General features: G+C 49.0%; 2 protein-coding genes across 5 annotated transcripts; both read left to right on the forward strand.

Annotated features, from left to right (window-relative positions):
• Positions 1–72777: 72777 nt before the first annotated feature.
• Positions 72778–189068, forward strand: gpnmb (glycoprotein (transmembrane) nmb). The gene is made up of 11 exons (XM_072509239.1): positions 72778–72954; positions 93818–93970; positions 105340–105483; positions 114584–114757; positions 114836–115000; positions 117658–118302; positions 162095–162223; positions 171137–171239; positions 176259–176461; positions 180431–180521; positions 188003–189068. The coding sequence occupies exons 1-11, from the start codon at positions 72879–72881 to the stop codon at positions 188166–188168; spliced, it is 2049 nt and encodes a 682-aa protein (XP_072365340.1). The 5' UTR covers positions 72778–72878; the 3' UTR covers positions 188169–189068.
• A 25344-nt stretch (positions 189069–214412) lies between these two features.
• LOC140425210 (mitochondrial assembly of ribosomal large subunit protein 1-like) lies at positions 214413–228766 on the forward strand. Of its 4 annotated transcripts, XM_072509242.1 has the most exons (5): positions 214449–214531; positions 214637–214751; positions 217046–217227; positions 220765–220846; positions 228136–228766. In XM_072509242.1, the coding sequence occupies exons 2-5, from the start codon at positions 214676–214678 to the stop codon at positions 228318–228320; spliced, it is 525 nt and encodes a 174-aa protein (XP_072365343.1). In that variant the 5' UTR covers positions 214449–214531; positions 214637–214675; the 3' UTR covers positions 228321–228766. The 4 variants fall into 4 exon arrangements, with proteins under 4 accessions (XP_072365344.1, XP_072365342.1, XP_072365343.1 ...); XM_072509243.1 differs by having other exon boundaries at positions 214413–214751; positions 217102–217227; XM_072509241.1 differs by having other exon boundaries at positions 214414–214751.
• Positions 228767–232840: the final 4074 nt, after the last annotated feature.

Raw genomic sequence — 232840 nt, forward strand, 5'->3', positions numbered from 1 at the left:
ATTCCACTTAAGCTGGTAGAAAAGATCTGTAAGTATGCAGTTCACTAAGGCTGCAAATTTCCTGATTTTAATTATTCATTATGGAATTTGTTTCTCCTTTCTCTGCAAACCAAAGTATCTACCTGTGATAGCACTTCCAAGGAATTAAATATGTGCATCCTAAGTATCTCCATTCATCGACATCCTTCAGCATCTTTCCATTGAGTACTGTACTGAACTTAAAATGTGACATCCAAAAAAGAAAATGTCAGTATTTTGGCTATTTGATCAGAGCTGAAAAGCTTCAAAGTTCACTTGTCGGGGGCAAAGTGGAGGGCGGCGGATAGTGGGGTCGACCTAGGTCTATTTGGATGTCGGACATCACAGGATGGCGTAATACATTTGAATATGACAGCAGAACTCTGGTAGGACCTAATGCGCTTCTTTTATTTTGTATTGTGCTCCCTATATCACAGAATCTCGGTGTATAAGGAGGCCACTCGGCCCATTAAGTCTGCACTGGGCCTCTGAAAGGACTTGGGAGCAGCCATGATTGAAAGGTTGAAGGGCTGAATTGCCTACTGCTCCTAAGTCCTTCTTACCTAGTCCCATTCCCCTGTCTTATCCCCGTAGCCTTGCATATTGTTTCTTTTCAGACAGCAATCAAGTTCCCTTTTGAATACCTCAATCAAATGTACCTCCACTACCCTCTCAGGATGTTCATCCTACATTTCCACTCTGGGTGATTTTATATTTCCTTGCTCTTACTCCTTTTGCCAATTATTTTGAATCTGTGCCTCTAGTTCTTGATGTGTCTTGAGTGGGAACAGTTTCTCATTGTTTACCATGTCCACATCCCTAAGGATCTTGAATACCTTGATCAAGTCTCCTCTCAAGTTTTTCTTTTCTCCAAGCAAAACAGCCCAATCTCTCCAGTGTATCTTCATAGCTACAGTTCTTTATCCCTGGAATCATTCTTGTGAATCTCCTCTGCCCTCTGTCCAATGCCTTCACATCCTTTCTCTAGTATGGTGCCCTGAACTGGATGCAGTACTCTAATTGAGGCCTAACTATTTGTCTTACACAAGTTCAAATTGAACCTCTGTGCTCTCATCCACAAACCTGTATTAATAAGGCCTAAGATACTATGTACTTTATTAACTGCTCTCTCAACATGCATGGCTATCTTCAGTGACTTATGTACATGTATACCGAGGTCCCTCTTCTTGCACCTCCTCCACATTATTTATGCCAAACTGAATCACCTCGCACTTCTCTGCATTGAACTTCATCTGCCACTTGTCTGCCCAATCCACCAAGATGCCTTTGAGCTTTTGAAGTTCAAGACTATCCTCATAGCTGACAATGTTTCTAATCTTCGTATCATCTTCAAATTTTGAAATCAAAGTCTACGTCATATATCAGGAAAAGCAAGGGCCCCAACACTGATCCTGGGTGAGCATTACTACAAATCTCCCTCCAATCTGGAATACTACTATTTATCACCACTCTGTTTTCTGTCACTTAACCAATTTCTTATCCAAGTGCCTACTTGCCCTTTATTCCGTCAGCTAGAACTTTGCTCACATGTCTGTTATGTGGCAATGTGTCAAAAGCCTTTTGAAATCCGTGTACACCACATCAACAGTGTTGCCCTTATCAACCTTCTCTGCTGCCTCAAAAAACTCCAAGTTTGTTAAACATGATTTTCCCTTAATTAATTCACGTTGGCTTTCCTTAATTATTCTACACTTGTCTAAGTGACTATTGATTTTGTCCTGAAATATAGTTTCCAAAGGTTTCCCTACCACTGAAGTCAAACTGACTGGTCTGTAGTTGCCAGCTTTATTCTTGAACCCCTTTTTGAATAAGGGTGTGACATTCACAATTCTTCAGTCCTCTGGCACCACTTCGATCCCTCAGTACTGGATGCATCTCATTCAGTGCTGGTACCTTATCATTTTTAAGTACAGATACCCTTTCTAACACTTCCTCCTTCTCAATTAAGAATTATTTCAGTAAACCAGTAATTTCGCCTCTCACCTCGGCCTGGGTAGCATCTTCCTTTGAAAAGACCGATGCAAATTACTCGTTTAATATCTCTGCCATTTCTCCTGCCTCCTTGTGCAAGGCCCCTTTTAATCCCTAATTGGCCCTACTCTTTTACCACCCTTTTAAATGCTAATAGAAAACCTTGGGATTCCCTTTATATTAGCTGTCAGCATCATTTCATGCCCTCTTCTTGCTTTTTCGCTTTCCTCTGGTCCTTTTATACTCCGCCTGATACTCCATTGTATTTTTACCTGACATCTGTTGTATGTGCATGTCTTCCTTTTCACCTTCAGCTCTTATCTCCTGTCATCCAGGGTGCTCTGGATTTATTTGTCCTACCTTTTCCTTTCAAGAGAATATATCTTGACATTGCATGCATTACTTTTTCTTGAAAGTGGCCCATTATTCAACCACCATCTTTTCTGCCAACATTTGATAACCACTCACTCGACTCAGATGCATTCTCATCCCATCGAAGTTGGCTTTCCCCCAATTATTTATCCTGATCTGGATTGTTCCTTGACCGCTTCCATGGACAACCTAAATCTTATGATACAATGGTCACCATCTCCTAAATGTTAACTCACTGATATTTGATCCACTTAGGCCAACTCGTTCCCAAAACCAGATCCAACATTCTGCTGCAGAACATTACTTTGAACACATTCCAGGAACTCTTACCTCTTGTCCTTTTGCACGATTCCTTTCCAAATCGATATTTGGATACTCGAAATTCCCCCATTATAATTACTCTAGAATTCTTGCCTTTCTCTGTAATGTCTTTGCAAATTTGTTTCTCTTCCACAAGTTGGTGGTCTATTTACACTAGTCAATGTTGTTGCACCATTCTGAATCATTACGTCTACCTAGAGAGATTGTCCTTGGCCCCTCTGGAACAGAACACATTTTAGTCAAGTTATAATCTGACCAGAGCACTTTATCCTGCGATTGGTGATCCATTTGGTCAGCTTATACAGCTCAGTATGTGTTCTGTTTATTACTGTTGCACACTGAATTTATTCAGCAGAGTCTACTCACTAGGTGGAATTAGAACCAAAGTGAGCATTTAGTGCTATACTTTGTATCATGTGCTTTAAAAAAGATTGTGTATGTATGTGGTGTAACTTTAAGCAAGAAAAGTTTGAGGTTCGAAGCGAGTGGCTTGTTTAAAGGGCTGAAATTTATAGCATGCAAGGAAATCAGCTGCCATCTACCTATAACATCAATGTGTTTGGCTGCATGTGAGAAACCTCAAGTGAAGCAGGTTGCCAATTTAAATAAGTTAAAAGGCAATTCGCTGTTTTTACTTGACCTTTAAAATTTAACTTTTGAGTGCATGGGTTTCCTGGAACTCAGTGAAAGTAAGGGAAGAGGACTGGGAATTGAGGGAACTGAACAAATGGCACACAGAAAAATCTTGTAAGAACTCCGATCTCACAGCTGCTTCATTGAATAAGTGAAAGACCTTTGCTCACAGGAATTGCTCTGTGATTGTGCTTTCACTGTCTTGGAGGTGATTTCAGTATCTCAAAGATTATTCCTACTGCTTTGGAGTTCTGTATGCCCAATGTGCACTGCCCATCATGTCAAACATCAGTTCAGGAAGGGTTCAACTTATGCAACTTTATCTTGGCCCACAACAGCCTTATCGACCTGTTTTACAGGAGAGCATGGATGAGCATAAGAGGTGCAATTTTCAGAAGGTGGGTACCCCTCCCCAATACAGGGTTTAGAGGCAGAGGATTGGGTTCCTGGACATGGTTGAGCATCAGTGTCTCGGGTGGTTCAGTGTATCACTGACATTTGGGGCATCCTGGAAGATTTCCTGTCAAGTTGACATGCTGGGCAGGCATTGTCAAAGTTACTACCATCCCTAATCTCTTGCTCCTTCTAGCGATCTGCAGATAATAATTAAAAGGATCTTATAACTGACTGCCCACATATACATCTCAGCAAGGCTTTCTTCTCACAGGCCATGTTTGCTAGGACCAAGAAATATGTGCACTTTGCAACTGGTGAGGCCAGTCTGAACGAGAAACTCTGGCTGGCAACCCACAATCCATTTGTCTAAAGGAAGGTTTGTGGGGATGGGGGGGTGACATCCTAATCAATGTGCAAAGTCACTATAGAATCCCAATCGCTTAACACTTATTGGCACCAGCCTCACAGTGGCCCATTCATGATCATAAAGATAAATTAGATCTTACAAGCATTAGAGATTTAGAAGAACCGGATGTCTTCCCGTAACAACCCGTCTTCCTAAACCCAATGGTAGTTGGTTGTTGAATATACTTACCCAAAGAAAGTTTCTGCACCTTATTCAGCTCCTTATGCAGCTCAGCTGCAGAATTCTGCTGCAGTTCCTTCTGGTATCAGAAGGAGAAGTATAAATCATGGGCTGAATTCTCCATTCTGGAGACTAAGTGTTGACGCCTTCGTGAAAACGGTGGAGTTTACGATGGCGTGATCCGGTCCACAGGTGAAGCTATTCACCTGCAAAGGGGCTAGCACGGGGATATCGGGAAACTCAACACGCTGTTAACGGACCGGAGGCCGATTCGCCGGTTCCGTGATTGACGCGACGCCGCGGCTGCACAAAGACCATTCTCCTCTTCACATGCTCAAGCATCGCAGCCAACAGGGCCGCAAGGAGGGCAGCGCTGCAATTCTGGAAAGCCAAACTAGACCCCTGCCCCTTGACTCTGTGGATGAGAGGAGGCTGATACTCTACCCCGGGCTGGGATGGAGGTCAGCAGGCGCCATCCTTCGCCGAGCTTGGACAGAGGTGGGAGCCGCCGTCGGGTGGTGGCCCGGACTGGAGACCAGTGCAAAAAAAAAACTGCACAACCTCCTCCGGGCAGCCAGGGTGAGTACCTAGCGCTGTGCCCCTGGCACTAACCCCTCCTATCCCACACACACATGTGGCCCCGACCCACCCCCAGGGGGACGGTCGGAGCCACATGGCTGCACCCATGCCAGCCGCAATGGCCAGGTGCCCTGGCCTTTAATGCCAACAGATACCCAATCCCTGGGCTGTATGCGTCGGGCTGTCTAACACTGTTGCTGTTTGTGGTTTCCCCCGCTGGACAAGGCTGTGCACAACCGCCGGGAACGGGAGAAGACCGGAGGGGGACCACCAGACCTGCGTCCCCTCACTGCCCGAGCAGAGGGCACTGGACATTGTCGGTGGGCTCCGAGGAGAGAGGTTGCCGACGCAGAGGCCGCACCAGGGGCGCACCACAAAATGAGAACCCTCCTGCCTGGTTGCAGATCCCCATGACGAATGTGCGCCCACACCAACCCCCGTCACCCCACACCAGAACCTCCCTCACCCCACACCCCAACCCCCCCTCACCCCTGCACCCCAGCCCTCACCATCTCACGCCTCACCCCCGTCTGGCTGTCTAACCATACATGCCGTCTTGAAAAATGATTGTGCCTTACAGGACCAGCCGGGGATGGGCCCAGCCCATCCGGGCTCCCCGCCCCCAGTGAGTGCCAGGGCTGGTGCCCCCCAGACAGCTGAGCACCGATGGAGCAGCCGGAACACCAGCCCTCTGCCTGAGACAACCCAGGAGACTCCAGAGTTTGGGTTAGAGGAGGACACTGACTTTCCGTCACAGCTGTCTCCAACACCCTCCACCATCTCAGAGACTATCACCTCGGTTGGGCAAATTAGTGAAGAGGCTTCTGGGACACTCACTGGTGCGCACACACAGTCGTTCCGGTACAGTAGGTGGAGGTAGGAACAGCCGAGGGGTTGCGACGGTTGGAGGGCAGGCCGGCTCCAGCAACCAGCTGCCGCCCAGACGGGTCTCGGGCTCCTGGAAGATCCAGCCCCACCCACAGTGGAGATGCAGTCACAGACACAGGGACTAGAGGAGGAGATGACGTCTTGGCTTCCAGCACCTGCAGAAGCAAGTGGAGGAGTCCATCCGCACACAGGAGCAGGGGATGGTGCCGGTCATGCATGTGACCCAGGCCAAAACCGCATGTGTGACGTCCGCGGTGGAGGCAATGGGGGCGACGGTGTCGGCATGGGTCAAAGAGTGCAAGGCCTGGGGCATTCTGTGCAGGCCGGGGCCGAGGCTCAGGACAGGCTGCCCACACAGGCAACCATGTGCCTAAGCCACCTGGTTGACCCAGTCACCGCAGGCCATTGCTGAGAGCATTGGCGGCATTGCCCAGGTGCTGGCTGGCGTCGTACAGACACAGACGGAGGTGTTCCAGTCCCAGAGTGAGGTGGCCCATTCCCTGTGTTCTATTGCCACTAACGTTCAGGCCCTTGTCGATACCAGAGCGGGCATCCAGGACTGGCAGCGCCAGGTGTCGGGGGGCCTCTGGGGATCGCTCAACTCGTCCCCCTGACCTATGGAGAAGCCCAGGGGCCATCGGGCACCCTGATGGAGGAGGGGGTGCTGGGGCCCCTGCCGGTGACTCCTGCAGGGGAGGTCCCGGCACACCGCAGCACCTCGGAACCCCCCCCCCCCCCCCTCCTGTCGCTGGTGCATTAGGTGGGCAGCAGGCAGAACAGGGCGGCGCCTGAGGGCCAGCCGGGCCCATCCAGGCCGGGCCGCCCCAGGAGACGTGCGCCAATGGGGACCCTAGTCACAGGGCAGGGGTCTCAGCAGTCCACCTCCACTCCTGCTGTACCGTCTGGGGAACCACCTAGGTGTTGTGTTAGGGCCCGTAAGGCCAGAAAGTTAGAGACCAGTTAAGTTGGCACGGGTGCAGTGCACCGTTTAGTTATGGGGCTAGGGCACAGACGATATTTTGTTCAAAATAAACAAATGTTCACACCGTTGATACCTGCCTCTGTGCTCTGTCTGATGGGTGTGCGGGTGGGGCGGTCAGTGATTGCCACTGCGAGTGAGGGGTGGTGGACGAGTGAGGCCCAGTGGGTGAACCGTGCAGCCCCCCCTCGCCCGACTATCCCCATCACTCCGTCCCCAGCGATTCGACTGGGCCATGTGATGGACAGGCCAGCTTGCATGCAGGGATCACCCAGGTAGAAGGTGCTACTGTTGGTATGAGTCAGACATTGTCTAGCGATGTGGAGCACAGAGCAAGCTGTCATCATCCTCCATCCCAAGGACCAGACCCACGGTCACCGCCAACCCAGTGCCCCCAGCTCATTGTGCCGCAAGTATATATAATGGAGGGGAGTGTGCATGCAGGTGGTTTGGTGGTGTGGGAGGTCAGGGTGTTCGGTGGTGAGGGGGTGTGGTATTGTGGTGTCTGTGCCTCTGCGCAGCAACCCCCCTTCCCCCTAGTTGGTGAAAGGTGTGTCGATTAATGTGTCCCGTGCTCGCTGGCTTTGCCGGTCACGCAGTGCAGCCTCCCGTGCCTTGCCAGCCTCCATTTCCCGCCCATTGTCCCTCTCCCCCTCTTCCTCCTCCTCATCTGACGAGGCATGCCCTTGTTCCTCATCCTCCTCCAGCACGTTGCCCTTCTGCTGGGCTATATTGTGGAAGACGCAGCAGACCACAACGCTGCGGCCGACCCTCTTTGCGTCGTACTGGAGGGCCCCTCCAGAGTGGTCCAGGCACCTGAAGCGCATCTTCAGCACCCGAAGCACCTCTCGACCACACCCTTGGGCATCGTTGTATCTGGTCTCCACGTCCGTCTACGGCCTGTTATCCGCCGGTGGCTGCAGTGTGACATGCACCCCATCGATTACCCCCTGGACCCGGGGCATCCCGGCGATGGCGCTGAAGCCCGCTGCCCAGGCATCCTGGTGGGCACGGTCCACTGGGTACTGGATGTACTGGTCCGCAAGGGCATACAGGGTGTCCGTAACGGCGCTGATGCACCTGTGTGCCGATACCTGTGAAATGCCTCTCGGCGACTGGAAAGACCCCGTCGTATAGAAGTTCAGGGCGACCATCACCTTAATGAACACCGAGAGCGGGTGTTCTCCCCCATTCCCACGTGGTGCCAGGTGTGCCATCATGTGGGAGATGAGTCTGACTGCCTCCCTCCTCATCCGCAGTCTACTCCTGCACGCCTGGTCCGGGAGTTCCTCATCCGGTGCCTCCTTGGCACCACCTCCTCCTCCTCAGCCTGTCGGGCAGCCGGCTCTCCAGCCTAAGCGACTGGCACCTGCCCCTCTGCGGTCTGCTCCTCTACTGCAGCCTCCGCCACCTCTCTGAGCCTCCCCCGCTGACGCTGCCACAGGGCTGCATGCAGGACAGTGGCCGCCGCCATGGCTGCCAACATCGCTGGATGCTGACCAAACATTATTTTCTGCAGTGGGTGAGGGGAAAATATGTTATCATGGCGCAAACACCCATGCACAACCAGGTACCACGGGCTACATGGTGGCCCCGGTTGCCACCGTGCGCCCCAGCCACGCATACCCCCCCCCCCCCATCCCGGCCCCGTAGGTGCCCCTAGTCCTGGCGCCCATTTGATGGCACTGCCCTCAAAGCTTTGACAGAGTCATCAGACTCGAAACGTTAGCTCTTTTCTCTCCCTACAGATGCTGCCAGACCTGCTGAGATTTTCCAGCATTTTCTCTTTCATTTCAGATTCCAGCATCCGCAGTAATTTGCTTTTAAGAAGTCATGTTAATTTGTGCTGACACTCTCACCAGCTGAGAAAGCAGGCAATCATGAAGGAAATAGCACAGATTAGGGACAATAAAGGCAGACTGGTAGCAAAGCTGGAAAAGGTCAACAATATGTTTGAGGCCTTCTACCGGGGATTGTAACCTCACCTCCTTGACCATCCACCCTCCCGAGGGGGACTTGAAGATGAGGTAATTCCTCGATGGACTGGACATACCAGTCATGGGGAAGGATAAGAAATGGGGGCTGGAAGCACCATTATAATTGGGAGAAGTCTGTGTCATGACCATCACAGCACATACATACATACACACAATGATGGACAGGTCAACGGACCAATCAACACACACAACACGACAGCCAATCACGGACAAGAGCATACACAGTACAAAGCAGGGAACACGACACTTCCTGGGCACTCGAGCAGGAGAGAGCTCAGGGCACAGACCTCATTGCCAGCCACTCAGAGGTTCACCATGTGCTGAATATCAGAGTTTACTATGTTTATAGTTCAATGAAATAAAACTGCATTGTACCATACGCAATCGTGTTGGTTCGTCTGTGTGTCAGAGTAATCAACACTTCATGATACCAGGAGTGAATTGACACCTACCCACAAATCTGCCATCCTGCGCCATGGACACCGTCAACACACCGCAGCCGCTGAAAGTCGCTGGGAACCTTGGCGATAATTGGAAGCTATTCAAGCAGCGCTTCCAGCTCTTTCTGGAAGCCAACGAAAGAGGGAGCGCCTCGGACACCAGAAAGATCGCCATCCTCCTCACCACCGCAGGGCAGCACGCCATCCATATCTATAACTCCCTGGTGTTCGCGGAAGGTGAGGACAAATCCAAATACGAGACGGTCCTTCTTAAGCTCGACCAACACTTCAACATCGAGGTCAACAAAAGCTTCGATAGATATGTCTTCCAGCAGCGCCTGCAAGGTAAGGATGAGCTTGTTCAGTCATTCCTTACCCATCTCCGCATCCTCGCGCAGTCCTGCGGTTACGACACCACCTTAGACTCCATGATTCGGGACCAGATCGTTTTTGGGGTCGCCTCGGGCACCCTACGCCAGGAGCTTTCAAAAATAAAAGGCCTCACCTTAACCTCCGCAATCAAAGCCTGTGTCCTGCACGAAAACGCGACTAGCCGCTATGCACAATTTCAGGCGACCGAATTGGCGCGGCGGGGGTCTTACGCGGCCGGATCGGCGAGCCAGGTGCCCCACGACGCCGAACGAGTCCAGGCGATCAAGTTCCTCCCGGCCCGCGGCCCGGACGACGTCGGCCATTTCGCTCGCTTTTCGAGGCCTCCCGCGCTTGTGTGCGCCAAAACCTACGGCAACACTGAGGGACGTGATGCGCAGGCGCACCCGATACAAGACCGAACTGCGCATGCGCAGTGGCGCAACGAACATCATGATGTCACGACGTGCGGCAACTGTGGAGCTGCACATTTAAAGCGGCAATGTCCCGCAAGAACCCGACAATGCCTACGCTGTGGCAAGGTGGGCCACTACGCTGCTTACTGTCGAGCAGCTCAACCTGTCAATCTTCCACAACTCCGACAACCTCGCAGGGACGTGCGGACCATTCAGCCTCCCCATTACGAATCTTGCCCAGACGACATCCAGACACTGACACAGATGACCGAGACGCCTTCCGTGTTGCAGTCATTGATGGGAACCGAGTTAACACGGTCAATCTGGGTGATGAATGATGTGCCACCCTGACGGTCAACCGATCACCGATAACGTTCCGCCTGGACACTGGTGCCTCCGCCAACCTCATAGCATGGTCAGCCTTCTATGCCATGAAGGTCAGATCACCAATTCGGCAGTCCATGTGCAGGATGGTCGACTACAACGGGAACGTTATCCCGGCTATGGGATCTTGCCAGCTCCAGGTGACACACACGGCCACACTCTCATTCGAGATAGTCGGGTCATCGAAGGACTCCCTGCTGGGCGCACAGGCATGCAAGGCTCTCCACCTCGTGCAACGAGTCCACTCTCTCTCCAGACGGAACGTCTGACTTCCCGGATGCAGAGTTTAACGCACAGCTCCAATCGCTCCTCGCCCACAACCAGGAGGCATTCGAGGGCATGGGAACACTGCCATACACCTATAGAATTTGGCTCAAACCAGACGCCACCCCGGTCATTCACGCACCTCGCAGGGTCCCTGCGCCACTCAAAGACCGCCTCAAGCAGCAGCTGCATGATCTCCAGGACCAAGGGGTCCTATCCTGGGTCTCCGCCCACGCCATGGGTCAGCTCCATGGTGTGTGTCAAGAAGCCCTCCGGCTAGCTCCGGATCTGTATTGACTCAGAAGACCTCCATAACAATATTATGAGGGATTATTACCCCATACCCAAGTGGGAAGAGATCACGAGTGAAATGGCCTAGGCGAAAATATTTACAAAACTGGATGCCTCTAAGGGCTTTTGGCAGATCCAACTGGATCCGTCCAGCCGAAAGCTGTGCACTTTCAACACCCCTTTCGGCAGGTTCTGCTACAACCGAATGCCATTTGGCACCATCTCGGCATCCGAGGTCTTTCATAGGATCATGGAGCAGATGATGGAAGGCATCGAAGAGGTGCACGTCTACGTGGATGACATCATCATCTGGTCCACCACACCACAGGAGCACATCTATCGTCTCCAACGCGTCTTTGCACGCATACGTGAAAACGTCCTGCGCCTCAACCGAGCCAAGTGTTCTTTCGGCCAAACCGAGCTGAAGTTCCTGGGAGACCACATTTCCCGGTCAGGGGTCCATCCGGATGCAGACAAGGTGAGCGCCCTCACAGCCATGCCGCAGCCGGCAGACAAGAAAGCAGTACTACGCTTCCTAGGCATGGTCAACTCCCTGGGGAAGTTCATTCCCAACCTTGCCTCCCACACGACAGCTCTGCGCAACCTCGTCAAAAAGTCCACCGAGTTCCAGTGGCAGCACACACACCAGCAGGAATGGGAGGAGCTCAAACTCAAGCTCACCACTGCACCAGTACTGGCGTTTTTCGACACGTCTCGTGCCACTAAAATCTCGACTGATGCCAGTCAGTCCGGCATTGGGGCAGTGCTCCTGCAGCGGGATGACACTGCGTCATGGGCCCCGGTCGCCTATGCCTCACGGGCTATGTCCCCCACAGAGCAGCGCTACGCGCAGATCGAAAAGGAGTGCCTGGGTTGCTAACCAGTTTAGACAAGTTCCATGATTATGTGTATGGTCTTCCCCGGTTCACTGTTGAAACTGACCACCGCCCCCTGGTCAGCATCATAAACAAGGACCTGAACGAGATGACCCCTCGCCTCCAGCGCATCCTACTTAAACTCAGGAGGTATGACTGGGTCTACACCCCAGGGAAGGACCTTATCATTGCGGATGCCCTATCGAGCAGTGAGCACGCCGCCAGATTCGGAAGGGTTCGTATGTCAGGTCGAGGCGCAGGTGGCCTTCACATCGGCAAATCTGCCAGCTGACAACTCCAGTCTGGCCCGTATTCGCCGAGAGACTGCGGCCGACCCCCTTCTACAACGTGTGATGCGCCACATGACAAGGGTGGCTCAAAGGGCAGTGCCCGCAGTTCTACAATGTCCGAGACGACTTGGCCATCATTGATGGTGTCCTTCTGAAGCTGGACCGGATTGTGATTCCACACAGCATACACAAGCTAGTTCTCGACCAACTGCACAAAGGCCATCTGGGGGTCGAGAAGTGCAGAAGGAGGACCCGAGAGGCGGTATACTGGCCGGGCATCAGTGACGATATTGCCAATATGGTGCCCAACCTGCCAAAGGTTTCAGCCGGCGCAACCTCCTGAAACGCTTCTGCCGCATGAGCTGGTGACGTCCCCATGGGCAAAGGTGGGTGTGGCCCTCTTTCACGCGCTCGGCAGGGACTATGTCATCGTTGTTAACTACTTCTCCAACTACCCAGAGGTCATACGCCTGCACGATTTGACGTCGTCCGCTGTCATAAGGGCCTGCAAAGATACCTTCGCTCGCCACGGCATTCCGATGACTGTCATGTCGGACAATAGGCTCTGTTTCGCCAGCCAGGAATGGTCATCGTTTGCTGTCTCGTATGGCTTCACACACGTGACGTCTAGCCCTCTGCACCCCCAGTCCAACAGAAAGGCGGAGAAGGGCGTTCACATTGTCAAGCGGCTCCTCTGTAAGGCTGCTGCTGCCAGAGCAGATTTCTGCCTCGCCCTGCTGGCCAATGCGCGGCCCCACTAGCCACTGGTCTCTCACCAGCCCAGCTGCTGATGGGTCGCGCCCTCAGGACTACTGTACCTTCCATTCTGGCGCCCACGATCGACCATGCTCCGGTACTGCACAGGATGCAACTGCAGCGCGGTCGCCAGAAGAGGTCATATGACACACGGGCAACTGATCTTCCCGCCCTGGCCCCTGGAGACGACGTCCGCATCCACCTACCAGAAGGTGGCTGGTCAGCACCTGCCGAAGTTCTCCGATGCGTGGCTCCTCGCTCGTTCCTGGTTCGCATGCCTGATGGATCTGTTCGTCGGCGCAATCGCCGGGCTCTTCGCCTACTTCCACGCTCGCTACGAGACCTTTCACCGACACCGTGCCCTCCTGTTGTTCCAAATTTTGACTTCGTGGAGCTGCCTGCTACCATGCCCCTTCCGTCGTCACCCGTGGCCAGGCCCGTTCCTCAGCCGGTGGTTCCAGACCTACCCTTGAGGCGGTCAACCCGAATTCGTCGCCCACCTACTAGACTGGACTTATGAGACTGTTTATACATTGAACTCATGCAACCACTTTGTTAATATGTTTATGTTCTTATCGTTACAGGAATTCGCTTTATCGTTCAACGTTTCCCCGTTCTTTGTTCATGGTACAACCTCATTGTTATGTCACACCCGACATCGGCCCTTGTATATAGTTAAACCCCATGTACATGCTGTAAATATTGCACACACACACATTTAGCTACACTCAGTACACATCTCTATTTATAACCACGTAGGCACATAATCCTGTAAAAAAGGGGGGATGTCATGATATTCAGGTGAACATCACAGCACATACATACACACATAATAATGGACAGATCAACGGACCAATCAACACACACAACACGACAGCCAATCACGGACAAGAGCATACACAGTACAAAGCAGGGAACACGACACTTCCTGGGAACTTGAGCAGGAGAGAGCTCAGGGCACAGACCTCATTGCCAGCCACTCAGAGGTTCACCATGTGCTGAATACCAGAGTTTACTATGTTTATAGTTCAATTAAATAAAACTGCGTTGTACCATACGCAATCGTGTTGGTTCGTCTGTGTGTCAGAGTACCCAACACTTCAGTCTGGGTGGCATGTGGCGCAGTGGTTAGCACTGGGACTGCGGCGCTGAGGACCCGGATTCAGATCCTGGCCCTGGGTCACTGTCCGTGTGGAGTTTGCACATTCTCCCCGTGTCTGTGTGGGTTTCACCCCCACAACCCAAAGATGTGCAGGTTAGGTGGATTGGCCTCGCTAAATTGCCCCTTAATTGGAAAAAAAAATAATTGGGTACTCTAAAATTTAAAAAAGAAATAATTGGGAGAAGTCATGGAGAGCATCAATTCCATGCAGCTGGGGAAGGTACCGGGACCAGATGGTTTCCCCAGCAGATTCTATAATAAATTTGCGATGGCACTGGCCCCGCAGCTGCGTGAGATGTTCACAGAAACTAGCAAGGGGCGGCCTGCCTCCAACGCTAGCCTCAATCTCGCTGATACCCAACAAAGACAAAGACCCTACCCAATGTGGGTGCTACAGACCCATCTCACTGCTCGATGTAGACGCGAAAATCCTGGCTAAAATCCTGGCTATGCTGCTGGTGAACTGTGCACCAGACTGAGGCCCAGACTGGCTAGTTAAGGGTGGGCAGCTAATATCAAACATCAGGGGCGGGATTCTCCGACCCCCCGCCGGGTCGGAGAATCACCGGGGGGGGCGGCGTGAATCCCACCCCCGCTGGCTGCCGAATTCTCCGACGCCGGGTATTTGGCGGGGGCGGGAATCGCACCGCGCCGGTTGGGGGCCGTTAGCAACGGCCTCCCCGGCGATTCTCCGGCCCGCGATGGGCCGAGTGGCCACCCGCACAGATCCCGACGGCGTAATATACACCAGGTACTTAACGGCGGGACCTGGCTCCGCGGGCGGCCTCAGGGGTGCGCGGGGGATCTGGCCCCGGGGGGTGCCCCCATGGTGGCCTGGCCCCGATCGGGGCCCACCGATCCGCGGGCGGGCCTGTGCTGTGGGGGCACTCTATTCCACCGCGCCGACCGGTGTAACGTTCCGCGATGGCCGGCGCGGAGATGAACGCCCCCTGCGCATGCGCTGGGTTGACGCCCGAGGGCCCGCCCCGCCGGTTCGCGGAGAATCCCGCCCCAGGTGCCTGCTAAACGTGATAATGACCCCATCTGGGAAGAGAACACCAGAGCTGATCATCTCCCTCAACGCAGAAAAGGCCTTCGACAGAGTCAAGTGGAAGTACTTCGTAGAGATACTGGAGCGGTTCGGTTTGGAACAGGGTTCACTGCATGCGTGAAACTTCTGTACTGCACTCCCATGGTGAGCGTGTGGGCTAACACCACCAGCTCTAAGTACTTCCAGCTGCACAGAGGCACAAGGCAGGGATGCCCACTGTCCCCTCTACTGTTCGCCCTGGCGATCAAGCCACTAGTGATTGCACTCAGAGTGGTGAAAAACTGAAAGGGGATCCGGAGGGGAGACAGAGAGCACAGAGTCTCACTCTATGTGATGACATGCCCCTCTATGCCGCAGACCCCTAAAGCAGCATGGAAGGGATCATGGTGCTCCTGAAAGAGTTTGGAGCCTTCTCAGGCTACAAACTCAACCTGAGCAAAAGTGAAATCTTCCCGGTGAACCCGGAAGGGAAAGGGGCAGAAGTGGAGGGACAGCTGTTCAAGCAAGCCTGAAGTAAACTCCGCTACCTGGGGATCCAAATTGCCCAGGACTGGACATGGATCCTCAAATGGAATCTGGCAAGTCTGCTGGGGGAAGTTAAAAAGGGCTTGCAGAGGTGGAACACACTCCCACTCTCCCTGGCGGGAGGGTGCAGATGATTAAGATGAACCTACTGCTCAGGTTCCTCTTCCTGTTCAGATCCATACCGATCTACATCCCCAAGGCCTTCTTTAACACAGTAGACAAAATGATTATGGCGTTTGTGGGGGGTGGGGGTGTCCAAATATCCCCCAAAAGGTCTTGCACAGAATGTGAAGCACGGGGGGCCTGGCCCTCCCAAATCTGCAATATTACCACTAGGCGGCCAGAGCGGAAAGAGTGAGGGGATGGGTAAAGGAACCAGAAGCAGAATGGGTTAAATGGAGGAGAATTCCTGCACAGGGACGTCCCTCCGACCCTGGCCACAGCAGCGCTCTCTACCGGCCAAGCTCTCAACAAACGCAGTGGTAATAGGCACGCTGCGGACGTGGAACCAAGTAAGACAACACTTTGGTCTGACCGAAATGTCTACTATGGCCCCCATCTGCAACAGTCACAGGTTCGCCCCAGCCAAAATGGATGCTACCTTTAAACAGTGGAGACAGGACAGGGGGAAAACTGGCAGTTAGTGACTTCTGCTTGGACAATAGACTGACAATGCGTGAAGAACTGACGGAGTGGCTTCAACTGACCAGGGAGAACGGGTTCCGACACATGCAAGTCAAAAATCTCCTCTGTAGGGAAATGGGACAATCATTATTGGGAGAATTATTGGACGCGGGCAACTTGGAGAGGGAGGGGACTGCAGGGACATTCATGGGCGACTGTTGGGAAAGGCATGCTCTGCACTGGATGAGACAAGAGAAAATGGGAGGAAGAGCTAGGGATTGAAATAAGGTGGGGACTCTGGAGTGAAGCACAGGGTCAACTCCACGTCCACATGCGGAAGGCTAAGCCTAATGCAGCTGGAAGTGTTGCACAAGTGGTGGACGTCCGGTGGCGCCATTTAGATGGAAGTCGCACATTGGGTGGCTCCTGCTCGAGGTTCTGGTTTTCGGAGGTTAATGCCCGGTTTCAGGGGCAGTTTTTGAACAAGCTGGTGCAGGTAAGCATAAGGAAGGTGAGGAATGTCTGAGACCCAGAAAAAAGCCACTGGGAAGAAGGAGGTGAGTGAAAGTTCACCCTCGAATTAACGGGTCAACCCGGGAGCAGGAAAGATGGCGGAGGTTGGATCGTAGGTTGGATCCGCAACCTCACAGTGGAAACTCTGACCCAGTTGTGGCCGGAGAATTCGAGAGGCAGTTCACTAAGCACATAGAGGTGCTATAAAATGAGATGATGGCTGCGATGAAGGAGTGGGGTGGAGGAGGCGATTGCTCCAGTGAAGGGGGCAGCATTGAGGACACGGCCGAGGTATGGGGCAAGCAGAGAAGTTGAAGGGGGTGGAGGAAGCTCTGTCACAGCACAGTGACCAGTTATCCTCGATGGGTGAGGAGCCGCGGAGGGTGGCGGAGGCCAACAAAGGTCTAAGAGCTAAGGTGGATGACCTGGAGAACAGGTCAAGGTGGCAGAATTTACGAATTATGGGCCTGCCTGACGGGTGGAGGACTCGAGGCCAACTGACTACTTTGTGAAGATGCTGGCAGAGTTGTTGGGGAAGGGAGAAGAACCCTCCCCACTTGAGCTGGACAGGGCTCGTTGGTCGCTCAGGCCCAAGCCGAAAGCAAAAACCTTCAAGTCCGCCTATAAACATTTTAAAATGTGTGAACACACGGGCCCTCTTGACCGGCCCATTCAACCCTCACACCGCCGACCTATTATCACCCCTCCTGGGCCAGCTTTCAACCTGTGTCCCACACCTCCTTAGGCCCTCCCTCGGACGCCCACCATCATAGACCCTCCTCATACCACATTTTAGAAACCCCTCCCTGTCAGCAGTTTCCCCCTCCCCTCCCCCACCATAAAATAACAACCCCAACCCCATCAACACACAAGCCACCTGCTCACCCCCCACTGCGCTTCTGAGAACTAGCCCACCCAGCTAACCTGGTAGCCCCCGCCCATGGCACCTGGCATCCTACCCCACACTGATTCCCCCCCGCCACGCTCAAACTACTCCCAGTGCAAACTTAACAACACCCACCAAACACAAAGAAATGAGCAACCCACCATTCTCCACCAAGAACAAACCCAGAGCAATGACCCCAAACACAATACAAAAATAACCCTATATACCCCAAAAGGACAGAAAGGAAACATCTCCTCCAAAGTTCAATGTCCTCCTTCTCCTGCCAGTTCATTGTCCCTGACCAAATCCATCGCCTCCTCAGGCGTCCCGAAGTACAGCTGCCGACCCTTGTAGGTCACCCATAGGTGTGCCGGGTACACCATGCCAAACTTCACCCCCTTCGTAAGAGGGCCGCCTTCACCTTATTGAAGCTCACTCTTTTAGCCAGTGATGCAACCATCAATTCGATCAAGGACTCGTGTCGGAGTAAAACAGTGGTTTTAATTAACTATCAACTTTGCCTGCCTGCGACTGGTACATACTGAGGACAGTCCCACAGGCCAGCTACTCTTATACTCCTTCAAAGGGACGGAGCCATAGACTGAGCCCATACCTGCTCCAACATCCTCCAACATCTCCCCCTGTGGGTGAAGCCATACAATGGCCCACAAATAAAACCCACAGGGTTAATAACATAGAACATAACTGGTGAATTAACTGTATTTACATTGTGATGGGTCACAAGTTCAGCCATCCGGCGTCCGGATCGTACGCTGCGACCGCCGAAGCACTGGTGTTGCAGCCGCTTCGGGTGGAAGGGGAAGTGGGTCCGGTGCAGCCCTAGGGGTGGACTCCGGGAGCGGCTCTTCCGGAGCTTCATTCCTGCGGACTGGTGTGCCGGGTGGAAGGGAGCGCGGGAGCCAAATGGGCGCGGGGGCGCTGGGCATGGGAGAAAGAGCGGGGTACAGCGTGGGGGGTACTGTGGACATAGTGGTGGCGGAGCCTGCGGGCGCAAGGTCTCGGAGGGAGACGGTATCCTGTCGACCATCGGGATGCTCAACATATGCGTAGTGCGGGTTTGAGTGCAGGAGCTGGACCCTCTCTACCAGGGGATCGGTCTTATGCGTCCAAACGTGTTTCCGGAGGAGAACCGGACCCGGTGTCATCAGCCAGGGTGGGAGCGAGGCCCCTGAGGTAGCTCCCCTAGGGAAAACAAACAAACGGTCATGAGGAGTCTGGTTTGTGGCCGTGCAAAGGAGGGACCTAATAGCATGGAGCGCATCGGGGAGGGCTTCCTGCCAGTGGGAAACCGGGAGATTCCTGGACCGTAGGGTCAGTAGGACGGTCTTCCAGACCGTCGCGTTCTCCCTCTCCACCTGTCCGTTTCCCCGGGGGTTGTAACTGGTAGCCCTGCTCGAGGCAATGTCTTTACTGACGCAGTTCGTCGCTCATGAACGACGAGCCCCTGTCGCTGTGGACGTAGTTGGGGAAACCAAACCAGGTGAAGACACTGTGCAGGGCTCTGATAACAGTGGGGGTGGTCATGTCGGGGCACGGGATGGCAAACGGGAAACGGGAGAACTCATCAATAATATTGAGAAAGTAGGTATTGCGATTATTCGAGGGGAGGGGCCCTTTGAAATCGATGCTGAGGCGTTCAAAGGGCCGGGACGCCTTCACCAGGTGGGCCTTATCTGGTCGATAGAAGTGCGGTTTACACTCCGCACAGATTTGGCAGTCCCTGGTTACAGCTTTGACCTCCTCGGTGGAGTAGGGCAGATTGCGGGCCTTGATATAATGGGCGAGCCGGGTGACCCCCGGGTGGCAGAGGTCATCGTGGATAGCCCGTAGTCGGTCCCCTTGCGCACTGGCGCATATGCCGCAGGACAGGGCATCTGGGGACTCGTTGAGCTTCCCAGGGCGATGTACTATATCGTAATTATAGGTGGAGAGTTTGATTCTCCACCTCAAGAGCTTATCGTTCTTGATTTTGTCCCGCTGCGTATTGTTGAACATGAAGGCTACCGATCGTTGGTCGGTGACGAGGGTAAACCTCCTACCAGCGAGGTAGTGCCTCCAGTGCCGCACGGCTTCCACGATGGCTTGAGCCTTTTTTTTGACTAAGGAGTGTCGAAGTTCAGAGGCGGTGAGGGTGCATGAAAAAAACGCAACCGGTCTGCCTGCTTGATTGAGAGTGGCGGCGAGAGCGACCTCTAATGCACCGCTCTCCGCCTGAAAGGGGACGGATTCGTCCACCGCGCACATCGCGGCTTTGGCGATGTCCGCCCTGATGCAGTTGAAGGCCTGGCGGGCCTCAGCTGCCAGAGGGAAAAGGGTGGCCTTAAATAGTGGGCGGGCTTTGTCCGCGTACTGGGGGACCCACTGGGCGTAGTAGGGAAAAAAATCCAAGGCACCTCTTGAGGGCCTTCGGACAGTGAGGGAGTGGGAGTTGCAGGAGTGGGTGCAGACGGTCAGGTTCGGGCCCTAGGACTCCGTTTTTCACGACGTAGCCGAGGATGGCTAGCCTGGTGGTGCGGAAAACGCATTTCTCCTTGTTGTAGGTGAGATAAGTTTTTGGGCGGTTTGGAGAAATCGGTGGAGGTTGGCGTTGTGGTCCTGCTGATCATGGCCGCAGATGGTGACGTTGTCCAAGTGCGGAAACGTGGCCCGCAGCCCGTACTGGTTCACTATTTGGTCCATTTCTCGTTGGAACACCAAAACCCCGTTCGTGACGCCAAAAGGGACCCGGAGGAAATGAAAAGGGCGGCCGTCTGCCTCAAACGCCGTGTAGTGGCGATCCTCTGGACGGATTGGGAGCTGGCGGTATGCAGACTTCAGATCCACCGTGGAGAACATGCGGTAGTGAGCGATCTGATTGACCATGTCTGCAATCCGAGGAAGGGGGTACGCATCAAGTTGCGTAAACAGGTTAATGGTCTGGCTGTAATCAACTACTATCTTGACGACCACCACCTGAGCTCTCCAGGGGCTATTGCTGGCCTCTATGACTCCTTCCCGCAAGAGACGCAGGACCTCAGACCTGATAAATATTCTGTCTTGCATGCTATATCGCCTGTTGCGAGTGGCTACGGGCTTGCAATCAGCGGTGGGATTAGAGGGAAGAGGGAAGGAGGGTCGACTTTCAGAGTGGCTAGGCTGCACACAGTGAGTGGGGGCAGGGGTCCACCAAAGCTAAGAGTCATGCTCTTGAGATTACATTGAAAATTGAGCCCTAAAAGGAGGGGGCCGCAGAGGTCTGGGAGCACGTACAGCTGGAAATTAGTATACTCCGCGCCCTGTACCGCTAAGGTTACCGTAGTGCACCCTCGGATTTGTACCGAGCGCGACCCGAAGGCGAGGAAAATTGTTTGTTGCGCCGGGAATATCGGGAGCGAGCAGCGGCTTACCAGATCCGGGTGGATGAAACTCTCGGTGCTCCCGGAGTCGAACAGGCAAGGTGTCTCGTACCCGTTAACCCGGATGGCCATCATTGAGCTCTTGAGGTGCTTGGGTCGCGACTGGTCCAAGGTGACTGCGCTGAGTTGAGGGTAACCGGCGGCGTGGTCAGCTGTGCTGGGGCTGCCCCCCAGTGACTGTCCGAGCAGGTCATGCGCGCGAGCGGCGTAGCAGATGGCGTCCAAGTTGGCGGCCCCCGTTGATCAAGCATGGCGGACGTCGAGGAAGATGGCGTCCAAGATGGCGGCCCCCATGGATCGCACGTGGCCGGCCGCGTGGGGGAGGATGCCAAAATGGCGGCCCCCGTGAGTCGCACGTGCTGTGCGGAGTCAGAGTCGGCAGACACGCTGCCACATTGCGAGGTCCGCGGGCCTGAGAGTCGGTAGTCCGGGTCTGAGAGTTCGCGTGCTCAGGCTTGGCGAGGCAGACCTTGGCGAAGTGCCCTTCTCAGCCGCAACTGTTGCAGTGCGCGTTGCGGGCCGGGCAGTGCTGTCGAGGGTGTTGAGGCTGGCTGCAAAAATAACAAGGCAACCCCCCATGATGTGCGGGTAGACGCGCTGCACAGGCCTGGGGTAGTCTCTGGTTGGGAGCCCACGAGGGGGTCGAGTGTTCGGCCGGAAATGCAGTGAGGCTCTGGAAAGCGACCTCCAGTGAAGTCGCCAGTTTCACGGTCTCGTCCAGATCCTGGGCCCCTTTCTCAAGCAGTCGCTGACGCACGTAATTTGATCTGACCCCCGCAACGTAGACGTCTCGGATGGCGAGCTCCATGTGCTGAATGACCGTAACGGCCTGATAGTTGCAGTTGCGCGCGAGTGCTTTGAGGTCGCGCAGATAGTCGTCGAGTGACTCCCCGGGACGCTGGCGTCGAATAGTGAGAATATGTCGCGCATAGACCTCTTTCACAGGCCGCACGTAGATGTGCTCGAGGATTGCGAGACCGGCGGTATTTGAGGTGGCCTCTTCGAGTTGCACAGAAATGCGGTGACTCACCCGTGTGTGGAGGAGACTCAATTTTTGTTCGTCCGTGACGGATGGCGTCGACGACGCGGCAAGGTAGGCCTTGAAACACCGCAGCCAGTGTGAAAAAATTTCCTTTGCCTCCGCGGCCTGTGGATCGAGCTCCAGTCTGTCAGGTTTGAGGGCTGACTCCATAATCGTTTTTGTTCAGATAGTTAATTAAATTGATGCGACCATCAATTCACTCAAGGACTCGTGTCGGAGTAAAACAGTGGTTTTAATTAACTATCAACTTTGCCTGCCTGCGACTGGTACATACTGAGGACAGTCCCACAGGCCAGCTACTCTTATACTCCTTCAAAGGGGCGGGGCCATGGGCTGAGCCCGTACATGCTCCAACATCCTCCAACATCTCCCCCTGTGGGTGAAGCCATACAATGGCCCACAGATAAAATCCACAGGGTTAATAACATTGAACATAACTGGTGAATTAACTGTATTTACATTCACCACAGCCAGCTCCGCACGCAGGTCCTGATAAATGGGCAGCTCACTACCTTCCCAGGTACAGCGCCTCATCTGCCGGGCCCACCTCAAGATCCGTTCCTTGTCCAAGAACCGGTGCAGGTACACCACCATCGCCCTTGGTGGCTCATTGCCATGTGGCTTCCTCGTCAGCGCCCTGTGTGCCCGGTCCACTTCCAAGGGCGGCACGGTAGCACGGTGGTTAGCACTGTTGCTTCACAGTGCCAGGGTCCCAGGTTCGATTCCCCGCTGGGTCACTGTCTGTGCGGAGTCTGCACATTCTCCCCTTGACTGCGTGGGTTTCCTCCGGGTGCTCCGGTTTCCTCCCACATATCCCAAAAGACGTGCTTGATAGGTGAATTGGGCATTCTGAAGTCTCCCTCTGAGTACCCGAACAGGCACCAGAATGTGGCGACGAGGCTGATTTTCACGGTAACTTCATTGCAGTGTTAATGTAAGCCTATTTGTGACAATAATAAAGATTATTATTATTATTATGTCCCCTCTCCCAGCAGCTTCTCAAACATTCGAGCAACAGACGCACCAGCATCCGCTCCCTTGCTGTCCTCCGGCAGTCCCACGATCCTCAAATTTTGCCTGGGAGACCGATTCTCCAGGTCCTCCACTTCCTCCTGCAACCGCCTCTGTTGATCCCCCATCAATCCATCTCCGCTGCCATCGAGGCAAGATGCTCTTCGTGCTCCACCACCACCACCTCCATCTTCCGAATTGCCTGGCTCTGGGCCTCCAGCCTTGTCCCCATGCAGTCAATCCCCGCCTTTATCGGGTGCACCACCCTAGCTAGGTCCTCCAAATTCTCCTTCCACTTTTGGGTGAACTTCTCATTAAGGAAGCCCACCAGCTGCTCCGTCGACGATTGAGAGGTTAGAGCCGATCCCTGACGATCCGTCATCTTCACCTGTGTCACAGGCACCAATCCAGGTATCACCAACTGTTCCCTTCTTTTTCGGCCACTTCTGGTCCACGCCTCCATCTACTGGTGGGACACTCTTCTCCTACCACCCCTTCTGCACCTTTTTAAATCAAAAGATCCACCCGTTAGCCAGGGGAAAGGTCCGTAAATTCCACCACGAGCGGGAGTCACCAAATTTCCGACCACTCACATCATGGCAGCCACCGGAAGTCAGTTTCGGCATCATTTTAAATTGGGAGTCAGGTCAGGGGAGATGCCGATTAGGGGGAATCATGGGTTCGAGCCCAGGAGGATGGATGCGAGATTACGGAGATGGAATGAGAGGGGGATTAAGGAAATGAAGGATTTGTTTCTTGGGGGACAATTTGTGAGTCTGGAAGAGTTGGGAGAGAAGTATGGATTGGCGCAAAGGGAAGGGTTTAGGAACTGCAGGTTCGGAATTTCACAAGAAAGGTTTTCCTGACCTTCCCGATAGCGCCAGCCTCTTTGTTGTTGGAGGCGGTGCTGTCAGTGGGAGGGCTGGAGATGAGGGTTCTTTCGGCGATCTACAGGAGGAGGACAGGGCGTCTATGGAGGGGATTAAGGCAAAGTAGGAGGAGGAACAGGGGGAGCGATGGAAGAAGGATTGTGGTGTGAGGTGCTGCGGAGGGTGAATGCCTTGACCTTGTGTGCGAGGCTGGGCTGATATAGTTGAAACTCGTACATAGAGCGTACCTCACAAAATCAAGGATGAGCCGGTTGTTTGGGTGGGTGGAGGATGTCTGTGAGCGATGTGGGAGGGGCCCGCAAACCATGTTCATATGTTTTGGTCCTGCCCGAAGCTGGAAAGGTTTTGGCGGGAGGTATTTAGCACAATCAGGGGGGTCTTGCATATGGATGTGGAGCCCACTCTCATAAAAGCCATTTCCAGGGTGTCGGACTGGCCCGAGTTGCAGACAGGAGTGGGGACAGATGCTTTAGCCTTTTCCTCACTGATCGCTCGTAGGCAGGTCCTGTTGGGGTGGAGGTCTGTGTCTCCACCCTGTGCCTCAGCATGGCGGGGAGACCTGCGGGAGTTTTTGACTCTGGAGAAGATGAAGTTTGAGCTGAGGGGGGGTGAAGGAGGGGTTCTACAATTGTTGGGGTTTGTTTATTCTGCACTTTTGGGAGTTGGGTGCCATTGACTGTTGAGTGGGGGAGGGATTGGGGAAGGGGGCTTTTGACGTAGGGTGGTTTGTTTCTTTTTTAGTATTGTTGGGGTTTTTTTGGTTTCTCTTTTGTATGCTGAAAATGATGAAAATATGGTGAATAAAAATATTTTTTTTAAAAGAAAGTGTTGCATAGGGCACAACTAACTAGAACCTGAATGAGCAGTTTCTTCTTGGAGATGGTGGACAAATGTGAACGGATGGCACTGGTGCACTTGTCGGCAGCACACGCACAGGCATGCCGCCCTGTCCCATGTGCTGGCTGCGAGACGTGGCCTCATCAGAGGGGTGGAATTCAGAGGGGCTGGTGGCCACCATTCTCACTCCATGGGATGTCCTCCTGCTCAGTGCCATAGGGCCCCGGGGTTCACCTCGGAACAGAGAGGCTGCTGGTTCAAGCCCCGGCTGCTCCTGTATCATCTGGCCCGGCCAGCCCTGGCAGCTCCCCATGGTCACCATCACGTGGGTGCCCTCGGTGATGCTCCTCAGTGATTGGGCTATGCTCTGCAGTGCCTCGGCAATGCTCAGCTGCAACTGGGACAAGCTCCGCAGCGCATCGGCCATTCCCATCTGAGAGTGGGAAATGACCCGCAGAATTTTATCAAGGTCAGCTTGGTACTGGGTCACATTGGTCAGTGAGTCAGACGTTCTGCTGAGGCCCTCAGTCACGGCCGTCACTGACTGCGCCACGCCTTGGACGCCTTCACTAATGGTGCCAGCGTCGTGCACCAGGCTCTTCACTGCTGTCATCACCCTAGCAGTGTTGGCCTTGTTGCCGGCAACATCTCCTGTGCCTGTAGCCTCTGGGACTCCTCCAATCGGTTATGGACCTGCTGGAGTGTTGCTGTCATCTTCCTCTGAATGTCCCGGCCAATCCCTGACGTCTCCATCAGCTCCAGGTAGACCTGTTACACAAGCTCAGAATCTGTCTGACACCCAGCTGGGTGCTGGGATCCAGCAGACCTCCGACTGCTGTCTAGCCTGGGGGTTCTTGCCTCCACCTGATGTGCATCATCAGCTGTGTGGTGCTCATCAGATTGTGCCCCAGAGGCCTGCCCAATAACGTTTCCCATCCTGGTTAGTGTATCTGCGCTGGTGGAGGGTGGGGATTACAGCTATAATGCGTCGATCGTGGCATTCTCGGAGCTCTCCTCCGAGGTATTCTCTTGGAAAGCAGAGGAGGGGCCCATCCAGGAAGGGCCGGCGCTATCGGCTGGAGGACCTGCAGGAGAATGGACACGTGGTCAGAGGGAGGGATGGGTCAGTCAGAATGGCAATAAGAACTCACGTGTGACAGGTCCTCCAGGTGGGGTCTGATGAATCCTCACCTCTGCAGCGTGCACCAAACTCTGCATTGGTGGCCGCTCTATCCTCGGCCACCCCATTCACCTCCAGGGCCCGTTCCTCGAAGATGGTGAGAATTTGTATGTTCATCACTCCTCTGCCAGTCTGGGCCCTCATCCGATGATTGTGGGAGAGCTTCTCCTGAGGAGACACAGAGAGGGCATTATTAGTCGCACGCATGGTTTACAGTGGTGGCGGGGTTGTGAAGGAAGGATTGGGTGGGGGTTGAAGGGAGAGGGGGAGTGAAGGGAGAATTGGGAGCCGCATGGAGGGTTGGGGGGGATGGATGCTTGCATGGGGGAGGGATGGCGTTGGTGTCAACTCACCAGTACTGCCCGGTCTTGTGACACTGGTCACATTCCCCGAGCTCACGGTCGCCGCTACTTCATCCCAGGCAGTACTGGCTGCCCGGTGGCTCACCCTCCGGGACCCTCGGGGGAATAGGACATCCCTCCTGGCCTCCACCGTGTCGAGAAGCCTCCCCATGTCTGCATTCCCGAATCATGGGACCAGTGGTCTCAGCGCCATGGCTGTGAGCTGAGTGGCGTTGGCTGCGCAAGTGCTGTTTAAGTGCTGCTCCACCTTGTTAGCGGGTGGCTGACGAACGCAGTCCCGGCGAAATGGCTGGCCAGCCTTCATCTGCGGTGAGAAGCCAGTGGGGCCTCGTTAAGTGGACAAATTAATGTTGAATAGCGTTCCCGGCCATGCTGAGCCGAGCGCCGGGAAGTTTGCAGCAGTTCCCACTCGCTACCACACTTGGAAATCTCTCAAAAGAATCGCGCCCATAATAGCATTAGGAGTAGTTCAGAGAAGATTCACTCGATTGATTCCTGGGGATTCCTGGGTTATCTTATGAAGAAAGGTGGACAAGTTGGACTCGTTGCCATTGGAGTTTAGAAGATGATCTTATTGAAACATATAAAACTCTGAGGAACTTGACAGGGTGGATGCTCAGGATATTTCACTTTAAGGATCAGACTTGAACTAGGGAATTGTTTTAAATTAAGGGGTCTCCCAAGGTGGAGGCGAAGGGCTGGATTTCACATGCACCTGCCAGCTGTGTTTTCAGCAGGGGGAGAGGGTTGTGAAATATGTTGGGTGGCTAGCCCGCCACCTTCTTCACCACCCCCGAGCTCATCCCCAAATTATGCTAGGTGGGCGGATGCCCGCCTGCCATGTGTAAGTAAATAATTAAGGATCAATCAGGCATGTTAGTAGGCTTATTGAACTGGATATTACATTGCCAATTCAGTTGGAGTGGGAAGGCATTTAATTATGCTCTTGATCAAAAAAATGAGGAAGAAGGGGGTATCTCATTCAGGGGGTGCCCTACATGCACCGGAGGCACTGTCCTAAAATTCCCCCCCACCCCCCCACCCCCCACACTTTCTTCCTGGCCACCAGACTCCTATTCCCCTCTAACTCCTTTCTAGGCCCTAGTATCCCTCTCCACCCTAAAAGCATGTTCTTCTTCATTGTCCTTCCTACATTGGGGCAGTGGAGGGGGGAGGGGGGGGGGGACATGAAGTTTGCTACCCCTCCATGAAATTCACCCTAAGGAGAATATTTTTCTCTCTAAGGAATCATTAGTTTGACAAACGTTCTTTCCCCACAGAAAGCAGTGGAGGTAGTGTCATTGGATATTTTTAAGGCTGAGTTAGATAGATTCTTGGTTGACAAGGGTGTTAAAGGTTATTGGGGCAGACAGGAAAGTGGAGTTGAGGCCACAATCAGATTAACCGTGTTCTTATCAATGGTGGAACATGCTCAATGGACCTATTAGCCTATTCCTGTTCCTATTCTGTATGTTTGTGTACATTGTGAAGACAACATAATGATAACGGTGTATTTGGTTATGATAGTATTGTCAATATTTTTTTTTTTTTTTAATATTTTTTTATTCTCCTTTTTCACATTTTCTCCCAAATTTACACCCAACAATAATCAGTAACGAATGTAATGTCAATCCCCATATCAATAACAACAGTCTCATTCTCCCACCAAACCATAGACATTGGCCCGCATGTTAACATAAACAAATGACAAAAAGGAATCAGGAATCACCCATACTCACCATTAACAGATACAGTCCCCCTCCCCCCAACCCTCCCAGCCCCCAACCCCCCACTGGTTCGATGTGATCCAATTCCCGAAAGTGCATAATGAATAACGCCCATGAATTGTAGAACCCATCAATCCATCCCCTCAGTTCAAATTTGACCTTTTCAAGCGTTAAGAATTCCAGCAGGTCACCCCGCCACGCCAGGGCACAGGGTGGAGAGGTTGATCTCCATCCCAACAGGATCCGCCTTCGGGCGATCAACAAGATCATCATCCGGGTGCGGCGATGACCAGCTAAGTCGCACGTTTCTGCAGCTCCCGGTGGAAAGGACTTTTGGGCTCTTGATAGGAGCTCCAACGGCAATTTTAACGGCTAAAAACACTGTGCGGTAAACCAGAAGGGAATCCCCCCTGGACACGGATGGAAAAAGGAGAGGAAAGTGGCCGGATTGCAGTGGATCCTCTAGAGCAGCGGCCAGGAAGGCAGGCACAAAGCAAGATGGCGTCGGAAGGAGGCAGTTTAATATGGGGCCCTGACCAACAAGAGTTCCTGCGGCGTTGCGTGGAAGAACTTAAAAAGGAGATGAAGAAGGAGCTGTTGGCCCCGATATTACAGGCGATTGAAGGGCTAAAGGAGGAGCAAAAGACCCAGGAGCAGGAGCTTCGGGTCGTGAAGGCAAAGGCTGCTGAGAATGAGGACGACATACAGGGCCTGGTGGTGAAGACAGAGATGCACGAGGCACAACACAAAAGGTGTGTGGAAAGGCTGGAGGTGCTGGAGAATAATGCGAGGAGGAAGAATTTAAGGATTCTTGGTCTTCCAGAAGGGGCGGACGTCGGGGCATATGTGAGCACGATGCTGCACTCGTTAATGGGATCGGAGGCCCCGACGGGCCCGTTGGAGGTGGAGGGAGCCTATCGAGTTATGGCGCGAAGACCGAGGGCTGGAGAAATTCCTCGAGCCATAGTGGTGAGATTTCTCCGATATAAGGACAGAGAGATGGTCCTCAGATGGGCAAAGAAAACTCGGAGCAGCAGGTGGGAGAACGCGGTGATCCGCGTATATCAAGATTGGAGTGCGGAGGTGGCGAGAAGGAGGGCAAGCTTTAATCGGGCCAAGGCGGTGCTGCACAAAAGGAAGGTTAAATTTGGAATGCTGCAGCCGGCAAGACTGTGGGTCACACATCAAGGGAAACACCACTACTTTGAAACGGCAGAAGAGGCGTGGACATTTATTGTCGAGGAGAAACTGGAATAAGCGGGCTAGAAAAAGAACGTTTGGGACAAAGTGGTGGGGCGAATATGTGGGGTGAAGAGGGGGAAAAGGGGGAAGAGATGATTTCCCAAGTTGTTAATCCTGCGACCCTGTAACTTTTCTCTCTTCCCCATGTCGTGGGGGAGGGGGGGAGGGAGGATGAGGAGCTGGGGGCGCCGGCCATTGGGGGCGGGGCCAAATGGGAAGCGCGGGCTTTGTTCCCGCGTTATGGTAATCATGGCGGGAACAGGGAAGCAGGAAGGAGGGGGCCTCGCACAGTGGGAGCCGAGGTCACGGGGGGAAGCCGAGGTCGGCCAGAGTTTGCTGACTTCTGGGAGCAACATGGGGGGTGCAATAACGCTAGTGAAGGACCTAGCGGGGGGGGGGGGGGGGGGGGTTAACTGGGTTGCTGCTGCTGGGGAGAAGGGGGAGCTGGTATGGGGTGGGGTGGTCGGGGCGGGAGGGCGCCGTTGGGGGGAGATACGGCTACGTGGGAACCGGGTGAGGAGCTGGATTGAAAAAGGAGATGGCTAGTCGACAAGGGGGGGGTGGGGGGTAAAGAGCCCCCCAACCCGGCTGATCACGTGGAATGTGAGAGGGCTGAACGGGCCGATAAAGAGGGCACGGGTACTCGCACACCTAAAGAAACTTAAGGCAGATGTGGTTATGCTGCAGGATACGCATCTGAAACTGATAGACCAGGTCAGACTACGCAAAGGATGGGTGGGGCAGGTGTTTCATTCGTGGCTAGACGCAAAAAACAGGGGGGTGGCTATACTAGTGGGGAAGCGGGTAATGTTTGAGGCAAAGACCATAGTGGCGGATAGTGGGGGCAGATACGTGATGGTGAGTGGCAAATTGCAAGGGGAGGCGGTGGTCTTAGTGAACGTATATGCCCCAAACTGGGATGATGCCAACTTTATGAGGCGTATGTTAGGACGTATCCCGGACCTAGAGGTGGGGAAGTTGATAATGGGTGGAGATTTTAATACGGTGCTGGACCCAGGGCTGGACAGATCGAGGTCCAGGACCGGAAGGAGGCCGGCTGCAGCTAGGGTGCTTAAGGACTTTATGGAGCAGATGGGAGGAGTAGACCCCTGGAGATTTAGTAGACCTAGGAGTAAGGAGTTTTCGTTTTTCTCCTATGTCCACAAAGTTTATTCACGGATAGACTTTTTTGTTTTGGGAAGGGCACTGATCCCGAAGGTGACGGGGATGGAGTACACGGCTATAGCTATTTCGGATCACGCTCCACATTGGGTGGACCTGGAGATAGGGGAGGAAAAAGAACAGCGTCCACCCTGGAGAATGGACATGGGATTATTGGCAGATGAGGGGGTGTGTTTAAGGGTGAGGGGGTGTATTGAAAGGTACTTGGAACTCAATGATAATGGGGAGGTTCGGGTGGGAGTGGTCTGGGAGGCGCTGAAGGCAGTGGTTAGAGGGGAGCTGATATCTATTAGGGCACATAAAGGAAAGCAGGAGGGTAGGGAAAGGGAGCGGTTGTTGAAAGAACTTCTGAGGGTGGACAGGCAATATGCGGAAGCACCGGAGGAGGGACTGTACAGGGAAAGGCAAAGGCTACATGTAGAATTTGACTTGTTGACTACGGGTAATGCAGAGGCACAATGGAGGAAGGCACAGGGTGTACAGTACGAATATGGGGAGAAGCGAGCAGGTTGCTGGCCCACCAACTGAGGAAAAGGGGAGCAGCGAGGGAGATAGGAGGGGTGCGAGATGAGGAGGGAGAGATGGAGCGGGGAGCGGAGAGAGAGACTGGAGTGTTCAAGGCATTTTATGAAAGATTATATGAAGCTCAGCCCCCGGATGGGAAGGAGAGAATGATGTGCTTTCTGAATCAGCTGGAATTTCCTAAGGTGGAGGAGCAGGAGAGGGCGGGACTGGGAGCACAGATTGAGACGGAGGAAGTAGTGAAAGGGATTGGGAGCATGCAGGCGGGGAAGGCCCCGGGACCAGACGGATTCCCAGTTGAATTCTATAGGAAATATATGGACTTGTTGGCCCCGCTACTGATGAGAACCTTTAATGAGGTGAGGGAAAGGGGACAGCTGCCCCCGACTATGTCAGAGGCAACAATATCGCTCCTCCTAAAGAAGGGAAAAGACCCGCTGCAATGCGGGTCCTATAGGCCTATTTCCCTCCTGAATGTGGACGCTAAGATTCTGGCCAAGGTAATGGCAACGAGGGTAGAGGATTGTGTCCCGGGGGTGGTTCATGAGGACCAAACTGGGTTTGTGAAGGGGAGACAGCTGAATACAAATATACGGAGGCTGCTAGGGGTAATGATGATGCCCCACCAGAGGGGGAAGCGGAGATAGTGGTGGCGATGGATGCCGAGAAAGCATTTGATAGAGTGGAGTGGGATTATTTGTGGGAGGTGCTGAGGAGATTTGGCTTTGGAGATGGGTATATCAGATGGGTACAGTTGCTGTATAGGGTCCCGATGGCGAGCGTGGTCACGAATGGACGGGGGTCTGATTATTTTCGGCTCCATAGAGGGACGAGGCAGGGATGTCCTCTGTCCCCGTTATTGTTTGCACTGGCGATTAAGCCCCTGGCCATAGCATTGAGGGGTTCCAGGAAGTGGAGGGGAGTACTCAGGGGAGGAGAAGAACACCGGGTATCTCTGTATGTGGATGATTTGTTGCTATATGTGGCGGACCCGGCGGAGGGGATGCCAGAGATAATACGGATACTTGGGGAGTTTGGGGATTTTTCAGGGTATAAATTGAACATGGGGAAAAGTGAGTTGTTTGTGGTGCATCCAGGGGAGCAGAGCAGAGAAATAGAGGATTTACCGTTGAGGAAGGTAACAAGGGACTTTCGGTACTTGGGGATCCAGATAGCCAAGAATTGGGGTACATTACATAGGCTTAATTTAACGCGGTTGGTGGAACAGGTGGAGGAGGACTTTAAGAGATGGGACATGGTGTCCCTGTCACTGGCAGGGAGGGTGCAGGCGGTTAAAATGGTGGTCCTCCCGAGATTCCTTTTTGTGTTTCAGTGCCTCCCGGTGGTGGTCACGAAGGCTTTTTTCAAAAGAATCGAGAAGAGTATTATGAGTTTTGTGTGGGCCGGGAAGACCCCGAGAGTGAGGAGGGGATTTTTGCAGCGTAGTAGGGACAGGGGGGGGCTGGCACTACCGAGCCTAAGTGAGTACTACTGGGCCGCCAATATTTCAATGGTGTGTAAGTGGATGGGGGAAGAGGAGGGAGCGGCGTGGAAGAGATTGGAGAGGGCGTCCTGCAGTGGGACTAGCCTACAAGCTATGGTGACGGCGCCGTTGCCGTTCTCACCGAAGAAATACACCACAAGCCCGGTGGTGGTGGCTACATTGAAAATTTGGGGGCAGTGGAGACGGCATGGGGGAAAGACGGGAGCCTCGGTGCGGTCCCCGATAAGAAATAACCATAGGTTTGTTCCGGGGAGAATGGATGGGGGATTTGGAGCATGGCAAAGAGCAGGGGTAGCACAATTGAGAGATCTGTTCATAGATGGGACGTTTACGAGTCTGGGAGCGCTGACGGAAAAATATGGGTTGCCCCAAGGGAATGCATTTCGGTATATGCAACTGAGGGCTTTTGCGAGGCAACAGGTGAGGGAATTCCCGCAGCTCCCGACGCAGGAGGTGCAGGATAGAGTGATCTCAGAGACATGGGTGGGGGATGGTAAGGTGTCGGACATATATAGGGAAATGAGGGACGAGGGGGAGATCATGGTAGATGAGCTGAAAGGGAAATGGGAAGAAGAGCTGGGGGAGGAGATTGAGGAGGGGCTGTGGGCTGATGCCCTACGTAGGGTAAACTCATCGACCTCGTGTGCCAGGCTAAGCCTGATACAATTTAAGGTGTTACACAGGGCGCATATGACTGGAGCACGGCTCAGTAAATTTTTGGGGGTAGAGGATAGGTGTGCGAGGTGCTCGAGAAGCCCAGCGAATCACACCCACATGTTCTGGTCATGCCCGGCACTACAGTGGTTTTGGATGGGGGTGGCAAAGGTGCTTTCGAAGGTGGTGGGGGTCCAGGTCGAACCAAGCTGGGGGTTGGCTATATTTGGGGTTGCAGAAGAGCCGGGAGTGCAGGAGGTGAGAGAGACTGATGTTTTGGCCTTTGCGTCCCTAGTAGCCCGGCGCAGGATATTGTTAATGTGGAAGGAAGCCAAACCCCCGGGTGTGGAGACCTGGATAAACGACATGGCAGGGTTTATAAAGTTAGAACGGATTAAGTTCGTACTAAGGGGTTCGGCTCAAGGGTTCACCAGGCGGTGGCAACCGTTCGTCGACTACCTCACAGAAAGATAGAGGGAATGGAAAAGAAGAAGACAACAGCAGCAACCCAGGGGGGGGGGGGGGGGGGGGGGAGGGGGAGGGGGGGGAGGAATCGGACGGACTCTCAGGGATGTTATTGTATATGTATAGGCACTTGTTTTAGGTAATGTATATTGGACTGTTGGATTGTATCTTTGGAGAGTATTTATTTTTGACCAGGCAGTTGCCATTTAGTTTGGTTATTGTTTCTGTTCATATATTATTTATTTATTTGTTTAAAACTGGCCACTGTTATTTATATTGCTTTATTGTTGTTTAAAAGAAACACTACGTACTGTTATGTTTGGCCAAAAAATCTTGAATAAAATATATTTTTAAAAAAACAAGACGAAGGCTACAACATCTGCCTCCGCACCCGTTTCCAACCCTGGCTGGTCCGACACCCCGATTGTGGCCTCCCGAGGGCCCGGGTCCAGTTTCACGTGCACCACTTTAGAGATTACACTAAACACCTCCTTACAGTAATCCTCCAGCTTTGGACAGGACCAAAACATATGAAAATGGTCTGCGGGGCCTCTCCCGCAACGTTCACACACATCTTCTCTCCCCTCAAAGAGCCGGCTCATCCTCGCCCTTGTAAAGTGCACTCTATACCCCACTTTCAGCTCTATCAGCCCCAACCTCACACATGAGATGGAGGCGTTCGCCCTCCGGAGCACCTCACACCAGAACCCCTCCTCCATATCCTCTCCCAACTCTTCCTCCCACTTTGCCTTGATCCCTTCTAGCAGCGCCTTCTCCTACTCCAAAATAGCCCCGTAAACCGCCGATACTACCCCCTTCTCCATTCCCCCTGTCTTCAGCACCTCCTCCAGCAATGTGGAGGCCGGCTCTACTGGGAAGCTCTATCTCCTTTCTGGCAAAGTCTCGAACCTGCATGTATCTAAACATTTCCCCCTGCTCCAGCCCATACTTCGCTTACAGCTCCTTCAGTCCCGCAAAACGACTCCGAAGAAACAAATCTTTTAGTGTCCTAATTCCTCTCTCCTCCCATCTCCGAAAATTTCCATCCCACTTCCCTGGCTCAAATCTGTGGTTGCCCCGAATCGGCATTTCCCTTGACCCTGCCCCCAACCCGAAGTGTTGGCGAAACTGCCTCCAAATTCTCAACAAAGCTGTATTGTCAATATTTATATCAAGCAAAACAGTAACAGTTATTGATACAATTGCTGGGCTTCCACCGATGTTCAAAACTATTTCTGCAAAACTTTGGTTTCTATTGGGGCATTGTTAAATATTTTTAAGGAAAAAGTCCTAATTTATATCAGGAATTAATATAAAATAACATTTGACAGTAATAGAAAATTAAAATCATAGAATTCCTACAGTGCAGAAGGAGACCACTTGGCCCATCAAGTCTGCATCGACCCTCTGAAAGAGCACCTTGCCTAGGCCCACTCCGCCGTCCTATCCCTGTAGCCCCATAACTCCACCTAACCTACACATCTTTGGACACTAAAGGCAATTTGTCATGGCCAATTCATCTAACCTGCAGATCTCTGGACTGTGGAGCGCCCGAAGGAAACCAACGCAGACACAGGGAGAAAGTGCAAACCTCACAGTCACCCAAGTCCGGAATTGAACCCAGGTTCCCGGTGCTGTGAGGCAGCAGTACTAACCACTGTGCCACCGTGCCATGGTAATACGATAAATATCTGACTAATGTAACAAAAATATTGTAATTTATGCAGATAATGAAACATGTCAGTGAATTCAAATGGGAAAAGCCACTGGATACATTAAATTATCTGCCCATTTGTCTGACCATGTGATTTTTATATGCTTAATGTTTTAACATTCACATGATGGTTGAGGAAAACAAGCAACAGTTAGATATATCATGAGGATGTAGTATGACTTACTTCCTCATGTCAGTCGAGCCACAACCCTCTCTCCCTCCCTCAATCATAAGTTCTTTATCTATAATTTCCAGTACTGTGGTTGATATTTTGTGCATAAAAAAGGTTCCTTGGTATAATACTTTGTTATGCAGTTTGTTATCTGCAACTTTACAGTTAACAAATAACCTTTTTAAAATCGTCTCTGTGTAACACAGTTGTCATAATATGTTTCTGTATGACTTGCAAAGACAATCTTTTACAGAAAACCTATTGTGCTTATGAGCTTGCATTAACTAATTCTGCTTTATTTGACCTATTTCTATATAATCATAGAATGGTTATAGCGCAGAAGATGCAATTTAGACTGTTGAAACCATGCCAGCTCTCTGCAAACCTCCCACTCCCACTGTGGTGATATACATCACTGTAAGTACACAAAGGGTTCATGTGCATACACTACACCTAGCTAGACACTAGAGGGAACACCAGAGACATGACACACAGACAGTCAACCAATAGGTCAGTAAGATAGGACACAACCAATGGGCATTCACGATACACACAGAGGTGACACTACCACAGGAGGACATTACACCAATCCATATAAAAGGACACATCACACATGCTCAGTCTCTTTCCAGTGGAGACTCTCAGTGAGTACAGACACAGGGTTGATTGAAAATCACTCCCACCACGTGGATTGTAGCAGAGTGGTTCGTCAGTCTGAGTAGCTATAGAAGAATTAACAGTAGCGTTGAATCCAAGTAGGAGAATTGTTAATAGTTTAATAAACGTGTTAAAGCTATCTCCAATTCTGAACCTTCCTTTGTCAGAGTGCACATCAAGGAAGCAGCTTATGCTACGTCAAGAGCATAACAAAACACCCACTTTTTCCCCGAGCACTGCTAATCTTTGCTGTTCAGGTGCTTAGCTAGTTTGCTATTACAAGCCATGATTCAATCTGCCTCCGCCACCCTTTCAGGCAGTGCATTCCAGATCCTAAGCACTTGTTGCATAAAAAAATGTTCCTCCACATGCTGCCTATGTCTTTTTTGCCAATCACTTCAAATCTGTTCCCTCTTGTTCCTCTTACATCCATCAATGGAAACAATATCTCCCCATCTACTCTACCTAGACCCCTCATGATTTTGAGCATCTCCATTAAACCTCCTCGCAGCCTTCCTTTTTCTAGAAAGAGCAACCCGAGCATCTATCCATGTAACTGAAGTTCCTCATCTCTGGAACCCTCATCCTCAGTAAAATGGGGAAATGGTGGTGCAGTAGTAATGTCACTGGCCTAATAACCCAGAAGCCCAGACTAATGCTTTGAGGGCATGACAGTTGGTGGGATTTGAATTTGATTAATTTTAAAAATCTGGAATTAAAAGCCAGCCTCAGTAATAATGACTATGAAAAGATTGTTGTAAAAACCCATCTGGCTCACTAATCCTCTTTAGGGAAGGAGATCTCTGCCATCATTACTTTGTCTGGCCTATATGTGACTCCAGACCCGCAGCAACGTGCCCTCTAAAATAGTGCAGCAAGCCACTCATTTCAAGGGCAATTAACTCATACTAGTCCAGTTGACAGCTCATTTTATCCGGAAATACTGGGCTGGATTCCCCAATAATGGGGCTATGCCCTGAGTGATTCTCCCACCTGCCGGGGGCTAGCAGGGCCCCGGAGTGCTTCTCGCAGCTCTGGCTGCGGATACGTGGCCTCGCATTTCCGATCGGGAGTCCGCGCATGCCCCATGGGACATGGTGGACTCGCACAGCGGAGCGGCACCAAAAATGTAGGCCCCCCCCGAGATCGCGCGCACCTGTGGGTCCGTGACACCCGATTGCTCCCCTGGCCGTCCATGAGGCCCCCCCTTCAGGTGAACGATCCCCCTGCCCCCCACTGAGTCCGCAGCTGCCACCAGACGTTCCCGATGGCCGATAGGTGGTTAGAACCACACCGTCGGGTACTTGGCCGGTTTTGCGCAGAGAATCGCGGGGTGGAGCTCTGTTAATGGCCCCCTATCCGAGCGCGTAGTTCGCACGCGAGAGACTCCGGTCAAAATTTTGGGTTTAACGACCATTCTCCGCCCCGCGCCGAACATGATTTCGGCACAGAGGCTCGGACAATCCAGCCCACTATCTTTAAAAGTTTAATTTCTCACCACCAGGGTTAAATTGACCAACCTTTAGTTGTTGGGTTTCTCCAACTCTCTGGCACCAGCCCTGTAGCTAAGGAGGTTTGGAAGATTATGGCCAGACAGTCTACAATTTCCACCCTTACTTCCCTTAGCATCCTCGGACACATCCCATCCCATCCTGGTGACTTACCAACTTTCAGTACAATCAGCTTTTCTAGTATCTCCTTTTTGTAATAAATTTTTACCGCATGCAGTATCTCAAGTACCTCCTCTTCTACTGCAACTTTGGTAACATCTTTTGCCTTGATAATGATTGATGCAAATTACTCATTTAGAAACTCTTACCAACATTTCACTATTTGTATGCCTTTTATATTCCACTGTCTCTCTGGGCTATTAGTTATCTTGCTATGTGTGTTGCTATCATGTTTATTTTTTGAAAAGTACAATTGCACTGCGCGGACTGGTATTTTTTCATTGTGTAAATTATATATGGGCCACTGTGTTAGAGTGGCGGGAAATTAACATTAAATTATTACTTATAGGCTTTCACAGGATCAGTTCTGGTGAATAGTTTTTGAGTTTAAATACATCAACGCAGCTAATGTTCTGTCAAAGTCCACTGGATTTTTAGGTTGCATTGTCATATTGGTGAATTGATAAAATGCCAGCTAGTGTAAAGACTGGACAATACAGGGACCGTTCTTAGAGTGCCAGTCATAGACCAAGAATGTGAACCAGATTTTAGAGAATGATTTTCTAAATTCCAATGCATGCATGATTCCAGATGTTCACAAACTGCTGCCCAAAAGCCCCAAGAAGAGGAAAGAGGGCAAAGCACAGCAACTGATAGAGGTCCCAGGACTTGATCTGATACATGAAATCATCAGCTCAGACATTGGCATTGCATTTACCATGGAAATTAGCATAAAGTGAGGATCTGCCTATGGTGAGTCACTGGGCATGAATGAGCTGCAGCTAGCCAGAGGGAAAGAATAGTTTGTTTGCCAGCTCACTCTAGGGCATGGTCATAGATGAGAGCTCAGATGAGGGACTCAGCTGCGAACCTTGATGGGCCAGTTGCAGGACAGTGCTAAATTGGCATGCACAGTAGATGCTGGATGCATTGTCTGGCTGACAGACATCCTCCTTCCGTTGTCAAACAAGATTTATAAGCTCAGATCCAACGAAGCAGAGGGCATGGCATGGAGGTTGCCCTCTCCACAATTGATGCTCCATCGCCCTGTACCAGACCCAGAAGCAATATAATTGCAACCCCCATGCCTGTTGTGGCCTTTGTATTTCTGTCAAATGCACCAAATGCCTCCAAAAACATTCCAGAGTACTTTGAAATCATTTCCAGTAGGACAAATTCCAAAAATGTAACCTACCTGTGGTATTATCAGGTATTGCAGTACCCGAGAGGCTGAAGACCATTGGGTAAACCTAGGAGTTTACCATTGGCTGTTTGGTATGTAGCTCCGCCCTGACAGGCGGGGTATAAGAACCGGTGCCGTCCCAGCAGCCCTCATTCTGTACCGAAGCTGCTGAGGAACAGTTCTAGTCCATTAAAGTCTTCAGTTATGTTACTACCTCGTCTTTAATTGTAATTGATCGTGCATCACTACCTTGTAAATGTAACAAGCTTAGCACCCTCATATTGATTCTGTATACACCTCCGACTGCCTCAGGAAGGCAGAGAGCATTATCAGAGACCCCTCCCACCCAGGCATTGCCTTTGTCCAGACCCTTCCATCAGGCAGAAGGTACAGAAGTCTGAAGACCTGCACAGCCAGACATAGGAACAGCTTCTTCCCTACAGCTACAAGACTCCTCAAAGACTCCCCCTCGGACTGATCTGTTCCCTGTAAGAACACTATTCACAGTGCCCTATGCTGCTCTTACTCATGTATTTGCTTTGTTTGGCCCCTTGTTCCGCATTGTAACCAATCACTGTTTGTAGATGTACCATTTGTCAACGCACTCCGTTGATTATTCTTTTTGTCTACTTTGTACATACTGTGTACCTTCCCACAGCCGCAGAAAAATACTTTTCACTGTACTTCGGTACATGTGACAATAAATCAAATCAGATAAAATACCTGTAACCAGAGCGCCCAGCCCTTTAAGTAAATTCACTACTGGATTCATCTTGCTGTTGCACACTTTTTTAATCAAGAGCCGACAACACAGGCATGGCTGGTACCTGTATTGTCCAAATTTGGAACCCTGGTTGTGTGACGTTAGGAGAGCGTCAACTCAGCATATTCTGGCACATAGCATGCACCTGAGATTGCCATGTTATGGAAGAAGGCCATTGCGTGGATAGCAGCGAGTGGCTCTGCCTTCCTTTGGGGAAGCAAGGCAAGACTGTTGCACTGCTAGAGGCAGCAGCTTACAATTCAATTTTGAGTCCCGTGAGATTCTATAGATAGCCCATTGCATATAAAATGGCATATATGAATAGCAACAAAAAACTTAACTGACAGCTTCTTTGTACTGATTATTGGATTCAAAAGGGTTAATGCACCCTCCAGTATAGAAGAATTAATTTAATAAAACAGTAACCTAAAAAGTATCAATGGTCAGCTGAGAGTGATTAATTCTTCACGAGGATTCCATCAGGCAACTACTTACGCAAGTTTTAAAATGTCAGCAAATCAAATAAGCTGTCATCGAGAAAAACAAAAAATAGAATGCAGCGAACATTCCAAAGCTATTTGATAATTTCCAGGGGGTTTTTTTCCAGGTAAAAGAAAACACAATTTTCACATGTTGAAACCTGAGCTGGTATTCGATGATATGCTTGTTCATAGAACTTCACAATGACTGTTAAAGCACGACTATTTAATTTGTCTCCTAGGATATTACAGGATTCAGAAATTGGATTTTCAAATGAGATGTATAGAACACAAGATAGGCGTCATGCTGCAAGTTATAAAAGGGCGTGCATCAGAGAATGGACTTCCAAAGATCGGGGGCGGAGAATTGATTGTGAAGCCAAAATCATGGCGGGCGCCAGGCACACACCAGAATGCCTTGCTCCGGTGCCTTGACAACAGCGACAATGCATTCTTTTTTTTTAATATAAATATTTTATTGAAAATTTTTGGTCAACCAACACAGTACATTGTGCATCCTTTACACAATATTATAACAACACAAATAACAATAACCTATTTTATAAACAAAAAATGAATAAATAATAAATAACAAAAATGAGAACTAACCCTAATTGGCAACTGCCTTATCACAAGTAACACTCTCCAAAAATATAATTTAACAGTCCATATATAATTATCTGTCGCAACGACCTATACATATTATACAGTATATATTAACAACCCTGAGAGTCCTTCTGGTACTTCCTCCCCCCCCCTCCCCCCCTCCCACCCCCCCCCCCCCCCCTCTCCCCCCCCCCCCTCCCCCCCGATCCTGGGCTGCTGCTGCTGCCTTCTTTTTTCCATTCCATCTATCTTTCTGCGAGGTATTCGACGAACGGTTGCCACCGCCTGGTGAACCCTTGAGCCGACCCCCTTAGAACGAACTTAATCCGCTCTAGCTTTATAAACCCTGCCATGTCATTTATCCAGGTCTCCACCCCCGGGGGCTTGGCTTCTTTCCACATTAACAATATCCTGCGCCGGGCTACTAGGGACGCAAAGGCCAAAACATCGGCCTCTCGCGCCTCCTGCACTCCCGGCTTTTGTGCAACCCCAAATATAGCCAACCCCCAGCTTGGTTCGACCCGGACCCCCACTACTTTTGAAAGCACCTTTGTCACCCCCATCCAAAACCCCTGTAGTGCCGGGCATGACCAAAACATATGGGTATGATTCGCTGGGCTTCTCGAGCACCTCGCACACCTATCCTCCACCCCAAAAAATTTACTGAGCCGTGCTCCAGTCATATGCGCCCTGTGTAATACCTTAAACTGAATCAGGCTTAGCCTGGCACACGAGGACGACGAGTTTACCCTGCTTAGGGCATCTGCCCACAGCCCCTCCTCGATCTCCTCCCCCAGCTCTTCTTCCCATTTCCCTTTTAGTTCATCTACCATAGTCTCCCCTTCGTCCCTCATTTCCCTATATATATCTGACACCTTACCATCCCCCACCCATGTCTTTGAGACCACTCTGTCCTGCACCTCTTGTGTCGGGAGCTGCGGGAATTCCCTCACCGGTTGCCTCGCAAAAGCCCTCAGTTGCATATACCTGAATGCATTCCCTTGGGGCAACCCATATTTCTCGGTCAGCGCTCCCAGACTCGCGAACTTCCCATCCACAAACAGATCTTTCAGTTGCGTTATTCCTGCTCTTTGCCACATTCCATATCCCCCATCCATTCCCCCCGGGGCAAACCTATGGTTGTTTCTTATCGGGGACCCCCCCCCAAGGCTCCAGTCTTTCCCCTATGCCGTCTCCACTGTCCCCAAATCTTCAGTGTAGCCACCACCACCGGGCTTGTGGTGTAGTTCCTCGGTGAGAACGGCAATGGGGCTGTCACCATAGCCTGTAGGCTAGTCCCCCTACAGGACGCCCTCTCTAATCTCTTCCACGCCGCTCCCTCGTCCTCTCCCATCCACTTACTCACCATTGAAATATTAGCGGCCCAATAATACTCACTTAGGCTCGGTAGTGCCAGCCCCCCCCCTATCCCTGCTACGCTGTCAGAATCCCTTCCTCACTCTCGGGGTCTTCCCGGCCCACACAAAACCCATGATGCTCTTTTCAATCGTGATCACCACCGGGAGGCACTGAAACACAAAGAGGAATCTCGGGAGGACCACCATCTTAACCACCTGCACCCTCCCTGCCAGTGACAGGGATACCAGATCCCATCTCTTGAAATCCTCTTCCATTTGTTCCACCAACCGCGTTAAATTTAACCTATGCAATGTGCCCCAATTCTTGGCTATCTGGATCCCCAGGTAACGAAAGTCCCTTGTTACCTTCCTCAACGGTAGGTCCTCTATTTCTCTACTCTGCTCCCCTGGATGCACCACAAACAACTCACTTTTCCCCATGTTCAATTTATACCCTGAAAAATCCCCAAACTCCCCAAGTATCCGCATTATTTCTGGCATCCCCTCCGCCGGGTCTGCCACGTATAGTAGCAAATCGTCCGCATACAAAGATACCCGGTGCTCTTCTCCTCCCCTAAGTACCCCCCTCCACTTTTTGGAACCCCTCAACGCTATCGCCAGGGGCTCAATCGCCAGTGCAAACAATAATGGGGACAGAGGGCATCCCTGCCTTGTCCCTCCATGGAGCCGAAAATATGCAGATCCCCGTCCATTCGTGACCACGCTCGCCATCGGGGCCCTATACAACAGCTGCACCCATCTAACATACCCCTCTCCAAAACCAAATCTCCTCAACACCTCCCACAAATAATCCCACTCCACTCTATCAAATGCTTTCTCGGCATCCATCGCCACTACTATCTCCGTTTCCCCCTCTGGTGGGGCCATCATCATTACCCCTAACAGCCTCCGTATATTCGTGTTCAGCTGTCTCCCCTTCACAAACCCAGTTTGGTCCTCGTGGACCACCCCCGGGACACATTCCTCTTTTCTCATTGCCATTACCTTGGCCAGGATCTTGGCATCTACATTTAGGAGGGAATAGGTCTATAGGACCCGCATTGTAGCGGGTCCTTTTCCTTCTTTAAGAGAAGCGATATCGTTGCTTCAGACATAGTCGGGGGCAGTTGTCCCCTTTCCTTTGCCTCATTAAAGGTCCTCGTCAATACCGGGGCGAGCAAGTCCACATATTTTCTATAGAATTCGACTGGGAATCCATCCGGTCCCGGGGCCTTTCCCGCCTGCATTCTCCGAATTCCTTTCACCACTTCTTCTACCTCGATCTGTGCTCCCAGTCCCACCCTTTCCTGCTCTTCCACCTTGGGAAATTCCAGCCGATCCAAGAAGCCCATCATTCTCTCCCTCCCATCCGGGGGTTGAGCTTCATATAATTTTTTATAAAATGTCTTGAACACTCCATTCACTCTCTCCGCTCCCCGCTCCATCTCTCCTTCCTCATCCCTCACTCCCCCTATTTCCCTGGCTGCTCCCCTTTTCCTCAATTGGTGTGCCAGCAACCTGCTCGCCTTCTCCCCATATTCGTACTGTACACCCTGGGCCTTCCTCCATTGTGCCTCTGCAGTGCCCGTAGTCAGCAAGTCAAATTCTAAATGTAGCCTTTGCCTTTCCCTGTACAGTCCCTGCTCCGGTGCTTCCACATATTGTCTGTCCACCCTCAAAAGCTCTTGCAGCAACCGCTCCCGTTCCTTACTCTCCTGCTTCCCTTTATGTGCCCTTATTGATATCAGCTCCCCTCTAACCACCGCCTTCAGCGCCTCCCAGACCACTCCCACCTGGACCTCCCCATTATCATTGAGTTCCAAGTACTTTTCAATGTACCCCCTCACCCTCAGACACACCCCCTCATCTGCCATTAGTCCCATGTCCATTCTCCAGGGTGGGCACCTTCCTGTTTCCTCCCCTATCTCCAAGTCTACCCAGTGTGGAGCGTGATCGGAAATGGCTATAGCCGTATACTCCGTTCCCCTCACCTTCGGGATCAACGCCCTTCCCAGCACAAAAAAGTCTATTCGCGAGTAGACTTTATGGACATAGGAGAAAAACGAGAACTCCTTACTCCTAGGTCTGCTAAATCTCCACGGGTCTACACCTCCCATCTGCTCCATAAAATCTTTAAGTACCTTGGCTGCTGCCGGCCTCCTTCCAGTCCTGGACTTCGACCTATCCAGCCCTGGTTCCAACACCGTATTAAAATCTCCCCCCATTATCAGCTTTCCCATCTCTAGGTCCGGAATGCGTCCTAGCATCCGCCTCATAAAATTGGCATCATCCCAGTTCGGGGCATATATGTTTACCAAAACCACCGTCTCCCCCTGTAGTTTGCCACTCACCATCACGTATCTGCCCCCGTTATCCGCCACTATAGTCTTTGCCTCGAACATTACCCGCTTCCCCACTAATATAGCCACCCCCCTGTTTTTCGCATCTTGCCCCGAATGGAACACCTGTCCCACCTATCCTTTGCGTAGCCTAACCTGGTCTATCAGTTTCAGGTGCGTTTCCTGTCACATAACCACATCTGCCTTAAGTTTCTTAAGGTGTGCGAGTACCCGTGCCCTCTTTATCGGCCCGTTCAGCCCTCTCACGTTCCACGTGATCAGCCGGGTTGGGGGGCTTCCTACCCCCCCCCTTGTCGATTAACCATCCCCTTTTTCCAGCTCCTCACCCGGTTCCCACGCAGCTGTATCTCCCCCAGGCGGTGCCCCCCCCGCCCATCCCCTCCCATACCAGCTCCCCCCTCTCCCCAGCAGCAGCAACCCAGTAATTCCCCCCTCACACCCCCCCCCCCCCCCGCTAGATCCCCCGCTAGCGTAATTACTCCCCCCATGTTGCTCCCAGAAGTCAGCAAACTCTGGCCGACCTCGGCTTCCCCCCGTGACCTCGGCTCGCACCGTGCGACGCCCCCTCCTTCCTGCTTCTCTATTCCCGCCATGATTATCATAGCGCGGGAACTAAGCCCGCGCTTCTCCCTTGGCCCCGCCCCCAATGGCCAACGCCCCATCTCCTCCACCTCCCCTCCTCCCCCCATCACCACCTGTGGAAGAGAGAAAAGTTACCACATCGCAGGATTAGTACATAAAACTCCTCTTTCCCCCCTTTTTAACCCCCCTCTTCGCCCCCCACATTCGCCCCACCACTTTGTTCAAACGTTCTTTTTAATAACCCGCTCATTCCAGTTTTTCTTCCACAATAAAAGTCCACGCTTCATCCGCCGTCTCAAAGTAGTGATGCCTCCCTCGATATGTGACCCACAGTCTTGCCGGTTGCAGCATTCCAAATTTTATCTTCTTTTTATGAAGCACCGCCTTGGCCCGATTAAAGCTCGCCCTCCTTCTCGCCACCTCTGCACTCCAGTCTTGATAAACGCGGATCACCGCGTTCTCCCATTTACTGCTCCGAGTTTTCTTTGCCCATCTAAGGACCATTTCTCTATCCTTAAAACGGAGGAATCTCACCACTATGGCTCTGGGAATTTCTCCTGCTCTCGGTCCTCGCGCCATCACTCGGTATGCTCCCTCCACCTCCAACGGACCCGCTCCCATTAACGAGTGCAGCATCGTGCTCACATATGTTCCGACGTCCGCTCCCTCCGCACCTTCAGGAAGACCAAGAATCCTCAGGTTGTTCCTCCTTGCGTTGTTCTCCAGTGCCTCCAACCTTTCCACACATCGTTTCTGATGTGCCTCATGCGTCTCCGTCTCCACCACCAGGCCCTGTATGTCGTCCTCATTCTCGGCTGCCTTTGCCTTCACGACCCGAAGCTCCCGCTCCTGGGTCATTTGTTCCTCCTTTAGCCCTTTGATCACCTGTAGTATCGGGGCCAACAGCTCTTTCTTCATTTCCTTTTTGAGCTCTTCCACACAACATTTCAAGAACTCTTGTTGTTCAGGGCCCCATGTTAAACTGCCACCTTCCGACGCCATCTTGGATTTTGCTTGCCTTCCTTGCCGCTGTTCTAAAGGATCCACTGCAATCCGGCCACTTTCTCCTCCTTTTTTCATCCGTATCCAGGGGGGATTCCCTTCTGGTTTACCGCACAGTGTTTTTAGCCGTCAAAATTGCCGTTGGGGCTCCTATCAAGAGCCCAAAATTCCGTTTCACCGGGAGCTGCCGAAACGTGCGACTCAGCTGGTCATCGCCGCACCCGGAGGTCCGCGACAATGCATTCTACTCCGCACATAACGTAAACGCCGTTTCCTTATCGTTAGCCGGCCTGCCCCGGTATCCTCCGGGGCTTCAGCGATGATCCGCCTCCGCCACGGAAAGTACCAACGGTGAGTTTCACTTGTAGTTTTAAAGTGGGTGCAGTGGAGGGTGATGGGGATGACCAGGGAATGGGCTATGGGGTTGGCGTGACCCCCGACCAGGGACCAGGGTGTCCCTCACAGACTGCCATTTCCGTGGCCTGACCACTCCACTGACCGACCACCATGGCCCCAGGTTGTGTAGAGTGCCACCGGCGGTATTGGTGCCCGCATCAGAGCAAACCCTCCCACAAATCCACCCCCCCTCTCAAAAGGGCCGCCACCCATTGGCGGGGCAGCACCCAGCCCACACAAGGGAGTGGCCACAGGAGGGTGCTGGACGGAGGCTGTGGAGCGTACCACTGGCATGGTTACATTGGTAGTGCCAGCTACTGGTACACCTGGCAGCAGGGAGGGGCACCAGGACCTGTGGTCCACTCGGTGCCTGGGCAGGGTGCCTAGGGTAATGGCTGGGGGTGGGTGTGGAGACAGGGGAGAAAGGGAGGGTAAATACAGGGACAGGGTTGCAGTGCAGACTGCGGCCACCATATAGTCCAGTGGACCTGGCCAGGCACAGGGATATGCACCATGCTAACATGTCTGACTGTCACCCCCATACAGACAATGGACTTTGGAATTCAGTCAGGAATGGTGACCTTCATTCTAGTTGCCGCAGCCCTGGGGGATGCACTGAGGCTGTACGAGCTGGAGCTGCTCGAGGAGGAAGCTGCTGTAGCGGACCGTGCAGCAGTTGATGGAGTCCCAGAGGAACAGGAGGCAGCCTGTGAGGATGGAGAGCCGACCACCCAGCTGGCCAAAGAGGGGGGAGATGCAAGGGAGGTGCCGCATGAGGCCTTGTGTGTACTGGCAGCGCCTGTCATCGAGGATGTGCCAGACCAGGCATGACGTCCGAACCTCTGCCAGATCATGGCGCACCTGGCACCGCGGGGGAATGTGGAGGGACACACGCTTCTGACGGCCATCATGGTGATGGTCGCACTGAACCTCTGCGCCGTGGGGTCCTTCCAGGCACCGCGTGAGGACCTGTCTGGAATCTCACAGAGCTCGAGACACAGGTGCATCTGTGCCGTAACGGAGACTCTGCCCGGTCACCACAATCTATCAAATTCAATGTGGACCGATCCCACCAAGCTGTCCGGGCAGCGGGGTTCACCAGCATCGCCGGGATGCCCCAGAACGAGTGTCCTGGTATCTGGGAGTACATTGTTGTTTCTTTGCAGAGAAAGCTTTTGATCTGAATGTATCTCAGGTAGCTGGAACGTCCCCATGAGTATTCTCCCTGCGAGGGACAGTGAAGGTGGGCCTCACCTCTGCAGGTCCTTTTTGACTTTCTCCACCAGACTCATCAGGTTACATTTGTGGATCCGTGTCCAATCCTGAGCTATTTGGATCCCCAGGTAGAGGAATTTTGTCTGGGCTTGCTTGAACAGCATTCCCCCCAGCTCTGTCCCTCCGTCCTGTGGGTTTACAGGGAAGATCTCACTCTTGCTCAGGTTTAGCTTGTAACCTAAGAAGGCTGCAAACTCCTTTAGTTTCATTATTCCTTCCATGCTGAGATGGTGCAAGAGGGAGGGATTCAAATTCATGGGGCATTGGAACCGGTTCTGGGCGAGGTGGGACCAGTACAAACCGGACGGTCCGCACCTGGGCAGGACTGGAACCGATGTCTTAGGGGGTGTGTTTGCTAGAGCTGTTGGGGTGGGTTTAAACTTATGTGGCAGGGGGATGGGAACCAATGCAGGAAGTTGGAAGGTAGTAAAACAGGGACAGAAACAAAAGGCAGTAAGGGGGAAAGTGTAAGGCAGAGAATCCATAGTCAAAAATCAAAAAGGGCAACAGTACAAGGTACAGTGACTGAGGGGAGCTCAGTGAATAGGACCAGTAATACTAAAAGAAATAAAACGGGAAGTAAAAACATTAATGGTAAGCGACGTGGCAGGTTGTTACATGAAGATATGGGTTCAACGACAAGGAAAATTAGGAGAAAAGTTAAGAGGAATTATAACTTAGGAGAGGTTACTGATCGAGGTGTTAAGATTCAAAACACAGGTAAAAAAGCCAACATAAGTGTACTTTACCTGAATGCTCGTAGTATTCGGAATAAGTTAAATGAGTTGATGGCGCAAATCATCGTGAATGACTATGATTTAGTGGCCATTACTGAAACATGGTTAAAGGATGGTCAAGACTGGGAGTTAAATATCAAAGGGTATCAAACTATTCGGTAGGACAGAGTGGATGGTAAGGGAGGTGGTGTAGCTCTGTTATTTAAGGATGACATCTGGGCAATAGTAAGGGATGACATCGGTGCTATGGAGGATAAGGTTGAATCCATTTGGGTGGAAATCAGGAATAGTAAGGCAAAAAAGTCACTGATAGGAGTAGTCTATAGGCCACCAAATAGTAACATTATGATGGGGCAGGCAATAAACAAAGAAATAACAGATGCATGTAGAAATGGTACAGCAGTTATCATGGGGAATTTTAATCTACATGTCGATTGGTTTAACCAGGTCGGTCAAGGCAGCCTTGAGGAGGAGTTTATAGAATGTATCCATGATAGTTTCCTAGAACAGTATGTAATGGAACCTACGAGGGAACAAGCGGGCCTAGATCTGGTCCTGTGTAATGAGACAGGATTGATTCATGACCTCATAGTTAGGGATCCTCTCGGAAGGAGCGATCACAATATGGTGGAATTTAAAAAACAGATGGAGGGTGAGAAGGTAAAATCAAACACTAGTGTTTTGTGCTTAAACAAAGGAGATTACAATGGGATGAGAGAAGAACTAGCTAAGGTAGACTGGGAGCAAAGACTTTATGGTGAAACAGGGGAGAACCTTCCAAGCGATTTTTCACAGTGCTCAGCAAAGGTTTATACCAACAAAAAGGAAGGACGGTAGAAAGAGGGAACATCGACCGTGGATATCTAAGGAAATAAGGGAGAGTATCAAATTGAAGGAAAAAGCATACAAAATGGCAAAGATTAGTGGGAGACTAGAGGGCTGGGAAATCTTTAGGGGGCAACAGAAAGCTACTAAAAAAGCTGTAAAGAAGAGTAAGATAGATTATGAGAGTAAACTTTCTCAGAATATAAAAACAGATAGTAAAAGTTTCCACAAATATATAAAACAAAAGAGTGGCGAAGGTAAATATTGGTCCTTTAGAGGATGAGAAGAGAGATTTAATAATGGGAGATGAGGAAATGGCTGAGGAACTGAACAGGTTTTTTGGGTCGGTCTTCACAGTGGAAGACACAAATAACATGCCAGTGACTGATAGAAATGAGGCTATGACAGGTGAGGACCTTGAGAGGATTGTTATCACTAAGGAGGTAGTGATGGGCAAGCTAATGGGGCTAAAGGTAGACAAGTCTCCTGGCCCTGATGGAATGCATCCCAGAGTGCTAAAAGAGATGGCTAGGGAAATTGCAAATGCACTAGTGATAATTTACCAAAGTTCACTAGACTCTGGGGTGGTCCCGGCGGATTGGAAATTAGCAAACATGACACCACCGTTTAAAAAAGGAGGTAGGCAGAAAGCGGGTAATTATAGGTCAGTGAGCTTAACTTCGGTAGGGAAGATGCTGGAATCTATCATCAAGGAAGAAATAGCGAGGCATCTGGATGGAAATTGTCCCATTGGGCAGACACAGCATGGGTTCATAAAGGGCAGGTCGTGCCTAACTAATTTAGTGGAATTTTTTGAGGACATTAACAGTGCGGTAGATAACGGGGAGCCAATGGATGTGGTATACTGGATTTTCAGAAAGCCTTTGACAAGGTGCCACACAAAAGGTTGCTGCATAAGATAAAGATGCATGGCATTAAGGGTAAAGTAGTAGCATGGATAGAAGATTGGTTAATTAATAGAAAGCAAAGAGTGGGGATTAATGGGTGTTTCTCTGGTTGGCAATCAGTAGCTAGTGGTGTCCCTCAGGGATCAGTGCTGGGCCCACAATTGTTCACAATTTACATAGATGATTTGGAGTTGGGGACCAAGGGCAATGTGTCCGAGTTTGCAGACGACACTAAGATGAGTGGTAAAGCAAAAAGTGCAGAGGATACTGGAAGTCTGCAGAGGGATTTGGATAGGCTACGTGAATGGGCTAGGGTCTGGCAGATGGAATACAATGTTGACAAATGTGAGGTTATCCATTTTGGTAGGAATAACAGCAAAAGGGATTATTATTTAAATGATAAAATATTAAAACTTGCTGCTGTGCAGAGAGACCTGGGTGTGCTAGTACATGAGTCACAAAAAGTTGGTTTACAGGTGCAACAGGTGATTAAGAAGGCAAATGGAATTTTGTTCTTCATTGCTAGATGGATAGAGTTTAAGACTAGGGAGGTTATGCTGCAATTGTATAAGGTGTTAGTGAGGCCACACCTGGAGTATTGTGTTCAGTTTTGGCCTCCTTACTTGAGAAAGGACGTACTGGCACTGGAGGGTGTGCAGAGGAGATTCACTAGGTTAATCCCAGAGCTGAAGGTGTTGGATTATGAGGAGATGTTGAGTAGACTGGGACTGTACTCGTTGGAATTTAGAAGGATGAGGGGGTATCTTATAGAAACATATAAAATTATGAAGGGAATAGATAGGATAGATGGGTTCATTTCCGGAAGTGGGAGAGAGCGAGGGAACCGGTGTGCAGCTTGGGAATCAGGTAAGTGTTTAAACTTACCCCCAGGATCTAGCGGCCTTCATTTCCGGGAGCGGGAGAGAGAGAGGGAGCCGGTGTGCAGCTTGCGAATCAGGTAAGTGTTTAAACTTACCCCCAGGATCTAGCGGCCTTCATTTCCGGGAGCGGGAGAGAGAGAGGGAGCCGGTGTGCAGCTTGCGAATCAGGTAAGTGTTTAAACTTACCCCCAGGATCCAGCGGCCTTCATTTCCGGCAGCGGGAGAGAGAGAGGGAGCCGGTGTGCAGCTTGGGAATCAGGTAAGTGTTTAAACTTACCCCCAGGTTCCAGCGGCCTTCATTTCCGAGAGCGGGAGAGGGAGAGGGAGAGGGAGCCAGTGTGCAGCTTGGGAATCAGCTAAGTGTTTAAACTTACCCCCAGGATCCAGCGGCCTTCATTTCCGGGAGCGGGAGAGAGAGAAGGAGCCGGTGTGCAGCTTGGGAATCAGGTAAGTGTTTAAACTTACCCCCAGGATCCAGCGGCCTTCATTTCCGGCAGCGGGAGAGAGAGAGAGGGCGCCGGTGTGCAGCTTGGGAATCAGGTAAGTGTTTAAACTTACCCCCAGGATCCAGCGGCCTTCATTTCCGGGAGCGGGAGAGAGAGAAGGAGCCGGTGTGCAGCTTGGGAATCAGGTAAGTGTTTAAACTTACCCCCAGGATCCAGCGGCCTTCATTTCCGGCAGCGGGAGAGAGGGAGGGAGCCGGTGTGCAGCTTGGGAATCAGGTAGGTTCTGTATATAAGTTGGGAGGTTACTAAACCCGAGACACTACACTTGTAGTGTCCCCCACCCTTCCACCTCCTCTAACATAAGGGGTTTCGTGAATATAAGGTAAGCTCTTCTTTTCTTTTTTTTTCTTTTTTCTTCTTGTTTTATCTAGAGGGGATGGCAGGGAAGGCAGTGCAACGTTACTCCTGCAGAATGTTTGAGGTGAGGTTTGAGCCAGTGTCCCTGCTGATTACATATGTGGTAAATGCACCCATCTCCAGCTCCTCAGAAACCGTGTTAGGGAACTGGAGCTGTAGTTGGATGAACTTCGGATCATTCGGGAGGCAGAGGTAGTCATAGATAGAAGCTTTAGGGATGTAGTTACTCCAAAGAATAAAGACAGATAGGTGACGGTGAGAGGGGCTGGGAGGAAGCAGTCAGTACAGGGATCCCCTGTGGTCGTTCCCCTGAGTAACAAGTATACCGCTTTGGATACTATTGGGGGGGATGACTTACCAGGGGTAAGTCATAGGGTACAAGTCTCTGGCATAGAGTCTGTCCCTGTTGCTCAGAAGGGAAGGGAAGGAGTAGAGCATTAGTCATTGGTGACTCTATAGTTAGGGGGATAGATAGGAGATTCTGTGGGAACGAGAGAGACTCGTGGTTGGTGTGTTGCCTCCCAGGTGCCAGTGTCTGCGATGTCTCGGATCGTGTTTTCGGGATCCTTAACGGCGAGGGGTGCAGCCCCAAGTCGTGGTCCACATAGGCACCAACGACATAGGTAGGAAAAGGGGTAGGGATGGAAGGCAGGAATTCAGGGAGCTAGGGTGGAAACTTAGACCTAGGACAAAAAGAGTTATTATCTCTGGGTTGTTACCCGTGCCACGTGCTAGCAAGACGAGGAATAGGGAGAGAGAGCAGTTGAACATGTGGCTACAGGGATGGTGCAGGAGGGAGGGTTTCAGATTCCTGGATAACTGGGGCTCATTCTGGGGTAGGTGGGACCTCTACAAACGGGATGGTCAACACCTGGACCAGAGGGGTACTAATATCCTGGGGGGAAATATGCTTATGCTCTTCGGGAGGGTTTAAGCAGGGGTCTGGGAACATGAATTGTAGCTCCAATATACAGGAGGTTGAGAGTAGTGAGGTCATGAGTAGGGTTTCAAAGTTGCAGGAGTGTACCAGCAGGCAGGAAAGTAGTTTAAAGTGTGTCTACTTTAATGCCACGAGCATCCGAAATAAGGTGGGTGAACCTGCGGCATGCGTTGGTACCTGGGACTTCGATGTTGTGGCCATTTCGGAGACATGGATAGAGCAGGGACAGGAATGGTTGTTACATGTGCCGGGGTTTAGATATTTCAGTAAGCTCAGAAAAGGTGGTATAAGAGGAAGAGGGGTGGCATTATTAGTCAAGGACAGTATTACGGTGGCAGAAAGGACATTCGGTGAGGACTCGTCTACTGAGGTGGTATGGGCTGAGGTCAGAAACAGGAAAGGAGAGGTCACCCTGCTGGGAGTTTTCTATAGGCCTCCGAAAAGTTCCAGAGATGTAGAGGAAAGGATTGCAAAGATGATTCTGGATCGGAGCGAAAGTAACAGGGTAGTTGTTATGGGGGATTTTAACTTTCCATATATTGACTGGAAACGCTATAGTTCGAGTACGTTAGATGGGTCCTTTTTTGTCCAATGTGTGCAGGAGGGTTTCCTGACACAGTATGTAGATAGGCCAACGAGAGGCGAGGCCATATTGCATTTGGTACTGGGAAATGAACCTGGACAGGTGTTAGATTTGGAGGTAGATGAGCACTTTGATGATAGTGACCACAATTTGATTACGTTTACTTTAGCGATGGAAAAGGATAGGTACATACCACAGGGCAAGAGTTATAGCTGGGGAAAGGCAATTATGATGAGATAAGGCAAGACTTAGGATGCATAGGATGGGGAGGGAAACTACAGGGGATGGGCACAATTGAAATGTGGAGCTGGTTCAAGGAACAGCTACTGCGTGTCCTTGATAAGTATGTCCCTGTCAGGCAGGGCGGAAGTGGTCGAGCGAGGGAACCATGGTTTACTAAAGGAGTTGAATCACTTGTTAAGAGGAAGAAGGAGGCTTATGTAAAGACAAGACGTGAAGGTTCAGTTAAGGCGCTCGAGAGTTACAAGTTAGCTAGGAAGGACCTAAAGAGAGAGCTAAGAAGAGCCAGGAGGGGACATGAGAAGTCTTTGGCAGGTAGGATCAAGGATAACCCTAAAGCTTTCTATAGATATGTCAGGAATAAAAAAATGGCTAGGGTAAGAGTGGGGCCAGTCAAGGACAGTAGTGGGAAGTTGTGCGTGGAGTCCGAGGAGATAGGAGAGTTGCTAAATGAATATTTTTCGTCAGTATTCACACAGGAAAAAGACAATGTTGTCGAGGACAATACTGAGATACAGGCTACTCGACTAGAAGGGCTTGATGTTCTTAAGGAGGAGGTGTTAGCAATTCTGGAAAGTGTGAAAAGTAAGTCCCCTGGGCAGGATGGGATTTATCCTCGGATTCTGTGGGAAGCTAGGGAGGAGATTGCTGAGCCTTTGGCTTTGATCTTTATGTCATCATTGTCTACAGGAACAGTGCCAGAAGACTGGAGGATAGCAAATGTTGTCCCCTTGTTCAAGAAGGGGAGTAGAGACAACCCCAGTAACTATAGACCAGTGAGCTTTACTTCTGTTGTGGGCAAAGTCTTGGAAAGGTTGAGAAGAGATAGGATGTACAATCATCTGGAAAGGGATAATTTAATTAGAGATAGTCAACACGGTTTTGTGAAGGGTAGGTCGTGCCTCACAAACCTTATTGAGTTCTTTGAGAAGGTGACCAAACAGGTGGACGAGGGTAAAGCAGTTGATGTGGTGTATATGGATTTCAGTAAAGCGTTTGCAAAGGTTCCCCACGGTAGGCTATTGCAGAAAATACAGAGGCATGGGATTCAGGGTGATTTAGCAGTTTGGATCAGAAATTGGCTAGCTGGAAGAAGGAAGGTGGTTGATGGGAAATGTTCAGCCTGGAGTCCAGTTACTAGTGGTGTACCACAAGGATCTGTTTTGGGGCCACTGCTGTTTGTCATTTTTATAAATGACCTGGAGGATGGCGTAGAAGGATGGGTGAGTAAATTTGCCGATGACACTAAAGTCGGTGGAGTTGTGGACAGTGCTGAAGGATGTAACACGTTACAGAGGGACATAGATAAGCTGCAGAGCTGGGTTGAGAGGTGGCAAATGGAGTTTAATGCAGAAAAATGTGAGGTAATTCATTTTGGAAGGAATAACAGGAAGACAGAGTACTGGGCAAATGGTAAGATTCTTGGTAGTGTGGATGAGCAGAGAGATCTTGGTGTCCATGTACGTAGATCCCTGAAATTTGCCATCCAGGTTGAGAGGGTTGTTAAGAAGGCATACGGTGTGTTAGCTTTTACTGGTGGAGGGATTGTGTTTCGGAGCCATGAGGTCATGTTGCAGCTGTACAAAACTCTGGTGCGGCCGCATTTGGAGTATTGCGTGCAGTTCTGGCCGCCGCATTATAGGAAGGATGTGGAAGCATTGGAAAGGGTGCAGAGGAGATTTACCAGGATGTTGCCTGGTCTGGAGGGAAGACCTTATGAGGGAAGGCTGAGGGACTTGAGGTTATTTTCTTTAGAAAGAAGAAGGTTAAGAGGTGACTTAATTGAGGCATACAAGATGATCAGAGGATTGGAAAGGGTGGACAGTGAGAGCCTTTTTCCTCGGATGGTGATGTCGAGCACGAGGGGACATAGCTTTAAATTGAGGGGTGATAGATATAGGACAATGTCAGAGGTAGGTTCTTTACTCAGAGAGTAGTAAGGGCGTGGAATGCCCTGCCTGCAACAGTAGTGGACTCGCCAACATTAAGGGCATTTGAATGATCATTGGATAAACATATTGATGATAAGGGAATAGTGTAGATGGACTTTAGAGTGGTTTCAAAGGTTGGCGCAACATCGAGGGCGGAAGGGCCTGTACTGCGCTGTAATGTTCTATGTTCTATGTTCTAGATGCGGGCAGGTTGTTTCCACTGGCGGGTGAAAGCAAAACTAGGGGGCATTGCCTCAAAATAAGGGGAAGTAGATTTAGGAATGAGTTTAGGAGGAACTCCTTCACCCAAAGGGTTGTGAATCGATGGAATTCCTTACCCAGTAGAGGCCCTTTTATTAAATGTTTTTAAGATAAAGATAGATAGTTTTTTTGAAGAATAAAGGGATTAAGGGTTTTGGTGTTCGGGCCGGAAAGTGGAGCTGAGTCCACAAAAGATCAGCCATGATCTCATTGAATGGCGGAGCAGGCTCGAGGGGCCAAATGGCCTACTCCTGCTCTTAGTTCTTATGTTCTTATTAACCTTAAAAGAATTGTGAACAAGGACTCCTAAGTCCCTTTGTGCTTCTGCTTTCCGAAGCATTTCCCCATTTAGAAAATAATCAATGCCTAAATTCCTCCTTCCAAAGTGCATAACCTCACACTTTTCCACATTGTACTTCATTTGCCACTTCATTACCCACTCTCCTAGCTTGTCCAAGTCCTTCTGCAGCCCCCTTGCTTCCTCAATACTACCTGTCCCTCTATAGATCTTTGTATCATCTGCAAACTTTGCAACAATGCCTTCAGTACCTTTTTCCAGATCATTAATGTATATTGTAAAAAGTTGTGGTCCCAGCACAGACCCCTGAGGCACACCACTAGTCACCGGCTGCCATCCTGATAAAGACCACTTTATCCCCACTCTCTGCCTTCTGCCAGTCAGCCAATCCTCTATCCATGCCAGGATCTTACCCTGAACATCATGAGCTCTTAACTTATTTAATCGTCTCCTATGTGGCACCTTGTCAAAGGCCTTCTGGAAATCTAAATAAATCACGTCCACTGGTTCTCCTTTGTCTAACTTGCTTGTTACCTCCTCAAAGAACTCTAACAGATTTGTCAGACACGACCTCCTTTTGACAAAGCCGTGCTGACTCAGTCCTATTTTACCATGCACTTCCAAGTGCTTCGCGATCTCATCTTTAATAGCAGACTCTAAAATCTTACCAATGACCGAAGTCAGGCTAACCGACCTATAATTTCCCGTCTTCTGCCTCCCTCCCTAAACAATGGTGTTGCATTAGCCACCTTCCAGTCTTCTGGGACCCTTCATGCCTCCAATGATTCCTGAAAGATTATCACGAATGCCTCCACAATTTCCTCAGCTATCTCTTTTAGGACTCTGGGGTGTAGTCCATCCGGTCCAGGTGACCCATCCACCTTCAGACCTTGCAGTTTCCCCAGAACCTTCTCCTTAGTAATGGTCACTACACTCACCTCTGCCCCCTAGTTCTCCTGGAGCTCTGGCATCCGACTGGTGTCTTCCACCATGAAGACTGATGCAAAGTAACTATTCAGTTTGTCTGCCATTTCTTTGTTTCCTACTATTACTTCTCCAGCCACATTTTCTAGTGGTCCAATGTCTATTTTTGCCTCTCTCTTACCTTTTATATATTGAAAAAATTGCTTCTTATCTTCCTTTATATTACTAGCTAGCTTGCATTCATACTTCATCCTCTCCCCCCTTATTACTTTTTAAGTTGTCCTCTGCTCGCTTTTAAAGGCTTCCCAATCCTCTGGTTTCCCACTAATTCTTGCCACTTTGTATGCTTTTTCTTTAGTCTTTATGCTGTCCTTGACATCCCTCGTCAGCCATGGACGCCTTGTCCTCCCCTTAGCATATTTCCTCTTCCTTGGGATGAATTTCTGTTGTGCCTCCCTAATAACCCCCAAAACTCCTGCCATTGCTGTTCCACTGTCTTCCCTGCTAGGCTCCTTTTCCAATCAACTCTAGCCAGCTCCTCCCTCATGTCTTTTTAGTTACCCTTATTTAATTGTAATACCGTTACATCTGATTGCAGCTTCTCCCTCTCAAACTGCAGGATAAATTCTATCATATTGTGGTCACTGATCCCTATCGGTTCCTTCACCTTAAGTTCCCTAATCAAGTCTGCCTGATTACACATCACCAAATCCAGACTTGCCTGTTCCCTAGTAGGCCCTGTCACAAGTTGCTCCAAAAAACCATCTCTTAGTCATTCCACAAATTCCATTTCTTGGGTTCCACTACCAACCTGATTTTCCCAGTCCACCTGCATTTTGATGTCCCCCATGATTATTGTAAAATTGTCTTTTTTACATGCTTTTTCTATCTCCTGATTTATTTTCTGCCCCACATCCTGACTACTGCTAGGGGGCCTGTACATAACTCCCATCAGGGTCTTTTTACCTTTGTGATTCTTCAACTCTACCCACAGAGATTCTATTCCTTCTGATCCTATATCGCTCCTTGCTATCGATTTAACTTCATTCCTTATTAACAATGCAAGCCCGCCCCCTTTGCCCACCTGCCTGTCCATTCGATAGGACATATATCCTTGGATATTTAGATCCCAGCCCTGATCCCCTTGCAGCCACGTCTCTGTGATGCCCACAACATCGTACCGGCCAATATCCAGTCCATCTAGGAACTGCTTCATCTTCAAGTCCCCTCCGTGGCCTCAGAGGTGTACAGCCCCTGGTAGAAAGTTGTGAAGGCTTTGTTGACGCTTTCTGGTGCAGTGAGTAGCCTGCCCGTTCTGTCTTTAACCGGAGCTATTTCCTTTGTGGCTGACTGTTTTCTCAGCTGGTGAGCCAGCAGGTGGCTGGCTTTGTCTCCATGTTCATAAAAGGTACCCTGCGTCTGGCAAAGCTAAGAATAATAATCTTTATTGTCACAAGTAGGCTTACATTAACACTGCAATGAGGTTACTGTGAAAATCCCCTAGTTGCCACATTCCGGTGTCTGTTCGGGTACACAGAGGGAGAATTCAGAATGTCCAATTCACCTAACGAGCACGTCTTTTGGGACTTGTGTGAGGAAATCGGAGCACCCGGAGGAAACCCACGCAGTCAATGGGGAGAACATGCAGTCTCCGCACAGACAGTGACCCAAGCCGGGAATCAAACCTGGGACCCTGGAGCTGTGAAGCAACAGTGCTAACCACTGTGCCACCCATATCACACTGCGTTCCCGATAGACAGCAGGTCACAGTCCATTTGCAAATTATTCCTCTCCACCAGCAGTTCCACATTTGGTGCCATGGAGTATCGCTGATCCATCTCCAGTATGGAGTTGCCCAGTTGTTGCCTGCCTGCCCTCTCCTTTCATGCCTTGAATGCAATAACGTTCCCTCTGATCACCGCATTCAGCGCTTCTCAAAATGTGGAGGGTGAGACATCCCGTTCTGGTTTTTTGCTACATACCAGTCTATGGCCTGTGATACCCAATCACAAAATGCCTTGTAGGGTTGTGCCCACCCTCCATGGAAGATAATATCGGCCCTCTGACTTTTCAGATGGGCGAAGACTCTGTGTCTTTTCATTGGCCCATTAAATTCCCTGATGTTCCACCTAATAATAATAATAATCGCTTATTGTCACAAGTAGGCTTCAATGAAGTTACTGTGAAAAGCCCCTAGTTTCCCTTTGCTTCAGGGTCCACCAGAATGGGCGCTCCTGGTGCCGCTGTTTTTGCTGCCATCATGTGCAGCCTGTTATAGCCAGAATTCTACCCATCCCCCCTCCCACCCCCCCTGCCACTCCCTGTTCCCCTTCTTAGGTCTGTCCTTCCCTCTTGTCCTCCCCTCTCCATGCCCCGGTGGGTCACCCCATCTATCCCCCGCCTGTTTTTCCCCCTCTTCCCCCAATTTTCTAGCACTTTCCCACCCCTTCTGCCTCCTCCCTGTCAGGAGCTGCGCCGCGACCCACTTCGCCCGTACTTCCCTGCACTGGCTTGCCCACTGGTGTGGTGCCCCCTGTCCCCCTGGGAGCGATCCCCATCTTTTTCCCATCTGTTGCATTCTCCCCCAACACTGCCCTCACCTGTTTCTGCTCTTCTTCGCTCTCACTCCCTCCTTCCTGGGACTCAAAGCTAGGCCGAAAGTGAGGCAGTTTTGACCCGCACAAATGTCTTTTTCTTTATAATGAGTTTGCCTTCACTGTTAGCACTGCTGCTGCTTTCCCGTCCTGTGTCCTCGCACAAACTTGTCAGTCTCGGCCAGTGCCGTGAAGTAGAATTCCTTCCCCTAGAAGGTTCCCCATAGTTTGGCCGGGTACAGCATATTGAACCACACCCCACTCTTCTATAGGGCCTCTATGGCTGTGTTAAATTCACCATGGCACTTGGTCAGGTCTGCCCCAATGTCCTGGTAGACTCGGATTAAATGGCCCTCCCACTGGCAGGACCGAGTGTGCTTTGCCCAGTTCAGGATCTTCTCCCAATTCTGGTATTGGTGTAGCTTCACTATTAGGACTCTTGGCTGTCCCCACGCTTTAGGTTGAAGCCGGAGTAACCTGTGGGCTCTGTCTATCTCCGGGGGTTTGGGAAAGCTCTCCCTTCCGACAAAGTTACCCAGCATCTGGGCTACATATTTTGTGGAGTTCCTGCCCTCGATCCCCACCGGCAGGCTCACAATACGGATGTTCTGGCGGCACGTCCGATTTTCCTAGGCCTCAACCTCCCCCTTCAGTGCCCCTTTCGTCACCACAAACCTCGCCACTTCTGTTTCCAGAGAGGTGATTCGGTCACTCTGTTCGGTTGCTGTTTTTTGTAGGTCCCTGATTGTTGCCTCCTGTGCTTCCAGTTGTCGCTCTGTTTTCTCCAACGCCTCCTTGACCACGACCACCGCCTTCACTGTCGGCATAATTTCCAGCTTGTTGGCATCTGTCTTTCTGGAGCTCCTGAGTCATGAGGTCCATTCACTCGTTTATTGGTGGATACTCCATTGTGCGTCCCAGTGACCCAGCCCACTCCAGTGTGGCCGACTTGCTCCTCGTGTTCACCATCATCCCCTTCCTCCTCTTCAGGCTTTTGCTGGCTCTGCCATCCTTTCAGGTCCTGGAGTTATTGCCGGGCATTTCTTGGTAGTTGCAGCTATCTTGTGGGATGGTTGGTGTGGGGGGGGTGGGGGCAATACCATTTTTAAAAATACAATTTCCGTTTCAATTGATGTAGAGTCATAGAGGTTTACAGCATGGAAACAGGCCCTTTGGCCCAACTTGTCCATCCCGCCCAGTTTTTACCAGTAAGCTAGTCCCAATTGCCCGCATTTGGTCCATATCCCTCAATACTCATCTTACCCATATAACTGTCTAAATGCTTTTTAAAAGACAAAATTGTACCCACCTCTACTACTGCCTCTGGCAGCTCGTTCCAGACATTCACCACCCTCTGTGTGTACAAACTGCCCCCCGGGACCTTTTTGTATCTCTCCCTTCTTACCTTAAACCTATGCCCTCTAGTTTTAGACTCCCTTACCTTTGGGAAAAGATATTGACTATCTACCTTATCTATGCCCCTCATTATTTTATAGACCTCTATAAGATCACCCCTTAGCCTCCTACGCTCAGGAGAAAAAAGTCCCAGTCTATTGAGCCTCTCCTTATAACTCGAACCATCAAGTCCGGTAGCATCTTAGTAAATCTTTTCTGCACTCTTCCTAGTTTAATAATATCCTTTCTATAATAGGGTGACCAGAACTGTACACCGTATTCCAAACGTGGCCTTACTAATGTCTTGTACAACTTCAACAAGACATCCCAACTCCTGTGTACAATGTTCTGACCAATGAAACCAAGCATGCCAATATGGTGTAGAAGTTAAGAAATTTGTCTATCGGAAGCCATTGTAGTGTCCGGTTGTAGGTTTCTCTAAAAACAAAACATTGAATCTCACACAAATGGTCTGCAGGAATCTGAGAGAGGAGAAGACAGAGAGGAGCAGCTAGGCCTGCACCTTAAGCAGAGAAAATGCTGCCTCTGTCGTTATCATGAAAGCTGGACTCAGACTGAAGAGACCAAGTTTGTGAGGGATTAAACAAAGCTAGAAGATTCGCCTAACTTGACTAGAGGGAAGAATCTCCAATTTATCCCTCACCATGAAGGTCAGTTTGGGATTAGGAGATGCCCAATGGGGAAAAGGTAAGAAAGGGACCAATCCGGCAAGAGCTAAGAATCATTTTGCATTGGCTCCTGGAGAATTAAATGTCCACTGAAGAAACAGAAGGGACAGAGTGAGTTTGAAAGTTAAATGGGGTATCTGTTCTGTCATTTAGAATATAAGTTGCCCATTGAATAGCATTTACACAATTTGCTTTTAGTTTGTTTGTTCCTGTAAAAGTCTTAAAAGTTGAAAGCTTTTCAATCGGTCACTGGAATTCAAATATCTCCTTAAAGAAATGTATGAGGTTATGCACTTTGGTCAGAAGAATGGAGGCATAGACTATTTCCTAAATGGGAAAGGGCTTAGGAAATCAGGAGCAAAAGGGGCTTAGGAGTCCTAATTCAAGATTCTCTTAAGGTTAATGTGCAGGTTCAGTTGGCAGTTAGAAATGTTTTGTGAGGCGAGAGGGGAGGGGAAAGCGAGAGGGGAGGGGAAAGCGAGAGGGGAGGGGAAAGTGAGAGGGGAGGGGAAAGTGAGAGGGGGAAGGAAAGCGAATGGGGCGAGAGAGGAGAGGAGGGGAAAACGAGAGGGGAGAGAGAGGGGAGGGTGAGAGGAGGGTAAGGGGAGGGGTGAGAGGGGGGGTGAGAGGAGGGGGAGGAGAAAGAGGGAAGGGGAGGGGTGAGAGGAGGGGAAGGTGAGAGGAGGGGGAGGGTAAGAGGGGAGGGTAAGAGGAGGGGGAGGGGAAGGGGAGGGTGAGAGGAGGGGAAGGGGAAGGCATGAGAGGAGGGGTAGGGTAGAGAGTGGAAGGGGAGGGGAAAGAGGGGGAGGGGAAGGGGAGGGAGGGGTGAGAGGAGGGGGAGAGGGATGGAAAAGAGGGGGAGGGGAAAGAGGGGAAGGGAGGGGTGAGAGGAGAGGGGAGGGGAAAGATGGGTAAGGGAGGGGTGAGAGCAGGGGGAGAGGGAGGGGAAAGAGGGGGGGAAGGGAAAGAGGAGAGGGGAAAGAGGGGATGGGAATGGGTGAGAGGAGGGGGAGGGGTGAGAGGAGGGGGGTGAGAGGAGGGGAGGGGAAAGAGGGGAAGGGGAAAAGGGGAAGAGGTTAAAGAGGGGAAAGAGGGGAAAGAGGGGAAGGGGATGGGTGAGAGGGGGGGAAGAGGAGGGAGGAAGGGGAAAGAGAGAGGGATAGGGAAAGAGGGGGAAGGGGAAAGAGAGGGGGAAGGGGAAAGAGAAGGGGAGGGGGAAGGGAAGGGGAGGAGGGGGGGAAGGGAAGGGGAGGAGGGGGGAGGGGAGGGGGTGCGGGAAGGGAGGGGGAAGGACGAGGGGAGAGGGGGGAATGGGGGAAGGGGATGGGGAAGGGGGATGGGGAGGGGGAGGGGAGGGGGAGTGGGGAGAGGGAGGGGTAGGGGGAGGAGGAGGTAGAGGGGGAGAGGGGGAGGTGAAGGAGGGCGAGGGAGGGGGAGGGGAAAGAGGGGGAGGGGAAAGAGGGTGAGGGGAAAGAGGGGGGAAGGGGAAAGAGAGAGGGAAAGGGAAAGAGAGGGGCAAGGGGAAAGAGAGGGGGAAGGGGAAAGACAGGGGGAGGGGGAGGGGAGGAGGAGGGGGAGGGGGTGCAGGAAGGGAGGGGGAGGGGGAGGGGGAAGGAGGAGGGGAGAGGGGATGGGGGAAGGGGATGGGGAAGGGGGATGGGGAGGGGGAGTGGGGAGGGGGAGGGGGTAGGGGGAGGAGGAGGTAGAGGGGGAGAGGGGGAGGGGAGGGGGACGGTGAGGGAGGGGGAGGGGAGGGAGGGGGAGGGGAAGAGGGGGAGGGGAAAGAGGGGAAGGGGAAAGAGGGGGAGGGGAAAGAGGGGGAGGGGAAAGAGGGGAGGGGAAAGAGGGGGAGGGGAAAAAGGTGGAGGGGAAAAAGAGGTGGAGGGGAAAAAGAGGGGAGGGGAAAAAGAGGGGGAAGGGAAAAAGAGGGGGAGTGGTCTTATAACAAAACAAAAAATAAGACACTCTAGTGTCCATGGATCCGGAAAACATTCCTGAGACCCCCGTTTTAATGTTTGCACTACGCGTACCACCAATCAGAAGCAGGGTGGTATGGGGTGGTGCGAATATGCTGCATACCTTTCATCTTCACAAAACCTGTGAACTGCTCACTCGTGAAAGGAGTGCCGTTATCAGTGACATGCACCTCAGGGAGCTATGTGCTAAAAGATAAACGCATCTTCTCAATGATTGCACGGAATATTGTTCCTGCCATCCTAATGTACCTTGAGCCATTTCGAATGGGCGCCAATCAATAAGAGGAACATGGATCCCTGAAAAGGGCCAGAGAAATCGGCATGTATTCCCCACCAAGGCCGGCTTGCCCATTCCCAGTGATGCCGGGGTGTGGCTGGCGGTAACATCTGATGCTCCTGGCAAACGGTGCAGTGCTGGGTTATCTTCACAATGTCAGCGCTGAGGCCTTGCCACCAGACATAACTCCACACCAACATCTTCATTTTGGTCATGCCCGGATGACCATTGTGCAGGTCCTTTAGGATAAGCTCCTGCCCTTTATCTAGGACGACCATAGGTGATCCCCACAGCAGGATACCATCTATGACACTGAATTCAGACAGCTTAAGGAAAATGCCCGCACTCGCCTGGGTCCCTTGCAATTCTCCAATACAGGAGCATTGGTTACCACAGCTTTCCGGCAGTCAAATACCTGTTGAAAGTCCGTTGTCCATTGAAATTTTTGACGTTTCATCAGCAAGTCCATCAGTGGAGCAACCACGCTGCAAAGCTTTTGCACAAAGGTTCGATCAAATCCACTCATGCCAAGAAATCACATTATTTCCCTTTGTCTTGAGGGTATCGGAAACTCCTCAAGGAAAGTGATTTGGGCTTTTCCAAATTCATGTCTGGCTAGGTTTATCACCAAACTCACCACCTGAAGCCGATCGAATAACTCCATTAGATGATGTAAATGTTCTTTCCATGTCTGGCTGAAAATTACCAGATCGTCGATATATACCGCACAATAGGGTAATCTTGAAACGACTTTATTAGTTAACCGTTGAAATGTCGCTGGGGTGTTTTTCATGCCAAATGGCATAACTTTGAATTGGTATATACCATCTGGAGTCACAAAAGCTGAAATCTCCTTTGCTCTTTCGGATAAAGGTACCTGCCAGTAACCTTTAAGTAAACCCAATTTGGAAATAAAAGCGAATTATCCCACTTTCTCAATGCAATCCTCCAAACGTGGGATAGCATAAGAGTCCGTTCTTGTAACTGCATTCATCTTTCTATAGTCCACACACACCCATTGGGTACCATCTGGTTTAGGTACCATCACTATGGGTGAGCTCCATTGGCTGCAACCCACTTCAATTATGCCATTTTTAAGCATACTCTTAATTTCTTTGTTAACCTGTGCCAATTTTAAAGGATTAAGTCTATATGGATGTTGTTTGATAGGAACAGCATTTCCCACATCTACATCATGTATAGCCATTTTAGTACTTCCCAATTTATCTCTACAAACTTGCCCATGTGCTATCAATAACTCTTTCAGGTCAGTTTGTTTATCCTCTGGAAGGTAACTTAACAATTCATCCCAATTTTTAAGAACATCCTCATTTTCCAATTTAATTTGAGGTATGTCAAATTCACAGTCATCTGGATTTGGTTTTTTCTCTCCTTCCCTTTCAAAGTACCTTTTAAGCATAGTCACATGACACACTCGGTGAGTCTTCCTTCTATCTGGTGTTTTTACCACATAATTCACCTCACTTAATTTCCTTTCAACCTGATACGGTCCACAAAACCTAGCTTTTAAAGGCTCCCCTACCACTGGTAACAACACTAAAACTTTATCTCCATTGGCAAAACTACGAACTTTGGATTTCTTTTCCGCTACCCGTTTCATCACATTTTGTGCAACTTTCAAATGTTGTCTAGCCAATTCACCCACTCTATTTAATCGTTCCTTAAAATTTGACTCGTAATCCAATAGTGTAATTTCCGATTTCTCACCCACCAATTTTTCTTTAATCAATTTAAGTGGTCCTCTTACCTCATGACCAAAAATTAGTTCAAAAGGAGTAAATTTGGTTGACTCATTAGGTGCATCCCTAATTGCAAACAGTATAAATGGAATTCCTTTATCCCAATCCTCTGGATAATCTTGACAATAAGCCCTCAACATTGTCTTTAATGTCTGATGCCACCTTTCTAACGCTCCCTGCGATTCTGGATGGTACGCAGTTGATTTAAATTGTTTTATTCCTAAGCTATCCATAACTTCTTTGAATAACTTTTAGGTAAAATTTGACCCTTGATCCGACTGAATTTCTGTGGGTAATCCATATCTAGTAAAGAATTTAAGTAACTCCTCAACAATCTTTTTAGCTCTAATATTATGTACTGGAATGGCCTCTGGAAACCTAGTCGACACATCCATTATAGTCAAAAGATATTGATTCCCACTTTTTGCTTTAGGAAGCGGTCCTACACAATCAATTAGGACCCTTGTAAAAGGTTCCTCAAATGCTGGAATGGGTATTAAGGGCGCTGGTTTTATCACTGCTTGAGGTTTCCCTATCACTTGACATGTGTGACATGATTGACAAAATTTAACTACATCTTTATGTAGTCCAGGCCAATAAAAATGTTTCTGGATTTTAGCTTGAGTTTTCCTTATCCCCAAATGACCTCCCACTGGTACCTCATGTGCCACTCGCAATACTACTTGATAAACTTCTGCCCACTTTCCATCCGCCTGCATATGTACAGGTCTCCATTTTCTCATCAAGACATCACTTTTACGGTAATAATACTCTGGTATACTCTCAGATTCCTCTTCCGTATATGCTTTCTGATAAATCCGTTTTATTTCTACATCTTTCTGTTGTAACTCCGCCAATTTTCCTGAACTAAAAATATCCGCCTCATCCTTCACCTGTTCTTGTTCTTTTTCAACCATCTGATCAAAAATCGTTTCTGATATTTGCACTTCAACTTCATCTTCACTGTTTGATTGCTCCTCTTGTCTTAACCTGTGACTTTGCGACTTTGTTACGACACAATCCGGAAAAATCTCAGGATATTCGTCCTTCAACGCTTCAGTTGTCTGATTTTCCACTGGCTTATCAACCACAGTAGGCATCACTCCCACCTGCGATCCAGCTATATCATTATCCAAGATAAACTGTATTCCTGGACAAGATAGTTTCTCTATTACTCCGACTACCACTTCACCACTCTTCACTGGACTTTCCAACCTTACCTTATATAATGGAACGCTACGTCTCTCACCCTGAATTCCACATATTACCACCTTTTCTGGCAACATTCTTCCCAAACTACATAATTCCTCATCTCTTACCATTAAAGATTGACTAGCTCCTGTATCTCTTAAAATTGTGACTTTTTTACCTGTTCCTCCTGATACACATGAGTAAACTTTACCCACACAAGTAAATTCTTTCAAGACATCTGGCACCTTCTTATCAATTATTTCTTGAACAGGATGTACAATCATTTGCACCTCCTTCGCTTCCCTTGGGCTTTCCTTTATCACTCTAACAAACTTCACTGTCTTATCCTGTTTTACCACATCAGCCTTCCCAGTGTTTTTCTTCAACCACCAACACTGTGACTTTACATGGCCTAGTTTATTACAGTGAAAACATTTGAAACTTTTCATTTCTCTTCCACCCTCCTGGATTTCTTTTTTAATCTGAGGTACACTCTCCTTATTATCTCACATCAGATCACCTTTACCTTTCCCACTTGAGTATTTCTCATGTCCCCAGTTTCTATCCCTCACCGGCTGAAACTGATGTCGGAAACCAAGCCTTGATTTATGAACTAATTCATAGTTATCTGCCATTTCTGCTGCTAATCTCGCAGTTTTAACCCTCTGCTCTTCCACATGAGTTCTCACTACATCAGGAATTGAATTTTTAAACTCCTCCAAAAGTATAATTTCTCTGACAGCTTCATACGTTTGGTCTATTTTCAAAGCCCTTATCCACCTATCAAAATTACTCTGTTTGAGCCTTTCAAACTCCATGTATGTTTGACCAAATTCGTTCCTTAAATTTCTAAAACTTTGTTAATAAGCTTCAGGGACTAGCTCATAGGCATCTAAGATGGATTTTTTTCACCTCCTCATACGTTCCAGATACTTCCTCCGGTTGTGATGCAAACACTTCACTAGCTCTACCTACCAGCTTTGTTTGAATCAGTAATACCCACATGCCCTGTGGCCATTTCATTTGTTTAGCTACCTTCTCAAATGAAATGAAAAAGGCTCTACCTCCTTCTCGTCAAACCTTGGCAATGCCTGGACATATTTAAATCGATCCCCACCACGTCTTCGACTATGACACTCTGTCTCACTATCCTCATCGATCTCATCCAACTGTATGTTTCCCTTTGCGTCTGTCAATTTTAATTGATTTTCATGTTTCATAGCCATTTTATGAAGTTCAAACTCTCTCTCTTTTTCCCTTTCCTCTCTATCTCTTTCTTTGATTCGTTCTTCTCTCTCCTTTTCTTTTTCCTCTCTATCTCTATCTCTTTCTTTGTTTCTTTCTTCTCTCTCCTTTTCTTTTTCTCTCATTGCATATTCAAGCTGCTTTAATTCTTTTTCATGTTCAAATTGCTTAATGTGCAACTGGAGCTTTGCCATTTCCAGTAAGTCAGAATGTATCTCAGGTAAATTTAAATGCTCGCATTTTGCCAGGCAATGTTAACTGCAATGCTTTTGCCAAATCTAACAGTCTGCTTTTAGTCTCTGTCCGTAAGGTATTGCGTGTTACCGTGTCCACCCCCAAAACCTCCTGAGCCTCTGAAAGAGCCATCGTCCACAACACACTCCCCACTTAAACTAAAATACCACACCCAAAAAGCAACCACAATATGCTCGCCCCTCACTGTCTTTAAGTTCGTTAAGCCAATCCAATCGATAGACTTTTATCCCGGACGAGCCCCCAATTGTTATGGGTCTGGGTTTACAGAACCCCAAAGTGTTTCATGGAGTTCAACTGACCCACAACTTTTAATAGATTGTGGCGTGGGAAGCACACAGCGTACTCTCCAAGTGTGATACAGCGGAAATGGACAAGTGGTTTTTAAAACAAAACAATGTTTATTCTATGAACTCAAGTTAACCTTTTAAAACAACCATTGAATGTCTTAACATCCATTACTTCAAAGATAACCCCAAAAGATTACAACACTAAATAATCCTTCAAACTGTTCCTTTAAACATCCAAAAGATTTCAAACTTTCAAAAATAGGAGCACATTAGGTTACATTCAATACATTTATAGTCTTTGGATTGCAGAAATCAACAGACCAGCTCTGTGTTTCTTCCTGCAGCTCACAGCAAAACAAACAGACATGCCCAGCTGCGTTCTCAAACTGAAACTCAAAAAGCAGAAGGGACTTCCCCCCCACCCTCTGACATCACTTCAGTAATATGATCAGCTCCATTTCTTAAAGGTGCATTGCTTAAACATCCATGTCTTAAAGGTACTCTCACATGACAGGCGTCATTACTGATACAACTGCTGCTGCCCAGGCGGCAAGACGCACAGGCCTGATAATACCCAGGGACTCCAAATGAGTGAGCTCTGCTTCCACTTTCTCCAGCAAGGCGTAAGGAACTGGGCACGCCCAGAATTACCGCGGCGTGGCTTCCGGGTCAATGTGAATACTGGCTATGGCCCCCTTTATCTTCCCAAAACCGGGCTGAAACACTTATGGGAATCTTCCTAGTAACTCAGTCAAACCACCAGAACCCATTTGGAGAATGTGCTGCCATTGCAGCCGCAAATGGCACAACCAACCCCAACCCAACAGGCTGGACCATGATGAGGGGGAGGTACCCCAACTAGCTTTGTAAGCGACAGGGGTCATCATGGTCTCAGAAATGTCTAATGGTTCCCCCTATATGTGATCAACCTGGCCTGTGTGTCAGTAAATGCAAGGGTCTGTATACCCCGCCTGATGCGGTCAAACGTCTTCTGTCTGACCATGGAGACCGCTGTGCCGCTGTCCAGCTCCAAGCAGGTGACCATTTAACTGTATTGATAACTTAATAAGGCCACTCAGAGCCGGGGGGAGGGGAACCTGCCATGAAATGCAGTTGCAGGCAGTCGTCCTCCGTTCCCTCATCCTCAGGTGCATCATCCTTGGGTTCATCCAAATGGAAAGTATGGGCTCTGGGCTGGCCCCAGCTTCTACTGGAGCGACTGGCTCTCTGACGCGGCCACAACTGGTGTCAACACCGGGGTCGCGTCCACAATTCCTACACTAACACAGCTCCACATTCATGGACCTTTAAGACGGTTCTCTTTGGGAAGGAACTTCCGACGGCCACTAGTGTGGGCCCATTCGGCGCCCATCCAAGGCATGGCGGGGGTACGGGGAGCGGCTTTCGGATGGAAGGGGGCGCGCCCAAGGGTGTGCACCTCCATTCCCTGTAACCCCTGCACTCCCCGGTCTGCGCTTTCTCAGGACAATGCTGTCTGGATGGCCTGTTGAAAAGCCAATATCGGCTCGGCTAACAGTTTCCTTTGGGTGGCCGTGTTGTTGATGCCACAAACCAGCCAGTCTCGTAACATCTCTGACAAAGTGTCATCATATTCGCAGTACTCCGCAATCCTGTGCAGCCTGGATAAGAACTCAGCAAGGGATTCCCCCGGGGTCCTCGCTGTGGTGTTAAACCGGTGACGTTGGATTATCATGGACGGGGTTGCATTAAAATGTTGTCCCAACAACGTCACAAGCTCATCAAATGTTTTACTGTCGGGTGCACCTGGGTACGTAAGGCTTATCACCCCAAATGTATGTGCGCCACAGGCAGTTAGCAAAATGACCACCTGCTGTTTGTTTTTGGTGATGTTATTCACCCGGAAGTCGTAATGCATTCTTTGTGCGTACTGGTTCCGGCTCTACAGCGCAGCACCAAATACATCTAAACATCTGAAAAGAGGTATGGTGCAACAGAAAAAAAACGTCCAACTTCCAACAAAAAGACCAAAGGTGACTTCAGCATGAACCTGTGGGACCAAATCACTGAGTGTCTTTCAGACAGATATAGATAGGTTCTTGATTAATAGGGGTATTAGGCGTTATGGGGAGAAGGCAAGAGAATGGAGATGAGAAACTTATCAACCATGATTGAATGGCGGAGCAGACCTGATGGGCTGAATGGCCTAATTCTGCTCCTTTGTCTTATGGTCTCTATTGGAATGGCGACAAATTTGTTTGACTGACAAACAAAGTATAATAGAGACTATCAATCATCAATTGTGAAGTCACTTTTTCTGTACATGACCAAAAATATCAGTCACGGGTAACAATACCTAGGAAATAGACTAATGTTGGATTGTTAGGCCACAGTGGGATACCTGTGTATTCATGGATTAAAATTGAGACGGTAGAGGAATGGGACCAGTAAAAATATATCTCTTCCTCCAGGTACCATGCACTATGAGGGCAATGGCAACCATGGGCTTCCATTGCATTGGTCCATGATTATGCTTGGCAAAATACTGCAGTAATCTACCGTTGCCTTCTTTAGCAGAGCTGACAAGAAGATTCTCCTACCCATATTGTCTGCCATCAACCTGTTTGGCCACATTATGAACATACTTTCCATGGTCATCAAGTCCTGAAGTGTGACTTGAACCCAGAGTTTCTGGCACAGAGGTAGGGACGCCATCACTGTGCCTCAAGGCCCCCACTAAAAAACAGCTAGGCCATGGAAATACATGGTCCAAAGCCATTCTTTCAATGTCCTAATGTTATTATTGCAAACATGCCTTTTCATGTAAGTAAATTTGACACTACTTAAGTAGCCAGTATTTAGTATAATTTTGTAAGATGCAGGGGTCCAAAATTGACTTTTACAGGAACCTCACAATATAGTATTTTAAAGTGAACCAACCCTTCAAGCCATTTCTTTGACGTTGATTTTAGTAGAATCATTTTCAGTGGCACCACTCAAATTATTTCTCTGAATTTCTGTGATAAATAATTTCTTTGAATTTGTCAAAATCTATTTATGATGTGCATATCTGTTGTACATTCTATTTGTGATATATATGACTGTTGAAAGTTCTATTTATGATCTATATGTCTGATGTAAGACAGTGGTTAGCACTGCTGCCTCACAGCGCCAGGGAGCAGGGTTCGATTCCGACCTTGGGTAACTGTGGAATTTGCACTTTTTCTGTGTTGGTGTGGGTTTCCTCCTAGAGTCCAAAGATGTGCAGGTTAGGTGGATAGGCCATACTAAATTGCCCCTTAGTGTCCAAAGTTTAGGTGGGGCTATGAGGTTAGGGCAGGGGAGTGGACCTGGGTTGTGATGCTCTTTTAGAGGTTCGGTGCAGGCTTGAAGGGCCAAATTGCCTCCTTCTGTACTGTAGGAATTCTGTGATATTTATGATCTATATGTCTGGTGTAAATTCTATTTATGATCTATATGTCTGCTGTAAATTCGAATTTTCACAATTCCTTTTTTTTGTGATGTCAAATACTCCACTCCAAAATCACCTCAAGTGTTTTGCATTTCTTGGTAAGATTGTTTTACCAACCACAATTTGAAACAAAATTTCCATTTCAATAATGCTTTTGTGTACTCCCAGTTATGAATAATGCTTTTTAGGCTTTGGGAACACCCTGTGCGGGTCCTTGGTCCTGGTGCAGGAGGCTTTCTGCCTTATTTATTCCCTGCCCTTGCTGCCCCGACATCATTTTCAAAGTCATAAGCCAGTTGATGCAGATAACTCGGGATGACTCAGAACCATGAGATTGGGCGGGAGTTGATTTTCAGTTTTTAATAGGCGCCTTTCATTAACTGAGCACATGAGGGGGGCGCGATGGGTTTGTACTAAGAATGCAATTGGTGTCTTGACAGTCAGTTGCGGCAGGGAGCAGTTCAGTATCTCGGCTTGGAGTGTGGTAGAAGTGTGGACCCGTGGTCATCATGAGAGGCTTGTGCTACTTGGCGCTGTTTGGAACTGTTTTTCTGCTGACAGCCCTCGAAGCAGCTGCTCGCAGGCGTAAGATGTTTCATTTTTATTTAACTTGGCCAGGACATCATTCAAACGTTGTTGTTGTGTTTCGCTGTTGAAAGAGTTTCTATGAAAATGTACATATTGTATTTCAAATTGAATTAACCCAACAAGGTAATGTGTGAGTTTGCCTCTGGAGTTGCAGCAGTTGTGATGTTGATTTGAAGTGATGTGGGTTGCTGAGGTGAGAACCTGAGGTTCTGACCTGTTTAAACGCCCCCAACCCAAAGCGACTGCGATCCCCATCGAGACTTTGATAAACAGAAGAACAAAAATAAAGGCTTTCGTGACCTCTACAACCAATGCATTATTAACAATGTAGTAACGGTTGTAATGTAGGAACTGCGCAGCCAATTCATGCACAGTAAGACTGCAAAACAGCAATGTGAAAATGACCTATTTTAGTGATGTTGGTTGAGGGATAAATATTATCCAATACACCAGGGTGAACTCCCCTGCTCTCTTTTGAAATAGCACAATGGGATCTTTTAACTCTACCTGAAGACAGGGCTTTGAATCACAGAATCATAGAATTTACAGTGCAGAAGGAGGCCATTCAGCCCATCGAGTCTGCACCAACCCTTGGAAGGAGCATCCTACTTATGCCCACATCTCCACCCTATCCCCGTAACCCAATAATAACCTCACCTAACCTTTTTGGATGCTAAGGGCAATTTAGCATGGCCAATCCACCTCACCTGCACATCTTTAGACTGTAGGAGGAAACCGGAGCACCCGGAGGGAACCAACGCAAACACGGGGAGAACGTGCAGACTCCGCACAGACAGTGACCCAAGCCGGAATCGAACCTGGGACCCTGGAGCTGTGAAGCAACAGTGTTAACCACTGGGCTACCATGCTGCTCTTTGGTTTGATGTCATACCTGAAAGGCGGAACGTCTGACAGTGTGTCATTCCCTCTGTATTTGCCTAGATGATAATGTTAAATGGCTGGAATGGGGCCACTCCAGTCCAGTGCCAGAGTGCATCCTTCTCCATTGGACTAACTTCCTGGAAAATTAGATATGGAATCTGTTTTAATGCCAAAGCAAACAGAACCTCAAGATTTTCTCTCTTAACCTTATCTCCTGAGGCCAAGAGAATTACACATGCATTAGAAGGCATACACAGAATCACATTGTGTGGTACCTTGATACCAGTCAATACAAGAGTGTGTCAACAGTGCATCACAGACATCTCAGTAGCAGTAGTATAATTGCAGGCTTAATAGTCCAATGTGGTTCAGTAGCAACATTGCCATCTATGCCTGCTCGCTGCAGGTTTGCACTAGTATTGGAGAGGGTGCAGTAGATCCTTTTTGTTTATCTCCTGCCCATATGAAACCCTCTGATAGTCCTTCACGATCAGAGTTTCCACTGCCATCTGAATATTTGGTGTTGGTGCCAAAGGCTGAGAGAGAGGTGAAGGAAAACACTTTCATTAAATCAGTTTGTTTTGGTTTGCAAGGTGATTTTTTTTTTTAAACCTTTCATAAAAATGTTAGTCGTTACAATGCCATTTTCAAAATTGAAGACAACTGATGGGCCAGCGAAAATAAAATGTTGGCCTATCAGAGGCTGATCAGTCAAACCAGTGTTTTTTGTAAATGTACAGTGCTCTTCCCCCTTCCACTCCACAGTGATACAAGTGAACAGAGTAGCCATAATGGTCAATTAGCTCTGCTGCAGAAACCCTTTCAGCACTGTATGTGTTGGTGTGGTATAAAGACCTGATCAAACACTGGAACTTTAGACCTAAGTCAGACCACAGCTTTTGGTAACTTCTATTTAGTTTGTAACTTATAAAAATAACTGGCACTACAAAACTACATCTACAGTTCTAAACTTCATGTTACAAGATTTTGTATTTGGTCATGTTACAGCACCAGCTTTTCACTCTTAATATCGTGTGGCTGGTCAGTCATCTGACAGTCACATGAATATGATTACAGCATTTTTCATGCCTGACTAGACAGTATCTGATGATTTTTAATTCAATCTTGTTTTTAAGTTCATAGTTGTTTATAGGCTTGATATACTTTTATCGTTAGTGAAAGGGCATATCTCTTTATCGCAGTACTGGCAGTATTATGTGTCTTCATCCACCTTTCCTGTACAGATTAATACTTTTTTTTCCCAATGTGGATATATTAATGCTGCAGGTTTCCGAGTGGGATGTATAAAGTAATGAGTTAGAGAGTAGAGGCAAGTTAGACCTCAGTAATAGCTACTTAGTTGTGAAAGCTGGATGAAGAAAATAGAGATGATTTGATTTGATTTATTGTCACATGTACAGTGAAAAGTATTTTTCTGACTTCCGGTGACGGCGGGCGCACAATGGAGAGCTCCCATTCGGGAATGGCATTTTCGGGGCTTTAAGTCCGGTCCCAGGGTCCACGGAGGCGGCAAAAGCAGGGAGAAGGCACAGAGGAGGCACAGTGAAGGCACAGTAAAGGAAAATGTCGAGGGTGAGGTGAGCAAAAAAACGGCCGTAAAAAAAAAAGCTGAAGATCCGTCGGGGAGTGGAAAGGTCACCGCGGGTGAGGTAGTCAGTATTAGAGGTATTAACGTACTCTGTAATGCCAGAAAATAATTGGTGTAGAAGGTACTCTGTTCTCATTGGTTAAGCCTGTCTGCTGGCTCCGCCCAGCAAGGCGGGGTATAAGAGCCCGTGTCGCCCCAGCAGTTGCCATCTGTACCTGCGCTGCTGGGGGAAACATCTAGTGTAATAAAGCCTTCAATTGCCTCCAATCTCACTTCTGGAGTTATTGATCGAGCATCAATTTATTACACTAGATTTTAATGAAATGAACTCCGAATCAAGCCGGAGTGTCTGCAACTCAGCTCCCACGCGGCAAACTCAGCGGCAACCTTCAAGCACTGGCTGGCGTGCTTCAATGGATATCTCAGGACGGCCGAAAATACACCAACGGAAGACCAGAAACTACAAATTCTGCACTTGAGGGTGAGCCCAGAGATCTACACCCTCATCGAAGATGCGGACAACTTCGAGGCTGCAATGGATCTGCTGAAAGGACATTATATTTGCCCTTTAAACCAGGTCTACGCCTGACATCTACTAGCGATGAGGCAACAAATCCCTGGGGAATCGCTGGAAGAGTTCTACTGTGCGCTGCTAGTGTTGGGGAGAAACTGCAGCTGCCCGAACGTTTCGGCGAGCGACCAGACAGAACTTTTGATCCGGGACGCTTTCGTTGCAGGTCTGTCCTCCCAAATCCGCCAGCGATTGCTGGAGAAAGAGATACTAGGCCTCAAGGAGGCACGGGCCCATGCCAGCTCTCTGGATGTGGCCTCCCAAAACGCCCGCGCTTACGTCCATGACAGCGTGGCAACCCCCTGGGCAGCGTGGACCCCCCCGCGGCCGACCCCGATGCATCTCCCATCCCCCCACAAGCTTGTGCTGCGAGACGGCCTGGCAACCCCGGGGGTCCCCGCTGCTATTTTTGCGGGCAAGCCAAGCACCCCTGACAGCGCTGCCCGGCCCGCTCATCCTTCTGCAAAAGATGCGGCAAAAAGGGCCACTTTGTGGCGGTATTCCAGGCCCGGGCGGTCGCTGCGGTCTCAGGAGGCGAACACGGACTGCCACCACAACCCTCTCCACGGGCCCCATGCGGCCAGTGGGCGCCACCATCTTCCTCCTCCAGGGCCACGTTTGGCTTCCGGGCGCTGCCATCTTGTATCTCGGACACCACGTGCGATGGATGGATGCCATCTTGTACACACCCAGCCATGTGCGACCAGTGGGCGCCGCCATCTTGGCTGGACTCTCAGGACCCCAATTCGGATGACCACACACCGCCAGAAGAGAACATCCAACTGCTGCCACGACTAGCCTCGGTGACCCTGGACCAGTCTCGGCCCCGAACCCTCTTGACTGCAACGACGACGGTGCTCATCAATGGGCATGAAACGTCCTGTCTGATCGACTCTGGGAGCACAGAGAGCTTCATACACCCTGACACGGTAAGGCGCTGTTCTCTCCCCGTTCACCCAGTTAACCAAAAAATCTCCCTGGCCTCCGGGACTCATTCAGTAGAAATCAAGGGGTTTTGCGTAGCGAACTTCACGGTCCAGGGAATGGAGTTTAAAAACTACGGCCTTCCCCACCTCTGCACTGCCACACTCCTAGGGTTAGATTTTCAATGCAACCTCCAAAGCCTAACTTTCAAACTCGGCGGCCCTATTTCCCTTCTTACTGTCTGCGGCCTCGCGACCCTCAAGGTCGATCCGCCTTCCCTGTTTGCGAACCTCACCCCGGATTGCTAACCCGTCGCCACCAGGAGCAGACGGTACAGTGCCCGGGATCGGACCTTTATTAGGTCGGAGGTCCAGCGATTACTGAGGGAAGGTGTCATTGAGGCTAGCAACAGTCCCTGAAGAGCTCAAGTAGTGCTTGTAAAGACCGGGAGAAGCATAGGATGGTCATAGACTATAGCCAGACCATCAACAGATATACGCAGCTTGACACGTACCCTCTCCCCCGCATATACGACCTGGTCAACAGGATCGCGCAATACAAGGTCTTTTCCACGGTGGATCTAAAGTCCGCCTACCACCAGCTCCCCATCCGCCCTAATGACCGCAAATACACTACTTTCGAAGCAGATGGGCGGCTCTACCACTTCCTAAGGGTTCCCTTCAGTGTCACTAATGCAGTGTCGGTCTTCCAACGAGAGATGGACCGAATGGTTGACCTGTACGGTTTGCGGGCCACATTCCCGTATCTCGATAATGTCACCATCTGCGGCCACGACCAGCAGGACCACGACACCAACCTCCGAAAATTCCTCCATACCGCAAAAATCCTTAATCTCACATATAACAAGGATAAATGCGTGTTCAGCACCGACCGTCTAGCCATCCTCGGCTATGTAGTGCATAATGGAGTTATAGGCCAAGACCCTGAATGCATGCGGCCCCTTATGGAGTTCCCCCTCCCTCACTGCTCCAAGGCCCTGAAATGCTGCCCAGGGTTTTTCTCTTATTATGCCCAGTGGGTCCCCAACTATGCGGACAAGGCTCGCCCGCTGATCCAATCCACCGTTTTTCCCCTGTCGACAGAGGCCCGCCAGGCCTTCAGCCGCATCAAAGCAGACATTGCAAAGGCCACGATGCACGCCATCGACGAGTTCCTCCCTTTCCAGGTCGAGAGCGACGCGTCCGACGTAGCTCTGGCGGCCACCCTCAACCAAGCGGGCATACCCGTGGCCTTCTTCTCACGCACCCTCCACGCTTCAGAAATCCGCCATTCCTCAGTTGAAAAGGAGGCCCAGGCCATAGTAGAAGCTGTGCAGCACTGGAGGCATTATGTGGCCGGCAGGAGATTCACTCTCCTCACTAACCAATGGTCGGTTGCTTTCATGTTCGATAATGCACAGCGGGGCAAGATAAAAAACGACAAGATCTTACAGTGGAGGATAGAACCACCTACAACTATGAGATCTTGTATCGTCCCGGGAAGCCAAACGAGCCTCCTGATGCCCTATCCCGCGGCACATGTGCCAACGCACAAGTGGACCGCCTCCGAGCCCTCCACGAGGACCTCTGCCACTCGGGGGTCACTCGATTCTTCCATTTCATCAAGACACGCAACCTGCCCTACTCCATCGAGAAGGTCAGGACAGCCACCAGGAACTGCCAAATCTGCACGGACTGCAAGCCGCTCTTCTACAGGCCAGAGAAAGCGCACTTGATAAAAGCTTCCCGTCCCTTTGAATGCCTCAGTATGGTCTTCAAAGGCCCCCTCCCCTCCACCGATCGCAACGCGTACTTCCTGAACGTGATTGACGAGTACTCCCGGTTCCCATTCGCCATCCCCTGCCCCGACATGACCGCAGCCACCATCATAAAAGCCCTCCACAGTATCTTTACACTGTTCAGTTTCCCCGCCTACATACACAGCGATAGGGGGTCCTCCTTCATGAGCGACGAACTGCATCAATTCCTGCTCAGCAAGGGCATTGCCTCGAGCAGGACGACCAGTTACAACCCCCGGGGAAACGGACAGGCAGAGAGGGAGAATGGAACGGTCTGGAAGACCGTCCTACTGGCCCTAAGGCCTAGGAATCTCCCAGTCTCCTGCTGGCAGGAGGTCCTCCCGGATGCCCTCCACTCCATTTGGTCACTGCTGTGTACCACGACCAACCAAACACCCCACGAATGTATCCTTGTCTTCCCTAGGAAGTCCTCCTCTGGGACCTCGCTCCCGACCTGGCTGGGAGCTCCTGGACCCATCCTGCTCCACAAACACGTGCGGGTGCACAAATCGGACCCATTGGTCGAGAGGGTCCATCTCCTCCACGCTAACCCCCAGTACGCCTACGTGGCGTACCCCGACGGCCGACAGGATACAGTCTCCCTACGGGACCTGACGCCCGCTGGATCCCCACACACACCCCCACCACCAGTCCCACCCTCTCTCCCACCGGCGCACCCCACACCCGCCCCCTTCCCAGGTGGATCAGTCCTCCCACCGGTCCCGTCTAGGGGTGATGAAGCTACCGAAGAAGCCAAAGCCACGCTCCCGGAGCCACAGACGCCCGAGCCGCCGCCTGCATCACCACCAAAACTACGACGATCGCAGAGGACGACCAGGGCCCCCGATCGACTAATTGCTTCATTTTGAAATGTAAATACATTTTGTAAATAGTTGCAATGTAACGAGGCGAAACACTGTATGGAGGTATACCAGGTACCTTCATAACCTTAACTTCTACCACTCTGTAATGCGAGGCCACCACCCTTGCCGGAGCCACCCCGCCGGACTCTTTTTTAACAGGGGGTGAATGTGGTAGTCAGTATTAGAGGTATTACGGTACTCTGTAATACCAGAAGACCAGTGGTGTAGAAGGTACTCTGTTCTCATTGGTTAAGCCTGTCTGCTGGCTCCACCCAGCAAGGCGGGGTATAAGAGCCCATGTCGCCTCAGAAGCTGCCTTCTGTACCTGCACTGCTGGGGGAAACATCTAGTGTAATAAAGCCTTCAATTGCCTCCAATCTTGCTTCAATCACCAAGGAAAATGGAGGCTGGAGCACCAGGGGAGGCCGCATTGCTTATGGCTGAAGGAATAACTAAGGTGATGGCTGCGGAATTCGACAGGCAGTTTACAAAATACATGGAGATAATGAGGAAGGAGATGAGGGAGGTTTTGAGTGTGCTGGTGGAGGAGGCGATTTCACTGGTGACGACGGCGGTGGTGAGCGCAGTGGTGGAGGTACGGGAGCAAGGGGAGGCGCTGAAGGAAGTGGAGGAGACATTATTGCAGCAGGGTGATCAACTTACCTCGATGGGGAAAGAGATGCGGAAGGTGATGGAGATTAACAAGGATCTGCGAGGAAAAATGGAAGACCTGGAAAACAGATCCAGGCGATAGAATTTGAGGATTGTGGGGCTGCCCGAAGGAGTTGAAGGACCGAGGCCGACTGAGTATTTTGCTGGCAAAACTATTGGGGGAGGGGGAGGACCCCTCCCGATATGAGCAGGATCGGGCTCATCGGTCGTGGAGGCCTGTACCAAAGGCAAGTTAGCCGCCAAGGGTAGTGACTCTGTGCTTCCGTAGGTACAGTGTTAAGGAGAAGGTCCTGTGCTGGGCCAAGCAGAAGCAGGTGGTGCAGTGGGCTGGAGCTGGTATCCGTGTACACCAGGACTTTACGGTGGAGCTGGCAAGGAGGCGGGCTGCCTTCAACCGGGTGAAGAGGGCACTGTACACTGCAAGGTGCAGTGCGGCATTGTGTATCCAGCGAAGCTGAGGGTGACTTACAAGCTCAAGGACTTTTATTTTGGAACGGCGGAAGCAGCGGAGGAGTTTGCGAAGGCAGAAGGACTGTGGAAGAATTGAGAAATGGCCATGTGCCAATGTAACCTCATGACTGTATTTTCTTCTTTTTTGTTTCACTGCGTGCGGGTGTATGGGCTAAAGGAGCCAATGTTGTATATATTTGGACAAGGGAAGTGATGGGACTTTCACTCGAAATGAGGGCTCTTTGGGGTGTAGGTGGACATACGGGGTTTGTGTGCTAAAAGGGGATCTCTGGGCTTTCCTAGGGCCGGGCAAGGGGGAAAGGGACCCGGGCGGGGGCCTCCATGCTGGCCGGTTTAAGCCGGCCAGTGAACGGGAGTGAGGTGGGGGGAGGGGCTGCGGCCATCGGAGCCTGGCAGACCAGGGTCCGAGTGGTCTAGCCGGGGTTGAAAGTTGGGGGGAAGGAACCGAGGTTGGGGAGAGGAGTTTTACAAGAGGCAGTGGATGGGAGGAGTTGGAGGGGGGCGGGGGGGTGTTTACAACTCTTGGGTATCATGTACGGTACTCTTTCAGAGGTTGGATGGCGTTGAGTGTGGGGGGGAGGGGAGGGGGAGTGGACTCGTTAGGTCAATGGTGACCATGGGCGGTCCCGGACTCTTTTCTCTTTCTCTCCTTTGTTTTTTGTTTCCACCGTGGGAGGGTTTGTTTTATTGGATGCATATATTGACAGGTGGGCCGTTGTTTGGAGTGGTGGGAGGATGGGATCGTTGTAATTGTTAAGGGGATTGATTTTGTATTTGTTACTGTAGCGCACAAAGACTCCGAGAGACGAATAGAGTGAAGTCGTTGAGGCTTTATTAAGCGTGACTGTTCCCCCGCAGTTCAGTAGTAGACTGCCTGCGGGGGAGGACTCCAGGTACTTATACTCCGCCTTCAGGGCGGAGCTAGAGGTCAACGTCCAACCAGGACCCGTGATCTGTCAGCCAATGACATCATGGCTTCACAGTCCCACATGACCCCTAATGCATACTACCACATTCACCCCTTGTTAAAAATGAACCCGGCGGGGTGATGCTTCGCATGGTGGTAAGGGTTTACAAGGCTGGTCCTGGGAGGAAAACTTTCGCATGTTATTGCAGTATGTACAAGGTTTTTTTTTGTTTCAAACTATTTACAGTAATCGTCAGGAAAAGACAAAATGTTCTCGTTAAAAGTCCACATATTGTACTGTTAGATCGACGCCACGTGTCGGTCGGGCGGTCTGGTCGTCCGTGTCGATCGCCTCGGCCCCGGTGGTGGTGGTGGTGCTTGTTCCGGTGTTGTCGTCTCCGGGAGCCGTACGGTTTCAGCTTGGGCTTCATTCCTGGTCGGGCCTGGGAGGAGGACTGATCCTCCTGGGAAGGGGGCGGTCGCGGGGTGCGACGGTGGCAGGAAGGGGGGGGGGGTTGGGTGATTGGTGTCGGGGGGGTGTGTGTGTTGCCGGCGGGCGCCAGATCTCGCAGGGAGACCGTGTCCTGTCGGCTGTCGGGGTACTCCACGTAAGCGTACTGCGGGTTCGCGTGGAGGAGGTGAACCCTTTCGACCAACGGGTCCGACTTGTGCGCCCGCACATGCTTTCGGAGCAAGATGGGTCCTGGGGCCGCCAGCCAGGTCGGCAGCGACGTTCCAGAGGAGGACTTCCTGGGGAAGACAAGGAGGCGCTCATGAGGCGTTTGGTTAGTGCTAGTACACAGTAGTGACCGGATGGAGTGGAGGGTGTCCGGGAGGACCTCCTGCCACCGTGAAACTGGGAGGTCCCTGGACCGTAGGGCCAGTAGGACTGTCTTCCAGACTGTGCCGTTCTCCCTCTCTACTTGCCCGTTCCCCCGGGGGTTGTAGCTGGTCGTCCTGCTCGAGGCTATACCGTTGCTGAGCAGGAACTGGCGCAGCTCGTCACTCATGAAGGAGGACCCCCTGTCGCTGTGGACGTATGCGGGGCAACCGAACAGTGTGAATATGGTGTTCAGGGCTTTAATGACTGTGGCCGCGGTCATGTCAGAACAGGGAATGGCGAATGGGAAGCGGGAGTACTCGTCCACCACATTAAGGAAGTATATGTTGCGGTCGGTGGAGGGGAGGGGTCCTTTGAAATCCAGACTAAGGCGTTCAAAGGGGCGGGAAGCCTTAATCAGGTGCGCACCATCCGGCCTGAAAAAATGCGGTTTGCACTCTGCGCAGATGTGGCAGTTCCTTGTGACTGTACGGACCTCTTCTAAAGAGTATGGGAGGTTGCGGGACTTGATAAAGTGGTAAAACCGAGTGACCCCCGGGTGGCAGAGGTCCTCGTGGAGGGTTTGGAGGCGGTTAATTTGTGCGTTGGCACATGTACCGCGGGATAGGGCATCGGACGGCTCGTTCAGCTTTCCGGGACGATACAAGATCTCGTAGTTGAAGGTGGAGAGCTCGATCCTCCACCTTAAGATCTTGTCGTTTTTGATTTTGCCCCGCTGTGCATTATCGAACATGAAGGCTACCGACCGTTGGTCCGTGAGGAGAGTGAATCTCCTGCCGGCCAGGTAATGCCTCCAATGTCGCACAGCTTCCACTATGGCTTGGGCTTCCTTTTCCACTGAGGAGTGGCGGATTTCTGAAGCGTGGAGGGTTCGGGAGAAAAAGGCCACGGGTCTGCCCGCTTGGTTAAGGGTGGCCGCTAGGGCTACGTCGGAGGCGTCGCTCTCGACCTGGAAGGGGAGGGACTCGTTGATGGCGCGCATCGTGGCCTTTGCGATATCCGCTTTGATGCGGCTGAAGGCCTGGCAAGCCTCTGTCGACAGAGGGAAGGTCGTGGTCTGTATTAGGGGGCGGGCCTTGTCTGCGTACTGGGGGACCCGCTGGGCGTAGTATGAAAAGAACCCCAGGCAGCGTTTTAGGGCTTTTGAGCAGTGTGGGAGGGGAAATTCCATGAGGGCGCGCATACGTTCGGGGTCGGGGCCTATTATCCCATTGCGCACTACGTAGCCCAGGATGGCTAGCCAGTTGGTGCTAAAAACGCACTTGTCCTCGTTGTACGTGAGGTTCAAGGCTTTAGCGTTCTGGAGGAATTTTTGGAGGTTGGCGTCGTGGTCCTGCTGATCGTGGCCGCAGATGGTTACATTGTCGAGATACGGGAACGTGGCCCGCAACCCGTGTTGATCAACCATTTGGTCCATCTCTCGTTGGAAGACCGAGACCCCGTTTGTGACGCCAAATGGGACCCTTAGGAAATGGTATAATCGCCCGGCTGCCTCGAAGGCTGTGTACTTGCGGTCACTTGGGCGGATGGGGAGCTGATGGTAGGCGGACTTGAGGTCCACGGTGGAGAAGACCTTATATTGGGCAATCCGATTGACCATGTCGGATATGCGGGGGAGAGGGTACGCGTCTAGTTGTGTGTACCTGTTGATGGTCTGGCTATAGTCTATGACCATCCTTTGCTTCTCCCCTGTCTTTACTACTACCACCTGTGCTCTCCAGGGACTATTGCTGGCCTGGATTATGCCTTCCTTTAGTAGCCGCTGGACTTCGGACCGAATGAAGGTCCGGTCCTGGGCGCTGTACCGTCTGCTCCTAGTGGCGACGGGTTTGCAATCCGGGGTGAGGTTTGCAAACAAGGACGGGGGTTGCATCTTGAGGGTTGCGAGGCCGCAGATAGTGAGTGGGGGTATTGGGCCGCCGAATTTGAAGGTTAGGCTCTGTAGATTGCACTGGAAGTCTAATCCCAGTAATGTGGGGGCGCAGAGTTGGGGAAGGACGTAGAGCCTGTAGTTTTTGAACTCCCTCCCTTGCACCGTTAGGGTAACTATGCAGAAGCCTTTGATCTGTACGGAGTGGGATCCTGCAGCTAGGGAAATCTTTTGTGCGCTGGGATGGATGGTCAAAGAACAGCGTCTTACCGTGTCGGGGTGGATGAAGCTCTCCGTGCTCCCGGAGTCGACTAAGCATGGTGTCTCGTGCCCGTTCATCAGCACCGTTGTCGTCGTCGTCTGGAGTGTCCGGGGCCGAGCTTGGTCCAGCGTCATTGAAGCGAGATGTGGTTGTAGTGGCTGAGCGTCTTCTTCGAACCCCGTGGAGCTGTCGACACTGGGGTCCGTTGTTGCCGTCCAAGACGGCGTCGGGGATGAACAAGATGGCTGCCCCCATGCATCGCACATGGCTGGGGGGGTCACAAGATGGCGGTGGGGGTGGACAAAATGGCCACCCCCATGCGTCGTACAGGTCTGGGGTGGTCCAAGATGGCGGCGCCCTTCCTCCCCTCGTGGTGGCCGGGACCCAAAATGGCGGCATCTGCGGGTCGCACATGGGGACGCTGGGAGGGTTGGGGAGCGTTAGGAACGCGCGGGGCTCCCTCTTCTCTGGGGACAGCGGTGGTCGGGACCCAAATTGGTCGCGCCGGCGGGTCATACATGGGGCGCGGGGGGGGGGTTTGGGGGGCGTTAGAGACGCACAGAACTCCCTCTTCTCCGGGGAGAGCGGTGGTCGGGATCCAAAGTGGTAGCGCCGGCGGGTCATACATGGGGCGCGGGGGGGGGGGGGGGGTTGGGGAGCGTAAACGGCGTGCAGGGCTCCCCGTTCTCCCGGGACAACGGTGGTCGGGACCCAGAGTGGCTGCGCCTGCGGGTCGTACATGGGGCGCTGGGGGGGTTGGGGAGCGTAAACGGCTTGCAGGGCTCCCTGTTCTCCTGGGACAGCAGCGACTTCGCGGGACCGGCACACAGCCGCGAAATGGCCCTTTTTCCCGCAGCTCTTACAGATCGCTGCGCGGGCCGGGCAGCGCTGCCGGGGGTGTTTCGCCCTGCCGCAGAAATAGCAGCGGGCGCCCCCGGTGCGACTTGGCGTTTGGACCGCGCAAGCCTGTGGGGTGTCCGGGGGGGGGTGGGTTTGTCGCGACGGGTACATACGGAGCCCAATGGGCTGCCGCGCTGTCGGGGCCGTAGGCGCGGGTATTTCGCGCGGCCACGTCTAGGGAGGCTGCTAGGGCCCGTGCCTCTGAGAGTCCTAGCGACTCTTTTTCTAAAAGTCTTTGGCGGATTTGGGAGGAGTTCATACCTGCCACAAAAGCATTGCGCATTAACATGTCCGTGTGTTCATTTGCGTTCACCGACGGGCAGCTGCAGGCTCGTCCCAAAATTAGTAGCGCGGCGTAGAATTCATCTATCGATTCTCCGGGACTTTGCCGTCTCGTTGCGAGTTGATAGCGAGCGTAGATCTGGTTTACTGGGCGGACATAGAGACTTTTTAGTGCTGCGAACGCCGTCTGGAAATCCTCTGCGTCTTCGATGAGAGAGAAAATCTCCGTGCTTAACCTCGAGTGCAGGACCTGTAGTTTTTGGTCTTCTGTGACCCGGCCGGTGGCCGTTCTGATGTAGGCCTCGAAACAAGTCTGCCAATGCTTGAAAGCTGCTGCCGCGTTCACTGCGTGGGGGCTGATCCTCAGGCATTCTGGGATGATCCTGAGCTCCATAGTCCTTTAGTCACGCTTAATAAATTGTAGCGCACAAAGACTCCGAGAGACGAATAGAGTGAAGTCGATGAGGCTTTATTAAGCGTGACTGTTCCCCCGCAGTTCAGTAGTAGACTGCCTGCGGGGGAGGACTCCAGGTACTTATACTCCGCCTTCAGGGCGGAGCTAGAGGTCAACGTCCAACCAGGACCCGGGATCTGTCAGCCAATGACATCATGGCTTCACAGTCCCACATGACCCCTAATGCATACTACCACAGTTACCTTTTACTGTCTGTGAGTGGGGTGCAAATTTTGAAGGAAAATGTGAAAATGGAGAATAAAAACATTTAAAATAAAAGAAAAGTATTTTTCTATGGCCAAGGGAACGTACACAGTATGTACATAGTGGACAAAAAAGAATAATCGACAGAGTACATTGACAAATGGTACATCGACAAACAGTGATTGGTTGCAGTGCGGAACAAGGGGCCAAACAAAGCAAATACATGAGCAAGAGCAGCAGAGGGCATCGTGAATAGTGTTCTTACAGGGAACAGATCAGTCCGAGGGGGAGTCGTTGAGGAGTCTAGTAGCTGTGGGGAAGAAGCTGTTCCTATGTGTGGATGTGCGGGTATTCAGACATCTGTACCTTCTGCCTGATGGAAGGGTCGAGAAGAAGGAAAAGTCTGGGTGTGAGGGGTCTCTGACAATGCTGTCTGCCTTCCTGAGGCAGCGGGAGGTGTCATACAGAATCAATGTGAGGGTGGCAAACTTGTGTGATGGGTTGGGCTGATTTCACCACACTTGCAGTTTTTTGCGATCTTGGGCCGAGCAGTTGCCATACCAAGCTGTGATGCAGCCGGATAGGATGCTCCCTATGGCACATCTGTAGAAGTTGGTGAGAGTTGATGCAGACTTGCCGAATTTCTTTAGCTTCCGTAGGAAGTAGGGCTTTCTTGACTGTTGCATCAACGGGAGTGGACCAAGACAGACTATTGGTGATGGTGATCAGATACCCTCAATTACAACTCAAATGAAATGATTGGTAATGCAAAGGCTTTAATTAGCTGAGAACCAGTCAGCTACCGAGAAGTGTGCTCACTGCACACTGCCCACTGGACATTACCTCATATATGGCTCCTTGGGGGGGTGGAGCTGGAGGCAGAGTCCCCCAGGGTTCCAACCCCGGTCTTAAAGGGATTATTACATTAAAGGTGCAGTAACCATTCATCACATTCACCCCTTGTTTTAAAAGAAAACACAGAGTCCGTCGGGGGTGAAGTGGAATTACATGTCCAGCCTTTTGGGTGGTCTGATTGCCCTTGTTGACCTTCTCAGCTCCGGCGGTGGTGCGACGGACACGGGCATCTTCAGTGGCGGTATATCCAGGAGCACGGTGGTCTGAGCCTTTGCCCGTGGTGGAGCAGGGGGGTTATCCGGGGTAACTACGGTGATTGGTGCTGGTGCCGGGGGGGGCGCTAGAGGTGGGGGGGGGTGCTGGCGGTGTCGGCAGCCGGTTCGGGTAGCGTCGGTAGAGGTGGGGGTCGTCGGTGGGAGAGCCAGCGGGTGCCAGGTCTCGCAGGGAAACTTGTCTTGCCTTCCATCGAGGTGCTCGACATAGGCATATTGGGGGTTCGCATGCAGCAGCTGGACCCTCTCGACTAGAGGGTCCGTCTTATAGCTCCTCATGTGCCTCCGGAGTAGAACTGGTCCCGGAGTTGTCAGCCAACGTGGAAGCGAGATCCCAGAGGTGGACTTCCTGGAGAAGACAAACAAGCGATTGTGAGGGATCTCGTTCGTGGCCGTGCAGATAAGCGACCTAATGGAGTGTAGGGCATCGGGTAGGACCTCCTGCCAGCGGGTGGTTGGGAGACTTCTTGACCGTAGGGCTAGAAGGACAGCTTTCCAAACTGTTGCGTTCTCCCTCTCCACCTGCCCGTTTCCCCGCGGGTTATAGCTGGTCGTTCTGTTTGAGGCGATGCCCTTGTTGAGCAGATACTGACGCAGCTCATCGCTCATGAACGATGTACCCCAGTCGCTGTGGATATAAGCGGGAAAACCAAAGGGTGAAGATGCTGTGCAGTGCCTTGATTACTGTGGCCGAGGTCATATCAGGGCAGGGGACAGCAAATGGGAAGTGGGAGAATTCGTCGATGACAGTGAGGAAGTAGATGTTACGGTTGGTGGACGTGAGGCGCCCTTTGAAGTCCACGCTTAGTTGCTCAAAGGGCCCAGAGGCTTTCACCAGGCGAGCCTTGTCTGGTCGGTAGTAGTGTGATTTGCGCTCCGCACAGATCTGGCAAGCCTTGGTCATGGCCTTGACCGCCTCGGTGGAGTAAGGTAGGTTGCGGGACTTGATGAAATAAGCAAGCCGGGTGACCCCCCGGGTGACAGAGGTCATCGTGGATGGCCCGCAGACGTTTTTTCTGCGTGTCGGTGCATGTGCCGCGGGACAGGGCATCTGGGGACTCGTTGAGCTTCCCCAGACGATATGTAATATATGTGTAGGTGGAGAGTTCGATCCTCCACCTCAAAATGTTATCATTTTTTATTTTGCCCCGTTGTGCATTGTCAAACATGAAGGCTACCGACCGTTGGTTGGTGACGAGGGCGAACCTCCTACCGGTTAGGTAGTGCCTCCAGTGCTGCATGGCCTCCACAATGGCTTGTGCCTCCTTCTCGACTGCAGAGTGCCGAATTTCCGAGGCGGTGAGGGTTCGGGAGAAAAATGCTACTGGCCTGCCTGCCTGGTTGAGGGTAGCAGCCAGGGCGACGTCTGATGCATCTCTTTCTACCTGAAAGGGAATGGTTTCATCCACCGCGTGCATGGCGGCCTTGATGATATCGGCCTTGATATGACTGAAGGCCGACTGGGCCTCAGCTGTCAGGGGAAAAACCGTGTTCTTAATGAGTGGTCGAGCTTTGTCCGCATATCTAGGGACCCACTGGGCGTAATAGGAAAAGAGCCCCAAGCACCGTTTGAGTCCCTTGAGGCTACGGGGAAGGGGAAGTTCCTTAAGGGGGCGCATGCAGTCGGGGTCTGGGCCTAGGACCCCGTTTTCCACGACGTGTCCGAGGTTGGCTAGTCGGGTTGTGTGGAAAACGCATTTCTCTTTGTTGTAAGTCAGATTGAAGGCCCGGGCGGTCTGGAGGAACTTTTTTAGGTTTGCGTTGTGGTCCTGCTGGTCATGGCCGCAGGTGGTGACATTGTCCAAGTACGGGTAAGTAGCTCATAAGCCGTACTGATCCACCATTTGGTCCATCGCCCTTTGAAAAACGGAGACCCCATTTGTGACGCCAAAAGGGACCTGAGGAAATGAAAAAGCCGGTCGGCTGCTTCGAAGGCCGTGTAGAAGCGGTCCTCCGGGCGAATAGGGAGCTGATGGTAGGCGGATTTTAGATCAACTGTGGAGAATACCCGGTACTGGGCGATCTGGTTAACCATTTCTGTTATGCGGGGAAGGGGGTACACATCGAGCTGCGTAAAATGGTTTATGGTCTGATTATAGTCCACCACCATTCGTTGCTTTTCCCCAGACCGGACTACCAATACTTGTGCTCTCCAGGGCTGTTGCTCGCCTCTATGACCCCTTCTTTCAGTAACCGCTGAACCTCTGACTTGATAAAAGTCATATCTTGGGCACTGTACCGCCGACTCCTGGTGGCGACGGGCTGACAGTCGGGGGTGAGGTTCGCGAAGAGGGGGGGTGATGCAACTTTAAGTGTTGCCATGCTATATACCGTGAGTGGGGGCAGGGGTCCGCCGAACTTCAGTGTCAAGCTTCGGTGGCTACACTGAAGTCCAGACCGAGCAGCAGGGGCGCAGAGGTGAGGGAGGATATAAAGTTTGAAATGGGCCTATTCGACGCCCTGGATCGCAAGGTTCGCGACACAATACCCCGTGATTTGGGAGGCCGGATAGGTGCGCAAGGAGCAGTGCCTTACTTTTTCTGGGTGGATAAAGCTCTCCTTGCTCTCGGAGTCGAAGAAGCAGAGGGTGTCGCGCCCGTTGATTTGGACCTGCATCATGGAGTTCCGCAGGTGCTTCATCCGTGATTGGTCGAGGGTGATCGCTCCCAGTTGCGGGTAGTCAGAGTCCTCAGCTGAGTCGGACTCATAAAATGGCCACCCGGAGGCACAAAATGGCCACTGCCGTCGGTCGCACGGGTCAGATTTTGAAGATGGCCACCACCAAGATGGCCACCCCCGTGACTCGCATGAGGCCGATGACACATCAGAAGGGGGCGTGTCTGGCCAGCGCGCAGCCGCGTTGCGAGGCCTGTGGGCCTGGGAGCTCGATTTTTGGGCCTGATGAGACTTTCATTTCTGGGCCTTGGGCCCAGCCAGGCAGACCTTTGCCAAATGCCCCTTCTTTCTGCAGTCGTTGCAGATAGCGGAACGGGCTGGGCAACGCTGACGTGGGTGCTGGCCTTGCCCACAGAAATAGCACGGTGTGCCCCTGGTGTGAGCAGGTCGCCGCATGGCGCAGGCCTGTAGTGTGGCCGAGTCTGGAGGGGACCGAGAGGGGCTTGCAGGGTCCGTGGAGTACGTGCGGAGATTATGGTGGGCCACTTCCAGAGAGGAGGCGAGCGTTACCGTGCCTTGAAGGTCTTTTGCTCCGTCTTCGAGGAGTCGCTGCCTGATATATATGGATCGTATACCGGAAACGAAAGCATCTCAGATGTGCAAGTTCATATGGACTTCTGCCATACCTCCTTGTGGTCGCAGTTCCTAGCGAGTGCGGTGAGTCTTTCCACGTACTCGTCTAGCGTTTCCCCGGAGCGCTGCCGGCAGGTCGAGAGCAAATGCCAGGCGTGTACCTCGTTTATTGGCTTAACGAAGCGCTTCCGCAGGATTTCAACCGCAGCCTCATTCGTGGTGGCCTTCTCGATCGCGGAGGAGAGTCTGTGGCCCACCCGGGAATGTAGTAGGCTCAGCTTGCGAGGTCCTTCGACTGTAGTGTCCGAGGAGTCCAGTTAGGCCTCAAAACACCGAAGCCAGTATTTCAAAATTTCTGTGGCCTCCGGCGACCGAGCGTCCAAATTGAGCTTCCCCGGCTTTAGACCGCTGTCCATCTTGAAGTAGTCTGCTAATTAAATTGAAATACCCTCAAATACAACTCAAGAGAGATAATTGGTAATACAAAGGCTTTAATTAGCAGAGAACCAGTCAGCTACCGAGAAGTGTGCTCACTGCACACTGGACATTACCTTATATATGGCTCCCTGGGGGGTGGAGCCGGAGGCGGAGTCCCCCAGGGTTCCAAACCCGGTCTTAAAGGGATCATCACATTAAAGGTGCAGTAACCATTCATCACAGGTGACTCCCAGGTGCCGTGCTACGCTTCCTTTTTTTAATAAACAATTTTAATGAGGTATGTTTGGGTATACAAACAGCAACAGTCTTGCTTCTGAACATTTTTGCATTTCCACAACAGAGTGGAAGTGTGCGAGTCATTGTGCAATGTACCTTTACTTAAGTGACAGCAGTTTGCCTTGGTAATAATACTGGATTTTTAGAGTTAAAAATGTAACCGGGATTATTGCCAAGAAGGTGTTTACTTGTGTGTTTTGACTGCGGGTTCTTTTGCAAAGGTCGTAAGACTTTTATTTTTTAATTTATTTTTTATCCATTACTTTATCAGAGTTACAAAGCCAAAGCTCAGAGTGGGGACAGGGGCGAACCCCTAATCCAGCTCCTTACCCGCTCCAAAAACCAATTCAGATTGAATCCAATTCATGGTCTCCATAAGAGAGACATGCCAGATCCAGGCATTACTAATAGAAACTTACAAGATAATGAATGGCTTAGATAGGATGGACGTAGGGAAGTTGTTTCCATTAGCAGGGGAGACTAGGACCCGGGGGCACAGCCTTAGAATAAAAGGGAGTCACTTTAGAACAGAGATGAGGAGAAATTTCTTCAGCCAGAGAGTGGTGGGTCTGTGGAATTCATTGCCACAGAGGGCGGTGGAGGCCGGGACGTTGAGTGTCTTTAAGACAGAAGTTGATAAATTCTTGATTTCTCGAGGAATTAAGGGCTATGGAGAGAGAGCGGGTAAATGGAGTTGAAATCAGCCATGATTGAATTGTGGAGTGGACTCGATGGGCCGAATGGCCTTACTTCCGCTCCTATGTCTTATGGTCTTATGGTCTTATTACACCTGATCCCACGCTCATCTTAGCCAAAAGGCCAAGAAGCGATTGTAAGACTGCTTTAACTGCATAACTTTAACCTTGTGTGCTTAAGTTTGTTTCTCATCTTGTCAATGAATCCTGTAATTTTTTTAAATCCCAGAAGTGTTACCGGAATTCTATGCTTTTGGGACCAGTAAGTTTCTCCTTGTTTTCAGAATTTAAAAAAGGTATGATCAGTAAGAGAAGTTTCCCTCTGGGATTTGGTTGCTCAGCAAAAAATACCTGCCTTATTTACCTAACTGGTCTAAATAGATCAGTTAAGCTAAATTGACAGTAACTAGGGTGATGATGAGGACAATAGAATCAGCCTTAGCAATAGAAACAGAATCTATAAAATCAGGCAGAGTTTTTTCTGATCATATTCACAACTCCACTGAGAAGGTCTGCATGTATGGATGTTGGTTAAAGATGAAATTGAGCTTGGTTGTAATATCTCTTCACTGTCAAATACCCACTAACCCTCAATGCTCAGGCTCCCACAGGAAGAAAGGTAGCTTATTGGGAGGGGGTGAAGGGGGGAGGATGCTACTAGTAAGGGTTCCCATGGAAACAGTTACAATATAAGTTTCCACTTTTAAGAGAGTAAAGGAAGAATAGTTCAGGGACCAGGGTTGTGTGTTACAGTGCTTATGGGAGCTGGTGTAAAGAGTCAATGGGGAAAGGCCACCATGGTATACCAAGGGACTGGCAATCCCAGTGCTCCCCGGGCTCTTTGCCTGTGACCAAAGATAGCTACTCCCCTCCTCGGCTCCCCATAGAAGTCCTTCCACCAGGTTCACATTTTTCAAAAGGAGTACTAACCGGCACCAGCGTGAACACTTGCTGGGGAGGCGGCTGAATGACAGGAGGCCTTTGGATATGGGATGGCTCTCGTTAATTGTATGGAAATTGGGCTTAAGTGGTGATAATTGATTTCTCGCCTCGCTACAGCGAGATCCCGATTTCTCTTACAGGAGTGGGGTGGTTGCATAGGAAACTGTTTGGCGCCTGGCGCGTTTTTCGTTTTTGGCCTCTCCCACTATTCACTGGCCTTGTATCACTTGAGCGAGAGCGCAACAAAGCCGGAAAATCGTGCTCATAAGCTGTAAAGACCAGTGTAGTGAGGCACCTCCGAGTGCAATATACTGTATGGAAAGAAAGTGATAATATTTCACTTTATGTAATGCCAAATTTTAACTCTTATGTAATGTACCGTGACAAATTTTATGCATAAAGTATATTTTTTAGGAAAAAGGGAGGCATATTGGAAGAGAAGGGAAATATACTTCAAATATGCAAAATATTAAGAAAATTGTTTTGAGGATTTAAGAATGCATTCACATATATTTCAGGCAGCTGAAGTAGCAAGCACCTGACAGCTGTTTAGCTTTGTTGTCAACGGAAGACAAACTTATTTCTGATCCTTGAAGTTGACTAACTGCCCTTCTTGTTTTCAGGTTTCCAAGATGTGTTAACTGGTGGTGGCAAATTATCATTCTCTCGGCATTCTGGTCATCTTGCTGGGTGGCATCCTGACAGTAATGTCTGGAATGAGCAAATTTATCCCTATTGGAAGAGAAATGATGTACGGTGGAAAAACTGCTGGAAAGGTAAGAACTTATTGTGGAAATTTCTATTCAATTTTTTGTACTGCAAACCTTGCTTCTGCTGAAAATCTCTTTCCTAGATGGTCTTTGAATTCTATTCAATAAAAAGGAGTTTTTAAAATTCATTCATGGGATGTGAGTGTCATTGGCAAGGCCAGCATTTGTTGACCATTCCTAATTGCCCTGCAGAAGGTTGAGATGAGCCACCTTTTGAACCACTGCAGTCCATATTGTGTCGGTTCACCCACAATGCTGTTTGGAAGGGAGCTCCAGGATTTTGACCCAATGACAGTGAAGTAACAGCGATATAGTTCCACATCAGGATGGAATATGGCTTGGCGGAAGATTACAGCTGATGGTGCACATATGCCTCTAATTGTCCTTTTCAAACTCAGGTTCGCGACCTGTGGGTGGGTCGCGGGTGGGTGTCAGGAGGGTAGCGGGACCACGCATTGCGGCGTTGCTGATTGTGGGAAGTAGTGCCCAACGTCTGCAGCCTGCTTTTAAAAATACCGACTGCGACCAGCTTTCAGAATGCTGGCCGTACCCCGCATGCGTTCCCCTCAGCACTGTGCAGGCCCGGAACCCAGCGGAAAAGACTGTCTCCTCCTGATGTCAGTGTACTGACAGGAGCAGATTTTTTTTAAATTGATGCAGTCTTGCGGCCTGAAGCATCAGCAGAGAGCAGGTCACGCGCCCTGAACACTGATGTCACATGCTCTGGGCGAGAGAGAGAGATTCCTCTATTTTGTTAGCAGCAAGCAAGCAACAGGACTTAAGAATTTAAAATGGATCATTTCATAATAAAGAAGAGAGGGCCAGAGGCACAAACAGGCCAGGATCACACAACTAAAGTTGGATAGAGTGGCTCAGGATAATCCACAGCAGGACAAAGCAGTGCTGGTGTGAGCTTCAGGGCCTCTGATGAACAGCCCATTAAGAAGAAGCTGAAATCCGGAACCAAACAGCATAAAGATTATTTTTTAAGGTCTGGTTTTATTAATTATGCCAATGCAAATCAGGATGTGAAGCCCATGTGTGGTAAATGCAGGGAAGTACTGGCATTTGAAGACTAAGCCTAGCGAGTTCGAGGACAAACCTGATTTTTTTCAAAGAATGCACCGAGAAATTAAATCGTCAGCTGAAGTCCTCAGCAGAAATGTTGTATGGAACAATAAAGTACAATTAGCCTCTTACCTGGTAGCTTACGTGTAGCTAAAGAAAAAATTCCCCACACTGTAGCAGAGAGATAAATTTTCCTTGCAGCAATAGACACTGGGCGGGATTCTGTGATCCTGAGGCTAAGTGTTGACGCCATCGGAAACGCCGTCGCGTTTCTCGACGGCGTCAACACGGCCTAATGATCAGCAATTCTGGCCCCTACAGGGGGCCAGTACGGCATTGGAGCGGTTCATGCCACTCCAGCTGCTGATCCTGTCGTGAACTGGGCGCCGCGGGATCCGCGCATGCGCAGTGGCACCGGCGCCAACGCACGCATGCGCAGTGGCTCCCTTCAACGCGCCGGCCCCAACGCTACATGCATGGCGCAGGGTTACAGGGACCGGCGCGGAAGAAAGTAGACCCCCAGCCGGAGAGGCCGGCCCACCAATCGGTGGGCCCCGATCGCGGGCCAGGCCACATCGGAGGCCCCTCCATGGGGTTGGATCCCCTCTCACCCCCCTCCACAGGCCGCACCCAGACCCTTCAACGCCGAGGTCCCACCGGCTGAGAGCAGGCGTGAACGGCGCCGGTGGGACTCGGGTTTTTTACGACGGCTGCTCGGCCCATCCCAGGCCGAAGATTGGCGGGAGGGCCGCTCTACTGGCGCCGTGCCAACCAGCCCGGCGCCAATGGCAATGTGGAGAATCGCGTCCCAACGTTGGGAGGCGTGGCGCGATTTGCGCCGGTCACGGGGATTCTCCGGCCCGGCCCCGGGCTGAGAGAATCCCGCCCGTAGTTCGTACAGTTCTAGATGAGAGGTTAGCTAAAAAAGCTGAAATGCACCCCACTTAGTGAAAACACAGTGGCTCACCAAATTTGTGATATTGCTGAGAATTTAAAAGCCCAGCGTTTTCTGATTTAAAATCAGCGCAGGAACTCTCAATATAACTGGATGAATGTACAGATGTTCCAGATTGTGCAACCTTGCTCGTTTACGTTAGGTAGGTTTGACACAATGAATTTGTTGAAGTTTGCTGTACTGCTTGACATTACCAACCCGCATGACTGGTGCAGAGATTTATGAAGCATTGAATAGTTACACAGTTGGAAAGTGTGGGCTTGACTGGGTTCATTGCAGAGGAATCACAAGCGATGGGGCCGCCAACATGACTGTGAAAAACAGCAGGGTAATTGTAAAGATTATGGAGGCAGCTGGGAAGGACATTGTTTGGAAACATTGTTTTATTCACCGTGAGGCATTGGCATCGAAAGGAATTCCATCCGATCTTGAAGTAGTGTTGAAAGGAATTGTGAAAGTACACTTACCTGCCAGGTCCCGCCATGTGTGAGGTGAGTAATCCATACCAGCAGGACTGGGCAAAACCTGACGGTTACTCGGCCCATTGGGGCCTGGAGAATCACCGGAGGGGCCGCTGTCAATGGCCTCCGACCAGCGTGGCGGGAATCCCGACAGCTCCCGAAAAATGGCGCCGGGGAATAGGGAAGCTGGCGTCGGGGCGGGATTCACGCCTCCCCCCAGGGATTCTCCAATCCGGTGCAGGGTCGGAGAATCCCGGCCCCTGTGTTCCGATAAGGGGGCCGAGCACACACATTTTTTGTTCCACACAGAAGTTACATTGGCTGTCAAGGGGTCGGGTGCTAGTCAGAGTTTACGAACTGAGGTATCAAATTCACGCTTTCCTCCTCGAGAAACTGCCCCCTCTGGCTGATTCATTTGGTGATGAAAATTGGATGCTAATTATGTCTTATCTTGCAGACATCTTTTCAAATCTAAATGAACTGAACCTCAAATTGCATGGGAAGGGTGATGATTGCTTTTGGCACTGTGAAGAAATCGAAGCTTTCCAGAAATCATTTAAAGTTTGGCAATTGCAAGTGCAAAGCCAAAACTACGACATGTTCCTCACACTGCTATGACACGAAGAAAACAGTGTTCGTAAGGAAACTGTCAATAGACTGGCAAGCCCTACTCAGTCGCATCAGACTGCACTGATCAACACTTTTTGTCACTACTTTCCAGGGGAGAAGTTTAAGATAGAAGAGGTGGGTGAAAAATCCCTTTGAGTTTGAGATCCCAGAATCAATTATTAACTTGCAGCGGACTCCAAATGAAGCTGACTGAACTTCTGCGCCTCACCTGTGACAGCACAATTAAAAACACGGCACAACTCAATGAGGCTGACAGCATTCTGGAGTAGCATTTCTGAGGAGTATCCGGAGCGGAGTAAAACAACCATTTTATTGCTTTTGCCTTTAACAATGAGCTACATGTGTGAGGTTGAATTTTCCGTCCTCACAAAGATGAAGACGGCACAAAGGAACTGGCTGAACTCTGCACCCTATCTGCACATAGCCCTCGCCTCTTGTGAACCTGAATGGAGTGAGATTGTGAAGACCAAGCAGGCTCACCTGCTGCATTAAAGATTAGAGAAAATGGGGGGTCGTGAAGGTCGGTCGTCGTGGGTTGCGAAGGTCAGCTGGCGTGGGTCACGAAGGATGGCTGGTTGGTAAAAATGGGCGCCGGGCAAATAGTTTGAAAACACTGGGCTGGATTCTCCGTCGGTGGGATCCTCTGTTTCGCCGGCATGGGGGTGCCCACAATGGAAAACCCCATTGGCCAGCTGCCGGGGCGGAGAACCCCACTGCCGGCGGGGGCATGCAGCACCAAAAAACAGGTGTGGCGGGTCGGAGAATCCAGCCCACTGTTGTAGATGATAACATTTTCTGCTTGAAAGGTGCAGTCAAAGAAGCATTGGCCAGTTGCTGCAGTTCATCTTGTACATGGAACACACTGCTGAGAATGTGCACTGGAAGTGAAAGTAGTGAATACTTAAGGTGATAGATGAATTGCCAATCACCCAGATTGTCTTGTGCTGGATGGCATTTGTCATGTTAATCACCCTGGGGTAACACGGACTGCAACTGGATGCAGTTGTACTTGAAAGTAGACTCCAAACTTTGGTGTTGGTTCAATACGCTTTATTGAACTTGTCAAGCAGTACACACAGTTCGCTGTGGGTTTGACACTCTACTAATCTAAGCGTGCTTACTATAACTAACTAGACCAGACTAGCTCTGAGCCACGTGTAGAAGGTGCTAACTGATATATACACCCTGACTGTCACTACAGTTGTCACCAGTGGAAAGAGGCAGAGTGCTGATGCCTCGTGTGTTTTATAGTTGAAGACCACCTTCTAGTGTTCTGCCTGGTGATTGGTTGTACTGCCTGTCTGTATCTCATGTGCATGAGTGCATATCATGACATCTCCCTTTTAAAAAAAAAAATGTTGGTTGCTTGGAGCATATGCGACTGTATTTACATGTAGAACTATTTACATTAAATGGCGAGTGGATGAAAGCGAGTGGATAAATATATACATAAGAGGTGTCTAGCGTGCAGATACAGAACAAAATTTACAAGATAAATGTCTATAAGTCCAATCTTTGGGGCTTGCGTCTGATCCTTGTTGACCGCCTGAGAGGTGGAGGTGGGGACGATAGTGCCTTGACAGGCGGGATTGCTGCCAGATTGGTGGCCTCATGGTGCGAGGTATCCGGAGGAGGCATAACAACATATGGAAAAGTAGGATCTGGTGGTGGGCAGGCAACTTTCCGCAGTGCCCTTCCGTTGGGCCTGACAATGGAGCCATCAGCCACGCAAACTACAAACGATCTGGGAGCAGCCTGTCGAACAACAACTGCTGGAGCTGACCAGCCTCCATCAGGTAGCTTGATCCGAACAGCATCTTCTGGAGTTAGCACAGGCAAATCGGTAACACGAGCATCGTACATCAGCTTTTGCCGGTTCCCGAGTTGCTGCACCTTTTGCAGCACTGGGAGGTGATCCAGGTCTGGTAAGTGTATGGCTGGAACAGTCGTCCGCAGGTATCTATTCATGAGGAGTTGAGCCGGAGACATATCGGTGGACAGAGGGGTTGCCCTGTATGCCAACAGCGCAAGGTTGAAATCAGAAGCAGAGTCCGCAGCCTTGCAGAGCAGTTGCTTCACTATATGGACCCCTTTCTCAACCTTCCCGTTGGACTGCGGATAGTGTGGGCTTGAGGTAATGTGGTTGAATTGGTACGACTTGGCGAAGTTGGCTGTGGAAGCAGGGACCATTGTCACTCATGACAGTGAGTGGAATACCATGTCTGGCAAATGTCTCCTTGCTAGTCTTGATGACTGTCCTTGATGTGAGATCTGGCAGCTTCACAACTTCCGGGTAATTTGAGAAGTAATCTATGATGAGCACATAGTCACGCCCATTGGCGTGAAAAAGGTCGATCCCCACCTTGGACCACGGAGAGGTCACGATCTCGTGTTGCTGGAATGTTTCTTTTATTTGAGCAGGCTGGAAATGCTGGCAGGTCGCACACTTGAGGACCATGTTGGATATGTCCTGGCTGGTTCCAGGCCAATAGACAACCTGTTGGGCCCTGCGCCTACATTGTTCGACACCTAGGTGTCCCTCGTGGATTAGTTTGAGCACTGAGCTCTGCAGACTGTGAGGAATAACAATACGATCTAGCTTGAGGAGGATCCCCAAGACGACTGTCAGGTCGTCCTTCACATTAAAGAACTCAGGGCATTGCCCTTTTTGCCAGCCATTTGCGAGGTGGTGCATTACACACTGCAGGAGAGGGTCTTTGGCAGTCCCTTCACGAATGCTGATCACTCTTTCATCTGAGGCCAGGAGGTTGCTGGCACACAGCTGCACCTGTGCCTCAATCTGGTGGATGAAGTCAACGTGTTCACCGGGCGAGGTGATGGAGCGGGACTGGGCATCCGCAATTATCAGCTCTTTGCCTGGTGTGTATATTAACTCAAAATCGTACCTTCGGAGTCGAAGGAGAATGCGCTGAAGCCTGGGCGTCATGTCATTCAAGTCCTTATGAATGATATGGACCAAGGGTCTGTGGTCAGTCTCCACTGTGAATGTAGGTAGACCATAGATGTAGTCATGGAACTTTACAATGCCGGTTAGGAGGCCCAGTCACTCTTCTTCTCTTTGGGCGTAACTCTGTTCAGTAGGAGTCATGGCCCTTGATGCATAAGCAACTGGAGCCCAGGACGAGGGTCATCCCTCTGGAGGAGCACCACACCAATGCCGTCCTGGCTTGCGTCTGTGGAGACTTTTGTTTCCCTGTCCGGGTCAAAAAACACTAGTACCGGAGCAGTGGTGAGCTATGCTTTGAGCTCGAGCCACTCTGCCTGATGTGTGGGGTAGCCACTGGAATGCAGTGGACTTCTTCACCAGATGCCTGAGAGCCGTGGTGTGTGAGGTCATGTTGGGAATTAATTTTCCCAAGAAGTTCACCATTCCGAGGAAGCATAGTACCGCCTTCTTGTTTTCCGGGGTCTTCTTGGCGTTAATTGCCTTGACCTTGTCCGAATCTGGTCACACCCCTGCTGGGATATCTGGTCGCCGAAGAACTTGATGGTTGACATGCAAAAGGAGCACTTGGCCTTGTTCAGCTTGAGGCCGTTTGCATGGATACGTCGAAAGACTTGTTTGAGACGAGATATGTGTTCCTCGGGGGTCATGGACCATATGATTACATCATCTACGTAGACGCGCACACCCTCAATGACATCCATGTGCTCTATAATCCTGTGGAAGATTTCAGAGGCTGAGACAATGCCGAACGGCATACGGTTATAACAGTCCCTGCCAAATGGTGTGTTGAACGTGCAGAGCTTCCTGCTGGACTCGTCCAGTTGTATCTGCCAGAAACCACGCGATGCATCTAGCTTCGTGAAGAACTTGCCATCTCACTGGTCAGTTCCTCCCGCTTCGGGATCGGGTAGTGTTCCCGCATTATGTTCTGGTTAAGACCTTTGGGATCTATGCATATCCACAACTCTCCTGAGGGCTTCTTCACACAGACCATCGAGCTGACCTAGTCAGTCGGTTCCGTCACTTTGGAGATGATGCCCTGGTCTTGAAGCTCCTGTAGCTGTGCCTTTAAACATTCCTTCAGAGGAGCCAGCACCCAGCGTGGTGCATGGATTACAGGCGTGGCATCAGGCCTGAGTAGGATCTTGTAGCAGTATCACAGAGTGCCCATTCCATCAAACACATCCAGGTATTGAGCAAGGATGTCATCAATGTCAGCCTGAAGATCCACATTGGAAGAAGACATGGCATGGACTCGCTGTACGAGGATGAGTAGCTTGCATGCATGGGCACCGAGCAGGGATGCCTTATCAGGCTTGACGATTTTGAATCGCAGTGTGGCATTGATGGTCTTGTTGGAGACAAATGGATGACAAGACCCTAGTGCAGTTATGGCATTGCCATCATAATCGAGGAGCTGGCAGGCTGGCGGAAGAATTTTGGGTTGCTTTTTAATGCGGTCAAAATCAGCTTGAGAAATGAGATTGGCAGAAGTACCAGTGTCCAGCTTGAACTGGATGCTGCATTGATTTACTTGTATGACAGCACGCCATTCATCTGCGGAATCCACATTGAGGATAGATAGGCGTCTTGCTGAATTTGAGGAGGCATACTCACATGTAATGATGATGCCCACACGACAGGGGGACTCTAGGCAGTCGTCCTCTGGATCCGTAGTGCTACCAGGATCAGAATCCCGTAAGCCTTGCTGTACACATAAAACGTGCTTATGTTGGAATTGGGATCGCTGGCCCTTGACTGGTGGCAGACCTGCACAAGGCTGCATAATGTCCAGGCTTCTCGCAATTTAAACATCGCCTGCCTTTTGCAGGGCATTGCCGCTTTAAGTGGGCGGTGCTGCAGTTCGGGCACGTCATGACGTTGATGTCGTTACGCTCCGTGCTTCGTCGTACATGCGCAGTGCGGTCAGCCAACGTTCGCACCTGCGCAGTTTGGTTTTCAGCCGCTTCGTTCCCCCGTTCGAGTTGCGCATGCATGGGGCCCTGGAAAAAGCGCGCGAAATGGCCGCTTTCATCGATGCTGAGGCGCTGCATCCGGGCGATGGCCTGTACACTCTCTGCCTCATGGGAGGCAAGTTTTTCGGATTCTGCTGATTTGAAACGGGAGTACTGATTTCTCGTATGCCCATGCACAAAACACGTCTCGATTGCGACTGGCAGGGTCATGTGCTTAATTTTGAGGAGTTGCTCCCGCAAGGAATCGGAGTGCACCCCAAACACGATCTGATCCCTGATCATGGAATCAGCGGTTGCACCATAATTGCAGGACTGCGCTAATATACGGAGATGAGTTAGAAAGGATTGGAAAAGTTCACCCTTACCCTACAGGCGTTGCTGGAAGACATAGCGCTCAAAGGTCTCGTTTGTTTCGACTTCGCAGTGACTGTCGAACTTCTCCAAAACGGTCTTGAATTTGGTCTTGTCCTGGCCGTCGGTAAAATTAAGCGAGTTGAAAATCTGGATGGCTTGGTTCCCCACAGCGTGATTTTTCTGGCATCGGACGCATCCTCGAGGTCTGAGGCCTCAATGTAGAGAAGGAACCTTTGCTTGAAGACCCGCCAGTTGGAGCCGAGATTGCCGGAGATCCGTAGCTGTGGAAGGGCCTGCATCTTCTCCATGCCGCTGGAAGGCACTTGCTGGTCGTCACGGAATCACTCAAGGTAAACCACTTAGAGAAAGTAGACTACTGGTACCATGTTGTGTTAATCACCCTGGGGTAACACGGACTGCAACTGGATGCAGTTGTACTTGAAAGTAGACTCCAAACTTTGGTGTTGGTTCAATACGATTTATTGAACTCCTGTAATAAGGCACACAGCTTGCTGTGGGTTGACATTCTACTACCTAAGTATGCTAATTCTAACTAACTAGACCAGACTAGCTCTGAGCCACGTGTAGAAGGTGCTAACTGATATATACACCCTGACTGTCACTACAGTTGTCACCAGTGGAAAGAGGCAGAGTGTTGATGCCTTGTGTGTTTTATAGTGGAAGACCACCTTCTAGTGTTCTGCCTGGTGATTGGTTATGTTCTGTCCTGTGTGTTGATTGGCTGTACTGGGCGTCTGTCACTGCCTGTCTCTATCTCATTATATGCATGAGTGCATATCATGACAGTGTTACATTTTGAGAGTATTTGCAGCTTCACTCATTCAGGCAAGTGGAATGTATTCCATTCGACCCTTGACTTGTGCCTTGCAGATGATGGACAGGGTTGGGAATCAGGACGTGAGTTACTCACTACAGAATTTCAGCCTCTGACCTGCTGTTGTCGTCACAGTATTTATATGGGCTGTCCATTTAAGTTTCTAGTCAGTGACAATTCCAGGATGTTGATGATGAGGGATTCAGTGCTGGTATTGCCGTTGAACATCTGGAACAGATGGTTAGATTCTCCCTTGTTGGAGAGGATCATTGCATGAAACCTATGTGATCTTAGATTTTAGATCATAGATTTTACAATGCAGAAGGAGGCCATTCGGCCCATCGAGTCTGCACTGGCTCTTGGAAAGAGCACCCTACCCAGCCCACACCTCCACCCTATCCCCATTACCCAGTAACCCCACCCAACACTAAGGGCAATTTTGGACACTAAGGACAATTTGGCATGGCCAATCCACCTAACCTGCACATCTTTGGACTGTGGGAGGAAACCGGAGCACCCGGAGGAAACCCACGCACACACGGGGAGAAGTGCAGACTCCGCACAGACAGTGACCCATGCCGGGAATCGAACCTGGGACCCTGGAGCTGTGAAGCAATTGTGCTATCCACAATGCTACCGTGCTGCCCATGTGGCATGTGGCATGACTATTACTTGCTACTTACCATACCAGGCCTGATTATTTTCCATATCTTGCTACATGCATGCAAGGACTGCTTCAGCATCTGCAGAGTTGCAAAAGGTACTGAATACTGGACAATCATCAGAGAATATCCCCACCTCTAATCTTATTGGTGGAACAACTGAAGATGGTTAGACCTAGGGCACTTCCCTGATTAACTCCTATAGCAATATCTTGGGACTGAGATTATTGGCTCCAACAGCCACAACCATCTTCCTTTGTGGAAGGCATGACTGGTGATTGAGATAGGCTGATAGGGCAGTAGTTGGCCACATTGGATTTGTCCGATTTTTATGGAGAGGACAAACATTGGCAGTTTTCACATTGTTGGGTAGATACCACCATCCTAGCTGTTTTGCCTGTTGGGTAGGGACACAGCCAGTTCTGAAGCACAAGATTTCAGTACTACAGCAGGGATGCTGTCAGGGCCCATAGTTTTTGCTGTATTCAGTTTTGCGGTATCATGTGTTGTGAATCGAATTGGCTGAAGACCGGTCTGTGATACTGGGCACTTCAGGAAGAGGCTGAAATGAATCATCCACTCAACACTTCTGGCCGAACATGGTTGCAAATATTTCAGTCTTGTCTTTTGCACTAACATGTTGGACCACTCCATCATGGAGCCTCCTTCTCCTCTGGAGTTGTTTATTTGCCCACCAACATTTATAACTGGTGTGCCAAGATTATAGAGCTTGATATTATCAGTCAGTTTGTCGGATTGCTTTGCACTGTCTGTTGAAAGCAGCTTCCACTATTTAGCATGCATGTTGTCCTAGGTTGTAGCATCATAAGATTGACACCTCATTTTTAGGTATGCCTGGTATTGTTCCTGGCATGCCTTTGCACACCTCGTTGAACCAGGGATGATCTCTTCGCTTCATGGTAATAGACGAGTGGAGGATATGCCAAGCATCAAGATTACAGAATGTGGTGGAATACAATTTTGTTGCTGCTGATGGCCCACAGTGCCTCATGGAAACCCAGTAAGCTGCTAATTCTATTTGGAATCTATAATACCTGTCTGAGATGGCTTGGTGAGTGCAATGTATGTTCAAGGTTTGTTTTAAACCCTTAGCCACATAGTAACATGAAAATTCTCATTCAGTTCCCGCACAAGTCAGCCCCTTTAAGTTACCACGTACATGGTAACCTAAAATAATTTTAAAGGGTGGCTATGCTGAAAACACATTGGGCACGATCTAACTGAATTGCAACCCTTGTTTGTAATTAATCATGAAAGGTTTTAGTTTTCCTTTGGAGGCTATATGAGAAGGTGTTCTCTCTCCACTATCCATAATGAATTCTCAAGCACATTCTTCATAATTTAGTTCCCATTTACTCTCACTGTTTTGTAAATCGAACCACTTCTGCATGAGAAACGGAAAAATATATTTTTTTCCTGTTCAAGTCATCTGTTTTCTCTTTCAGGAGGAAAGGTCGTGGCCCACTTGAGCAATGATGGGCCTACTCTGGTTAGAGCGAATGTAACCTTTAGCGTGGTACTTAAATTACCTAAATGTCAAAAGGAGGATGATAATGGTGACATCATTTATGATATCGACTGCAAAAATGGTAAGTTATGCATGTATATATGCAATGTATATAGCATGTAGAATAAACATCAGGGGCGAAATTCTCCAATCCCCCGCCGGGTTGGAGAATCGCCGGGGGCTGGCGTGAATCCCGCCCTTGCCGGTTGCCGAAGTCTCCGGCACCGGAGATTCGCCGGTTGGCGGGCCCCCCCGCGCGATTCTCCGGCCCGGATGGGCCGAAGTCCCGCCGCTAAAATGCCTGTCCCGCCGGTGTAAATTAAACCACCTACCTTACCGGCGGGACAAGACGGCGCGGGCGGGCTCCGGGGTCCTGGGGGGGGCGCGGGGCGATCTGGCCCCGGGGGGTGCCCCCACGGTGGCCTGGCCCGCGATCGGGGCCCACCGATCCGCGGGCGGGCCTGTGCCGTGGGGGCACTCTTTCCCTTCCGCCTCCGCCACGGTCTCCACCATGGCAGAGGCAGAAGAGACTCCCTCCACTGCGCATGCGTGGGAAGCTGTCAGCGGCCGCTGACGCTCCCCGCGCATGCACTGCCCGGAGATGTCATTTCCGCGCCAGCTGGCGGGGCACCAAAGGCCTTTTCCGCCAACTGGCAGGGCGGAAATTCGTCCGGCGCCGACCTAGCCCCTTAAGGTTGGGGCTCGGCCCCCAAAGATGCGGAGCATTCTGCACCTTTGGGGCGGCGCAATGCCCGTCTGATTTGCGCCGTTCTGGGCGCCAGTCGGCGGACATCGCGCCGTTTCCGGAGAATTTCACCCCAGGTCATCAAGTTCAGTGACTTCAATCACTTGCACAATCTAATTGGGCTATTTGAGAAGGGTGTCATGAAAGCTATTGGCCTAGAAGTTTTAGTGTGGCCATTTTTGGCCAGACAGGAAATGACGAGTGCTGTCACGGTTTCCAAAAGGTGAGGCCCCAGACATGAAATGAAAATGAAATGAAAATCGCTTATTGTCACAAGTAGGCTTCAAATGAAGTTACTGTGAAAAGCCCCTAGTCATCACATTCCGACGCCTGTTCGGGGAGGCTGTTACAGGAATTGAACCGTGCTGCTGGCCTGCCTTGGTCTGCTTTCAAAGCCAGCAATTTAGCCCTGTGCTAAACAGCCCCTTGACATCCCCAATATTGGGTCTTTGGTCTCACTTCCATGAAGGTGGCAACCTGCAGAGGCAGCTCACCTGGAAAAGTACCCTTGAAGTTTGGGCTGCTGCTGGTATCAAAATGGCCCTCAGGTTAAAAGGCTGGATCAGAGAGGGTGGAGGGATGGTGTATCAATGGCTTGGGGTACTCATTAACTGGGTGGGAGATCATTGGCAATAGGGGGTGGAAATCATTGCCAGAGTAGGCAACAGTGGCCTGGACTTGGGGAAGATTGGTGTTGGATGGAATGGCTAGCTGGTTTGAGGAGATTGCTAAGCGATGCCGGAGATTGTGGCTGGGGGGAGCAAGGTAGCCTGCATTCTTTTAATCTAGCAGTATACCTGATTCTTCTGCCTCCACCTTCAGGTAAGTGTATTTTAAAAACTGACCTTGTTCATTGCAGAATGTAGGCCTCATTGTCCCTTTCCTGTCTGTCAGATAACTTTATTGATAAGATTCACCATATTATAGTTACTCTAACTATATTCCTGTCAGACATGGGAATCACAATCTTAAAAATCCATTAAAATGACATGTTTTGCACATTTTGGACTATATTTAGGCACCAATTTAAAAAAACGCTTATATCATCCATATAACTAACAAATGATTTTAACAAATCAATGCTGGTCATCTATGATTATCTCATGGCTTTGTAAATGTTTACTAATTATAGTTGAATTATGGGTTTTAAGAATATGACCATAATTTAGGTTTAATTAGCCACTTTCCAGAGTCATTGCTCAATTAATCTTCTCATACCCTTTAAAAATGTGACAATTGTTGATGACTGCCAATCAACGTTTCTAGCCCAGAAAGTCAACAATTAAATGGATGGAGTGTGATTTCCTCAGGCTGTGAATTTTATCTGGAGATATTAAACATAACAAATATTAATGAACATATTTCCCTACTTTTCATATCAAAGTCACATATTCAAATTTGCCAATGACATAAAGGTAGGTAGTATTGTAATCAGTGCAGATAGAAGCATAAAATCAGAGATACCGCTAGATTAAGTGAATGGCCAAAACAAGCAAATTGCTTTCAATTGATGGTCCACTGTGAATCTAGAAATTATAAAACAGGATGCCTTCTAAATGATGAAAGCTAGAAACAGTGGAAGTCCAAAATGATTTGTAGATCTAAGTACTTAGATTGTTAAAATATAATTTATTGGTATAAGAAATAATAAAAAGAGCTAATAGGATGCCAGCTTTTATAACTAGAAGAATACAATACAAGGAGGTAGAAATTTTGCTTCAGCTATATAAAGCTCTGGTTAGACCACACCTGTCTGTCAGAGGAAATCAAAAAGGACCTGCAGAGATGGAACACACTCCCACTCTCCCTGGCGGGGAGAGTACAGACGATCAAAATGAACGTACTGCTCAACTGCCTCTTGCTACTAAGATCCATCCTGATCTATATCCCTAAGGCCTTTTTTTAACTCACTGGATAAATTAATCATGGCGTTTGTATGGAGGGGGAGAGAATGCTAGGATCACAAAGAAGGTCTGACAGAAAATATAATCCAGAGGAGGGCTAGCTTTCCCAAACCTACAATTCTACCACTGGGCAGCGACAGCGGAAAGAATGGTGGGATGGACTAAGGAGCCAGAAGCTGAGTGGGTGCGCACAGAGGAGGCCTCCTGTAAGGGGACCTCTCTTCGGGCCCTCTCCACGACGGCACTCCCATCCACACCCAATAAACACTCCAGCAGCCCAGTGGTGTCGCCACCCTCCAGACGTGGAAGCAACTACGGCAGCAATTCAGACTGACTAAACGTCCAACAATGCCCCCATCTGCAATAATCACAGGTTCACAACAGCATTCACCGACGCCACCTTCAAAAGGTGGAGACAGGACAGGGGGACATTGACAGTCAGGGACCTATACACTGATGGAAGGGTCACAACACTGGAAGAACCGACGCAGAGATTCCAACTAGCTAAAGGCAATGAACTCAAGATACCTGTAGCTTAAAAACGTCCGTCGGAAGGAGACAAGGACATAACCGTGACCACCACGACAGACACTATCAGAAGAGCTACTGGATGCAGACATCCTAGGCAGAGGGAACTGTAGTAACATGTATGAACGACTGCTAGAGAGGGCCGATACCGAACTGGATACGACAAGGAGGAAATGGGAGGAAGACTTGTTGTTCGAAATAGGGTGGGGATTCTGGAGCGAAGCACTGCACAGGGAAAACTCTACCGATACAACCTCATAGATACATAGAATTTACAGTGTAGAAGGAGGCCATTCGGTCCATTGAGGTTGCACCAGCCCTTGGAAAGAGCACCCTACTCAAGCCCACGCCTCCACCCTATCCCCTTAACCCAGTAATCCCACTTAACCTTTTTGGACAGTAAGGGTAATTTAGCATGGCCAATCCACCTAACCCGCACATCTTTGGACTGTGGGAGGAAACCGGAACATCCGGAGGAAACCAACGTAGACACGGGGAGAATGTGCAGACTCCGCACAGACAGTGACCCATGCTGAAAATCGAACCTGGGACCCTGGACCTGTGAAGCAACAGTGCTAACCACTGTGCTACCGTGCTGCCCTAACACAGCTGAAAGTGGTAAATAGAGCCCACTTGACCAGAACCCGAATGAGCAGGTTCTTCCCGGAGGTGGAGGATAGATGTGATCAGTGCCAAGGAGGCCCGGCCAACCATGCCCACATTTTCTGGTCTTGCCCCAGACTTACTGGGTACTGTGTCCAAGGTGGTGGGGATGAGGTTAAAGCCATGCCCGAAATTGGTGGTCTACGGGGTATCAGACCAGCCAGATTTCTTCATGGGGAGGAAGGCGGACGCCCTTGCCTTGGCCTCCCTGATCGGCCGCCGTCGAGTCCTGCTTGGTTGGCGGTTAGCAGCACCACCTAAAGCTGCAGACTGGCTGTCCATCCTATCAGAATTTCTCCAAATGGAGAAAATCAAATTCACCATCCGTGGGTCGGAAGAGGGCTTCCACAAAACATGGGAGCCATTCAACCGACTGTTCCGAGACCTGTTTGTGGCCAAACACACAAATAAATAAATAGCCACTAGCCAGGGAGAAATAACCAGGACAAGACAGAAAGAGGAAAGCGAGGGAGAACTGCGGGGGGGAGCAAAGTGAGATAGCAAAACCCAGCAAGAAAGAATGGGGGGGCAACAGTGAAGAAGGGGGGAAGGAACGGAGGGAGAGGGGGTCAGGGAGTGGGAGCTGGAGGGGGGTGGGGGAGGATTGTACGCTGAGCCAGACGGCAATACACTGTAAATAGAGAAACCTAAGAAGCCTTTGTGTACTGTACAATAAATGAAAATGAACGACAATGTTTTTAATTTGGAAAATGCCAATAAAAAGATTTATTAAAAAAAGAATTGAAAAACAGGTCAATCATAATCTTTTGGATAGTGGAACAGACTCGAGGGGCAAAACAATCTGCTTCTATTTTGAAGTTTTCCTTTCCGTCTCTTTATTTCCTTCTATTAATCTAATCTTTCTTTCCTTATACATTACTCTTCTGAATCTGATTTGGCATGAATTCACCCACTCAGATTTATCATTATTATCAGCCCTTGCACTGTTTATTTCTCAATCCTTAAATCTCATGGCAACAACAGGGCACATTGTGAGGTGCCCTACTCTAGCAAAATCTGGGCCATTGTTTGCTGTGAACGATCGTATCAATCAAGACCCTGAAGGAATCACTGTAAAAATTACAGGAATAAGTTGTCCCACGAAGACATCATGAGTAGCTCCTGTCAGGTGGATGTACCTTTAAGAAATGGATGTTTATCAAATAGCTGCAGTGATGTCAGTGTGTGGGTGGAGCTGGGCTGTCTGTCTTTCAGCTTTGTTTTGAGCTGGGAGCTGCAGTGTGTTTTTGGTTTCGTTTTCTGAGTTGGAGAGCTGTATTCACAGCAAGCAGATATGTAAAATGATCTTTCGCTCTGCAAGCTAAAGAATGTCTTTAGCTCATTGATGATTTCAAAGTAATACCTGTTTCTGTAGAGAATTTAAACCTGATGTCTTTGTTTAAAAAGTTTATAACTTATGGATGTTGCTAGGAAAGGTATTAAGGGTTACCTATAGAGTATTGCATCTGTGGGATTACGTGTGTTGGTATTTGATAAGATGTTTACTGTGCGTTTATGAACTGTTAACTGGGTTCATAGAATAAACATTGTTTTGTTTTTAAAAATACTTTTTAGATCTCTGTTGCATCACACCTGTAAAGTGGGCCCTTGTGCTCCCCATAACCAAAATCTATTAAAAGTTGTGGGTCAGGTGAACTCCACGATATACTTTGAGGTTCTCTAAACCCTGGCCCGTAATACTCCTTATCTTATGACAACAGCTATCTTGACCCTTATTCAGGCAAATTGAAGGGTTATTTTTTGGTAGGTCATCCAATTCTAATGGCAGTGGCATCATTGATGCATGAATCAGTGTAACTACTATGCCATTCCTATGTTGGCAATGGTCTCAGTCACACCTGAAATTGGAAGAGCCAATTGGCCCTTCAGAAATAGGAACCCTCCATCCAGAGGAATTTCTATTTTCTCTGGAAAAAGTAATATGAGAATGCAGGCCGTAAGGTGACCAATGGCATATGCGTCTGGAGCATTAGAAGTCGGACAATTTTGGCAAGTCATCATGATATACTTTAAGATGGCTCCTTCTACATTGCTGATCAGAAATCTATCAATCTCTACCTCAAACATACTCAATGACGAGTTTCCACAGCCCTCTGAGGTAGAGAATTCCAAAGATTCACAACCCTCTGTGTAAATAAATTTCTCCTAATCTTGGTCCTAAGTGGCATCTACCTTATTTTGAAATTGCGTCCCCTGGTTCTAAACTCCCCAAACTGCATTTGCCCTGTCCATTCCTTCAAGTATTTTGAGGTTTCAATGAGATCATCCTTTGAAACTCTGGAGAATGCAGGCCCAGATTGCCCTATCTTTCTTCATAAGATAGTCTTGGCTTCCCTACGACAAGTCTGGTGAACATTTCTTGTACTCCCTCGATGGCAATAAGGGGCGGGATTCACCCTACCCGGCAGGGCGGGGGTCCCGGCGGGACGGAATGGCATGAACCACTCCAGCGTCGGGCCGCCCCAAAGGTGCGGAATCCTCCGCCCCAAAGGTGCGGAATCCTCCGCACCTTCTGGGGCTAGGCCCGCCCCGGAGTGGTTGGCGCCCACCTGGATGGCGGGAAAGGGGCTTGGCGCCACGCCAACCAGCGACAAAGGGCCTCTGCCAGCCGGCGCCAGCATGGCATCATCCCCGTGCATGCACAGAGAGATTCGCTTCCGCACCGGGAATGGCAGTGGACCACAGTCTCCGGTGTGGAACAATAGAGTGCCCCCACGGCACAGGCCCGCCCGCGGATCGGTGGGCCCCGATCGCGGGCCAGGCCACCGTGGGGGCACCTCCCAGGGCCAGAACCCCCCCCCCCGCGCCCCCCAAGAAACCCGGAGCCCGCCCGCGCCGCCTGGTCCCGCCGGTAAGGGACCTATCCAATTTACACCGGCGGGACCGGCAACAGACGTGCGGGACTTCGGCCCATCGCGTGCCGGAGATTTCGGGCAGCCCCGGCGCCCATTGAGTCGCGCCGGTCCCCACCATTCTCCGAGGCTGGCAGCGTGACTCACGCCAGGCCAGTTTTTGGGGGGGCGGGAGAATTAGGAGGACGGCGGGGGCGGGATTCACGCCGACCCCCGGTGATTCTCCCACCCGGAGGAGGGTCGGAGAATCCCGCCCAATATATTTTCTGACGTATGAGGACCAAAATTGCACACAGTACTCCGGGTGCGGTTTAACTAAGTCCCTATACTATAACTCCGGGTGCGGTTTAACTAAGTTCAAAAAAGGGACTAGGGATAACCCTGGGAATTACAGGCCAGTTAGTCTTACTTCGGTGGTAGGCAAAGTAATGGAAAGGGTACTGAAGGATAGGATTTCTGAGCATCTGGAAAGACACTGCTTGATTAGGGATAGTCAGCACGGATTTGTGAGGGGTAGGTCTTGCCTTACAAATCTTATTGAATTCTTTGAGGAGGTGACCAAGCATGTGGATGAAGGTAAAGCAGTGGATGTAGTGTACATAGATTTTAGTAAGGCATTTGATAAGGTTCCCCATGGTAGGCTTCTGCAGAAAGTAAGGAGGCATGGGATAGTGGGAAATTTGGCCAGTTGGATAACGAACTGGCTAACCGATAGAAGTCAGAGAGTGGTGGTGGATGGCAAATATTCAGCCTGGATCCCAGTTACCAGTGGCGTACCGCAGGGATCAGTTCTGGGTCTTCTGCTGTTTGTGATTTTCATTAATGACTTGGATGAGGGAGTTGAAGGGTGGGTCAGTAAATTTGCAGATGATACAAAGATTGGTGGAGTTGTGGATAGTAAGGAGGGCTGTTGTCGGCTGCAAAGAGACATAGATAGGATGCAGAGCTGGGCTGAGAAGTGGCAGATGGAGTTTAACCCTGAAAAGTGTGAGATTGTCCATTTTGAAAGGACAAATATGAATGCGGAATACAGGGTTAACGATAGAGTTCTTGGCAATGTGGAGGAGCAGAGAGATCTTGGGGTCTATGTTCATACATCTTTCAAAGTTGCCACTCAAGTGGATCGAGCTGTGAAGAAGGCCTATGGTGTGCTCGCGTTCATTAATAGAGGGATTGAATTTAAGAGCCGTGAGGTGATGATGCAGCTGTACAAAACTTTGGTAAGGCCACATTTGGAGTACTGTGTACAGTTTTGGTCACCTCATTTTAGGAAGGATGTGGAAGCTTTGGAAAAGGTGCAAAGAAGATTTACCAGGATGTTACCTGGAATGAAGAGTAGGTCTTACGAGGAAAGGTTGAGGGTGCTAGGCCTTTTCTCATTAGAACGGAGAAGGATGAGGGGCGACTTGATAGAGGTTTATAAGATGATCAGGGGAATAGATAGAGTAGACAGAGACTTTTTCCCCGGGTGGAACACACCATTACAAGGGGACATAAATTTAAGGTGAAAGGTGGAAGATATAGGAGGGATATCAGAGGTAGGTTCTTTACCCAGAGAGTAGTGGGGGCATGGATTGCACTGCCTGTGGAAGTAGTTGAGTCGGAAACATTAGGGACCTTCAAGCAGCTATTGGATAGGTACATGGATTACGGTAAAATGATATAGTGTAGATTTATTTGTTCTTAAGGGCAGCACGGTAGCATTGTGGATAGCACAATTGCTTCACAGCTCCAGGGTCCCAGGTTCGATTCCGGCTTGGGTCACTGTCCGTGCGGAGTCTGCACGTCCTCCCCGTGTCTGCGTGGGTTTCCTCCAGGTGCTCCGGTTTCCTCCCACAGTCCAAAGATGTGCAGGGTAGGTGGATTGGCCATGATAAATTGCCCTTAGTGTCCAAAATTGCCCTTGGTGTTGGGTGGAGGTGTTGAGTTTGGGTAGGGTGCTCTTTCCAAGAGCCGGTGCAGACTCAGGGGGCCGAATGGCCTCCTTCTGCACTGTACATTCAATGATAATCTATGATTAATCTAGGACAAAGGTTCGGCGCAACGTTGTGGGCCGAGGGGCCTGTTCTGTGCTGTATTTTCTATGTTCTATGTTCTATACAATTGAAGCAAGACCTCACTACTCTTGTTCATGATCAATCACATGATCAGAGAATTGTCTAGAACTGAACTCGGTAAGCAGTGTGCCTGCATGGAACAGACCACCCTTGGAACTGTACCTAGTTAAAGCCTACCGATAAAAGTGTTTATGGTTAAGTATGCAAGCCTAGGATCTCATCAATGAGCCATCACCACGGCAACGTAAAAAAACATATTAAGTATATAACATGAAATTAGGGATTCAGGCATACATATTGTTGCAGATATTGAATATTTAATAAGGACAAGTTATTGGAAGGTATAGGCAAATATCTAAATCTGACTCTCACTGAGCTTTATAAGTCACTAACTCCAGTGCTTATTTTCTAGCATCTTCATTCTTTCCTGGTCAATACGTGTATAACTGGACATCCTGGATTGCTGAGTATGGTTGGTTTAACTGCACCAAGTTTTCCAAATGCAATATCTTCCCAGATGGTCGTCCTTTTCCTAGACAAATGGATTGGAGACATAAGAACTTTGTTTACATTTGGCACACACAAGGTTGGTACAATAAAGATATCCTTCAAATGTCGAGAGATATCCTTAACAACTTGCTAACCAAATCTGTTTAAACTTTAGGTCAATACTATCAAAATACTGGGCGATCCAGTATGACCCTCTCTATCAATACAACTAACATCGCACTTGGTGACCATATAATGGTGGTGTTTATCTATCGAAGAGACCATCAGCGAAATAAATATATCCCAATTGCAACAGCAAGTGGTCCATACACTGTCACAGGTGAGATTGTAATGTTAGTATGTTTGGGATAATCCATCCATTGATCAATAGTTTCAGATGTTTTGGTGACCTAGCAAAAATAACAGCAGGCCAGAGTTTGCTCTTATGAGGAATCTGTAAATCAAGTTACAGTTTTATACAAAATTGTGGAACTCTGAAGACTTGCATTTCCTTCTTTGAAGTTCGTAAAGCTTTCGATCTAAGGCCTCATATGATGGTCATAAAGAAGCTGGAAACTGTGGTCCAGGGCCAAATCATATACTTTATCTCGGGTGTGTATCCACCTGGAGTATAAATATTGGTCGCCTTACGTAAGGAAGGATAAACTTGCCAAAGAGGGAATGTAAAAAAGCGATTGAGTAAACTATGACAAAAGTTCCTAGAATTTAGAAGAATGAGAAATGATCTCATTGAAACATTTAAAATTCTTAAGGGTGGATGATGGTGAGGATGTTTCTCTGGCTGAGCAGCATAAAACTAGTGGTGACAGTGTTAGAATATGGGATTGGCCATTTAGTACTGAAATGGGGAGAAATTTCTTCACTCAACGTCTGAATTTTGAGTGGATGATCTTGTTTAGAATATTTATGACAGAAATCGATAAGATTTTTGGATACTGAGAGAATTAACAGATTTGGGGATAATTGGGAAAATGGCGTTGAGCTAGAAGATTAGCAATGATCTTACTGAATAGTGAAGCAGACTTCAAGGGCCAAATATCCCGACATCTACTTCTTATGTTTGACAATAGTGTAAAATTGGTAATAGTGAATTGCCAGCCCTTTTTATATTTGTTCATGGCTTGTGAGTGTCATTGATAAGACCAGCATTTATTGCCCATCCATAATTGAGAAAGTGATGGTATGCCATGTTCTTGACCTGCTGCGGTCCATGTAGTTTAGGTGCACGCACAATGCTGTTGGGGAGGAAGTTTTAGGATTTTGACCCAGCAGTGGTTAAGGACTAGCGATATAGTTTCCAATCACACTGCTGTCACAATGCGTCAATGGTGGCATATGGGATTCCGATCAAGTAGGTTGCTTTGTCTTGGAAGGTGTCAGATTTTTTGAATGTCATTGGAGCTGCATGCATTCAGGCAACTGGTAGATGGTGGACAGGCTTTGGGGAGTCAAGACATAGCCTTAGTGGTAATATAAATAGTACAGTTAAGTTTCTGATCAACAGTGATTCTTCCCCCAAGGTGTGGATGATGGGGGGCTCAACAAGGGTAATGCGCATTAAGTGTCACGGAGAAGTGGTTAGATTCTCTTTTGTTGGAGATGGTCATTGCCTGGCCTGAATGTTACTTGCCACTTATCATCCCACGGTTGGATGTTATCCAAGTCTTGTTGCATGAGGGCATGGACTGTCTCATTATCTAAGACATCATGAATGGAACTTAACACTATGCAATCATTTGCAAACATGCCCACTTATGACCTTATGATGGAGGGAAGGTCATTAATGCAGCAGCAGAGGGTGGATGAGCATTGCACATTGACCTGAGGAACTCGAACAACGTGACCTAGGTTTAGGATCGACCTCCAACAGCAACAGCCATCTTCCCTAATGTTAGTTAGGACTCCAACCAGTGGAAGGTTTTCTCCCTGATTCCCATTTACTTCAATTTTGCTAGGGTTCCTTGATGCCGCACTCGGCCAAATACTGCCTTGACGCCGATAGTTATTGCTCCCACCCCGTATCTCTCCCATTTATTTATTTCCATTGAAGTCAATGTAAGGTGGGTTGTTGAATTGCTATCAACTGCTTTACATGATCACACAGTCAAAATTATCTCTTTTTAAAAAAAAAAATTTTATTAAAGTTTTCACAAAATATCAACAACAAAATGTAAAAGGAACCCAATAGAATTAAATACAAAACAAAACAACCCCATGCCCCCCTCCCCCTATACATAAATAATAAATTAATACCCCGAATTAACACATAGCAAACATAGCAAATATATACACCCCCTCAGATCCCCCAGTATAGACAAACAAAAATAAAATAGAACCCCCCTCCTCCGGGTTGCTGCTGCTGCTGACCATTGTCTACCGTTCTGCCAGGAAGTCCAAGAACGGTTGCCACCGCCTGAAACACCCTTGCGCCGATCCCCTTAAGGCAAATTTCACCCTCTCCAATTTAATAAACACTGCCATATCGTTGATCCAGGATTCCACGCTTGGGGGCCTCGCATCCTTCCACTGAAGAAGAATCCTTCGCCGGGCTACCAGGGACGCAATTGCCAGAATACCGGCCTCTTTCGCCTCCTGCACTCCCGGCTCCCCTGCAACCCCAAATATTGCGAGCCCCCAGCCCGGTCTGACCCTGGTCAAAATTATCTCTTAAAGATGAGCGAAATCTTTTTTGAAAATAACATTAAAGGAACAGAAATAAGTAATGGAAACTCATGCAATAACAAGACAAAGTTCTGATACTTTTGGGGAGCCTTGAAATGCATTACAGTCAATTAAAATCTTTGACAAGGCTAAAAGGGTAGGGAATTAAGAAGTGTTGCCAGCTTAAATAATTGTGCCGGGCTGAATGGAATCTTCTTTCCAAATAATGTGAATTGCCAGAAAACAAATGTCGTGAGGATCTTAAATTTGCAATGGATAAATGATGCTGTAAAATATTTTATGATTTCTTTTCAGATCGTATTCCAATATATGTGCATATTTCACAAAAAAACAATCGCAATACCACTGATAATGTCTACATCAAGGACTTAAATGTTGTCTTTGGAGTCAAGATTCATGATCCCAGCAATTATCTGAAAAATGCTGCCAAATCATATAGTTGGAATTTTGGCGATGGTCATCAGTCTTTATCAAACAGTCCAACTGCTCTTCACAACTATACGAGGACAGGACATTTCAGTCCTAAACTAACAGTTGAAGCGATTATACCAGTTTCCTGTGGCTCTATTATACCAACTACAGTGATCCCTGCAACAGAGCGGAGCACCACGACCGAACGGAGCACCACGACCGAACAGAGCACTACGACCGAACAGAGCACTACGACTGAACAGAGCACTACGACTGAACAGAGCACTACGACTGAACAGAGTTCTACGACTGAACAGAGCTCTACGACTGAACAGAGCTCTACGACTGAACAGAGCACTACGACTGAACAGAGCACCACCACCGAACGGAGAACCACGCCTGAACAAAGAACCACGACTGAACGGAGTACTACAACTAAATTAAGCCCTACTACTGAGCAGAACCCTACAACTGAAAGGAGCTCTACAATTAAACTGAACCTTACCACCAATGCAGACCCTACAACTGGTATTTGTGATTTATTTTCTTACAATAATCAACGTAGTGTCATAATGGAATAGTGCAAACCAAACTTTTAATACAACTCTTTGGAATTCAGAACTGGAATTTGATCTTCCTTCCTAGGTGTCCGTGAATGTCGGAATGGGTCCTGCAGCTGGGCCACTGTAACTTTGGAGGGCGAACCACGGAAATCCTGAAAAAATTGTAAATAACATTTACACAATTTCTTCAGCATTTCAGCGGCTTTACTGCCAAAATTATGCTGGACAATTGGGAAATTCTCCCCAAGGTTGGAAAATTCCAAATATTCCCAACTATTTATGATATTTGCACATACTTTTCTATCTTGTGTTGCATGTCGAAAATCAAGACAAAGTGTCAAGACTTCAGGTCAAACAGGGTTAAGATAGGTGTTGCACCTCGGTTACGGGTCAATGAGTGGTACAGACAAAACACTTAAACTCTCAAATTGTCGTATAACAATCTCCTTTATTGTACCTTACCAGGTTACCACAAAAGTATCAAAACTCCATTATAAAGAGTTAAAAATCTCGATTACACAAAGTATCAAAACTTATGATGTGTGTTGTGTTATGTAATTTGGAATAACACAAGCTGCCACTTGATGCAGTTTTGAGTAAAAGATGCTCCAGAACTTGAAGTGAGTTCAATGTGTTTTATTGAACTATTAGCACAGTTCTCAATGAGTGCGATTCTCTGCTAATCTAAATGTAGTAACTCAGTCTAACTGAACCAGCCTTGGTCTAAGCCACGTGCTGGGGTGTGATGCTGAGGATACACCCTGTCTCACTCTGCAGATGTTGGTCCGTGGAAAGAGGTGGGGTGTGAGTGCCTCATCCCTTTTATAGTGAGATACCGCCCCTAAGTCTCCTGACTGCTCATTGGTCGTGTCCTATTCTATGTGTTCATTAGCTGCATGTTTGCATATCATGACATCTACCCTTTTTTAAAATGTTTTGTTGGCGTATGTGTATGTATTTACATGTGAATGAGTCTGTCTAACGTGACTAATGGAGGACAACAAAAGAGAGCAAACAAAACAAACATTCACAAGTCCAGTCTCTGAGGCTTGTGTCTGATCCTGGTCGACTGCCGGAGAGGTGGCGGAGGGGACGACGGCGCCTTGACAGGCGGGATGGAAGCCTGACTGGTGGCTTCATGGTGCGAGGTACCAGGAGGTGGCAATTCAACATATGGAAATGGAGGAGAAAGTGGTTGCGGGCAGGCAACTTTGTGCAGTGCCCGTCGATTCCTTTGCACGATGGTGCCATCAGCCGTACGTACAACATAAGAGCGGGGCGCGGCCTGTCGAACAACGACAGCCGGGGCAGACCACCCACCATCCCGTATCTTGATCCTGACAGTGTCTGCCGGGGATAGCATTGCCAGGTCGATGGCATGGGCATCATAGCCCTGCTTTTAACGGTCTCTGAGCTGCTGCATCTTCTGCAGCACCGGGAAGTGATCCAGGTTGGGCAGGTGTATGGCTGAAAGTGTCGTCCACAGGTCCCTGTTCATCAGGAGTTGAGCCGGCGACATGCTAGTGGACAATGGAGTCGCCCTGTACACTAGCAGTGCAAGGTGAATGTCGGAAACAGAGTCCGCGGCCTTGCAGATGAGCTGTTTCACAATGTGCACCCCTTTCTCGACTTTTCCATTGGACTGCGGATAGTGCAGACTGGAGGTGACATGCTCGAAATTGTATGACCTGGCAAACGTGGACCATTCTCGACTGGTAAAGCACGGGCCATTGTCGCTCATGTCGGTGATTGGGATGCCATGCCTTGAGAATGTCTCCTTAGTGGCTTTGATGATGGTCCAAGAGGTGAGGTCCGGGAGCTTCAGCACCTCAGGATAATTCGAGAAATAGTCGATGATCAATACGTAGTCACGACCATTCACATGAAAGAGGTCGATGCCAACCTTGGACCACGGAGAGGTCACTATGTCATCCTGTGGAAGCGTCTTCTTGCTCTGCGCTGGCTGGAACCGCTGACAGGTAGCACAGTTCAGGACCATGTTCGTGATGTCCTGGCTGATGCAGGGCCAGTAGACAGCTTGCCGGGCTCTGCGTCTGCACTTCTCGATGCCCAGGTGTCCCTCATGAATCTGGCGCAGCACCAAGCTCTGGAGACTGAGCGGAATGACAATCCTGTCCAGCTTGAGGAGGATACCATCAATCACCGTCAGGTCATCCTTCATATTGTAAAATTGTGGGCACTGCCCTTTCTGCCCGCCATTGGTGAGGTTGTGGATGAGGCGTTGCAAGAGGGGGTCTTTGGCTGTCTCATCACGGATGAGAACTACCTTCTCATCAGTAGCCGGGAGAGGGCTGCACCTGCGATTCGATGTGCTGGATGATCTCCAGCGGCTCACTGGGAGAGGTGACAGAGTGGGACAATGCATCAGCGATGATGAGCCCCTTGCCAGGTGTGTACACCTGGATCCAGCAGAGGACAGCAGAGCAGAGCTGCTGATTGGCTGTTGCAGGGAAAATTTGCATCAGTGCATTGCGATCACTGTATCCAGAACGTGGGGAGTAAATTTTTTTAAAAACTTACTGTTGGGAGTTTCCAGCTGAATACGGTCGGAGTGAGGACAGAGTGACTGCTGGATAAGTAGTAAAGATTTAAATTGTTTGCGCAGGCCCATAACAGCTGATCACATTGCTGTTCTCGCGCGGGGCACAGTGGTTGCTGGTTAAGTGTTTTATTTTTACCTGTATTTAAGTTAGGTGGTTCCTAAACCCTAGACAATACATTTGTAGTGTCCCCCACCCTTCCACCTCCTCTAACCTAAGGGGTAGAGTGAGAAACAGGTAAGCTCTTTCTTTCTTTTTCTTGTTTTATCTAGAGGTGATGTTAGGGAAGGCAGTGCAATGTTCCTCTTGCAGAATGATTGAGGTGAGGTACGCCATCAGTGTACCTGCTGATTTCACCTGTGGGAAGTGCACCCATCCCCAGCTTCTCAGAAACCGCGTGAGGGAACTGGAGTTGGAGCTAGATGAACTTTGGATCATTCGGGAGGCAGACATGGTCATAGATAGTAGCTTCAGGGATGTAGTTACTCCGAAGAATCAAGGTAGATGGGTGACGGTGAGAGGGGCTGGGAGGAAGCAGTCAGTGCAGGGATCCTCTGTGGTCGTTTCCAACAGTTACAAGTATACCGCTTTGAACACTGTTGAGGGGATGACATACCAGGGGTAAGCCATGGTGAACGGATCTCCAGCACTGAGTCCATCCCTATGGCTCAGAAGGGAAGGAAGGAGAGAAATAGTTATTGGGGACTCGATAGTTAGAGGGACAGATAGACGGTTCTGTGTCAACAAATGTGACTCGCGGATGGCATGTTGCCTACCGGGTGCCAGGGTCCGTGACGTCGCGGACCGTGTTTTCAGAATCCTTAAGGGGGAGGGGGAACAGTCACAAGTCATGGTACACATCGGTATCAACGCCATAGGTAAGAGAAGGGCCAGGGATTTAAAATAGGAATTTAGGGAGCTAGGGTGGAAGCTGAGAGCCAGGACAAATCATGTTGTCATCTCTGGTTTGTTGCCGGTGCCACGTGCTAGCGAGGTGAGGAACAGGGAGTGAGTGCAGATAAACACGTGGCTGCAGGGATGGTGTAGGAGGGAGGGTTTCGGTTACGTGGATAATTGGAGCACATTCTGGGGAAGGTGGGACCTGTACAGACAGGATGGTTTGCACCTGAACCAGAGGGGCACCAATATCCTGGGAGGGAAATTTGCTACGGCTCTTCGGGGGGTTTAAACTAATTTGTCAGGGGGATGGGAAAACGAGCTGTAGTCCAGAAGCCAGTGTTGAAAGTAGTAAGGTACTGAGGAGGGTATCAAGGTCGCAGGAGTGTACCGGCAGACAGAAAGGTGGGTTAAAGTATGTCAACTTCAATGCAAGGAACATCTGGAATAAGGTAGGTGAACTTGGAGCGTGGATTGGTACTTGGGACTACGGTGTTGTGGCTATTACGGGGACATAGTTAGAACAGGGACAGGAATGGTTGTTGGAAGTTCCGGGGTATAGATGTTTCAGTAAGAGTAGGGGAAGTGGTAAAAGAGGTGGAGGAGTAGCATTGTTAATCAAGGATAGTTTAACGGCTGCAGAAAGGCAGTTCGAAGGGGATGTGCTTACTGAGGTAAAATGGGCCAAAGTTAGAAATAGGAAAGGAGCGGTCACATTGTTAGGAATTTTCTATAGGCCCCCAAATAGTAATAGAGATGTGGAGGAAGAAATTGCAAAACAGATTATAGATAGGTGTGGAGGTCTCAGGGTAGTTGTCATGGTGACTTTAACTTTCCAAATATTGATTGGAACCTCTATAGGTCGAACAGTTCGGATGGGGCAGTTTTTGTACAGTGTGTGCAGGAGGGTTTCCTGACACAATATGTGGATAGGCTGACAAGAGGAGGGGCCACATTGGATTTGGTACTGGGTAATGAACCAGGCCAAGTGTTAGATTTGTTTGTGGGAGAACACTTTGGAGATAGTGATCACAATTCGGCGTCTTTCACGATTGCAATGGAGAGGGATAGGGCCATACGGCAGGGCAAGGTTTATAATTGGGGGAGGAGTAATTATGATGCGATTAGGCAAGAATTAGGGAGCATAAGATGGGAACAGAAACTGTCAGGGAAAGGCACAAATGAAAAGTGGAGCTTGTTCAAGGAACAAATACTGCGTGTCCTTGATAGGTATGTCCCTGTCAGGCAGGGAGAAACTGGCCGTGTGAGGGAACCATGGTTCACAAAAGAGGTTGAATGTCTTGTCAAGGAGAAAAAGGAAGCATATGTAAGGATGAGAAAACAAGGTTCAGTTGGGTCGCTTGAGGGTTACAAGGTAGCAGGGAATGAGCGAAAAAAAAGGGCTTAGGAGAGCTAGGAGGGGGCATGAGAAGTCCTTGGCGGGCCGGTTAAAAGAAAACCCCAAGGCTTTTTACTCTTATGTGAGAAATTAAAAAATGACCATGGTGAGGTTAGGGCCGGTCAAGGACAGTAATGGGAACTTGTGCATGGAGTCAGAAGAGATAGGAGAGGCGTTGAATGAATACTTTTCTTCAGTGTTCACCAAGGAGAGGGGTCATGTTTTTGAGGATGAGAGTGTGATACAGGCGGGTAGGCTGGAGGAGGTAGATGTTCTGAGGAAGGATGTATTAGCAATTTTGAAAAACCTTAGGGTCGACAAGTCCCCTGGGCCAATTGGGATATATCCAAGGATTCGTTGGGAGGCAAGGGATGAGATTGCAGAGCCTTTGGCTTTGATCTTTGGGTCCTCACTGTCCACGGGGATAGTGCCAGAGGACTGGAGAGTGGTGAATGTTGTTCCTCTGTTCAAGAGAGGGAATAGGAATGACCCTGGTAATTATAGGCCGGTTAGTCTTTCTTTGGTGGTCGGTAAGTTAATGGAAAAGATCCTGAAGGATAGGATTTATGACCATTTGGAAAGATGCAGCTTAATCTGGGATAGTCAACACGGATTCGTGAAGGGTAAGTCTTGCCTCACAAATTTGATTGAATTCTTTGAGGAGGTAACTAAGTGTGTAGATGAAGGTAGAGCAGTTGATGTGGTATACATGGATTTTAGTAAGGCGTTTGATAAGGTTCCCCATGGTCGGCTTATGAAGAAAGTAAGGAGGTGTGGGATAGAGGGAAATTTGGCCAATTGGATAAGTAACTGGTTATCACATAGAAGACAGAGGGTGGTGGTGGATGGAAAATTTTCAGACTGGAGACCAGTTACCAGTGGTGTACCACAGGGATCAGTGCTGGGTCCTCTGCTATTTGTGATTTTTATCAATGACTTGGAGGAGGGGGCTGAAGGGCGGGTCAGTAAATTTGCTAATGACACCAAGATTGGTGGAGTAGTGGATGAGGTGGAGGGCTGTTGTAGGCTGCAAAGAGACATTGATAGGATTCAGAGCTGGGCCGAAAAATGGCAGATGGAGTTTAACCCTGATAAGTGCGAGGTGATTCATTTTGGTAGAAAAAAATTTAATGCGGATTACAGGGTCAACGGCAGGGTTCTGAGGAATGTGGTGGAACAGAGAGATCTTGGGGTTCATGTCCACAGATCTCTGAAGGTTGCCACTCAAGTGGATAGAGCCATGAAGAAGGCCTATAGTGTGTTAGCATTTATTAACAGTGGGCTTGAGTTTAAGAGCCGCAGGGTTATGCTGCAACTGTACATGACCCTGGTGAGACCACATTTGGAGTATTGTGCGCAGTTCTGGTCACCTCACTATCTGAAGGATGTGGAAGCATTGGAAAGGGTGCAAAGGAGATTTACCAAGATTCTGCCTGGTTTGCAGGATAGGTCTTATGAGGAAAGGTTGAGGGAGCTCTTTGGAGCGGAGGAGGATGAGAGGTGACTTAATAGAGGTTTATAAGATGATGAGGGGGATAGATAGAGTGGATGTTCAGAGACTATTTCCTCGGATGGATGTAGCTGTTACAGGGGGGCATAACTATAAAGTTCAGGGGTGGAGATATAGGAAGGATGTCCGAGGTAGGTTCTTTACTCAGAGAGTGGTTAGGGTGTGGAATGGACTGCCTGCTGTGATAGTGGAGTTGGACACTTTAGGAACTTTCAAGCGGTTATTCGATAGGCACATGGGAGCACACCAGAATGACAGGGAGTGGGATAGCTTGATCTTGGTTTCGGGCAATGCTCGGCACAACATCGAGGGCCGAAGGGCCTGTTCTGTGCTGTACTGTTCTATGTTCTATGTTCTACACCAAGTTGAAGTCATACCTCCTAAGTTTAAGCAGGATTCTCTGCAACCGAGGCGTCATGTCGTTCAGGTCCTTGTGGATAATGTGGACCAGAGGCCTATAATCCGCCTCGACAGTGAATGTCGGCAGGCCGTAGACATAATCATGAAATTTGAGGAAGCCAGTGAGAAGACCCAAGCACTCCTTCTCAATCTGAGCATATCTGGTTTCAGTGGGTGTCATCGCCCTTGATGCCTAGGCTACTGGTGCCCAGGATGATGTGTCACCTCGTTGAAGCAACACTGCACCGATGCCATCCTGACTCGCATCTGTGGATATCTTTGTCTCCCGGTCCGGGTTGAAGAATGCCAGGACTGGTGCAGTGGTGAGCTTGGCTTTCAGCTCCAGCCACTCTGTCTGTGACGCCTTCCACTCAAAGGCAGTTGACTTTTTTCACCAGGTTGCGTAGGGCCATGGTGTGTGTGGCCATGTTTGGAATGAACTTGCCCAGAAAACTGACCATACCCAAGAAGCGCAGCACCACCTTTTTGTCCTCAGGGACCGTCATCGCCACGATGGCCTTGATTTTGTCTGTGTCCGGGCGCACACCATGCTGTGAGATCTGGTTGCCTAGGAACTTGAACGTCGATGTGCCAAAACAACATTTAGACCTGTTTAACTTTAGGCCGTTGGCATGTACACGACGGAATACCTTCTGGAGACGGGATACATGTTCTTCGTACACACAAACCCCTTCAATGCCTTCCATCATCTGCTCCATGATGCGATGGAATATCTCCGATGCTGAGATGATGCCAAATGTCATGTGATTGTAGCAGTATCTGCCAAAAGGGGTGTTGAAGGTGCAGAGCCTTCTGCTGGACTCTTCCAGCTGGATTTGCCAAAATCCTTGTGATGTATCTAATTTGGTGAAGAAGCGCGCGTGTGCCATCTCACTCGTGAGTTCCTCCCGCTTCGGGATGGGGTAGTGTTCCTGCATTATATTCTTATTGAGATCCTTTGGCTCAATGCAGAGGTGCAGATCCCCCGAAGGCTTCTTTACGCATACCGATGGTTCGGTGACCCTGGATATGATGCCTTTTTACTGAAGGTCCTTGAGCTGTGCCTTCAAGCGCTCTCTCAGTGGAGCAGGGACACGTCGTGGTGCGTGGACCACTGGCTTGGCATCTGGTTGTAGCAGAATCTTGTATCGATATGGCAGCGTGCCCATCACGTTGAAAACACATCTGGATACTGGGCGAGGGTGTTGTCGATGCCGGCCTGAAGATCCACATGGGAGGACGTCGTGGTGTAAACCCTTTGAATGAGGTTCAGCTGCTTGCAGGCGTTCGCACCTAGTAGGGATGCCCTCTCCGGCTTAACAATTTCAAAGTGTAACCGTGCTTGTGTGTGTCGGTTGGATACGTGCAGATGGCAGGATCCCAGTGCCGTGATGGCATTCCCGTTGTAATACAGGAGCTTGCAGGCAGCTGGAAGGACCGTGGGGGGCTTCCTAATGCGTCTGAAGGCTGCCTGTGAGAGGAGGTTGGCAGTGGCACCTGTGTACAGCTTGAACTGGATGGGCAGTGATTGACCTTCATCACTGCTCGCCATTCGTTCCCGGAATCCATAGCTAGGATTGACTGGACTTGCGATGTGTCTGGTGCGGCATATTCACACGTTGTAATAATGCCCACACGGTAGGCGTTGTCCAGGCATTCATCATTTGGATCCGTTGCATTGCTGGGATCAGAATACTGTAGGCGTTGTTGCATTTTGGATGCGCCATCGTCGGAATTGGGAGCATAGTGGCCTGGCTTCCCGCATACAGTGTCTGCCTCTTGCAGGGCAGTGTTTCTTCAAATGGGCGGTGCCACAGTTCGAACACGTCATGACGTCGGCCTCCTGATGCTCCATGCGTCGTTGCACATGCGCAGTGTGGTTCTCAGGCATCTGCATCTGCGCAGTGCGTCGGGCCGCTTCGTTATCCCATTCGCATCGCGCATGCGTCGGGCCCTGGGAAGAGTGCGCGAAATGGCCACTTTCATCAATGTTGAGACGCTGCATCCGGGAGATGGCCTGCACACTCTCCGCCTCGTGAGAGGCTAGTTTATCATTTTCTGCCGTTTTGTACTGGGAATAGCGATTTTCAGCGTGCTCATGCACTATACATGTTTCAGTCACGACTGGCAGGGTCATATGCTTGATCTTCAGTAACTGCTCTCTCAGAGGATCAGCGTGAACTCCAAAAACGATTTGGTCTCTGATCATGGAGTCAGTGATATCACCGAAGTTGCAGGATTGCGCTCGCAGTCTAAGATTAGTTAAATATGAGTTGAAGGATTCGTCTTTACCTTGCAATCGCTGCTTGAATATGTAGCGCTCGAAGATTTTGTTGGTGCCCACCTCACAGTGCCTGTCAAACTTGTCCAGGATGGTCTGAAACTTTGTCTTGTCCTGGTCTTCGGTGAAGTGAAAGGAGTTGAATATTTCCAAGGCGTGATCACCCGCTGTGGTGTGGAAACGAGCTATCTTCCGTGCATCAGATGCACCATTGAGGTCTGATGCTTCGACGTAAAGCTGAAATTTCTGCTTGAATGGCCGGCAGTTGGCACTGAGATTGCCGGAGGTCCTGAGCTGGTAAGGAGCCGGAATCTTTTCCATTGTGCCGGTATACATTCGCTGGTCGTCACGGATCTTGCTGAATTAACCCAACTAGAACAGACTCCTGGAGTTACATGTTGTGTTATGTAATTTGGAATAACACAAGCTGCCACTTGATGCAGTTTTGAGTAAAAGATGCTCCAGACTTGGAAGTGAGTTCAATGTGTTTTATTGAACTATTAGCACAGTTCTCAATGAGTTCGACTCTCTGCTAATCTAAATGTAGTAACTCAGTCTAACTGAACCAGCCTTGGTCTAAGCCACGTGCTGGGGTGTGATGCTGAGGATACACCCTGTCTCACTCTGTAGATGTTGGTCTGTGGAAAGAGGCGGGGTGTGAATGCCTCATCCCTTTTATAGTGAGATACTACCCCTGAGTGTCCGGACTGCTCATTGGTCGTGTCCTATTCTATGTGTTCATTAGCTGCATGTATACATATCATGACAACGTGGACCTAACTACCACCTGTTCAGAGTCGAGGTGATCAGCCTCCCTCTTGATGGATTCTAATGTCCTTCTGAGTCTGAGATCCAGGGCATTGGTTCTTCAAGCTGATTGTTCCTGTAGGTTCTTGTTCCTGATAATCCTTTGTCTTTCCTTTTTATCCAGATCTTGCTGGCATTGATCATTCTCTCAGTCACATATACACAGGACAGACACTGATCAATCGCTGTCTTAAGGCACAATCACTGGGCGGGGTTCTCTGACGTGTTGACGGCATCGTAAACGCCATTGCGTTCTACGACGGCATCAACATGCCCTCAGGAGCTGCGATTCTGACCCCTACAGGGGGCTAGCACGGCACTGGAGCGACCCCTGGGTCTGCGCATGCGCAGTGCGACTGGCGCGATTGCGCACATGCGCGGTGGCTCCCTTCTCTGCACCGGCCCCGACGCAACATGGCATAGGGCTACAGGGGACGGCGCGGAGCAAAAGAGGCCCCCAGCCTGAGAGGCCGGCCCGCCGATCGCTGGGACGCTATCGCGGGCCAGGCCACAGCCGAGGGCCCCCCCCCCGGGGTCAGAGCCCCCCCCCCCCCCACCAGGCCGCCCCCGGATGCATGCACGCCAAGGCCCCGCCAGGTAAGACCACACGTGGACGGTGCCGGCGGGTCTCGGATTTTATGTGCGACGCTCGGCCCATCCCGGGCGGAGAGTCACCGGGGGGGCCGTGTAGAGCGGGCCCCGGCCGGTGCCGCGCCGGTGCCATTGGCGCCGATTCTCCGTTCTCCGGAGAATTGGTGGACCGGTGTCGGGGCGGTGTCGCGCGATTCGCGCCCGGCACGGCTTGGGCTGAGAGAATCCCGCCAACTGTCTTTTGCTCACAAATGCTTTGGGTGTCATATTTCGCTTTGGAAGTCATGTTCCTGAGCACTTACACTCATAGGGGTCTGGGTTTAGACACTGTCCATCGGAGGCACGGCTGGCATGAGGTGACTGCCCAATCAGTTCTCAAGCCCACTCCATGGCTGCAAATCTTGTACTCTGCTGCAGACCACAGCATTTTATGCTGCTCCACGATTCTTAAGCTAATGCAGGGTTAGTCTTTTTAACCATCAGGCTTTGCTGGTGTCTCCTCCGATTCCTATCACATCAGGCTACACAGGATAAGTGGAACTGGGCATGTAGATTTAATTCTGTCCCCCTTTTGAAGTCATGCATTGCATGTTTCTGTTATCAACTTATGTGCCCACATTTAGGATGGAAACTGGCTCAGTAAACTTGTCATTTGTGAAAACACTGCCGGACTACCACTGACCAGGAGAATGAAGTCATATCTTGACAGTTTACATGTGCAGTTTCTATCAATAGCAAGTGCAAACATAAGGAACGCGATTGTTTGGCCTCATTACGCTCTAGCTCAAGCAAAACCAGGCCGGTGAATAGCGGGAGAGGCAGAAAGCGAGGACTGTGGCAGGTGCCAAACAGTTTCTGATGCAGCTGTCCCGCTCCGATAGGCGATATTGGGATCACACCGTAGCATGGCCAGAAACCAATTGTCACCACTTAAGCCTTATTTCAATACAATTAACGAGAACCACCCCTTATCCAACGGCCTCCCGTCATTCAGCAGTCTCCCCAGCAAGTGGTCACGCTGGCGCTGATTAATACTCCTTTTGAAAAACAGGAACCTTGCGGGCGGGCTTCTGCGGGATGCCGAGGAGATGAGTCACCATCTCTGCTCAAAGGTAAAGAGCTCAGGGGCACTGGGCTTGCCACCACAGTGCTTGGCAGGGGTGGGCTGCCATGGGAGGGGGGGGGGAGGGGGAACTGGTGGGGCAACCACAACCATTGTCCCTGCCCATCTGCCCCACCAACCACCCATTTTTCATTTTTTTAATTTAGAGTATCAAATTCATTTTTTCCAATTAAGGGGCAATTTTAGTGTGACCAATCCACCTACCCTGCACATCTTTGGGTTGTGGGGGTGAAACCCACGCAAACACGGGGAGAATGTGCAAACTCCACACGGACAGTGACCCAGAGCCGGGATCGAACCTGGGACCTCGGCGCCGTGAGGCAACAGGGCTAACCCACTGTGCCACCGTGCTGCCCCCCCCACCGACCACCCATAACCCCCATAGACTGCCGAGGCCTCTCTGGAGAAATGGGCCAAGCGTTCGGAGGCGGCGCGCATTGCAGAAGAAAGTGACAGAGGCCTCATATTAGTTGTGCACAAAGGTGTTTATTGTATTTTACAATTCCCCACCCTCCCGATGGTGCTGCCCCCTCCCCACTCCCAGCCCTCTCACCACCTTCCTACACCTCCCACCCCCTCCCTCGGTGCCCTCAGTAATACACGATGTCCTCCTAGCCCTCCTAGCTCTACCAATACATCTAGGTGTGTCCCCAGGCTGCACATCTGAGGTGGAGGCAGCCAGCTGCTTACCACGACCCGGATCTTTGATGCCCCTGGTGGGCGTCCTCTGGGGGCTTTGAGGCCAGAGGGCCCTGGCTCACTTGTCGGCGGCACATGTACAGCTGTGCTGCCCTGTTCCTTGTGCTGGCTGCGAGATTGGCCTCATCAGAGACGTGGAACTAGGGGGGCTGGTTCGGTGTCCATAGGGCCCTAGGGTTCGCCTTGGGACAGAGCAGCAGCTGGTTCAAGCCCAGCTGTCCCTGCATCATCTGGCTATGCCAGCCTTGGCAGTTCCCCATAGTATGCACCATTGTGTCGACACCATCGGCGATGTTCATCAGTGACTGGGACATGCTCTTCAGTGTCTCAGCAATGCACACCTGCGACTGGGACAAGCTCCGCTCGGCTATGCCCATCTGAGAGTGGGACATGTCCCACAGAACTTCATCAAGGTCAGCCTGGTACTGGGTCACATCCTCCACTGAGTTGGACATTCTGCCGAGACCCTCAGCCATGGCCATCACCGACTATGCGACACCTTGGACACCTTCACTCATGGTGCCGATGTTGTGCAGCAGGCTCTTCACTGCAGTCACCACCCTAGCAGTGTTGGCCTCGGGGCTACGCATTGCCGTGACAGCTCCAGCGCCTGTAGCCTCTGGGACTCCTCCAAGTGGCTATGGATCTGTTGGAGAGATGCTGACATCCCCCTCTGAATGTCACGCCGCACCCTATTGCTCTATCAGCTCCGGAATCACCCCTTCCATCGGCTCAGCATCAGGCTGGGACCCAGGTGGGACCTGGGATCCAACAGACCTCTGATGGCTCACTCGCCTGGTGATTCCTGCCTCAACCTGATGTACATCATCAGCAGTGTGGTGCTCACCAGATTGTGTCCAAGAAGTCTGACCACTAACATTTCCCACCGAGCTGCATGTATCTGCGCTAGTGGAGGGTGGGGATGACAGCTGTGACATGACTATTATGGTGGCATCCTCGGAGCACTCTGCTGAGGTGGTCTCATGGGACACTGGAGAGGGAGCCACCATGTGGTCAATGGGATGGATGGGTCAGTTAGCAAGGCAATAACAACTCACGTTTGACAGATCCTCCGGGTGGACCTGGTGGTTCCTCACCTCTGCGCGTCTGTCCTCGGCCACACCAGTCACGTCCAGGGCACACTCCTCAAAGGTGGTGAGGATTCTGATGTCCGGCACACCACTGTCAGTCTGGGCCCTCTCCCGGCTCCTGGCGATTGTGGGAGAGCTTTTACTGAGGAGACATAGAGAGGGCATTGTTAGACACACACACGGTTGACAGTGGTGGAAGTGGCGTGTGTGAAGGAAGGGTTGGGGGAGGTTGAATGAGGAGGGGGTGTGGAGGGAGGGTTGGGTGTCGTATGGAGAGTTGGGGTGTGTGGAGGGAGGCATTGGTGTCGATTCACTCATGCTGCCCGGTGAATGTTTCCACACTGGAGGCCAGTCCTTCCGATCACACTCCTGGCACTCACAGCTGCCGCCACCTCGTCCCAGGCAGCATTTTCTGCCCTATGGCTGACACTCCTGGACCCTTGGAAAAGGATATACCTCCTGGCCTCCACAGCATCTAGCAACCTCCCCAGGTCAGCGTCTCTGAATCTTGGAACCAGTCTCCTGGGAGCCATTGTTGTGAGCTGGCTGGGGTTGGCTGAGCAAGTGCTGCATAAGAGCTGCTCGACCCTGTTAGGGAGGCACTGACGAGCACTGTCCTTCATTTGCGGTGGGAATCCAGCCTCGTTAAGTGGACTAATTAACGTGGAGTAACATTGTCGGCCTCGCTAGGCCGAGCACCGAGAAGCTCGGGGCAGTTCTCGCTTGCTACAAAAGTTGGAAATCTTTCCAGAGAATTGCGCCCAAGGTTTTTATTATACTGATAGTCAATCTCCCCCACTGTGGCAAATAGGGTTATAATTATGTGTTGAAATTAAAAGATAATTGAAAGGGGAGATTGGAGAGGGAATGAAGCAAAGTTGGAAAATCAGGCCTAAATTTTCATGGCGATGGAAGGACTATGCAGCTTAGGAAAAGTGGGCCAGAGTCCTGAATGCAAAAGATCCACGCCTCCCTTCCTCTGCACCCAACCCCAGCAAGGTTCCAGAAGTCAGCCTATGGTGAATACTGTGTGAGTTGGCATGGAGGGTGTAAGAGCAAAGAGTAGTGGGTGGGGGGGCATGAGCTGGCACCAAGTTGACACAGAGGCCATACAGGGCCATGGTGGTTGGCATGAAGGCCTATGGGGGTGGGTGAGGGGCATGAGATGACATGCGTTGTCATGGATGGGCAATGGGGGGGGTGTGGGGAGGTAAGTGGGTGTGAGGAGTAAGGTTTAGAGGGCCTTACTGTTTTATTATAAGTGAGACAAAGTCCCAGAGCACCAAGATGGGCCTTTTAACCAGCCTGCCTCAGCACTTAACAGTCCCTGCAGCTCCCTCAGCACTGTTTCTGAGTGTGATGGGAATCTTCACTCTGCCCACCATCCCCAACCAGAATAAAAATCTGACCATTCTGCTAAGTGTCAACTGTGTTGTGTTTGGGGAGTCGGGAAATTCCCCAACTCTGTGCAACTGACTCGGGAGTGAAAATTCAGGCATAACACAGACATCTATTCCTTACCGAGCAGCAGCATCAGTCTTGCTGTTGGTGAGAGTTTGTAATCCCTTTTACAGTGACATTGCATAATGGAATCAAAATCTTGTAGGGGCCTCATTCTGGACAAAATCTGGATGCAATGAGGGTGTCATGGACCTGTCAAGTGCGTCTCTCCATCACCCATCACCCTGCCTTCAGTGACCTTTGGCCCAAACCCCCATCAGCCATCATCCTTCACCAACTATCATTCACTCCAGAGCTTCCCACTGTCACCATCAGTCAGCCCCCTGGCACAATGGAACTGCTCCCTCCCCCACTCCACCCTACCCTCGCCATCTGCAACCCTCCCTCTATCATTCTTGACCTGCCTTCCGTTATCTTCGACACAAAGGACCTCATCATTAACCTTCCCTGTATAACCCTTGATCTCTCCACATCATGCTTGGCTTATTCTAGATAAACATTTGTGGTGATGTGCATCAATGTAAATGCATGTAGGCTAGCTAGACACTAGAGGGAGCACCAGAAACATCACACACACACACACTCAACCAATAGATCAGTTAGATAGGACACGACCAATGGACATTCATGATACACACAGAGGTGACACGACCACAGGGGATCATTACACCAACCCATATATAAAGGACACTACACACATGATCTGCCTCTTTCCAGTGGAGACAGTCAGTGAGAACAGACACAGGGTTGATTCAATATCACTCCCACCACGTGGATTGCAGCAACTGGTTAGTCAGTCTGGGTAGCTATCGTAGGATTAGCAGTAGTGTCGAACCCGAGTAATAGAAGTGTAAATAGTTTAATAAACGTGTTAAAGTTATCTCCACGTCTGAACCTTCCTTTGTCAAGTGCACCACAAGGAAGCCGCTTATGTTACACCGAGAACATAACAAATCATGGTACCAGGACTGAACTGTTTCAATCCATATAGCCATACCTCAGTGTACAGTGACAACCAGCAATGATACCCAGGCAAAATGTTTGAGATCCAGGTTCCGCAGCAGCTCCAGTGCCACGGCGATCTCCGCGAAAACTGGCGGGCATTCCGGCAAATGTTTGAAATCTTCCTGGTAGCAGCCGAACTAGAAGACCTGGCCGATGCTGAAAGGACAGAGCTTCTGCTCACCATCGCCGGTGCCAGAGCAGAAGAAATCTTTTAAAAATTCAGGTTCTCCAAAGGGCAAAACAGGAGCGGCTTCCAGACAGTCCTGGACAAATTCGGCAAATACTGTGAGGAAAACACACTCTAACCAGCAAGAAAAGGTAAGAGAAGTGCCAGTACTCACCACGAGGTCCTGATCCCGGAGCAGAGAACAATTGTGATCAGCGGCCATCTTTCTAAAGGGACTGCACTTGCACAGTTGCGCGAGAAGCGCACAGAACGGGAAGGTCCGTTTGCGCATGCGCGAGACGCCTCGCATGCGCAATCACGAAAACAGCCATCAGTAAAGGAACCACGATCTGCGCATGCGCAATCACTTCCTACGCAGTACGTCACATGCGTCATGATGTCAGAGACCCTGGACCACGCCCATTTAAAGGGGAAACGTCCCAAATCAAAGAAAAAATCTTTTAAACCCGTAAAACAACCTTCCTTCACCTGGAATGACAGCACAATGCCTCAAATTGAACCAGGGAATGGAATTAACCTCCGAGGAACCCTGTAACAAGCAGTTACCTACTCCCAAACCGATGATTCCGACCTTGAATACTTCGATACTGACCTTTACGTTTTCTCTGGACCTCGCAAGCCCAATGCCAGCTCCGACGCAAATAGTGATGATATGGTCCTAGAAGACAATGACACCGATGAACCTTTCACCTTGGGAGGCTACCCCAGTACCAAATTCGAACCTCAACTAGACGTGTCGCACATTGGCGACCCCCGTATTGAATCCGACGCAGGCGCGGATTCGTTCTTCGGATTTGAGGATCTTCAGCCCAGCAGATATGACATCCCGACTCTTGAGTGCAGGATTATGCTGCGGCCTGAAACCAAGAGACAGAGAGTGGTACAAGCCCACAGAGAGTAGCCAGATGCCACACAGAGCGTGGTCCATGCACCGCTCAGGGTTCCCGACTCTACGAAAGAAGACACGCAAGACTCCAGAGCGCAGTCCTTGCACGAACAAGAAGTGACTCCAGTGACACAAGCCTCCACAGCGAGCTCGTGGACAGACTCCACAATAGAAGAAACGCAAGACTCCAGAGCGCAGTCCTGGCATGAACAAGACCATGAGGGTCTAGCAACCTCCTCTGACCAACTAGCGGCAGACGATGCAAGTCTGCCATGCTCAAGTAAACAGCAAAAAGACTATGACAGTCCACCACGCTCCAGTGCACAGCAGGACGACCATGACGGTCTATCATGCTACAGTGAAGAACAAAGCGATGATGACAGTCCAAGCCCAATTGAAGGACAACAGCAAGACAATGACAATTCACCCACATTGTTTGCACCACCAGATGAAGACTCTGACAATTTACCCAACCCAATGAACAACAAGCAGCTACTGAGGATCTACCCACGGTATGTGAGACGAGTGACGACAGCATCCCACTTCCCATGCAAGATGTGCAAAGTGACAGACCTCAGCTAGTGTGTACAGAGGCACTCAACGATCACTGTGAGACCACTGGTGACTCCGGTGACACCATGATACTTCCACCCTCATTCGCTCGAATCTCTCCACAAGTCAATGCATTCCTGCATGTTCCAACTCCAGACGAGCAGCTTCAAGAAATCTCAGCTGACTCCAGTGAATCTGCTAAGACTCTGGACGGGGAGCATCCACAAACCAACACTGACTCAGTTGAAACAGACCAGACTCCAGATGGGGAACAACCAAACGCCGACTCTGATTCACATAAGCCGGTCTTTACTCTAGACAGGGAGTGCCGCAACCTCAGTGATGGCAAGCTCAGGGTGACAGCAGATGCCACAATGACAGGAGATGGATCACTTAACGATTATACTGGGTCAGTAATAACAAGCAGCGGCTACAGTCCAAGAGGAATACACCAATATTCACCACAGCAATATCCACACATTTCTTCCACACCAGCAGTGCAGCCAATGACAGCTCTTGCTGGACAAACCCAGTATTCAGGCATGCAGCATATTCTCAAACTGGCCAGCACTACGGATTGCCCACTAATGGAATCAAGGCCGAAGGAGGACTACCGCAAGTGCAATCTGCACTACAGACTGGATGCCTTAGTTACAGCCCAGGATTTTCTGCACCCCAGCCTGGCCAGACGGCATATTCCTATCAGATGCAAGGTTCTAGTTTCATACCATCACCAGGTATTTATGCGAGCAGCAATTCTGGTTCCAATTTGACAAGCTTCAACGGTTCTCAGCAGGATCACCCTTCCTGCACAGCACGTGGCCAGAACCAGTATGTACAGTCTTATCCAACTTCAACATATGGCACATCCATGACCTCGAATGATACTGTTGATGGTACCTCTTCAACATCAACACCTTATCAGCTACAAGATGCCATCCGACAGCATCATCACAAACATCGAAAAAAGAAAGGGACTCCAAATCAGACAGCGAAGTGATTTGACCACTTTTTGGTTCCTGTGGCACAGGGACGTTGATGGCCAAGAGAGACATTTGACCATGATGATTGATGGTTTTTGGACTCACATGAATGGACTTATTGTTTAATCACCTTACCTTATCTACCTGTTTTTTGTTCAATTTTCTCAAAGTGTGCAGAAAATATGTAACATATAAAAAAGGGGGGGATGTGGTGATGTGCATCAATGTAAATGCATGTAGGCTAGCTAGACACTAGAGGGAGCACCAGAAACATCACACACACACACACTCAACCAATAGATCAGTTAGATAGGACATGACCAATGGACATTCACGATACACACAGAGGTGACCACCACAGGAGGGCATTACACCAACCCATATATAAAGGACACCACACACATGACCTGCCTCTTTCCAGTGGAGACAGTCAGTGAGTATAGACACAGGGTTGATTCAATATCACTCTCACCATGTGGATTGCAGAAACTGGTTAGTCAGTCTGGGTAGCTATAGTAGGATTAGCAGTAGTGTCGAACCCGAGTAATAGAAGTGTAAATAGTTTAATAAACGTGTTAAAGTTATCTCCACGTCTGAACCTTCCTTTGTCAAGTGCACCACAAGGAAGCCGCTTATGTTACACCTACAACATAACAAATCAACATTGACCTTCCATGTGTAGTCCAGTTTATTTCCTCTGTACCCCACAAGCTATCATAGGGCTGCCATCTCTTCCTCTCCCAGTCAGTCATGCCCTTTCCCATGATTTCAACGCATCAGTGCCTCCTGTCCCCTAGTTCCCACACGAGCAGTTCCTAGTCACTCCAAATCCACCAGGAAAACCTCACCTGCTATAAACCACCTGTAACCAGTCACAAACCTGAAGGCACATGTTTCTTGTGTATTATGTGCTTAATTCCAAAGGTACAATTTAATCAAGGAAAGCTGTGTCTTAATGAGCATGTATGGCATGCTATTGTATTGAAATGGGTTCCCATCGCTTGCCGTCAGGAAGTACGATGCACCCTCGATCTGTCACAACTTAATAACCAACTTTAATCCCACTATTAGGAAAGTGACATTTTGCCTCCCATTTAATTAAGTGACCTCACTTTCCTCATTTTCGCTCCCGGGAATGTCACAAGATGCCACCCAGGAACTCACCAAAATTAAGGTAAAATAAATAATGAGACTAAAAGTTGATACATCTTCAGGACCAGATGGTTACCATCCCAGGGATTTAAAGGAGTTGGGTGAGAACCATGCAGATCTCCGAATTATAATCTTCTAAAGTCTTCTTGAATCTGAAACTGCTCCTTTAAATTGGCCATGATGTGGAGATACCGGCGTTGGACTGGGGTGAGCACAGTAAGAAGTTTTACAACACCAGGTTAAAGTCCAAAAGGTTTGTTTCAAATCACTAGCTTTCGGAGCACTAGCTTTCGGATTCACCTGAGGAAGGAGGAGTGTTCTGAAAACTAATGATTTGAAACAAACCTTTAAATTGGGAAATTGCATGTCATTCTTCTGTTTACGAAAGATGATGGAGAGTATTATAGACCAGTTACCTAACACATTGTGTCAGGAAATTGGTGAAGCCTATAATTAAGAATAGAGTGATTGAACACTTGAAATTTTTCAGCTGATTATAGAGAGCAAGCATGGAATTTTAAAGGCTAGGTCATGCCTGACAAACCAGACTGAATGACGAAATTAGTGGATAGGGGAATTTCAATGGCATATTTTATATGGAAGTGTTTGTACAGAATGTAATACATGGAGGGGCACACCAGGACATCTTTGCATTGGTAGAGTAAACTCTAATAGCCAGCTTCTTCACTCTAACTGCAGCAGGTTTGGCCTTACCATCACAGACACAATTTTCTAATAAGCCGATAAACTGAAAACAACAACGATGCACTCGAGATCTAAACATTGGCACATGTTGGACTACATTATTGTGTGACAGAACAATGTCAAGAAGATCCAATCTACATGCTGCCTTAAGAAGTGCTGAATGATGATCAGATCTTCAGCTTGTCAGGAGCACCATGTCCTTGAAGATAACATCTATACTGCTATGATTCAGAGTAAAGCCACAAAAGAAGTTAGATGTAACTTTGCTAAAAGACGAGGCCATCAGACAGGAACTGGAACAAAAATTGAACATAGAGTTGCTCGCATCCTAGAAGATAACATTGACACTGAAAATTCTTGGAAGAAGATAAGGGATGTCATTCATAGCATGGCATCTGAGGTCCTTACATTTCTCAAATCGAAGCTCCAAGATTAGTTTGACAAGAATGACCAGGAGATAGCTAAGCTACTAGAAGACGTGCACAACACTCACAAGTTCTACAGAAAATCACCAGAAAGAAAAGCCAGGACCCTGGCTAAGGGATGAAGAATCAATGGTGAGTGAAGAAGATTGCACAGCTTCAGGAAGCTTCCGATAAACACGACTCAAAACCAATGGTATGGCACACTCCTTCTGAGCAGACAGCACTCAAGCTCCCAATGTACAGGCTCTCATTGGCCAGAGCACTTTAGCAATCTTCTGTTCCAGGAATCAAATGAGTGATGATGCCATTGAATCACCTTCACAACATTGCGTTCTAGATGAGTTTGCCCTCCATCCATCTCAAACCGATGTCACCAAGGTCATAAAGCAACTGTCTGTGGGTAAGTCTCCTGGAGTGCTGACAATTCACCTTAAAGTACAGAGGGACTGACATGGTTAGCAAATTCACCAGCGTCTTTTGCTTAATCTGGAACCAGGGCATCATGCCCCAAGATAACAAGTGTGCTTCCATAACTCACCTGTACAAACAAAAGGGAAACAAGTTCACCTGTGACAATTACAGTTTGTCAGGCATGACCTAGCCTTTAAAATTCCATGCTGGTTTCTTTTAATTCTTTCTGCAGCGGGAAAAATTCTTGCAAGGGTTATTTTCAATAGGAATGTTACTCACCTTACAGTCTTAGTGCAGAATCATACTGGCTTTCATGCTGAATGAGGAACAGTTGACATGATCTTTTGTGCAGTGTTAAATGCAAGAAAAGTTCTATGAACAGAACAAGGATCTCTAAATTGTATTCATTGACTTGACCAAGGCCTTTGACATTGAAAATCGTGAAGGTGCTGTACAAATATGGCTGCCCTGAAAGGATGATCATGCTTATTTCATGACAGCATGATGACCAGTGTGATGCAGAATAGTGTCTCATTCATGCCATCCAAGGCTGCATTATGGCTCTAGTTCTGTTTACTGTCTACTTTTCAACTATGCTGTTGTATACACTCAAAGATCTTGAAATAGATGTACACATTCAGCTCAGGACAGATGGCAACCTCTTCAATCTGCAAAGGCTCAAGGCCCACACAAAAATCCAGAACAGCTACTAAGTGGACGCTTGTTTGCCAATGACTGTGGCCTCACGGCATGCACGCTGGAGGACATCCAACAGCTTGTTGACTGCTTTCCCCGGGTCTCAGAACCTTCAGCAATAAAATAAGTCTGAAAAAACCTGCTCCTGGTCACAAACTCCTAGTCATAATTAACAATACACCCCTCAACCCAGTTTGAAAGTTTAGCTAACTTGGAATTATCCTCTCCGACACCACATCAGATGCTGCAGTCACCCACTGCCTGATGAAAGCAAGCTTGGCATTAACAGGCTCACCCCCAGGCTTTGGTGAGAGCATAGAGTTTGTCTGAAGACAAATATCAAAGTCTACCAGGAAGTAGTTCTCACATCACTTCTCTATGGCTGTGAGGCGCCAACCTATTGATGTTACGTAATGCATCTGGACGAATTCCATGTTCATTGCTTAAGATATTTCTGCAACGTCAAGTGGTCGGACAAAATCCCTAACATCAAAGATCTTGCAGAGTGCCACATACCTGGTATTAGGAGCACTTCCATCAGAGTTCAGCTTCGCTGGGTCATCAATGGGGTTCATATGGTGGATTCCTGCATACCAAAGGCAGTAATCTACACCCAGCTGAGCATGGGAACCCACCATAGGGGACGGAATTCTGTGATCCTGAGGCTAAGTGTTGGTGCCGTCGGAAACGCCATCGCATTTCTACAGGGGGCCAGCATGGCACTGGAGTGGTTCTCGCCGCTCCAGCAGCTGATCAGGGCGTGAACTGGGCACCGCGGGATCCACGCATGCGCAGTGGCACCAGAGGCAACGCGCACATGCACAGTGGCACCGGCGCCAACGCGCGCATGCGCAGTGGCTTCCTGCAACGCATAGGTCCCGATGCAACATGGTTTAGTACTACAGGGGCTGGCGCGGAAGAAAGGAGGCCGCCAACCAAAGAGACCGGCCCGCTGATCGGTGGGCCCCGATCGCGGACCAGGCCACATCGGAGGCCCCCCCGGGGGCGAGTTCCCGCCGGCTGAGAGCAGGTGTGGACGGCGCCGGTGGGACTCTGCATTTTCACGACGGCCGCTCGGCCCATCCCGGGCCGAGAATTGGCGCCCCGCCAACCACGGCAGTGCCAATGGCGCCGTTTCTCGGCTCTGCGGCATGGTGCGATTTGCGCCGGTTGCGGGCATTCTCTGGCCCGGTCCCGGGTTGAGAGAATCCCACCCAGGATGTTCCAAAGTCAGATACATGGACATTCTGAAAGCCAATCTCAGAGCCTGTAAATTAAACCCCACTCCATGGGGGGAAAAAAGTCAGAACCACATGGATAAGTCTCAATATATAGTTTCAATATTTGAGGAGAACAGAGTCAGGTCATAATACATATAGAAAATAACCAAAAGGGCTAATGCAATGCTGGCCTTCTAGAGAACTAGAATAGAAACGTAAAGAAGTCATACTTCTGCAATATAAATACCTGATTTGACCACTTCTGGAGTATTGTTCAGATCATTGCTGAAAAGAGTCATGTTGCCAAAGCTTTTCTTCTTGCGCTCATCAGGACAAATGCAAGAATGCCAAATTTCAAACAATCACTACAATTTATGCTACAAAGGAAAAGGTTGCTGATTGATTGGCAAGTCAATTCTGGTTGGCTGAGGCATTGCCATGAGGAAAACAATGGGGAACTATAGGCTCCCCAAGCGAATGGCTATTCAAAAAAGGCACAAGGTTTGAACCTATTCCTTTTGTTTGCAGCCATGATGTGGAGATGCTGGCGTTGGACTGGGGTGAGCACAGTAAGAAGTCTTTCAACGCCAGGTTAAAGTCCAACAGGTTTGTTTGAAATCACTAGCTTTCGGAGCACTGCTCCTTCCTCAGGTGAATGAACCTGAGGAAGGAGCAGTGCTCCGAAAGCTAGTGATTTTAAACAAACCTGTTGGACTTTAATCTGGTGTTGTAAGACTTCTTACTATTTAGTTTGCAGTGAATAGGTCCCTACAAATTAAAGTAAGTTGTTTCATAAGTCATATTACGAGCTGGAATTATTATCTTAAATAGGTTGTTACTGTAGCTATAAGCGCACTCAACGTTGTTCAGGAAGTACTGCACAATTGCAGTATCATGCCTTTTTCTTTATAAATTTGGAGTGCCCAACTAATATTTTCCAATTAAGTGGCAATTTAGCGTGGCCAATCCACCTATGCTGCACATCTTTGGGTTGTGGGGGCGAAACCCACGCAAACACATGGAGAATTTGCAAACGCCACATGCACAGTGACCCAGAGCTGGGATCGAACCTGGGACATGCAGAATCATGTCTAACAGCAGGTGTTTTGTTTAGGTTTTGCGCGTCCAAGCTGGTTGAGTATGGTCAGCTCTCTGTCAATATAAATAACTGAAGAAACATGTTATTGTTTTTTTCAGCCAATCGTTGAGACATCTTGGGTTGGATTCTCCGAACCCCGACGCCAAAATCGCGTTTGGTGACGGGGCGGAGAATACCCGATGACGACAGAATTGGGGATGGCGCCGCTTTCGCGATGCTCCGCCCCCTGAAAAGCGACATATTCTAGGAGTACGGCGCACACGGTATCCACGGCCTCAGGCCCGTCCCGCCATGCTACCTCCCCAACCGGCTGAATTCCCGGCAGCGTGGGACACGTGTGGTCTCACCCGTCGGGAACTCAGCATGGCGGCTGTGGACTAAGTCCAGCCCAACCACAGTCGGGGGAGGGCCGATCCGCGGGCAGGCGGGGCATTATTCAGGGCTGGGGGCACTGTGGGGGGGTGGTCTGGGGCGCGCGAGCCGCCGAAGTGGGTACTATTTTTGCGGGCCAGGTCTGCGGGCTGAGTCCGCCATGAAGTATGGCATGGCCACTGTAGGCCTCCGCCATGCACATGCGCGCCCACGGACCTGGCAATGCTCCGGGCCGTACCGGCAGCTAGAGCTGGGAGCTCTAGGCTGCCTGGCTTCTAGGTAACCCCCCCCCCCCGAGCAGTGAATTGGTGGTTGTTTTGCGTCAGTTTTCCTGGCATAAAACACCACAGTTTTCTCGGCGGCGTGGGGAAGTCTCCCAAGCGTAGAATCCAGCCATGGACTATGTACCTGACATCATGCTGCCACTGAAATTTGTAAATGATGTTGCTTTATTGTGTGGCAGGCAGAATGGGCTGGATTCTCCACCGGCGGGATGCTCCGTTTTGCCGGCAGTCTGGGGGTTTCCCGACAGCATGGGGCTGCCCCACAATGGGAAACACCATTGACTAGGCGGCGTAATGGAGCGTCCCACCGGCGGGGTGAAGCAGAAATGTGGCGTGCCAGGACAGAGAATCCAGCCCAATGTCTTTTTGGACTGACAGCAGCATCCTATTGGTGGAAAATATAACTCGCATAGCTATGCACAATAGCAGCGGGAAGCAGCCTGCTTAAACTGTGGTTCAAATCTTTCAGATTATATTGGTTAAGATTAAATCGGACTTGAATGGAGAGCAGGTAGTTTAATAGAATCAATCTGGATTCTAAGCATTAAACTACGAGGATGGATTAAACAAATGAGGATTGCATTTCTTGGAATTTAGAAGACAAAAGGGTATTTTGATCAATGTTTTTTTAAAAATTTAGAGTACCCAATTATTTTTTCCAATTAAGGGGCAATTTAGTGTGGCCAATCCACCTACTCTGCACATTTTTGGGTTGTGGGGGTGAAACCCACGCAGACACGGGGAGAATGTGTAAACTCCACACGGACAGTGACCCAGAGCCGGGATCGAACCTGGGACCTCAGTGCCGTGAGGCAGCTGTGCTAACCACTAGGCCACCGTGCTGCCCGATGATCAATGTTTTCAAGATATTCAGGAAACAGGCAGGGGAGGTAGTTGGGGATGCTAGGACTAACAGCATAGTCTAAAAATTGAAACCAGCCTGTTTGAAATTAGGAAACACATTTATGCACAAAGAACGATAGAAATTTGGAACTCTTTCTGAAAATAGCAATATATAGACCATAAAACTGCAGTGGTAATGTTGAGAATAGCCATAGACAAGATATCAGAGATGCATGTGATAAAGGAACATCGGTGATTATGGGTGACTTTAATCTGCATATAGATTGGATGAGTCAAATTAGTCACAGTACAATAGAGGAGGAATTTCTGGAGTGTATGTGGGATGGGTTCCTGGACCAATACATTGATGAACCAACAAGAGAACAGGCCAACTTGGCTGGGTGTTGTGCAATGAGAAAGGATTAGTTGGCAATCTAGTTGTGAGAGAACCCTTGGGGATGAGTGACCATAATATGATAGAATTCTTTAACAAGGTGGATAATGAGGTAGTTGATTCTGAGAACAAGATCCTGAATCTCAATAAAGGTAACTATGGTGGTATGAGACATGACTTGGCTATGATGGACTGGGAAACATTACTAAAAGGAAGGACAGTGGACAGGCAATGGCAGGCATTCAAGGAACGAATAGGTGAACTCCAAAAGTTGCTTAATTCCTATCTGGCGCATGAGTAGAAAGGGAACTGTGGCCAAATCATGGCTTACAAGGAAAATTAGAGATAGTATTCTAATATTTCTTGCTAATTTGTATGACGTACAAATTAGCAAGGAAAAGCAAGAGACCTGAGGATTGGGAACAGTTTAAAATTCTACAAAGGCAGACCAAGGGATTAATTAAGGGTAAAATACAATGTGAAAATAAGCTAGCAGGGAACATAAAAACTGACTGTAAAAGTTTCTATAGGTATGTAAAGAGAAAAAGATTGATAAAAACTAATGTAGGCCCTTTACAGACAAAAATGGGGAAATTCATCACAGGGAACTACATTCGTACTTTGCCTCTGTCTTCACAAAGGAAGACATAAATAATGTACCAGAAGTTCTGAAGTTTTAGTGAGGAGCTGAAGGAAATTAGTATTAGTAGAGAAATGGTTTGGGGGAAATTAATGGGATTGAAGGTGGATAAATCTCCCACGGCCTGCTCATCTTCAACCCAGACTACTTAAGCAAGTGGCCCTAGAAATAGTAGATCCAATGGTAGTCATTTTCCAATACTCTTTGGACTCTGGAATGGTTCCTACAGATTGGAGGGTAGCTAATATAACCCCGCTATTCAAAAAGGAAGGTAGAGAGAAAACATGGAACAATAGACCAGCGAGCCTAACGTCATTAGTAGAGAAGTTGCTCAAGCCCATAGCAAGGATTTCATAAGAAGGCACTTGGAAAGCAGAGGCATAATCAGAGAAAGTCAGCATGGACTTACGAAAGGGAAATTATGTTTGACAAATCTACGAGAATTCTTTGAAGATGTAGTAGAGGTGGGCAGGGAGAACTGGCGGATGAGGTTTACTTAGGCTTTCAGAAGGCTTTCGACAAAGTCTCACATAACAGATTACTATGTAAAGTTAAAGCACATGGGATTACGGGTAGAGTCTTGAGATGGATAGAAAGTTAATTAGCAGACAGGAAGCAAAAGGTTGTGATAAATGGGTCTTTTCCTGATTGGCAGGCAGTGACTAATGGGATACCGCAGGGATCTGTGGCAAGACCCCAACTGTTCACATTATACATTAATGATTTGGGCAAGGGAACTAAATGTATTGGGAGCAATTCACTGGCCTCGTTGCGCTCACGCGAGAGCGTGACGAGGTCAGTGAATAGCGGGAGAGGCCAAAAACAAGAACAGCGGCAAACAGTTTGGGATGCAACCGGCCTGCCTCTTAGGTGAAATCAGGATCTTGCCATAGTGTGGCAAGTAGCCAATAATCACTACTTAATCCCAATTACCATACAATTAACGGGAGCCACCCCGAATCCAATGGCCTCCTGTGATTCAGCGGCCTCCCCAGCAAGTGGTCATGTTGGCACCGATTAGTGCTCCTTTTGAGAAACGGGTGGGGAGCCTAGGAGGTGAGTAGCCATCTTCGCTCAAAGCCAAAGAGCCTGGAGACACTGGGGTGCTGCGCCATGGGAGGGGTGGGTCGGCGTTGGGGGGGGGGGGGGGGGGGGGGGGGAATGGGTGGGGATGGCCTGCTGGGGGGGGAAAACGCACGCGGCTCCACCATGTCAACCCTTGGATTGTGTGTACCCGCTCCGGTGGCAACCCTCGTCCCTGTCCGTCTGCCCCACTGACTGCCGAGGCCTCTGGCCATGCGGTTGAAGGCTATTGCTGAATTGGCAATCGTAGTTAAGTGAGCATTTCACACATCCCAAGAGGATTCCCATGGGTGGCGGGCCATTTAGCATGTGGGAGTCATTGCCGAGCATCCCAATCAAACCGTGATGCCTGGACACTGTGCCTGAACACGCAGCACCCAACATCTGAACACCCAGGGGATGGCCCCTGCACTGGTGAAATGTCCACGGCCAGAGGGTGGGTGAGTGCAACGGGGAGAAAGCGGGTGCTGCCTGGAGAAATTGGCCAAGGGTTAATGGAGGTCGGCCTCCATTAAGCAAGAAAATGACAAGCGCGTCATACTAGTTGTGGTGGAGGCTTTTTAATGTTTCACAAGTGTCCAACAATGCCCCAATCTCCCAATGGTGCTGCTCCACACAAACACATCCCAGCCAACAAGGTGGCACTGATTGCGCTGGAGCGCACCCATCCCGGTGATGGGTTGGCTGGGACAAGAGGGCATCTAGGGGGGTGGGCTAGGAGGACACCCTTACGACCTGTGGCACTGTTCACAGTGGGCAATCAGCGGCAGGTGTAGCTGCATGGCTGCCTTGCAGGCTGCAGCAATGGTGTTCCATTCCCGTCCACCCTGACCCCACAGTCCACCTCCTTGCCAACCCCCACCCGCTACAACCCCCCAGCCCTGGCAGAAGCCCCTGGCCAGCGGCACAATTATCATCACACTATGGCGATGTTGGACACTTTCCATACCTCCTCTCTCCCCCGCAGCAGCCACGACGCATTTCCCGATTTTTAAAAACACAAGTGAACCTCGCCATTGGAAATTCCCCCCAGTGGAGGCAGAGAATTGCAGAGGCTCCAGAGAATACAGGGTCAGGCCTGCTCATGATATTACTGTATGTGCAGAGTGGAACACATTGACACCGCTGTCGAGGCACCGGAGAATTGCGATTTGGCGTGAACCCCGGCGTCAGCCACGATTTCGGCTTCAATCATAGAATCATAGTATTTACAGTGCTGAAGGAGGCCATTTGGCCCATCAATGCTGCACCAGCCCTTGGAAAGAGAACCCCTACACCTCCACCCTATCCCAGTAACCCAGTTAACATTTTCTGGGCACTAATGGCAATTTAGCATGGCCAATCCACCTAACCCGCACATCTTTGGACTGTGGGAGGAAACCGGAGCACCCGGAGGAAACCCACGCAGACACGTGGAGAACTTGCAGAGTCCGCACAGACAGTGACCCAAGCCGGGAATCGAACCCGGGACCCTGGAGCTGTGAAGTAACTGTGCTAACTGCTGTGCTCCCATGCTGCCCTTTCAAAACTAATTCACCACCCAATCTCCTTTCCCAATTTCAGAGTCAGCCGACGGAGAAACCCACCCAGATGTTATTCATTCTCCCATCTATTCCACTGTCCCTCCGTAAAAACCCATCTACTCTTATCCATCTGTCCCTACCTCTAAAAAGCTCATGGTTGTACTTGGTCTACAGACCAACTCTGGATTAAAGGACTAACAAACAGATGTTTGAAAGGCTAAAAATGATGGCTAAGGTAATAAAAATGCAACCAGACAGTGGAAAAGAGCTGAACAAAACGTGAGAGTAGGTAAATAAGGTGGTGAACAGGTTCGGAAAAGATACAGAAAAGCTTCCAAAAGAAACAGGCCAGAAAACAGAGGAAATAGAAGAATTTGAAATTCTGGAAATCTGAAATAAAAAGAGATATTTTTGGAAGTTCACAAAGACTTGGCTGCAGGTAAAAGGTCAATTCACCTCCTCTCCTCTCAGATGTTAAAGGCCCATTATGAATTCCTAACACACGGCGCTTTTTGAAAATGGGGACATAGCTAATATCTGAAATTGTTAATGTTAGCCTTCAGACCAGAGAACTGCTCAGGAGAAACATCAGCTGAGTTAATGAAACCATGCTCCTAACACAGAACGTCATTCGACAGGAGCACATGGACATGCATTCACCACGGTAGCACACTGGTTAGCATAGTTGCTTCACAGCTCCAGAGTCCCAGGTTCGATTCCGGGCTTGGGTCACTGTCTGTGCAGACTCTGCAAGTTCTCCATGTGTCTGCGTGGGTTTCCTCCGGGTGCTCCGGTTTCCTCCCACAGTCCAAAGACAAGCAGGTTAGGTGGATTGGCCATGATAAATTTCCCTTAGTGTCCAAAAAGGCGAGGTGGGGTTACTGGGTTAAGGGGATAGGATTGAGGTGTGGGCTTAAGTAGGGTGCTCTTTCCAAGAGCCGGTGCAGACTCGATGGGCCGAATGGCCTCCTTCGGCACTGTAAATTCTATGATTCACCTTGTGTGATTGTCTATTAATATTTATGAATAGAAAATGGCAAAGCCCTAATTCAGAATATGCATTCTACCAATAGTGCAGTTTTAGTAAATTAGCTACGTGGGCAGGATTTTATGGCACTTCGCTGACGTGTTTGAAACAATGGTCTTGTAAAATACAGTCATGTGGCTTGCCCGCTACCTTCCCACCCAACCCTGATCTGTCTCCTATTTTAATGGTGGAGACATTGGGTGGCCTGCTTGCCCATGGGCCTGTTGTGGCCCTTAAATGACCGATTAATGGCAACTCAAGCACCTCATCCTGCCCCACTGCTATTCTACATTTTACCTACTTCAGTGAGAGGCCAGTGGTGAGCAGGTTTAACTAGGCGATCTTATGTCGAGCAAGAGATGGGGCGCGGCGGGGTGGTTGGTTGGGTATGGAGATCTACTTTGTGCTCCTATGCCTATTGGATGTAAACCTCCCACAAGGTCAGACCCTCCTTTAACACTTCCCCATATGATCTTTCAAGCCCGGAGCACCACTTCTCTCATCCCTCTTGCTGGGAACTGCCAGCCAGGCCCCATTGATAGCTGGACTTACCTTTACTCCAGCTTCCATAACCAGCTCTTCTTCAGGTTCTGGCTAAAGTCCCAACAGTGACCAGTACTTGAACCTGCTGGAACTGCAGAGTTGCTGGCCAATCCAATTGGGTGGCAACTCTCGAGAATCACAGAATGCTACAGTGCAGAGGAGGCCCTTCAGCCCATCAAGTCTGCACCGAAGCATGAAAGGCTCTGACCTGCCTATATAATCCCACTTGCCAGCACTTGGCCCATAGTCTTGAATGTTATGACGTGCCAAGTACTCATACAGGTACCTTTTAAAGGATGTGAAGCATCCTGCCTCTACCACCCTCCCAGGCAATGCATTCCAGACCATCACCACTCTCTGGATAAAAAAGGGGTTTTCCTCAAATCCCCCCTAAACTTCCCACCGCTTGAACTTGTGTCCTCTCGTAACTGACCTTTTAACAAAGGGGATCAGCTGATCCCTATCCATTTTGTCCATGCCCCTCATAATCTTGTTATATCAATCAGGTCACCCCTCAGTCTTCTCTGCTCCAGAGGAAAAAACCAAAGCCTATCCAACCTTTCATTATTATTTTTTTTTAACAAACAATTTTATTGAGGTATTTTAGGCATATAGAAAAAGTGACATACTACAGTACCAAAAAAAGAAGTCAAGACACAAATTAAACATAGTGCAAACCACAGCTCTGTTCACGCAAGGACCTGCCTCAATAACCCCCTACTCTACTCTACTTTACCTAGCGCCCCCCCCCCCCCCCCTGCTGACACTTACTCCTCTGCGAAGAAGTCAATAAATGGCTGCCACCTTCGGGCGAACGCTAGTACCGAACCTCTCAAGGCGAACTTGACTTTCGCTAGGCCAAGAAAGCTCGTCATGTCCAATAGCCAGTTAAACCTCAGCCCTCGGGGGCTTTGAGTCCCTCCATGCTAACAGTATTCATCGCCGGGCTACCAAGGAAGCAAAGGCCAGAATGTCGGCCTCCCTCTCTTCCTGGACTCCCGAGTCCTCCGAAATCCCAAAGATTGCCACCTCAGGGCTCATTACCACCCCAGTTTTCAATACCCAGGACATGACATCTGCGAATCCCTGACAATACCCCCTGAGTTTAGGGCAAGACCAGAACATGTGTACATGGTTAGCCGGCCCTCCGTTGCACCTAGCACACTTGTCCTCCAGCCCGAAGAATTTGCTCATCAGGGCCACCGTCATGTGGGCCCAGTGCACGGCCTTAAACTGGATCAGGCTGAGCCTGGCGTATGTTGCGGTCGTGTATTTACTCTGCTCAGGGCTTCTGCCCAGATACCGTCCTCCATCTCCCCCGAGCTCCTCTTCCCACTTAAGCTTCAGGTCCTCGGTCTGCATATCCTCAGCTCCCACTAGTTCCTTGTTGACGTCTGAGACTCTACCCTCTCCCACCTCTCCCCTGAAACTACCCTGTCCTGCCTTGTCTTCGGCGGGAGACGTGGGAAGGACGGTACCAGGCTGCGTACAAAATAACGCACCTGTAAGTATCTAAATTTGTTCCTCCTCACCAGCCCAAACTTCTCCTCCATACTCGGAAAGCTCCCTTCCAGGAACATATCCCCCATCCTCACAATCCCCGCCCTCCTCCACAGTCGATACCCCCCATCCATGTTCCCCGGGGCAAATCGGTGGTTGCCGCAGATTGGGGTCCACACCAATGCTCTTACCTCCCCTACATGCCTCCTCCACTGGCCCCAGATCCGAAGAGCCGCCACCACTATCGGGCTGGTGGAGTACCGTGCCGGCGGAAGCAGCAGAGGCGCCGTGACCAGGGCTGCTAAGCTAGTGCCCCTGCACGAAGCAACCTCCATCCGCTCCCAAACCGACCCCGCACCCACCATTTTCTTTATTTTTAAATGTTCCATCCCAGGCAACATTCTGGTAAATCTTCCCTGCATTCCCTCCAGTGCAATTACATCCTTCCTATAATGTGGCAACCAGAATTGCACACAGTACCCCAACTGTGACCTCACCAAAGTTCTATACATCTCCATCATGACCTCCATGCTTTTGTAATCTATGCCCTGATTAACCTGCCCTTCTGCCTTCAGAGATTTATGGACAAACATGCCAAGGTCCCTTTGTTCTTCGGAACTTCATAGTGTCAGACCTTTCAATATATTTCCTTGTTAAATTATTCCTTCCAAAGTATATCACCCCATATTTTTCAGGATTAAATTCCATCTGCCACTTATCCACCCATTTGACCATCCCGTCGATGTCTTCTTATTACCCAAGACACCTAACCTCACTGTTAACCATCCGGCTTGTCTATGTGTCATCTGCAAACTTACTGATCCTACCCCAAACATAGTCATCTATGTCATTTCTATAAATGATAAACAATGGGGGGCCCAGCACAGATGCCTGTGATACGCCACTGGTCATTGGCTTCCAGACACTAAACCAGCCGTCTATCATCACCATCTGTCTCCTACCGCTAAGCCAATTATGAATCCACCTTTTCAAATCACCCTGAATCCCATGTGCATTTGCCTTCTTAAAAAGTCTCCCATGTGGGACCTTGTCAAAGGCTTTGAAGAAATCCATGTAAACTACATCAACTACACTACCCTCATCTATGCACTTGGTTACATGCTCAAAAAATTCAATCAAATTTGTTAGACATGACCTCCCTCTGACAAAGCCATGCTGACTATCCCTGATCAAACCTTGTCTCTCTAATTGGAGATAGATTCTCTCTATCAGAACCTTATCCAGTAGTTTCCCAACCACTGACATGAGGCTCACTTGTCTGTAGTTCCCTGGCTTGTCTCTACAACCTTTCTTTAATAGTGGGACTACATTAGCTGTTCTCCAGCTCTCTGGCACCTCCCCCGTGGCCAGAGAGGAATAAAAAAATTTGGTCAGAGCCCCAGCAATCTCCTCCCTCGCCTCCCACAGCAGCCGAAGACACAATTCATTTGGACCACTTCATTTGTCCACTTTTAAGCCCGCCAATACCTCCAATATCTTGTCACTCCCAGGACAATTTGCTCAAGAACCTCACAATCTCTCTCTCCGGGTTCCATAACTACCTCCTCATTCTTTTGGGTGAAGACAGATGTGAAATATTTGTTCAACACACTATCAATGTCCTCTGGCTCCACCCACAGATTTACCCCTTGGTCCTTAATGGGCCCTACAGTTTCCCTGGTTATCCTCTTCCCATCGATATACTTATAGAATATCTTGGGATTTTCCTGACTTTTACCAGCCAGAGCTTTCTCATATCCCCTCTTTGCTCTCCTAATTGATTTCTTAAGCTCCATCCCACACTTTCTGCATTCAACTTATGCCTCTGCAGACTTTGTCCCCTTAAAATTGTTAAAAGCCTCTCTTTTCCTTCTCATCGTATCCTGAATGTCTCTGGTCATCCATGGTTCTCTGGTTTGTTACACCTTCCTATTACCCTAGAGGGAACATATTGGCCGGTACTTTCCCCATTTCATCTTTGAAAGCCCCCCCCATTGCTCTGCTGTAGGTTTCCCCACAAGTAACCCTTTCCAGTCAACCTTGGACGGATCTTGCCTTATTTTGTTAAAATCTACACTCCCCCAATCCAAAACCTTTTTTTTCTGCAAATTGTCTATTTCTTTGTCCATAACAAATTTAAATTGAACCATGTTGTGGTCGCTATCACTAAAATGCTCCCCCACCAACACATCAACCACCTGTCAGGCTTCATTGCCCAGAATTAGGTCCAGCAATGCAACATCCCTTGTTGGATCCACTACATATTGAGCTAAAAGGTTCACCTGTATACATTTTAAGAAATCTACTCCATCTAAGCCCTTCATATGATACCTATCCCAATTAATTTTGGGAAAGTTGAAATCACCTAATACAATTATCCTCTTATTATTTTTGCACCCCTCCGTGAATTGTGCGCATATTTGCTCCTCAATTTCCCGCTGGCTATCTGGGAGTCTATAATAAACACCTAGCAACGTAACTGTTCCTTTTTTATTCCTAAGCTCTACCCACAAAGCTTAATTTGATGCCCCTCCAAGATATCATCTCTCCTTACTGCAGTAACTGCCTCCTTTTTAAAAAAAATTTAAAAATATGTTTATTCAAATTTTCCAACAAAGTTTTTAACAACCCCCCATAACAAAAAGAAAGAAAATTATACAAAACTTATACATTGAGTTTCCCCCACATACAGTAACCCTCCCATATGACATTCAAAGGTACCCATAGGGAAGCCCCCCCCCACCCACTCGAATTCCCCCTCCAAAAGAGACCCCCCCTCCCCCCCCACCCATCCAGTGCAGGGCACGACCAGAACATGTGGACATGATTCGCCGGGATTCCAGAGCACCTCCCACATCTGTCCTCCACCCCAAAGAACCTACTCAACCTCGCCCCTGTCATATGCGCTCTGTGAGTAACCTTGAATTGTATTAGGCTGAGCCTGGCGCAAGAGGAGGCAGAATTAACCCTACTCAGGGCATTAGCCCACAGACTCTTATCTATCTCCTCCCCAAGCTCCTCCTCCCACCTGCCCTTTAACTCCTCTACCGAGGCCTCCTCCTCTTCTTTCAGCTCCTGGTAGATCGCCAAAACCCTGCCTTCTCCAAACCATACACCCGAAATCACCCTGTCCTGAATCCCACGTGCCGGAAGCAGCGGGAATTCCCTCACCTGTCGCCTCACAAACGCCCTCACTTGCATATACCTGAAAGCATTTCCCGGGGGTAACCCAAACTTCTCCTCCAGCGCCCCTAGGCTCGCAAACGTCCCAACTATAAACAGGTGCCCCATTCTTCTAATCCCTGCCCGATGCCAGCTCCGAAACCCCCCAATCATCCTTCCCGGGACGAACCGATGGTTCTCCCAAATCGGGGACCAAACCGAGGCTCCCACCTCGCCCCTGTGTCGTCTCCACTGCCCCCAGATCTTCAACGTCGCCGCCACCACCGGACTCGTGGTGTACCTTGTCGGCGAGAGCGGCAGCGGTGCCGTCGCCAGCGCCCTCAGGCTCGTGCCCACACAGGACGCCATCTCTAACCTCTTCCATGCCACCCCCTCTCCCTCCATTACCCACTTATGGATCATCGCCACATTGGCAGCCCAATAATAGCCGCACAGATTCGGCAGCGCCAGCCCCCCCCCCCCCCCCACCCCCCGTCCCTGCTACGCTCCAGAAACACTCTCTTCACCCTCGGGGTCTTATTTGCCCACACAAAACCCATGATGCTCCTACCTACCCATTTGAAAAAGGCCTTGGGAATCATAATGGGAAGGCATTGGAACAGAAAGAGAAACCTCGGGAGGACCATCATTTTAACCGACTGCACCCTGCCAGCTAGTGAGAGTGGCAGCACATCCCATCTTTTGAAATCCTCCTCCATCTGCTCCACCAACCGCGTCAAATTGAGCTTGTGCAGAGCCCCCCAACTCCCAGCCACCTGGATCCCTAAGTACCGAAAGCTCCTTTCCGCCCTCTTCAACGGTAGGTCGTCTATCCCCTTTCCCTGGTCTCCTGGATGCACCACGAAGAGCTCACTTTTCCCTACATTGAGCTTATACCCAGAGAAGTCCCCAAACTCCCTTAGGATCCGCATGACCTCCGCCATCCCCTCCACTGGATCTGCCACATACAGCAACAGGTCGTCCGCATATAGCGACACCTGATGTTCCTCTCCCCCTCGGACCAGTCCCCTCCATTTCCTGGACTTCCTTAGTGCCATGGCCAGAGGCTCAATTGCCAATGCAAACAACAAGGGGGACAGGGGGCACCCCTGCCTCGTCCCTCGGTACAGCCGAAAGTACTCCAACCTCCGCCGATTCGTAGCCACACTCGCCACCGGGGCTCTATATAGCAACCTGACCCAGCTGATGAACCCCTCCCCGAACCCAAACCTCCGCAGCACTTCCCAAAGATACTCCCACTCCACCCGGTCGAAGGCCTTTTCCGCGTCCATAGCTGCCACTACCTCTGCTTCTCCCTCCACCGAGGGCATCATAATCACATTGAGGAGCCTCCGCACATTGGTGTTTAGCTGCCTGCCCTTTACAAATCCCGTCTGGTCCTCATGAATCACCCCAGGGACACAGTCCTCAATTCTTGTAGCCAGCACTTTTGCCAGCAACTTAGCATCCACATTGAGGAGCGAGATCGGTCTATACGACCCACATTGCAGTGGGTCCTTCTCCCGCTTCAGAATCAGCGAGGTCAGCGCGCCGGACATTGTTGGGGGCAAGGTTCCCCCCCTCCCTTGCCTTATTGAAAGTCCTCACTAGGAACGGGCCTAGCAGGTCCACGTATTTCCTGTAAAACTTGACCGGGAACCCATCGGGCCTTCCCCACCTGCATGCTCCCCAATCCTTTAACCAGCTCCTCCAGCCCAATTGGCGCCCCTAAACCAGCTACCTCCTGCTCCTCCAACCTCGGGAACCTCAGCTGATTCAAAAATCGTCGCATCCCCTCTTCCCCCGCTGGGGGCTCAGATCTGTACAGATCCCCATAGAAGTCCCTAAATACCTCCGCACCGTATTCCCCCCGCTATCCTTAACTCCACCTATCTCCCTCGCTGCCCCCTCTTACGAAGCTGGTGTGCCAGCATCCGACTCGCCTTCTCCCCATACGCATACGCCACCCCCTGCGCTTTCCTCCACTGTGCCTCTGCTTTCCCTGTGGTCAACAGGTCGAACTCCGTCTGGAGGTTCCGCCGCTCCCTGAGTCGTCCCTCCTCGGGGGCCTCTGCATATCTCCTGTCCATCCTTAAGATCTCCCCCACCAACCTCTCCTTCTCCCTGCCCTCTCTCTTCTCCCTATGGGCCCTGATGGAGATGAACTCTCCCCTGACCACCGCCTTCAGCGCCTCCCAGACTACCCCCACCTGCACCTGCCCGTTGTCATTGGCCTCCAAATATCTTTCACTGCACCCCCGCACCCGCCCGCACACCTCCTCATCCGCCAAAAATCCCACATCAAGACGCCACAGCGGGCGCTGGTCCCTCTCCTCTCCTAACTCCAGCTCCACCCAGTGTGGGGCGTGGTCCGAGATGGCTATGGCCGAATACTCCGTTCCCTCCGCTTTCGGGATTAGCACCCTACTCAAAATTTAAAAATCTATCCGGGAGTGGGCTCTATGGACGTGGGAAAAGAATGAAAATTCCCTGGCCAGGGGCCTAGCAAACCTCCATGGATCCACTTCCCCCATCTGGTCCATAAACCCCCTAAGCACCTAGCCGCAGCCGGCCTCTTACCGGTCTTGGACCTAGAACGATCCAGTGCTGGGTTCAGCACCGTGTTGAAATCCCCCCCCCCCATTATCAAGCTTCCTACCTCCAGGTCCGGAATCCGACCCAGCATGCGTTTCATAAATCCGGCATCATCCCAATTCGGGGCATATACGTTCACCAGTACCACCCGCGCCCCCTGCAACTTACCACTCACCATCACATATCGACCTCCATTATCCACTACAATATTCATTGCCCCAAACGACACCCGCTTCCCCACCAGTATTGCAACCCCTCTGTTCTTCGCATCCAGCCCTGAATGGAATACCTGTCCTACCCATCCCTTTCTCAGCCTAACCTGATCTGCCACCTTCAAATGTGTCTCCTGAAGCATAACCACGTCTGCCTTCAGTCCCTTTAAGTGCGCCAACACCCGGGCCCTCTTGACCAGCCCGTTCAGGCCTCTCACATTCCAAGTTATCAGCCGGATTGGGGGGCTGCTCGCACCCGCCCCCGCCGACTAGCCATCTCCTTTTCTAGGCCAGCCACATGCCCGCGCCTCCCGCACCCTCCAGTCCCCCAGAAGGCGGACCCCCGCCCCGACCACCTCTCCTACTTCCAGCTCCCCTTTGGCCAATGCAACAGCAACCCCCCTCCCCCTCCCTAGCAGTCAGTGTGCGCTCCTCTCCAGCACCGCCCATCCCCCCCCCGGCCCCCACCCTCGTCCTTCCCTAGCGCGGGAAAAAGCCGGCGCTTTCCTGAGCCGGCCCCACCCCCTCTGGCGGCTCCTTTTGCGGCCTTACCCCAATTCCCCATCCCCGGGCCTCCACTCCCCCTCTTCCTTCGTGGGGGTCTGCCCCTCCAACACCAACGCCCACACTCTCCCCATCAATTCCTTTCACCCATCCCCATCCCGTACCCAACCAAAGGAACATTCCCTAAACGTAATAAACACACAGTAAACATCCCCCCTCAATTTGAGTCCAACTTTTCAGTCCGTATAAAGCTCCATGTCTCATCAGGTGTTTCGAAATAGTGGTGCCGATCCTGGAACGTGACCCACAATTGCGCTGGCTGCAGCATACCGAACTTCACCCCCTTCCGATGGAGCACCGCCTTAGCCCGGTTGAAACCAGCTCTCTTAGCCACCTCTGCACTCCAGTCCTGGTAGATTCGGATCTCCGTATTCTCCCACCTGCTGCTCCGCTCTTTCTTGGCCCATCTCAGGACACACTCTCTGTCCATATGTGGTGAAACCTCACCACTACAGCCCTTGGCGGCTCATTGGCCTTGGGTCTCCTTGCCAGGACCCGATGAGCCCCATCTAGCTCCAGGGGCCTCGGGAAGGCTCCCGCGCCCATCAGCGAGATGAGCATCGTGTTCACATATGCACCGGCATCGGGCCCCTCCACTCCTTCCGGGTGACCCAGAATCTGGAGATTCTTCCTCCTCGACCTATTCTCCAGGTCCTCAAATCCTTCCGCCCACCTCTTGTGCAGCACCTCGTGCGCCTCCATCTTCACCGCCAGGCCCAAGATCTCGTCCTCGTTCTCCGATCCTTTTTGCCACACCTCCCGGATCGCCGCCCCTTGGGCCTTCTGGGTCTCCACTAGCTTCTCAATCGCCGCCTTCATTGGCGCCAGCATTTCGGTTTTCAGCTCCTCAAAGCAGCGTTTAAGAAACCCATGCTGCTCCTGTGACCACTGCGCCCATGCTGCTTGGTCTCCACCCGCCGCCATCTTGTTTTTTCTCCCTCCCACTTTTCGCTGCTGCAAGATCACTTTTTTCACCGCTCCACTCCTGGTCAGCACGGTAGCATTGAGGATAGCACAATTGCTTCACAGCTCCAGGGTCCCAGGTTCGATTCCGGCTTGGGTCACTGTCTGTGCAGAGTCTGCACATCCTTCCCGTGTGTGCGTGGGTTTCCTCCGGGTGCTCCTGTTTCCTCCCACAGTCCAAAGGTGTGCAGGTTAGGTGGATTGGCCATGATAAATTGCCCTTAGTGTCCAAAATTGCCCTTAATGTTGGGTGGGGTTGCTAGGTTATGGGGATAGGGTGGAGGTGTTGACCTTGGGTACGGTGCTCTTTCCAAGAGCCGGTGCAGACTTGATGGGCCGAATGGCCTCCTTCTGCACTGTAAGTTCTATGATAAATTATGGTCCAATCCATATAATGTCGGGGGGACCTTGCTGTCACCTTCCCACACTGGAAGCCGTCGAACAATTGCCGTTGGGGCCCCTCTAGAGAGCCCAAAAGTCCGTTCCCGGCGGGAGCTGCCGAACCTGCGACCTACCTAGGCATAGCCGCAACCGGAAGTCAGTAACTACCTCCTTAACTACTAATGCAATGCCTCCTCTTTAGCCCCCTCCTCTGTTTGCCTGAAGAATCTATATCCTGGGATGTTGAGCTGCCAATCCTGCCCTTCACTCAACCATGTCTCTGTGATAGCTATTATATCATAATTACACGTGTCAATCATCGCCCTTAACCCATCCGTTTTACTGTTAATACTATTGGCATTAAAGTAGAGGCCATCCACCCTTGTCTTCCTCACTTGAAACTTACTCCCGCTGTATTCCCTCTGACCTGATTGCTTTTCTATGTTATACTGTGTCTCTATTCTGCTACCAGTCTGCATCCCCTCCCCCGCCAAACTAGTTTAAACTCTTCCCAACAGCACTAGCAAACCCGCCAGCAAGGATGTTAGTCCCGCTCTGGTTTTGATGTCGACTGTCCCGCATGTACAGGTCCCATCTTCTCCAAAAAAAGTCCCTATGGTCCAGGAATCTAAAACCTTTCCTCCTGCACCAATTCTTAAGCCACGTATTCATCTGTGCTATTCTCCTATTCCTGTACTCATTAGCACATGGCACTGGGAGTAATCCAGAGATTATAACCCCTTGGTCCTGCTCTTTAGTCTATTGCCTAACTACCTGAAGTTTTGATGCAAGACTTCATCCCTCTTTCTACCTATGTCAATGACCTCTGCCTTATCACCTTCTCTCTTCAGGATGCCCTGCAGCCGTTCAGTGACATCCCGGACCCTGGCACCAGGGAGGCAACATCGCATCCTGGAGTCATTTTCACAACCACAGAAGTGACTATTGCTCTTCTGCGCTTTGACCCTCCCTGCTGAAAAACTGAGCCCGCCGTGGTGCCACTGCTCTGGCCACTGCTTTTGTTTTCCCCCTGATAGGCTATCCCCCCCAACAGTATCCAAAATGGTATACCAGTTAGAGAGGGGGACAGCCACGGGGAATCCTGCACTGACAGCCTGCCCTGACAAGCGGTCACCCATCTGTTTGCCTGCATCGTGGGTGTAACCACATCTCTATAACTCTTGTCTCTGAAGCTTTCTGTCATTTGCTGGCTCTTATGTGCACCCAACTGCTGCTCCAACCGAACCACGCGGTCTGTGAGGAGCTGTCATTGGGTACACGTCCTGCAGATGTAGACATCCGGAACGCTGGAAGTGTCACGGACCTCCCACATCTCACAGTTAGAGCGCTGCATCCCGCTGACTGACATTTCTAACACTAATTAATTAATTACGTCAAAATAAATACTCATTAAATTATCATTAATTAATCAATTACGTTAAAATAACTACTTATTAAATTTAAGTTAAAATTACCGTATGGTGCCTTGCGCTAGATTTCTCCGATAAATATTAAATGCTAAATACACTAATCTCCTAGTTACTCTAGGTTAATTACTTTGTTAATTACTTTAGTTTTTCAAATTTAGAACAGACTCCCAACCAATCAGGTCACAGGTTTACAGTGAAGTCACTTTTCCGTTTTTTTTTTCTCAGTCCCGATACCCAACAGGTAAGTTATTAATGCTTACTGTTCTGAAGTTCCGCCTCCCCAAGTTCATGCCAACTCTGCTCCCTGCCAATTAGTTAGATTAACTCCAATTTTCTATGGTCCTTCTTTGCTTGTCGTCACTATTACCAATTAGAGCCCTAACAGATTATAAACCACAAAACTTATTTTCCAACTATAAAGATGAAAGTTGTAAAGACTTACCGACCATGCCCACTACTTACCAATCAGCTCTCTTCCTTGTATCCTCAGCTGCAACAGGGCAAGTCCACTCTCTGAAGATTTAAAAGTTACAAAGCAAGGAGAAAAAGCAAACAGCACCTCTTCCCGCTCTGCACCGAATCCCCACTCTGCTTCAAATTCCCAAGTTTAATCCTTAAAGCTCACTCTGCCTGTGGCCTCACTCCGGATGTGGCCTCTCTCCCACTGCTCATGCGCAAAGCTCACTGTGTAAATCTTTCTCCTCAGATGGGGACAGAAGTCTCACCTGGAGCCAATTCATGCCCAGCAGAGCAAAAATGGCTGCGGAGCAGCTGGCTTTTTTTGTGCGTGGGTTTCCGATGGACAATTTAGTTGATGTTGGTGGAGAGAACACAGTGCCCTGTAAAATCCAGCCTTGTGTTTTTGAAGGTTATATTCGGATGTGTTAGAGGCCAATTACAAAAAGATCTGAGTGTAGGAGGGGTTTATAAGCTGTATTCCAATAACAAGTCTTTGCAACATACAACACTTGAAATGTAATCCAATCAATTACATCAGTACTTAATTGCAGTAGTTATTTTAATTCATTCATGGGATATGGGTATTTCTAGCAAGCCCAGCATTTATTGCCATCCCTAATTGTTCTTGAAAAAGTGTGTGCTGCCTTTTTGCACCACTGCAATCTTTGTGTAGACTTGCCAAAGATTTTGTTAGGGAGGGCGATCCAGGATTTTATCCAGGCAACAGAATATAATAAAAGCAAAATACTGCAGATGCTGAAATCTGAAACAAAAACAGAAAACGCATGAAAAACTCAGCAGGTCTGGCAACATTGGCGGAGAGAGAACTCTCTCCACAGAGGCTTCCAGACCTGCTGAGTGTTTCAAGCATTTTCTGTTTTTGTTGCAATATATTTCCAAGTTAGGATGGTGTATGGAGAGCAATTTAAAGTTTCTGGCCTGTTAGACATTGATATACAATATACAAGTGCTTGTGTTAGGAACGATGCAGCTTGACATTCACTTGTAAAATGAGGGGGTAGATTTTAAGTGTCAGCCACGGTTCAATTGATAGCATTCTCACCTCTGAGTCATAGCTTGTGGGTTCAAGTCTCACTCTGGACCTCCTCCATACAAAAGGCTGATACTCAAGTGCATTACTGAGGGAGTGGTACACTGTTGGAGGTATTATCTTTTGGGTGAGATATTAAACCATGTACAGTTAGAGTGGTGGGCGGATCCCAGGATGGCAGTGGCTCACATTAATCTTGCAGAGAGAGAGGAGCATTTCTGCTCTCCGGGGCCAACACTTGCCTCTTCTGCTACCTTTTATTGAGCAGAGTCACCACATTGGGCTCTTCGCCCAGTAGGCAGTAAAAATGGCATTGAGTCCTATGACATACATGGGGCCCTGAAGGGAAGGAATAATGATATTTCTGCAAGATGCAGATGAGTGTGTTCACTACTTAGTGCAAGGGCTCTGAGGACATGGTGGTAAAGTTCCACCACCTCCGTTTTATACTCTTCCACTGCACTATTCCTACAGGCAGAAGAGTGACAATTCCCCCAAAGATCTCTCTGGAGCCAGCATCTACAATGTTTTTAAAAACATGCTTCCCCTCTATAAGTGGCATTTAATGTCATTATTTTCATTTCTCCCCAGGTTCCTCAACAACAACTGCTAATACCACTGGCATAACCAGTCCACTGCAGCTGGAGAAGAGAGATGTTTCTGGGTTATCCTGTAACCTCTACAGATATGGCTACTTTGAAACAAACATCACAGTTGTAGGTATGTAGTATTATTTTAAAATGTGTTGCTTCAAATGCCCTATTTGAGAACCTGGATGAACTTGAATGAGCAAGGAGATTAATAAAATCTCCAATACTACAAGAACCTATAACCGGAACAAGGGAGAGAAATCATGGGTCCTGGTGCTTCTTCTGTTTCTGGATCCCTTATCCCATCCCATCGGATGCCAGAATTGGGAACCATAGTCACAACGGGGTTGAATTGTTTCCTCTATGCTTCTATTTATCAGCCCATCGTAGGATCAGGTTTCAGTATGATACACTTTATAACCAAGGCTTTTTCCGGAGAATTCTGCATAATGTGGTTGTTCATATTATACAACCAGCTCCACTGCTTTAAACCTGGCCCTATGCAATATCCAGGCAACGATGTTCAAATCCTTAAACCATAAACACTGCAAACAACAATCCCATGTACAAATAGGAACATCCTGTACTAATAGTGACGCATTCTATTGGTACATGACTCCTGGTTCATTTCCAAGTTTAAAAATGGTAAAACCTTCCAATCAAATCACCTGCACTAATGTGCTTGTATTTTTATCTGTCCAAGTGGGCTTTGTTAATGCTTTGCACAAATATTTTCTCATTTTAAATTTAAACTAACCACACTTACAAATGAAATGAAATTAAATGAAAATTGTTTATTGTCACAAGTAGGCTTCAATTAAGTTACTGTGAAAAGCCCCTAGTCTCCACATTCAGGCGCCTGTTCGGGAAAGCTGGTACGGGAATTGAACCGTGTTGCTGGCCTGCCTTGGTCGTCTTTCAAAGCCAGCGATTTAGCCCAGTGTGCAAAACCAATTCCCAGCATGGAACATACAATAGGAGAGCAAAGCACTGTAGGTGCTGGAAATCTAAAATATAAACAGAAAATGCTCGAAATAATCAGCAGGCCAAAGCAGCACCTGTAGAGAGACAAACAGAGTTAATGCTGCAGCTCCACAATCTGCACTAATTCTGACAAGGTCCCTGACCTCCGTTTCTCTCTGCACAGATGCCACCAGATAATATTAACCCCTTTTGCCAGCCTTCCAAAAAGCAACCTGTCTATTGTAAGTCTCCCATTCCCCTTCAGCAAGAAACCCAGCAACTGCTGCCTGAGATCTGGTTTGGCAAAACATTCAATATGAATTTTTAAAAGTTGTTAAGATATGAAGAAAACATAAACAACAATGTCAAGGCAATAAATTGATTATTTTTTTTTAAATGAATAAAAATTGAAATTTCAAAGGGCCAAGCAGCAGAGTTAACTAATAAAACAGATTTTTCTCTCTCTTTAGCTCTAAAGAAGAATCATATGGATTTGGAACATTGGATGTGATTTTTCCACCCTGTTGTGCCCGGCGCCGATCCGGTTGCACCAGGAGTATCGCGGGAGAGGCCCAAAATGGGCTTTGCGCTGGATGCCAAACCACACGCGAGTCACCCGACCTGCGGCACCCGGCGCGATCTGTTGGGGACTAATATTTAAATGGGCCATTCAGCTCATCTAAATATGCGCAGCCTGTTTGAGGCCAAAGTCTCCTGTCTCCCAGGAGTCACCGGCAGCACCGCCAAGGCCTCACCCGGGTGCTGATTAGTACTGCTCGCCACAAGCGGAGACCGGTGTGATGGCCAATCCAGGGGTCTCAGTGGTCATTGGAACCCTTCAGGTGGTCGGGGACAGGCAGAGCACTGCTTTGGCACTTACCCTGGTAGTGCCAACCTGGCCCTGTCAGAGTGCCTGGGTCTCATGGACAGTGTCTGGATTCCAGGTTGGCAGTGCCTGGGTGCCAGGCTGGCATTGCCAAGGGGCAGAGCCTGAGGCAGGCCATACCCATGAAAGGAGAGTTGACGGGGGAATATGAATGGTGGGGAGTGAAATGAGGGATATGAAGGGGCGTCATGAAGTTTGGGGTGTTGCGGGTGGGGGGGGGTCCTGAAACGGTGGGGCTCACCCAGTGCCGTAAGAAGATCAACAACCTCCACCGGGCCACACAGGTGGGTTGGTAGCCCCCTGGCACCAGCCCCGCCCATCACCCCTGACTCCCTCCCGAGCATGTGCCTGGCACTGCCCCCACCCAGCACCGCTTTGTTCCACGGCCCACCCTTGTTCATTAATGCTGCCCTTGCTGGCGCCCTCCCATACTCCACATTGCCCCCATACTCCCCATTCCCCCATACTCCCCTTTCCTCCCATACTCCCCATCCCCCCAAACTCCCCTTAGCCCCACCCTCCCATACTCCCTTCCCCCCATACTCCCCATCCCTCCCCCAAATTCCCCACTCCCCCATACTCACCATCTCCTCCACCCCCCCTCCTCCAACCCCGTGATGGACCCTCTGCATCCCCGCAGGAGACATTAGCCCACAAACGGGCGGGAGAGGGCCCTGATGGGCGGCGGGGTGCCGGACACCAGAGTCCTCACCACCTAAAAGGAACGGGCCCTGGAGGCCGTGAGGACATGTCTATCACCAACGTAGAGGTTGGAGTATGGTGCAGAGGTGAAGTTCCTAATGGACCCCACCCGGAGGACCTGTCACACGTGAGTTGATTGTGCCATGCAGAATGACCCATCCCTCCCACTGACCCCATGTGCATTCGCCCGCAGGATCCTCATCTGACGGTGCCGGCACATCTGAAGTGGTCTCCCCCACCCCACCCCACCCCCACCTCTCAGGAGAACGTCTCAGAGGGGAGCTCTGAGGAGACTACTCAATTTGCGGCACAGCTGACATCCCCGCCCTCCACCAGCGCAGAGACACACACCTCGGTGGGCGACAGCAGTGGACAGGCTTCTGGGGCACATTCTGGGAAGCACCACACAGCTGCCGATGCACATCAGGTGGAGGCAGGAACCCCCTGATGAGACCGCAGTCGGAGGTTTGCTGGATCCCAGGACCCAGCTGGGTCCCAGTCAGACGCTGAGCCTCTGGACCAGGTTTACCTGGGGCTGATGCAGACGCTAATGTGTGGCTGTGATATTCAGAGAGGGATGTCGGTGACACTCCAACAGGTCCATAGCCAATTGGAGGCGTAATAGAGGTTACAGGCGCAGGAGATAACGCCGTCAAAGCGTGGCACCAAGGCCAACACTGTTAGAGTGGCAAACGCAGTGGAGAGTCTGGTGCACGACGTTGGCAGCATAAGTGGAGGTGTACAAGGCATGGCTCAGTTGGTGAGGGCCTTGGCTGAGTGCCTCGACAGCACGACCCGGTCGCTGGGGAATTCGTCCCAGTGCCACGTGAACCTTGATGAGGCGCTGCAGAACATGTCCCAGTCTCAAATTGGCATTGCTGAAGCGCTGCAAAGCATGTCCTAGTCTCAGGTGAGCATAGCCGAGGCGCTGCGGAGCATGTCCCAGTCACTTGAGTGGCATTGCTGAGGGCATTGTCACTGTGTTGCAGATATGGGGAGCAGCCAGAGGAAGCAGGAACAGCTGGGGCTCGATCAAGCTGCCTTTCCATCCCGAGCTGAACACCAGGGCCCTATGGGCACCATCCGGGAGGAGACGATGCTGGGTGGCAACCCAGAGCCCCCTATGGAGTGGTAATGGTGGCCACCAGCTCCCCGGGGCCCTCCAGCCCCAAGGCCCCAGAGGATGCCCGCCAGGGACGTGGTAGGCAGCAGGCTGTCTCCACCTCTGATGTGCATTCTAATAATAATAATAATAATAATCACTTATTGTCACAAGAAGGCTTCAGTGAAGTTACTATGAAAAGCCCCTAGTTGCCACATTTCAGCGCCTGTTCGGTGAAGCCGGTACGGGAATTCAACCCACGCTGCTGGTCTTATTCTGCATTACAAGCCAGCTGTTTAGCCCACTGTGCTAAACCAGCCCCTCTAGGGCATATCTAGGTCCAGCGGTAGAGCACAGCTGGTTGAGGATCACTGAGAGGCACTGGGGGGAGGGTTGGGAATAAGGGAGGGATGGGGAAGGTGCGATGAGAGTGGGAGGAAGAGGTTGGTAGGGGTGGGTTGGAACCATAGAGGGATTGGGCAGTTGGGGACGTATGTATAGCATTAAAAAACATTGCACTCAAGAAAAATGACGCTTCTGCCACTTTCTTCCACAATGCGGGGCAAGCACCAATCCCCTGCTGCAGCTCCCCAAGCATGAAGACCCTGGATGCCTCTCCACCCCAACTCCCCCACACCCCCAGACACACCATGTGCAGGTGGATGGGTGTGAGCGAGCACTCAGCGGACAAGCAGGAGTCAGACTATGGCTGGTTCTGTGAGTCCTCCCCCGACTTGTCCTCCACCACTTCCTGGTCCGGTGCCTCCTCGTCCCCCTCCTCGGAGGTGGCCACATGTTCCTCCTCCTCCATCTCCAGCACATCGCCCCACTGCTGTGCCAGGTTGGGGAGTGCACAGCCGACCACCACAAAGAGGGCGATCCTCCAGGGGCTGTACTGCAGGGCACCACCAGAGCGGTCGAGGCATCAGATCCACATTTTGAGGAGTCACGGGCTCAATGACAGCCCGTGTGGCTGCATGGGCCTCATTGTATCGGGTCTCCGCATCGCTCACCTGCCTCCGTACTACCATCATTAGCCAGGTCCTAAGCGTGTACCCCTTATCCCCCAAGAGCCAACTGGCCAGCCTGGCGTGGTCCCCGAAGAGGCCGGGGATGTCCAACTGCCCCAGGGTGTAGCTGTCGTGCACACTCCCTGGGCACACGCATGTATGATCTTCATGTGGTCACACAGCGGCTGGACGTTCAGGGAGTGAATAAACCCCTTCCTGTTGATGTAGGGCACTCCCAGACGGCCCAGTGAGCGCAAGGCGACATGCATGCCAACTGTTACCCTCTGGACCTGGGGCATTCCAGCGATGGTGGAGACTCCTGCTGCCCAGGCATCCTGTTGAGCCCGGTCCATGTCAAGTTTATATATGATGTGGAGATGCTGGCGTTGGACTGGGGTGAGCATAGTAAGAAGTCTTACCAGGTTAAAGTCCAACAGGTTTGTTTCAAATCACTAGCTTTTGGAGCACTGCTCCTTCCTCAGGTGAATGAAGAGGTATGTTCCAGAAACATTTATACAGACAAAGTCAAAGATGCAAGACAATGCTTTGAATGCGAGCATTTGCAAGTAATTAAGTCTTTACAGAGCTAGAGAGAGGGGTAACCCCAGGTTAAAGAGGTGTGAATTGTCTCAAGCCAGGACAGTTGATAGGATTTCGCAAGCCCAGGCCAGATGGTGGGGGGTGAATGTAATGCAACAAGAATCCCAGGTCCCGGTTGAGGCCGCACTCATGTGTGCGGAACTTGGCTATAAGTTTCTGCTCGGCGATTCTGCATTGTCGCGCATCCTGAAGGCTGCCTTGGAGAACACTTACCCGAAGATCAGAGGCTGAATGTCCTCGACTGCTGAAGTGTTCCTGACTAGAAGAGAACATTCCTTTTTTTTTTTTCTTTTTTTTTAATAAATATTTTATTGAAAATTTTTGGTCAACCAACACAGTACATTGTGCATCCTTTACACAATATTATAACAGCACAAATAACAATGACCTATTTTATATAAACAAAAAACAAAAAATGAATAAATATTAAATATCAAAAATGAAAACTAGCCCTAATTGGCAACTGCCTTGTCACAAGTTACACCCCCCCCGCCCACCCCCCCACCCCCCCCCCCCTCCCCCCCCCCCCCCCCCCCCCCAATCCTGGGCTGCTGCTGCTGCCTTCTTTTTCCCCTTCCATCTATCTATCCGCAAGGTATTCGACGAACGGTTGCCACCGCCTGGTGAACCCTTGAGCCGACCCCCTTAGGACGAACTTAATCCGCTCTAGCTTTATAAACCCCGCCATGTCATTTATCCAGGTCTCCACCCCCGGGGGCTTGGCTTCTTTCCACATTAGCAATATCCTGCACCGGGCTACTAGGGACGCAAAGGCCAAAACATCGGCCTCTCTCGCCTCCTGCACTCCCGGCTCTTGTGCAACCCCAAATATAGCCAACCCCCAGCTTGGTTCGACCCGGACCCCCACTACTTTTGAAAGCACCTTTGTCACCCCCATCCAAAACCCCCGTAGTGCCGGGCATGACCAAAACATATGGGTATGATTCGCTGGGCTTCTCGAGCACCTCGCACACCTATCCTCCACCCCAAAAAATTTACTGAGCCGCGCTCCAGTCATATGCGCCCTATGTAATACCTTAAACTGAATCAGGCCTAGCCTGGCACACGAGGACGACGAGTTTACCCTACTTAGGGCATCCGCCCACAGCCCCTCCTCGATCTCCTCCTCCAGCTCTTCTTCCCATTTCCCTTTTAGTTCATCTACCATAGTCTCCCCTTCGTCCCTCATTTCCCTATATATATCTGACACCTTACCATCCCCCACCCATGTCTTTGAGATCACTCTGTCCTGTACCTCTTGTGTCGGGAGCTGCGGAAATTCCCTCACCTGTTGCCTCGCAAAAGCCCTCAGTTGCATATACCTGAATGCATTCCCTTGGGGCAACCCATATTTCTCGGTCAGCGCTCCCAGACTCGCGAACTTCCCATCCACAAATAGATCTTTCAGTTGCGTTATTCCTGCTCTTTGCCACATTCCATATCCCCCATCCATTCCCCCCGGGGCAAACCTATGGTTGTTTCTTATCGGGGACCCCCCCAAAGCTCCAGTCTTTCCCCTATGCCATCTCCACTGTCCCCAAATCTTCAGTGTAGCTACCACCACCGGGCTTGTGGTGTAGTTCCTCGGTGAGAACGGCAATGGGGCTGTCACCATAGCCTGCAGGCTAGTCCCCCTACAGGACGCCCTCTCTAATCTCTTCCACGCCGAGAAGGGAACATTCCTGACTGGCGATTGTCGCGCGATGTCCATTCATCCGTTGTCGCAGCGTCTGCATGGTCTCGCCAATGTTTCACGCTTCGGGACATCCTTTCCTGCAGCGTATGAGGTAGACAACGTTGGCCAAGTCGCACGAGTGTGTACCGCATATCTGGTGGGTGGTGTTCTCACGTGTAATGGTGGTACCCATGTTGATGATCTGGCACGTCTTGCAGAGATTGCCATGGCAGGGTTGTGTGGTGTCGTGGTCGCTGTTCTGAAGGCTGGGTAGTTTGCTGCAAACAATTGTTTGTTTGAAGTTGCGCAGTTGTTTGAAGGCAAGTAGTGGAGGTGTGGGAATGACCTTGGCAAGATGTTTGTCTTCATCGATGACGTGTTGAAGGCTGCGAAGAAGATGTCGTTGTTTCTCCGCTTCAGGGAAGTACTGGACGATGAAGGGTACTCTGTCGGTTGTGTCCCGTGTTTGTTTTCTGAGGAGGTCGGTGCGGTTTTTTGCTGTGGCATGTTGGAACTATCGATCGATGAGTCGAGCACCATATCCCGTTTGTACGAGGGCATCTTTCAGCACCTGTAGATGTCTGTTACGCTCCACATCTACAGACGCTGAAAGATGCCCGGAGGAAGGAGCAGTGTTCCGAAAGCTAGTGATTTGAAACAAACCTGTTGGACTTTAACCTGGTGTTGTAAGACTTCTTACAAAGTTTATATAGTTTACTGCTGGGCAAACAGGGCATCCGTGACCTCATGGATACACTTGTGGGATGTGGCTTGTGAGATGCCGCACAGGTCCCTGATTGAGCCGTGTAAAAGTTCAGTGCTGCTGTGTCCTTGATAGCCACCGGGAGTGGATATCCTCCTCTTCCATGTGGTGCCACCTCCGTCTCCTTGTTGAGGCGGAGCCTCTTGTGGCACATACTGTCCGTCATCTGTTTGAAATACCAGCGACACTTGTACACCTTGGGCCATCGTCGCCTCCCCCTCTGGGTCCCTCCCTGGCCTGATGGGTGGCCGGGTGCTCAGGGTGTAGGGTGGGACCCTGCACATGGTCCGCCGCCTCAAGCTTCTGTCGACGTTGCTGCCACCACCTTCTCCGGCATTGGGCCGTCTGGCCTGCCAGCAGCACAAGTGTCCAGGCATCTGGTCTGATTGCAATGCTGGGTAATAACTCTCACTTGGGAATCCACTTGGGAGCTGGGATGTGCTCACTTAACTATGATTGCCAATTCCCTATTAGCAATAGCCTTCAGCCATGCGGTCAGATGCCTCTGCAGTCAGTGAGAGTTATGAGTGGTTGGTGGAGCAGACAGGCAGGGCCTAGGGTTGCCCCCGGAACGGGAACACACGATCCAGGGAGTGGCCATGACAGGCCATGGGCGCTGAGACACCCGTCTGCCACCCCATCTTTCACAATCGACACTTGCTCACTTCCCCGTGGGTCTGAGAGGTTTGGAAATGTTCTCATTGAGCTGGAGTTCGGGATGGTTGCGAAAGCGGCAAGATGCGCTTCCTCTTGGCCCTGTCTAACCCTTCTTCTGCTCCAGGCCTCACTGTTGCCACAACTGCCACACCTACTTTCCCTGCCCATTTGGGTAACCTGATGCCTGATGTCCTTTAGTAAGCCGGTACCTACACATGTGGGTGACAATGTGGCCATGGGTGGACTAGCTCACCCAAAATGCACTCTGGCCTTGCGGACTTGGGCTCTCACTCCTTTAAATCTTTATATGCCATAACTTTGTCCTGGAATGGTACGCCCACCGCGCACCAGTCTGCAAACACATTGAGAGAGGCAGCTGGCTACTTGAGTGAGGGGGCGATGCTGCCTGATAGGGACAGGCCCCAGTGGTTTACACTATGTGTGCCCCCGTCTCCCGGGTCTTGCCTTTGACCTTAAATGACTTGAACCTTCCTGCCTGGTTAGACACTGTTCTAAGAAACTGACTGCACAGTCTCAGTTTTTATCTGCAATGTATCAATGAAAGGCATTATGCTACCGCTGAATCTGCAAATTAATAAAGAATGCATAATAACTCAAGGATACACGTGTCTCCAAAGTGTTAATATTAGTGCAAACATGAAATTTGAATTGTTCTTCTTTGTAGATGGAATTGTTGGAGTCAGCATTGTAGAGATGACCAGTATTCAGATATCCACAGATCCTCAACCGAACTCCATGGTGAATTTTGTTGTCACATGCCAGGGAAGGTAAGTTGCTTGCTTTATAAGAAATAGGGGCAGGAGAAGGCCATCTGGCTCATGGAGGCTGTACTACCATTCAATGAGATCAGGACTGATTCTCTACTGCAATTTCGCTTTCCGACCTGGTCCCAAAACCCTTTATCCCCTTCGTGCCCAAAGATCTATTGATTTCCTCTTGAATATGCTCAATGATTGAACGTTGGAAGCCCTCTGGGGTACAGAATTCCAAAGATTCTCAACCCTCCGAGTGAAAGAATTCCTCCTCAACTCAATTCTAAGTTCCAAGAACACTAACTCAGTAGAAAGTTGCTTCTAAATTGCTTGGCTGCTTTCCTTTCAAAAGATAGACCTTTGTGTGACCATGATTAGCTTCAAGACAAAGGCTTCTATATTGACAGGGCCAAGTCTACTCAGCAGAGGGGTGGAGGTTCAGACAGGAAACCCAGAAGTTCATTATAGGGAATTTTAACTCCACACAAAGTGTCCTTTTTAAAAAAGAAATCCCCACCTGGAAGCCTTGGCTCCCAGATGGTGAGGGGCATGTTGGAGCTGGACATAGGAACAGGAAGGGTGCTTGCAGCTGCTAGTGAGGTCCAAACCTCAATCCCAGGTCGGTGGGGGAATTCTGATCTCTGGGAGAGGAGACCCGATGTAATACATAATACTTATATTTAAATGGACAACCCGTCTCCTGGGAGTGGTTGGTTGCCCACCCCCTGACCCATCTCTGTTAAACCCAGAAGTAAGCAGCTTTTAAAAAATGTTTGCATCTCACCTGACCCCTAACCCACCTGTTATAGGGGTTAAAATTACCCCCAAGCATTCCAAACCGGGAAGAAGATATATTCAGTCAAACTAATACACCAATACATGGACCTAGATTCATCTCCATAATGTGGTTAGAGCTGAGTGTGTGTTTGGGAAGGCCAACATTAAAGATTAAAGGCAAGACTAATTTATATTTATATAGCGCCTTTAACATAATGAAACCTCCCAGTGCAATTCATAAGAACATCATAAAACATATGACATCAGTCCACATAAGGTAATAAAAGGTCAGATGACCAAATGCATGATCAAAGAGGTAGGTTTTAAGTAGTATCTTAAAGGGGAAAAGTGAGATTAAGAGCTGGAGAGGTGTAGGGAGAAAATTCCAGAGCTTGGTGCCGAGACAACTGAATGCTCAGCCACCAACTGTGTAACAATTATAATTAGGGATGCACAAAAGATCTAAAATAGTGGAATGCTATATTTCAGAGGGTTGTGGGCCTGGAGATTATAGAGACAAGGCTATGGAAGGATTTGAAAATGGGGATAAAAATTTCAAGATCAAGTAGTTGCTTGACTGGGGGCCAATAGAGGTTAGTGAGCACATCTACCTTGCTTGCCCTTAACATCAAGGAATTTATGGGATTAGATTCATTAACAGGCTGGTCGGGAGTTTCCTGTTTCTGTCTCTGCTAGGTGGCTTCTCTCAAGTGGGGAGATTGGGGTGAGGAAGTAAAGAAATTGTTATATCCCACACGGGTCTTGCGGATACGGATGATCCACTTCCCCGTGGAGCTTGCAGATTATGAGGGATTGGAGCCACTAACTGGGCACTGAGCTCATCATCAGCCCAATTAGGGAAGCTGCATTTGAAGACAGCAATGCCAATGCTGCATGGGATTGGGACCCATAAATTATTCAGGAATCCCGAATTGAAAATCATCCCACAGAAATCTGGTCTTTTATACAGCGTTGCTAAAGTACTAATAAAGGGGTGAATCCCCTCACTGAGTTGGCCACTTAAGGGCATCAGTTGGCCTCCGGGCAGAAAGGCCAGCCTTGACCTTCCTTGCCCTGACTTAATTGGGGGAATTGGGAATTATTCTGACTCTTGGAGCCACTATATTTATGTGGTTGGTCTGTTAGGTTTCTGGTCAGCGTTGAGGGGAGATGGTTAAATTCTCTCTTGCTAAAGACGATCATTGCTTGGCACTTGTGTGGCAGAACTGTTTATTGCCATTGATCAATCCAAGCCTGAATGCTGTTCAGATTGTGTTGTATGCATCATGGACAGCATCATTATCTGAGGAATTATGTATGGAGCTGAACATTGCGCAATCATTAGAGAACATCCCCGCATCTGATTTTATGGTCGACAGAAGATCGTTGATGAAGCAGCTGATAATGGATGGGCCTAGGTTACTGCCTTGAGGAACCGCTATAGTGATGTCCTGGGGCTGAGGCGCTTTGGCTTCCAATAACCACAATCATCTTCCTTTTTGCTGCATATGACTCCAGCTGGTGAAAGGTTTTCCATTGATCCCCACTGACTGTAATTTTACAAGGGTTCCTTGATGCCACAAAAGGCATTCACCTCACCTCTGGAATTCAATTCCTTGTCCACGTTTGAACCAAGGTTGTATCGAGATCCAGAGTCAATTGGCACACGTAGAACCCAAACTGAGCACCAGTGAGCAGATTATTGGTAAATGCCATTTGATAGCAAGTTGTCAACACCTTCCATCAATTTTCTGATGACTGAGAGTAGACTGATGTGACTGTAATTGGCCAAATTACATTTGCCTTGCTTTTTGTGGACAGGGTATACCTGGGGTATATTCATTTTATTAGATAGATGCAAGTGTTACAATCAGCTTGGCTAGAGGTCGGGCGGCATGTGGCGCAGTGGTTAGCACTGGGACTGCGGCGCTGAGGACCCGGGTTTGAATCTCAGCTCTGGGTCACTGTCCGTGTGGAGTTTGCACATTCTCCCCGTGTCTGCTTGGGTTTCACCCCTACAACCCAAAGAACCCAAAGGGCAGCACGGTAGCATTGTGGATAGCACAATTGCTTCACAGCTCCAGGGTCCCAGGTTCGACTCCCTGCTGGGTCACTGTCTGTGCGGAGTCTGCACATCCTCCCCGTGTGTGCGTGGGTTTCCTCCGGGTGCTCCGGTTTCCTCCCACAGTCCAAAGATGTGCAGGTTAGGTGGATTGGCCATGATAAATTGCCCTTAGTGTCCAAAATTGCCCTTAGTGTTGGGTGGGGTTACTGGGTTATGGGGATAGGGTGGAGGTGTTGACCTTGGGTAGGGTGCTCTTTCCAAGAGCTGGTGCAGACTCGATGGGCCGAATGGCCTCCTTCTGCACTGTAATTTCTATGATTTCTATGATGTGCAAGTTAGGTGGATTGGCCATGCTAAATTGCCCCTTAATTGGAAAAAAAATTATTGGGTACTCTAAATTTACAAAAAGAAAGCTTGGCTAGAGGTGCAGCTAATCCTGGAGCACACGTCTTTGGCACTACAGCTTTGATGTTGTCAGGGCCCATAGCCTTTGCTGTACCCAGTCTAATCAGGTTTCTCTTGGTATTAGATGAAGTGAATCAAATTGGTTGATGACTGGCATCTGTGATGCTGGGGGTCAAGGGGAAGTCTGAGGTGGATCATCCACTTAGCATTTCTGGCTGAAGATGGTTGCAAACTCTTCAGCCTTCTCTTTTACACACATGCTGAAGGCAGGTCTTGCCTCAAGAAGGGAGGTTTGATGGACAGATGCATCTGCAACAAATAGATTGGTGTGGACAAGTTTTTCCTTGTTGGCAAAATATCAGGATTGTGGGGTTGCTGGAGGGGATTGAGGGCCCATCCCCCAGATAATATATCTCGGGCATGTTCTGAAAAATAGTGGATGAGGATGTATTCGCATCCCAGCCTGAATTTAGCTGGGGGCTGGTTTAGCACACTGGGCTAAATAGCTGGCTTGTAATGCAGAATAAGGCAACAGCGCAGGTTCAATTCCCGTACCAGCCTCCCCAAACAGGAGCCGGAATATGGCGACTAGGGGCTTTTCACAGTAACTTCGTTGAAGCCTACTTGTGACAATAAGTGATTATTATTATTATTATTAATTGGACCCAGCCCATCGCATACTTTGGCTGAAGCCTTGTCCTAAAGACCCACCGCATGCAGTAATTGTGAGATTCCACATATTTAAGGGAAAGGAGAGGGTTTTGTGATAGGAAGGCCACTCCATCAGGTTTTATCAGGACATGGCTGCAGAGTTAGCAAAGAAAAGTGCCGCATTCAATGGAGTCATAGCCATCCTGTACAAGAGTGGAGTCAGGTTCAGGTTGGTCTACCCAGCTCGTCTTTTGAGGGAAAAGACTATTTCTTCGATGTACTGGGAGAGGTGGACACTTCTGTTAAAAAATACAAGTTGGGGGCACTGTAATTTGTTTTTTGGCTCAGTTGATGGGCATGTTGTATTGTTACATTGTTGGGGTTTCATGTTCTTGTTTTTTCTTATTAATGTTGGGGTTGTATTCTTTTGTTCTTGATTGTAATTCAGGTTTTACACTATGTGGGATTCTGTTCATTGTATTTATATATAGCTTCCTTTCAGTGCACAAGTTAAATGGGGTTTTGGTATTTTGTTATTTTCCTCTTTCTCCAGTTGGGAGTCTCCCTGCTAACTAAGTAGTTTGTTAACGGGAGAGGTTTTGGAGGATTCACTGCAGCTCATTGTAGCAGTTTTTAGATAATGAGCTTAGAGTTTTTGTTATGGTTGCGTTTGTTAAACATAGGTTTTAGTATTAGGGTAAGTTTTTGTTTGCCTCGCTCCTATTTGTACTTGGGTGGGGTCACATTCAATGGCAATGGCATTGCTGGGAGGGGGTTGGGGCAGTTTGCTGATGGTGTCTGTTGATTTTTTTTTGTTCAGTCTTTTGACTTGGCTTGGTGGCCATCTTGGGTGAATCTATTTGCTTTACCTTTTAAGTATTCCTATTGCATAGTTTAATGGTCAGCAAACTGATAGTAACTTTTAATTCCAGACATTTATTTAATTAACTGACTTTAAGTTCCACAACAGCCACAAGAAATTTTATCATAAACCTAGGTGCAATGATTATTCAGCCATTTGCTATATTTTCTCTTTTCAGATCTTAATGTACTTTTATAGAATTTTATAGAATTACTTTATACTTGCCGTCACATCTCAATTAAAGCTTGGCTTCTGTGATTTTTTTTCTTTGCAGTATACCTACTGATGTATGCACTATGATAGGGGATGGCTCATGCATGGAGCTGCAAAACATGATTTGTGATCCTGTTGAGGCTGTTGACACATGTTATCTGACCCTTCGTAGACGCTTCAATGAATCCGGCATCTACTGTGTGAACATCACATTAAGGGATAATATCAGTTTAGCTGTTGCTAGTACGCTCGTATCGATTGGAGGTAAGCACTTATTTTTCTGTGACTGGACTCCTTTAAGTAATAACTACAAAGTGTTCATTAGTACTGTAGCTTCTCCGTTATTTAAGAATCCCCCAAAATTATAGAACATACAGTGCAGAAGGAGGCCATTCAGCCCATCGAGTCTGCATCGACCCACTTAAGCCCTCACTTCCACCCTACCCCCGTAACCCAATAACCCCAATAACTTCCACCCTATCCCCGTGACCCAATAACCCCTCCTAACCTTTTTGGACACTAAGGGCAATTTAGCATGGCCAATCCACCTAACCTGCACGTCTTTGGACTGTGGGAGGAAACTGGAGCACCCGGAGGAAACCCACGCAGACTCCGCACAGACAGTGACCCAGCAGGGAATTGAACCTGGGACCCTGGCGCTGTGAAGCCACAGTGCTATCCACTTGTGCTACTGTGCTGCCCACATCTTATGCAATAAGATCTCAATTAGCCTTTCTTTCACTTTGATAAATAGGAATATATGGAATATATTCAAATCATAGTCTTTCAGTTTGTTGATCATGATTCATTTACCCACCCATATTCCTTGATACATTTATCTAATAAAAATCTTGTCAATCTCAGGTCTTGAAAATTTCAATTGACACAGTATCTGCAGTCTTTTGGGGGAAAGAGTGCATAAATGTGTTTCCTGTTTCACTTTCGCTTTAAATTTTTTTTAAATTTAGAGTGCCCAATTCATTTTTTCCAATTAAGGAGCAATTTAGCGTGGCCAATCCACCTGGCCTGCACATCTTTTTGGGTTGTGGGGGTGAAACCCATGCAAACACGTGGAGAATGTGCAAACTCCACACGGACAGTGACCCAGAGCCGGGATCGAACCTGGGACCTCGGCGCCGTGAGGCAGCAGTGCTAACCACTGCGCCACCGTGCTGCGCTTTAATTTTAAGGTTGTGTCATCTTGTTCTGATTTGTCCACTAGCGGCAATATTTCTCAATATCTCCCCTGTCAAATTAGTTTATCATTTGAAACACCTCAATCAAATCACCCATCAAACTTCCAAATTGAAGGGAATAAAAAATGTTTATATAACCTTTTTTTTAAAAAAATTATTTAAAAAAAAAATTTTGAAGTATCTAATTCATTTTTATGCCAATTAAGGGGCAATTTAACGTGGCCAATCCACTACCCTGCACATCTTTGGATTGTGGGAGTGAGACCCACACAGAAGATGGGGAGAATGTGCAAACTCCATACTGACAGTGGCCGGGATTGTACCTGGGTCCTCGGCACTCTGAAACAACAGTGTTTATGTAACCTGTCCTCAAAACTTCACTCTTTAAGCCCTGGGGTCATTTTGGACTTCAAAGGCCAGTAAACCTTTCTAAACTGAACGCGGTACTCCAGATGAGGTCTGACCAAGGTTCTGCTCAACTGAATCATAACTTCCTCCCTTTCATATTCTAATCCTGTGATAAGTATCAACATTTCATTAACCTTTTGCATGACCTTTTGAACCCATGAACTAGTTTTATGTTATGTGTAATTGGACAACTAATACCCTTTCCTCCTCCACAGTTTCAAGTCTCTTGCCATTAAGAAAATATTCTAATGTGTCTTTCTTGTATTCAAAGTGGATGACTCCACATTTCCTCCCATTTGTCAGTTTTGCTGAGCCATTTAATCTATGTTCCTTTGTATCTTCTTGTTCCAATCAGAATTAATTGTGCCTCCTAACTTCGTATGATCTGTAATATTAGATAAACAACTCTCTATCCCTTTATTTAAGTCATTGATACACATGGTAAAATGCTAAGGCTCCAGTATATATCCCTGGGGAATACCATTTATCACAGAAAATACATTCCTTTTAACCTTACATGTGTACTTCAGCGGCCTTTACTTTTGAAGTCTAAGATCGCTCTGCTCTAGATTCAATTTCCTTTGTTTAGAACATGCTTGGGTCTTTATAATGTCTCAACAGAATTTGCATATTGTCTGTTGAGAGCAACGGACGGCGTAATGGGCAGATTCCCAGGAAATGCATGGGCAGGATCTTTGACAGGTAGGGGGGAGATTGAAAATGCTCCCACTTCCATATCCACTGGAATTTAAAACGCTCCTGCAAATCGGTGGAATCCCAGCATAATTGGATTCTGGTCCACAAGACAAAGTCTGGTTTACCATCCACTGTGATTCACATCCATTGCTTCCAAATGTGCTTACAGATTTGTTACATTTATTGCACAGAGAAAAATCCCAGGGTTTGAGTCAAGAAGCCAATTTTTATATTTGTTTTAAATCTATTTTTTATCACATTTAAATTTATGTGCTTAGATTGGTCCTGATCTAATGTGATGTGATGTTCTGGATTACTAATTGTGCCATTTTATACATCTTAATCTCTAGATTCTCCTTGTTATCTTTAGGTTTTCCTCAGATCAATCTTAATGCTTTTCTTGACACGCAAAATATATTGATAGGGCACAATGTCCACTAGAATTGAGCACAATACAATAACAATGTATATTTATACAGTGCTTTAACTTATTAAAAAAATATTTTTATTCAAGATTTTCATTATTACAAGAACAATACAGCAAATCCCAACCCTGTATTAAACCAGAGGTACATGCCCCCTCGCCCTTCAACACCACATAAAAAAATCAAAACCTTAATAAAAGTAAACATGCAAACTCCTCCCCAACAGCTGATTGTAATTGGTTCCCTGAAAAAGGAGATGAAGGGCTGCCACCTCAAGTAGAATCCTTCCACCGATCCCCTCATGGTATATTTGATCTTCTCAAGGTGCAAAAATGCCATCATGTCCCCCAATCCAGCCGAGGCCTTAGGCGGCAGCCAAGCAGAACACGCCATCGGGTATTCGCGAGGCGAAGGTTAGGACACCTGCCGTCGTCCTCTTCTGCAGCACTGGCAAAATCACCAAAATCACCAAAGGTGGCTACCAGCGGGTACGGCTCTAACCCAAAATCCCTGACATTGTATCAAAAAAGGAATAGTGCCTTTAACTTGATGAAATGTCCCAAAGTGCTTCAGAAGAGCATTATCAAACAAAGTATTGCACTGAGCCACGTAAGAAAGTTAGGACCAAATGTTTGGCCAAAAAGACTTTAAGAAGTGTCTTAAAAGGGGAACGTGAGGTGGCGAGGTGACAAAGTATAGGGAGGAAATTCCAGAACTGACTGAGGCAACTGAAGGCATGGCCACTGATGGAAGAGCAATTATGATTGGCAATGCACAAGATGCCAGAATTAGAGCAGCACAGATATCTTTGATAGTTATGGAGTTGGAGCAAATTACAGAGATAGAAAAGGGCAACGCCATGGAGGGATTTGGAAACAAGAATGAAGAATTTTTAAATCAAGACATTGCTTGACTGTGAGCCAGTGTAAGCAGTGAGCACTGGGATGATAAGGGAATGAGTTGCGACACGGGCAGCAGAGTTTTGGATAGGTTCAAGTTTAAGAAGCATAGACGGTGGGAGATCAGCCAGGAGCGCGTTGTAATAGTCGAGAGGCAATGAAAGCATGAATAGATTTCAGCAGCAGATAAGCTGAGGCAGTGTGAAGTTGCATGATATTACAGAAGTGGAAATAGGCAGTCTTAGAGATGGTACGAATACGAGAATGGAAGCTTATCTCAGGACCAATGTTGTGAACAGACTGGCTTAACCTCAGAGTTGTCAGCTATAGGATGGAGTTGTTGAAGTTAAGGAATGGATTTGGAACAGGAATGAAAACCAGGGCTCTAGTCTTTCCAATATTTAATCACTCCAAATATGGCCTGACACTTACATTGTAGAGACCCAAATACTTGTACTCATTGTTCTGACTAAATATCCCAGCATTCTGTTTGTTTTATATTGTTTTGCCACATTGCCTATAATATGATGATCATTAATATCTGAGACTAATGCTGTGTTCTCTAAAAGTAGATATTCTCTGGTGACTTAATTTTCAATTCATGTACAGGTTCTCACAGTGCTACAGGACTGCAAAGTGTCTTAATCTTTGGTGCTTGCCTGATGGTTCTTATCATCGGTGTGGCTTTTTTCTTTTATCGGTAAGTTTTGATTATCATTGTAGTGATATAATGGTTGTGTTGTATTTCACTGACTGACCACTAGGAGTCTCACTAGTATATAAATGAATATTAAAGTCAGCTAACCCCTCAGACTGGCTGGAGGAAGTCGAGAGAGGCTGCTTGTACATGATTGACAGCTTTTTCATCTGTTCTCTTGTATATTGTTTGCCCATACTTAATGTTAACAAATCACTTATAGCTTTAACTACAAATGTTCTTGTAATAAATAAGGCCATCCGACAAGAACATATACAATCAACAGGAAAGGAAAAGAGGCACAAAGATAAAAGGATCACTAGAAATTTCTGAAGACTTAAAGACAATCAATTTACAGACAAAATATATTACAGAAATTAGAATAACAGATCTAATCCTCACCTCGTTCTTCAATTCCTCAGATGAATCTTATTCAGACTAAATAAACATTGCTCTAAAATTCAGATCAGGTCCAAAATGTAACTGAGATGAATTTCCAGATGAGGGATTGATAAATGGGGTAAAACCTTATTACACTTAGAATTTGCCTTCTTTCAGTCAGTGGATGAAATTCCAGTGAGGGAGGGGTATGAAAATGAAATGAAAATCACTTATTGTCACAAGTAGGCTTCAAATGAAGTTACTGTGAAAAGCCCCTAGTCGCCACATTCCGGCGCCTGTTCGGGGAGGCTGGTACGGGAATTGAACCGTGCTGCTGGCCTGCCTTGGTCTGCTTTCAAAGCCAGCGATTTAGCACTGTGCTAAACCAGCCTCTATATGATGGTATGATGTGGTCATGCCAAATCTTCCACCTGCTTCCCCCACATCAAGTGGCTGTGCCTGGGCAGGAGGATCCTGGGCTTTCCCAAGAATTCTGTTCTGAACACGCTTTGAATACTGTTCCCAGATGAGAGATGGTACGAGGTCCAATTAGGCACATTCTTCAAGCTAAAAGTAATCAATCCTGTAGATGATCAATTGTCTTCAGGAAAAGTTACCCCCTATTGTACTGTAAACTGAAGGTGGTGAAAGGTTTCCTTTTTAATTGGCTGTTGCTGTTGCTGGATCTCCTTTCTTGTATCTCAGTGATGAGGCATGGCTCCTACTTTGTTAATAATGATATTCAATTTTGATTCCATTGAGCTCAATTTGGGCAGGTTCTGCAATGGCGGGCATCTAGCCTAGCCAGATTACTACCCAACCACTGAAGTCAAATATCAACCACAATATGGACCTGAAGGAAACTTCTCATGAGCTTAAAGAGTCCTTATAAAGGTAGCATGCAGGCTTCCCTTAATAAATATAGCCCCGACTTCCGGGTGCGGCGATGACCAGCTGAGTCGCACGTTTCGGCAGCTCCCGGTGAAACGGACTTTTGGGCTCTTGATAGGAGCCCCAACGGCAATTTTGACGGCTAAAAACACTGTGCGGTAAACCAGAAGGGAATCCCCCCTGGATACGGATGAAAAAAGGAGGAGAAAGTGGCCGGATTGCAGTGGATCCTTTAGAACAGCGGCAAGGAAGGCAAGCAAAAACCAAGATGGCGTCGGAAGGTGGCAGTTTAACATGGGGCCCTGAACAACAAGAGTTCTTGAAATGCTGTGTGGAAGAGCTCAAAAAGGAAATGAAGAAAGAGCTGTTGGCCCCGATACTACAGGCGATCGAAGGGCTAAAGGAGGAACAAAAGACCCAGGAGTGGGAGCTTCGGGTCGTGAAGGCAAAGGCAGCCGAGAATGAGGACGACATACAGGGCCTGGTGGTGAAGACGGAGATGCATGAGGCACATCAGAAACGATGTGTGGAAAGGTTGGTGGCACTGGAGAACAACGCAAGGAGGAACAACCTGAGGATTCTTGGTCTTCTTGAAGGTGCGGAGGGAGCAGACGTCGGGGCATATGTGAGCATGATGCTGCACTCGTTAATGGGAGCGGAGGCCCCGGCGGGTCCGTTGGAGGTGGAGGGAGCATACCGAGTGATGGCGTGAGGACCGAGAGCAGGAGAAATTCCCAGAGCCATAGTGGTGAGATTCCTCCGTTTTAAGGATAGAGAAATGGTCCTTAGATGGGCAAAGAAAACTCGGAGCAGTAAATGGGAGAACGCGGTGATCCGCGTTTATCAAGACTGGAGTGCGGAGGTGGCGAGAAGGAGGGCGAGCTTTAATCGGGCCAAGGCGGTGCTTCATAAAAAGAAGATAAAATGTGGAATGCTGCAACCGGCAAGACTGTGGGTCACATATCGAGGGAGGCACCACTACTTTGAGACGGCGGATGAAGCATGGACTTTTATTGTGGAAGAAAAACTGGAATGAGCGGGTTATTAAAAAGAACGTTTGAACAAAGTGGTGGGGCGAATGTGGGGGGCGAAGAGGGGGGCTAAAAAGGGGGGAAAGAGGAGTTTTATGTACTAATCCTGCGATGTGGTAACTTTTCTCTCTTCCACAGGTGGTGAAGGGGGGAGGAGGGGAGGTGGAGGAGATGGGGCGTTGGCCATTGGGGGCGGGGCCAAGGGAGAAGCGCGGGCTTGGGTCCCGCGCTATGATAATCATGGCGGGAATAGAGAAGCAGGAAGGAGGGGGCGTCGCACGGTGCGAGCCGAGGTCACGGGGGGAAGCCGAGGTCGGCCAGAGTTTGCTGACTTCTGGGAGCAACATGGGGGGAGTAATTACGCTAGTGGGGGATCTAGCGGGGGGGGGGGGTGGGAGGGGGGAATTACTGGGTTGCTGCTGCTGGGGAGAGGGGGGAGCTAGTATGGGAGGGGATGGGCGGGGGGGCACCGCCTGGGGGAGATACAGCTGCGTGGGAACCGGGTGAGGAGCTGGAAAAAGGGGATGGCTAATCGACAAGGGGGGGGGGGGTAGGAAGCCCCCCAACCCGGCTGATCACGTGGAACGTGAGAGGGCTGAACGGGCCGATAAAGAGGGCACGGGTACTCGCACACCTTAAGAAACTTAAGGGAGATGTGGTTATGTTACAGGAAACGCACCTGAAACTGATAGACCAGGTTAGGCTACGCAAAGGATGGGTGGGGCAGGTGTTCCATTCGGGGCTAGATGCGAAAAACAGGGGGGTGGCTATATTAGTGGGGAAGCGGGTAATGTTCGGGGCAAAGACTATAGTGGCGGATAACGGGGGCAGATACGTGATGGTGAGTGGCAAACTACAGGGGGAGACGGTGGTTTTGGTAAACGTATATGCCCCGAACTGGGATGATGCCAATTTTATGAGGCGGATGCTAGGACGCATTCCGGACCTAGAGATGGGAAAGCTGATAATGGGGGGAGATTTTAATACGGTGTTGGAACCAGGGCTGGATAGGTCGAAGTCCAGGACTGGAAGGAGGCCGGCAGCAGCCAAGGTACTTAAAGATTTTATGGAGCAGATGGGAGGTGTAGACCCGTGGAGATTTAGCAGACCGAAGAGTAAGGAGTTCTCGTTTTTCTCCTATGTCCATAAAGTCTACTCGCGAATAGACTTTTTTGTGCTGGGAAGGGGGTTGATCCCGAAGGTGAGGGGAACGGAATATACGGCTATAGCCATTTCGGATCACGCTCCGCACTGGGTAGACTTGGAGATAGGGGAGGAAACAGGAGGGTGCCCACCCTGGAGAATGGACATGGGACTAATGGCAGATAAGGGGGTGTGTCTAAGGGTGAGGGGGTGCATTGAAAAGTACGTGGAACTCAATGATAATGGGGAGGTCCAGGTGGGAGTGGTCTGGGAGGCGCTGAAGGCGGTGGTTAGAAGGGAGCTGATATCAATAAGGGCACATAAAGGGAAGCAGGAGAGTAAGGAACGGGAGCGGTTGCTGCAAGAACTTTTGAGGGTGGACAGACAATATGCGGAAGCACCGGAGGAGGGACTGTACAGGGAAAGGCAAAGGCTACATGTAGAATTTGACTTGCTGACTACGGGCACTGCAGAGGCACAATGGAGGAAGGCACAGGGTGTACAGTGCGAATATGGGGAGAAGGCGAGCAGGTTGCTGGCACACCAATTGAGGAAAAGGGGAGCAGCGAGGGAAATAGGGGGAGTGAGGGATGAGGAAGGAGAGATGGAGTGGGGAGCGGAGAGAGTGAATGGAGTGTTCAAGACATTTTATAAAAAATTATATGAAGCTCAACCCCCGGATGGGAGGGAGAGAATGATGGGCTTTTTGGATCGGCTGGAATTTCCCAAGGTGGAAGAGCAGGAAAGGGTGGGACTGGGAGCACAGATCGAGGTAGAAGAAGTGGTGAAAGGAATTAGGAGCATGCAGGCGGGAAAGGCCCCGGGACTGGATGGATTCCCAGTCGAATTCTATAGAAAATATGTGGACTTGCTCGCCCCGGTATTGACGAGGACCTTTAATGAGGCAAAGGAAAGGGGACAACTGCCCCCGACTATGTCTGAAGCAACGATATCGCTTCTCTTAAAGAAGGAAAAGGACCCGCTACAATGCGGGTCCTATAGACCTATTTCCCTCCTAAATGTAGATGCCAAGATCCTGGCCAAGGTAATGGCAATGAGAATAGAGGAATGTGTCCCGGGGGTGGTCCACGAGGACCAAACTGGGTTTGTGAAGGGGAGACAGCTGAACACGAATATACGGAGGCTGTTAGGGTTAATGATGATGCCCCCACCAGAGGGGGAAACGGAGATAGTAGTGGCGATGGATGCCGAGAAAGCATTTGATAGAGTGGAGTGGGATTATTTGTGGGAGGTGTTGAGGAGATTTGGTTTTGGAGAGGGGTATGTTAGATGGGTGCAGCTGTTGTATAGGGCCCCGATGGCGAGCGTGGTCACGAATGGACGGGGATCTGCATATTTTCGGCTCCATAGAGGGACAAGGCAGGGATGCCCTCTGTCCCCATTATTGTTTGCACTGGCGATTGAGCCCCTGGCGATAGCGTTGAGGGGTTCCAAGAAGTGGAGGGGAGTACTTAGAGGAGGAGAAGAACACCGGGTATCTTTGTATGCGGACGATTTGTTACTATACGTGGCAGACCGGCGGAGGGGATGCCAGAAATAATGCGGATACTTGGGGAGTTTGGGGATTTTTCAGGGTATAAATTGAACATGGGGAAAAGTGAGTTGTTTGTGGTGCATCCAGGGGAGCAGAGTAGAGAAATAGAGGACCTACCGTTGAGGAAGGTAACAAGGGACTTTCGTTACCTGGGGATCCAGATAGCCAAGAATTGGGGCACATTGCATAGGTTAAATTTAACGCGGTTGGTGGAACAAATGGAGGAGGATTTCAAGAGATGGGATATGGTATCCCTGTCACTGGCAGGGAGGGTGCAGGCGGTTAAGATGGTGGTCCTCCCGAGATTCCTCTTTGTGTTTCAGTGCCTCCCGGTGGTGATCACGAAGGCTTTTTTTAAAAGGATTGAAAAGAGCATCATGGGTTTTGTGTGGGCCAGGAAGACCCCGAGAGTGAGGAAGGGATTCTTACAGCGTAGCAGGGATAGGGGGGGGCTGGCACTACCGAGCCTAAGTGAGTATTATTGGGCCGCTAATATTTCAATGGTGAGTAATTGGATGGGAGAGGAGGAGGGAGCGGCGTGGAAGAGATTAGAGAGGGCGTCCTGTAGGGGGACTAGCCTACAGGCTATGGTGACAGCCCCATTGCCGTTCTCACCGAGGAACTACACCACAAGCCCGGTGGTGGTGGCTACACTGAAGATTTGGGGACAGTGGAGACGGCATAGGGGAAAGACTGGAGCCTTGGGGGGAGTCCCCGATAAGAAACAACCATAGGTTTGCCCCGGGGGGAATGGATGGGGGATATGGAATGTGGCAAAGAGCAGGAATAACGCAACTGAAAGATCTGTTTGTGGATGGGAAGTTCGCGAGTCTGGGAGCACTGACCGAGAAATATGGGTTGCCCCAAGGGAATGCATTCAGGTATATGCAACTGAGGGTTTTTGCGAGGCAACAGGTGAGGGAATTCCCGCAGCTCCCGACACAAGTGGTGCAGGACAGAGTGATCTCAAAGACATGGGTGGGGGATGGTAAGGTGTCAGATATATATAGGGAAATGAGGGACGAAGGGGAGACTATGGTAGATGAACTAAAAGGGAAATGGGAAGAAGAGCTGGGGGAGGAGATCGAGGAGGGGCTGTGGGCAGATGCCCTAAGCAGGGTAAACTCGTCGTCCTCGTGTGCCAGGCTAAGCCTGATTCAGTTTAAGGTATTACACAGGGCGCATATGACTGGAGCACGGCTCAGTAAATTTTTTGGGGTGGAGGATAGGTGTGCGAGGTGCTCGAGAAGCCCAGCGAATCATACCCATATGTTTTGGTCATGCCCGGCACTACAGGGGTTTTGGATGGGGGTGACAAAGGTGCTTTCAAAAGTAGTGGGGGTCCGGGTCGAACCAAGCTGGGGGTTGGCCATATTTGGGGTTGCACAAGAGCCGGGAGTGCAGGAGGCGAGAGAGGCCGATGTTTTGGCCTTTGCGCCCCTAGTAGCCCAGCGCAGGATATTGTTAATGTGGAAAGAAGCCAAGCCCCCGGGGGTGGAGACCTGGATAAATGACATGGCAGGGTTTATAAAGCTAGAGCGGATTAAGTTCGTTCTAAGGGGGTCGGCTCAAGGGTTCACCAGGCGGTGGCAACCGTTCGTCGAATACCTCGCAGAAAGATAGATGGAATGGAAAAAGGCAGCAGCAGCAGCCCAGGATCGGGGGGGGGGGGGGGGGGGGGTGGCGGGGGGGGGGGGGGGGGGGGGGGGGAGGAGGAACCAGAAGGACTCTCAAGGTTGTTAATATATACTGTATAATATGTATAGGTCGTTGATACAGATAATTATATATTGGACTGTTAAATTATATTTTTGGAGAGTGTTACTTGTGATAAGGCAGTTGCCAATTAGGGTTAGTTTTCATTTTTGTTATTTATTATTTATTCATTTTCTGTTTATAAAATAGGTCATTGTTATTTGTGTTGTTATAATATTGTGTAAAGGATGCACAATGTACTGTGTTGGTTGACCAAAAATTTTCAATAAAATATATATTTTTTAAAATAAATAAATATAGCCCCTCCAGTAACCCTCATTTCCAACACTTGATGTTTTAATATTCTCATGTAAAGACTTAGAGAAATAAGGTAGAAATTGTGCTAAATATGTGATACACTTCCTGGTATTGTGGCGTAGAGTCAGAAAATCTATTGCCTAATTCTAAAATGTACCTCAGGAGCAATATGGGGCATGAAAACTATTAAAATGTATATAACTGTCCAAATATTGAAAATGTTTTGAAAAGGTTGTACAAGATTATTTTTAAAACCAGTTTCTAAGCATGTTACTTTTGATAATGAACAGAAATAAAGGGATTTGAGATATCCTAATCTTCCACATTACAGGATACAATTCATGCTTATGTTTTTAAAAAATCCATAAATTACATTGGAAATTATTTCTTTTTTAGGAGGGATGAGAAGGCAGTTTAAGTGGGAGCTATATACAATTTTATTCATTAAGCATGTGAAACTTATTTTACAGGCGTTACAAAGAATACACACCGATTGTTAGACGAGTGAGTGACAAAAGTAAACAACTGGTGGTGAATAATGGTAGTGCCAGTGTATACTTCAGTAACTTGAAGACTATACTCCTCTTTGGGAATGATGAAAAGAGCCCCCTACTGAAGAAACCAGGAATCATTTAATCAGAGCTACTCATTAAAGCAGTGGTGGGCTCCAGGAACACTTGCTCCAGACATCTGCTCCAGTTTTCTGTTTGGGCACCTGTATTGCTTCAGCAAATTTGAGCATAGAAATATTATATTAACTGCTTCGGCTCTCTTTACAAGTGGATTACGATATAAAATTTTTGATATCCAGCCCTCCCTCACACTTCCTGAGGTCATACATCTGCATGCGTTTATAAATAGTATATCAATTCTGCAATTGTAAATGTTAGAAGTGAATTCTTTTGATGCAGTTCTGTGGAATATTAAAAATGTTCATTCTATTGTGCTACATAAATGACATTTGTTTTCATCCCAGATATTGCAGTGGTGGCAAAGTGCCTGTTCCATGCATTTACTTATAGACCTGAATTTTAATTACCGGATTTCCATTGACACCAACCGCAATGCTAGTGTTCAGAATTTATCCAAAAGGGATATTCAGAGAAATCCTCCTAGAAGTACTAATGAGCAGGCCCCTGCGTACTTGAAAATTAAATGAAAATCGCTTATTATCACAAGTAGGCTTCAAATTAAGTTACTGTGAAAAGCCCCTCGTCGCCACATTCCGCCACCTGTTCGGGGGGGCTGGTACGAGAATTGAACCGTGCTGCTGGCCTGCCTTGATCTGCTTTCAAAGCCAGCAATTTAGCCCTGTGCTAAACCAGCCCCTAAAAGTGACTGGTACTGTCATCAAAGTCATTGATATAAATTGTAAAATTTAACTTCCTTGGATATAGGCCACCTTTTCAATCAGATGGTCAGCAAACCAACATTTTCACCTCCACCTCTTAGACTGGTGTCCAATGGTGTTGAAACAGATAATAGCAAATATACTACAGTATTGCTTGTAATAATAAAATATTTTTTAAAATCTTAGCTGTATTTTTTTCTTATGCCTGGTTTGAGGAATGTTGGGAGGAATGTGGTAGAATTGACTTGTGCAAAAAGTAGCAGAGTGCTCCACAACATTCATTATTCAGTGACTTTACCCTCCTGTCTGAGCTTATTGTCATGATTCCTGACCAGACCTCAACAGTGGGCTCGGGTACTGGACAGAAATATATTATTTTAATTTTATAAGACTGTGAGGAAAGGATACCTCGTTCCAGCAGTGATTTCACACAAACTAGGGATATGGTATATTAAAACAAACTTTATTGCTAACATTGTATTAAAATATATTTAACATCACACAAGAAAATAGCTTACAATTATCCCTTACACAATGCAAATCAATACAAATGACACAGTAGCTCTTAACTGCTATCCTTACTTCTACTCAAACAAAAAAAACATCTCAGATCCCAATCCACTTTTAAATACAGTTATCACTCAAGCATACTTGCTGTACAGAGATGTCTGGATACTCCACTTTAAGAAAGAAAGATTTTGAGTCTGCTTTAAAGAAAGAAACCTGACCCTGTCAGAACAATGCAGGATCACAAGCTGAAATCTTCAGAAACTGTCCTCATAGTTTGTCTTCAATCTCCCAACTGCTCTGCCTGCTTTCCTGCAAAATGCTAGGTACTCTAGCTCCTCTCATTAGTTACATCATCTTACCAAGCTGAAACATAATGTCTCCAACTAACTACTCCCCAGGGAACCTTCTTAATCCAAACCAAAATCCATTAGCCCAAGCTATTATGATGCTTTAATTGCACCTCTGGCTCCCAAAATGCCTTGCAAGCCAGGATTTTAAAAAACCCTACTGCAGCAATCATACACACACTAACCCTGGCTTTTCACCCTTACTGCATCAAATACATCTAATACCAGATATCTGAAATTCCCACATTCATCACACAATGAAGTTGGTGAAATCCAACTTTGGTCCTCCCAAATGGCCGTTATTGTGGTGCTTTATTGTCTTTCCCGAAATCCACAGATATTGCTTAATGTCCTCATTTGGATATATTGTACTGAGAGCGGATGGTGTTCCTGCTTTTACGCCTGCCAATTATCGAGGGCAATTTAAATCAAGTATTATAAGACAATTGCAGCAATTGTCAGCATGAACTTTTGGATCAGATGGAAATAAGGGGTTTCTGTGCCTGAAGAGCAGAGGCAGACTGACATTTTTGAGGACACCACGCTTTCCCTCTCTGCGGGGACCCCATGCCATGCCCCACCCTCTGGTGCTGTGGCGGCCCACCCAGAATGGCGTCAAGCCCACCCCCAATGATATCAATGCCCTGCTGACCCCACCCACCCCAACTCACAATGCAAGCCACATAAACTCAAAATCACTGCTTAACTGCTTTTTATCTTCTGAGAACTAGCCTGTAATTGATTAATTGAAATTCACAATGCAAGCTACAAAAAAAACAAAATCACTGTTTAACTGCTTTAGTGCTCTTCAACTTATGAGAATGAGCCTGTAATTGATTAATTGAAATCCAAGCCTTAAAAAAGATTACAGGTCCCTCTGATGATAAGAAGCGTTCAAGGCACAAGACATTTTTTTGATGAAACTAGAGACAATGAAATCACTTTCAAAAGGAAAGAGAAGTTGACAGCATGACGCTAGAGATGGTCAATATTGTGTTGAGCAAACATGAACTGGCCGGTAAGCAACAGGGTTGAAAAATCAGCAAATGATATGACTGCAGCACACCACAGACCAGTGCAGGACAGAATGAGGCAGAAAAGGTCCAGTGCAGGATCAAATACGCCAATGAAGTGATGTCCAGTACAAGCCTAATATCAGTGGCTTTTCTGGCAACTGTCTGGCAGAATTCTGTTCTTTTTCCAGAAGAGAAGAGACATTCTGAAGGCCAGTATAGACAGTGATGGGGGATGGTGGTTACACACCAATTTTAACTGTCTGCATGCGATTATCAGCCATTATATCAGACCACCGTATGTTCTTTTTTGAAGAACAGAATTTAGACTGGAGAACATGGTAGAGGGTCAGATTCTTTTAGATTTTCTTGCTTTATCAGTTGTTTGCAATCCATGGCAATTTAGACAGCTTTTCTTCTGCATTTTCTCTTCACAAAATCATCAATAACATCATCGTAGGTAAAATCTTGTAGGGATGTATTTTCAATCGTCAGTATTGCTGAACTTGTCAAATGTTCCTGACTCATTGTACTTTGCAGATAGTTTTTCCCTCGTTTCAACACAAAGAAAGAATGCTCACCAGAAGCATTTGTGACAGGTATTGTTAAAAATATTTTCTGAATGGTTTCCAAATTTAGAAAGGTTGCCTGCAAACCATCATGTACAAGTCTGTACAATTCAGTTGGTAATCTCGAAGCACAGAGCTCATCATTATCAATTCAATGAACAAGTTGTTTCACTTCATCTTCAAAAGGATTTGTGTATATGTCCTCCCAGTAGAATTCTATTCATCTCTTACTGCAGCGGCTCTTAGCTTTTGTCAAAAGGCATGCAAAATAATTCCAGTTTTCTTCAGAGATTAATTGCTACTCTGCAATTGCACCATTATTATGTCACAAATAACATTGACAGCCTCAACAATGATCTTTTTCCTTTTTAAAGTGATTTCATTGTCTCTAGTTTCATCAAAAAGTCATTTGTCTTGAACGCTTCTTATCATCATTTCTAATGTTAATGCCTCTGCTTCCACTGAGGTTTAGTCATTTTGAACTTCCATGATAACACTTCTAACTGAGGCTAACAATTGTGAAGCATTCAATAAAGTTTTTTTCTTAAAATCTTTTATTGGCTTTTCTCATATTTATAAACAGTTGTTACTTATATACATTACATTTTTCTTGCCCGCGCTAATTTGCTTTATTTTACAGAGAGGATTGTTTTGTCCTTCATTTGACGAACTGTGTGTACATTTTGCTGCCCTCTGGATCTGTCTACTATATATCCCCCTTCCTCCTCCCCCCCCCCACCCCATTGGTTTCAGTACCCTTCCTCTTCTCTTGTGGTTTCTCCATTCCCCCCCCCCCCCTCCCCCGGGTTGCGCAGTCCTTTGGTTCTTCATCTTTTGTTTTCCCCTGGCTTACTCTTCGTTGCTGGCCTCGACCAGGTTTTGGAACAGGCCGGCGAACTGCCCCCAAGTATCCAGGAAGCCTTCCTCTGACCCTCGGATGGCGTACTTAATCTTCTCCAGGTGGAGAAATTCCGAGAGGTCAGCGAGCCAGTCTGCAGCTTTGGGCGGTGCTGCCGATCGCCAGCCGAGCAGGATTCTCCGGCGTGCGATTAGGGAAGCGAAAGCAAGGGCGTTGGCCCCCTTCCCCATGTGTAGCTCTGGCTGCTCTGATATTCCGAAGATTGCCACTATTGGACATGGCTTCACCCTCACCCCCACAACCTTGGACATTGCCTCGGAGAAGGCTGTTCAGGACCCAGCAAGCTTGGGCCAAGCCCAGAACATGTGGGTGTGGTTGGCCGGGCCCCTCTGGCACCGTTCACATTTGTCCTCCACCTCCGGGAAGAACCTGCTCATTTGGGTTCTGGTCAGGTGCGCTCTGTGCACCACTTTGAGCTGCATTAGGCTAGCCTTGCGCAGGAGGAGGTGGAGATCGCCTTGCGCAGGAGGAGGTGGAGATCACCCTGCTCAGTGCTTCGCTCCAGAGACCCCATCCCACATCTGTCCCCAGTTCATCCTCCCATTTTTGTCTGGTCCCGACCAGTGGTGTTCAGGCTCTGTCCAGTAGCTGTCTGTATATTTTCTACACAGCCACCCCCCCCCCCCCCCCCCCCCCTCTCGCTGCTTGTGCCTATCAGGTCCTCTAGTAGTGTGCTTAGCATTCAATAAAGTTGTTCAACATTTTGCAGCAATTTGCTGACAGCATTAATTCTTTGGAGTAAATGGTTCCACAATACAGTGAAAACTGCAATATTGTACTTTTCAAACTTCTCTGTTAAGGATTTTGCTTCAACTTTCACACATAGTTATGACTGATAAGCATTCCTTTATATTGACAAAGTTCAGTCTCAAAGCCAAAACCAAAACAGCATGAGCGGACGAACTGCCCCCAATGGGGTCACATTCTTTTGAGTGTTAAATATTTTCCATGTGACTGTTACAAGTGTGATTGCAGCATATTCCAATGATGCATGGAAATTGAAAGGAAGGCCGACAAGTTTTGAACAAGTCAAAAAAATGTACGGCTGCCTCACACTGTTCAGCTGCTGCATTGGAGATTAAATTCAAGGAGTGACTGGAACATGGGGTGTAAAATGTGCAGGGGCTTGCATTGTTCAGTCTTGTTTGTAGACTTGAATATTTTCCTGCTATATTTGTGGCATTATCGAAGTTCTGCCCATGACAATTTTTGATGTCCAAACATAAATTTGTACAATGACATCCAAAACAGTTGTCTCCAAGCACTCAGAAGTGTGGGATTTTGAAAAAACATAAATTTAGAGTACCCAATTATTTTTTTTCCAATTAAGGGGCAATTTAGCGTGGCCAATCCACCTACCCTGCACATTTTTGGGTTGAAGGGGTGAAACCCATGCAGACAAGGGGAGAATGTGCAAACTCCACATGGACAGTGACGTGAAGTGTGGGATTTTAGCCGGATAAAACACTATCGCTCTACACCTTCACCATCGCTAGTCACACATCTTAAAAATTAATGTTAATTGGTCCACATGACTCACCTCTGGTGTTGAATTAACAATTATGGAATGGTTTTAGTATCTATTAAGTCGCACATTTGGCAGCTCCCGCCAGAAACGGACTTTTGGGCTCTTTTGAGGGGCCCAGCGGCATTTCTTCGGCGGTTCCCAGTGTGGGAAGGTGACAGTATGATTTCCCCGGCACTGTATGGATTGGACCAGGAGTGGAGCGGTGAAAAAAGTAATTCTGGTGCAGCGAAAAGTGTGAGGGAGGAAAGCCAAGATGGCGGCGGATGGAGACCAGGCAGCCTGGGCGCAAAAGCAGCAGGAGTTTCTCAAGCGCTGCTTCACGGAATTGAAAGCAGAGATGCTGGAGCCGATGAAGGCTTCGATCGACAAGCTGGTCGAGACCCAGAAGGCCCAAGGGGCGGCGATCTGGGAGGTGTGGCAGAAGGCCTCGGAGAATGAGGACGAGATATTGGGCCTGGCGGTGAAGGTGGAGGCGCACGAGGCGCTGCATAAGAAATGGCAGGAGAAGTTCGAGGACATGGAGAATCGGTCGATGAGGAAGAATCTGCGGATTCTGGGTCTCCCAGAGGGAGTGGAGGGGTCGGACGCTGGAGCATAAATGGTCACGATGCTGAACACGTTGATGGGCGCGCGTGCCTTCCCGAGGCCCCTGGAGCTGGATGGGGCCCACCGAGTCCTGGCGAGGAGGCCCAAGACTAACGAGCCGCCGCGGGCGGTATTGGTGCGGTTCCACTGCTTCATGGACAGGGAGTGTGTCCTAAGATGGGCAAAAAAGGAGCGGAGCAGCAGGTGGGAGAATGCAGAGGTCCGGATATACCAGGACTGGAGCACGGAGGTGGCCAAGAAGAGGGCCAGGTACAATCGGGCTAAGGCAATTCTGCATCGGAAGGGGGTGAAATTCGGGATGCTGCAGCCGGCGCGACTGTGGGTCACGTTTAAGGACCAACACCATTACTTTGAGATGCCGGAGGAGGCGTGGACCTTTATTCAGGCCGTAAAATTTGACACGGACTGAGGGTCGGTTGTGAGGGGAGGTTGCGGGGGGCTACTGTGGTTACTGTGCTTTGGGGGGGATGTTGGGGGATGTTCTGTTCTGTATTGTTTCTTTGGGTGCTGGGTGGGGTAGGGTGAATTGGTTCGAAGTGGGGGTTTTGTGAGGATGTGGGCGTCGGTGGTTGGAAGGACAGGGCCCCGTTGGGGGGATGGGAGATGGGAGGCCCGAGGTGGGGGAGCTGGGATTAGGCTGCAAAAGGGAGATGCGCCAGAGAGGGCGGGGCAGGTCTGATGGAAAGCACGGGCTTTTTCCCGCGCTAGGGAAGGAAGTGTGCAGGGCCGGGGGGGGGGAGGGCAGTGTTGGAGAGGAGCGCCCACTGATGGACCGGGGGGGGGGGGGGGGGGGGGGGAGGAGGAGGGGGGGGGGGGAGACTACCACACTGGGGGGGTCGATGGAGTGGCCGGGGTCAGCAGGAGTCAGCTGACTTATGGGAGTGCTATGGGGGGAGCAACGCAGCTTGGGGGGGGGGGGGGGGGAACTGGGCTGCTGCCGCATTGGCCAAAGGTGAGCTGGAGCTCGGAGAGAGAGTCGGGGCGGGGGTCTGCCGCTGGGGGGAATGGAGAGTGCAGGAGGCACGGGCACGTGGCTGGCCTAGAAAATCGGCAGGGGTGGGGGCGGGAAGCCCCCTGATCATGCTGACAACTTGAAATGTGAGAGGCCTGAACGGGCTGGTCAAGAGGGCCCGTGTGTTCGCGCACCTGAAGGGACTGAAGGCAGATGTGGTCATGCTCCAGGAGACGCATTTGAGGGAGGCAGATCAGATTAGGCTGAGAAAGGGGTGGGTAGGGCAGGTTTTTCCACTCGGCGATTTTGGTGGGGAAACGGGTGTCGTTTGAGGCGCTGAACATCGTGGCAGACAATGGAGGTAGGCATGTGATGGTGAGTGGTAAGCTGCAGGGGCTGCGGGTGGTATTAGTGAATGTATCCGCCCCAAATTGGGACGATGTCGGATTTATGAGGCGCATGTTGGGCCGGATTCCGGACTTGGAGGCAGGGAGCTTGATAATGGGGGGGGACTTCAACACGGTACTGGATCCAGCATTGGACCGCTCCAGGTCCAGGATGGGTAAGAGGCCGGCGGCGGCCAAGGTGCTGAGGGGGTTGATGGACCAGATGGGAGGAGTGGACCCATGGAGGTTTGTCAGGCCAGGGAATTTTCATTTTTTTCCCATGTCCATAAAGCATACTCCCGAATAGACTTCTTCGTTATGAGCGGGGCACTAATTCCGAGGGTGGAGGGCACGGAGTATTCAGCCAAAGCCATCTCAGACCATGCCCCGCATTGGGTGGAGTTGGAGCTAGGGGAGGAGAGGGACCAGCGCCCGCTGTGGCGCCTGGATGTGGGCTTGCTGGCGGATGAGGAGGTGAGCGGGCGGATCCGCTATCTAGAGGCTAGCGATAATAGGGAAGCTATCTAGAGGCTAACGATAATAGGGAGGTGCAGGTGGGGGTGGTCTGGGAGGCGCTGAAGGCGGTGATTAGGGGAGAGCTAATCTCCACTAGGGCCCACAAGGAGAATGAGAGGAGAGAGAGGGAGAGATTGGTGGGGGAGATTTTAAGGGTGGATAGGAGGTATGCAGATGTCCCCGAGGAGGGACTACTCAAGGAGCGACAAAGCCTCCAGGCCGAATTCGACCTGTTGACCACCAAGAAGGCAGAGGTGCAGTGGAGGAAAGCGCAAGGGGCGGTGTATGAGTACGGGGAGAAGGCTAGCCGGATGTTGGCACACCAGCTTCGGAAGCGGGAGGCAGCGAGGGAGATTGGGGGAGTTAGGGATAAAGGGGGGAACACGGTGCGGAGTGCGGTGGGAATAAATGGGGTATTTAGAGACTTTTATGAGGGGCTGTATAGGTCTGAGCCCCCGACGGAGGAGGGGGGGGGGTTGCGTCGATTTTTGGATCGACTGAGGTTCCCGAGGGTGGAGGAGGAGCAGGTGGCTGGGCTTGGGGCACCGGTAGGGCTGGAGGAGCTGACTAAGGGGCTGGGGAATATGCAGGCGGGGAAGGCACCGGGGCCAGATGGGTTCCCGGTGGAATTTTACCGGAAGTACATGGACCTGCTGGGCCCTCTATTAGTGAGGACTTTCAATGAGGCGAGGGAGGGGGGGGGCTACCCCCGACGATGTCCAGGGCGCTGATCTCGCTGATCTTGAAGCGGGACAAGGACCCATTACAGTGTGGGTCGTATAGGCCAATCTCTCTCCTCAACGTGGACGCGAAGCTGTTAGTGAAGGTGTTGGCTACCAGAATTGAGGACTGTGTCCCAGGGGTGATTCACGAGGACCAGATGGGTTTTGTTAAGGGAAGGCAGCTGAATACCAATGTGCGGAGGCTCCTTCACGTAATCATGATGCCTACAGTGGAGGGGGAGGCGGAGATAGTGGCGGCGATGGACGCGGAGAAGGCCTTCGATAGGTGAGGGAGTTCCCGCTGCTTCCAGCACTCAGGATCCAGGATAGGGTGCTCTCAGGAGTGTGGGTTGGAGAGGGCAGGGTCTCAGCGATCTACCAGGAGATGCAGGAGGAGGAGGAGACCGCAGTGGAGGAGCTAAAGGCTAAATGGGAGGAGGAGCTTTGTGAGGAGATAGACGAGGGTATGTGGGCAGACGCCCTGGGTAGGGTTAATTCTTCCTCCTCTTGCACCAGGCTTAGCCTGACACAATTTAAGGTTCTTCACAGAGCGCATATGACAGGGGCGAGGCTGAGCAGGTTCTTTGGGGTGGAAGACAGGTGTGGGAGGTGCTCGGGGAGCCCAGCAAATCATACCCATATGTTCTGGGCGTGCCCGGAGCTGGATGGGTTCTGTAGGAGTATTGCGAGGACGATGTCTAAGGTGGTGAACACCCAGGTTAAGCCGAGTTGGGGGTTAGCACTATTTGGGGAATCGGACGAGCCGGGAGCGCTGGAGGCGAAAGAGGCCGGTATTCTGGCCTTTGCGTCCCTGGTAGCCCGGCGGAGGATTCTGCTACAGTGGAAGGATGCGAGGCCCCCGAGCGTGGAAGCCTGGATCAGCGACATGGCAGGGTTCATGAAATTGGAGAGGGTAGAATTTGCCTTGAGATGGTCTGTGCAAGGGTTCTTCAGGCAGTGGCAACCGTTCCTAGGCTTTCTAGTGGGGCGTTAGGAGGTGGTCAGCAGCAGCAGCAACCCGGAAGGGGGGGGGGGGGGGGGAGGAGAGGGGGTGTACTTTATGTTTTCTACTGTGTTTATTATTGCTTAATGGGGGGTTGGTATATTGGGGGAACTTGTGATGTAATTGTAAGATGTTTATTTATGTGTTCTTTGTTTTTCTTTTTTCTGTAATGTTTGTTGAAAATATGTAAAAATTTGAATAAAAATATTTCTTTAAAAAAAGTTGATCTTCCCTGAACCTCAATATCGATAACTTATCAAATTCTGTTTGAGAAGCTCATCAAATTCACTGAGATATTCAAGGCTTGCGAAAAAGGTTCCTGTTCGACTGAACACTGATGACTCTGATTGTAGCCATCTGGGATGGCCACGTCGCGATTACAAAATGGACACTTGCAAAGAATGCAGGGAAAATTGGACAATACTAAGAAACAAGCAGGTGCAAGCTCTGTCTGTTGATTAGAACCTTAAACTCTCAGACAGGACAGAAACTACCAAGCAATCTACATACTAATGAGCCATCTCCGGGGTCAAAAGGGAAACATTTAGATACACAATGTTAAGGCAGACTCCCTGGCGACAGAAGAGACTAAGACAAAGCAGACTGACAGTCACCAGGACACGCCCAGCAATCAGGGAACCACCCCTCTATTGGAGGAAGATCGATACGACTGATTGGGAAAGACCCAATTAGTTGAGGCCAAGTTCAAGGCCCGCCCAAAAGCACGCGAAGCCCGTTTCAGTATAAAAGATATTCCCCAAGGGAGAATCCTTCTCCTTTGGCTTTGGCTCTCACCGAAGAGAGAGACCAGCCTAGCAGCTGCACCAGACCAAGTAAGTTCCAAGTCAATGCACGCTACGAGATAGACGCTCCTAGTTGCTACCCTGTAAACAGCTCAACCCAGCAGCCTCAGAACCGAGCAACGCCCATTATTCCTCTGACTGAGTGGGCACCCGAAGCTAAGTATAGGCTTTAGTAATAGTGGTAGTTTAGTGTAGAGTTTATGCATGAGTAGGTTTGACTGTGTGTAAATAAATGAGCATTGCTTTTGAACTTATCAACTGGTGTATCGAGTCATTGATCAGTATTCGGTTCTGAACCTTGTGGCGGTGTCGAAAGATACCTGGCGACTCTTGAGCAAACATAATCAAACAGAGCCTAATTAAGAGCCAACCAAAGAGAGCAACATGATATCCTCCTAAAGGAAGTCCCAAGGAAAACAGCAGTTTGACTGTGGCAACAAGACATCTCAGCACTTTGCTCCAGTAAGAACACTCCTTTTCAAAACTGAGCTGACAAGACAGAATCAAGTCTTCCAGGAAATTTATATATGTGAATGAATATCCTTAATATGATTTTTGGAAGTTTCATGATCAGCAATATCTCGTCCAACATTCCTCCAGTTAGAGTACCTGTCGAAAAATAATTGTCTCCCTTTACAAGGGTCAGGGAATAATTTGGAAACATAACAGTCAACTGCCTTGGAGGTTTCTTAAAAATCAGCCAATTTCTCCTTTCCGTCATGCCATTTTTCTTAACCCTCAGAAAATGGGACTCATGAAGACTCTAAACTGCGGTCGGCCTCGAACCTCAAACTCTTTTGTCAAATTTTCCATGATGTTCTCTGGTCTATTTATTAAGAAAAATCAGTCATGCCCAGTAGACAGATTTTGACCATAAAGCAATGCCTTCAGGATAGGTTTCTTCCCTCACTTCAGCAGCTTGAGCAGTATCTTATAGTTCCATTCCCATTCAGAGTCCACTTCTTGTTCAGGCTTTTCAGTCGATGTATTGCCTCTGGAATTCGGCAAGTCAAATTCATCAGACAAGTCACCAATACTTTTGGTGAATGTTGTTGTTGAGGATGAATGTGTAGTTTGGGCACGGTTTAATACTTCAAACCTTTTAAAGTGTCAAACTTTGTCCTCTTGCCTTGCCTTCAACTTTCTCTTCCTATTGTGCCAGATTCATTGTGTCTCTTCATACTGACTGACCTGTCTTGATTTCAACAAATGTGAATTTTCAGAAAGAGCAAGCTTCTTTGCCCTCCTCAGCCCATGCCTGAGGGTCGAGCTGCCCCTTCTGCTGCTCCCCTCGATGACGTCAGCTTGCAGGTGCCAGTGCTGACTCACTGGCCGCTCCTGCTGCTGGTTATCTGGCTTGGCTTCTGCTCTCGCCCTCGCTGGTCCGGTTGCCACCCAGCCCTCTCACTCTCAGCCCTGGCATGCAGTTGAGTCACCCCACTGCTCCCTGAAAAATACATTGCCGGCAATTGCCTGGCCCTCACACCTCTCGCTCAGGTGGCTGGGCGTGTGCTGCTGCTGGCTACCTGGCCTGGCCACAGCTCTCTCTCGCTGTTCACCCCTCTCGCTGTTTTCCCACTCTAAATGGGAAATCCACCAATGGGTCCCACATCACAGCCAACTCTCAGCCTGCCCCTCCACCCCGCCTATGGCTTAGGCGCCACACTTCAGTTTAATTGCAAGTCCCCCTTGTCATGATATGCAAACATTTAGCTAATGAACACATAGAATAGGACACGACCAATGAGCAGTCAGGAGACTCAGGGGTGGCATCTCACTACAAAAGGGATGAGGCGCTCAAACCCCGCCTCTTTCCACAGACTAACATCTACAGAGTGAGACAGGGTGTATCCTCAGCATCACACCCCAGCACGTGGCTTAGAGCAAGGTTGGCTCAGTTAGACTGAGTTACTACATTTAGATCAGCAGAGAGTCAAACTCATTGAGAACTGTGCTAATAGTTCAATAAAACACATTGAACTCACTTCAAAGTCTGGAACATCTTTTACTCAAAACTGCATGTGTTATTCCAAATTACATAACACAACATGATACCAGGAATCTGTTCAATCTAGTTAGTTCAACTCAGCAAGATCCGTGATGACCAGCGAATGTATACTGGCACAATGGCAAAGATTCCCACTCCTCACCAGCTCAGGACCTCTGGCAATCTCAATGCCAACTGCAGGCCATTCAAGCAGAAATTTTAGCTTTACGTCGAAGCATCAGGCCTCAATGGTGCATCTGATGCACGGAAGATAGCTCTTTTCCTCACCACAGCGGGTGATTACGCCTTGGAAATATTCAACAACTTTCACTTCGCCGAAAACCAGGACAAGACAAAGTTTCAGACCATCCTGGACAAGTTTGGTGGTCACTGTGAGGTGGACACCAACAAAATCTTCGAGCGCTACATATTCAAGCAGCGATTGCAAGGTAAAGACAAATCCTTCAACTCATATTTAACTAACAGACTGCTAGCGCAATCCTGCAACTTCGGTGATATCACTGACTCCATGATCAGAGACCAAATCGTTTTTGGAGATCACGCTGATCCTCTGCGGGAGCAGTTACTGAAGATCAAGCATATGGCCCTGCCAGTCACAATTAAAACATGCACAGTTCATGAGCACCCTGAAAATCGCAATTCCCAGTACAAAACGGCAGAAAATTATAAACTAGCCTCCCACGAGGCGGAGAGTGTGCAGGCCATCTCCTGGATGCAGCGCCTCAACATTGACGAAAGCGGCCATTTCACGCGCTCTTCCCGGGGCCCGAAGCATGCGCGATGTGAACAGGATAACGAAACAGCCGAAACCCGCATTGCGCAGGTGCAAATGTCGGAGAACTGCACTGTATATGTGCAACGATGCACGGAGCGTCAGGATGCCGACGTCATGACATGTTCGAACTGTGGCACCGCCCATTTAAAGAAACACTGCCCTGCAAGAGGCAGATGCTGTTTAAACTGTGGGAAGCCAGGCCACTATGCAGCCCTGTGCAGATCAGCACCACCAGTCAGGATCCAGCGCTCCCAATTCCAACGATGGCGCATCCGGAGTGTGCAACAACGCCTACAGGATTCTGATCCCGGCAGTGCAACGGATCCAGGTGTTGAATGCCTGGACAACGCCTACTGTGTGGGCATTATTACAATGTGCCACACCAGACTCATTGCACGTCCAGTCAATTTTAGCTGTGGATTCCGAGGACGAATGGCGAGCAGTGATGAAGGTCAACCACTGCCCCATCCAGTTCAAACTGGACACGGTGCCTCTGCCAACCTCCTCTCACAGGCAGACTTCAGACGCATTAAGAAGCCCCCCCACGATCCTTCCAGCTGCCTGCAAGCTCCTGGATTACAACGGGAATGCCATCACGGCACTGGGATCCTGCCATCTGCACGTATCCAACCGACACACACAAGCACTGTTACACTTTGAAATTGTTAAGCCGGACAGGGCATCCCAACTAGGTGCGAACGCCTGCAAGCAGCTCGACCTCATTCAAAGGGTTTACACCACAACATCCTCCCATGTGGATCTTCAGGCCGGCATCGACGACATCCTCGCCCAGTATCCAGATGTGTTCAACGGGATGGGCACGCTGCCGTATCGATACAAGATTCTGCTACGGCCTGATGCCAAGCCAGTGGTCCACACATCACGACGAGTCCCTGCTCCACTGAGAGAGCGCCTGAAGGCACAGCTCAAGGATCTTCAGCAGAAAGGCATCATATCCAGGGTCACCGAACCGACTGACTGGGTCAGCACGATGGTGTGCGTAAAGAAGCCTTCGGAGGACCTGCCCATCTGCATTGATCCCAAGGATCTCAATAGGAATATCATGCGAGAACACTGCCCCATCCCGAAGCAGGAGGAACTCACGAGTGAGATGGCACACGCAGCTTCTTCACCAAATTGGACGCATCACAGGGATTTTGGCAAATCTAGTTGGAAGAGTCCAGCAGAAGGCTCTGCACCTTCAACACGCCTTTTGGCAGATACTGCTACAATCGCATGCCATTTGGCATCATCTCGGCATCGGAGATATTCCATCGCATCATGATGCTCTCATGATCATGATCGAGCAGATGATGGAAGGCACTGAAGGGGTTTGTGTGTACGTGGACGACATCATCATATGGTCCACGACACCTGAAGAACATGTGTCCCGTCTCCAGAAGGTCTTCCGCCGTGTACATGCCAACGGCCTAAAGTTAAACAGGTCCAAATGTTGTTTTGGCACATCGACGTTCCAGTTCCTAGGCGACCAGATCTCACAGCATGGCGCGCGCCCGGACACAGACAAAATCAAGGCCATCGAGGTGATGAAGGTCCCGGAGGACAAAAAGGCGGTGCTGCGTTTCTTGGGTATAGTCAATTTTCTGGGCAAGTTCATTCCAAACATGGCTACACACACCACGGCCCTACGCAACCTGGTGAAAAAGTCAACTGCCTTTGAGTGGAAGGCGTCACACCAGACAGAGTGACTGGAGCTGAAAGCCAAGCTCACCACTACACCAATCTGGCATTCTTCAACCCGGACCGGGAGACAATGACCACAGATGCGAGTCAGGATGGCCTCGGTGTGGTGTTGCTTAAACGAGATGACACATCATCCTGGGCACCAGTAGCCTATGCATCAAGGGCGATGACGCCCACTGAAACCAGATATGCTCAGATTGAGAAGGAGTGCTTGCGTCTTCTCACCGGCATCCTCAAATTTCATGATTATGTCTATGGCCTGCCGACATTCACTGTCGAGTCGGATCATAGGCCTCTGGTCCACATCATCCACAAGGACCTGAACGACATGATGCCTCGGTTGCAGAGAAGCCTGCTTAAACTTAGGAGGTATGACTTCAACTTGGTGTAGACACCTGGCAAGGAACTCATCATCGCTGATGCATTGTCCCGCTCCGTCACCTCGCCTAGTGAGCCGCTGGAGATCATCCAGCACATCGAATCGCAGGTGCAGCTGTGTGCTAGCACTCTCCCGGCGACAGATAAGAAGGTAGTCCTCATTCGTGATGAGACAGCCAAAGACCCCCTCTTGCAGCGCGTCATCCACAACCTCACCAATGGCTGGCAGAAAGGGCAGTGCCCACAATTTTACAATGTGAAGGATGACCTGACGGTGATTGATGGTATCCTCAAGTTGGACAGGATTGTCATTCCGCTCAGTCTCCAGGGCTTGGTGCTGCGCCAGATTCATGAGGAACCCTGGGCGTCGAGAAGTGCAGACGCAGAGCCCGGCAAGCTGTCTACTGGCCCCGCATCAGCCAGGACATCATGAACATGGTCCTGAATTGTGCTACCTGTCAGCGGTTCCAGCCAGCGCAGAGCAGGGAGACGCTCCAATAGCATGACATAGTGACGTCTCCGTGGTCCAAGGTTGGCATTGACGTATTTCATGCGAATGGTCACGTCTACGTATTGATCTTCGACTATTTCTCGAATTACCCTGAGGTGCTGAAGCTCCCGGACCTCACCTCTCGGACCATCATCAAAGCCTGTAAGGAGACATTCTCAAGGCATGGCATCCCAATCACCGTCATGAGCGACAATGGCCCGTGCTTTACCAGTCGAGAATGGTCCATGTTTGCCAGGTCATACAATTTCCAGCATGTCACCTCCAGTCCGCACTATCCGCAGTCCAATGGAAAAGTCGAGAAAGGGGTGCACATTGTGAAACAGCTCATCTGCAAGGCCGCGGACTCTGCTTCCGACATACACCTTGCACTGCTCGCGTACAGGGCGACTCCATTGTCCACTGGCATGTCTCTCTCCTGCTTGCTGAAGTGAAATAACCGCTCTACTGTTCTGAAAGCAGTGAGAGCCTGGCACTTCCTTTGCTGTAAATCTGAAATGATGCTGAGTCTGCAGAGAAATTAGACAACCTTGCAAGAATAAACATCTCAAGCTGACAAGGAAGTACCACCAAAACAAAAGCCTGAACTTCAGAAAGACATTCACTGGAAGTCATCTTATTACAAAGATCTTTATCTTTTTATTTATATTTTCTTTCCCTTTCTGCCACCCTTTCCCCTCTGTTATTTGTCTGTGTGTGTGTTTATATACATAGAGAGTTGGGTGAGTTTGAAATGGCGGGCTTAAAATGAGTGGTAGATAATCAATTACATTTTATTTTTTTTAAATAAATTTAGAGTACCCAATTATTTTTTTCCAATTAAGGGGCAATTTAGCGTGGCCAATCCACCTACCCTGCACATCTTTGGGTTGTGGAGGTGAAACCCATGCAGACACAGGGAGAATCTGCAAATTCCACACAGACGATGGCCCAGGGCCGGGATCGAACCCGGGTCCTCGGCGCCGTGAGGCAGCAGTGCTAACCACTGCACCACCACCGTGCCGTCCTGACCTAGGGTATTTTAAATAAAATTTAAACCTGTGTAGCAACTCTGGGTTAAGTGGGCCTGGAATTGACTATGCACTAGCCCAAGGTGTTGTGACAAAAGGATATAAATGCATTGGACGCAGTTCAGAGAAGGTTCTCTTGACTGATTCCTGCGATGAGGGGATAACTTTATAAGGAAAGATTGGACAAATTGGGCCTGTATCCATTGGAGTTCAGAAGAATGAGAGGTGACCCTGATGAAACATGTAAGATCCTAAGGGAATTGACAGAGTGGATGCTTCCTACTGTGGGAGAGACTAGAACTAGAGGACACAGTTGAAAAATAATGGGCAGAGATTGAAGACAGAAATTAGGAGAATTTATTTTTCTCAGAGGGTCACTTGTCTGTGGAATTCTCTTTCCCAGAGAGCAATGGAAGCAAGCTAATTGAATATTGTAAAGGATGAGTTGGATAGATTCTTGATTGACAAGGGAGTCAACAGTGTATAGAGGGTAGACAGGAAAATGGTGTTGAGCCCAGTCAGATCAGCCATGATCTTAACAAATGGCAGAGCAGGCTTGAAGGGCTGAATGGCCTATTCCTGCACCTAATTTGTATGTTTGTATGTATGATCATCTGGATTTTACTGGTATGTTTTCATTGTTAAGATAGATCAGATGGTATTTCACACTTAGTTGCAGCCTGCTGCATTCTTTGCAAATTTGCCATATGAAAGGGGTTGACTTTGCTATTACTGGAAAGAAGGACTTTGCTTTTTTGATACCAGAATGACATGCAAGAGAGCATCACAACAACATGCACTCAGAGGACTCCTCTGTGGATGCTAAAAGTGGCATCAGAGTATATCTCATGACTGAAGGCTTTTCCTCTGTATAACGTGGTCTAGCTTCGACATTACTACTGTACCCACTGTTCCACAATAAAAATGCAATCTCTCAATCCAATATCCATCCTTCAAACATTAACCCGCTTTGCTCCCAAAATAATTATCACCTGGGTGAATATATCAACACTAACTATGTGAAGCCCTTCCTATACACACCTTTTATTCATTAACATTTCTTAGTTTGACATCAATGTTAATTATCTTCCTATTTTATACCAATGAAGTGGAAAATGAACAAAAAAGCTGCCTATTCTTTCCTAACATCCTAAATGGCTATACATGCCTTTCTGTTTCTTGTTCTAGAGTAACCTGAGACACAGTTTTGTGCTTGCAGTTGACTGTTCATTCTCTGCAAAAGGGTTGTAGGACTTGGAGTTGCTGCTGACTGCATCTTTGGAACTTGTTCCTGGGAAGCATGGTGCCACCTTGACTTCCCCAGGCATGATGCTCTGATGAGGAAGGCCAGAGATATGGCAAGTACGGTTGTGTTCAGAGACATCATCAGGCTGCTGTCATATCAATGGACCCATGTTTCTATTGATCAGCAGGATAATAGCAACTATTAGATACTGAAATCCCTGAAACTCACCATCATCCAACATGCCATTGTCTGAAAGTTGGTATGTAGATTGCTGGTATGCAATCTATTCTCTCTCCTATTGCTAGAGCTTCAATGTGCACTGCTGTATAAGTGGAGGCACTGAGTGTTCCCCATGTGGAGATCTCATGCAGATTCCAATCAAGGATCCATTGGTACCTATAACAAAGATTAAGATTTCTATATGCCACAAGACAAAGTCACACACATTAGTTGCTGTGCATCAAAGATTGACCTCAGAACATGCATTAGAGTGCAATGTTCTACTCATACCCTTCTCTTCAGATGTACTAGGTCACAAAACTGCAAAATCATGGGCAACCTTCTTCTCAATCTTCACAGGGAATATACAATATCCTCATCCATTTCTCATTTGTTCGGCTCTTTTGTGCTCTAATCTGCCAATGCCACAGCTTTCCAAAACTAGCTAATCATCACCAAATGAAGAAGAAACAGAGTTGAGCTGTTGAGGGCTGGGCAGGAAGTTTCTGTGGAATGAGGCCTAATAACCCACTTTTATCTATGATCATTATTCTAATTATTATAGTTCACAACAAGGTATCTGTGCTGTACTTTGTCCTTTTTACCTTCATCTTCCTCCATCCGTTGTTGCATTGGTGGACTTATAGGAAAGGAGGATCCTAGCAAAAACAGGTGACCCTTATTCCATTGGGATTAAGGGGACAGAGGGAAGTGGAGGCTTCTGTCTGCGTGCAGCTCTATAGAGATGAAAGGGTGACAGCGCAGACTTTTAATCACTAGCCTGATTAATTTACGCCCATCATGGTGTGTGGCTATTTCCTTTCCTTGTCTCATTGTGGTTGTGCAATTTTTGCACTGACTGGTAAAATAGTTAAAAGTTTGTCCAATTTTTGCCCTGACCTTTCTCAGCAGCTTGTTCCACATCTCTCCCAATTTTTTATTTCATTGTCTAAATGGGATGCGATCATCCATTTTACATGACAGCACAAAGAAGATATAAACCCCTCCGCCCAACTCCAAGCTCTGATTTAATATATCTATTTTCTAGCTAATCCACTGTGGCAAGTTCAAGTATAGTTTTAAAATAAAGAACAATTGGAGGGCGAGGGATAAGTATGCCAGGCAGCCCAGGTATTCCATTTGTAATGTCATCAATTCATACCTTTTATTTAACTGTAATAAAAGGGTGTTTGCAGAGAAAGGGTTAATGTGGGATTGGAGAACAGTACCACCCATGATATGATCTAGAGAATTGCATGATGATGGATTGTGTGTGTAGGAAAGTCTGGAAGGAGCCAGCATGGAGACTGCACCCATACATGGCAGTACCTCGGATGAATTGTCAATAAATGGTAACTCATAATTCTAATGACGCAAGACAATCTTTACAACATGGTGGCAGTGAAGGATGGACCCTGAAATCCCAGAGAAGCTGGAGAGGATCCCAGATTCTTAAAGCATGAAAAAATAAATAAACTGAAACCTGACCTGAGAGAAGTGCACCTACGTTGAAGACACAGTTGAAGATCGCCTAAAAATAAATTGATAACACATATAGAAAATGCCTAAATAAAACGCTCCAATGCAGATGTGGAAGTTGATGTACTCCAACACGGCTTGTGGAGGTCCATTGCCAGACCCGATCAAAGGCAAAGTCAAGGGACCTAGCTAGATCAAAAAACAGAAGGCTGACCAAAATTCAACAAAAGGAATTAAAGACTGAAAGGCAGCAAAATAACCCACTGCGCAGATGAAAAAACGGACTTCATTGGATGCAGACACAAAGTCAAAAGACCTGGTCAGATCACAAAAGGCTGAGCAAACTTTTTTAAAAAGGAAAAAGATTGAAAAGCAGTATAACCCAGTGCACAGGGGAACCTGAGTGAAATCAGACTCATGAGACCCTGAAAAATCTCAAGCAGGGCGAGCAAAATACAGTAAAACAGTTGAAATTGTCTTTTAAAATGAGCAGCAATCATGATCAGCACAAGCAGAGCGCAGCTACTGAGAGCTGCAGCAGTCGGTCCCTGTTCGACTCCATAACACATGGCAGCCAAACTGAGCTGAAGAAAAGCAGCTTTTAAAATTGGCAGGTAGGGTTTTAAAAAAATTACGTTCCACTATCTCTCCTCTGATTTAAAAGCCCATTAGAGGGCCACGGTTTCCTGTTTTGAAATGTCCTCCAGATTTGAATACATTGAATAGTCAAGCTGGCAATCGCAGTGGGAGCCTGCCGAAACTGACAAGCATGGCAAGAACAGAGAGATAGAGAGAAAGAGAAATGGCAGCTGCAGAGCCATCTTGAAGCGGAAAACAAATTAAAGACGTACTCACCTGTTGTTACAAAAATGGCCATGGATTGTAATTTAAAACTTCCAGATCAGTTTAGGTTAAGGCAAGGCCCAGCAGATCAGGAAAAGGTGAGGGAAACGGCAGGTAGGGAGCTCAGAGAACAGGCGATGGGAGGACACATAACTAACCCCGGGAAGATGGCCACCACACTAGCGGGGAAGCTAGCACCGGGAATCGTGAAGGAGAGGCCACAACGCATCTCCCGTAATGCACTTCCCACATCGCCCAGCCCTCTGAAGAATGCAAGGATCCCAAAAAGGGTACAGCAGAGAGCGAGAATCATGGGGGACCTAACCTTCTCAAAACTGCATTATTACCACTGGGCAACTGCGGAGAAGGTAAAGGGGTGGATAAAAGAACCAGAAGCCGAATGGGTGCGAATGGAAGAGGGCTCCTGCAGGGGGAACCTCCCTCCATGTCCTGGCCACAGCGGCACTTCCATCTCCAACGAATAAATAATCAACGAGCCCAGTGGTGATAGCAACACTCCAGTCATGGAACCAGCTGTCACAACACTTCGTCTAACCAAAATGTCAGGTAAGGCCCCCCCCCCCCCCCCCCCCATCTGTGACAACCACAGGTCCACGCCCGCAACAATAGGCACTACCTTCAAAAGGTGGAGACAGGACTGGGGATGCTGACAGTTAGGGAATTCTACACTGACAACAGACTAACAACACTTGAGGAACTAATGGTGAAGTTCCAGTTGACAGGGGGGAACGAACTAAAATACATGCAGGTCAAAAACGTACAGAAACGAGGACATACCCACAACCACCGTAACAGTTGTTGTTAGACGACCTACTGGATGCGGACATCTTAGGGGAGGGGAACTGTGGCGACATGTATGGGCGACCTCTGGGGAGGGCTAACACACAACTGGACAAGAAAAGAAAAAAGTGGGAGGAGGACTTGGGGTTTGAAGTAAGGCGGGGACTCTGGAGCAAAGCACTGCATAGGGCAACTCCACCTCCACTTGCTCAAGGCTAAGCCTAAACACAGAACTCACTTGTGATGAATGGTTACTGCCTTATCATCATGTAAGGTGATGTCCCCTTTAAGACCGGGCTTGTAACCCTGGGAACTCCGCCTCTGGCTCCGCCCATCTGGGAGCCATACATAAGGGCTGCCTCATGGTCTGTAACAGTCAGCTCTCGTCTCTAGCTCTAGCATAGTTATTAGTCTAATAAAGCCTTCTTTACAGTTTAATCTCGAAGTGTTATTATTGAGGGTACCTTCATTTATTAGACTAAACTAGATTCAGGATGGACGCAGGCCTAAAACCAGAGAAGCTCAATCTGGAAACACGAACGCCGGAGCAAAATAAATTTTTTTATACTGGCTGCGGTGCTTCGAGGCCTACCTGGACTCCGCAGAGACTCCCATCCTGGGACCACACAAGCTGCGTTGACTCCACGCCCGGGTGAGTCACAGAATCTCCGCCACGCTCGAAAAGGCGATGATTTATGAGGAAGCGATCGAGTTGCTCCGCAAGCGGTTTGTCAAACCCATCAATGAGGTGCACGCCCGGCATCTGCTCTCTGACTGCCGGCAGCGCTCGGGGGAATCGCTCGACGAGTTTGTTGAGAAACTCACCGCACTTGCCAGGGACTGTGACCATCAGGATGTGACAGGGGAAGTCCATATGAACCTGCACATCAGGGACACTTTTGTGTCCGGCATCTGCTCGACCTACATCCGGCAGCGGCTGCTCGAAAACAGGGCAAAAGACCTCCAGGAGACGCTAACGCTCGCCTCCTCGCTGGAGGTGGCCCGACATAACTTGGGTACGTACCCCGCGGACTCTGCCAGCCCCCCCCGGACATCCTCAGACTCAACCGTATTACAGGCCTGCGCCACGCGGCGACCCGCTCACCATGATGGCACACCATGCTACTTCTGCGGGCAGGGCCAGCACCCACGCCCACACTGCCCAGCCCGCTCCGCGATCTGCAGCGACTGCGGGAAGGGCACTTTGCGAGGGTCTGCCTGGCCAGACCCCGGGGCCAGAAAAACAAAGAACAGCCGGCCCGAAAATCAGGCTCTCAGGCCCGTAGGCCTCGCAATGCTGCTGCGCACTGACCCGACACGCCCTCTTCTGACGCGTCATCAGCCTCGTGCGAATCATGGGAGCGGCCATCTTGTCGACCCGACACGCGCAGCCGGCGGCGGTGGCCATTTTACGAGTCCGACTCGGCTGACGACTCCGACTACCCGCGACTGGGTGCGATCACCCTCGATCAAACTCAGCCAAAACACCTGCAGAACTCCATGATGCAGGTCCAGGTCAACGGGCACGACACTGCATGCCTCTTCGACTCCGGGAGCACGGAGAGCTGTATCCACCCTGAAACGGTAAGGCGCTGCTCCCATCCCGCATCCCAAACCATAGCCCTCGCATCTGGGTCCCACTCGGTATAAATCACGGGGTACTGTATTGCGGATCTCTCAATCTAGGGTGCCAAATACATCCGTTTCAAATTTTATATCCTCCCTCACCTCTGTGCCTCCCTGCTGCTCGGACTGGATTTCCAGTGCAGCCACCGAAGCCTGACACTGAAGTTCGGCGGACCCTTCCCCCCCTCACGGTGTACTGCCTTGCGACACTGAAAGTCGCACCCCCCTCACTATTCGCTAACCTCACTCCTGACTGTAAGCCCGTCGCCACCAGGAGCCGGCGCTACAGTGCCCAAGATATGGCTTTTATCAAGTCAGAGGTCCAGCGTTTACTGGGAGAGGGGGTCATCGAGGCTAGCAACAACCCTTGGAGAGCGCAAGTGGCGGTAGTCCGGTCCGGGGAGAAGAAACGGATGGTCGTGGATTATAGCCAGACCATAAACCGATTCACGCAGCTTGATGTGTACCCCCTTCCTCGCATCGCGGAAATAGTCAATCGGATCGCCCAATACCGAGTCTTTTCCACGGTCGACCTCAAATCCGCCTACCACCAGCTCCCCATCCGACCAAAAGACCGCCCCTATACTGCCTTCGAAGCAGCCGGCCGGCTCTTCCACTTCCTCAGGGTCCCCTTTGGTGTCACAAATGGGGTCTCTGCCTTTCAAAGGGCAATGGACCAAATGGTGGACTAGTGCGGTTTGCGGGCTACATACCCGTACTTGGACAATGTCACCATCTGCGGCCATGATCAGCAGGACCATGACGCTAACCTCAAAAAGTTCTTCCAGACCGCCCAAGCCCTTAACCTGACCTATAACGAGGGCAAATGCGTTTTCCACACCACCTGGCTGGCCATCCTCGGCTATGTCGTGGAAGACGGGGTCCTAGGTCCCGACCCCGACCGCATGCGCGCCCTTAAGGAACTTCCTCCCCCCCCGCAGCCTCAAGGCCCTCAAACGATGCTTGGGGCTTTTCTCCTATTACGCCCAGTGGCTCCCCAAGTATGCTGACAAAGCCCGCCCACTCCTAAAGACCACCACTTTTCCCCTCTCGGCTGAGGCTCAATTGGCCTTCAACCGCATCAAGGCCGACATTATCAAGGCCGCCATGCACGCGGTGGACGAAACCATCCCTTTCCAGGTAGAGAGCGATGCATCAGACATTGCCCTGGCTGCTACCCTCAATCAGGAAGGCAGACCAGTAGCGTTCTTCTCCCGAACCCTCACCGCCTCCGAGGTTCGACACTCTGCAGTCGAAAAGGAGGCACAAGCCATTGTGGAGGCTGTACGGCGCTGGAGACACTACCTAGCCGGTAGGAGGTTTACCCTCGTCACCGACCAACGGTCGGTTGCCTATATGTTCGATAACACGCAACGGGGCAAAATAAAAAACTATAACATTTTGAGGTGGAGGATCGAACTCTCCACCTACTCGTACGATATCAAGTATCGTCCAGGGGAGCTCAATGAGCCCCCAGATGCCCTGTCCCGCGGCACATGCGCCAACGCGCAGGAGGACCGCCTGCAAGCCATCCACAATGACCTCTGCCACCCGGGGGTTACCCGGCTCGTCCATTTCATCAAGTCCCGCAACCTACCTTACTCAACCAAGGAGGTCAAGGCCATGGTCAGGGCCTGCCAAGTCTGTGCGGAGTGCAAACCGCACTTCTACCGGCCAGACAAGGTTCGGCTCGTGAAGGCCTCGGGCCCCTTTGAGCGACTGAGCGTGGACTTCAAGGGGCCCCTCCCATCCACCAACCGTTATGCCTATTTCCTCACCGTGATCGATGAGTTCTCCCGCTTCCCGTTCGCCATTCCCTGCTCCGACATGACCTCAGCCACGGTGATTAAGACACTGCACAGCATCTTCACCCTGTTCGGTTTCCCCGCTTATATCCACAGCGACCGGAGTACATCGTTCATGAGCGATGAACTGCTCAGCAAAGGCATCGCCTCGAACAGAACAACCAGTTATAACCCGCGGGGAAACGGGCAGGTGGAGAGGGAGAACGCGACAGTGTGGAAGGCTGTCCTTCTGGCCCTGCGGTCGAGAAATCTCCCAACCACCCGCTGGAAGGCGGTCCTACCCGATGCCCTACACTCCGTTAGGTCACTCCTCTGCACGGCCACGAATGAGACTCCTCACAACCGATTGTTTCTCTTCCCAGGAAGTCTACCTCCGGGGTCTCGCTGCCACCTTGGCTGATGGCTCCGGGACCTGTTCTTCTCCGGAGGCACGCGAGGAGCCATAAAACGGACCCCCTAGTTGAAAAGGTCCGACTGCTCCACGCCAACCCCAGTTACGCCTACGTGGAGTACTCCGACGGCAGGCAAGATACGGTTTCCCTCCGGGATCTGGCACCCGCTGGATCCTCCACCACAGATGCCCCTTCCCGCACCGCTCCCCTGCAGGACCCGTCGCCCCTACAACACACCACTTCCGGCCCTACCACCCGTTGGTGAGCCCCTACCGTGCGCCCCCCCTTTACACACCCCGCCGGTGCTGGCTCCGCTACCCCCGGCCCTGCCTAGTTCCCCGCCCCGACCCGAAGCTCCGACCGCTGTGCTCCCGGATGTGCCCTCAACCGGGGCGCCCTTGCCCGCCGCACCACCGCCCGAATTGAGGAGGACGATCCGGCCACCGAGACGGATGGACCTATGATGGCACTTCACCCCCGCCGGACTCCTTTTTAAACAGGGGGTGAATGTGATGAACGGTTACTGCCTTATCATCATGTAAGGTGATGTCCCCTTTAAGACCGGGCTTGTAACCCAGGGGACTCCGCCTCTGGGAGCCATACATAAGGGCTGCCTCATGGTCTGTAACAGTCAGCTCTCGTCTCTAGCATAGTTATTAGTCTAATAAAGCCTTCTTTACAGTTTAATCTCGAAGTGTCATTATTGAGGGTACCTCATCACTGAACTAGAACCCAATGAGCAGGTTCTTCCCGGAAGTTTTTTTTTCCAATGTATGTTCACGCTTACCTTTGTTCTGTTTAATGTCAAAAATACTTAATAAAAACATTTATTTAAAAATTAATTACAATATGATGAGTTTGTGTCATAGTTCATTCTTGTTCCAGTAAGGCACACGGCTGTATTCCAGAAGACGGTTCACCACTTTCTCCAGGATAGTTAGAGATGGATAATACCTGCTGAACCTGCTCATAACTCCCATGTAAAAAAAAACTTCCTTCTGTTTAGTACGTCGTTGTTAAAAATAAACTCCGCTTAATAAACGTGTTTGCAACCTACTCATTATTCTTTTAACTTTCACTCACAGGCCCTCAATGGTAGCAGCTCAGTGGTACGCTAACAATTCATGTGGGAACCGTTGTTACTCGCAGTGTTCACCAGTCGGATTGAATTTCTGGTCTGCAGCCTGTGCGGTATTTCCTGTGAGTTGCTATATCTTTCCTGCGGTACAGATGGTGGATGGTTTCTTGTCTACAGGCTGCCGGACGATGAGGACGATGATCCCGGCTCTTGCAGCATATGCTCGCTGCATTGCACAGCGCGCGCTGCTCCGGCCGGCGGCCCGGGTTCGGCTCGCGCTGCTCCGGCCGGCGGCCCGGGTTCGGCTCGCGCTGCTCCGGCCGGACGCCCAGGCTCGGTCGGCGCGAGGCCCTCGGCACAGCAGCTGCAGCCTCAGTGGACACTGGGAGAGCAGCGCGGCTGCAGATCTGGGTAAACTGCATTCATTGTCAAGTCTTTGGTGGTGGAATGGGAGTCGGTCTAAGTAACTATTGGTGTAACCCTGGCGGAACCACCCCATGTTTGCGATTTAGGTCGGTAGCATTTTCGGATGGTTCACGGTGCAATTGCCATACAAATGTTTACCTGTACGTTCCAGAGGGCTTCCCCAGCGCATCTTTGGGGCACTCCACACGCCCCTGGAGCTCGGAAATTACAGCCCATGACTGGCTGTTCGCTCCCTTACTGATCATTCTCAGGTGGCTGCACATGCAAGATTTCTTTAATCCTCCAGCTAATCTTTCACCTATTTTCAATAATAGCCATGGTGTGGAGATGCCGGCATTGGACAGGGGTGGCACAGTAAGAAGTCTTACAACACCAGGTTAAAGTCCAACAGGCTTGTTTGGAATCACTAGCTTTCGGGGTGTAGCTCCTGCCTCAGGTGAGACTCACCTGAGAAAGGAGCTGCACTGGGACAAGAATACCGCTGTGTGTTTCACCTGATGAAGGAGCTGCGCTTGGAAAGCTAGTGATTCCAAACAAACCTGTTGGACTTTAACCTGGTGTTGTGAGACTTCTTACTGTTTTCAAGAAGACAGACTGTGAGCCTGCAAATTTAGGAGTCTGCTGTGATAGGTTGTAATTATTTATTAGAATTGCAGTTAGGTTGCTAGTCTAACATTTGAGTTTATTATGGAAAATACTAAAATATAACCAGTTATCTGTTCTTTATCAAACTGTAAAATGTTAACAAAAGGATAATGTTGAAAAGGAAACAACAGGAAAAAGCAGAACACAAACACAATTGGCAAATGATATGATTAGTAAAGTGCTTAAGTGGAAAACAGATGAGTGAACTGCATGAGCAGTACTTGGATATTTCCATGAGACAATAGAAAAAAGAGGAAGCATAATGTGAAAATCGGCTTAAGGATAGCAACTGTATAACAACTTTTATATGTGTCTTCAACTTATAAAAACATCTCAAGGCACATCATAGAAGTGTAATCAGATAAATGTTGACACCGTGACATAAAAGATGACGTTAGAAGAGGGGACTGAAAAGTTGGTTGAAGAAGTATGGGTTTAGGGAGCATCCTAAAGGTAGAGAGGTTGAGGAAGTAAATCTAGAGCTTAAGATCTAAACAGCTGCCAGCTCTTAATAGTAGGGCAAACGGGGTGGATGCAAGTAACGAGAGTTGAAAGAACTTGAGTTCTTGGAGGGTTGTAGATTGAGTTTACAAACATCAGGTCAATGAGGCCACAAAGAGATTTAAAAACACAAGGATGAGAATTTAAGATTGGATGAACAGGACTTGGTACAGAAATAAAAACAAATAGGGCGGCACAGTGGTTAGCACTGATGTGTCACTGAGGACCCCGGTTTGATCCCGGCCCCGGGTCACTGTCCGTGTGGTGTCTGCACATTCTGCCCATGTCTGTGTGAATCTCACCCCCACATCCCAAAAAGATGTGCAGGGTAGGTGGATTGGACACAATAAATTACCACTTAATTGGGAGAAAAAAAAAATTGGATACGCTTAAAAAAATTTTTTTTTTAAGTTTTGCCAGCTTCAGTGAAGAAACTGGGTTCATGTTTTGGTCCAATATGATTTTTTCAGAAATCATTTTTTTTGGTACAGGTTAGTATAACAGCAGATTTCTGGGTGAGCCGATGTTTATGGAGGGTAGGAAAGGGAAGGTTAGATAAAGGACACTGAATTAATCAAATCTGGAGGTGATGAAAGGCATAGTTGAGAGTTTGAGTAGCAGAGGGTCTGAGATGGAGAATATATCAGAGGTGGAAGTAGGCACTCTGTGATTTGTCTTTGCTCGATCTTCTCGGTCAGCAGCTTTGCTGAGTTTTGATTATGCTTTAATATACAGTGTTTGTGAAAGCATTTAATAAATTCTGAGTTGATTAAGCTATTTCCAAGCAGTGTTTCCAGGATGTAGCATGTAATGGACTAAACAAGTGCAACCTGCTTTCCATTAGGTCCTATTTACCAGCCAGTTTTTAACATTGATGTTTTGGTGGCTTTGTTACGCCAGGAGAATGCCAAGGAGATATGTGTTATTAAATTGCCCATGGAAATAAAGTACAGTGATTATTTTATCATTGTGGGTGGAACTTCTGCAAGGCATTTACAAGCGATGGCACAGTATGCAGTCAAAGTGGTAAGTGTTGTATTTGTGTGAATGAAATTTTGCGAGTTCGCTTGCTAATTATAATAGCCAAAAGCTCAAGCCCACATCTTAAGTTTGTTTTATGATTGGAAATGTAGATCAATGAAAGCTCACTTCCTGCAATATTCAGGCTACTGTGTGAGACCTAGAAGGAAAACCTAATTGTTAATTTCATGGACAAAAAATTAAAATAAAGTTTTTTAAAAACTGAATATATTTTGCACTAAAATTTCCTATGCAATGTAATAACTCCAGTCTGAATTCTAGGATTAGATAACAGTCTTAATCATTCATATTTATTAAAAGTTTATTCAGTACACAGGATAATTAATATACACTTGATCTTGCAAGCACCATGACTTGCAGTGTTATGATTTTTTTAATATAAATTTAGAGTACCCAATTATTTTCTTCCCAATTAAGGGGCAATTTAGCATGGCCAATCCACCTAACCTGCACAGCTTTGGGTTGTGGAGGTGAAACCCACAAAGACATGGGAAGAATGTGCAAACTCCACACGGACAGTGACCCAGGGCCGGGATTCGAAACCGGGTCCTCAGAGCCGCAGTGCCAGTGCTAACCACTGCGCCACATGCCACCCTGCAGTGTTATGATTTAATGGTGGTGAATTAAATGTACTCTGGAGATGCAGTACCCTGTATGTGGCCTTAGGTTATATGTTTGTCATATGAGTGAGTCAAGGAAAACGTTTCCAATGCCTGTGTTGGTCGCCTATTCAGTAAGGTTATACAAGCACTAAAAAATGGGAGTGGATTTTGGGAAGATACAAACTATATTTTTTGAGACCTTAGGGAAAGATTGTACAATATCTAGTAGCTGAGTACACCAGAAGAGAGGAACAGTGTTTTGTGGCAAATTAAATTGTGGATGCTAAGGAATATTTTATGTCGGGACAGCACGGTGGCACAGTGGTTAGCATTGATGCCTCACGGAGCCAAGGTCCCAGGTTCGATCCCGGCTCTGGGTCACTGTCCGTGTGGAGTTTGCACATTCTCCACGTGTCTGCATGGGTTTTGCCCCCAAAACCCAAAGATGTGCAGGTTAGGTGGATTGGCCACACTAAATTGCCCCTTAATTGGAAAAAAATGAATTGGGTACACTAAATTTAAAAAAACAAAAGGAATACTTTATGTACTTTTAATGGAAATAGTTCTGTATAAGTTTGGTAAAAATGATCAACTCCCCATCTCCTCCATCTTGGTTCAATGAACTGACACATTTGAAGAAAGCTTTGTTGAGCATTGAAATTTAAATAAGAAAATAGGAGTAGGAAGAGTCTCTTCATCGATTTTGGGCTGAATTGAGGGGACTTCCAAAGTTGCCATTTTTAAAGCAGCTTTTTAAGTTTACACACCACCTTTAGTATCACAGCCAAGTGGTTTCTGCTTCACCTCAACTCTAGAAGCTGGTGTGTAACTGAGGACTGAAGTGGGTGGCCTCATTAAATGACCATATAAATAATGATGCAAAAAAAGATAGGAATGGGGTACTTTTAAAAAAAATTCATTCATGGTATTTGGAAGTCATTGACTAGGCCAGCATTTATTGCCCACCCTTCATTCCCCTTGAGAAGGTGATGAGTTGCCTTCTTGAACCTCTGCAGTCCATGCGGTATAGGTGCAATCACAGTGCTGTTAGGGAGTTTGATCCAGTGACAGTGAAGGAACAGCGATATATTTCCAAGTCAAGATGGCGTGTGGCTTGGGGTGTGGGAACGTACATGTGGTGGTGTTCCCATGCATCTGCGGCCCTTGTCCTGTAGGTGGTAGAGGTTGTGTATTTGGAAGTGAAGAAACAAAAGATGGATCCAGAGGAGATGTAAATTGGAATAGCAAAATCACCACTTACAGCTGTCATCCAAAGAAATTGGGACAGGAGGAAGAGGTAATGATCCACACTTGTTGATTTGTGTTGAGTCTAGAATGCTGTGAAGTCTGTAATAAAAATTATGCTGATCTTCAAGTTTACTGTGAGCTTCAAAGAAACAGTGGAAATGGGGGAGAATTAAATGTATCATATTCATGGAGTTAACAGGGGAGTTAAAGGGCACACACAAATATCAAAACTAAAAATATTACAAAAGACTTTAACAATGTTCAAAATATCCCAACATACCTTAATTAATAATCTTTATTGTCACAAGTAGGCTTACATTAACACTGCAATGAAGTTACTGTGAAAAGCCCCTAGTCGCCACATTCCGGTGCCTGTTCGGGTACAGAGGGAGAATTCAGAATGTCCAAATTACCTAACAGCACGTCTTTCGGGACTTGTGCGAGGAAACTGGAGCACCCGCAGGAAACCCACAGACACAGGGAGAACGTGCAGACTCCACACAGACAGTGACCCAAGCTGGGAATTGAACCTTGGATCCTGGAGCTGTGAAGCAACAGTGCTACCCACTGTGCTACCGTGCTCACATAAACTGAATTGTTTTGAATAACTATCAATTTTAGATAAATACGATCCTGGCTTAACATGTAGCAGTTCCTTCATGCTGCTGTTTTGGAATCAGAACCACAATTCGTAAAGTGCAGAAGGCCATTTCGCCCATCATGTCTGCATCTGCTCTCTGAATAAGCAATTCACATAGTGTCATTCCCCAGCCTTCTCCGATTCCCCGTCCAATTTCCTTTTGAATGCCTCAATTGAACCTACCCCCACCACATTGTGCATTCCAGATAGCAGTCTCTTACTTCACGAAAGCGTTTTTCAGGTCGCTTTTACTTCTTTTGCCAATTACTTTAAATCTCTGCCCTCTCGTTCTTAACTAGGAACAGTTTCTCCCCATCTACTCTGTCCCGATCCCTCCTGATTTTGCCTAACTCAATCAAATCTCCTCCCCAGGGAAAACAGTCCCAAATTCTCCAAACTCTCATCATAACTAAAATTCCCCATCCCTGAAACCATTCTTATGAATCTTTTCTGCACTCTCTCCAATGCTTTCATATCCTATTTCAGAACTGGATGCAATATTCCAGCTGAAGCCACACTCGTGCCTTATTCAGCAGAACCCCCTTGCCCTTGTACTCTTATTCCCTTGTTAATAAAGCCCAGGATATTGTATGCTTTATTAACAGTGCTCTCAACCTGTCCTGCTACCTTCAATGACTTGTACATATATAGACCCCTAGGTCCCTCTGCTCCTGCACCCCCTTTAGAATTGTACCTTTTATTTTATATTCTCTCTCCACTTTCTTCCAACCAAAACAAATCACTTCACATTTCTCTGCATTGAACTTCATCTGCCATTTGTCTACCCACTCCGCCAACTTGTCTGTGACCGTTTGAAGTTCTACACTATACTCCTCAGTTCATAAAGCTTCCAAATTTCGTATCATCTGCACATTTTAAAATAGTGGGCCAATGGCTAGGTCATTAATATATATGATAAAGAGCAAGATTACATTTTGAGTAATTTTTCTTGTTTAGAACTTATCATCTTAAGGTCAGTGAAATTACTGAACTTAAATTAGCACTGTCAATATTTACTGATTTATTCTGCAGCATAAACACTTGAAAGGAGGGCAGACTGCTCATGTCCACATTGAAGGGAAAGATACAGATGATTGGAAGTGCATAGATTTTGGTAAGTTCAATAAAATCTATAACAAAACATTTTGGTTTGATGGACTTTGTTAAGAAGCAGGGGCTGGCCCTGAGCTGAGGACGTTTGGACTCATGTTAGAACTTTTAAGTATATGTGGTGTCTCTCTTGTTTTGAAAATTGCCTGCATGTTTGGGTCCGTTTTTGTCGTTTCTTTTTTTGACCTTTTTAGGGTGTTGGAAGGTGGTAGGGACGTGTTTTTTTTTTTTGCGTGCTTTACCTGAATGTTTCCTGTTTGGGCTCTTTGATTAGTTGGAGTTTGGCTGGGGGGAAAATAATAAAGGAAACACTTAAAATGGATGCTTCAGGGGAACTTTGTGCAATCTTTTTCTGTGCCTGTATGGGAAGGACTGAGAGTGCCTGTTATTTCTTATCTTTTTTTCTTCTTGTTTAACTTGAATTGTGCTATTGTGGGGGTTGTTTATGACTTGTACAGAGTGTTTGCTTAAGTAAGGCTGATCTGGGGAAGTGGTATGGATGGGTCGGGGTGACTGGGAACAATCGATGGGAGACGCGCTGGAGCAGAGGCTGGGAGCCCCAGGCTAGTCAAGGAAGCCGAGGTGGGGAGTGTGCATATAGTTAGATTAGAGCAGGGGTTAGGTGATAGGATGGTGTTGCTGGGTGGGGGGGGGGGGGATGGAAACTGGGCACCGGGCATGGCAACAGTGAGGAGGTCATGGGTGGAGCCGGTCAGGAGGCGGGCCAGATGAAGCGCGACACATGGCTGGGGGCTGGCCAAGGAAAGGGGATGGCTGGTCGGCAAGGTGGGGGGGGGGGGGGGGGGGGGGGGGGGGGGGGGCGAAGTGCCTCCCAACCAGGCTGATCACCTGGAATGTTAGAGGGTTAAACGGGCCAGTGAAGAGGGCGTGTGTGTTTGCACATCTGTGGGTTCTGAAGGTGGACATAGTCATGCTGCAGGAGACGCACCTGAAAGTGGCAGACCAGGTTGGGTTGAGGAAGGGCTGGGTCAGTCGGGTCTTTCATTCGGGGCTTGATTCTAAGACGAGTGGGGTTGTGATCCTGATTAATAAAAGGGTACAATTTGAGGCGGACGGCAGTCGTGAATGGGGGTGGCAGGTTCGTTATGGTGAGGGATAAGCTCGAAGGGGTGAGAGTAGTCCTGGTCAGTGTGTATGCCCCTAATTGGGACGATGTGGATTTTATTAGGAGGATGCTAGGGAAGATCCCCGACTTGGACTCTCGTAAGCTGATCATGGGTGGGGACTTTAATACAGTCCTGGACCCGAGTCTGGGCCGGTCATGTTCAAGAACGGGCAAGTTGCCAGCGATGGCAAAGGAACTGAGAGGTTTCATGGAGCAAAGGGGGGGAGCAGATCCGTGGATATTTAGCCGGCCGACGGCGAGGGAGTTTCCCCGGGGGGAGGGGGAAGAGAAATTAGGAGATTCCTGGACGGACTGACCTTCCCAAGAGTGGGGAGGGGGTTTGTGGACGGACTGGGGGCCCTGGTCAGGATCAAAGAGGTATTGGGGGGCCTGAAGGTCATGCAGTCGGGTAAAGCCCCGGGGCCGGACGGGTATCTGGTGGAGTTTTACAAAAAAATTTGCCGGGATAGTGGGGCCGGTGCTGATCAGGGTCTTTAACGAGACAAGAGACAGAGGGAGTTTACCCCCCGACGATGTCGCAGGCCACCATCTCGCTTATTCGGAAACGGGATAAGGACCCGGAGGCTTGTGGGTCATACAGGCTGATCTCTTTGATCAAGGTAGACGCCAAGTTACTGGCCAAGATTTTGCCGACTAGAATTGAGGACTGTGTACCGGATGTAATTGTGGAGGACCAAACCGGGTTTGTAAAGGGGAGGCAGCTGGTGGCCAACCTAAGAAGGCTGCTCAACGTGATTATGATGCCTCCGGAGAGTAGGGAGGTAGAGATAGTGGTAGCCATGGATGCTGAAAAGGCTTTGGACCGGGTCGAGTGGGATTATCTGTGGGAGGTACTAGGACGGTTCGGGTTAGGGCGGGGTTCATCGACTGGGTTAGGCTATTGTATCAGGCCCCGGAGGCAAGTGTAAGGACGAACAGGATGACATCGGACTGCTTTAGACTGCACCGTGGGACAAGACAGGGCTGCCCTCTCTCCCTACTGCTGTTTGCACTGGCCATAGAGCCACTGGCAATTGCACTGAGACCTTCTCGGAGCTGGAAAGGGCTGGTCCGGGGGTGGGGTGGTGGGGGGGGGGGGGGGGGGGGGGGGGAGTGGAACATCGTCTGCGTATAACGAGACTATCTGCTGTTATATGTATCGGACCCAATGGTGGGGATGGACGGTGTTATGGCAACCCGGAGGGAATTTGGCCGGTTCTCCGGTTACAAGCTGAACATGGCTAAGAGCGGGTTGTTTGTAATTCAGGCGAGGGGGCAGGAGAGTAGACTGAAGGGGTTGCCGTTCAGGCTAGTGGGGGAGAGTTTCCGATATTTGGGGATTCAGGTGGCACGGGACTGGGGCAAAAGTTGCATAAGCTCAACCTGTCCCGACTGGTGGAACGAGTGAGGGAGGAGGTCCGGAGGTGGGATGCGCTCCCCTGCTGTCATTGGCGGGGAGGGTGCAGACTGTTAAGATGACGATTCTCCCGCAGTTCTGGTTTGTTTTTCAGGGTCTCCCCATCTTTATCCCGCGGTCCTTCTTTAAGAGGCTGAATAAAATTCTGTGATTTGTATGGGCAGGGAAGTCCCCGCGGGTGATGCTTGAAAGGACCAGAGAAGGGGGGCTGGCGTTGCCAAACTTCAGCAACTATTACTGGGCAGCCAACATAGTGATGATAAGGAAATGGATGGTGGGTGCGGGGTCGGTTTGGGAGCGGATGGAGGCTGCTTAGTGCAGGGGCACTAGCTTAGCAGCCCTCGTCACGGCGCCTCTGCCGGCACGGACACCACCGATAGTTTTGGCGGCTCTTTGGATCTGGGGCCAGTGGAGGAGGCATGTAGGGGAGGTAAGCATCGGTGTGGACCCCAATCTGCGGCAACCACCGATTTGCCACGGGGATCATGGACGGAGGGGTATAGACTGTGGAGGAGGGCGGGGATTGTGAGGATGGGAGATCTGTTCCTGGAAGGGAGCTTTCCGAGTATGAGGGCGCTGGAGGAGAAGTTTGGGCTGGCGAGAGGGAACGACTTTAGATATTTACAGGTGTGGGATTTTGTACGCAGATTGGTGCCGTCCTTCCCACGTCTCCCACCGAAGGTGAGGCAGGACAGGATAGTTTCTAGTGGAGAGGTGGGAGAGGGTAGAGTCTCAGCCGTCTATAAGGAACTAATGGAGCTGAGGATATGCAGACCGAGGACCTGAAGCTTATGTGGGAAGAGGAGCTCGGGGAAGGGGGGGGGGGGGGGAAAGAAAGAGAGAAGATGGGGGACGGTGTCTGGGCAGAAGCCCGGAGCAGAGTACACACGACCGCAACATGCGCCAGGCTCAGCCTGATCCAGTTTAAGGCCGTGCACCGGGCCCACATGACGGTGGCCCGGATGAGCAAATTCTTCGGGCTGGAGGACAAGTGTGCTAGATGCGCCGGAGGGCCGACTAACCACGTACACATGTTCTGGTCGTACCCTAAACTCAGGGGGTATTGTCAGGGATTCGCAGATGTCATGTCCCGGGTATTGAAAACTGGGGTGGTAATGAGCCCTGAGGTGGCAATCTTTGGGATTTCGGAGGACCCGGGAGTCCAGGAAGAGAGAGAGGCCGACGTTCTGGCCTTTGCTTCCCTGGTAACCCGGCGACGAATACTGTTAGCATGGAGGGACTCATAGCCCCTGAGGGCGGAGGTATGGCTATCGGACATGGTGAGCTTTCTTGGCCTAGAGAAAGTCAAGTTCGCCTTGAGAGGTTCGGTACTAGGGTTCGCCCGAAGGTGGCAGCCATTTATTGACTTCTTCGCAGAGGAGTAAGCGTCAGCAGGGGGGGGGGGGGGGGGGGGGCTAGGGTAGAGTAGAGTAGGGGGATATTGAGGCAGGTCCTTGCGTGACAGAGCCGTGGTTTGCACTATGTTTAATTTGTGTCTTGACGTCTTTTTCGTACTGTAGAATGTCACTTTTTCTATATGCCTAAAATACCTCAATAAAATAGTTTGTTTAAAAAAAACATTTTGGTGAATTGGCAAAAGCAAAACACTAACAAATGGGAGAAATCTGAATATCCCCAGATAATTCTGAAAATACTCAGCAGGTCAATTTGCACCTGTGTTTCAGTTCAGAGAAGATTTGGACTGGTTCCTGGGGTGAATGGGTTATCTTATAAGGAAAGGTTAATCTTGTATCCATTGGTGTTTAGAAGAATGAGAGATAATCTTATTGAAACAAAAAAGGATGGAAATTCCCACCTGAAGTCAATGGACCTTTTGCTGGTCTATCAAATGTTCCATCCTGCCTGCGACAATGTCTGTGGTGAGCAGGATTGGAAAATCCTTCCCAAAATCTTGAGGAACCTTAACTGGGTGAATGTTGAATTGTGGGGAGTTTATATATTCAAGTTGACTTAGATTTTTGATTAACAAGTCATGTGTTATGGGGAAGCAGACAGGAAAGTGGAATTTAGGCCACAATCAGATCAGCTATGATTTTATCAACTGGCGGAGGAGGCTCAAGTTAATAAATTACACCTCTTAATTTCACTAGAACACAGAACCGAAACATAACACAAAAATAAAACTGCCACTTAGTTTGGATATTGATATGAATTGAGCAGAATGTAGATTAGTGGGCTCAACCCAGCCTCTGGGCAGAGATTACGCAAAATAGGCAAGGTAGATAAAGTCACCATAGTCCTAGGTGACCATAGGCTGCTTTCCCCTTCGAGGGGGAGCTGACTGGTGGTGCTTTAACTTGAGCTTCATCTCACCCCAGGTGATGGACAAGGTTGAGAAGACAGGTCCCTATATGAAGAACCTCAGCCGGTACAGGAATTGAACCGCGCTGCTGGCCTTGCTCTGCATCACGAACCAGCTGTCTAGCCAAGTGAGCTAAACCAGCCCTGGAAGTAATTCCAATGTTCTGTGCTGAAGGGGTTCAATGTTGTCAGTTTATAGGATGGATGAATTACAGGTTTGGTTTAAGCTACGTGCCCATGAACTGGCCACTTTGTTGTCTACACCGTGTGATATTAGCCAGGAATGGGACCAGGGAGTTCCCGAGGTTAATCCTGTGCATCTTAGTTTATCTCAGATCGTCAGTTCGAATTGTCCTTCCTTCTTTGGACTCTTAATGCAGGTATACCAACTTAATGATTATGCTAAGAGTTACATTCCACCAGAGGGCAGCATCAGGAAAATTCATCCCGCAGCTGCTGGATTATTGTAGGGAAAGGAGCCTGATACTGAACATACAATTCCAGCCTTCCATTATGATTGGTGCAGTGTTCATTTGGGGGTATGGACCACAAAAAACAGCTGGGAAACTTTTATCATTGTATAAAAGTATATAATTTTTTTTTGGTGGGGGGGGGGGGAGAAAGGGTTATGTAATGTGAGCACAGGAGCGGCCAGCATTTCCGCGAGCTCTGGCGCAGCTCATCTTGTAATCCTTGATTATATCCTGGCACACACTTAATATTTGTATTTTCTTGGAATATATGTCTTGCACTATGTCCCTGGAGGATTGTGTGTGGTGCTTTGCGAAGAAGAGCCAAGATAAATCGTAGAGAATTCTCATTTGACCGTGGTGGTTTGAGTGTGCTGGGGTTGGGCCCAGCTTGCAGTGGCATTGTTGTGAGCTTTAGCGTCAGCACTGCTGTGTGTATTCGATGATGTCCACCATTGAGAATATTGTTCTGGATGAGGACCTTGAATTCTGTGGTGCAGGTCCTTAGAGTTCACTTTGAGGATTTGCTTGACATCCTTGGGAGAATGATGGAGGCATACGAGAGAGTTCCTGCATTCAAAAGAGCACTTTCCCTGATATTAGGTCCACCGTAGAGTCGCTGAGATCCTGTTGCGTGGTGCGTCATCTATCTTGACAGGTTCGGGAGGTAAGGGCCGGACAAGATATGTCCGTGAGTCCCATCACCGGCGAGCGAAAATTGGCTGCTATGCTTCAGTAATCTTGATTTGGAGAGTGGGTGCATCAAGTTTGACAGAATACAATGCATCTGGTTTGAGAGGAGGTCAGTTGGGCCCCCCGATCACTGGCCCTATATTATCCTATCCTCTATGTGTGGGTTGGAGGTTGGGCTGTAGGTTATTTGGGCATTGGGGCTATGGCATGGTGGAAGTGAAGGTGTTTTGTTCATGGGAACCCTTGAGAGATGCTGAGGAGTGTTCGTTGATCCAGTCTTGGCTTTGGCCATCTTGAGCAACATAGATGGTGTCATTATCCTGGACATCACTCCTTTGTGATTATGTTGTTTATTATTTGTGGCCAAGATGTGACCACATGGGCGAGAATAGCCTGTTATCTGGTGCCAGAAAAATCATATTGGATCGACTATGTGAATCATGGCCTGTGCAGTTTTACTCCTTTTTGTCATTATTTGTTACAATACTTGTAGTTATGGGAGGAGTGTGCTTTTATGACACCATTTATCTTGCATATAATGATCCAAGGTGGAGTGATGGAGTTGGATGGTAGGATTAGATAAGACCTTATTGACCATTCTTCTCTTTGGTGATGGTTGCCCAGTTGGGGCTGGGACAATCATCTTTTTTTTAAAATTGGTGTAAATGGCTGCAATGCACTGGCCTGAATGTGGTTGAAATGAAAATCGCTTATTGTCACAAGTAGGCTTCAAATGAAGTTACTGTGAAAAGCCCCTAGTCGCCACATTCCAGCACCTGTTCTGGGAGGCTGGTACGGGAATTGAACCCACGCTGCTGGCCTGCCATGGTCTGCTTTAAAAGCCAACTATTTAGCCCTGTGCTAAACCAGCACCATGGTTCAAGAGGTGCAGGACCAACTGGGATGTAGGTTTTGTGGTGTACCTGAGCATGGTGTGGAACATGTATCCTGGACTGTCAAGAGTAAATGCGAGCAGACATGGCCTGGAAAAGTGTGCACCATTTTACCATGGCTACAAGGGTGAAACAGGATAAAGCCATGTAGTTACTGTTCTCATGTACCCCTCTATTTTTATGTATGATGAGCAGTTTTTCTTGGTTTACTGTGATAACAAAATTACAGAAATGGTGAGGGTTTACAAAAGTGTAAAACCATAATAAACATACTTAAATGCACAATTTTGATCTTTTGTGGTTGATCATTAAGTAACATATAATCAAATGTTTATCTGCTGTGACTGTCAAATTGTTTTCTTCTCTCTCAAGGTAACATTGTAGTGCATTTCATGCTACCTGAAACGAGGAAAGTCTATGAACTGGAGAAACTTTGGACCTTGCGTTCCTATGATGATCAGGTTGCTAAGATACCCCCAGAAATACTTCCAACAGATTTTGTATATGGACCAACTGCTGACATGGACCAAAAAAGTGATTTCAAAGGACTGTCTTGAAGGGATCACATGATATTGAAAATAAAATTACACATTAGTTAATTAGGAATAACAGCTCATTTAAAATAATGAGTACAGGAAAGGGGATTGGTTACATTAAGTATAAGGTACAGAAAGTAGTTCTATTGAACAAACTCTAGTTGAGAAATTAAACACACTGTACAGTTGATGTTCTGATTATGCATTTCAAAAAATTAAAATGCCTGCATTTCACAGATGAAACCGATGTAGCCGCATTCTGGTTACATTGTTCCTCGATGTCGAGTGTTTATGAAGGAACTAACAACTTGGCAGGTTCAGGGTCAGAAGGTTTATTGTAAACTAGAAATTATAATGCACAAGCCATGTTTTGAACCTTTGAATAATAGAGTTGCAATATATACAAGTGAATTTACCAAAAGGAACTGAAGATCGTTAGAAATAAAAAGCAAAACCTGTTTTTATAACATCACGTTTGACATGTGTGAATTTGTGGGAGCATAAATTAACAATTAATTTATTGAACCTGTTGAAATGTTAGTCTACATTGCTTCTTCCTACATTCAAAGCTTGCATGAGCCAATTATCTTTTAAATGGAATTGATATTTTGGAACATTTGGGAATTAATAATTTAAAAATAATAGTTCATGAAATTTCTAAACAGAATTAACATTGTACAAAGACTACAAAAGGATGAATTTTCTTTTAAGATGTGTTTTTGCACAACAGCTAACAAGTAAATTCTGACCCCGTGCTCTAAAGATCCTAAAGCGAGATAACATATGTTTAATATATTGCTGTTTTACGGTGTTAAAAGCTAATAATAATTATAATCTTTATTGTCACAAGTAGGCTTACATTAACACTGCAATGCAATTACTGTGAAAATCCCCCAGTCGCCACACTCCAGCGCCTATTTGGGAACACTGAGGGAGAATTCAGAATGTCCAATTTACCTAAAAGCACGTCTTTCGGGACTTGTGGGAGGAAACCCACTCGGACACAGGGAGAAAGTGCAGACTCCGTACAGACAGTGACCCTAGCTAGGAATCGAGCCTGGAGCTTTGAAGCAACAGTGCTAATCACTGTGCTACCATGCTACATAAAAGTTGCAGTGAGAAACGTTTGTTGAAAATTGGCTAGTCTTTAAAAACTAAATATTTTCAGAATTTTGATTGATCTTTCACATTTAGCTGTGTCAAAACGAGTGGCTATTAATGTATTTTCCTCTGCCATGAATATTAATTGCATCATAGGGTTATACATGAAATTTTGTTAGTGTTTGACATGTGCTTATGAACAACTGCCCTCTTATTGTACAATTATTGCAGCAAGAAAATGTAATTGTGCTCAATACCTTGAAGACAGACAATCACATAGGAGCTAAATTCTTTTATTTCATACAGAGGCATTTGACAAGTGGGGCTGCATTGGGGCACAGTATTTAAATGAAAGGGAAGTGAGACAAATTATTTTTTGTTGGTATCACTTCCATTTACAGAACTACCTTCAACTAATGCCAGTATTTCCAAATTACCAATCTTGCTATATAAACCAGAAAATTAATGATACAACAGCAGCAGATCAGGCAATGTAAATGCAGCAATTAAACCAAAGAATATGGTATATCAATTTATCAAATGTTACTTGCCACAAAAAAAAAAAGTGGGCTCTGACCTTTCAGCCTCACGTCAATTCATTTAAGCTATTCAATGACCTTCTGTAGTTCAGTAATTTTATCAATGTAAGAAAACATTTCTAATTCTACATGGAAACATCACTCTGTCAAAAGAATGAGAATTAATCCATTTGCTAAAGCTACAACATAAGCTTTGAGAATTTTAATTAGTAATGAATATATGTAGGCAAAAACACACCAGACCATTTTTAAATTGTCTAATCTGTACAAAAAAAATGATCTTTGGGAAAAAATTATCTATCCTATGCAGAAATGCCTCTAATTCAAATGTATCTAAGAGGTAGATCAAAAATTGATGAAGTAAATTGTTTTGCCAAGTTGTGCCCCTCTATTTCAGTGCAGCATGATGATTCTGATCATCTCATGCACAAAAAAAAAAATCACAAAAAGGTTCAGAGGTAATAGCATGGCTCTGCACAGACCACACGCACAGCAGTGTTTATGCACTTAATATGCACTGCCTTCATTTAAAGCACTGAGGTAGATGGAAATTGGGTGCACTCAGGAAATTAACTGGAGCATTTCAACTTTACCACAAATTAATTATTTTAGCTTATTCTGTTCAGACTACATTCGATGGGAGGAGGAACAACAAACTTATTGTGTTGCTGTCAATCTGGCCATAAATGTATTTATTGCTATACTGGTTATCTGTAGGATGTGCATAAACCCTGCTGCATTTTGATCAAGCTCAGAGGGAAGACGGTATTGAAACCAACAGCCTCTCCCATGACTTAGTGTAGCCCACTACAGTATCTGCATATGTAAACTCTTATTTTCAACAACTTTAGAATGAGCAAACAGCATTTTACTTTTTCTCCCCATTAAGGTGATCAGAATGTGTGGTTCAATAAATTCAGAGTCCACTCTAGCAAAGTATGCCAAAATGCACCCAGACAGATCTAATAGCTCTACCAGTAATTGAAGATGAAGCTTGCTCTTTGAACAAAATGGCCAAGTCCAAATTGACTGTGTCATTATGCATCAAGATGCAGTGATGGTCAAAGGCACCAAGGGTCCATGCATTTAAAATTACCCAGTTATACTAAAAGCTAATCCATTTTGCAGCCTCTTTCCCCAACCCCAGCCTCTTGCCATCACTTCCTTGTTTTGTTCCCAAAAGTACCATCAATCAAAAATAGGAAATAAACACTTTCATCCTATCTTAAGAAAAAAAATGGCATTGCTGCTATTAGTATATATTGGCATCATTCGGCGTCTCAAACATTCACAGAATTTTGATCAAATGATGGTGTTGTAGACCTCAGGAAAACTGAGGCAAGTATCATTTATCGAATACTCCCATCAGCCAGCAGCTAGAAGCAACACATTTACAAATGTATTTTTCTCTGTAGTGCTCCTGGCTTTTAGCTGATCAAATTTTACTTTTTTTATTAAAAAAATAAAATGCTTGACTATTACTTTTATAAAGTATACAAAATAAGCAGAAAAAAGGAACAATTGAGGTACTAAATGCCTGAGGTAGTTTAGTAAAATGCATAATCAATTCATGCCTGGCCAACACCATTCAACACTTCCCTTGGTTCTAATGGCAGTATTCTAGTAATCTTTGTAAAACAACCCAATTTAAAAAAGCCATTTTGCATGTTGGGACAGATGCCTCAAACTTGCCAACTCCTTAGCCCCTCCCCAAAAAAATCTCAAGGTTTTATAATGATTGGAACTATAACCAGTGAAAAATCAGAAGAGAAAGCTTCATTAAACCCAACAGATCTAAGAATTTTGGGAAAGCTAACAAGGCAATATAAAGTTTTGAAATTCGAACAAAAGAAGGGAAGTGAAAGGGCCTTATTTAAAGCTGGGTTTCACAAGGTTTCTTCTTGAACGCCTAAAGAATACATTCTCACAAAGACAGAGTTCATGGGTTGCCTAGTCCTCAATAAAAGGTGACTGGGGAAGGTGGAACATATGCTTCTTTATTAGCGACAGGTTTGACTACCTGTGATTTCACAGTCTCTCTCTCTTTGGTCTGGCATCTGTCTCTGTGGTAGACTGGAGATCCTGAACCTTTTACTTTCTTCGTGGTTGTGGCTGTCCACTCTGCACTGTTTTCTGTTGTTGTTGTCTTTTTACTTGGATCAAAATGTCTTGAATTTTTCGCTGAGCAAGCTATATGTCAAAGAGAGAAGTTATTTTTTGTAAGCAATTGTCACAAATTTTGCACTGCATTCAAGTCTCATTTAATCAAGTGGAATGTGAATTTTCCCACCCCAAAAGAGATTAGTAAAATTGAAAGCCAAGGCTAAACTAATATGTATAAACATACATATTGGACAACCAGAATTATATACAAATCTTTCAGCACATTCCTCCACCTAACCAAAAGATTACTTATTTGGAGCGTAAAAAAATATAGATTCACCTAGTTGGATTTTATTTTTGTGAAATTATTTTATTGAACATTTTTAAATATATAAATAAAAAAAATACAAACCAAATAAACAGTCTCAAAACAACCCCCCCCCCCCCCGCCCCCACCCAATCGCATCCCCACATATTTTTACTCAGGCATTTTCATATAAACAAACAGAAGCAGAAAAAAAATTATACATTTTAAATAACCAACACCCACTCCCCCCTCTCGCCCCCTTCGCCCAGTCTGTCATCCCCATTTTAACCCCCTTCTCTTTCTCCCCTCGCTCCCCCTTTTGCTGACTCTTCAATCATCCTTGAAGTCAATAAAATGCGTACACCTCCGAGTGAACCCATCAACCAACCCCCTCAGGACGAACTTGACCTTCTCCAGCCTCAGGATTCTGCTAGGTCGCTAACCCACACCCCCACTTTTGGCGGCTCCGAGTCCCTCCATCCAAGTAAGAT

Source organism: Scyliorhinus torazame, chromosome 6 (assembly GCF_047496885.1).
Source record: "Scyliorhinus torazame isolate Kashiwa2021f chromosome 6, sScyTor2.1, whole genome shotgun sequence".
In the NCBI taxonomy this organism is placed as follows: Eukaryota; Metazoa; Chordata; class Chondrichthyes; order Carcharhiniformes; family Scyliorhinidae; genus Scyliorhinus; species Scyliorhinus torazame.

Bases quoted from the DNA above. Each gene is read 5' to 3' on its own strand.
- LOC140425210 (XM_072509240.1), top strand. From the start codon at position 214,782: ATGGTGGATGGTTTCTTGTCTACAGGCTGCCGGACGATGAGGACGATG. The intron at 217,228-220,764 runs GTAAGTGTTGTA...TTTATTCTGCAG, and splicing joins CACAGTATGCAGTCAAAGTG to CATAAACACTTGAAAGGAGG. The intron at 220,847-228,135 runs GTAAGTTCAATA...TTCTCTCTCAAG, and splicing joins TTGGAAGTGCATAGATTTTG to GTAACATTGTAGTGCATTTC.
- gpnmb (XM_072509239.1), top strand. From the start codon at position 72,879: ATGAGAGGCTTGTGCTACTTGGCGCTGTTTGGAACTGTTTTTCTGCTG. The intron at 114,758-114,835 runs GTTGGTACAATA...TTTAAACTTTAG, and splicing joins TTACATTTGGCACACACAAG to GTCAATACTATCAAAATACT. The intron at 115,001-117,657 runs GTGAGATTGTAA...ATTTCTTTTCAG, and splicing joins TGGTCCATACACTGTCACAG to ATCGTATTCCAATATATGTG.